The following is a 257,500-nucleotide window of genomic DNA, read 5'->3' on the forward strand; positions in this document are numbered from 1 at the left end:
TTCAGGATCACCGAACGTCCGACACCCTCGGCGAGAGATATTTCCGGCGCGCCACCGGCACCAAACGCTGAACCATGTACGGGCATCGCAACGGACGCTGGTGGCGTCGTGACTCACACCTCCTACAACAGGGGGGTAGGTGTGTCGAGTTTGCCAGTCGGACCTCCAAGCGGCGAGGGCATCTTCAGGCCAGACGCGGATGGCTGCGCACAGGTGGGATGTCGCAGAAGCACGGGCACGGCGTGCTGCTGACATCATCGACAACTTCAGGCGCGTACGCCAATCCAGGAGACATGACGTTCCGGAAAACCATCTCTGTACGTATTCACGGGGGGGGGGGCTTCATAGTTAAGAAAATGAAAAATAAAGGAAGATGCTCAGGTTATATTTTTAACAGAATGCGTAGAAATGTATGTTCCAAGAACCGAATTTTCAGCCCCGCCGATATCAGGCCATGTACATATTTCGGTGCGCCTGTCCTTCATCCGATCTTTGATATGATCTATTTTCTGTACGTACCTCAGTTTCGAGGCACCGCCGTATTTTGTCTTCGATATCAACGGTACAGACTAGAATGATTATAATGCCGTAACTGATGGTGCCAGTGTCGCGTTGTGGACTTCCCATACAGAACCAATCTTCAAGTCAAAACTCAGCAAAATATTTGCAGCACAGGGGTTAAACTCGTAGCTAAGCTATGCCCTATGGTTCAGGATAATGTCACACATTTCCACGCCCTTCACCCAAAACTGATTTCCATGAGTGCAATCCTTAAGGCCACAATCACATCGTTCGATCCAAGAACTGGTCTCCACGTACACCTAGCGCAATGCCCGGCAGAGCTATGGCGCAATGGCACCATAGCTCCATCTCGCGCAATGGCAATGGCGCCATCCACAGTCACTTCTGGTCCACATCAACAGGGAGTATCACCACATCAATGAAGCAGTGCCAGCGCGTACCAAGCGTGCCCCTGTTTTCAGGTCAAATGAAGTGGAGCCGGTCGCGGTGTTCGGAAAGTGAATTACAGTTGCCGTCACATGTGTGAGGGTTCGCGAATAAAGCACTATGCTTCGACAAACCAGTGGATTATTCAATGTGACTAATATCTCCTGCACCCGCATTTGGGTGCGCCGGAAAATTGAGCCATATCTTGACACGAAGGTGCGTCAAAAGAGGCTCTGAACGACGACCCACATCAACATGCTACGAGCCTTTAGCGCAGTTAAAAATTCATATCCACATGCAATGGCCACACGCAAAGGGTTGTCTGCCAATGATCAGTGGTAAGTTGCTGAGCTCAGTCACAAGCCACATTCAACAATGCAGCGGTACTCAAGCTGGCGCCAGTTCGTTATTCAGGCCTCACCCACCTGACCAATTTCGGCGATCGAAAACATCGAGACAAGTGATATCGGTCCAGTGGGAGTGCCCGTTGGGGAAAAACTAGGACCCGGCCAAGTTTAAGACAAAAATTAGAACGCAAAACTTTCGGGAAAAGCTAATGCATTGTTATTCGCGGCGGTAGCGAAGAGCCATTATTTTCCCACAAGTGCGTCTATATAATTATCATCGCCGATTACTCTAACCAAGTAGGACAGATGTTTGGCTGTTCTATTGTCTAGCTTCGACGTCGGCTACCTTACATGAGTTAATTGTGTCGCAGACAATGTTTATTTATAAAACATGAGGCAACAAAAGCTCTTAGAGGAAGTATACAGTCGATCGGTCAACACATAAACAACACATGAATGCCGTAACATTACCGAACGGGGACCAGCCACAGGGTAACAGAGAGATCGAAGCCGTAAAAAGCAGACAGCACCTCACCCCGCTACCCAGCCATGCTATCCTTAAGCCTCAATTGAGACATCTCTCAGGCACCGAGCTCATTCACAAGAGGCTCCAAACAGCGCCCCGCGTACACGGCGAGGTGCCTTGTCCATTGAAGTGTAGCGTGGTAACCGCGGGGACTCGGCGTCTGGGAATGTTAGGCCGGCTGCCAACATACATGGTGGCCCAGACAGGCCACCGTCGCCACTGATTTCTGATCGCTGAGGCTGCCGCCCGCCCCTCTGAGGTCGACACGCCACACAGCTCGAGGCACCGACGCACGGGCGCATTCCTGCACGTCCTCAGCCGCGAGCCACACACGCCCTACACCGGCGCAGTCTGCTGGGAGCGATGAGATCCTGAACCGGCTCATCGTGAACAGTTGGCACTGCTTCGCCGTGCCCTCACTTCGGATCTGGCTTCGAGTACCGATCACTCATGCTTCTTCCAGAGGAGGCATAGGAGTCCCCAGCGACAGGCTGACACCACTCCAGCCCAAACTCCACTCCTGGAGCTCCAGCCCGAACTCCACTTCTGACGCCACTCCAGCCCGAGCTCTTAACCACTCCGAACGCCTCACACGGGCCGGCCGCAGGCAGACAAACCTCGCGAGGCTGCGGTATGTCGGCTAGGTCGCCCAAACAGGTCAACCTCTTACGGGAACTGGGACAAACGCCGGGCGAAAAATCGTCACGGAACGCGCAATCACTTCACTGAAACATTGCTGGATCAATAAAGAAGGCATTCGCCCGCACCCTGCCCGTGCCCAAACGGGGCACGCGGATGCTCGCGCCACATTCGACTTCAGCCTGGAGGCCCCAAAGGACGAGCTTCATTTGGCTATAATCGACATGCACCCGCAAGGGCCGATAAGGTCTGGCGCCGGACACCGCACCAGCTCGCGGCACATCCGTGCCCAGGTCAGGCCGGGCCCGGCGCACGCTCACTGCGGACCTGTCGACCCCGCCGGGGAGCCGGCGAGTCTTGTGGCGTAGCCACCCGCTCACCCATGACGTACCCCCCCCCCCCCCCCCCCGCCTCGCTGCGTCACACGGCACGCGGCTCCCACGTGCTACGCCGGGGAGAGCGGCGTGACCGGTCGGACACGGCGTGGCGCCGCGGCCGGGCTCGTGGGATGAACGCAAGCCTTTGTGTCACGCGAACTTGCCCCTTCGCCCCTGGCGCGCCGCAGCGCCAGCTGAAACCTGACCCGCACCGCCACCGTAGAGCGATTTCAGCACAACCCGCACGAAGTCTAGTGAACGCAGCGGATTACAGCTGAAGGCACAGCGCGCTCCAACCCTAAATATCGATTTATGACATGGGCCTAGACGAGACAGGTGCGCGGGGCGCCGGCTCACTGCCGCCGGCCGCCGGAGGTCACGGGGGGCACGGTCGGCACCGGCGGAAATAGCCGCGGGCGGCGGGCCCGGTGACGTCACAGCATTCTCGGGGCTGTCGGCACCGCGCCGCACGCCGCCGCCCACTACTTCCCACGCCGTGACCACGGTGGCGGCAATCGACGCCGGCGAGGCAGGTCGGGCGGTGAGGTCCGCGCGTGAGCTGAGAGACGCGACACGGAGTTCCAATCGCGGACAGTTAAGTGCTTTTCGAAGCAACCAGCGACGTCCTGTGCGACCAAGTGAGGTCTGAGCGAACGTCACGACTCCCATTCTCTGCACTGATGACGTCACGAATGCTTATCCATCGCAGATGCCTTGAACAAACCGAGAAACGACCTCCATTGAAAAAGTCCTACGTTTTTTTGCTTGGCGTGCTGCACATGGATGGTGAGATGTTCGGCCGGTATGATGAGGTACGCACAATGTTGAGAAGCCGCTGGGTCCACGCTTTTTAGTGGCTATTGATGCACTCTTGATGCCATGGATATGTAAGATAATAAAAGGAACGGTGAAGGAAGATAAGTAAGGAACAGGGGGTGAGTGACGCATGGAAAGACTTCACCCACAAGTCGCACAAACGCCTACTCAAAACCTATACCATCTTGAAATATAACGCTGGTGGTCATAAAGCCATATTGCTCAAGGCTGCCAAGTATGTCGCCCTTTTCCCTGTTCACAGCAGGAAGCGGGGCCAGCGGTTCGCGATCGTCAGCCACGTGGGACAGTCGTCGGTGGCGGCGCCTCTCGACCCGACCTTCGCCCGGTGACCACTTCCGGACGCCGTTCGCGGCGCTGCTACGGCTGGTGGTGAGAGTCGCCTCCGCCGGGAGCTGCGGCTGGTGGTGAGAGTCGCCTCCGCCGGAAACTACGCCTGGTGGTGAGAGTCGCCTCCGCCGGGAGCTACGGCCGGTGGTGAGAGTCGCCTCCGCCGGGAGCTGCGGCTGGTGGTGAGAGTCGCCTCCGCCGGAAACTACGCCTGGTGGTGAGAGTCGCCTCCGCCGGGAACTACGCCTGGTGGTGAGAGTCGCCTCCGCCGGGAACTACGCCTGGTGGTGAGAGTCGCTTCCGCCGGGAGCTACGGCTGGTGGTGAGAGTCGCCTCCGCCGGGAGCTTCGGCTGGTGGTGAGAGTCGCCTCCGCCGGGAACTACGGCTGGTGGTGAGAGTCGCTTTCGCCGGGAGCTACGGCTGGTGGTGAGAGTCGCTCCGCCGGGAGCTACGGCTGGTGGTGAGAGTCGCTCCGCCGGGAGCTAGCTGGTGGTGAGAGTCGCCTCCGCCGGGACTCGGCTGGTGGTAAGAGTCGCCTCCGCCGGGAACTACGGCTGGTGGTGAGAGTCGCTTTCGCCGGGAGCTACGGCTGGTGGTGAGAGTCGCTTCCGCCGGGAGCTACGGCTGGTGGTGAGAGTCGCTTCCGCCGGGAGCTTCTGCTGGTGGTGAGAGTCGCTTCCGCCGGGGGCTATGGCTGGTGGTGAGAGTCGCTTTCGCCGGGAGCTACGGCTGGTGGTGAGAGTCGCTTCCGCCGGGAGCTACGGCTGGTGGTGAGAGTCGCTTCCGCCGGAAGCTCGACCACCGCCGCCGGGAGATCGACCGTCGGGAGCCCGGCCGCCGGGAGCCGACCGCCGCCGGGAGCCTGACCGTCGGGAGCCCGGCCGCCGGGAGCCTCTGGTGGCGTGGCGCGGGCCGACAGGAGCTGCGCCGAAGGCCGGCCTTAGCGCAGCTTACCACGGCTGACTGGTCCCTGCTGTCTGTCTGGCGCGGCAGGCTGCGCCAGAACATCGTTTTGCGTCGGAGGAATTATGCAATTCGGTGGCGGAGTGGAAGGAGAGGGTGGGGCAGTCTGAATAGATACGTTTAGGATCGAGAATATGGGGCTTGGCTGAAGCTTCCAGGCATCTGTCGCCTATTTCCGCTGCACGATATGACTGTATTAATGTTTTCCGGGCTCTTAATTCACACCGGTTCTTTCTTGGCAAGGCAATGCAATATATGTATTGCGAAACGCCCCTCCAGTTTGCTTCCCACCGATTGGTCATCATTACAGTGCACTTTTGTTGCCAAATACCGACGGTATAATTTTGCGAGATTGTGGTGAACCACTGGCGTTATTTTATCAAAGGCATATCTGACCGTAAAATGAGTCACGTTCAAGGCAAAGCGCCAGTTTTACGTTGCAAACTTGCCCTATCCTGTCAGTTGAACTGCGAAGTGAGAGAGCACCCCGCTCGTAACAATTCCAGACTTACGTAATCCAGTAAAACGTTAAAGCGCACTAACTTTCACGTTGACGTCACATTTGTTCGGGTCGAAGCCGGTCTCCACAAAGTTGGACACCAAGTCAGACAGTTCCTGAACACCAAGGGCCGTTCGCATATTGAAATGCGCGGAAGTCGCCCACAGCACATTCCGCCTTAAAAATTACCCAGTAGGGAAAGCATTCAGTCCAATACCGACAAAACAACCCGGAGGAATGCCACCCGTTTCAGCATTCAAACAATGCCGAGCCTTTTATGATCCCCATTATGTTGTCCGTTTGGGCTGTTTTAACGCGATCCCACGGTGCCGCGATGACCCTCCGACCTCGAACCGCCGACCTTGGACAAGGGTCACTCAGTACACACCTACCGACCGACCTCAACACTGCGCCCCCACCGAACTAGACACTAGCCCTCCCGCCCCCATCCGTCAGAGCGAGCGAACCAAATAGTAGGTCGGCGACTCCACCGGCGATTTGGGGCATTTTCAACCCAAGCTACGCATCACCATCAATCGCGTGGGTAGGGGAAAAGGCTTTGAGGTCATGGCCCCCAAAGAGGTATCGGGAAACCTTGGGGCGAAGGCCCCAGTTCTTCGTGCCGATTTAAGACGCCCGTAAGGCTTCTAGCACATCAAAACGGACCCTCAAGACGCCAAGATAGGATCCAGAGCTTAGCAAGGTTTTCCGAATCCCTAAACACGGCTTCAAAAGTGGCGACGTGAGGTCCCTGTGCTAACAGGACCACCATGGACACCCCTATGCCCCGACCCGGCTCCTTCCGAGGCAAAATTCCAGCTACGTCACTGGTCACCATGTGCCGACTGTCAAACTTCCAAACCAATGGAGGTCGGGCCCCCAAGCGCGCGTTGACAACCCTCGGAGTGATGGCGCTGTGGACACTAAGCCACTCCCTCCGCGAAACAGCCAGGTGGTGCGCTTGGCAGAGGCCCGAGCCAGGGCTGGGCCTGCTAGACGACAGACACGAACAGGGGTCCCGTCGGCGCCCCTGCATCACGCCAGGTGACGAGCACGAGCCGGGAGGAGCCCGTCGGAAACATGCGCGCACTGCACGACGCTGGCTAGCACGCAGATACACGGCCAAATACGCCAGGTTTGTACCTACATCATTGCGAAGGTCAGCAGCCGGTGAAAGAACTACCTGCGACTGGCCGGCAGGGCAGGGTACCGCCCTTTCCACCCAGCTCTCCCTGGTGCATGATTGGGCAGATCAGACAGTGGAGGCAAGCGTGCGGGAACGGTGGCTTCCAACTTTTGGGTGAAACCTAGCATTTACCTCACCAATTCGCTGAAAAAATGTTTGTCTGCTCCCGACGACCCTGGATCATCGTGCAAGAAAGCGAAAATCTTGCCATACTGGATATCCCGTCCGACTACGAGGCCCCCACGCGATGCGCTGTTTTCGCCTCCATCTTCATGCCGCCCACCCCCGCACGACACGCTGTTCATGCTGCCGTGAACGCGTCTCACGCCCCGGCGGCCGGCGGGGACGAAAAGTAATTGTCTGGACCTCCGACGGTCCCCGCTGCGACCCCGAGCGTGCCGTAACGTCACCAGGGGGCGGAGCAACAGCGGCGGCTCGATGCGCCGCGGGCGAGGTCGCCAGTCAAGGTCACCGGTCGGTTCAAGGCCACGCCGCCGCGGCGTTGCAGCCGGCGCAGTCGGACATGGCCGGCCGGTGCCTCGGCCTGACGACGGCCTCCGACGCCGTCGGCGGCCCGCGGCCTCGGAGATAAGCGACGCTCCAATAGCCGGTAGGAATCGTCCCCGGCCGGCGGAGTTGCAATGCCATTGGAAGGCAGGTTCTTAATACGCACATCCGGCGGTGGCAACAGCGGACTCCGACTTGCAGGGGAGGCCCACGCGTTCCCGACGGGGCGACGCCACCCGCCGAGCCTGATTGTCGCGTGCTCCATTGCTGTCCGCTTAGTTTGGCTCTGCGGTAGGCGTCGCTGAGTCCAGCCCCCATCCCCACTCCTGGAGAAGGGAGGGGGGGGGGGGGGGCGCAGGAGTTCTATCGATCGAGGCCGCCGCTCGCGTGCGTCGCTGCGGTGCTCGGACAGCTGGCAGCCTCGCCGTTATCAGCAGGCATCCGCCCCGTCAGTGTGCAGGGGTCACCTCCCACGTCTGTAGACGCCGCCGTCTGGAGCCACAGCGGAGCCGTTTACGACCGCCGTCAGCGCCTCCACTCTGCGCCGCTGCCGAAACCCATACAGTCGGGGTGGTGGGTAGGACCGCCGTCAGCGCCTCCGTTCTGCGCCGCTGCCGAAACCCATACAGTCCGGGTGGCGGGTTCGTCATTTTATTACCGGAGCTGACGGCTTGGGGGTCGAACGTCCACCGAGTTGAAGCAAAAGAGGCCTTCGCGCCGTGGAGTTTCAACTTCCAACCGACAGTTCCGACAACCGAAAGCTTCGCAGCGCTGACGAAAATCAAACACAGTAACGAAGCAACGAAAGACATCCATCAACTCGTGAAAATCCGTCACCGAAGAGCGAAACCTAACCATCAGCGACGAACAGGAAACAACACTTCACAGAGTCATCCGTCTCACACGTGCTCCCATAAACGACGCATGCAATAGATGCCTCCTGTTCGCGATATCAGCCACGCTACATATCAACATGCTGTCTGGTCCGTATGAACAGACTTGTCTAGCTTCGACAATAAGCTGGAGGGCGCCGACTCCCGCCCTGGAACAAGAGAGCGTTCAACCGCGCGCCCGCACAACAGCATGCAGCCGGAAGGCACACGCACACGCCGTCCGAGACGGATGCCGACAGGGATAGACCAACACCACCAGAGGACAGCCACGCCCGCAGTGTCCGCCGAGCCCAGCCTCCCGCCAGGCGTGCGCCGCCGCCGTACCGGGCGGCCACAGGTGTCGCCGTCGCAACACGTCTGGTCCCTGGTCACAGCCACATCCTCGGCTCACGGAGAGCCGACGCATCCTGCCAGCGAGTCGAGACCGCTTCGCGCCCGCCACGCTCACCGCCAGATCGGGTCGAAGCGAAGCTGCTTCGCACTGGTCTGCGCCGCGGCTCGCGGCCCGCCCAAGATTCGCGCCTCCGTCTACGCCTCCCTCGTTTGTCTCCTTCTTCGCATGCTTCTTGGTCTCCTCTCCAGGTTCGGACGGCTCCTTCTGAAAACCGTTCTCCGCCACGGCGTCTCCTCCACCGCCTCCCGCAGCGGCTTCAGCATCTCCGCCCGGCCGGCCGGGTGCGACGTCGGCGTCGGCGTCGGCATTGGCGACGCCGGGATCCACGCGCTGGCCTCCGCCGTTGGCCACGGCCGCTGGTCGCACGGGAAGGATCAGCGCCACATCGCGCCGGGATCCGCGCTGGCCCCACCCGCCCGGGGTCGAGGACGTAGGCCGAACCTCAATGAAAGACGGCTGTGCTGGCGGGCTTTGTTGCCGCGGGCGCCTGCGTGCTTACTTCCCGACACCAGACATGTGGGCGGTGATTTTTCGGGGATGGCGCTTGAGACCTGGCTCAATGTAATGGCGACAGGTCGGGGTGCGTTCGAAGTCCTGAAGTCCGCCTGATTGAGCAATGTACGGCCTGCTAAGACATTTCGCGCATCCATTTCAGCGAATGGGCTTGCCCCAAAATTATTTTTAGGAAAATACGTAGAACGCTACCGAATTGTGTCTCGGTCTACTTGATACCTTTCTTTCTACCAGGAAATCTTTCTTTACGCTGTAATAACTCGGTATGATCTGGGCTCACAGCAGACCCGCGGAGATAACAACGCAGAAGTGATTCTTTCATTAAGACAGTATTCTAGTCCACAGCGTTCGGATTAAGTGCAAAAACCAATACATAAGTTGTGCGGCATTTAATGAAATGGAAGGCTGCGTTTCAAATAATGACCTTTTTCTCGTTGTTGGAGATACCAAATATTGCTTTTGGCGTGCGTGTCACGGGCCTCACCGCACCTTATCTATTAAAAGCAAAAAAAAAAAAAATCCATCGATGCAAAACAACAGAACAATCTACAAATAATTCAGACAATGCTGTCAGGCTTCAAGAACAGCCCACTCTGACATCCGGGGACGACGCATCACAGCTTGAGATGGTCGGGGACGCTTCACACCCGCACAGACACCTGGCTCTGACTCAGCACCCGAATAGACAGGAACAAAAATCGGACCAACAAAGCCCTCGCCACTTTGGCATGAACACCGGGCACTCCCTCACCGACCGAGCGCACTAAGTAAACCTAATCAATTCCCATAATCCGTCAGCGCCCGTCTTCCTCGCGTCGCCGGACACGACGGCTCGGCGGTGCCAAACTTCATAAAATGCGGTATAACGGACCGCGCCTGGTGTGGCGGAGCCTGGCGGACCGGCTAGGCGGCAGGTCAGGGCAGATCAGGGCAGATCAGGACAGACCAGAGCGGTATAACGGACCGCGCCTGGTGTGACAGAGCCTGGCAGACCGGCAGGCGGCAGATCAGGGCAGACAGGGCAGATCAGGGCAGACCATGGCAGATCAGGGCAGACCGGGGCAGATCAGGACAGACCAGAGCGGTATAACGGACCGCGCCTGGTGTGACAGAGCCTGGCAGACCGGCAGGCGGCAGATCAAGGCAGACAGGGCAGATCAGGGCGGACCAGGGCAGATCAGGGCAGATCAGGCAGACAGGGCAGATCAGGCAGACCAGGGCAGATCAGGCAGACCAGGGCAGATCAGGGCAGATCGGGCAGACAGGGCAGATCAGGCAGATCAAGGCAGACAGGGCAGATCAGGGCAGACAGGGCAGATCAGGGCAGACCAGGGGAGATCAGGGCAGATCAGGGCAGATCAGGGCAGATCAGGGCAGATCAGGGCAGATCAGGGCAGATCAGGGCAGACCAGGGCAGATCGGGCAGATCAGGGCAGATCAGGGCAGGGCAGATCAGGGCCAGAAGGCAGACAGGGCAGATCAGGGCGGACCAGGGCAGATCAGGGCAGACCGGGGCAGATCAGGGCAGATCAGGGCAGACGGCGCCCGCGCCCTGGGACAGGCCGTCGGCTTGAGCGTCGAGTATGCCGCAGATCCGCATGCAAGGCGTGATAGGCACACGAGACCGACGCGTGATAATACAGCTAGCTGGCGGACAGCAGGACCATAATACTTTCGTGCATTTTATGGCCCCGCAGACGGACGATATGCAACAGCCCAAATAAAAAAAGCTCGACAAACTGATAAAGGTATATCACGCCTGATAAGCTATACTGTCATTGCATAGCGCAGGCGTCGGTGAATGATCGTGTTTATGGCCCAGCAATCGTCATAAATCTTACAGAAAAAATCCGTGTCGCCCGGTGGGTCACTGCCGATAGGGTCGAGTTAAGGCCGGTAGGCATATCCGGCAGTCAACGGGGCGGTCGGAGTACAAAGAGCCGGGTTAGCCCCCGCACAATACGCGGCAGGTACACCAGAAGACAGCGCCTGCAGCCTCAGCGGCAGCTGGGACAGCACACCACGCCACCAGGACGACGACCAGCACGCGCCAGGCCGCGGGGCGTCGTCGCACACTAGGCTACATAGCAGCACGTGTTAGTGGCCACAGCGGAGCGAGGTCGCTCCAGCGGCAGAGACAGCGGGGCGAGGTCGCTCCAGCGGCCGAACCCGACAGTGAACGACACACGCAGCGGCGCACACGCGCTTACGGGGGCCGGGGAAGGTGGTGTCGGTGTCGACGATGAGGCTGGCGCGGCGGCCTCGCTCGTAAATGGGATCGCCTGCAATGGGGGCAGCCCGTGCCAGGGTCTTCACGGCAGCGGCGGCGCCTCCGCTAAGCGCCTCCACGCGGCGCACGCGACTAGGCACCGATGCGGGGCGCGGCCTCGCTCGTTTTTCTATCAGGGTGTTTGTTGATGATATAATGCACGGCATTGAAACGGCCAGTTGTGAGAACCGGCATACTCACCGACCCCGTATTCCCTAAAACGAGTCGGTTACCTGATCCGGAGAACCGACCCCCGTGTGGGGACGGAGGCCGGGTCGCTATCGCGATCGGGGCACGCAACACTGCGGACCAGGGAGTGGCGCACAAGGTCCGGGGCTTTGGGAACGGACTCGTACACCGGGCGGCCTTATGTATGCATGCTGACGTCATGGACAAGTTGAAATTGCCATCGAATGGCCACCGCCTCGGGTGGAGTTTTGCATATCTTTAGAGGCACCCGACCGCGACGCAACATCTGTTATGAATCCCTCCGCCAAATACCACAACATCGCCAAAATAAATGCAAACAGCACGCATGTCCGCTTCTTGAAGAGCCCTTGTCTTCGGCTCCCTGTGAATGTGTGGCTACGATACACCGGTGCACGTGTACTCTAGTGATCAACGACCATATTCAGCTATGAACTATGGCTTGCATTACGCAGTATATCAAAACTAGGATTTACCTCTTCGATAAGCAAATGCGACAACTGAATACGTGGCAGCTAAAAAGGCTCTGGCCACCCTTCAAGGCAGAAATATCGGCTGCGTCTGAATCTGGGCATGCCATGGCACGCGGAGCTGTTTACGAGCATAGTGGTCTAGTCAGACAGCGATGCATGCCTCAGTGGCGACTCAGCAATCAGTCATAATCAGCTGCCAAAACAGTCCTTGAACAGGAGCAAGGAGTGCCACCGTGACGGCCCATTAATCACAGGAGAGAGCATGCAAGAAGCTATGTTCCATAAAGACGGTCTTTGGCGTGGTATGGCGTCCGCCCGCACCCGCGCATGCACGTGTCAGGAGACAGCGATACCGAAAACTTTCTTACAAATATCTGCTTCAGCATCTCGAAATCACGAAATCTGTCCCGCATTATGCAGCGTTACTTGAACATTTGAAGTTGATTGGCACAACAGCGACATGAGATGACAGAGAGTGGGAACTTCGGATAGCGAGATTTGTTCCAACTTGAGAAGTGAGCATCGTTGTCTCGCTCACAGCAGCGCCTTCTCGGTCTCCATTCCACGATAATAATGCTCGAGGCTACTTGCATGAAATAATATTGTTATGAAGTGTCGCATATTGTGCACTGCCTCGTGTATGCATACGGAAATACATGTACATTCTCTTTACTTTAAGAGTATTCTTAATGATATGGTAATAAAAGGAAAGTCAGAGAGGGAATCAAAGTAAGCAAAATCTTCACATAAGCTCATATCAATAAAGGCATGCAAACCATAGTAGTAAAATATTGCTTAAATTTTTTTCAAAAAGTCTGAAAACGACCCGAGTGCTGAACGGTCCACTATAAGAAGAGAAGAATCCTACCAGGCATGCAGATAATGATGTAAAGAGGTGCGAGGACGTGCTACTGAAAGACATGCCAGTGATGTGTGATGATGCGATTTTAGAGGAACTGTCCGACACTCTTTAGATTCAAATGTATACGCATAAAGGAGATACAGGAAAGAAACCCTCGGCTGCTGTCTTCCGATGTGCTAAAAAGAAGACAAGCTCCTACAAAGTGTCCCAAAATTTCCCACGATGATCTAGACCATGCTTTGAATATTCATTAGCGTCACCTGTGCCCATCCTCAGAGTAATTTACTCTCTGGTCAAACCTCGAGACGCCGGTACGCCTGTCAGCCTATGAAATCGATCAAAGGGTGGGTCACCGCGCCAACTACGGCCCAAATCTAGTGGAAATTCGATGCAAACGCTGTAGTGACCCTGCCGCGTGATTTTGTGGGACAGCTGTTTCAACAAGCCCTCCGACGTCTGACCGGTGGCCATAACGCCAGTGGGCCGTGTTTGGCACCTCGTGCAGGACCTCAACATGTGATTTAATGACACATAACTGGGCAAACAATCATGATGGGGTTTGGCGCCCGCGGCGGCGCTGCTTTCGGGCCTATCGCACGCCGTCTTTACGTTTGCAAACGTCACATCCCCACCCAAGGGTCAAATGCGGCATGATGTGCTGGGCTCCACTGCAGCCCTCTCACGCACTTAAAATCCACCAGAACAACGAATGTTCATAAATTTGGGGCGGCCTTTGGACATAACTGACAACCCCTTCATGATCCATGGTCCCCCATATCGTCCACGTCTAAACCGAACAGTTCCTTTAAAATCTCAACTGCAAACTGTTGTGTAGCGAAGACTGATTACATCAATCCGTCTACATACCTTTAAGGTCATCATCCTGCTCTGCTTAAAAAAAAAACAAACGGCGATCCTTATTGAAGCTTTCAGGTCCCGGCACGCCACTCCGCAAACACGTCTGCAGGTGACGTGTTCAAACAATGTCCACTGCATGAATGACGTCATGAACGGTCCCCGGTTCTCAGACACGAGCACATGGCCACGTAAAGGGTCGTAGACATTCGTCGTAGCGCCACCGCTATCCGGCACAGCTCGATCCGGCGGCGGCGGGGCGAGGTCCACTGCAGGAGGCAGGCACACTGTTTACACAGCGTCAGCACGCGTCTGGGTCTGGTAGGTCACTTCGTGTATGACAGCACTCGGGAAGGAAAGGCAACAGCCAGCGAGACACTGACATCGGCGGACTGGTGCCGGTAGCGCTCAGCGCTCGTTAAGAAAGCGCACGTGGCAGACTGCTATCCATGCCGGGAGTTTACACACTAACGGCTTTTTAGCGAAACTGATACGCGTCCGGCTGGAGTTCAAGGGCTGACAGCTGAGGATCAGTCAACAATGCGCTGGCTGGCCACTATCTAAAGACGCTTTTCAGGAAACATTCCGCCGGAAACGGGCTCAGTCAGCCCGCCTGCGCCATCGGCAGCAGATGCAATTTTCAACAAATTCACCTCGGCATACATCTGTCTGGCGATGGCACTTAGCCCAATCAGAAAAAAACGTAAGTTGCTAAGTGCATTCGCATAGAATATTATTCATGTACATAAGACAGTATTAACAGCCTTAATCCTTACAGAAACACCACGAGAATAGCGATATAGATGTGATATTCTGCCTACATGCCTTTGACGAAACGAATATCAATAGCAAAATTCAAAATTCCATATCAGTTTTGCAAATTGCAACAAAGGAAACTATAGCATATTTTGAATTTGTTTCTGATATTCGTTTCGCGAAAGCCATGTAGCCGAAATACCCCACCTATCCCTCCATTCTCCTAGTTATTCTGCGAGGAATAGGGCTATTAATAATGTCTTATCCATACAAAAAAGGCCCATTCGGAAAAACGGCCTGCTTGCCTTTTAATGTCGCGCACTGCAATGCACAGGAACCGGGACCGAGTGGTCTGCCCTGATAGCCTCCCGCATCAACCATCGTCTGAGACCCTAGGCCTGACGTGCGCGGTGGACAGCACATGCTCCTCGCGCCCGGTCTCAGCGGCACAGACGCCGCTACGAGTGCCACGGGGCCGCGCAGGACACACCAACCCCGTCTGCGAGCCCGGTTAATCCCGTGCCGCAGCGCTGCCCGAACGAATCCATACCGAACTGCCTCCCTAGGCAACCAACGATCGGCCCGGCGCTAACGCGGCCGGCCGCCCACAGGTGGCAGCGGCGTCGCCGCTACTCACTCGGGCGGTCGTCGTCACCATCGCGGTTCTGGTGCCGGTGGTGACGGCGGCGGGACCGGTGGTGCGGCCGGTGGTGACCCGAGGGCGGCGGGTTCACGCTCACGAACAGAGTGTGCGCTCGGTGACCTGCAGGAGGAGGGGCGGTCAGACAAGATCAGACGGACGACGCGGGGCTGTCATGCGACATTGTGGATGTCATGCCCAGCACCTCCCTACCAATGACATGCCAATCAAAATCACACGCACCTTTTGAGCACCATAATTGCTTAAAGCCGTGCCTTGGCTCAATGATACAGATATCGGCATTGGCATATCTGATAGCTAAAATGAGCTCATATTGCGTGCTGATGTTGGCGTGGGGCAGAGTGCACTAAACCCAATGCCGGTCTTCCATTTTTAGCAAAAATAACAGCCCTGTGGTTTCATCACTTTTAAATCAATTGTCTGCGAAAATCATTGACATGCAGCTTAATTTCAGCTAGCGCTGTTTACCATTTCAAAGGCCGATATCATGTCTGCACACAAGGGACAATCAGCAGCACGAGGCCTTGCAGGCGTGTCATCTATCATTCTAACTTCCACACACGAACATCAATTAATCAGTACATCGCATCTGATTCGCTGCGCTGTTACCACTGCCACCGGACCGCCTCGTTATCCAGATCATCACAAGCTCGTGCTTCAGCGCCGGGGTGGCGTGCCCGCATCATCAGACGGCGCCCCTCCCCGCCACTCGCCCCGAACCCCACCCCACCCCACCCTGCCGGCGTCACCCGAGCCCGGCCCGCGCGGGGTTGAGGTGCGGTCGGGTGGGGCATCGTGACGTCACGCCTGTCACCGGCCGGCGTGTGACGGCGCGCGCACCACGTGGCCGGCGGCCAAGCCGTGTCACGCAGCGCCAGCGTCGCGGCCGCGCAGCGCTGCAAATGGTACGGCCGGCGCGCCTGGGAAGGCCGGCGCTGGCGGCAGCTGGCTGGCGGCTGTCCGGCGGCGCGGCGTGGGGACAGGAGCGGAACAGCTGCTGGACCCACCGGGACGTGTCGTGGGGGCGGGGCACCCACGTAGCCCGTGCCGCGGTGTGACCTGACACTGACCCGGACGTGACCTGACCATGGCCCCGGGTGGGACCTGACCCTGACCTCGGGCGGGACACCTAGTCGATCCCACACATGGAAACGCGCCACAGAGAAGAGCAGCACGACAGAATATCTGCAGTGTCTAGGTTCCTCAGCGTTGTTAAAAGGTTGGCTCAAACACCACATGTTCCGCTAACAAATGTAATTTTCATGGCAAACAAAAATTTGCTATACACAATGTGTCATTTCATTACAATGGTGATTAGAGCACGGAAACTATCAAAACACTCTTGCTCATCAGATTCATGCCAAAAGCAGCCAGTCGGTTTCCCCGCACATGTTCATTGGCCAAGGACCACTGGGCCCGGCGGACTTCCCAATGCGTGGCTGCAGTTGTCACTCGAGAATCGGGTCACAGGAGTTACCCACCGCCTTCATGCCATCAGCCGGGAAAACGCATGACTTTTGTACCACAACGTGAAATCCGCTAAAGTTACCCATGCGAGTTAGGCTATCGTGTAAGCCCCGCACACGCGGTGGCATGACACGAGCGCACCGGCGCAGTGCGCTGGCGCGCGGGAGTGTCCCGAGAAAGGTACGGACTCTCGACAGGGTCTGTCCGGTACAGCGCCGCGCCGAGGTTCGGTGCACTCCCCCCCCCCCCCCCCTGGCTGGGATCTCGGCAGGCCAGGCGGACAGGCTGGCCAGGGGCACAGCCGGAATTCCTTATCGCGCCTACCAATGCTAAGTTCGTATTTTTGCTCTCTGCAGCATGTGACTGAGTCACAAGAAACGTGCGCAAACACATGACGCGTGTTGCGAAACGGAGATATAACGTGCCTTTGCCTCCGCTCATAACTTCACGGGCAATTCTGTACTAATTTCAATGAGTTGTTCGACACCAAATCCCACGGACGATGCCCCTAATTCCGTCCGCACTGCAGCGTCACCTGCGGCCAGCACCCTCTTCCCCCGTCCCCCTCCCCCCGCCCCCCCCCCCTCGCTGTCGACATCGGACGTCATCGCTCCAGTTCCGCTGCATACGTCAGTGCGGCTGACGCCGTGGCGGCCCGGCCCCACGCTGCGTTCACGCTCGAGCGAGCGCCCCCGGGGGGGACCGGGGCCAGGCCTTCGGTCTGACTCCGGAGATACGGCAGAGCCGCGCCTGAGCGTGCGGCGCGTCGACACGGGACGCAGGAGGGCACGGCAGGCACGGGCGCAGCTTCCATAGAGGCCGCGGGGGTGGGAGGAAAACCAGATTTGTCTCAAGCGGGGTTCCTGCAATATTTGATGCCTTTTAAACCGCTATCGGTGGTTGTGGCTTCATGCCTGCGATTAAGGCTGCCCGAACATAGATACCGCCCAGCCAAGCGGGCCCCGGACCTCCCGGTTTCGCTCCTCACATGCAGGCCAACTTTCAGGCCTGTGTACGGCAGATGAGTGGCAAGACAGCTTAGGCTGCCGTGGGTCAAAGCCGGCGTTTCTCCACCGTAACTTCTCAGTCTCCCGGCTCTGTGCAGTTCACTGGCTATGCCCAATCAGGGCGTGGCCCGCTTGCGCCGCCAGCTGTGATTGGTCGGCTGCGTGACGGCGCACAGGCGTGATCTGGGACGGGGCCGCCTCCGCCGGCTCCTCCTGGCCAGGCCTGGCACCATGCTGGCCACGGAGACAACTTCCCAGCGGGGCAACGAGGCCGGCATGGAAAGTAAATTGCGGGGGACGGCCAGCAAGAAATCAGCCGAGAATTTGGCCTGGTGCCGCTGGGTGCTGTCGTGCCGTTCGTCTAGGGTGGCTCAACTGGAAGAATCTGTGCAAATGAATTTCTGACGCCTCGTTGCGGCGATGCCTATTTTCCCAAACACTGACAAACTACGAACAGCGGCGACGAAGCCACCGCACCTATCAGCGTGGACATCACAGTGCAGTCGGCCCCTTGCAGCTAATGCTTCTCCCGGATCCGCCGGCCCGTTATCGCGCCCTCCCACCGGCCTGTCGCCCGTCACGATCCCGTTACGCCTTGTGGCAGCAGGCGTCACCGCCGACCAGACGACAGCGTCGCTCCCCACGGCCGCCGTCCTCGCAGTCTGCCGCACCTGTGTACGTCGCTCTCGCAGCGGCGCTCCCCACGGCCGCCGTCCTCGCAGTCTGCCGCACCTGTGTACGTCGCTCTCGCAGCGGCGCTCCCCACGGCCGCCGTCCTCGCAGTCTGCCGCACCTGTGTACGTCGCTCTCGCAGCGGCGCTCCCCACGGCCGCCGTCCTCGCAGTCTGCCGCACCTGTGTGCGTCGCTCTCGCAGCGGCGCTCCCCACGGCCGCCGTCCTCGCAGTCTGCCGCGCTCGTGTGCGTCGCTCTCGCAGCGGCGCTCCCCGCCAGCCGGTGTCAGCCGGTGGTGGTACTCCCCGTGAACCCGTGGCGCCGGTCATTCCGTCGCGTCGCGTCGCTCGTGCGCGCGCGGGTGCTCGCAGGGATGTCGGCGGCGCTCAGACTCGTGACGCCACGTCACGAGGCTCCGCGGCTTCAGCGTTACGGCACGTGACGCTGAGCGGGTGGGCGAGACCGAAGCAGCTCGGGGTGTTGCGCGGTAGGCAGGGTTTGTGTCGCGCTCCTCTCCGGCTGTCCGCTACGAGTGTAGCGGGCCAGTCATTAAGATAAGGTCGATTTGACGAGTCACCTTCATGCCTCCGCTACAAGTTAGAGGAGCTTGATTGACAGGCTGCTGAACCTATCAAGTGTGCACACCGCAGCCATCAGCTAAAAGCTTTGCGCCGGCCTGAACCAGCCGCACCTTACGTCCCCGAGGAACCGACACTTTGCAGCCGGCCCATCCCGACAACCCGGACTCCAGGCACTCCGGTAATGTGCCACACTCGGGAAACGGGCTGGCATAGCTACGTCTAGGAAGTGGACCGCACTGCTAGTGGCCCCCCCCCCCCCCCGACCACACCCCGCCCGTCCGAAGGCCCCCCCACTGCCCCGTCTGGTGCGGTAGTGACGTCAGGGTGCTTGTTTCGCAAGCGATCACGAACCCCGGATCGGATGCCTTGATGGCGGCCGATGATCTCCGTCACCGACCAGTCAACTCCGGAGTGTAACAGGGGAAGCAGCCAGTCCACTCCGACCCACTCCCACTCCACTCCGGCTCACGTCCCCTCGGACAGTCATCAGTTCACTCTGATCATCAGTCTGTCCACTCTGACGCCGGTCCGGCCGCCGTCCACACCTCCGCTCATCCACACGGACGTCGCTCGCACCCCCTCGCGGTCGGGTGCACGTCGTTCAGTCGGCGGCGAACAGTTTATGGGCGCCCCTCAACCGGGCCTGCTGATGTCCTCTGTCCGGCAAACGTCCGTCACCTTGACCCCAGCGCCGCCAGGTCCGTTCACCCCGCAACCGACCGCGGCGGTCAGAGTCGAGGCCACAAAATACGCGACGCCGGACGCCGGCTCGGCCGCGTCGGAAGCCGCAAGAAATAATTAAGCACATGTTGGCTTGGGAACCACCGATTTTCAAAGGTCACGGCCCGATAATTTGTTGGCAACTCCCTCGCAAGAGATTCGCTTGAAACTTGCAGGCGAATCTATTTGTCCTGCACGAGCAGCACATTTAGGAAGTTAATTGGAGCTTCAAGTCTAGCCGCCTACACTTTTGCCACCCCGGACCGCAACATGAATTCCGAGAATGCCGCTCGCAGGGAACTCATACTGCCGCCGTTCCATGGAATATCTCGCAAGACGTGCCGCTCTCACAGCGATAAAACACTCAACACAGTATGCCCTTGCATTCAGCGTGGAAGTGCCCTGGTTGGGTCGGCATGCCCCGAGGGAGCTGTTTAACAGAGCTCTGAACCCGCCCAGCTTCCGTGTCTCGCAGACCATGACCCGCCGGCCAGCGTGCGACCGGCACTGAACCCGACCCCTGCCGGAGGCCGTCGCACCGGACGGGCTTCACCCAGTCGCTAACCCGGGCCGAGCAGCATCTGGCAGCCGGTGGCAGCCCTGACGCACGCCCGCACGCGCCGACCGGGCGCGGTTACCGATGGCCACCGGCGCCTGCCGATGGCCCGCGGCGGGCGGCCGGCGACCGACGCGCACGGAGCGGCGACCGGCGGGCGGTGATCAGCGACGGAGACCACGAGGGACCTGCATGCGAGTGCGGCACAAGTGGCCGGTGACGGGGACATAGTAACGCGTGACCGGCGGCGCATGACCGTTGATCGCCGCCCCTCCCGACCCCCTGGAACGCGGCACCGCGACGGAGAATGCTGGTCGGCGGTCAGCAGTGCAAGGCCGAGTCATTGACAGGGGTTGGCCCGTCGCCTGGCAACTCGTGACGTCACAGGCGGGCCGTGACGTCAGCCGATGCCGTCCGGTTCGACGGCGGCTCTTGGCGGGCATCGTCTGCAGACGAAGGTCGTACCACCTTCCGGTTGGATTAAGTCCCCATTTTGGAATGCTTTAGCACGCAGTATGCTACTGACAACTGGTCTTACAGTGGTTGCAAGGGGAGATGCCAGAATGACAGACTTAAAGTCCCAGTCGTTGCGTCAGCAGGGAATATTAAAGAATAACTTCTGCCAAAACACTGCAGCGTTAAGACCAAGTGGTTTGCGAAAGAAACCGTGTGAAGCAGCAGATTTCTGCAACATTTAACGAACGTCAATAAAGCGCATTTTGATGCCCAATCCATAAGGTTTGGACCGGGCGCTGGTTTACTTTTCAGAAAGTGTCAACATCTTTCAATGAATCGAAAAAACGGTAAAGTATTAAACTGTGACACTTAAGACTACACAAGAGGTGTTTTTCCGACGCGGGTTTCATCAGCAGCGGGAAAGTCAACAACTCCTGTCAGTCAACACAACTCCTGGTGTAAGAAAGAACTAAACCACGAACGTCGGGTATCAAACTCATCGCATTCAATCACAGCAATTGACAAAAAAGAAAGAAAAAAAGGAGCTGGCACGGACAAAGCCTCCAAGGAGCCCACAGGGCGATCAGCCCTGCTCAGGTAAGTCCAGCGATGAGCAACACACAACGCTGTTTTGTCTTGGACTCGGTGAAAGCAGAATGGCACGGCGTCTCAAGGACCCTTCTCCTCACAGGGCTGTGATGTTACCGTCAGCGCAAACACGGGGCAAAGGTAAGCTCTGAGAGCCCAGCTCGGTCGAGGCTGTACATAAGAAGACGTTGATGGACCTCACCTTAGGACCGTTCCGTGAAGAGTCACACCCTGAGGATGGCCTCAGCCCTTCAGGTCCAGAACTGAGAGGCTGGAGACGACCGCTAAATCCTACAAATCAGGCTGAATGCAACTCAATGTCCGGAGAACCCAGGATATTCTACGCCCGACCAAAATGAGATGCAGCCCAACAACTCATCGCATGCAACCGAGGCGATGGTGAGTGCTACCTGGGGTGCTTGTGATCAGCCGTCTCCAAGCACTGCGAGGGAGCTCGTGCCATCTCTCCGTATCCCCGCGACCCATCACGCGATGTGGGCGCGCGGCAAGCAGGGAAGGGTCCCTCACGGCAAACGACAACAGCTGGCCACGTACGCCTTCCCATGAACAACCTGAGGCAGTATCTGCAGCATGCTGGGTAGCCGGGATCAGACAGCCAGAGGAGGCGGATTTCCTGGCCGGAGCTCTCTCCCGTCACCCCGTGCAGCCCTGGCAAGATCGGACGGCCAGAGGAGGCGGATCTCCTGTGCGGAGCTCCCTCCAGCCGTGCCGTGCAGCTCTGGCAGGCGCTATCTGACGCTGCTGACGGCGGTACCTACCTTCGAAGTCCTTGTCCGTGTAGCTGTGGTGGGCACGCCCCGCGCCAGGGTCGCGGGGCGGCTCGTCGGTGTTCTCCGATACCGGGTCCATCACCCAGGGCCTGCAACGCAGACGGTCCGGTCACATGGGGACATTCATTCATAGCCCTCCCTGTCATGTCCGCTTCTCACCGCTGCGGCCTAGAAATGGCGCAGTTCCGTCACGCGCCCCTGTCCATTCTTCATCCTATCCCCCTCCGTTCCATCGCCATCCGTTCTGTCCCTCACCCCTCAAAGTCACACTAGGCTCATTACACGTGACCTGAACGTGAAACAGTTCAGTCACGCACGGCACCCCAATCACTCACTGTCACACCAGGTTCGCCACTCGTAACTGGAAGTGAGACAGCCGGACACACACGGCACCCCCGTCCCCTATCCCTCGCTGTCACACGGGGTCACCACACAGGCTCACCACACGGGGTCACCACACGGGGCCATCACACGGGGTCACCACACGGGGTCACCACACCGGCTCGCCACACGAGGTCACAAAACGGGGTCACCACGTGGGGCTACTACGTGGGGTTACTACGTGGGGTCACCACGCGGGTCACCACACGTGGCCCGGGGGTAAGACATTCCTGTCCAGTCGCACGCCTCCCGGTCGCCAGCGACGCTCGCGGCGACTTCCCCGCCACGCTCACCTCTAGCGCCGGGTCGGACAGCACAAGCACAGCGGCGGTCCACCACACACACACGCACACACAGCGGCGTCACCCCACCAGCACTCTCACCGCTGCACTGGATGTGTCGGGCAGCGCGGGCGGACGCTGCCACGTCACGTCGGAGACGCCGGTCCTCTGATAGTGTTACCATTTTGTCACACGGCGCGACCAGGCGCCGGGCATCCCGCAGCGTGGAGGCCCCCACGACATGCCGACGCCAGATCGTCACGTGACACACCCCGGCCACCTCGCGACATGCAACTGGATGATCTGAGAAGGATGGGGGAGGGGAAAGGGGGCGTGCAGGATGCAACCTGACCTGACCTTTTCCGATTCGTAAACGAACTTAAAACCGGTCTCGAAACGGTCTGAATGCACCAACGTAAACTCAAAATCGCGCAGTCTCTCACGCCTTACCTTCAGAACGCGGTCTGTGGAGTGTCACAAACATCCCCCGTTCCCAGAACTGCGGGGTAACTCAGCTCTGGGAATCATGGCGTGCGGCCGCGGTCGGGCGGTGACACACGCTGACGCTGACACATTCGGACACACGCTGACACATTCTCATGCACACTGACAAACACCAGGCCCAGCCCTAGTGACCCACACAGCTGACACACATCGCCTTGGGCCACACGAGAGCGCTGATGAGGCGGAGCTGGCACAGAAGTTTACAAATGTGCCATCATTATGTGGCACGCGGCGCTGGGAGCGCATTAATCACTGCGCGAGGTGGCTGCATGGGCTTGCCAGTCAAGGGCCTGCTAGTTCTCAGAAAGCCAGAGGACAGAGTACTCCAGGCCGGCTACGGAGCTATCTCCAGCCATGGCCCATCTGCCCCATTGAACGTGGGGAGCGTTCCACAGCTAGGTTAACGATCGTCCGATGCCTGTGCCCAACCATCAGCTAGGTTGACGATCGTCCGATGCCTGTGCCCAACCATCAGCTAGGTTGACGATCGTCCGATGCCTGTGCCCAACCATCAGCTAGGTTGACGACCGTCCGATGCCTGTGCCGAACCATTCTGAATGCTTCTTTTCAGCGAAAGTTTTTATCGAATACGAAATCCGCAGTCCGATTAATTCGCTAACGGAGCCGAAGCCAAGTGCGATGGGTTGGAGTGGGGATGGGCAACATGGCCCCGCGCCATATCACGAGATAGGTGGGAGGGGGGGGGGGGGGGTCAGCGAACCCAGATCACGCTGGATGCCAGTGAATGCAGGTAAACAACCAGACTGGCTAATGAAAGTGGACCAAGCCCAGTTGGCAGCAAATCGACGCGGCCCAGGGGGTACAAGACAGTGTTGGCAGCCAAAGACCGGATTCCTGGCCTTCGCAATTGACCCTGGCTAAATGCTAACTTATCAGCGGAGTTTAGCACCGGGAATAATTCCGACACGCGACAGTCGTGTGACCGGTCCTGCCACGGAACAAACTTTCTCAGACCAGCAGTTCTCATGGTCTCCAACCAGGGAGAGAATCTTGCTGATACCCGTTCGAGGCGCCCGAAATAGCGCGACCAAAATTATGGACCGTCTGAAATGATTGAAGCGTTTAATATCCAACGGACTCATTCATCAGCTGAGGAACGACGATTTAACGTCTTGGGAAGGCCTTGACATACCGATTGCTGTAATCTCTGGCACAGGGGGTGATTTCCAACAGTCTTTTTAATGCTGGTGATGCACATGACATTCAATGGCCGTGTAATTATGAATATTCGAGATGGCTGTTGTGACACACGGTGATACGGTTGCTCGCACTTCAACAAAGGCTAACTCGAATAGGATTTACACGCAGTTCCCCTGCTCCAGGTATTTAAGCACTGCACAGGCCACGGGGAAGCTGTTTGTTACACTCGCATCGCAAGGGTATGGAAATCGCCCAACACAACCTACACAATCAGCATCCAATAAACAAACGTCTAACTGTACCGTCCACTCTTTGCTTTTCAACCTCCCAAGGCACGACTGAATTACGTCTCCATTTCATCTCTGGTGCCTCGGCCACGGAGTCAGTGTGACATTCCACTCGCGTGGAAGAGAACAGGACACAGGTCACCCAGCGACCTTTGGCGTTGTGCAGTGTGCAAGCCGCCCCTTCCGGCCGCTGATTCCGAAAAGCTTCGCTGGAATTGGATCCGACGCCATCGCCCTGGAAGCCCCGCGAGACATGAGTGCTCTTTGTAGTAGTCGGCTCGCGTCGGAGGTATAAAGCCTGTTCCCGTTCTTGGGCCGGATGTCAAAAATTGTGGGAACGACCATCCGCCAGCCTATCGAGTGCGCATGTTCACTAGAACAGAATTGTTCCGACAACTTGGGCGCCCGTGAAACCCAATCATGATAATCGCATTCATTGATGACCGCGATCTGCTTTGGATTACTTCCTTTCGATGTCACGATATGGAGGTTCCAGTGCAGGAGCATTTCGCGAAGACGACAGCCGCCGAACACAAATCGCGATCGCTTTATCAGGATGCATAATGGACAGCGAGATTCGTACAAAACCGAAATATCCCAATGAGAATGCATGATACCGGCGCGATACCCAAAGCAGGCACACCGAGAATCGTTTCACGGGAAACAAAACGAACAAATCTATTCATGCAACTTCAAATACCCGGAAGAGATAGTGGAGGAACGCTATTGGCGCGCACTAGGTCCGCTGAAGCCACCTCTCGGCGAAGACAGAGAAATACCTACTCGCCACTCGAGCGACCAGGTCGTATCTCGTGTCGTTCTCAGTTCGGGTCCAAGATGTCGTTAACCTACTTAGGTGCCGCAGGACTGCTTCCTGGTCAAGCCACGTGAGCTACCGCTTACTCCAGCAGACCGCTACGCCTAGAAGCGCAGAACTCAGCGACGTACACGATCGCTAGCCGGATGCTGAGCCCGGACATTACATGCAGCCCGACGAGCTCGACTTACCCCTGAGCCGGCAACAGCCTGTCCGGCAGCTGGCAGCATGCCGTGCTCCAGCGGCAGCGACTGAGAGCAGATTAGTGCCCGGACGGCGAACAAATGGCCCACAGTGGTGCCATCGTTCGCCACCTTTGATGGAAATGGAGGCAGGCAGCCGGAAGTGGGCTTATAACTCAACTTGACTCCACTGAAAGTCATCTCGGGACTCGAGGGTTCACGGCATTGTGATGGCTTACCTGGCGCACCACACTCCGTCGCACTTTGGTAAGTGGTCCTCTTTTGGATCGGAAAAGGTAAGATAATTTGCCAAATCTCGTGCCTTTGACGTTCTGACTCCATTGCAAAGCAGTTCAGTTTCGACAGTGAGGGTCAAAATTTATTATTTCAAACTTAAGTCTCGAGATATAGTTGCTTCCTGGGATCAAATGATTAAGTGGATGAACATCAATTCGCTATATAGTGTGATCGAGGAACACTGGCCTGGAACAAAAATAGCACTCTAGTCTTACTCAGCCTCCGACGATGCTCACCGGGCAAAGGTAGAACGCTGACTGCGGACAACGAGCGGAAGGCTCAACGACGAGAGCACTGCGGAGAGAGGAACACGCTTCGAGAGGACAAACGTGAGCCATGCGCCACGTTTGAGTCACCGGACGGCAAACATTTGTTCGGGCTCCGAGCCGACGCCGGAGCACCCCATTTGAACGTCACGCAGCGTCGGTGGGTTGCTCTGGCCGGTACGTCCGCGCCCGCCATGTCACCCCCTCCTGCCCAGTCACCGGGTAACGAGGTCAACGGCCCGAGGCGGTTCCGGCGTCCGTCTCACGCGCCAGGCCAGAGTCCGACGGCCAGGCGTCTGCTCTCGTCGGGGGTCCGCCAGTTTTCCCTCGGCTCCCGTCAGGCGCCGGGTAGCAGTCCTATGAACCTGACAGTGGCCTCCTTCTCCTCCGTCACCATGGACCGCGATGTCCACAGCCTCGCCACACTCCGTCAGTCTCAACTCATCCGAGCTACGTGATGTCACCGTCTGTCAGATCCGTTATGCCATGGGCCTCCCTCCGTTGGGAAGCTCCGTGATGTCTCCGTACCAAGCCGGGCTCCTAAAGCCGGGTTCCCGGGTAAAACGGGTTCCCTAAAAAGCGTTCCTGTCAAAACGTGTTTGCTGCTCTTTAACATTATTGCTAGCCAAAACGTGATTTCAATTTATATCTACCACATAAGTTATTCCCAAGCATGCCCAAAAGAGTCTGAACCAATGGCCAGAAAAAAGACATACGTCTATCAATCAGGCGATCACAAAATACGCGCATGCGCCATGAAACATAGGATTAACCGGCGACTGTCGAGCAGTTGTGTCAGGTTTTAAAGCTTCTTTTTTCGCAAAGATATGTCACGGAGACAGCTTTAGCTTTTTCGCTCCACGATAAGATTGTGAATGCTAATATAATCACAAATAAGCGGCCTTCGCCTTTGGCATGTCGCAAAAAGGCGACACAAAAATAACCCTGATGGCAGCGACCCGACAGGCTGGCTGCCACGGCTCAGTCTGTGCAACGCACGCTATGTGACGACCTGATAAAAAATATTGCGGTGAAAAGGTAACGTGGTAACGATAACGGTCATGCAATTGCAAGGACTCCAGATATGACTCAGACACCATTCGGGCTGCTCGATGACAAAAAAGGTGGTTAGGCAATCAGGACTGCTTGTAATGGGAATACAGAATCCTGGGAGCGGTACCAGGTATGTCTACAATGGACATTAGTGGACGGGTCACTTCCCTACCACGCTGAGGTATATATATATATATATATATATATATATATATATATATATATATATATATATATATATATATCTCTCTCTCTCTCTCTCTCTCTCTCTCTCTCTCTCTCTCTCTCTCTCTCTCTCTCTCTCTCGCTCTCTCTCTCTCTCTCTCTCTCTCTCTCTCTCTCTCTCTCTCTCTCTCTCTCTCTCTCTCTCTCTCTCCTCTCTCTCTCTCTCTCTCTCTCCTCTCTCTCTCTCTCTCTCCTCTCTCATCTCTCTCCTCTCTTCTCTCTCTCCTCTCTCTCTCCTCTCTCTCTCTCTCCTCTCTCTCTCTCTCTCTCCTTCTCCTCTCTATCCTCTTCTTTCCTCTCGCTCTCTCTCTCTTCTCTCTCTTTCCTCTTCCTCTCTCTCGCTCTCTCTCTCTCTTCCTCTATCTTCTCTCGATCTCTCGCTCGCTCTCGCTCTCTCTCTCTCTCTCCGACTACATATCTCTCTCGTCTCACTACTCCTCTCTCTCATCGAATACTCTACGCTTCTCTCCTCTCTATCTCTTCTCTCTCTCTCTCTCTTCTCTCTCTCCTCTCTCCTTCCTCTCTCTCTCTATCTCTCGCTTCTCTCTCCTCTCTATCCTATCTCCTTCTCTCTCTCTCTCTCTCCTCTCTACCTCTCTTGCTCGCTCTTCGCTCTCCGCTTTCTCGTTCTCCTCTCTCGGGTGGTGTGTGTGTGTATGTGATGCGTAGCCAACAAATACACAGCTTAATATTAATGACGCAGGTTTTCAACCCAAGAATCACTTCAAATATTCGAACCCGTGACAGTCATTATGAGCCGTATGATGAAGCTGTAATACATCAATAGAATGGCGCTCGCAGAGATGTTACGCACGACAAGAAAAGATGTTTGTCTAACACTGTTATTACAAAGGGAAGATTTTTATTGTCATGGTGACATGACCTGAGATCGCCCACCCTCTTAATTAAGACACCATTGCTTGACATGCTTCATACTAGAACTAAAAAGCCACTTCAGCCCCAAAAAAGCATACATGGACATTTAACAGCCCCGATAACCCAAACAACTCTGTACTTCCGGTCAACATACGATATGACGTGATGTTTATCCGATCTGAAGTGCCCCAAGCTCCCAATTTTGACACACGTCTCTAACATTTGTTGACAGGCAGTAGCAGGCACTGGCGCCTCGTATTTCTATTTGTTCAGGAACTCTATACATAAAACTGAAGGTACATTCATATCAAGGTTATAAATACTGGCACGCAGTGCCCATGACTTTGTGCGTGCTTTCCAGAATTGCCCGGTCTGCTTGATTGGGACATTGATTGAGACCATCCCTTGCCATTAGTAAGATGAGACATCACCACGACGCAGTAAAGACATTAAAAAGCGTAAGTTCATAGTTTTGTCTTGCGGACCTAGGCCCTGGCTGCAAAAAAGGTCTTGCCATGTAAATATCCTTCAGGGTGTAGGATAGCCCCAACAGTGGACGCTCCCATGTTTCAGGAGTTCGCGGATAGTCAGCATCCCCCAGTCCGCCGCGCTGTAATGTTCAGAGAACATAGCTGCCACGCGCGATCGATTTGTTAACCAGCAGACGAAGCGGCTTAAGGTCGTCCCACGCCGTCCGAACGTGCCGCAAATCTTCGCCGCATATAAAAATGTTTAACCTTCCCCAACACCCAGTAGGAGCCACTGTCTCCTGGTAAACCATCGACCTAATCTCAGCTCTGCTCAACAACATGGTCGGGGTCCTTACAGCTAGACGTCACAGCTGCCCGGACACAAGTCAACAAATACCACTCAGCTTACCTCACCACATTGGGAATTCACCGTGCAGTCAAAGAGACACGGCACCGGCCAGTGAAAACAACACCAGCGTAAGCGAGGTTCTCAAGAGCGCCCGCCCCCCACAAGACGTTCGCAGAGTTCCGTTCAGAGCTTCCGCGAACGGGAGGAGGCTCGATCACCGGCGACCAGCGCCGTCAACCACCCATGGCCACCACCTGACGACAGCGATGACGACACGCCGCTGTGCCCGCCCCCCACACACAGCCGTCCGGAGCTTCGGCAGCTCGACCGACGCAGCGTGGTGAGCTGCCTCTCCTGCGAGCTTCCGTCATGTTCCGCGGGCTAGCGGGCCTTCCGGGAGGCCTCCTCAGCGTGACCCGAAGCTGCGCGCACGCGAGCCGGCGCCCGGCTGCCGGCCGGCCCACACCCCACCCGGCTGCAGGGCACGGGTGGTCATTGCCCGTTACGTAAACGTCGCCGGGGCCGGGGCGCGATAGGGCGGGAGCGCAAGGCTGCCTTCTGGGTACTCTCGTCAGTGACGACAGCGGGAGGGTGGCGATGAATGAGGGGACTTCGGACCTGGCTGGTGATGGACGTCCGCAGGGGCAGTGCCGTATCCACGTGCATCATTCATTTACAAGTGCCTACTGACTTTTGTCCACATTCGAACCGTTCCACACTCACTCCAGTCGCCATCCAAACCGTGGTCTGTGTTGCATATCATTCGGGCAAGTCCAAAACTGATAGCGAAAACGCTGCCGTGACCATCGGCACATGTCGATGGTCATTTGTTTGGAATGGCGTTGGCCTGATTTGCCGCCTGGTGCGTGCCAGAACGTAATGATGCCGTTGATCGTTGAAGGCAATGAGCCGAGGGTTCGCCTATTGCCTTACTAGAGGCGGGCCAGCCCGAGGTTCCTGTCAACCAAATTTGCTCGAAATCGACTTATGATCCGCGAACTACACTCATGACACACAATTCAGTTTTCATTATGTGAGGACAACTGGAAAAAGGTTGGCTTAGTTTTGGAGTACCCACCCAGCAACAAAGTGATGGCTGCATAAATGCAATATCTATTATACCAAACGCATCCAGATCAAAAGCAACTTTATTTGAAACACAGGGCAACGGTGTGTATCAATTGGCTAGAGCGCTGTAATTACGAAGAACAGGTAGGGAGGAGAGTACACAATCAACCAACATAACTTGTGCTGCAAGCAATGAAATCATTCGCTGACAAGGGCCGATCTCCCACCATACACGCGACTTTTCCAAACGCTTCTTTATAAACGTAGACGGCCAAGCATGACAGAGAACTCTAGCAAGATAACTGATCGGGGTGGTTATCTCAGCCGGTCGCTGGTAATAGCACGTTTGTGGGCAGGCCGCATTTTGAGTTATCTCAGTCAATTCCGCATTCAGTCAGCCATACGGCGTGTTTTTCATGAACGCAGGCGGGCCGTGGTAAGAAACGGGCGGTGACGGGAAATGCTTGATCGGACTGACACTGTAGTTTGTTTTTAAGATGCCTGATGCAACCGCATGCCATCAGATACAAATAGAATTAAACGTGATGCGTTTCACGAACACCGGGCAGTCAGCCGGGACGAGTTCTGTCCCCCCCCTAAAAATGTCCCAGCGTGATAACGCCAGTCACGAGCCACCTAGCACACGCCCGGATGCTGAGTTCTCGCGTCCAGCTGTGGGTCCCATACACCTGGCAAACAGCTCTCCGGATACGTATGCCGTCACGCGCATCGAGCGGCCCCGAACGGCCACGCGAGACTCGTGAGTCCGATCCCGATTTAACACTTGGGGGCCGACAGCTCGGGACCTGCCAGCCATATGGCGACAGCAGCGCAGCACATCGACAGCCCGCCGCGCTGGCTGCGGTCCAGGGCTCGCTCGGCTTCAGCGGACGGGTCCCTACGCAGGAGGCCGTCGCTAAACTTCCATCCGATTTCGCCATCCTTCATCGCCATTCCAGCCCCCCCTCGCCCCTCGCAGTGGGCGGCCTCGTGCCTGGTGGCTCGCAGCGACGTCTAAGCCTCAAATCGCGTGGCGGGAGGCCCGGACCGCGGTCAGATCGCGGCCGGCCCCCGGCGGTTTCCAGCGCTGTCTGTCCAGCCCCCCCCCCCCCCCAGCGGCACATGGCTGGATCCGCCCTTGCCCAGGGCGCCCGGCCGCGGCCGGCGTGCGCCTTGAGGCGGCCGAACCCGAGCCCTGGGCCCGGCGTCAGCTGACTGCGAGGCCGCCGGCCCGGCCGCAGGGCCTGTCTCAGCGCCGGGGTCGGCGTCTGGCCGGCGCCCGGCCGATCCACGCAGCGCTGCGGGGCGCCGCGCACCGCGCGCGCGATTGCACGGGCGCGGCGGGCGGCGCGGGCCACACGCACGACTCCTCGCACGCACACGCGTTGCTAAGGCTGTACGGCCCCGCCAAGGCCGCGGTGGGGCGGCTCCTGCCGACGTGGGTCGGTCGCAGATTCCGCCTCGGCCAAATTGAGAACGGGCGGCCGGCCGGCGCGGCGCGGGGGAGAGGAATGCGAGCCTCGGGGCAGAGGAAAACCCGCGAATCATCTACGAAACGTTGCACACGGGAAGGCCATGACGGGGAAAACGATGCGCGAGCTTGGGAGGAGCAGGTGTGGGGCGCGCTGATTCCGAATAATCGTGACACTGGCTGCTGTGTCGGCGTTTCTGGAAACGAACTGGGGGTGTCCAATGTGTACGCGACTAAGTAAGTGTACCAGGTGAGTCAGTGAAAACCTGTGTGGGAGGTGACTCCAAGGGCCGCGTTTATTCCGGTTATGCAACATTTGAATCCAGGCGCAAGAATGTGCAAAGAAATAGAAGCATCACACTTCCTTTTTACGTCGTCTCTCCTCTTGCATCAATATGGGGTTATTAAAAAACTTAGGCGAGAAGGAGTTAAAGGATCGTGACCCACCGGCCCGGTCCCTATGACTGTCAGACATGGATCTTTGCGCTGCGGGCCATGCTCCGCAACGAGAACTGTCCCAGAAATACGAATCCTAGGAACCGAAAGCCTCGCGATCTTTCGCCACGAATTCCGCCGCGGCCAGGCGCCTCTGAGATCTCGTGCAGCAGCCATGGAGGAGCGTTCGAAGGTGACCGACCGGCCCGGGCGGCCCTGGCGTAGCAGCCAGAGACGAGCGCGCGAGGGTGACCGACCGGGCCGGGTGGCCCTGTCGCGGCCTCGCACCGGGCTCACCTCGGCAGTCAGCTGACTTGTCTGGCGTCCGCCCGCCCTCCCTCCGCAGCTGCGCCGCCGCCGCTCTAGCTCGGCGTCTTGTGTGTGCTGCGCAGGATCGTCTTGCGGCTCATGACACCGTCTCGCGCTCTCCTTCGCACCAGACCACACACGACGACGGCGACTGTGCCCGGCCCTTTGGCGCGGCGCGCGGCGATCTCTGCGGGCGGCGCGCGGTGACTCCGGTCGCCGGCCGTCGAGATCGATGCGACGGCGGGCGGCGTCTGCGCGTGCGCCGCCGGTCGCCAGCGACCGGCGCGCCGCCGAGCCGCGGAAAAACACGCCGAACGGCGCGGCGATCGATTCCGAAGTGATATGTGGGTCAGGAGCGGCCCGCTGAGCTCGCTCTCGCCGACGATTCGTCCGAGGACGAGCTGTCTGTCATGCATGCTGACGTGGTGGACCCGGCGACGGCCCCATGCGGAAGGCTGCCGTGCTCAGCCCATCCCCAGGGAGCCCGGACGCGGCGGCGGCGGCGGCGCATGCAGGCCGCTCACTCAGCCCCCTCAGTGGCTTGCAGGTGCGATTGACCGGCATCCGTGGCGCCTCACCATCAGGCCCCAGTCTACCATCACAGTCTACCATCAGGCCCCAGTCTACCATCACAGTCTACCATCAGGCCCCAGTCTACCATCACAGTCTACCATCAGGCCCCAGTCTACCATCAGTCTACCATCAGGCCCCAGTCTACCATCAGCCCAGTCTACCATCAGGCCCCAGTCTACCATCAGGCCCCAGTCTACCATCAGGCCCCAGTCTACCATCACAGTCTACCATCAGGCCCCAGTCTACCATCACAGTCTACCATCAGGCCCCAGTCTACCATCCGGGTCCCAGGGTGCCCTGACCGGGTCCCAGGGTGCGCGCGGCCAACTCCGACGCCCTTTGGTGGCGGTTTACAGCTTCCGCGGCGGAACGAACCCAGCCACCTGCTGTTTGGGCGACCGGCGCCTCTGAAAGGTCACGGGCCTGCGCGCCAACAAGGGCGCCGTGCAGGGTCTGTTTTGGTGGCGGTTCGGGTCCTGACGCGCCACGCGCTGACTAATTCCAATGCTACGATCATCGCGCACGGGTTTGTTTGGGACAGTGGCAGCGAAACGCTTTTACGGCGCCAGCTCCGTTCGCAAAACAATGCCGGCTGCCCGCCGCCAAACTCTCGTGATAACGGTAGTGGCTCAACATCCCGGAACTGCGCGAATCACTGCGAGTACGCGGAACGATCACGAACGCCGGCGCCAGCCCCGCGTGCACAGACGCGTGACGTCACAGGCGGCAGGCGGGTGACGTCACTGTGGCAACTCTCGGCTTGCGCTGGCTGGCTGTGAGAAGGGGTATGACCAGGCGGCCAGTGGCTGGCATGCAAGCCACGATCTCACATACATCTGTCCAGCCTGGTCAGTCGGTGCGCACCTGCATGTCGCCCTGCACGCCCATCGCCAGTGCACGGTGGCAGGGCGGAGCTGCAGACACCGCCCGGGTGGCCAGCAGGCCAACTGGGGCAGTGGGCCACAGATGCGTCCCTGAGCCCGCTCCAAGAGCGACACAGAACGCCGCAGCGGCGACACAACCCGCCGGCGACATCGCCAGGCGACCCGCCCACAGGTTTGACCCGGTCAGCAACATGCAGCGCCGCTGCACCACCCCCACGAGGCAGCTGCGCCATGAGCCCCGCTTCAAGGCGCGGCCCGCGGCAGCCGCCGTTCCGGGGCGAGGTCGGTAGCCACCGGAGTGACCACGCGCGCTGGACGCACCCGTTGACTCAGTGCCGGGCGCCGGCGGCGCTCGGCTGCAGCGGCCGCGCCGAGGTCGGAGGACCGGCGCCAGCCCGAGGACCGCGGGCGGCGGCCGCGTCGCCCGCATACGGGAGCAGGTCCGGGTCACGCACCGACGGCGTGCTACGACGCCCGAGGCGGCACCTCCCGACGACAGGTCGGCCGAGACGCCCCGACACGAGCGATGGCCGGGGCCAGCGCGGACGGGAAGCGGCGCTCCAGCATCGGAGCGGGCGGCGGGCGTGAGACGCGGCGGCGGGACATTCACGGGGCGCAGTGGCGGTCACGCACCTCGCCGTGAGGCTGTCGTTATGGACGCGCGCGGCGTGAGGGCCGCGGATGGAGCACCGTGAGTCACGTCCGCCACGGCGTGGCGGGCGCTGAGGCATGGGAGCAGCGACGGTGATGAGCCACCGGCATGTGGCGATCGTGAGCGGACGATTACACTGGCCGTGACGCGGCCGTCGCCGTGGCCTGGGGACCAGCACCGTGGCCTGGATGACGGAGACGCGCCAGGGTGCACTGCTTCTGAATTTTCTCCACACCGTCAGGGAACATGCTACAAATATCTTTCACGTATAGCCTTACATGTAAAACCTCCGGCTACCTATGAGCATTAATACAAAAGGCTGTCATGCTATCTGCCAGCTACAACAGCAACAATTAAGCAATGAGACGTGCTTTGCGCAGACATAAGGCATCTTTTAGGCCGAGGAGTAGTGGATAAAAGAGAACAAAAGGCATGCTGCCGAAATCGCCAAGCCACTGCCCACCTGCCTTCCCTGGGCCAAACTGCCCTCGCCATTGTAAAGCGTTGGCACCGGTGCATAGGTCAAACTAGCTCACTTCATTTCCCACAACCAGGGCCGTGTCTCAGTTCATGTTTTCTTCCGAAGCCAAGTAACTAGTCCGTCAGCAAGCCCAGGAAGCATTTATGACTTACTGGCTACATAGGATGTAACCCTGTTGCTTTCTGTGCCACAAAAATGTAATTGGATTGATCAGTTTTCACCACGTCATGCTCATCCGACAGTGTAGAACACCTTCAAACACGTCTTTTTCAGTAATTTGGCCCAAGATGTACACGACAGATGCCAGAAGCGTATGAGAAACCGAGCGCATAGTCCGAGCGGTAGCGTGGCAATTTCAAGCACAAAGCGGAAAGCAGTTTACACGTTTACACGACACCAAACCATTGCTAATACGCTATACACGCTACCTAGTAATACGCTTGTAATACGCATTATACGCTAGCAAAAAAATACGTTTGTTATATTTGCCTCGGATTAACATTCTCAAATTTCATGCGCGTGCGTTCCTGGCTAACAATGCCGTCGCCTCTGCACATGCCTGCCATATGCATGTGCCAGTGGTGACACATTGCCTCAGTCTGCGTGACGTTCGCAAAGCTTTGAAGCAGGTCTAGTGAAAGCTGTAAGCCTCCGAGGTCTGTTCCGCAACTATCTCATTCATGTTATGCGAATGTCAATATGACAACCTGGGCCGTGCATCTAATAGTTGACAGCTTCATTCATCACCAGCAGCACACGGCAACGATTTTCACCACAACGTGGCACGTCAATGACTGCTGCGTGGAGGGTCATCAGAGACGGATCCGTCCGGTTCCGACCGTTTACCGAATCGACACGTTTCCCGTGTATTCCCGACCTTCAGACATGTGATCCCATCCCTGCCATGTCGTCAGTCGCGCCGACGCGCCAACAGGATCACGCAGCGTGTCCCCGGTAACAGCGGAGCTGCCGACGGCGGAAACGCCACTCGCACGGCGTGGGAAGAGAACCAGCGCGCGGTCTGGGTGGCCGCTCTTCCCTCTGTGGCGGTCCACCTCATCGCCGTCCGTGGGGCAGGAGACGGCCGCGGGACACGAGCGCCCCCGGCCGCCATTTCCGGCGCCGCTCGCACCGATAGCGGTCGTCGACGCCGACGCGACCGACCCGCCATCTGCCGGCGTCGGCTCCGACGAGCTAAGTATAACCGGCCTTGGCACGTCGCCGCCCCCACGCACCGGCAGCACGTAAACGGCGAACGTCCGGTAAAAGGCCGCGAGAGCATCACAGTCGACTTTGGAGGAGCGGCCCCGGGAGCGAGACGGCCTGGCGAGCGACGGCCGCGCTCCTGGCAGTCGCCAAGGGAGCGACGCGTCGTTTCAGCAGACCGGGCGATCGCCGTCTGTTCTGAAGACCTAGAAACGTTTCATCGCCGCGGATGACAGTCGAAGGCAATCGGACCGAGAGCGTGATGACAGTCGCGCTCCAACTGAGTGGGCGATGGAAACACCGGTGCATTTTAATACGGTGCGAAGTGCACACCTGGCTGTCAAGATGCAGCGATGCAGCGTCGCGACGATGCGACGATGCGGCAGTGCGACGATGCGGCGCTGCACAAGTTACGATGGGCGGGGTCCCTGCCAGCACGCAATGCCCGGCGTGTGTTCATTTGCAAAGTGAAATCCCAGGGCTGCCCAACCTCACACGGGGCCATGCCTTCGCAGCTTCAGGTTAAGGGTTTTACGCTTCGTGCTCTTTGAAGCTTCAGGTCCAGAGTTTTCTGCTTCGTGGTCTTCGAAGCTTGAGGTTCGAGTTTTACGCTCCGTGGTCAGAGAGAAAGCGGTCCGCTTTGCCTGCTGGTGCGGTATTTGGGAATGGGTTTCGTTACAGCTGAGCCCCTGAACGCATCTCAGACGATTTCGCCGTCTCGCGGCCAGCGTTGGGAGGTGAAATGAAGCAAAAGCGAACACTTAACCCATATAACAACAACTCGTTTTGGTTTATAAACTGCATTTTTGGTTCACAACTGTCTTTTTGCTTCATAAATTGGAACAATTCCCTGAAGTTCCTCACACACTATATCACCGCATTCATATCTTGGCTTGGTCATTCCTCTAACATTGAAAGAGGTAGTACGATGCATTGCCCAGTAGTTGACAATGAAAACTAGCTATGTGACCTAGGCTTTTCAGATTTGTAGATTAGTAGTTAAAGGGCTTGGTCTATCTGTCGGCCAACACGAACTGACACAATAAACGTTATCTCGTCAAATGACCAGACAAGTTTCGAGTTTTGATTACAGTGATCGGTTATTGCTTGCAATCACATGAAGAACCAACGGTAAAACGTTTGTATTGTTATGAAGACGCGGAGGCGTCGACAAATTTCCAACAAAAAATCTCACACTTTTCCAGCCATCGCGCAATAATTTCGCGGAAATTGCCCTATAACATAGGTTGTCATACCAAAGCTTTCATGCTTTGGTCTAAGTTTGAGAATGTTGAGTCATTTACGCTCCACGCTCAATCCGAAAGTGAGCGAAAGTAGGTTGCCAGCACCCAGCTAGGCAATACAGTGTCAGCTATAGGGCTTCAAGTTTTTGTCGGCTTTAAAACAAGAGCTACGCTGGGGACATAGGGACTTTACGACGCACTCGGCTACTGAGCTCATATGGCACGCTAGGCGTATGGAAACAGCTGATGTGTAAAAGCACGCCGGCATGCCGGGTGTGGAAACTTAATACTCTCAGCACATGAGTGAAGAGCAAAAGCGATACATGCCGGCATACAGTTGGAAGCAACACTTTGGCCTGTACACATACACTGGAAAGGCTCACACTGTTTTGGAACGAATTACTTTGGCTCCTGGATGCATTTAAATCTCAAGATACGAATTCATCTCCCCACCGATTTACGACAAAAAGAACCTTCCGGACGAAGATAACACCTAAGCCACGGCCAGAATCCTCTGTAACTGACGCAAAACGCACACAACGGCCCCTCATCTGAGACATCCAAGCGCCGTCTCGTCACGCGGCACGGCACGTGGTAAGCCGGCCGGCTGTCCCGGCACAACGCGACCACCGCGTCAGCACAGCGGGCACCCGCCGGAGCTATACGTACGCCTGGCTGACGGCCGAGTACGGGGTCAGCAGCTTCGTCTTGAGATAGGAGAGGGTGTTCGACATGTTGGCGGCGCGTGGCGGTGGCCGCCTGCGATCCACGTGTCACCGGTGCGGCCCGCTCGTTGCCCCACTGCGACGGACCGAACCATCGACTCGCGACCGTGGTTCGGTGGCAAACCGCCGCGCGCGCCACCGTCGCGGTCGGGGTGACTGGTGCGGCTCGGCAGCCGCAGGTGATGTCCCGCCCTTTCCCCCGGCACCCTCCCCGGGTGTCATCGGGCTAGAGGTATCATCTCGGGGCGCGGTGGGTTCCGATCAATCAGCCCGACCCACAAGCTCTTAATCTCGTACGTGCGGCGGCACGATCCAGGAATCGGAAAAAGGATCGTGAAATGGGGCTGTTTCAACTTTTCACCTGGTCAAATGCCATAAGTCACCCATACCATCATCCTTTTGATCTATATCTGACCCAGGACCCGCAGCAGGGAAGGCTTTGCATCCATATCCATCACGGGACGCTGTTAGCATGACCTCTGATCAGCGCTTTGTTCTAGGCTGGCACGACAGACAGATTATGATAATGGCGAGTGTTACTTATGCGGCAGAAGTACGCAAAATGTGCATATACATGTGTGACATGACACAAACATACATTTGGAGAAATACGCTGGACGGAAAACACCTTTCCTTTGGAAGCAAAAAGGGGTTTCTTTCCACTGCGTTCTCATTAGGATGGGGCTCCGAACGTGATGATTTGTACAAAACAAGGATGCTAAAAGACGTGATGACAAAATTGGAAAACAGGGCATTTGGCAGAGTACGGTTTGCATCAGTCATGCACTCCTGGCAGGATCAACCAGGGCAAAATACAAAAGGGATCTCAAAGCCAGAATTCACCCAAGAGCATCAGAAGTTTCTCTATTCAACCAATGCACAATGCAAAATAATCAAAGACACGTGAAACTGACGCCTCCATCTGGACCTGAACTGCTTCTTTGGACTTGAAGAGGAGCTTGGAACTCTCTCTGACCCTCTGGAAACTCTCTCTGACCCTCTGGGAACTCTCTCTGACCCTCTGGGTGCCAGACGCACGCCACATGCGTCCTGTTTGTAATTCTGGTTACGAGTAAATAATGGACGCTGTGGTTTTGGTACTTGCGACCGGGTATTTGCGTATCTAAAACTCAAAGGCCGAGTATATGGCTCACGTTTCATGTCCAGAGCGTTCGCGTTCACGTCCATAACAAACGATTGGCACAACAAACGCCATATCCTGCAAAACAGTCCCTGTTTCTTGTCATACGATACAGGATGCTCAATATCGGCCGGAATTGCGATTCTACATGGCACAGTCTGCAAGACATGTCAAACAGATGATGTATATTTCAGGCCTGACGACGGAATTGAGGCGAACCGACTGGCACATTTTGCAGGCAGCCCCTATAACTGTATAAGGATCGGCGGCATGGCATACAAAAATGCCTTCTTTCCATTGCCGAGCAAGTTCTTCTGAAAGCCGACGAGGTTTTCAGATCTCCATTGCCATTGGCTATACTCGCGAGCTGGAAAACCCGTGCGAACAATCCAGCGCTGTTACCCGTCTCCAAGATGGTCACTGGATCGGCAACAGACAGGGAAAACGTGGAGCGGAGTTTTTCTGTAACCTGTAGGACAATGGAAGCGAGGCTTTGTCCGTGAATGTCGACTAACGATCCCCAAAAGGAGTCCGGCAGGGTAAGATCAAATTTCACGGCAATTTTGCTCAAGTGTGAGAGTGAAAGGCCCCGCTTCCTTCGCAAGTATGGACTGAGTGCTACGTGTCACACCGCGCGTTGCGCCCGTAGCCCATCGCTAGCCGCTTGTTGCTTTGTCAAGTTTCACCTATACAATATCTTCAAGGATTTTGCTCTTTGGGTCTACGTTGCGTGCTCTATTGGCCCAATACTGACTGCGTTCCTGCACCGTCTTTCGCTCTGCATGACCCTGCGCGCCACCTTGTCGCTGGAAACCTGTAGTGTTGGATAACTAGACCCTTGTTGGGTTTTTCAATCCATGAACACTCCTTTTACCAGCCGCAGCGCAGTCCCTCTGTGACAGACTAGGCACTGAAGCGGAACCTGGCCGCTCAGGCACGTGCGTGGCGATGCGAAAGCTTTGGTTCCTCAGTATATGAAGCCTTGACTTCAGTTCCAAGTTGTTTGGCGACCGGCTGAATGCGCCGCGCTCGGTTACGTGGCGCTGTGAACCCACTGATGTCAAATTTGAGGCTCCTTGGTTGCCAGTCAGGACAATGCACTTTGTGTGCCAAAAAGAACATTCTAGGGTGAGCATGAACCCGTTTTCTTGAATGCTAAAAAAGCTCAAGAAAACAAATGCGGGGAAAAGAGCATTTTCTTGATTGCTCAAGCGATCGAGAAAACGAGTGTGCAAAAACGACAAAAGATACCATCTATGCAGCCTTCGGAGCAAATTAGATCAAACTGAAGATATATGCCCAAAGTGCCCTCGGTCCTCCACACACAACCAGTTTAAACCTACACACCGCGTAAAAGCAAGCAAAAGTTAATTGGCGCTTATATCAGGTCAGTGACCTTATTTGACCTTAACAATATAACAACGACCAAAGAACTTTGAGGTTGTTGAGATATTTGAATTCGAAATCGGAGCCAAGAACTGCACTAGGTGACATGCTGCATAAAATAAAAAGTTTATTAAGGTCATTAAGTCAGTGATCTCTCCTGACCTTCACGAAATCAAAATAAGACATCTTTAAACGTCATTGTGATCCATGAATTCTAAATGAGAGTGCAGTCAAAGTGGCAGGCAGGGGGAGTGGAACAATCTTTTCTCGTTTACACGCACTCGCTTTCTTGATTACTTGAGTGCTCATTAAATACCCTCTGCTTCCCGCACTCGTTTTCTTGATTACACGAGCAATCAAGAAAAGGAGTGTGTGCGTGCGCCGGATTGTTCCTGCAGCCACATGACATACATTGTCCTGGCTGACAATTAACACATAAAATTGCCTCGCTAAATTTTTCTCGGCGATATTGCCACGATGTTGGATATTCTAGGACATTTGAACAGATATATTCCCCGAACAATCCACTGTATCCAGCAGCCTCCTGCCTCCTCAGAAGTCCTAATTCTCCCCACGCCATGTCTCATACACCAGCCAGTCCCACGTCAGCTTCTTGGAACACATTTCTCCGCTCCCATAACTTATCTGAGGTTGTTTCTGATAATTTACAAACTGAAAATGAGGCAAATATCCACTGCAGTTGACGCACCCTTAAAACCCAACAACTCACCAGCGGACTGCGCATCCGGAGCGGTATAAAGTCACTCTAGACAATGCCATATAAGGGTTTAAGGTTGCTTAATACGTAGTGTTGCGTGAGGTAGCGGATGATGAGGGACATTTGGTGGGTCGCTTCTCCCGGACCTTCCCTATATTTTGCCGTGTCTGTCCGCTGTCTGGTGACGGGAGGGTCAAAGCCAGAGTCGGTGCAAGTTCCACAAATAAAAAACCAGCTGTAATGCGCATAGGTGGGCTCGAAGCCCCCTACATTCCTAAATATTAAGCACTAGGCTCACAGTGACGCACGAAAAGGAACGACTCAAAATTTATCTGAGCTCCCCCAATTCAAGATAAACTCTCTCGCTCCAGCTCGCAACTACCCAGCTTCGCAACCTCTGTTCAAGCGTGTGCTTGAGGCACAATGACTGTGCCGTCCATTAAAATTTTGAGAAAAAAACCAGCTTCTGTAATCTGTTTCAATGCCACAAAACAGGAGGCATCGCAATTATGCGCTTCCAGCAAACATTTGGCAAGTGAAACGTTGATCTCGTCTGCAACAGTTATTTCCGAGGTGAATTCCACTATGGTCTACGCACTTTTCCACCGCATAGTATGCCATAGTTCTCGCCTGGATGCCCCGCCGGCTGTCAGCCAGACAACAGGCGCCTGAAGCAAACTGCAGATTACTCGACATCTGTCATAAAGCAGGCCACTTGTCGTTAAGCTGCAGACCGAGCACATCCAACGGGACTGTATTCCGAATCGCACCTGATTTGCTTGCATTGGTAAACTGCCCTACAGGCAGTAAATCAAATCTATATGGGCCGCCGTCATTGACCGGCAATTCCACTGCATTGGGGTGGACACGATGAGATTGGTCTCCACATCTGATAATAGGGAATGCGACGTGATTGCATCTGTGCCGATTTATTCGGTCTGCTCCTCTTATCGCGGACAGTTAACATTGGCCACCATCACATTGGTTTGTCGTCGTCCGCCGGCACTGATTTACTCGGACCACTTGTCAGGAAAAGCGAGAAACGGCCTCTCTCTTTCTGCTCCAGGAGTGCTCAGCGGATGGGCGTGTTGCTGGTAACGGCATTGACTTACACTTTTTTCCCGTGCCAGATGCCCTCTCCCCACCCCCGCAAGGCCCCGCGTCTGCCTAATGGCATTGCTCGGCTGAGTTAACGGTCCGGTCCCCGGATAACGGCAGCGGCACGTACGCGAGGCCTCACTGGAAAGACGCTCCGCCCGAGCGGCGACGTCCCGTCACTTTCCTGGGGCGGGACACCCGACACGCGAAGGCTACGGCGCTCCTCAGCCGAGTCCGCCTGCACGACCGTGGCACCGTGACATTCGGGTGACATTCCATTCGGCGGCGTGGGTGCACGGTGCTGACATTACCGCCGGAAACGCAGCTGTCCCCATACCTGACACCTGCGATTGTGACATCTAAGGCCCCCCGGGACGCGTGCAGACGGACGGGATCCTGTTCCCTGAGGATACGGGACGAACTCGCGGGGCAGCAAAGCCCAGGCAGGAGGTGATGCAGCACAGCAACGGCGCACGGCGACAGCGTTCAGCGGATGGATTGACACGAGAGCGTGACAAATATTCCTCTCTGTTTTTTTACTAAATAGATCTTTACGATTCATGGATTGCAAGGATGTGAATTAATGGAAGCTGGCATACTTTGATTTATATTACAAATCAAAGACATGCATCTCAGTTTAATGATACACTTGCCCGAGATCATGATGGCTTTTCATTGCTATGGCTGAATTGTTATGCTTTTGTTATCTTTTTCTGAAACATACATCACGATTGAAGGAATAATCTAACAGCTAATAATCCAACAGCTGTACATATTTTGAACATGATACTGTGATGGAGACCCCAAACGCAACATTTACTGAGGGTTTAGGTAGTTAACCTGGAGTTTATTTCGCTACGGATTCATACCGAGTCTGACGCAATGAACAATGACGACGCATAAGAAGGAAGTCGCGACAGGACATGAAAACGTCACTCACATGGCCATTACGGACATGCCGTAATCGAATTCGGAATGTGCGTCGACAAACGTGGAAGTGCAGAAGTGTCCTTATTCAAGGCGTGGTACCTTGGGAACAATGGAGTTCACTTACTTCCTGATCTCTCTGTACTGTTAACCACTATGCCTGACGAAGGTGCATACTTAGATTCACCCTGCATGCTTTAGTGATGGTCGCATTATTACATAATGAGAGGACACTGCCGAGTTCATCACTGCCCACTGAGAACAGCTGCACCATTATCTCCAGGTTATCTCGGACGTCATCCGTGGCGATCACGCGTCATCGTCGGTGCCGTTGTGTCGGAAAACTGTTGATGTGGACAGCTTACCATGGTTCGCGCACGGCGTCGATGAAAGCCCGCGCGGGCTCGAGAAGTTTGTTTGCAGCTTCGACGAGCATCCTGCAGCCTCTTCTCACTGGTCACCGCTGAGATTGGTCCTCCACCGTCGTCAGAGCTAAAATCTCTTCCACCGCCCTTCACTGCTGATAACTCTGCCGTCGCTCTTCACTGCTGAGAACTCTTCTGTCTGGCAACGCTGGAAAGGGCTGGCAGCTGGTGTGTATCTGAAACAGCGACGTTTATGTAAGACAGAGGGGAAACTTGAGTGTGCTTCCCGCACGTCCCTCCCGACGGCACGCGCACCGTTTAAGACAACCCAATATTGTCTAACAGCGGGGTGTTCTCGTCGTTTTTCCACTGGAGTTCTGGTATTGAAAGATCCGCGCAGCTGAGGACAACCCACGCCGGAAGCTGTTCTCGTCCATGATGAGCGGCACGAATCCCCAATGTCACTAGCAGGAGGTAGGTGAAGAATTCCCTATCGTTGTAGAAACGCGGGACATCGAACGACATCATTGCACAGCACCGCTGTCCTGTTGCAAACATTAAGAGGCATACGTTATAGATGCGTGGATAACATATTTCGGGACAAATCTTCAGTGCCACCGGCCTCTCTCTGCGATCAGTCGACGGCGGCCGACGATGCCACGAATCTGAAGCCAAGGCCGCGATCTTGGAATCGTGAATGTGGGCCGACCACAGAGATAAAGGAAAACACCTCATTTTGGAATAAGTTTCCATAACTATGATGAGAAAGGCAGTAGTGTCCTTGGCCGTGCCAATCGAAAAAGGACCTTCCTTCATCTGTTCATCGGAGGCGGGCAGCGGGCGGCGCTGAGTGGCGCTGTCTAGCGTGCCATGGACTATTCGGGTGCGGTTGTAAAAACGGTGGCATTCTGTCACTTACATGTAGGACACCAATTCTAACAATTCACATTGCGTGTTTGAAGTTGACATATTTTTTATTTCGTTGAACTCAAGTTGCGTGTAAATCACATCATTTTTACAGTTTTGCATACAATTTGCTATGCAAATTCGTCGCCGCCTTAGATGATAGGCATCGGGGGCACTTAGAGCCCGACTTTCCTCATCAAGGGACATTGTAACATACCAGACAAGCCCTCGACACAATCGACCGCACAAAGCGTAATGCAGCGCTTTGCCGTCACGTCCTTTGACAGCGACCTTAACGGACTTCCAGAGAGTCGCACGGCATACGACGATGGAAAGCCAGCGCAATTGGCCGAGGTCAGGCGAGGATGATGCTGGCTTTCCCCACGGAAGCACAGCAGCCTACACACCGAACTAAACCAAAACCATCGGGCTGGGTCCGCCGGCCTGGTGCTTTGGTGCGCTCAGCGTTGGTGCGGGCTGCACCACTCGACCGTCCGGATGCCGGCGCCCACCCTCTCCGGCAGGACTGCGTGACCCCGACGCGACCTGACCTGCTCCGAGGACGACTATCAGGGTCAGCGGAGCGGAGCAGGGACGACCCTTCTACGGGCTGAGCAGAATTCAGGAGCGGACAGCATCTGGCTATCTTCGTACTGGGATCTAAGTGGTACGCTCAAAGGGGATGTTCCACACTTGAAGACATTGAAGAAAACATCAGATATGATGAAATATGCTCACTATTGGTATGCTTTAAAGTGAAAAAACACTGCTCTAGACATCACACTTTATTTTAGAAACTATGCTTCTTAATGCATCATTGCTTGATTTCGTCCCAGAACGTTTCCATAACGTTCAGGTGCAGCCAAACTAGCCGCGCAAAATTGTCATCCTTGCACTAACTTATAGTACTTCAAACTCGCCGTGAGATGGCAGTACAGCGCTGGACGAGTTCGCTGAGCCAAATATCGTTATGTGCTCGTGTTTTAGCCTTTCTAGTGGTCTTTTTACGTATTTATCCGTAGGCTTAATGAGCTTACTTCACATACCCAGTTATGACACAATCCTCAAGTTCTTCGATTACAAGTTGTATTTCCATAAAAGCTGGCAATTATATCCAACTTTTTATATCATATAGTACAAAACGTCATTGGAACTCACACGACCTACGATCAACACCGACTGGGAGCCAACTAACATCCGCAATGGTTGGGAATTGCGCACACGGACGCCAGTTTTAGTCGGCTCGACCACGACATTTTCCTGCCCTCGAACGCCGCGTGACGGAATTTGAATGACATTGCTATGGCGTCCAACATGCCTGGGTGACCTTTAAATAGTCTGCACCAAGCAACCAGCACATCTTCGCGGGCGTTTAGCTCAGAAACTAGAGGGTCTTAGGCCTTAAGGGGATAGGGCTGTGAACTGCACCAAATAATCTTCAACTTGACTATTTCGGTCCACAGCCCCAAACGAATGTGGAACAGTCCTTTTAAAGGGACAGTGTCATCTTCAGGTGTTATCCCACATATTCTGCGCAGCTGGTCACCGCTGTAGACATCGATAACGTACATATAGAGGCAATATATACTACATATATATCTGTGGTAAGCGCATGCATGACACTAGAGAGAAAGTATTCAGTTGCCACTCAAAGTGTGCGATGATGTAGTCACTATCCATTGTTTAAGTATGGCGGGCGCCCAAGTGTGATGACGCCCGGGCAGCCAGCTTGAACGGCCGACGTATTCGTCGCCGTCCTGCTGGCAAGGTTTTGGCTGGCTAGCGGCCCACCAAACACTTAGGAGATATATAGTGCCTGGAGAAACATGCCTGAGAAATAACCCGAGTGTACCTTAAGTTCAGATCCTCGATGGATTTTGAACACTTTTATAAAATGCTACAACAGTTATTAATTCAAAAATACTTTCATTTCTGTGAAATAATTGTGCCCAAATCGCGAAAAATCACAAAGGGGCCAGAACATTAGGGGCACACCCTCAGGCCTCCGGGTTCCCACGCCGCTGACACGGGCTGAGTGCATATGCGCGGAAGTTCAAGTTCAAGCCAAGGAAGCATGTGTGCGGAAGCTCAAATCTCGCGGGGGCTAGAGGACTTAAATAACAACACGAAACAGGGCATGTTAAGTATGTAAGCTAATGCCAGCTGGTACAAACAGATCTGGCCGCGAATCTAATGAACAAGCACTTGGCCGCAGGTACACCATATCGAGCTTAATTATTCAGCAAAGCTCACTGTTATCACCTGTCATCCAAAGTTCCAAGGCCTTGCCATTATGAAAGAGAGCCTTGACCTTCACAAGACGAAAAATACGCGCACTGAACGATGTTGTAAAATACGTACAACGACCATACACATTTCAAAATACGAATACCTACACAAGACGCGTTCAGAGACGTAACAACCCCAACAGATTCAGACTGCAGTCACGACACGAGCGCCGTCCGGAGGCGCCTCTTGAGTTCGCCGGAACTATCGGTGTACCAGACGTACCGCTGCAGACCGTTCCAGGGATGAGCGGACGCACGGAGTGGTTCAGTTCCGTGTTGGATATCCAGCATACACCGGTTCGTGTTCGGGGACGAGGGTACACGGGCAGCGCGCTCAGACACTTCGGAGCGGTGCTCTATGAGCGACTTCATGTCGTGTGGTGTGTCGCCTCGGTGGATCAGCCTGTGCACAAGGACGCCAGCCCCTGCACTGAATGACCGCATCGAGCGCCAACCAGCTGTGGTGCCGGCCTGCTCGGTGACCCAATCGAGCCAGAGCTTTTTTTGTCACCGCGCGTTACAAGATTGAGGAATTACGCCTTGTTCAGTGGTACAGTTTTGTGTAACCAGGTGGGGATCTGAGCGCTTAAACTCCCAAGTTATACCAAAACTGGGTGTCTCCGGATTTGGCCTGCTTTCAGCTCATGACTGAGGGCGGCGTGCTGGAGCTTCCATAAAATAAATAAAAAACTGCACCCCTTGTCTTATTGGAGCAAATGTGTGCTATATTAATAAGAAGAACCCATTGGAAACAGTCAGCAAAAACAACCGTTCCAAAACCGGAAATCGAGCTTTTTGTGGAAACGCTGTCCGAAATTGGTTTTGATTTCCCAATAAACATACCGGGTGGTTCAATTTTTTTTTTTTTTGCTTCTTGGACAGGGGGTTTCACTTTTCTTCAGTTAAACGCTCATTTCGCCGCCAAGCTTTCCGAAGAAATCTTGTTGGGCTGGTACGCTGAACCTGGTTCAACTGGTAAGAATAACTCACTTTGTAAATCACCCGCAGTCAGTTTTACCCAGTTGTACCAAGTTAGCTCTAACCAACTTGTATTAAGACACCGTACAAGCCTTCACTGCGAACTCACAGTTTGACATCTGTTTACAACGTATGTGCCTTCCCAGCAACTTTAAGCACTGATTTTATCAGTAACGTGGTGTGGTCTAACAGGTCATAGCTAAAACGCTCCTAAGAATCACCAGTTTCATTGGTTTCCAAAGTAAATTCGTGTGATCAACTTTTTAACGTTAAGTGAATTAAACAGCTGCCGATAGTCACCCTTGTTCTCTCTAGGGTTTCGTGCAACCCTCGGGCTCTGTAGAATGTTCGTAAACACCGTATGTTATTTGACGGACCTTCAAACAGGGGACACTAGAACAGTTAGGACGGTACGTTTCCGGTATGATGAAGCGAATTGTAGTAGATTACATGAAGTTACGATCATTTTTTCCTCCCGAATGCGAACTCCCTGGACGTCAACTAAGCTTACGAATTCGGGAGTGAAGATGAAGTGAAACTAAACTTATGCAGTGGAGGACTGGACTCGCACATATCGACGCTGCGGGCACCATGTGAACATTGCAACTCGTTGCTGTTCAGGTCAGCCAAGGCACATTTCGGGCCGAAATGCTTTACAGAGTCATCTAGCGGGTGTTTGAGACAACGGGGCTGAGACCAAATGCTCACCAGGTGGCAAAGTGATCCAAGTCGCTGGCTGCCCGTCCGGTGCCGCCTACGGCACACCGATCGCACAGGTGGCGCCAGTGTTCCGACGCCGTTTTTGCAGCGAATAACGGACCGTGGAGCCGCTCAAATAGCGAATAACGGGCCGTGGAGCCGCTCAAATAGAGAATAACGGGCCGTGGAGCCGCTCAAATATCTTGTAATTCGCTCTATCACTCCCTCCTGCCGTGTTGCAGCAGTTCAATATCCTGCAAACGCACCGAATATTTCACTGGAAGGTTCAATTCAGCTGTCACAGACGGGCACGGGCCCGGGAACTACGGAGGTCATGGGGGCGAAGTCCCGCAACTTACAAACATTAACGATGGCCTTATAGGCGTTGGCTGGAAAGAAGCAACACAAAGTAGCTATCGTCCCCTCGCACCGAACACCAGCCAATTCGGAAGCACTTCCGCTGCCCCCGCAGAAAAGTTTTGCACCGATCTGGCCGTACAGAAGGGCTGTCGGAGCTAACGCTTGTTGTGGGATTTCGGCTTCTTTTGTCGTGGAACGTCTGCCCGTTCGTGTTGGTGCGAGCCGTCGCAGCCCTAACCAATGCCGCTCGCAGCACAATTTTTAAAGAGGACAGCCTGGATAACAAACAGCACGTGTAACGTAGTGTTTCGCTTGGGGTCCTCTTCAGATGATTTCTCATTGCATATATCATAATACACACTCTCATCCCTTCCAAATGGGCCTGCTTACATGAAAATTACAGAAAATCGTGTGGACGGAACACGTGTCTCTGCTAGATGCACCCAGGTAAAAGGGTTATTTTTTACCAGTAATAATATATTAGTAATATATATATATATATATATATATATATATATATATATATAACATAAGTATATATGCATTCTTACATCAATAATACTTTTTACCAGTGTTGAGCTCGATTTCTACCTTCTACACATACAATCAACCCGTGTCAGCTGGCCAACAACGCACTAACCTTGTTTTTACCCAAACTAAAAAATAAGTCTGAAATCCAAACTGTGTATCATAATCATTATTATCATTATATCAAAATGATATAATAATAATAGAAATAGTAATAGCTAATAAATTTAACGCTAACTGAGTTTTCACCAGAGCGAAATGTTTCTCCAGACTTTTTGCAACGTTTTAAGCATCCCGCACGCACCGTGTCATGTCAAGCGATAACGTTGTGCCGACCCTTCCCACCACAGATGACTGCTGTCCGTGACCAGGCCAGACCAGCTGCTGCGAACCAGATCCACAACGCCTCTGACGACAACCAGGGGACGCGGAACACGCGCCGAAACAGCGGCGTCCGACGCCGTCCGGCCGGTCTTCAGCAGCGGCCGGCGTCTGCGGTGTGTCGGGGGACGGCCCAATGTCACTGCTGTCATGCGACTGTCAGTGGTCTGGAATCCGAGGCTGGACGGATGTCTAACAAGAGGGTAAGTAGGCACAGACGTGGAGGATGGGGTGTCCTTGCTGAGTGCCAATTACACTACGCACTGCGTGATGCGGGCACAGGCGTGGAGGACGAGCTGCCCCTGTCGTGCCCCAAGTGCGCTACTCACTGCGTAATGCGAGTGCAGGCGTGGAGGACGGGCTGCCCTTGCCGTGTCCCAATTACACTACGCACTGCGTATTGCGGGCTCTGCCCTTGAGGGCGTTCTGTTGCTCAGCGATGTATAGGCTGATTAAGACGCCACACCACCAGGTCGCCATCTCGGACGTCAAGGGTTTCTTCCCAACCGATTCTGAGAACTGAGTCGTCGAGCCTAATCAGCACGACCGAAGTGAAGGATCTGGCGCCCAACCGAAGCCAAAGGACCTGTGCAACACGCGGTGCATTCGTGACACACTGACACACATGCGTGGTGACCACCCATTGGTGTTCAAACTAGAGCACACCCTCTGCAGTGCTCTCTCAGGGGTGTCAATGCAATCACGCTGAGCCTTCCTGGCATTCACTGGACTGGTAGGGGCTGGAGTTGGTCAGAGTTGTTCGCTGCCACCTTTGCACATCTTTCAGCTGCACCTGTGACTCTATCACCCTGGCCACAAAAGTATATTTTTGACATAAACCTGACAATATAGGAATACATAGATACGACATAACGGTAACCGAAGTGTGGAGTTCACTAAAAAACGATTTAAGTCTAGTAACTTGTTTGAAATAACCAACCTTTATGTTTCGTAGGTCCTTACTCAAACTAAACCCACCCTGTAACAGTAACCAGGATCGATATATGCACATTGGTTCCGGAAGGGGCGAACAGGTCTCCCGAAGGCTGTTGTGAATTACAGCTGCAGCTTGCAAAGAGAGACACACTGGACAACATAATAGTTGTCATGTTAACATAATAGTTGTTATGTTGTCATGCTGGACAACATGATTGTCTGTCCGAACGTCATGCACAAATGCGTCTCGTGCCGACACCGGTGCCACTGAGCCGTATCAACCTCGGCGTGCGGCCAGACCAAGGGGTCACATCACTGCACCAACCCTGTGCTCGGTTCCGATCAGCAAGGAGCCGTCGACACGTGGAAACGTGCCCCGCCGGATAAACAGAAAACATAATATTCGCCAATACGCCTGCCATAGTTCGGAAGGGAAAGGGGGCTCACTGCGAAGCGAGGTGAACAAATTTCGACCCAGATTCCGGTAACAGGAGCAAAAAACGACGCCAAACTGGCTGCATCATGTAGCCGCATCCATCACCTACAAATCACCAAGCCAGACCAGACCAATACTGTCAGACCCATAGTGACGCCGGCAGCTGACTGCGGCCAATGCACTAGTCATTGCAACAGAGCGACCAATGTATCGGTCGCTTCTAATGCGATGCAATTGCATTCTTGCAATGTGCATGCATATGCATACCATGTTGCAAGGCATTCTTCCTTAATGATCCACACACAGCATTTTCATACCGCATTTTGGAAAACGATCTCGAATATAACGGTACAACGCTGCTCAACGGCATAACGCTGACGCTAACACTAACGTTGACTGGCAAGCAGGCCGGGCCGTAAAATTCACACGGACATAAAGCCTATTTCACGGCGACCAATATCCACCTGAAAACTTGCGTATTTCACAATCCTTTATTTGATATCACCTAAGGCGACTAGAGAAAAGACTACGCAGACGTCACGTCACCATGGGGAACTAAGGTTTGGCAGCCCGTAGCATGGGTTTTAGTTGATACTTCAAGGTTGGTGGCTACTAATAAAATGATTAAAAGACGAAAACCTTGCCAGTATGCTGGGTGGAAATCCTGTTTCATGCCTGCATTTCAATTTTGCACAGACATCCATATCTATATATATATATATATATATATATATATATATATATATATATATATATATATATATATATGTATATATGCTAACTACCGCGTTAATTACTGAGATGAGGAAGTGTTGCAATCGTGTGCATCGGGCACGCACCTGGCAAAGTTGATGTGGTTTGTGTGAGAACACGATATATGTACATAATCATACGTTGAACTTGCTCCACTATTGGGCCAGCAGCATGGGCAAAATATCGACGTGGTTTCGACCGGCATGAAGAACAGCGTACCAAACGAAAAAAGTAGCAAAAATAGCATCTCAAACTTACAACCGTTTGAACTTTGATTTCAAATAATAATCCACGATGTAAGACAAAAACGTTTTTACGTTTGGTTTTACGGCTTATGACCATACATCGAGCCGTCGAAATAAAGGTTTCTAGAAATGTTATGGGGCGCCGCTCAGGCATGCAGAATTCGCCGCCTCCACATTTCTGGCGTCTGCAGTGCTTACGTGGAGCGCTGTGGCCGTCTTCTTTTTAAGTGTCCTCTTAGCATTTTTCTTGCACATGTTTTAGATGCGTGGTGCAGGCGAGAACGAGGGAGCGCCGTGTCAATGCAAGCCTTCCCAGTGTTTTTGCTTTCATCGGCAACCTCTTGAATGATGACGAGGACGCGTACGAGAGGGGCAGCGCACGCATCCAATAAGCGAGCTGTTGCCCTACCATGCAGCGTACCCGGGCCGCCTGTGCGCTGCTACTGAGAGAGGTGGGCGGGTCACCTGGGTCACCGAAGTGCACCCATGCGAAATTGCCTTAGCTCGACATCATAAGCTTTCGTATAGACCCGGTTCTTAATCAAGTTCTGAAGTTGGTCTGTTGATTAAGGTGGCTTTGATCCTAACGGAACTGATGCATTTGCCCACTCGCAGTCAGTTCCAGGGAGCTGCTTGTGTTTACCCAGCCTACCTCGCCGACATGCTACTCCAGCCAAGCAAGCTGTCTTTCCTCTACCCCCCTCTGCGGATCAAGCCTTTCAGTGCATACTTGCAGCAAACGCGGGTTTAGCTTACATGGCTGGTTCGCCAAATCATTGATGTTTTTAGTTCACTGAGGGGCCAGTTTTGCGCGATGCACAGGTTGTAAAAGGGACTTTTTGACATTTGTATGGGGTTTTAAACTGAACTAACCATCTTGAAGATCATTTGGTACAGCTTACAGCACCTCTTAAGACTTAACACTCTCTAGTTTTTTAGCTACGCAATACATCAAACAATGACGTATTGAGGAGCGTATTTATTCGATAAGAGAAGCTGCGTTGCTTAGAACAGTCTTATCCACTTACCAATATACCAATAGTCATGAGTGAGCGTATTTCGTCATATCTGATGCTTGCTTCAGCATTTTCAAATGCGGGACATTCCCTTTGAGGTACCATTTTATTTGGGATTGTTTCAAGGCCTGCACTTTTAACGGTCTGATAGTCTTGATAACATCTGAAGAGAATTGTTGTGCAGTCAGCTTGTTATCTGTACTCCTTGTTGGATGTGATCTAGCTTGCGTTTTGCTTTTCAGCTGTCCTGCTCAGGACCTGGTGGTCCACTGCGGCACATCTTGTACAAGCCGAGTCAGGCAATACGCTCGAACGGTGCGTGACCGGCAGCACGCCACAACGGATCCGTGCCAGGTGCGATTCGAACTGTGTTTGTCCTGCGTCGTGACGACCCGGTGCTGCCCAGCGTCCTCCACACGTATAAACATCCGTTCTGCGGATATATGCTGTACACGATATGTGAAAGAATTGACGAATCCAGCGAATGTTTGACGGTGCGCGGTCCTGCGACACAGAGACTGATAGGACTGCCAGTGTCACCGCATGATATCATCTCTGCCAGTCGACTTTTTTCTCTCGATTCTGGCAGGGATCTTCTGCTGCCGATTACACAGAGGCACGACCGAAAATCCCCTGCGCAGAGGACCATTGGTACAAACTGCGGTCAGCAGTGGGCTGCGCAGCATTTTGCACCAACGACAACAGACGATAATAACTTGCTGTGATTGGTGTTCTGGGTGATGTCCGAGCCCCGCAGTTACTGCATTCTGGGTAGGCGACGCCGTGACGCCTTCATGGGATTAAGTCATATGGTACCAATACTACGGCGGATGAAGACGCTGCTATTTGCGGACTGGTGTAAACAGCATAGTTTCATAAATCAGATTTGTTTTCGACCCAGCACATGTTCCGACGAACTTAAACCGGAGGCGCTTAACAACAAGTTTATGTAAAAGAGTGCAAAATCCATAAGTAGTCCCAAAATTTGTGTTTATGGGATACAGCATGCAACATATACACTACATACAACGTACGTGATATAAGACAATATACATTAGTGTACCTCACCATACCTCACAATTTGTGTGTATGTGATGGCGGTTGGCAGGGAAGGAACTAAGGACTTCCCCGACATTTATTTTCCTTTTCAAGATCGTTAGAGGGTGACAGATGAGAAAGGGCTGAACAGACGGTGCCGCAGCAACATTGACTGCGCATTGAGACGTTGTAGAAGTTGGTGTAAGAATGTATATCCTGTAGTCCTAGGAAAGGCGTTGCCGGGGTGGATGTAGGGCTCGCCTGCCCTGATAGGGGTGGTGAGTGGTAAAGCCCATGAGGCGTAAATGCAATATGCGCCAATCCAGTTCCCGATAGCAGATTTTGCTGAAAAAATGGGACGATTTCTGACAAGTTTTGTAGATTTTAGCGGTCAAGGAGAAGTGGTCCATATCTCAGCTCGGAAATAGTCTTGGGGTGTATCAGGGTGGTCTGGGTTTTATTTCCTGCGCGTCTTTTTCACCCACACATCCGACATTATGGACCTGCAAGTCTAACCCACGCCTAGGAAGATGACAGCACAGCAGTAGCGACATTCTTCGCACCTACCCTCTTCACATGATCTTATTTTCACATTTTTCTCCAAAGATACCGCAGTACAAAGATAAAGGAGCAATACGCGAGGGACAACACTCAAATAACATATAAATCTTCAGGCGTGTTGACCAAGACAAATTTGGCGCGACGAAACTGGAGTGATATTTCAGGCAACATGCCTTTATCGAAACAATAGCAGAAGTGAATTCCACTGCTAATGAGCACTAGAATTCGCTTATGCTGTTGTTTGAATAAAGACATGCTGCAGAAGTATTAGCGCAACTATATCTCCATTCCCGTGGTTTTTCTTCGAGATATAAGGCTATTACTCCTGTCTGGCCGAGTGATTTTTGAGAAGAAAAAAAACGGGCGACGAACGAGCGGGGCCCCCTACAAGGCGGAGGCAGTTTGATGACATCCAAATTCCGATGTTCTGTTGTTTTTGTCGGGTTTGCCTCTCGTGCCAACACACATTTTGTACCGCGGGGATGCAGAGGTAGAAATATATCTGGATTGTGTACAGGACAATAAACAAGACCCTGGTATAAAGATCGGACAGGATCGCACAACTTCCCGTCGTGTACAGTCTGTTCATTTGCAAACCGTTAGACATCAGCGGTGAGATAAGAGGGCCCAGGTTTACATAAGCATTGGAAACTGATACAAGTGTAACTGATACAAGGCTAGCTCATCAAAGATACAGAAATGTTTAAAGGGAATGTTCCGCATTTGAAGATATCGAGGATATCATCAGATATGATGACATATATAACTTTGGTTTACTTTTCAGTGGAAAAATTGCTCTTGACAGCACATTTCTCTAATAAGAAAATATGCTCCCCAACAAGTTATTGTTTGATTGCATCATCGCCCCTTGCACAACATTGATTGAGAGCCAGTTAACCCCTGGAGGTCATGCTTCCTAACGCCAAGTATGAACCACTCGACAATGATATTTTTCTTGGCCTTAATTACCGCATGGCCAGTGGAATGGCAGGCTTTAAATGACGCTATGATAACGGCATGCATGCCTGGGTGACCTTAAACTAGTCTGCCCATCTTCGCGCGCGTGTAGCTCAGGAACTAGAGAACTGCCTTGAAAGGGGCAGAGCTGTGGACCACATGGATTGATCCTTCGAGATGGCTTTTTCAGCTAAAAAACCCGCACAACTATGGAAGCACTCCCTTAAGACCCTTGAAACACCCAGGGCTGAAAATCCCGCTTGCGATGATTGGTTGTGTGACGTCACATTCACACGAACTCGAATGGCTGAGGCTTAAACTGACCTATTATCAGCTTGTAACCTGAACTTCGAGTCCCCCATCCAGACAGGAGCTCCAGCGGAATATCCTGGGAACATGCACTTAGCTCGGGAGCTCCTACTATGCGCCAGCTGGGGACATCCCTGAGACGCGCCCTTGGATAACCTAGGCTTTTCCTAAAGCCCCGTGGCTCATAACACATATGATGACTCAAAAACAAGATACCTCGTCTATAGACATCGCACAGCACAGCCTTGAAAGCAAATGCTTCCCACTACCGGCCATGTATAAACACCGTTTTACCCGATCTGGGACGTAATATTTGTTGATTGGTACCGACAATACCAGATGAACACAAACGGTGCGTCTTAATCCAAACTCTTTTATAGCTGTAATAAAGCACAAATAACTGTTAAACGATCCCCCCATCCAAACGATCCCCCCAAATTTCGCCAATTAGGGTACTATAGTTAGGCAATGCACATAATGTAGTTGTGCTAAATTTTCTTTTGACCTAAAAAAGGCGAAAACATTCACAACTTAAGGTTGTTAAAATACGTACCAATCGAACACCAGTGCGGCAATAAATTGACCGTCATTGTATGTGAAAGCGCAATATCTCTGGACATTCTAACCTCCTCCTGCGTTAAATGATGGCGTGATTATGTCGGAGATTCGCCTCAGACCACTGTCCGCACGTTACTTCTGCTGTCTGGCGCCGTACTTACTGGACCGAGCGGGCCGAGTCGTGAGGGGCCCTGGCGCGGGAGATTTGTTGGTGAATCGTCCTAATTTTCGATAATGTGTCCTTCATTTCCTGTCAGCGGTAACAAGGATCCTGTAAATCTCAATAGATATATGCCAGATGACACGAGTCCTTCAAACACTGACAAATACTTAGCTTTCATTAGTTATTTAATTTGTGGTCATGAGTGTAGTTGGACCTGACACCTGTCAGATTTTCTCAAGCAGGATGTACGAGATGTTGTCTCTACACACAGGTTTGCGTGGGACTGATCCTTAACCAACTATTTGAAGGCTAAAGCGTTTTTAGGGGCTTCATTGCCATCGGTCCGCTAATGACATTTCAAAGTGCTTCCCACAGCGCTCGAGAAGCTTGAAGTAAAACAAGGCAAAGCACAAATAATGGACAGAAGGCCAAAGGGAGAATAAATTCCTGGAGATCTCGGTCCCTTCAGCCAACTGAGTCCCGTCACAATTAGCTGGATTTCATTCGGAAATGAATATCCGCATTAGCCGTGTGGCTTCTGTTTTAGCGCATTTCGACTTATTGTGTAGGAGCCTGTGCATCACACGTCCTTCCCACCGGATGGGAATGAAGGAACAGACAGTGACGACCGAGGCTTCGAGTGGTATTTCGTCACTTAATGGGACTGCTCTTGCGAACGCGACTGGTATTCATGACGAGCTACGGCTTAGAACATGGGCAGAATCCACGTTGCATTAGTAGTATAAGCATAGATATTTCCTGATCCACATCAGTATGTGTATATGCATATACAAACGTGCATGTACATACAGATAGACATATACACCTCCTATATATACATATATGCATAACCACTCAAACGTCGCGGGGCTGCGTTAAGTGTGAACCAGTTTTCACAGTGAAAAATAGCGCCTTGACAGGGTGTAGATACATTGTGGTCGGGGTACCTACATCAAAATTTAAATGGACAGGTCACAATGCGCACAAACATAGCTTTCGACCAATACCGGTCCGGCATGTGCCAAAATAATTTGTTTTGGTGGCGGAAAAATTAAATCATGCTTTTGAAACAATGGTTTTAATCGTCCAATTCCGATTTCCTCAACTGTAATCGTTGGTAGGTAGTTCAAAACGCAGAAGATGGGAAGCTTAAAAACTGCAATACACTTTGCATGCATTGCACACTTTGCAACTGAAATGCCAGTCAGAACGAGCAATGGTTTCTTCTCTCCTTAAGCTCTGAATTCATAATTGAAATGTGTTGTGAAATCATACGGCATTCACTCTTTGTGCCATGACGCCACGTTACAACTCCACTTTTCGGTAATCAATTTGCGTTTTCTCTCATGCTCAACCAGCAAGTAGTCTTGGTCATTGAGTCGTAAAGACAGCCAGGATGATCTTTCCAGTAACTGCCGCTTACCTTACCCCCCAGTGTTCAGTGTCGAGTACCATGATCACACGCACTTGTTTTGATTGATAGTGTTAACATCACCGGACTAAACCACCCCAATTATCACGTTCAACGTAAACAAACCTGGTGAGCACTCCATCAAAGCTCTTACCTCACCGGCGCGCCCTCCGTCCGGCCCCCCTCCCCCTCTGCCCCCGCCCACTCACCGCGCTCCCCGGGCGGACATACCAGCGCGGCCGGCGGACTGGCGCGGGCCGAGCGGAGACCAGGCGGCAGCGGCAGAGCACGCTGCCACTCACGGCGACCCCACGGCACCAACTACCGACCTGAGATGAGGGGCGGCCCTGCCTGCGCCGGCCGCCGCCGCGTGCTTTGCATATCAGCGCGGCATGTACGACCGTTGTTCGTCTGGCGTCGTAACCGGGCGCCGCGGCCGCAGCGTCCTCCGAATACGGCGCGTCGTTTGGGGGAGGGGTGAGCCGGTGCACCCGTATCGGCGTCGGAGCGTGACCCAAACGGCACACCCTGGCGCCTTACCCGCGCCACAGTTGTCGCCAAACAGCGATATCGCCTCGCGGCAGCCGAGGCCGCTTCGGGGTCCTCTACCCCGGTACCAACCGCGTGTTGACAACGGTTTGCAACTGCTGCTCATCACTTGACATACTACCACCATCGAGGGTCATCTCCATACTACGCCTGAAGGTCGAACCGAAGGCCACAATGGTGATCGCATACGGTCGGGGGCTATGCCGACCGATGCGGCGTTATGAATTATGGATACTTGTTTGCATCGGTGAACGACCACCGATTTCTACCCGGAGTGGGCCGGTGTGGGGCCCTGTTCTGGGCCCTGTTCCGGGGCAGAGGCCCAGAGAAAGTCCTCGCCAGACGTTCGCGCGTGGTAACCGAGGCTTCCGCAGGGGACAGCGCAGGACGTCGGTGGTCGCCGCCGCAGCCCTTCCGGGGTCACGGCGGGCCTTAAGCGCCCCTCTCCCGCAGCACGAACACGCTGGACCGGGCCTGACCTCACCGTCGACTACTGCACGGGGGCTACGATCCATAAGAAAGGCGAAGAGACAGCCACAACTTAACGTTGGACGTGCGCTCTTTCGTTCAACTCACACTCCTGCTGCAATATCAGTCAAAATCAGCCGATCAAAGCCCATGTAACAGTACTCCCACCTCAAATTACGCAGGCCTGTATGCAGCGCCCTACGACCAGAGTGCGGTATTGCGCCAGTGATCTGATCAGGTGATGAGGAGATTTCAAGGGCGCGTCCACGGCAGAGGCTAGCTGCGCCATGCTTACAGTGCTGGCGTTTCCACCAGTCGTATCAGAACAGGGACGAGGGAGGGGGACAGCAGCCCGACCGAAGGGGACGGCGATCAAGGTCCCGTGAGCTCCATGGTGTTGCATGGTAAAAACTGGAACACATGGAAGTTGCCACACAATAGGCTGCGTTCGCCCCGTAGCGGAGAAGAGACGTAAGCACATGGCCGGATCCGTGCATAGTAAAAGTACGGCGTATGAGCTCATCATTATGCTAAGCTTGTAGGATTTCACGCGGACAAGATCAATCCACCCACGGACTTAAGCAAATCAGCATTGACCTCGCGGCCTCAGGTGCCCACTGCGCATTTGAGGCGTTCTGCTGTTTTACCATTATGAATTACATACGGAACACGCTGCTTAATTTGGGGGGGCGACAGAATGCATAAATAGCGTGGACTATCGATATTTGTGGCAGAACTACCGAGCATGGGTCTGGTGACTTGTCTTTGAGATACATGCTAGAGCTGGGTTCTGGAGCTAGATGCTGGTATTAAGCTCTTGCTTGCATCTAGACTTTTGCATTCTCTTTTCAGAAGTTCTCCGAGTGACAGTCTGAGAGTTTTTGCAATGAATTTGCACATTGGGGAGACATCGCCCTGTAGGACCTGACGTACACAGGAGTTCCTAAAAGTTAACAAAAGCCCAGGGGTAGGACAAACTTTGAGGACAAGGGGTACATACTGGGAAAAAAGATAAGCTCTTCTTTTTTGGTATTCAAGTCGAGCTTACAATGTTTGCTAAATCAGCGCCTGCGCCGAATAATCAAGAACAAACTGGTGGCGTGAGGCAACCCAGGGAAGCCTGTGAATGCATCGTTTTACATGCTACTGGAGTGACATCAATGCCTCTTATAGCAGAAAAACTACACAACTTACTCATATGAAGCCACGTAAAAGATGTACTAAAGTTTGGGCTACGTCTTTCCATGCGAACACATGCGGAACATCATGCAGCGTTGGTTATCGGCCCATCCGAGTATATGAATTGCGTTCTGCATGATTCGCAGGCAGTGGGTCCCAGACAAGGATGGCGACAGCTGCGACAGCTGCGACAGCTGCGACGGCTGCGAAAGCGACAGAATGCAGTGACAGAATGCAGTGTCAGAAGACAGTGACAGAAGGACAGGAAAAAGGTGGGCTCCAGGGCGGATGTGCAGGCAATCGGGTAACTGAAAGTAATGCTCTCACAGTGCTGTATGACGAAATGTCCCTCCTTTTTGGGAGATCGGCGTTGGGTGAAAAGCTCGGTTCCTCTGAAAGCAGAATCTGGACCCTCACTTGGCCGTCACGCACGCTTTTTTCGTAACTTCTAGTGGCAGTAATATTGAGGACCCGTCAGCCGGCCTGAGCGGGGTAGTTCACGTATGGGGAAGGACACAATGAATGCTCACCAATATCTGAAGTTTTTTGAAAGTCTAGGAGACCACAATTAAAATGCTGCTTGGCATATTTGGGATGTCATTCAAGCGAAACTTGTCAATCTGAAATGCCTTCACCTAATATTTTGCTTGAGCTAGAAAATGCGTTGCTTAATTCGATAGCGAAATGGCTCTCCCCAGCACATCTGAAAGTGGCCAGCCAATCCAGCGGACCGGGCCCTATCAATAAGTGACGAACTTCGTCACAATTTGTCCGGTGGTCTCGGCACATGACAGTGTCAGCGTCACAGTTTGTCCGGTAGTCTCGGCACATGACAGTGTCAGTGTCACAGTTTGTCCGGTGGTCTCGGCACATGACAGTGTCAGCGTCACAGTTTGTCCGGTAGTCTCGGCACATGACAGTGTCGGCAGCTAGTTGTAAGGAAGTAAACCAAACCGCATGCAGTCAGGTCATTGATCACTCCTGGCCAAGTCCTATGGCGCCAACCACCACAGCGAAATTCTCCTCGAAGAACGGACGGGCCAGGCCACGTTATGACAACTGCGAAAGGAGAGCCTGTTGCGCCATCTTTAAGCCGAGGCAGGAATGCCAAAAAGGATGTATCAGGGTTGCAATGACGCGCCTGAACGACGCTGCAACAGATTTAACGCCTCCAGCCATGTTGCGGCGCATTGGATTCAATCATGTAATTGTACCGTAGTGATCTAAGGTTTTGCAAATCGACGCGACTCACGGATACGGAACCATGACCATGGTGACAGCTTGACCTTAGTTGGTGCGTAGAATGCTGCCTCGAACTGAGGGCCGTCTTTATTATATACGGTTCGTCGCTTCCCGACGTGGCGAATTCAGAGTTTTAAGATCGGTCGGCGACAGATTGCTGTGACTCATTAGCAAGAACTGTGTCGACATCACTAGCTCACGTAGCGGTATAATTGGCGGCCTGCGAACAACAAGCTAAAGCGACCTTCGAGAAGCCAAGAATAGACTACCGTCCACATGTTTAGCAACAGTAGCTGGGTCCCTCAACTGATTAGAATAGTTCCACTCAGGCGTGCAACTTCGATGTGTCGTATTCTCTTCAGGGAATTGGCGACCTCGCAGCAGGGGTGATCACCACTGCTGCCCCTTCCCCGGCCTGCAGATGGAGCGGTCGCCTCGAATGCCACGGAGATGCCCCCTCTGACGTTAGCACACGTCACTCTGAGCTTCCGGTACAGGGATATCTTCAAGGGTAATCACACCGGTGCCTCATTAAAGCAACCTTTGAAGCACACCCCGACGCCCGATTCCCCTTAAAGGCCTCACTACAAGGCCACCGCTTCGCTGAGGTGTCTTGACCAATCGACACGGTCGAAATGCAGGGTACGCTACAGTGGCGCCGCTTTGCTGCAGTGTCCTGTCTAATCCACATGGTCGAAACCAAGGTTAGTTTCTCCACTGCACCAAGCTTGCCACCTTGCCAAGATCAAATATGCATTCTCATTGCATCCCGGGGGATTGCACCAGAAACAGTAATTAGTTATTCACGATTGATCGCCGCGCTCGCGGTTCAGCGCAACCGAGCTGGACCTTCCGGGCCATGCGCTCAGATGACGTCATCACACGTGTGTGGTGCTGTGCAAACCACTCCTGCGGAGCTCGCATTCGACCAGGAGCCGCACAACGCAGCCGCACTGTCAGAAGCAATCGTGAGTGAGCAAGGACCCCGCTCAAAGATCACGCACCGCCGCGTTAACGGCGCGACATTCTACGCCAGCCATCGTCTCAACTCCGAAAGCCGCGAAGGTCTTGGGTGAATGGCGCATACATGCTCCGAAACTGTCACCAGCAACTTCATGAACGACACATTGCTTCGGTATCAAAATGCTCTGTGTCGTACCGTGGACCGACACGCTGCCACTGTAGACCCGGTACAGCGGAACAGCGGAACACTGTAGACCCGGTACAGCGGAACAGCGGAACACTGTAGACCCGGCGTACAGCGGAACAGCGGAACACTGTAGACCCGGTACAGCGGAACAGCGGAACACTGTAGACCCGGCGTACAGCGGAACAGCGGAACACTGTAGACCCGGCGTACAGCGGAACAGCGGAACACTGTAGACCCGGCGTACAGCGGAAGGACGACGAAGGCTGCGCAGCCGTGGCGTTGCAAGCCAGGCCACCGTAATGGGTTTTTTAAGAAAGCTTCACGACCCTCAGCCAGATCGCACCAAGGCGACACGAGTGGACACCGGTCACAGCTGAATGGCGATGACTTGGCCAACGGGCAATGTGTCACGCTCGTTCATCGAAAGCGAGACACGAACAGCTGTGTCGCACCAGGCCGCACCGGCGTGCACAAACGCAAGACACGAAAGACAATGTTCCAGTCAGGACATCGTCTTCACGGATTTCTTCCAGATGTGACCCATGCGCTTGATCGAAGCTGGCCTGGGATCAGACTGTGGGCTAAGAGGGGCTCTCAGCGTGTGATCCCGCTCTCTCCCTCCTCCTTTCGTGACGGTAACATTGCGGTACCAAGAGGCAAACAGATGACATTATGCATCTGACATTGAAGGGAAGGGTTTCAGCGATACAAACATGGTTTCACACAAGCAGATACCATGGCTGCATGCGTGAGATTATTCGCCACCAAATACGACTCTGACTGACCCAGTTGCTTGAAGGGAGTGCTCCACATTTATATGAACGTTTTAACTGAAATAGCCATCTTGAATACCTTTCTGTACTGTTCACTTTCCTGCCTTTCTAAGACCTAAGCCCCTCCCTCCAGTTGCTGAGCTACACGCCCGCGAAAATAGGGAACAGTATATCGGGAAGAGTATTTCAAAATCACCTTAGTGTTCATGACGTCAAAATAACGTCATTCGAATCCCGCCATTAATTGGCTATCCATGTTGTGCAGGATACGATGACGGAATCAAACCATGACGTCTTGATGAGTAGATTTCTTTAACAAAGAATTGTGCTGTCTAGAGCAATCTCTTCCCGTTAAGTATACCAATAGCTTATAAAAGTAAACTTGCTTTATCATATCTGATACTTGCTTCAATACCTTCAAATGTGAAACGTTCCCTTTAATGTATTACGGCTGCTAGAATGGTGTTCATCTTTGCTTAGCAGGGAATGATTTGATCAACGTAAGACCACCCAATGATCAAAACCGAATCAGCAGCTGCTGTATGCCCCCAAAGTACGTCGCGTAGGTTTCCGCATCATCACACCCGAGACCACTAGACCACCTGAATAATCTTTCTATTTCGATCTCTGGCCAACCAGGCAGTCAGTGCGACTCTAGGACCTGCAATCACGGGGACGGCAAGAAGTTCGTTCGGAACGACGCGGGTGTGCCGCGCAAGGGGCACCCGATCGAACAAACCCACTGGTTGAAAGCATTGATCGCCTCCAGCGCTCAACTGGCAGAGGCGGACGGGCTTGGAGAAACTTCCGTTCATTAGACCCTGCCCGCATCCTTGTTGGACATGGCCTCCACCGAGCACGCCTCACGTCGGCCCTCAGAGACGGCAGATATCACAAACTCAGTTATAGAGCAGCGGAAAGCCTCCAGCCAGACGAGTCCGACTTTAGTTGGGATAGCACATGTGGTCCATGACCACGCTAAACTGACGAGGTCCATTTGGCCAATTACCAATGTGGAAAAAGTAATCACCCGCAAGTGATCCAAAACCAGCGCCGACCACCGGCTGACTTGGCGGGCAGCGCAGCTGGTTGGTGTGCAATGCACCAATCAAGTGTTACTTAACAGATAGTTATGCTGCTAATTAACGGCCTCCGGTATTGCCATCAGTATGCCGGCACCAGTGCAGCCGATGCAGTGCGACAGTGTTCACACAGTGTTCTGAGTGTGGCGTAGACAAAGGCTCGCAGCTGCCGCCTTCCGTGCTGCGTGCACCCAGCGACCGCGGGTCAGACGAGCTACGACCTTGTTTTTCCGTTCCGTTCGTAAACATGTGCCCGCGGCGGCCGGTGCTGCCGGATTCGTAGTCATAAAAGCATAGAAGCCTCTAATTTACATCCAAAAGATAGAACGCTAAGTGCCGAGAATAGTCCCGAAGGCGTCCAAATGTGTATGTGAAGCTAACACTACACTTCCTCAGAGCTAGGTGATGTGCCCCTTGCCCAGCCACTCTTCTATGCCACTGTAAAGGAGATTCCTGCTGAGATGCGGTGCCGTGCGGCAGGCTCGTGCAGGCCGCATTGCCGGCAACAGGTCACGACCGTGTGACGCTCAAAATGCGCGACACGAGCCACCGCGGCAAAAAGGTACCGAGAACCGCGGAAGACGCTACGCCAGCTTCTCCGTACGTCGCCTCCCAGTGCTGTCGCCAGTGGGAAGTGGCGAGGGGCCCTGCCTCTGCGCGATGTCGGCGGCGCAGGGTCGGGTCCGCTCCTAGTCCCGAGCCGATGCCGGGTCGTCACCGCCTCAATCGGCCACAGGGGATGGGAATCGGAGTTTGCGTGCCGGTCGGTGCGGCACAAGGTCCCGGAGCCACCGCCGCAGGGGGCACGAAATGGAAACGGGCCATCGTGGTCGTAAATAGTGATAAGACGCTTGCCGTTCCCGATGCGCGCCATAACACTGCAAACGCTCGCAACACAGCTGAGGTGGAACTCCCTGAACACCATGGGTAGGCAGGTTGGGTGGTGAAAGGCCTGTTCGTTATAAGTCGTGCATGGGGTCACGTTAAACCTCGCCCATATTTGGCTGTGGGAGATGGCGCATGTGACCATAAAACATGCAACATTTCATCTGTGGTAGACGGTGTCAGTGTCAGTGTACCACTGTCAGCTGGTACAAGGGGGATGGTGGTTCCTGAGTGATCCAGTTCCCGACTCGGCTCATCCCTGAGGATAATAATTCTCTGACTGCCGAATGATGCATAGCACATTGTCAAGAGTCTATGACTCATTAGACCCGTAACGAGGGCGTTATGGGTCGAGTGAATCAACACGCGTTCCCAGACACGCGTGAGGCACGTAGCTGGGCCGGCCGCCTGAGTCAGCCGATGATGGGGCGAGGTGGGGCGGGGAGGGCTAGTTCGCCCTACACGGACCAGGAATCAATGGTCCGTCAGGGACACCCACCAGGCGGCTTCACCCCGGCGGCCGGCTACGGGCCTCACGGGGAGGGACACTGGCACGGACCTGATACTCCCTGCTGCTCCGATCGCCGTGGGGGCCAGCATTCCCCGCAGCGACCTGCACCGTACCGGTAGCACAACAGCTTTCGCATGGGAACGCTCACTCAGTGAAAGCTTTGCTTTGCGCCAGTGCTGTAAACTCTTCATCGATAAAAGTGAAAGGACCCCGCTAACACGTCTACCGGTGTCGTTTGAGGACCGTCAGTCATCAGAAAGTACTCGCGTCAAGAAAGCGCTCGGGATGCATGGCGTGCACCCTGAGCGCATTATACATGGGATACATCCATAGCGGTTTGCAATGCACATGAACGCCGAACACGGCCGCTCGCAGCATGGCCACACCTCAGATGCCTCAGTGACCCGGCCTGTTCATCTGTGGGCGTAGATGACCTCCGCCTCCGGGGCGCATGAATGACGGCCGGTTACGAGCGGCACGTGCGGCGACCCGCCTCACTTATTCAGCCGTGATCCGATCGCGCTGTTGTGCGCAGTAGCCGAATCTGAGTTATTCCCAGCGATTGCTATTCCGTCTGGCCCCATGGAATGTCGACAGTCGAGCTCGTTGAAATGGAACGATGCGCTACGTATGCGTATCAGAGATCCGGTATACGGTTCCATGAGATTGATGATATTTACATCTCATTTACACTGAGACCGACGGGCATGCAGTCGTAGAAATATTAGTATTGGGGGAGGGGGGGGGGGGGGGGGGGGGGAGATGGCCCACCCATTTTCATGGTAACTTCATTACTATTGTGTTGAGTGGCAAGAACTGACAAGCGATTTGGCCACACACTTTGGGATGTTTCAACGACTCAAGGCAGGGAACGGGAAGAGGAGGCTCACTATTTACAACCGTTGTAATGTCAGGGGTAACCTTAAGACTTTCTCAGACACACAAACCGCGATTCAAAGCTGTTATAAAACGTCTTTATGAAGTCAGAGGCATCAGACTGAACCCTGAACGTGACACGTGCAGCATACTGTACTTGTGTACAGAACCACATGCAACACGATCACGCACTCAGCTCTGAGTCATGTTCAATACATGTTGTGCGTAATGCCACCGAGTCACGCCATGCCGAGTCCATTCCGACAGCTAACGGTACCACTAGTCACAAATCGGGCCCAAGATCATTAATGCAATCGATGAGCTTGAAGCAGTGGCGCGGATGTTGCCGTCGATCAATTCGGGTCAGCATGTTGCCAGTTCATTAGTGAGTATAATGTATATTGCCTTATGTAGATGTATACATTATGCATGCGTATATAGTAGGCACATGTCATTGTATTTGCAAATGTCGTGTGTATTGTACATGTGTACATGCCCATGAACATAATGTTTTATTGCACTGAGTACATCACTATTACCGCCCACGCGCAACACTGACATTGTTCAGAAATAGTCATAGGCAAAGCCCTAAGAGGTCCGATAGGGCCGAATACAACAACACGGAAGAGTAAATCAGCAAAAACGCCTGTCTGGCCAAACAATCACCTGGGAAATGTTAAAGGGAGTCGTCCACATTTCTATAGGGTTTTGAATTGGAACAGCCATCTTGAAGATCATTCGACGCAGCTCACAACCCTACCCCTGCGAAGTCCTAAAACCAACCTCGTTTCTAACATAAACTCCCGTGAAGGTGGGGAATAATTCAGGGAGAGTATTTTAAAGTCACCTTAACATTTATGACCTCATAATAACGTCATTCAAAGGCTCCCACTCCGCAAGCCATGCAGCGATCAACGCCATGACAAAAAATAATGGGCGAGTCGTTCATATCTGGCGTTCGTGAGCACGATTTTCAGACAGAATGGCTGTCAAATGGCTGTCAATCGATACTGTGCAAAGTATGATGACGTAATCAAACAAACACGTATCAAGAAGCGTGCTTACTAAACAGATGAATTGCATTATCTAGAGCAGTCTTTTCTACTTAAAAGTACACCAATAGTTGTGGGTTTGTTTCATCATATGTGGTGCTTGCTTCAATATATTCAAATGTGAAACATTTCCTTTAACTAAAAAAAAAAACAAAAAGGTTCCACATCATGACCTTGACATGAGCTGAGGAACATTAAAGCCAGCTGAGCAGCTATCTACGAGGTTCTGTAGTGCATGCAGACAAAAGGCGCGGGAAATGTAGGAGTAAGGTGCGCCTAATCAATGGACAGGGGTGTCCAAGGTCGTGGAACAATGCGGCAAGACCATCTTACCGTACCTGTGCAACGAAGGGCAAGGTACAGACATTGTGCGGTTAGTACAGCGTCTGTGCCATGACACCTCATCAGCTAGCATCCCATCACAGAGCCCTGCTCAACGTCAAGCCACAATGTGCAAAAATGGTGATACATGCAAGAATAAGAATAGTACCAAAAGAATGACAAAAATATGAATACTAATAATAATACCACGCATTTAGTATTAGCATAATGGCATAATACATATCATATACAGCGACACAAGCCATACAAAAAATTATAACATTTTGCACCTCAGGTTTTCAAGCTAATTGAATATATCATTCGGGAGTCACGTGGAAGCTAAATTCTCACAAATAGCACGTGTGACTTGCGTGTGACCACGTGCTCAGGTTTAAAAAGCGCAGATGTTGCGCAAGTGCCGAGTCGCGTTGTGTCAGGCTGCGTTGTTACTTGTAAGCATTTGTTAAAAGACCAACGAATGGTTAAGGAAATGTGTTATGGCCGCACATCCACTGTTACCTTCAGGGGCGGTCGCGTGAGGCGGCCCTCCGCCAGCTCGGCTCTGCGAGTGACAACTCCCACCAACACATCACGGGGCTATTCTGGCCTCAACTGTATGCAGCGTGACGTAACAACTCAGCCGGTTAAGAGGCCATGGCTGTGGATGTCCGAAGAAGTATGCGTGTGAAATGAAATAAGGTATGAAATATGGCAGGACAGGTATGAAATAATTCCGGACGTATCACTTGACAAGACTAACAACGGGCCGGACCTGGCTGTTCGGGCGGGCTACTTGTTCAGTGTGCTCACCACTACATGAACCGCCCTCTTCACCTCGCTTCCTTCCCACCGTGCACCGTTTCACCACCAACACCAGATAATAAATCTGCCTCGAATCTGGCGTACATCGCACACAACCCCGACACCACGCGGATCCAGATCGAGATCATTCCAACGAAACGTAATTACCGACCGCCGACGCCCGTCTCAACGGGCTCTGAACGACAACACGCGCCCTCTGCTCCAGCGGTTTGTCGCGCTCTGCGCGCCGCTCCGGCGCCAGCCGGATCAGGTGCGCCGGATATTGCGTCGATTTCGACGCGCCTGAGCGGGGCGCCGCGCCCGACCTGTCGTCGTGCGATCAATGGCTAGGGTGACCGACCGGCCGGCTGTTGCCCCTGCATCAGCGGACGTGCCGCCACGGCTCCGGCGGCTCTGGCAGCCGACTGCGCCCCGGGACCGCGCCGCGCCGCAGCCCGTCAGCTGATCGGAGGCGGCCGGCGCGCGCCGACGGCAGACCCGCAAGGAGGGGAGCGGTGGCTGACTGCTCCATGTGCGTTCGCTAGATGCTCGATGTTCATTTGCTAAATGCTGGACGTCCCTTTGCTAAACGTTCAACGAGCATTCCAATGAATGGGACGTTTAATTTAGTGTCAGTATTCAAATATTTGGATAGGTGTACCAGGTAATGTGCTCAGATATTTGAAATTCCACACGTAAAAGCAGTGCATACTGCGATGAAATTGTGGCGCCCGTCACATAGTTACACGCGCTGACAATGGCACCGCAGACTGGAAGGGTATCCGACCAAGGGGGGGGGAGAATGTTATCGAAGGTCAGCGCCGGAAATAATCCCTTCCTCGCGCCGCATGAGTGTTACGCAGCTTATCTGAATTACGCCAATATCATTTTTGGTAATACTTTCTCCTTATCCTTAGAGCATCTTTTCTGCCGGTAGTTCGATCTTGGAAACGCAATAGTTCTATACATCTTCTTTTAAGCACCAACCTTTCGGAAGCCCAGCATACCAGTGCTCGCTTGCCTTGTGTGGCAATGCGCACTGTGCAGCACCGGCACCCAGGGTCGGTGGAGAAAACAATTATGATATCGTCCCATTGGTAACAGGGGTGTTAATATCAGCTGTCTATTGAGTCCCAAATTTATACCGACCGCATTATCGTACAGACTAGAGATTACGCCAGTGCCCCGGCTTAATTTTGGTATGCCCCGGATCCAAATGTTCATACCTAGTGCTGCGCTCGGCAGACATGGGGGGGGGGGGGGAGGGAAGGGGACGGCTGCGTGACGTTCACAACTGACGGCGCTGAGGGTATGTTCGGTTCGGGCATGACACGGGTGGAAGCAATGACGAATGCGGCATAGCCTAACATTAAATGGTGAATCGATAATCTGACCGTGCAAACAGACTGAAAGACCAGTATGTGGCGTCCTACGGTTTGAGGAGTGATCGTATACGAGTTGCCGAAAGCGATCCACATGAAGCGGTGCTACAGCACACCTCTCCTAAAAGCGATGTTAATTGCAGGGCCACCAGTCTGTTCGTAGTGCGTATATACTGTCAATGGGGTAGGGGCTAGCTCGCAAAAAATAAGCACGTCACAAATCATGGTAGCCCCGCCCCACTCACCCGCCGCAATACTTGCTGCAGCATTGGCAGAGGATGCTTGTTTTGAAATGGTACTGCTAGCTCCGCAATCTCATCTCGCTACAATGGAAGCTCACTCTACCACAAGTACAGACCAGACCAGCCAGATTATTACGGAAACCAGGTAGTTAAGCTTCCACTCATTGTAATATGCTTTAACTTAAGATCCCGCTACATAGAACAGCATGTACTGTTATGTAGACGAGTGCAGTACGAAAAGGATTTCACTGGCGTTCAAGCTGCCCTGATACGGCTTTATGTGGACAATGGACAACGCGAACAAATTCGGCCAAAGGTAAATGGAGTACGGATACCGCTTACCCCATGGTGGTGACATCCGATAACAACAGCAGAGTGGAAGGCAAGCGTGGAGAGAACATGGTAGCATCTCGAGGCAATCACCGCAGTGTGGGCTCTGCAGCAAGCAGGCTGACTGCCTCCTTCGCCCCACAAAGGACGTTGCCTGCAAACTCTGCACTGCGTCGAAAGCACTTCCCCACTCACTCCGTCCACCTCCGTCCACACGTCGAACTTTCCGGACACAACTGTGTACTGTTGACGGCGCCTGTGATTGCCCCGCCATGTTTCACGGCGCGGCGCGGCCGGGCTTGGCTTCATTTCGCCGGCCCCCTGGGCGGTCGACGCATGACGGAGCGGTAACTGCAGCCGCTGATGGCCCCAGGCGACGATCCGCCGGATACGCACGGGCGCGCCAAGGCCGTGAAACAGGGGAGTATGGGGGGGGGCACCAAATCCGACGGGGGCCGCACTCCATTGCCTCACATCTCTCTTCAAATCGGCTTCGAAGCGGTTTGTGCTGCCATCGCGGCGAGGACGGTGCCAAGGTTCAGTCATGCTGTGACTCCCTTTAGGCGGGGCCTGGTGACGCCGCCGCGCCAAGGTCACCTGCTGACCAGGCACACAGGTGCTGCCGGGTCGAGCGACCTTTCGGCGCCCGTACTAAGCGGAGGCACGCAGCTGCGATGGAGGAAGAAACGTGGGCGGACAGCCGGCGGCACGGACAAGGTAGAGCGTCTCGAGTTTGTCATGAACAACTCACGCTAGAAAGCAGGGGGAGGCGTAGAGACAGAGGATCGGCCGTTTCTGCGTCCGTGCAGAGGTGCGGGTGACTGTGGGGCAATGGCTGCGCTCATTGCCAAATGCTCTCTGTAGTGCACACACGTCTACGCGACAGTCATACCGGTTATCGCGACCCTCCTGATTCGTTGAAGACGGCGCGAATGTCGCCAAACAAATGAAACTGTACGGCCGGCTGCAAAAGTAGGGGAATGTCGCCAAATAAATGAAACTGCATGGCCAGCTGCAAAAATAGGAGAATGTCATGACAATGGCCATGACCGCGTACCCATTTTGAAATCTGCACGCTACCGACGACCGGAAACGCGACGTGCATAAAGGATAGACGACAAATGCAAATTCTATCAACATATGCATCTGACTAATTTTGAATGCAGATGAGTCTGAGCCACATGTTTTACAATTAATCTACGGCAGCGCTGCATGCATTCAATACGCGACACCAGTCTGGATACAACTCTCCCCAAACATTCACATCCGTTATTTACAACCGCTAGCGATCCCCCCCCCCCCCCCGCGGCCGTCGGCGCGTACCTCCTCCCGGTCATCGCGCCCGAGACGAACGGCCGCGAGCTCCGCTGCAAAATGCATTGGCCCCTGAAACTTGCAGGCACACGAGGCCGCACTGGCGCGAGCGGCACAGAATGCGGAGCGGTGTCGCCGCATGGCGACAGACTCCCTGCCACATCAAGAGGGTCACGACAGATCCGGCGGCGGCGGCGGCACCGCATGAGGCCGCCAGGGTCGCGGCCATAACAGCCAAACGCTAGCAAGAGTTACAAAACTATAAAATGCCACGGTGGTGGTGGGGGCGGGAGGGGGAGCGCCTTTAATGCACCTGATTTGACATTGTCAGAAGTTTACCATCGCTGGAAAAGATGTCGCCGTGCAAAGAATCTCGCCTGACAAACCGTGTTGCTTCTTGCCCTGGTTTCCTGCTGCTGCGGAAGCCCGGGCAGGGTAGCAGCCCCGTGCTAGGCCCAGCACGCACTCGCCTTGCCACAGCCGTCATTCGCTCTGCATGCCCAGAGCTGACGTTAAGTGGCCAGATACGCTCTCCGACACAATTCATCAGATCAGGATGGCTGCACACGACGCGCGCCTGGGCCGCCGCTGCTCGCGTGGAAGCTTTCTAGAAGATGCAATGACTCACCTCCGCCGCGCCGCAGCTCTGGTGCGGTCGCGTGGGGTCGTACTGCGTATTGACGGGCGCGGGCAGGTGCGGCAGTTTCGACAGAGGGATGGCGGCCAGCTCGGCGGAGGGATGGCGGCCAGTTCGGCGGAGGATTGGCCGCCAGTTCGGAGGAGGGATGGCGGCCAGTTCGGCGGAGAGATGACGGTCAGTTTCGGGCGGAGGGATAGCTGCTAGTACGGTGGAGGGATCCTCGCCGTTTGCCGTTCGGTCGGCCTCTCTTATGTTGGCTATCAGTCCGCATGTACGCGATGGTATTGCTGGTACGTGGAGTTCTTGGCGCAGGTGGAAATGTGTAAGTTTGTAATTGGAGAAGCGTGTATATCGGTGACTCGTCGCCGGGAAGCCGCGGCGGCCACTTTGATTGAGACGGACGGTCACCACAGCCGACAGGCCTCGCTGCTCGGTGTCACCATTGGATCGGGCTGGCTGCTCAGACATTCTAACGTCTAGGAGTTGAGACAAGATTGGAAATAAAAGATGTGCAGACGATTTGGCGGCGTCAAGCTCTTTGTAGCTAGATCAAAAATAATTCGAATTGTAACGTAATTAGATAGTGGTCCCTATTCACATGACGAAGGTAAATCATAGAACGAATTAACAGAATGGCTCGGAAAAATCCTCCGTCAGAAAGTAGGAAGGTCTTACGGCCGCTCAAACAACAATAGGCAGTCGGAGCAAAAAAGAAGAGTCATTTAAACCCCAGAATATATAGCACCTCAACCTCCATCTTCACGGAGATTGAATGTCCAAGAGGTCTCACAATGGAATTTCATATCTGTGTGGAACAAAATCGAAGCTTCTGCTTTATCCTTGCCATGACACGGGGCAGCATAGTTCTATGCCGATGTTCTTTCGCGTGCATTTGAAAGGCTTTCGAACGGAGGTAAGCAGTGCAGAAACACCACGACTCTCAGAATCCGCCTTGGTCTTTTGTGAAGATTTTGCTTATCCACCTAATTTAGCGTGCCATTTTACAGGCAGTCTTTCTGAGGACTCATTTCAACGAAACGGGAATTTTAGGGCGAGTAATGTTTATCAATCACTCAGTGTATCACTACCCTGAAAAAGCCAACAAGGTGGCATAAATCAGTTCATGCGTAGCCTGAACATAAATGCTAGACACCTCGCTCGTTTTGGCCTATGGTTTGAGAGTGGACTGGTCGGCACACCTTGATACTTGAGGTGACAGCGAATGCGTCAAAACTGTATTCCCATATCAAAATGGACGCTAGAAAATCAGATGACCAAATTTGCAATTGGTCCTGGAACAATATAAAATATTCTAACAAAGCTGGAACATTGCCCTGGATCCTAGACCCCTAGTCGACAGCATTTCCAAAAACATCCCCTGCTGGCGTTCAAGCTAAAAAATCCAGATCCCGACATCTTTTTGCTGGATCCGTGAATGTTTGTGAAATTCCTTTTCTTCACAAACGACAGTGTTTTGTTTACCTCTGTTTTGACTGGTTTCTTCGACCTAACTCTTTCTTGCACTTCCCTCTCATTTCCGTCGCATATGGGTGCCGGCTTGGTTATGGCAGGAAAGCTGTGAAATCTCGTCTCGTAACCAAGTGTGGTTCATCAGTGCGGCACAACCTGCGGTTCATGAGCGCGACACTTGTCCCCGATCAAGGATTCATAACAGGTATGGGTGGTGTCAAGAGAGGTATAAGCGTGATACCTTGCTGGATCCTACGGATACTGAAGAGAGACCCGGCACAGAGTAACGGGGCCCGGGGGTCGACTCTCCGTACATCCTGTTGCCATTACATTCCCACATTCCATTTGCGGGCGGCCCAGGCAGCCATGCACAACTTCGGTCGAGTAGCATGCTGGACTTGATGAATATGGGCCCCCAGTTTAAAATAATCAAAAACCCAGAAGTGCATATTCGGAAGTGACCAACGGAACTCTAGATCCAAACATTGATTGTCTTCACTTCCAACCCAAAATCTCATTTCAGACAGGCACTTTCTGTGAACGCAAACAAGGCATCAGCCAAAAAACAAAAACAAAACAATACAAACAAAACCAAAACAAAAATAAAACAAAACAAAAGCAAAAAGAAAACATAACCAGCAGCAATGCGACCTGAGCGGTAGGCTGGGAGCGTTCGCGCATCAGGCGGCTGCCATGACACCCCCACTGCCGGAGGTTGCCCAACACGCAGTTCGTCTGCTCTCTGTCGGAACCCAATCCCGTGGACGTTTGTTCTGCCAGTCCGCGTGCCAGAAAACTGCCGGTGGCTCTCACACAATGGACTCATTACTCTGATTCGCTGTACTGAAGTCGCTATAGAGGTAACTAATCAGGGTTTGTGTTGTGGAGTAATTTGACACCATTCAGTCATGCAAGACACAGATGATGGTTATTTGCCTGGGTAGTGTGCGCAGGGAGAACCTTCATGAAGCATGCATATGCGGAGTAGATGACGTCCGCGCACCAGCATTGCGATTGGCAATCAGCCTCCCTCCCGCAACGCAATAGCTCGAGTCACATCAATCTCAACACGACTGCACATATCTAGTCAATTTGCTGCGTACGAAAACCGTGACGACAAAGGATATCCAATACGTGTGATGCAGGACAGAGCCTCCGGAGCCAATGACGGGAAATGAGGACTTCTGTTGTCGCTGCTTGACGTAGGGCTTAGAACCTCACTCATAAATCAAAGCGACATGTGACAAAATATGCCGTCAGATGAGTCACACTGCAATGCACTGGAGTTTTTTTTTTGTCGAAAGATTATACAAAGGTCTTGAACTGAAACTGCCACGGGCTGTGACTAATGACGCTACACCAAACAAGTCCAACGGTAAGCTCCATCGAGAGTCTGGATGGTATTCCCCAATTGTTAACGGCATGTCACGTAGGAGGAAAACAATCAGACCACCGATAGGCTACCCTGAATTAGAAACAATAAAGCTAACATGAAATATCACGTGTCGATGTGAGCAGAAAACCCAGCGCGTCGACGCCAGGAAATTGACTGAAACAAACGTGCACGCACGACGCAGCTGTGCAATGACGGCTTCAAATATGTGCAATAGTGATGTGTTTTGTGCTCGCCTCTGTAAGAACGTGTTTATGCATCGCAAGCTAAACGCGCTTGTCTTTCAAGTTGTAACGGGGGGCAGCTTTCACTTTGACTAGCCCGGTAAGGTTTTGAGGCGTGCCACGGCCTTAGGTGACATGTTGAAGTTTTTTCGGTAAAGAATACCCATAAAACTGCGGCTGTTCTACTGAGATGATGGGCCAAGCTACTGGCAATAAGCTGTACTTTGCACATGGCCCTCATCCAAAACTACACAAAACAGCATCAGGGTTCACCCTCCTTTCCCTGATTGTACGTTTGCAGATTACAACAGGCCTTCGAAATCCCTGACTTGTCCTCTGCTGGCTGCATGCCTGTTCTCTGCTAGCTGCGCGCCTGTCCCCCGCTGGCTGCATGCCTGTTCTCCAGGCGCTTTGCGCGCGGTCCTCTGCTGGCTGAATGCCTGTTCTCTGCTAGCTGCATGCCTGTTCCCTGCTGGCTGCATGCCTGTTCTCTGTTAGCTGCGCGCCTGTCCCCCGCTGGCTGCATGCCTGTTCTCTGCTAGCTGCGCGCCGGTCCTCTGCTGGCTGCATGCCTGTTCTCTGCTAGCTGCGCGCCTGTCCCCCGCTGGCTGCATGCCTGTTCTCTGCTAGCTGCGCGCCGGTCCTCTGCCTGGCTGCATGCCGTTCTCTGCTAGCTGCGCGCCTGTCCCTGCTGGCTTCGCGGCAGGTCCACTGTTGGAACTCCGCGGCCTCCGTTGGAGCTCTGTAGACGTCCCCATCTGGCTGGGAGCTAACTCTACCGGTGGGATGAAGCCCAATTCAATATTTCCGAAAGGCAGGCACCGGAATCAAGCCGACAGCTCTCTAGCACAAACGCATCGGTCTCGAGCCACCGTCACTCCTTGACTGACCCAGGCGCCGACACCGATTCTCAACGTCTGTCCGCAGTACAGGCCAATTTCGACGTTTGCAATGACCTGACGCGCGCAGCCCCGGCAAACATCAGCTCAAGCGCTGCTCCAGTACCGCCGAGCAGGCACGGACGCGGAGCAGGCTTTAGATCTGCCGAGCTGACCCATGACCTCTGTTGCCGGGGGTGCGGGTCTCAGCCCGGGCCAGGACAGTTCTACGGCATCCCGAACAGGGGCCGCGCGATTGGGCATTTCCGGCGCCCCGGTCCAGGGGTCCGGCTGGACGGGGTGGCCGCCGCGCCGCCGCCGCCGCCGGCGGCGCCGGTAATCTCATTTAACGGCTGCGTCCCTTTGTTCGCGCTGGCCGGCCTTGGCACGTCTCACCAGCGCAAAAAGCCGGAGCCGTAGGAAGAAGCGGGCCGGCGCGGCCACGTGCAACACACTTGCTTTGGGGACGCTGCCATGTATTTTTTGTTTGCTTTACGTCTATCCTCGCCTTTACCTCAAGCAAGAACACGAAGGGGCAGACATGCATCGCGACACGTTCTAAATACGATCCACAGGTAAGATCGACAACTGCAAAATACAAAACAAACGCGAGTTAAAGTGCTGCCCCAGCAATATGACAGTTGGCAGTTTTCAGGCAAAGTACGTCCAAGATTGGCGAGGCGACTCTCATCACTAAAGACTAGTAAGAATGACGTGTGTACAACAACAGCACCCGCACCTTCCTCAACTGTGATTCAACTGAGGCTCAAATGGGCCTGGCCAAATGGGCGCCTCAAATTGGGCTGGCACCAAACAGGTAGCCTGTCGCAACGACCGCAGCCTCCACCAACACCGTTCGAAGCCACGCGACGGGCACGGGACGTGGGCAAGGGCACCCCGTGGTCGGAAGAGGGCAGGTAATTACCGGTGCTTGGTCTGGCCGGAGGATGCAGCGCCGCTACCCCCCCCCCCCCTTTCAACCAAGGGCGGGACGTTTTACCGGACACCTGCTGCCGCGGCGAAGGTTGTCCGCTCTTCCGGCGTCAGTTGGGGAGTCGAAATGGAGCGAGCAAACTCTGGAGAGCTGATCACTCGCTGGATGTTGACGGCAAAGTGTGTAGGGCAGCTAGCAGGGGTAACGGCTGTCCAGTCGACGAACGCTAGCCGACAGACAGCCCCAGTGCCTGCCGTCCTGGAACCAGCCTCCGTGTCGCCGGGAAAGCAGCACACACGGCGGCACGAGACCATTTCTCAGAATGGAGTTTCGGCGAAGACCACCGGCTGAAGAGGAGCGCTCGTGGCAGACACCCATCGGTCAACAGGAAGCTCGTGACGCACGCCCTCCGCACGCGAGCTCGGCGAGCACCGCGGCGTGTGGCGGACGGAGCGGCAAAACAGTCACACGCTGCTCCACGCAGAGTGCTGCTTACCTGTTTGGCCGAGTCGGATTATCGAGAGTGCTGACAGATAGGAGTGTTCGTCGGTCACAAACCGCACGTTCCACACCATCCGGCCGTAAACAGATCGGGGATGATGAATACCATTCACCGCACACGCGGGGGTCCGAGGGTCGGCACAGGTCGCCGAACGCTCAAACGAAGGCTGAAGCACCTCTCGTGAGCGCAGTCTAGGGCGGGCCGCCGTGGCGTTTACGACGCATGCTCAAGCAGCTGTGCATACCGCCGTTTGCCCCTCAATATGCGCGTCTTGGACGCGGGCATGGTGGGCGCCGGCGGAATCAGCCGCATACCAGCGATTGTCCGCGTCTTACTGCTTTCGAAGCTTTGCTGTACATAGGTAAATAATGCTACTGGTGTATTTTGTCTTAATCAGCGAGCCATTCAAGGCCCCCAAATTTAGCTATCCTTCGGTTCTTGCGGTACAAATGCACGAATGCGCTTTCTAACCTCACTAGGCTGACTCACAGCTCGAAAGCTCATGCCCCCCCCCCCTCCCCCGACCTTGACATCGCAGCGGCGCCATTCTCACAGACACCGCACGGCATCCTCCGCCGGGCGGCCAGACGCGCCACGATCGCCATCCCGGACGAGACACCCGTCGACGGGCGCCTGGGCTGCTTACATCCGCGTCCGTACGTCTCTCTGGCGGCTGCGCGTCCCGGCCGCCTGGCAGACGCCTGCAGACGATAAAAGCAGACCGCTGTGCCGCTGACATTCACGGCACGCCTCCTTCGGGTCAAATGCCATTAATCGACCAGGCGGTCCTGGTGCGTCGGACCGCCTCCCTCTGCAGCGAAGCGCACCATGCCGGTCACGTACGTCGCGCCCGCACGACGAGGGCATGATCTTCCGCCAGGCGACCACTCCGGGTTTCCGGGAGGGGTGGGAGGGGGGCCTCTGGGCGAGACCTTGAATAGGGATGCATTTCCGCAGTTCTGGCATACGTGGACGGTACTGGACCTTACAACGTTCACCGATGATAACTTCGTCGGAGGCAAACCACCCCATCCACCGGGCATTTCACCTTCTGGCTGGTTCCCGAGGGTTTCTATCGTTCTTATTTATGATAGGCAAGAATAAACTATGGACGATTTCCATTCCACGAAAATGCCGAGCACATAGCGTGGCAAATTTCCGACCTGAGATGCGTTCTTTTTGCTAGTGGGATATGTTATCCCTCCTTCTCTGCCAGGAACACATTCTTTGTGTATCCCCAACGGGACCATTTAGGTACCTCCTTCCACTTCCTAGGATTGCTCCCACAGCTCCAATAGTGCAAACTCCCACCGTCTTCCAAACAGCCTTGCCTACCGACTCCTTGCCCTGCTCCCTCCTGCGGGGTGCCCCATGCCACAGGTGCCCGTGTCGCAGCCATTACAGCGAAGTCACGGTGACGGGAACTGCAGCCCCCAGTCTTTACAGGCCGAAGCTCTTCGGCGCGCACCTCGGTCCCGCCAGACGCCAGCCCCCGTGGACTTGGGATGACACATCTCTTCCATCCTCAGTGACGGTCCACTCCGGCGTCATCCACCATCTCTTCCGCCCACACAGACGCCTCGCTTTGGTGCTGCCTCACACGCGCCGGTGCCAGGGCGCCGCGCGCTTCTGGATCACAGCCGTCTAACAATCAGCCCGACATGAAAGGACATCACTACCCCTTCGCTCGTGTGTAATCAATTTGCATGCAGCTGGTTCAACATCCAGCCAATGAAGGCGCTGTCGTCATGGCCGGGTCGCGAGCTCCGCTTCACGACGCTGGCCGTCACAAACCATGCATGCTATTGGGGTCAGTCTTCTCGCACCACCGGGCTGATACAGCCGAGCTCAGCGGCGCAGCGAGGTGTGTTCTGCGTAATGGTGCCCACGCCCGCTGCGCGGCGACACGGTAACTCGCGGACATAATGGCACCGTCAAAAAGGTATTTGATGTCTCGTCGCCAAGCCGCAGCCGGCGTCTGGTTTTGTGCTGCCGTTCTGCGTACGGCCAAGCGCTGCAAATCGCAGCGCGGACCTGCATCCGTCCGCGCAGATGTCGCTTGTCCACCAGTCCCTGTCGGATGACAGTCATGCAGCCCACATCCTGTCAGTGGCCGCGGTGCTCAACAGACGGCCGTCGTCAACCAGACGAAGAGGGTTGACGGTGGGGGAGGGGGTGGGAGGCGAAACACCGATCTTCGTCGGGGCTAAAGGCCTCCTCGGGGTACCGGGGCACTTGTGGGCCAGCCACTGCACGATCCTCAGCCGAGATCCACCCTGCTCAGAGACGGGGACTTGGTCCCGGGAGGAACGGCCACGGGACATGTCCACGATGCGACCCCCGTTCCAAAGAAACGCTCACCGTAACCATAGTCTCGAGCCCGCCACCCTGAAAGAGTCCCGAGTCGGTTCATAGTCGACTGCTTCCGTAGCGCTGGAGTGGAGCCCGCTGAAGACGGCGGGGCGGGTGTTAGGACGAGGAGAACGGCTATAGCGGACTTGCTGGAAGCCAGACGTTGTCTTCGCGGCTGGCGTCGGGCGCGAGGACGGCAAGAGGCAAACGGGGAAGGGAAATACGGAGAGAGAGCAAGAGCAAGAGCGAGAGCAAGCAGAGCAAGACCATGAGCAAGAGCGAGAGAGAGATAGAGAAGGGAGAGAGGAAGAGAGTGAGAGAGGGATAGAAAGGGAGAGAAGGAGAAAGGGAGAGAAGGGGAAAGGGAGAGAAGGGGAAAGGGAGAGGAAGGGGGAGAGGGAGAGGGAGACGAATAGGGAGAGGGAGAGGAAGCGGGGGAGAGAGGGCGAGGGATAGGGAGGGGAAATTAGATAATTTTCTTTCTTCGGTGCAGCTAACCGTCAGCGACATGCGACACGTTCGAGGTCCTCAGATAGCTCTAATCATGTTACTCGCATCATCGGACAAAATACGCTTGCGAGAGCACTGCAGATTGACGGAATCTGGCGCCTGATAAAGGCGGGGGCGCGACGTAGCTTCTCCGAAAAGCTGCGCTATCCAGAGGATTGGGATCCAATGCTCCTGGTGACCTCCCAGTTGACATGTGTGTCCACCAGTATTGTTCACACGGTGTCGCAGCAAGCTCTTGATCATTATCATCCAGATAGGAAGCTGGCGCATGACACTCCGGTGAACCTGTGCGTTCTCACACAAAGAACCCACAAACACACTGACGACAAGAGCAGGTTGAAGGGGTCGCCTTCAATCCCTCGTGGCAGCAGTGAGGGCAGTCAAAACCGCTCTAACTGATGCTGAGATGAAACTACCCCCAGGCAGCCTTCAACCCGGTTTTGTCCTGCTACGCTACGTTATGCTTTGGCAGGCGGCCATGTTTCTGCTGCCGTGGATGTTCAACAGGTATGGCGGCCGTGCGGCAAAATCGATAGTGGAAGGACAGAGCGTGGCGCGGCGACGTTAATCAGAGGATTTAGTTCAAACCAGCTATCCGGAGGCATACTCCTGTAAACTTCGCAGAACGACGAGTGGCTATTCCTGCGTTTGGGTTAATCATTTCCAGGTGGAGCCTGCGGCCGTGTTATTTCACGTAATCGTATCTGGTGAGAAGCGCGCCGAGCTCCTCGCCCCAACCGCGATACTGCCGCTAGTTGCGACAGCGGCATAGCGTATGATAGACTACCGAGGCAATACTACGCTTGCAGTTGCTCTCTCTCCACTGATTATGGATACAGATGAGCGGACCCGACGTGCGGGCTTCCCTAGCCTTGTCCATAAAGGTTTGGGATGACACGCGGGGTTGATGAGGCAGTTCCGCTGGCACAAAGGTGTGGATCAGTATCTTCACACCGTTTATTCGCGCGGAATCAACGGAAGTAGAATGAATCGTGCGAACGGAATTTAATTAATTCGTGAGCCACGAATCCCAGTCACGGCCCCGATTTATAAATCGCGACCCCAGCGGATTGAGTCAGTCAGCGGACAAGTCGTAACTACAGAGACCGAGGTCGGGTATTCGCCAAACTTAATTAATAAACAAATGCAAACGAACTGTGAAACAGTGATTCGCGGACTGTGACGAACCGGGTTCCAACCAAAACGTTTAAGAGCACGACCAACAACATCAATACAAAGCATTCCTGTGAAGTTGCGTCCTAGCCGTGAGTTGTAACGGCACAGAAGTCACGGAAAAAAACCCGCTGGCGCAGACCAGCCGGTAAAGCTGCCCCACAGACGGCCGCGCAGTCGTGCAGTCGCGACAGCTGACGACCTCAGTCGACGCGCAGATGGCGGATGTGGCGCGAGTCCGGCCGCTGCGCCGAACGCGCCGCAGCCGACGCGAGCACGTGGGGCGCGCGGGCCACGCCACGGCCGCGGCGTGGCCCGCCGGCACGGCCGCCGACGCCGCTCCTTCCGCCGGCGGCGGTGGCCGTGGCGGAGCGGCGGCGCCGGCGCCGCCATCGCCGTGACGACAGCCGGCGAGTGAGCGGTGTCCGTGGGGCGTGCTGCGTCACAGCACAAGTGCGCGATGGCTCGCTCCGGTCGTCGCCATCGAGGCGCCAGGCGAGCCACTGCCGCTCCACCTGCGGCGCGAATATATAACGCTGTCCGCACAGGCCCCGCTGCAAGATCCAATCACGGACGAGTGCCTGCACCGCGTTATATAACTCGAAGTCAGCAGTCAACAACAGCATGTCGGTCAACGAAGGCACGGCCGACAAAACGTGCCTTCTTTACCGTTCTTTGTCAGTCACTCAGTGACAGTTCAGTCAGCTTCAGTCCGTCCGTCAGTTGCAGTCAGTCAGCTACAGTCAGCCAATTACAGTCAGTCATGGTCGGTCAGTTACAGTCAGACAGTTACAATGCTCTTGTCCTCGCCCTGGATGCATGGGATTCCCACTTACCAGGGCCAGCGAGAAATCAGTACAGCCCCGCAGCTCTCCTTTCCCATTTGGGCTCGGAGAAACCACAGGGCTCGCCTGGCCCGGCCTCCCCCCGCCTCATCCCTATTCAGCGCCGGCGAGCCATGTGTGAGGGATTGCTCGGTGCAGCTGCGCCGGCGCGGCCGACCGCCGGCCGGCCCGCCGGTGGCGGGCGCGTTTTGTACCGCGCCGCCCGCGTTGGGCGGCACCGATGATGAAGGACCGCAGCTGCCGGCATCTGCGGGAGCACAGTCGCCAGGGCGCCCCTCACTGGGCGCAGTCTAAAGGCATCACTGGGCGGAAGCGGAGGTTCGGAACTCGAGGTCCTCACGGGGTGGGCAAGCCCATGGCCGGTCATATGACATGAGGGGACGACTTGAGGTGGGAAAAATTTCTATAAAACTGCGGGTGGGTAACGGGTGAATTCGGGATTTGAAACGCCTTTACGAAATGTCGGATAGAAACTTCATGAAACACTACACAGAGTTACTGCTTGTGTCGTTCTAGTCATAACATCCGTTCACGCTACTTTCGCACTGATCACCGGTGAAGCGGGATTAGGGGTAAACTTTCCTTGCACTTTTTCGTAATTTAGGGCTCAAGCGCTGGCAAATGCGACGGGTGGGAAAACGGTTTGATGCAACGGCTTAAAAATGAATACGGACGGGTATGAGAACTGCGCTATGGGTAGCCGGTGGATCGGGTACAAGACATCCCACCCGTGAATGCCTCTATGCGGAACATTCACTGGCAGTGCAAAGGTGACTACATTCTGAAACATACTGCCTTTTCACCATTCCTGCAACATTTTAGTGAGATGATCATTGAAGCTGGGGCCTGTCCAGGTGACGGCAAAACCCCGTCCTGGCGTGTTCAACGATCAGGCTGAGCTGTCGGCCATGGCTCGTGGCGAGCGGAGACGTTCGCATCACGGACTGAGGTGGCGCCTTTATAGTGGGGCAAGGGATTGAATCGGTGGGTTCAAACGCCGTGCAATACTGATACTTGGTAAGGGATGTGTACGGAACATTTGCCTGTTCCAGTTTCCGGATATGATCTCGGACGGGGAGAAGCTGGCTCCGAATATCGGCAGTACTTGGTACGGCTTGTGAACGAGTAGCCGCCTGCTTCACTTTCGAAGCACGATCTCGAACGGGAAGATGTAGAGCCTAGACAGCTGCTTGTGTCAGCTTAAGTGACGAACGTTACGCCGTCACTGTAAGTCCACCAGCCGCCCGTTCTGACAGATAATGAGCAGCACAGCAGGCAATACACATGGGAGGTGTGTAAATACCGCATGCAAATGTGAAAATTTTCCATGTAAACAATATGAATATGTGTCTAATACTACATAATATAAAATATGTAGGAATGTATATATATATATATATATATATATATATATATATATATATATATATATATATATACACCAAAGCTGAAATGTGAATGTGAATAGGAGTATGCAAATGAAACTGATGTGAGTAAATGTACGTATGACGTGCATGATGCATGATGTGCAACATACACGTGATGTGAGGATGCGTAGCTATCCCAGAGGCGGGATACTCCGAACTCCGCAGCCGTTACAAACGCACCGGATCGTTCTCCTAGAGACGCGACAGGTGCGCTTCGAGAGCTTTCCCTGCAGATCCGGGGGCATTTGTTGGTCGCGCTTGCCCAACAACATGCATCAGTTGGTGCCGCCTCCAGACGGCGGCGGCTGTGACGCCATGCAAATGCCTTCCCGATTGGATCGAGCGCTCCGAAGCGGTACCATGGACACCATGGCGACTGCCGAGTGAGAGGCCGGCAGTGCCCCGCCGCCTGAGCGACGACTGACCTCCGGCGGCGACCAGCACAGATCTGGGCCGACGCGCGGTGAGAGGCGACGTGCCGCCGGGCTGCGCCACGTCTGCCGCGGCGCCCACACCCGAGGGCGGTCACTGGGCCACCGGCCACCGCCGCGATGGTGGCCCCATCGCTCCGCTGCCGCCGCGGCGCCCGCACCCGAGGGTAGCCACTGGGCCACCGGTGGTCGCCATTGCCACCGCTGCGACGGTGGCCCATCGTTCCGCCGTCGCCGCGGCGCCCCACCTGCGGCACCATCGGCGCAAAAACCTCAGCGCGGCCTGACCTCGCCGAATGAGGGCTCTGGAACGTCCGGCGCCTTGTCGACGGGACGACAGGTCGGCGCCCGGAATAGCCGGCGGGCCATCGCGGCCGAGCCCGCGGGTAATCCGAGCGCTGGGGAGAGAGCCTTTCATCTCGGGCTGCGGGCGCCGGCCGCGGCGTGCCCGGCCGCGTCGCTGCCGCCGCTTACCCTGCCGCCCCATCCGACGACGTCCCGATCTGGGTCAGTCCAGAATGACACACTTTTGCCTCTGTGAATGCAGTGGCAGCGGTGGGGGATGGGGGGGGGGGGCGACAGGGGCAGCCAGGCGATCAATGAACGGACGAGGGAAGGGAGGGAGGGGGGGGGGGGGGGGTTACGGCAACCGCCGTGCCACGCTGTCGTTGGGTTGGAGACCCGGCGACATATGTCTTGTTTCCGGTCACATGGGAACACAGCTGGGCCCCGGGACGCTGAGAATGAATGTCGTGAAATCTGGCGCCATCCGAGAAATGGTGCGTGCCGAAAAAAACGACACGAGAATGGAAAGGGATACGGGGCAAACGTCAGCTACATATTTAATTAGCGTGCGGTTTGGCTGGAAGCCCAGAACCACAGTATTACTCAGAAAGATAGCTCGATATATGTATGCATATATATACATATATATATATATATATATATACATATATATACCTATACCTATATATATATATATATATATATATATATATATATATATATATATATATAGCTCATATGTATACATAAACCACTTCGTGCACATTGCAAAGATTGTCCTGAACTTCCGAACGTTCCATGACAATAGATCCGTCCACGCATGCAGCCAGGGTCACAAGGTGAGCAGCAGCCCACAGTGTATGTCAGAATCGCCAGACCGAAAACCACACGCGAAATATTTCCAATTCGGATCAATGCTGCAAGCTACTGCATCCCAATACCTCCCACGCAGCAACTTCGAGGAAATTTGCCTTAGTTTACGAACAAACCACGCATGTGGGCACACCGGTGTCCATACTTTTCAGCCAATCAGCGCCGTGGCCTCGTGTTCAGCGCGTGCCCGCCGGACAAAGCGCCGTATCATCGGCCTTTGTGCTGCCACGCGAGGCACGATCGATCCTGGTCCGAACGGGGATTGAACGTCAAACCTGCCCCGGCGGCCACCGACGCGTCAAACCGGTCCCCGGCGGCCACCGACACGTCAAACCCGCCCCGGCGGCCACCGACACGTCAAACCCGCCCCGGCGGCCACCGACACGTCAAACCCGCCACGGCGGCCACCGACGCGTCAAACCCGCCCTGGCGGCCACCGACGCGTCAAACCCGCCCCGGCGGCCACCGACACGTCAAACCTGCCCCGGCGGCCACCGACGCGTCAAACCCGCCCCGGCGGCCACCGACACGTCAAACCCGCCCCGGCGGCCACCGACCACGTCAAACCGGCCCCGGCGGCCACCGACACGTCAAACCCGCCCTGGCGGCCACCGACACGTCAAAACCCGCCCCGGCGGCCACCGACACGTCAAACCCGCCCTGGCGGCCACCGACACGTCAAACCTGCCCCGGCGGCCACCGACACGTCAAACCCGCCCCGGCGGCCACCGACACGTCAAACCCGCCCCGGCGGCCACCGACACGTCAAACCCGCCCCGGCGGCCACCGACACGTCAAACCCGCCCTGGCGACCACCGACACCTGGATGGCCAACTCGATCGACCTCGTGGCTCCACGCGCCGTAAACCACCAGAGCGGAACATCATCAAAAAGGCGTCGTCGAAGAGTTTGAAAGATGGCGAGAAGGGGCACACTTTTGGTAAGGCACTGGACTTCTATGTTGTGTCCGCATTGGTCTGGGACCAGCATAATCGAGTTTCCACAGCGCCGCACAATACTGACCAATACCGACCCACGGCGTGTTTGTTGGGAACCGAAACTGACGCTCTGGAACCCCTGTACCACCGGGGCTGCATGGAATTCATCGGCACACATCTCCCTCACACGGCATTGTTTGCCGGCAATAATTTTCAGTTCCCGTTCCACGCATCTTCTAAAAAGGAATAAAGCGGTGAGAAACTTGCACACTTGTAATCCATAACTCCAGTGCGGCTCCAGTGCAGTGCGGAGTGTTGACCTGTGTGTTGTGAGTGAGTGTTGTACTGAACGGTAATCACAATTTTGCGCCCCATTTGACCGGGGGGGGGGGGGGATGTAAGCCAGTTGCGTTGAGACAAGCAGTGTCGGGCTCGTCCCAACGCAACTGTCTCACACACACCCGGTCAACGGAGGCGCAAAATTGTGATTACCAGTCAGTACACTCCGCCTTTCCACTGAGAAGTGGTACGCCCATTTCCGGGTGTCAAGCACGCGCTGAATCACTCTTTCGTCATCAATCTAAGATCTCATAAAGACGGATTATCTCGAAACTCTTGTAAGGATACTTAACAATATGTTATGTTCCATAACTTCTAGTGCGTCACGTCATACATTTTGCATTAACGTGCATTCGGGAAAACACCCGAGCTGCAGTGCAAATTTAGCGAAACACGTGCTTGGCACGCAAGTCACGTGCCAGGGCATGGAAAATGATCCTGCGATGTGGACGCCGCGCTTGGTCACACACAAGTCACACCAATTGTTCTGCGTGTCACGTGTACACCTCCTCCAATGTTTCCCATTGAACGAATGCAATTAATTCTCACCTCGACTATGACACTTGCCAGTATGTCTTCCGGTCACGCAATCTTAGCGCCACGCTCGGTCCGTTGGCGATGCGTTTCAGTGAAGGGCTACTCGCACGGTTGATACCGACCTCCGCCTTTACTGCGGCGCTGCCCGCTCTTTGGATCTGCTAATAGCGCTCCGTTGTGGGAACTCACTTGAGTCATGACCCATATATATATATATATATACATGCATTCACACATAACTACATCCCGTACGTAAAATATATTCAATATTGTTATTTGATATTGTCTATTGTTATACATTATTGTGTTATCGTTAATGGATTAAACTATTGATACTGCTCTGACGATGATCCGAGCAGCTGATTTTTCCATTGGACTATCCTGACGTGTTCGGCCCTCCCCCCTCCCCCCTCCCCCCAACCCCTCTCTTACCCTCACCGGTGTCGCGTTCTCGCGTGCCCCGTGAAACGCATTTTCAACACAGCAGCAGCTGGCTGAACAGATGAATCGTGCTGGCATGTCCACCTCGTGTCTCCGACTTGCGGTCTGAGGCACTTCCGAGCGATCTTGTGCGATCCCGTGTTCCTATCTAGTAATATTCACCATATATCCACATTTATCTCCCTTTCCCTTTATCCGTATCTTTGTTTAGGTAAACGCATTTCTGCGATGCCTCAGAGGCCATCGGTGGGCGCGCGGTCCAGTGACGCAGGTGATCCAGTGACACAGGTGATCCAGTGACGCAGGTGATCCAGTGACACAGGTGCCCGGCTAGAGTAGACTCTCTCTGTCACGGGCACGGACCCCGGGCGCTTGTCCGACTTCGATGCTGTGAAGGTCACCATCTTCAAGAAACCGTTGGCGCGACATCCTCGCTTACATGCATTTGTTCATAAGATTAAGGCACAGCCACACCGGCTGATCAGAAAGATCTGGCGTCTTTTGCCGTTCGCCAGTGGAAACTTATTCTCGACCGACTCATGGGCCGGCGGGTCATGCGGTACCGAACGCAGACACTGCACCTAGGACATCCGCAATGATAGTCATGTCAGGTCCCGGCGGCGCTGGCACCTGACATTGACCTCGCGGCCGAGGTCATGCCCGCGCGGCCGGCCGTCGGCCCCGCCAGGGGAGCGTGGGCCGCGGCCTGGCCCCGCGCCCTGCCTCGCGGCGACCCCGGTACAAGCCGCTCGGTCAGTCCGGTCACGTGGGCGTGCTCCGACGAGGAGCGTGGGGGGGGGGGGAGGGGCGACCAGGTACCAGCGGACGCTGAGCGCTCAGAGAAGGCTAGGGGTGACAGCGTGGGAGGACTGACAACCACCTTGCTCGGAGGCGGTACCATATACTGAGGAGAGGCACGACCTCGCAACACGATGCAGAGGTCCAGTCATTTGGTCACGTAATGCGCGTTGAGAGTACTCCGTCAACACAACTGACCACATCCTCAAAGAGAAGAATGAACGCCACACCGAGTGCTGCATTTGAACAGAACCTGGACAGGACAGGACGGGAGAGGACAGCACAGGACAGAACCTGGACAGGACAGGACGGGGGGGACAGGACAGTACAGAACCTGGACAGGACAGGACGGGAGAGGACAGAACATGACAGAACCTGGACAGGACAGGACGGGGGGGACAGGACAGGACAGAACCTGGACAGGACAGGACGGGGGAGGACAGGACAGGACAGAACCTGGACAGGACAGGACGGGAGAGGACAGACAGGACAGAACCTGGACAGGACGGATGGGGGAGGACAGAACAGGACAGAACCTGGACAGGACAGGACGGAGAGACAGTACAGGACAGAACCTGACATGACAGGACGGGAGAGGACAGGACAGGACAGAACCTGGACATGGACAGGACGGGGAGACAGAACAGGACAGAACCTGGACAGGACAGGACGGGGGAGGACAGGACAGGACAGAGCCTGACAGGACAGGACAGGAGAGGACAGAACAGGACAGAGCCTGGACAGGACAGGACGGAGAGGACAGGGCAGGACAGACCTGGACAGACAGGACGGAGAGACAGGACAGAACCTGGACAGGACACGGGAGGACAGGACAGGACGGGGAGGACAGACAGGACAGAACCTGGACAGAACAGGACGGGAGAGGACAGGACAGGACAGAGTCTGGACAGGAAGGACGGGAAGAACAGAACAGGACAGAACCTGACGGTCTCAGATCCCGCAGTGGCAGACGCAACCGTTTTCTTTAAGCCGTGTCTCCACCGACGCGGAAACTGGCTCGTGTGTGGAAAGAGCGCGCCGAAGTTCGTTCCCCAACGTCATCAGTACGGCGCCGGTCAGGAGTCCCACCCAGCGGGCGGAGCTGCCAACAGCGGCTTCAAGCCAGCCGTCGGTATCCGGGAGCCTCCGGCCACTGCCTTGGTCGCCTGGGCAACAGGATGGCTGGAGGTCGCAGGGAGGAATTGAACACTGCCATGGCCATGCAGGGCAGGTGGGCAGGAGAAAGCCAATGGAGCGACGCCCTTGGAGGGCGCGGCCCGGACAACGAGGACGTGGCTTGATGCACATCAGGAAGTAATGGGATGACGTTGCCCAACAGCGTGGCAGTCTCGATACGGCGCCATGAGCGGTGTAAATCAGGGCTGGGACCGCCGGCGGCATATCAACCTACCCACGGCCCTGCGCTAGTGTCTACTTTACGAGCAACTAGTTGTTGCCACGCCGCTGTCTCGACCGGCCAACAACAGTTGTTTGTGTGTTGCCACGGGGTTCGGCGGTGCAGAACGGGGACGGGCGATGGCGCCGACCGAGAGGCCCTGCACTTCACCGGGCGGGCCGTGCATAGCAGCCAGACAGCCTTGAGCCCGGGCCCGCTCTTCTCGTCCGCCTGACAGAGGACGGTTTTTTCGGGGGTGGCCCAAAGGTCGCTCGGGGCCGTGCCACGCCCGGTCAGTGACCTCAATCTCGGACGAACCCGTGTGCTCCGCCACGATCTTCTCCAAGCAAACAAAGAACCTGCAGGGCTGGACAGCCGTGATCCGGAGATGCGGTGATTGTTTGGAGGGCAACTATCAAGAACATTGTTGTGCAATCATCAACTTCCGCAACCTACACTCCATGGCGGAAGTAACGGAAGGCCCAAAAGCAGCCAATGCGCATCTGACAACACCGACATATGCAAACACACATGAACGATGCAGTTGTTTCAAAACGATAAAGCGTTAAAGTCGCAGAGATATTTTACAGCTTTAAATCACTTGAATTCACTGAACTAATGAACATCAGGTTAGTGAGACACCTGACTGTTACTGAGGTTACTGAGGTAACTGAGATTTCTGACTACGTACAGACCTTTTGAAAACATACGTTGGCTTGAACTGCTGTTTAAAAATAGTTAGGTGTCGTATATATATATATATATATATATATATATATATATATGCGCTCACATGTATGCATGCTATATAGTAAAGTAGATATTGCGCAGTCACAGGGATTATTGCTATCCTATATCGTGTAGTTCTAGAGACTTAGCATACTGCACTGGTTTGTTATGTTCCAAGGGAAGGCTGGCGCTGGCGAAGCTGATGGGACTGGCTTCGTGCAACAAGGCTGGTCGATCGACGTTCCCCGATTCATCGCTTCTACGCGAGTGAAGTTAAGCTAATGATGATCTACGAGTTTACCGATTATCAGTCAAAACAATTACACAACGGCCCGTCCACTCTGACGGAGGGCGGAACACACAGATTGAAAGCGTTCTTTATCAAGCGATCAACGCCTACGAGTGTTCATTTGAGACACGGCCCAACTCGATTATGTCTGGCGATCAATGTCAACGGCAGTTTGGCCTTCAGACGGTGAATGCGATTGGGCCGTAGCACGAGCCCAGAGACACTGCGCAGGTGAGGCTGAGGTGGAATGGCTGCAAAAGGTTACCAACATCCTGGTGCGCACACCGCTGTGCATAAACAGTGAGCGTCATGAGGTCTTGATAATTCACTGACAGAAATATCTAGAGGCTAAACAGGATATCATTTCTTAAACATAGGCTCCACTCATAGGCGGGACATAGGCTCCACTCATTCGCTCATTTTTCGGGCTCCATTGTGCTTTGACGTGTCGTTACGTTTGTGTGTCGTGACGCAGGGCGACGAACAACAGCACCCGCCACCCGCGGGCGCCGGATGGTCACGATCCCTTGGACCTGGCTAATCCGGGGCTCGCTCTTGTAGAGCAGACGTGCCCTCCAGAGGTACAGGTCGCGAGGCGTGTCACGTCCGACGTCACGTCACGGCCACGTCACGTCCCACAGCCCGGCGATGCGGTCGCCGGTGCTCGGGGCAGGACGGTACCTGCCCAGCCCGGCAAATCACTCCCGCGGCCTACCGTGTGACCGATGACAGTCAACGACGCATTTGTTTGTCAGCGTGCGAGGAATGGTGCCCCCATTATAGAAAAGGCTGAATGGCGTTTTCAGCTAGCACGCGTGAGACAATGACAGTGTCTTCGTCGGGACTTGGGGACGTGGAACACGCCTTAGAGGACCGAGGGTATGACCCTGAAATCCAATTAAATCCCTGGGCTCAGGCCGTATTCGAGGTTTCCGTGTTAAAGGGCCATCTCAACCCTGATTGATAAATTCAAAAGCAATGCCATTTGGCAAAGAGCCATGTACATAGGTATGACAAGTAGTACGCTCAGTCGACATAAGGACACTGTTTTCCGTAACACTGTAACACGATCTAGTTCCCACCTATACTGCTAAAACGATCATGGTCGATTTCTAAAAGGACGTTGTTGATTTTCGTAAGTTTGCTAGCACGCACAAAAGACAACAGATAATCAGATACCTGTACGGCAATCGAATACCTTTTGCCACCAGGCTACTCAAGCCAAGAACAAATGAAGTTAATACGCATAAATAGCTCGAGGACTAAAGCACAGGAGGGTAGGCCTTGTTTTACAAACACCGACCTTGATTCGTGATCACCCATTTTTAGATGTTTTTTTCTTATAGTTTGCCCTCTGGTCCAGGTAGAGCCGATCCACTCCGATCTACTCGGTATATCATGTCTAGTGCAGCTCCCCTGATCGGCCGAAGCCGGCGCAACCAGTCCTACCGGACAAGGAACACTACACTACATGCCCCACGTAAGAGCATGGAGGAAGCTTATTCATGTTATTCACAATAGTATGGGCCGTTGAAGAGCATTCTTTTCATCATCCATCGTCGAATAGACGGCACTTGCAGCCGGATGAACAGTGCGCCGATGTGTCACTGCTAATGTCGCTTTGAGGCGTGTGTGCGTCATGTGCGGATCAACAGCCGTATCCAGATCTGGCCATCACGCAACCGCTGACCACTTCACGACCAACGGAACGCTTAGGACCACTCTGCGCATTACACCGAAATCCTGTTACATGCACACTGATAACGCCGTCGATGAGGTAATAGATATAACTCCGATCACTTATTTGCTTTTCTCGGACAGCGCTTTCAACGCGATCTTCTAGTTCGATCCTAGCACCACCGCCGCCTTCACCCGCTACACTTCCTGATGACAACCTCGTCGAACACCCCCATGCTCCAATGTGTGAGTGTGGGGGGGGGGGGGGGGCCGGGGACGCTATCGGAGCCGAGTTCGCCAACTGGCATACACCAGTGCCAGACCGACAAACAGTGTCCAAAACGAATCCACGTGCCCTGTGTCATGAACGCGCCCGCCAGTATAAAGCATCTCGGCATTCAAACCCGGCCCGCGGCTCACCGCGGCCGGCGAACTTGAAGTCGAGCAGCGGCCTGCCCGTTCGCGATCCGACCAATCAGTCCCGCAGTGCATGCTGTCAGTTTGTGAACGGGGTCCGGACACGACGGCCGCCAGGCGGCCGGAGCGGAGGCCGCGGGCCGAGAACGGCGCCCGCCCGTCACGGGTCAGTGAACTCTGCAGCGGGTCATTGACCTGACGTCAGGTCGCGCTGGGGCCGGGTACCTGACACCGGGCTCTGACTAGACTACACTGCTGCGCGACGCCGGGAGCTCACAGAAGACAGAGACGGACTTTTGATGTGCGATGATCACAGTTCACCGCACACACAAATTGACTGCTTTGTTGAACATTGTCGGAAGCTCCCAGTTTTGTCACCACCCTTCAGAGTGGCTGGTGGTTAGCTCCGGATGTGCGGAAAGCCAAGCAGAAGCGACTTGGAAGGCGGCGGGTCGGGTCTTCAGCTGTTCAACCATTATCATGGATGCGGTTGGTTTTCGACAGTAACGCTGGTTACTTAAATACTGTCATCTGTGGCAGTACCACTATGTAGTATTCGTTCACTTTGTGGTGCTCGTCCGCTATGTGGCGCTCGTTCCTCATGGGCCCCGTGTTCAGGCCAAGACCTTGTAGGATTGCCCTAGCATACAAACCTGACCTTATAGCGAGTGCTCCATGTTTGCATGGGGATTTAAACTGAAATAACTATCTTGAAGACCTTTCGGTGCCATTCACAATCTCGCCCTTCTTAACGCCTATGCCCGCGTTTAGTTTCTAAGCTACACTAAGCTCTAAGCTCTAAGTTTCCAAGCTCTAAGTGCGTTCTAGTTTCTGAGCTACACGCCCGCGAAAATGGGTAAAGCTTATCGGAGAGAGTATTTAAGGTCACCTTGGCATTCATGACGTCATAATAACGTCATTCAAATCCTGTCATTCCATAACCCATACGGCGATCAATGCCAAGAAAAATATAATTGTAGAGGTGTTCATATCTGACGTTCGTGAGCACGATTTCCAGACATAACAGCCATCAATTGGCTCTTAATCAAGTTGTGCAAGGTACGATGACGTTATCAAACCATGACGCATTGTGAACGATATTTACTTAGCAGAAAATTGTGCTGTCTAGAGCAGTCTTTTCTACTTAAAAAGCATACAAATCGTCATAAGTGTGCTTCTTCCATCATATTTGATGCTTGCTTCAATGTTTTCAAATACGAAACATTTCCTTCCACGCGAAGATGTTGTAGAACTGCTTGAGCGTAGCGTCGCAGAAACAAGATGAATATGTAGAACATGCAACAACTTTCAGCATGAGCTAGCGAGGGATTTTTCCATACGTCAAACCCCCTAGATGCAATGGAGGGAAAACATGAATACGGTAGAGGCAATAGTTAAAACAGCCCACTTTTCAGTACCCAATGTTGTTCGTTCAACACAAAAATAATATGTGTAAAAAAGATTGTGTCATCTCCTACATAGACGCTATCCACACTTAGCCTGGGTCAGTGGTTATCGTCCAATGAGTAGTGAACGAGTGGAGGCTGTTGCCCAGAAATATCGCGTAGCACCTTCCATGACTTTTATATATATATATATATATATATATATATATATATATATATATATATATATATAGCCGTATATTAACGCGTGGACCCGCCGGGAACGCTCGCGAAGATCCCGGACTCGCCGACCACTGACGCAGTGCCTGCGTGACTCAATAAACAGTGCAACAGCGCACCTTGGGACTGGTCACAGGCACGTGCCCATCTCCAGGACCATGCTCTCGACCCGACCTGCGTTGGTGACCAGACGACAGCCGACCGACCGCGCACCAGGCCACTTCTGCTTGCATTTCCACACAGCCAGAGCTAACCATCGACATCCTGAATGGCGGTGGCAGCACTGGGAGCTTCTGATGGTATTAGTAATGGAATGGTAATATCTTTGCTGTCAAGCTGTGTTATTTCTTAAACGCATGGTTACTGACTTCTTTTAAGAGGCATCGTATTCACGGTACTGTACAGATTTGTACGGGAAGTAAAAAAACTCTAGGCGTAACTAATCATCTTCATTCAAGACAGCAGATTTCGTTTCACGCGAGTTCATTACTGCAGCTTAAAAGTGTGAGAAAATAATGTTTCAAAAGCTCGCTCGGCAACTCACGGCAGCAATGGCACTGGTTGAGAATGTAGCAGGGGTCAAGTCAGTACAAGGCCACCACCGCCGCCCGGACTCACCTCATCCCACCACCACTCCTGCATCGCCGCCGGTACCGGCGGTCACCCCGGCGGACTCACCTGGCAGGTCGGCGGCCTCGGCGCGCGGCCGGTCGGCGCAGCGGGCGGCCGGTCAGCGCGGGACGACCTCTCTCGCTGCTCACACGCACACTCCGCGTCCCTCCGCCGCTTCCAGCGCGGCCGGCACTGGTCTGGCTCGCGATCTCTCGCTGCCGCGCGCGGCCGCACAGCTGGTCATGACGTCACGCCGGCGCGCGCAGCCCGCTCCACGCCGTCGGTGTCGACGCAGGCGGCGGGGGGGGGGGGGGGCGTCCGACGTGAGCGGGTGCGTCGTCGGTGGGAAGGGGGGGGGGACTGCGGCGCCGGACGGGGCGAACAACCGGGACGATGCGGGGGGCGAAAGAAAATGCGATCGGTATTTCCGCGGCGAGAAGGGCAGGGGGGCGGGGGAAGAGGTCAGCGGGCCAACAGTACCCCGAGACGAGTCGTTGACCCCATCTGACGCGAACGTATTTACGGCTGTAGCTCGAACCCCCTGACGACAAACGGGCGGGCGCACGGTCCCCACCAGGCCTCCCCTGCTGCTGCCCATTCACCCATTCAGTTCGCCACACCGCAGCAGGCAGCTGATGTCCAGTCGCGCCACAACCGCACCAGGCGCGCAAAATATGGTCTGAAACCGCTATAAAGAAAGGGGCTGTTCACACCGAGCAATTTAAGATGTCCAAAATGGCTCAATTAGCCATTCAATCCTAACATTGCTACTTTACAGCCCTATCATTTAAATCACAAGTAATCAATATGTCTCCTGGCTGATTTAGTATGCAGGAGTGTGTTAAGTGAACAATAAAAACAACCATTTGAATTATATGGCTGTGTACTTCCGAATGCAGGAGACAAAATATCGCCATCCATGACGACAACATAGCCCGTGTGGCATGACCGAGGTGAAGGATTGTCGCTTGCTCTCAGCCACCCCTCGGGTAACCATGCTCGATTAGGCTACCTTAGAAGCGAACCTAAGCATGTCTTCACTCCTGTCAGAGGGGAAGTGCAGCATTGTTTTTGTTTGTCAAACGCTGAAAGGCAATTCCGTGTTCTTGATGTCCATGCTTTGCGCAAAAAAAGAAATCATGATAGAGGTTTTCGCACACTTACTCAAATGAGATCATGAAACATTCCGAACACAGTCCCGTTTTCTGTGGTTATAGCACTCGCTGCCGACAGCAAAACAGCGTGCTGGAAATATGCTGGCATAAATATCTGACCATCTGGAGCATGGATGTAGTCAGCCTATCTAGAATTGTAGACACCGTGGTTCGAAAGATAATGCTTTCGTTGATTGGTTGGTGATGGTTTGATGGATGATTACTTTGATGGTTTGTGCTCTATTCCGGCCGCCGCCTTCCATCTGGTGCCAAATGCAGCCAAACGCTCGGTCAAACGTCAATATTATGCAAATTCATGACGAGCTATGTAAATGTTACAAAATGTAATTACCCAAGTCCATAGTGTCTGAAAGTATTAAGAAGCCCACAAACACACACATGTATATTTGTATATATATATATATATATATATATATATATATATATATATATATATATATACATAAAGGGCCGTCATAAGCCGAGTGGTTAGCGCCTTCGGCCAGTACGTGGGGGACTCGGAGATTCGAGTCCCGGTTGCGCCATGGCCCCTCAAGCATGTATATGGCCCAGCCATTGCTGATGCTTCATAAAAAAGTGCACGTGGGCCATAATCGAGCTCCCTTAAAAAGAAAAAAAGAAGAAGGAAGTTTGGAAAGCCAGAGAGCTTACACCCTACCTAGGGGACTTGTAAGCTCTCTGACCTTCCAGAGGGCACGCGAACTTTCTAGAGAGTCAGGAAATTGTAGTCCGCGAGACCAGTTCCCTGGTGGTCAGGAAATTCACAATCTCACAGAAGAAATTGCAAACTACCTCAGGACTTTGCCCAATCCCCGGAGTTCTGCTTCTACAAGCAATTGAGGTAAAGGGGAATGGTTTTATTTTGACAAATCATTGAGGTAAAGGTAGATGGTTTTATATTGAAGCACTTTACAGTTGCATCGGGTAGAATTCCGTTGCGCTTTTCAATGCTATCGCCAAATCAATTGACATATGATGCAAGAAAAACTCACGCCAATCCTTTCAAATATTTCATTTGGCCAACACTGTTACCCAAACGAAAGAGCTGGGAGCAGCAACGACACAATACGTTAAGGCCTGCATTGCGCTCATCCTTTTGCCTTTTTGGAGGCTTGCGTGAAACTAAAACCTGCAGGTGATCTGATTATTTGGCATTTAACGGACACAAAAAAACGAAGTATTGTGTTGATATCACTTTCTGAAGTGCTATCAGAAATTGATTAACAGCAAACACTGAAAAAAATGCAAAAAGATGTCTAAGTCCCGTCTTGCAGATGTGAGCCATGATGAAACGCGGTTTGTGCATTGCGGAAAGTTGAACGTGTGCTAAATTCGTGTGCTGAAGGGCAGTGCTACTGGAAACAAAATCATTCAACCCAACACATAACCCGAGGTTTAAACGGCTTCTTTCGTTGCGCAGCCGTGACAAGGGCTGTACGAGCCGACCAAACCGGTTTGAGGGAAATTTCGCCAACCTTTTCCGTCGCCTCATGGGGGTGTGGAGACTCACAAAGCACCACACTTGAGTAGTGCCGTTTTGTCCGATGTAATGGAGCAAATTAACTGCTGTGGTGCAGTGTTTTGCCTGTGGTAATGGGAGCATTAAATGATTCTTGTCTGCAGTCTTACACGCTGCCAGGAAAGCTACGGTTACGTCACATGTACATATATACATATATTTGTATATATATATATATATATATATATATATATATATATATATATATGTGTGTGTATATATATGTATGTATATATACATATATATGTATACATGTATATATGCATATGTATATATGTGTGTATGTGTGTGTTTTCCATTCTTCACGGATGTTTATTTATAAATATTAGGGTTTACGCTTCATTTGTCCCCAGTCAACAACATGTGCAACGCGAGCCCCATTAAGTCACGGCCCTGCAGTGCCGTGCAATGAACGCCGGCTGAGCATTTAGGGTACGGTGAGACTTGCGTTCTTAAACGTCAGCTGAAGACACATACTCACTCATGCAAACGACAAACTTTTGCAGATCAGCTTTCACAGTTACCAAAATTCCAAAGCTATTCCATACGTGTTTAGAAAAAACGCGGCTTTCACATCTCAAAGCTCAAGTAACAAAATTTACTGGCGCATGGTTGCTCAGGAGATTGCTCAATTCACAAAGAGTAGGCTGGAGACCTGCTTACCATAGGACCTGTATGGTGGCTTCAGCCCGAGTCCATCCATTGTTTCCATCCTTTTGGCGAGCACTAGACAATGCGGGAGAACGACGGTGGAGGCAGACGAGTACAAATATGCCAGGAAGGCAGCGGCGTTTGAAGTAAGCTCGCGCTTAGTCAGCCTTAAATCAATCAGATGGGAGCAATGAAAAGTTACTGACCTTGATGGCATCGCGACGGAAACAGCGCCTCAGGCATATAAAGCCTCACCGACGCAGAGCCGGAGGTACTCCAGATGAAGCTCCCGTCATGGCAATGTCACATGCAGCCCAGGTTGATGGTAACAGTGTTGCTAGTTGAGTTGGCTCTTAAGTAACCATGCGATTGTACTTGTGTACGTACACTCGATGTTCAATGAGCTCGCCCATGCAGGCCCACCAAGCATCTTATCACGGCTGACCGGGCCCCAGACCGGCACACTTGGTGGACAGTGAAAGGATGCCCAGTGCGGCCTCAGATGGGCCTTGCAACATTTCTTTTTTTGATGGGCCGCGACCCCGTCACAGCTGGGCCACAACTCCCAGACAGTTGCGTCACAGCGGGTTCTCCAATTTGCACCTACACTCGTTCGCGCGTGATGCAGATATCTGTGACGTCAAACACAACTATCCCAGTCTCATCTGGCCGCCAGCTCCGGCCCGTTTGCGCCTCTGCACCTGTCTCGTCGATGGTCGCTCGCCTGTCTTGCTGCGTGCGGGCTGGCTGCTAGGACCCGCGGGTCCGTCAGTTCCACCGTCCGAGGAGTGCCCGCCGAAACCAACAACAGCGCTGCGTCGGCTCAGCTGTTTAGCCGCGCACGTGCGGCTACCGAGCCCTGAGAACGGACCCAAATACGTGCGCAACGGCGCGGCCGCCGCTCACGCCGGCTACCGAAGCGGCAATGCGATGGCGGGGGCGTACAGGTATGCCCTGGGCTCGCGTGGCGGGGTTCGCTTGGGCAAGCGCGCGCAATTCGGAGCTGCAAGCGCGGGGGGGGGGGTGGAGGCTGGCGTGTGGCAGACGGCGAGGCTGAGCCGTCACCACCAGGTTCGCTGGATCAGGCGATTGGGTAGACGGGAGCACGTGCCGCGGCCGGTGGTTGCGCTGGCGCTGGCCCGCGCCGCGCTGATGCGGCACGTGTTACATGGCACGGCACAGCCTGCCGACACCGGCAGCGGGTGTCACGCAAGGCAGGGGTGAAGACGAATGGACGGGAACACACATTAGCGACGAACCTTGCCCGAGACAGGCTGAACGGAGCATGCACGGAACATCCTGGACGGTGTGTCGGGCGCACGGAGTTGCAACTAAAAATACGTTGACATGTCGCCGACTTCGCCGTTGTTGTCCGTCTCCCCGCCACGAATATCTGGTTGTGATAATTAGATGCACTGCTCTGGTTACGCGAGCGGCTTGCACGGCCGCCATTCTTAGCATGCACGCGGCGCAGGTACTCCGCTGATTTTGCGATTTGGCAACCCACAGGTAAGAGTCCGGCAATAACGAGATGCATAGGGACTACCAGACGTCCCTGACTGTCAGGATGATGATCTCACCGTTTGAACGCACTGACCACGGAGTTCGATGCGCTTTCCATAGCACGTCTGAGCTGCATTACGACGCATTTTGCTTACCGAAATGAATCGCAGGGCATTTGCTAAATAATATTGAAATGTATTGGAGTAATTTGCCTCTTAAATGGGATCGAAAGCATGGAGCCAAAACGCTCCGTAAAAGGCGTGCATCCATTGCCTTCAGTGTCAGAGCTCGAGACCGCGAGTGACGTCACAGCCCTTAGTTTTTACAACCGCTATCTCTTGACGTCAGGTTGGAAAGCAGGTTATTGTTAGTTTTTCTGTAAATTCATTTGTTAATTACTTAGATTAAAGGAAGCGCTCCACGTTCTTATTGGTTTTTGAACTGAATGAGCCATTTTGAGGACCATTCGGTGCCATTCACAATCCTGCCCTTCTTAAGACCTAAGACCCTTTATTTTCTGAGTTACACTTACATTTTCTGAGTAAAAAAGGGGTAGGGGTATATCGGGGAAAAAGCTTTAAAGTCGCTTTGGCATTTATGACGCCATAACAACGTCATTCAAATCCTGTCATTCCACAAGCCATGCGGCGATAAAAGCCAATAATAATTATACTGTCGAGTGGACCATATCTGGCGTTTGTGGGCATTGTTTACATATATAACGGCCGCCTATGGGCTCGCAATCAATGTTATGCAAGGTACGATGACATAATCAAGCAGTTGCGTAATGCGAAACATTTTTACTAAATAGAGAAAATGTATCGTCTAGAACAATCTTTTCCACTACCAATAGTTGTCAGTGAGCTTATCTCATCATATCTAAAGCTTGCTTTAATATCTCCAAATGTGGAACATTTCCTTCAATTGTTAAAATGTGCGTGTACGTCGACAGACGGGTACGTTGCACGCTCAGTCAAATGCATCTACGCATGGGCGGGACACAATTTTGGACTTGCGCTTCTTGGGCGACGCAGTAACGCTACGACCTAAAGCACTTTTATAATGACTCGTAATCTGTCTCGTCAAGTCAGATGGGTAAATGCTATGGTTGCAGCGAGCACAACGGCCACGTCAAGAACTATACAAGTCACATCGATAAGAGAAAGTACCGATAGAGAGACTTTCGAAAGCTCTAAGACATGTGCCGTTGCTGCTTAATCGTAAGAACTTCAAAAGATCAAATCTGGTCACATATTTCAATGTATGATCTAGTTTGACCTCGGATGACACGACCCTCCGCAAGCTGCCGGAGTTAAGTAATGCACTTCACAGTGAAACAGTCAAACACAGCAATTTAGAAAGTGTATTTCCATTTAAAGTGTATTTCGGAAGCTTCCATCGCAAGCAGGCATGCAATTTGGCTTTTTTTCTGCCGTGTAAGGCTAAAATCAATTCGTTCACCTCAGCACATGTATATTAATCGTATACACGCCATGCATAGCCATTCAAGCGATTGGGGTAATAAAGCCAATTGATGCCAAGCTGGTTTGCTTTCATAGAAACAATTTGCTGATGATTTTAAGTCGAGTGGGTTTGTCAGAGGTGTTCTTAAGTGGCATATTGCCGCCACTGTGCCGCGCGCTGCCCTATTTTTAAGGAAACCTGTGTGGTGTTTTTAAACGGAGCAGTACATAGGCCAATACATTGTTGTGGAACATCGCCCCAACACCGGTCCAGTCTGGGCTCATCTCCGGAAATCCCTGGCGGCACCGACACAAGAACGGCACACTGCCATTGGGGACACGCCAGACAATAGGACTGGGTGTCTATTTTGTATATAAAAGGTCACGGCAGTACTCTGGCGCAAAGCAGGGATGTGCCCGTTTTGAAACATGTCACAAATTTCCGCCAAATCTCAGATGCCAGATCAGGAACATTCGAAATTATTGGATGCTGCGTCAGCTCAGTTTTACGAAAGGATTCAGGCGAGGCATTAGCATCACGGATGGATTAATTTTTCGGACCATCTTCCTTATCTGGTGTGTTAGCATGTACATACACCCACTGCCACGCGTACCACCACATATGTGCACATACTACCACATGAGCCGAGGAGAATAGTCCGAACAATTATTCCATGCGTGATACGGTAACTCAGTTCGACTAAACGTGTGTAAAAAGCTCACCGTTGACGTACCCGCCGCATTACCAGGGATTGACCGTAAACATGCTGAAAAGGCTCTCGTGCATGGGCAACTGTTTGGCTATGTGTTTATGAGTAATGGATTATTGATATGCGGACACGTACATTGTAAGCGGTTGCGATGCGTGCAGTTAATTCAAGCAAATTTTCACGCCATCCAACTGTGGACGAAAATGTAGCCAGCTACATATATGGCGTTATGAACTAGAGCTAACAGTATGAGCTTTCCGGATCAAAAATGATCTTCTGACATTCGCCCATCTGCATTACGACTTGTCAAAGGAAAATATGCGTCGTCAAGCACCGCAGATATTTTTCAAAGGTGAGAAAGTTTTCCGAGGCAGAGGAGCATGATTCTGATTTTCATATCCACTCAAGGTAATGGGCGCGCAGACCCATCAAAACTGTGAAAGTAAGTAAGAAAGCATTACGTGGCGATGGGCAAAGACACACCTTTCCTCCGTCATTACATCACGAACTATTGACACCTTTCAGCGGTGTGCTGAAGGGAGCCACAGACCACACAGCTCTAAACCGAGCCCGAAGGGTGGTGACGCTATCCTCTCTCTTTCTCTCTGCCTCTCTCTCTCTCTCTCACTCTCTCCCTCTCCCCCTCTCTCCCTCTTTCTCCCCCCTCCCTCTCTCTCTCGCTCTCTCTCCCTCTCCCTCTCTCTGTAAGCGGTTGCGATGCGTGCAGTTAATTCTTATTCTCTAATTCTAATTCTCTCCTTATCTCTCTCTCTTTCTCCTCCCTCCCTCTCTCTCTCCCTCTCCCTCTCTCTCTCCCTCTCTCTCTCCCTCCCTCTCCCTCTCTCTCGCGCTCACCACCTCTGTTCTGACGCCCTCGAGCCCATCTGGAGCGCAGCACCGGCCTGGGTAGTCTTTCCCGCGACAGAGTCGGCGCTGGCACCCGACGGACACCGGGATATGCATGGCCCGGCGTCCGGTGTCCATGTCAGCGCCATCGGGACCGGCCACCACATGTGAACGAACTGATGATGGTGACGCCACTGGTTTACAGCCGGATGGGCCTGTACAAACATTCTGTAGCGAGTACTCAGTGTTGGAAATGCACACAATTTGGAGGGCGCAGAGGTAAAGATCTCTCAAATTACGTGAGTGATAGCCAATTTAGTAGGCTATTTTCTGAGTCGTCAAAACAGGGGTTTTCAGTCTCGCACTGACGCCACGCGCAAAATGGTGGGAAAATCCATGGGTAGTCCATTTCATCCATCCGGAACCCATGGCTCCAATCGTGGGTCTCAATTTTTGTTAGTGATTGGAGAGCCGTATCCATGGCCTGACGAACTACCCAACTCACATTTCAAATTTGCTTGAACCTAAAAAGAGTGTTTAGTTAAAGCAGCGTAGTAGTCAAAGCATAGTCATGGTAGCCAGGCAGCATGGTAGAGTTGGGCGTGGGGGTCGGGGTGGGGGTGGGGGGACGAAGCGCGAAGTCCGGAGCGAGGTCAAGATGCTCGCGGATTGTGCTTAGGTGGTGTACTGTCGTGGTCCGAGGCCCCGGCCGCTGTTCCTCTCCAGGTTGACCCCAGTGGCCCGCTCGAACGGCTGGCGGAGTACGATTGCTCTCATTCAATGTATTCATGTGTAAAGAAGTACACATCAGCACTCGCAACCCTCAGCTGACCTTCTTGAACGGCGCCGAAATCGCAAGCGTGCCACTGGAAAGCGCCTTGGAGTTTTCGTGGAGGCTCATGCAGGCTCATGTTTCACGTGCAGACGGTGGAGGTGGTTTCTAAGGCCAACCAGATGCCGGCAGTCGCGGGCTGTCAACATTAACGCATTCACGCTGCCACTGTTGTCAGGACCACGGCACGCCCGTCTTGGCGCAACTGTTCAAGGGTTTGGTACCGTCAATTGGGTTTCGTTCGGCAAGCTGGGTCAGGAGCGACTGGAGCGGGTTCATTGACGTGGTACTCCTGAAGGCCAAGGATCCTGAGAACCTGAAATCCTGAAAGGCCCAGACTTCTCCAGCTGTCGGAAGTGACAAGACAACACCAGTGGAAGCTAAACCCTCAAGCCAGGACCCTCGTCTGTCGGAACTCATTCAGCTTCCAGGTCGTAAGTGATTGGAACGCACTGCCACCGGCAATACTATCGTTATCCGCGGCTGAGCAGTTCAAAACCAGGATCGATCAATGCTTGGCAGGCGCCATGTACAACAACCATGACAATGACCACATCGTTAAAGTGAGGTTCTAGGGTTAACTGGACGGGATCTCGAAAAGACCTGGATCCACAGGCCAAGTGAGATTCTAATTAGTAATAAGTAGTAATGAAATAGTTAATGAGTAGTTTGATTGGTAGTAAGGACAGTTATATTAAGTTATGGTAGACCTCGCTGTTACCAGATGTCATGGAATCTACGATTCAAATATGATGTTTGAACTTGCCTGGTCTTGCCGCTTGCTAACGAGTGTCCTTACAAGCACGCAGTCGGCCTGCCTGGATGTTTGTACGCTTCAGCACACTTTAATTTGGTTTCCTAGCTCACGCAAAAGAAGAGCCACGGACGACACGCACAACACTCACCCCACCACATGTGCGAAGCAGCGGCGATGCGTCCGCCGACAAATGCACAAGAGCGTGAATGGGTAACCTGCCTGAGCCCAGCCAGATCCCACACACATTCTGTGAAGGCATTCACGTAAAAGGCGCACTACGCGCCCAACTGGGCGCAAGCTTGGTTCTATCTGGGCAGTGACGCAGCCTAGTCCGTTTTTTAAGAGACTGGGTCCTGGCAGGCGCTTGGTCGTGCAGCCGTGCAATGAAAATCTGTCCAGCTTTGCGCGTATCACTGCCCTAGGTGCGGAAAGTTTATCGCATCGTTTCTTCGCTCAGCTGTTACTATTTTTGTCTGGCGGTGAGAGCAAACACGGCTTTTATTGCGAGGGGAGGGACGTTCTTATGTTGGTAGGTGCACTGCCACAAACTACAAACATGAGTATTTTGAGTCTTTACGGTGGAAAACATCCGGCTGCAATGTCGGGTTCAGTTAAGGAATTTGGGAACCAAGCCATCCGGCCAAATTACACAAACTACTCCAATTCCTTCCTTTTTGTCCTTTGATATATGTCAAATCGTTCCCGTATAAAAAAGTGTTCCTTTAGTTAAGTAGTTTATTTTCGTGAGAATCGAGAGTAGCCTGCGAAAATGTGCCATTTTCTATATTGCGCCTGAGGTGCGCGTGATTTTCCGTAGCGGACGCATGTCGTATTATGAACACAAGTTTAATTTTACGACGGCTTATTCTTCATCAGCATAACAAAGTGATAAGTGACCTGACTATGAAATGAGCTTGCGTATTATTAAATGACATCACTGTCTGCAGCACACTGCAAAACACAGGTAAACAAACTGGCCATAGGTTTTCAGATCAACTAAATAATTTTCCCTTATATGGCCCCGAAAACCGTGAGGAACTAAACAAAAAGCAGGACGACTGTTCCAATTAATGGTATCATACATTTAGGCGAGTTAAACTTTGCTTGACTGCTTTCTAGGTCACAGGTGATAACTTATGACAAATATAGTTGGCAAAGGCGTAGTTTGCAGACATCGCCATTCTCCGAAGTAGTTGGCTGAGACGCGTAAAATGCTCGCAAAATAATGCTTTGCCGCGCAGACACACCAATCGTGGCGGAAAGCCAACTTTGGCAGAGCGCTGAAATTATCCGGACTACATTCGTGACGTGGCGAAACGCGTACCGGTAGATCTGCCTCCCAGAACAACTGTTCGTATATGGCTCGTCAAAGACGGCCATCTGGCGTTTAGCTAGACAGTGTCAGCTAGGTCACAGGGCAGCCGACAGTCTTGAAGGTAGCCCACGGTCATGTAAGTGGCCGACAGTCTACAGCCGTGAAGGTGGCACACAGTCGTGTAGGTAGCCGACAGCCGTGAAGGTGGTCCACGGTCATGTAGGTAGCCCACAGTCATGTAGGTAGCCGACAGTCGTGAAGGTAGTCCACAGTCGTGTAGGTAGCCGACAGTCGACAAACGTGTCGCTAGGCACGGTTAAGTTCCTTTCGTGCGATTTGGATAAGGGACAGAGGCCAAATCGATCCGTTGAACGAGCATTACAATAATGAGATTATGAGTTCGGAGTGCTAGCAACAAATTAAGCTCAGCACTGAATTGTAATTAAAAATCCACTCTGGCAAAATTTTCGTTTTCCGTGTTGTTTCTCATTTTATACCTGAACTGCACCTATAATCTGAAATAGGGATGCCGCGTCCTTGCTCCCCCCCCCAAAAAAAAAGAGGAGAAAACTATGTTAACGGGTTTTGTTTTCCCATGAGACGTTGCAAAAAAGCAATTATGGTTTCAACTAAGGATAAAACACTGATAGCTTCGCAACCCAGCATGGGCAGGGTACCAAATGTAGCTTGGCATATGAGTCAACGAGACGGGTAAATTACTAGCTTTTTATCACATATATATATATATATATATATATATATATATATATATATATATATAATATTTGAGTTGTGGGGAGAAAAAGATCTAAGCTGCTACTTGACAGACGCAATAAGAAGCCGTCAACTGTTAAATGACTCACCCTAATGTCTTAAGGGGGGTTACCCAATGAGGAGCCTATTTTGAGGTCGCGGGGTCAAGCTACCGCACTGCAGCCTCAATGGCAGCATCCTACGAGAAAAGATAAAAGAAGTTAGCCTTTCATAATGGTTTTTTGTTCGCTTGTGTAATATTCTAGCCAAAAATATCAGGGGACCCAACCCAACATGGAGTAGGCAACTCAACATTGGGTTGATGGGCAAGAGCCCCACAAAAGAATACTGATCGACAACGGTGGCTCGAGATTCGTGCTGTCATTAGTTAACGAAAATGCTTTGCAAGTTTTTTTGGCAAAAACTCCACTCAGTATTTTTGTAGTGGAACTCAGTTTTTACTACTATGCGTTTCGCTCGCTTTAAAAACCATCTGCCGCTGCCTGTGCCACCAGGACGGACGGAAGCTCAGAGCATGGTCCGGTACAATACCAGTGTTGGTGCAGTTCCAAAAAAAAACCATCCAACACGTGTGCATGACTTACTTTCTATTACTCAGCCAAAGGAAGACTCTATTTCTAGCGGTGGCAGCAGCCTTCTCTAGCCATTGAAGAAGTCTTTTCTTATCCACGATAGACTTACCAAATCATGACCTCGCTCGTCATGACTGTCTGCTGCTGATCTGACGACGCCCCGCTGTAGGTACTACCAGAAACGCGTCGCTGGCAGAGGGGCTGAGAACAGCCCGCAAGAAACCAATGACAGCGGCTTAGAACTAGGAACTAGATGCTATTTCAGTGCCGGGATTTTAATGCAAACATTCTAATCTTTTCTAATTTCATATCCAAATCAGAATCCGAACCACAAATGCACCCAACACTAAATTAAGATCCTAGATTGCAGGGAATCATCCGCCCACGCAGTCTCACGACGGGGTGCGCGGCTGGGTGCCTGCGCCGTCCAACCAGCGGTGCGCCCCCCGCCCGAGCCTGGAACAGAGCAGACGGAAGGCGCATGCCGGCCGCCATTACCACCTGCCCTGACTGCATCGCCGCCTAGGACAGCGCGGGCAGGCTGATGCCGACACACGTCACATCGACCGGCACTGACGGACGGCGAGGCAGTGATGGGCGTTCGTGTGCCTCTGAGCCGGTGATACCGCAGTCCCCATTCAGAGGTCAGTGATACCGCAGTCCCCATTCAGAGGCCGGTGATACCGCAGTCCCCATTCAGAGGCCAGTGATACCGCAGTCCCCATTCAGAGGCCAGTGATACCGCAGTCCCCATTCAGCGGCCTCGGCACACACCGACCCGGCACCGCGGCTGAGTGAGGTGCATTGTGCTGGCGGCTGTCATTCCGGTGAGAAAGGTATTTGCTGTGCGTCTCCCATTGGGATGACAGTTCTGCTTAGCGCTGGAGTGTTGGACTTCAGAGCACGACGCAGAACACCCCTCACTAAGTTTCGATAGCGGGCACTCGCAAGTCCAGACCATCTGTGATTTCATCCCTGGCCAGCTTCTCTGAGCATTGGTCGAGCGCGGACAGTAAACAGCAACGGTGAGCGAACGTCAGCAACATTGCGATGGAAGTATTCGCATGCTGGACACCCTGCATGTCCATAGGAGTGATATGCTTAGTCAGCTGCCTGCTCTGGCCATCGACTCCACTGCTCCGGGGAGAAAGGTTATCGTTCGTTCGCTCGTATCGTTCTTTTTTTTTCAAAGGGTCGCTTTGAGGACAGCCAGACCCGGCTGTGTTGTCAACGGCTTTGTGGATCTCCATGAACAGCGTTGCGTGGTTTTATGTTCATAACTCATTTTGCCTTTGATGCCGCGATGGATTTGCGTGACTGTTGGCCATCAGAGGCTCTTCCTCAGTTATCAGCTACGATCTGAAGAGATTGTGGCTATCTAACATTATTTTGCGCGACTCTGATTCCGTATGCATGTGCTGTCAATTTACAATACTTTATATAAGTCTTCTTTCCTTTTTGATGCTATCATTGCGTTAAACCGCGTTTTGTTCACATTAAGTTTTTATACATCCACGGTACCCAATTCGGCTAACCGCTAGGAGCTAAGGATTAAGTTCGTTGATCATGATCGCAAGGATCAGCTCAAGATCATCACCTCGGCTCGCTTCAGTTACTGTGCATTTCCAACACCGTGTAATCGCTGCAAGGTGTTTTCATTGGCCTCATCCACCGGCCAATCAATACCACTACCCTCGCCACAGGCAGACCGGCGCGCGTCTTCGGTCTGCTCTGTCCAGGCTCGGGCTGGGGCGCACCGCCGGGTGGACAGCACAGGCAGCCAGCCACTCACCCCATCGTCAGACTGGGTGGGCGATAGAGCTGAGGATTCGCTGCAATCCGAGTCCGAGTTCAATGCTGGGTGTATTGGGGTTTCGGTTTGGATTTGGGTTTGAGATTCTAACGTATTCGAGTGTATTCGAATGCAGAGATTCGAATGTATTTGAATCTCAGCATTTAAATTTTGAAACTGAAATGTCGTGTAGTTCCTACTTCTACACCGATTTCATGGGTCTCTGGCTGGCTGTCTTTAGTCCCTCTGCCAGCGACGCGTTTCTGGCGGCACCCACAGCGGGCGTCGTCAGATCGGCAGCAGACACTGGTCATGACGATTATGGTCATGATTTGGTAAGCCACTTGTAAAGCTCCCCCATGACTAAAAGAGGTCGCTTCCATCGATTAAAGTAGGGCTCTGTCTTGACTCAGTAATAAAGAACCAGCCACACAGACGTGTTAGATGGTTCTGTGGAGCTACACGAACACTGGTTTTGTGCTGGATCATGCTGTGAGAGCATGGCCGGCCCGGCGGCACAGCCTACCCACCGGCCGGTGACCAGAGAGGCGGCGGCCGTCTGACCGAGCCGCGGCCCGTCGCCGCCGCTCCGCTGCCAGCCGCCGCGGGCGCCGACTGCCGTGAAGTAACCAGTCCTCACCCGGGCGCAGGATTGGTTGCCACCCAGTGACCAGCCCCGACCCGGACGCAGGATTGGTTGCCGCTCAGTGACCAGCCCCGACCCGGGCGCAGGATTGGTTGCCACCAGTGACCAGCCCCGACCCGGACGCAGGATTGGTTGCCACTCAGTGACCAACCCCGACCCGGACGCAGGATTGGTTGCCACTCAGTGACCAGCCCCGACCCGGGCGCAGGATTGGTTGCCACTCAGTGACCAGCCCCGACCCCGACGCAGGATTGGTTGTCACCCATTAGGTGCTAGGCCTGCCAGTGATTTGTGATTGGTTGCTACACCTCCGAGTACGTGACTTTGCATTTGCGAAACTACTTTGCTTTGTTCTTTGTGCTTAACTTGTGCTTAACTTAAAATGTGTGCCTAACTTAAAAAGGGACATCAGTGCGCCTGATGACCGCCTGCAATAAACCTCTGCATGAGCTGCCATCCTCTCAGTGGACAGACAGGACAGAACAGGACAGACAGACAGGCAACAGCACAACAAATCGTGGTGTCTGACAGTGGCTGGGTTATGTTTGCACATTCATTTCCCAACCGGTTAGCTCGGTTGTGCTTCGGAGAAGTGACATCAGTTTTTTTTTACTGACGACATCGTTGGTATCCCTACTTAAGAAATATATGCATGCATAATTAAGCACTGCGTTAAGAAACAGTTGCAGACACAATGAGGGCCGCGATGCACTGTCAGATGACTTCAACCTGGAGAGACTCCTTTACGGTGAAGGCCCACCATAAATCCTGATCTGCCCCCTCCAAAATGCTCGTATGAAATTCTATACGTGATATGCTCATAGGTACCTGCCATGGCGAAAGCCATGTGGTAAAAGCCGTTGTAAAAATGTTTGTTCGTGGAAATACTTGATAACTCACGCCCTTTACCCGGCGGAGGCCCGCATGGAAATGACTGCTGACCCTTCGACAAGTTAATCCGGCCGTCCCTGGCACGAGCAAGCAGTTCTGACAACCGGCAACAAGTTGGCATCGCGGCTCTCGCTGGCACGACACGTGCTCTCGCACGACCCCCTGTCCCGTCGAACGATCTTGCACTGCCATATTTATGAGTTTAAGTTCAAAGGCATGACGCAGTGCGCCATTCCCTGGTAACCGGTGATTTTGAACCGACAGGCGGTCTGCAAACCGGGCTTTGTTATTCTTGGATGGACGGCAAACTTGTGCAGGCAGCCGCGAGCTTCTTAGTGGTGGCGTGTCAGACAGACGTCACCATCCGTGTGCAACGGGCAGCCCATGACTGTCGCTCCATAGCCGGAATACGGGGATAAACACTTCACGCGGCCACGGCATTGATGCGGCTCCCGCTTTAAGAAAAAAACTGGGTTGATGAACATCCTCTCGTGCCGATGCATTCAATGCGCCTTAATAGGGTTTAGTGCCCAGCCCGTCCACAAAACGGTGTTTGGTGCATCGAATAAATTGGGTGAGCCGTGCACCCTTTTATGACCTTCTTTCAAGCCGCACCTAAACATTTTTTTAGTTCTACCCTTCGGCGCACTGGGATATGTGTATGCGTGCATCCGTTTGACGTAGCCTCTGCTTTCTGTTGGCTCTTGGATCGGTAAATGTAAAAGTCACAACTTGTTTGCCTGAGTGAAATTTACGGAATCGTGCGCTCCCATAACACTAAATGTTCAGTTTTCACGTATCATCTGATTGAGTCATTGCCTACCAGCCTCTCCTTGTTCCTGAGCTTTTGTCTAAGGTAGTTGACTCCATGGAGAAGTACTGCGCTCTCTCATGCGTGACTGCACAGGCCTCGCCGCAAGTTAATGTGGTCAGAATTTCCGTCCTGTAGATAGGCGATACTGTATTATAGGTGGCAGCACATGCGGATATTCCCCGACGGATCGTCTGACATCGGGTCTTTACCATGCACTTAGCTGCTTAGGCTACGTGGCGTCACCTGCCTCTCGCCTGCCTGGCGGGAAGGGCGGGCATCGCGGGGAATCGAGCCCCATGCCTCTGGTTGTTCAGACGCGCGGCTTAACCATCACCTTTTCTGACACCTCCATCGGCTGGGATCACGCACTATATGTCGAGGTGATAAATACTGACTGTTCAGCGTGCACCAACATAATTTACCAGAAACACGTCCAGCAAAGACGAAATAAAAAGTAGTTGTCATGTACTCCTGTGAAAGGCATCTAGATAACGTGTTAAACCACCATATTACCCGAGCTTTATATCGCTCAGCTCCCTGTTTCCAACGTCTTTTGGCAGCCATTGCGCATTGCCCTTGATGTAAATCGCGAACTATTGAAATCAATTCCACCACTTTTTCCATCACGATGTCCTGCTGTGTTTAACTTATGTTGGTTGGGTCAGTCAAGATCCACCAGCGAGAAAACTGCCGCAGTGATTATCAAGGCAGTTTGAGCTTGTTGAGTGGATTAGGCCTACTGAAACGCTGTTTTTGAATTGCGCGTATTGAATGTTACAGCATTTTCTGCTCATTTGTTTGGTGCCTCCACTGTAACAAGTGTTTTTTAGCGCTACAATATTTATGTTTGATTAAGCTAGGTTCTTACCATTGGCGCTGCGGAAAGGAGGCATGCAACTGTGATACTTCCATTAAGACGGCGTTTCAGCCTTAAACATTACGACCAAAGGAAATAGGAACGTGGCATTATGAGCTCTCGTGCTGACAACGCTTGACCTCCATTATCCGGAACTTTCCTGAACAGCAGCGCAGGCAAGGGATGGGGCACAGGGGGCACGTGCCCTTAATCGTAGGTTTCGAGAGACCCTTCGGGCCTCTCGGGCCCCTTGGAACCTACGATTAAGCGCCAGTTTTTAGGGCCCGAAGGGTCCGAAAGACCAGCCAGAGGTCCTATTCGAGGGCCCCGGCCCGCGGGGCCGGGAACTCCAATGCCAGCTAGAGACCCCTGTGCGCTGGTCAAGGCCTCTGAGTCGATAAGGCCCTATATTTCGGTCAGACACCACCAATAACGATTGCCAGCTCCGTGATGGTATGGGCCCAAGAACCCATTTGACAAGCAGGGACAAAGCCGGAGCCTAGCGATTTACATAGCTCGGGGCCTTACAGCGCCTAACAGAGGCCCTGTATTGTCAAGGGGCGCCGAGTTGACCAGAGACAGCGTTCGAGGAGTCCGGAAGAGCCTGGAGGGCCCACCGGGTCAGATGATCAAGGGCGCGACTGGAAGGTCTAAGGACATAAATGGATGATCGGAGTCTTATTCAGGGGCCCGAACTGCGAACACGGACGCTCAAATAATGGCCAGAGGGCCCCTTGCGCCGATCGGGGAACCTCTGAGTCGACATGGGACTCCATATCGGCCAGGTACCACCGTACCACACAGTCGGCTCCGTATCGGTATGGGCTGAGGACCCACTTCCCAATCAGCTTTAAAGCCGGGCCCAGTGATTTACACTGGTCGGAGGCCTTGTTTTTGCCAGAGGCCCACAGCACCTAACAGAGGGCCCTGTGCTCGCAAGGGCCCCGAGCCGACAGAGGGAAGTGTTTAATAGGGCCCGAAGAGGGGCCTGGGCGGCCCACCGGAACCGATGATCAAAGGCCCGGTTAGAGGGCATGAGGGCGCGAAGGACAGGCTGTGGATCACAAAAGAATCGCGGCCCGTAGAGTCGCGATCTGAAATATCAGTCAGAGATCCTCTTACACCGTTTTAGGAACCCCTGAGACAATGCGGGTGTCTGAGTCGGTCAGAGACCACGACCACCGAACAGTCCGCTCCATGCCCGTCTGAGCCCTTGAGACCCATTTCCCAAGCAGAAACGAGGCCGGGGTCCGCCATTTGCAATGTTCATGTTATCCGCAGGGTCCCTGACACTATGATGGGCTCCTGTGTCGGTAAGGACCACAGTGCCGAACGAGGTCCTGTGACGGTAAGTGGCCCCGAATCGGAGCCGTGTTTGAGGAGCCCAAAGAGAGGCCGAAGGCTCTCTCGAGATCAAAGTCAAGGGACCGACGGGATGGCTTAAGGGTCCAAGGGGCTGGCTGTAGGTGACGTTAAGGACCCCGCCCATGGGGCTGCGATCCCAAAAGTTACTAATATGATCTCTTGCGCCGATATGGACCCCTGAGACAGAACGTTCCTCTATTTCGGCCAGAGATTACGAATAACGAGCAGACGGTCCCGGGTTGGTCTGAGCTCTGAGGGCCCATTTCCCAAGGCCGGGTCCGTGATTTACATTGCTCAGGCCCTTGTATCGTGCAGGTTCAGCTCTACTGTATCGTTCAGGGACACGCGGAGCCTAACAGGACATTCTGTGTTAACAAGGGGTCTCGATTCAGTCAGGGGAAGATTTGCCAAGCGGAGACGGGGACGGGAGCCCGAATGGCAGAGGATCTCTTGCGTTGGTGGGGTCCTCTGACAACAAAAAGAATCATAAAAACTTAAAGACATCAAGAAAACAAACGTAAAGACTCCTGTGCCAGTCAGGGCCCTCAATACCGAACGGTGGGCACTCCATCCCTATTCCAACGTAGGCCCGTCAAGCCCAACTGAAGTCTACGTGCTAATCATTTGACCATCTGCGGCGAGCAGGGATGTTACTGCGTAAATGACGGCTCATGCCTCGATCCAGGGTCAACTGCGAGTGTCAGAAGGCTTCCGCGTCAGGGAGTGGACCAATGTGATATGACGTATCCCTCTAAAGGCCTCCGGGTTGGCCAGAGGATGCCGCCCCGTGTCGCCAGAATGGCGGCCGGAAAACACACCGCGGTGAGACTGAATGACCCTTTATCCCTTGACCGGGGACAGCAATGTTCCCCGTAGTGTTGTACTCAAGGGGATCCCTTTACCGGAAAGAAATAAGCGGTCTCATTGGTATTGAATGAAGTGGGTCGAACTGAGTTCAAAACTTACAAGGCCATCCCATGTTTCCCTGAGAACGTTTATTATTTTGCAGAATCGACTAGTAAGACAAATGTTTTCGGAAGGTTTGAGCATGCCTACCGGATGCCCATAGAGCAGTGGTTAGCACGCCTGCGTTGACCACTGCACGTCTGGGAAACCACAGGTATGAGGTTCGAATCCCGGCGGTACCCGCACTTCCCAACAAGGTGAGAGGCTGGTGACGCCATATATAGCCCCAGCAGCTAATTGCATCAAACAGCCTTAAATGGCACGCCCGTAATCTCGGAGAACAAGAATAACGATGGCTCGGGGTGCAGTTCTCGTAAAACAGAACGGCCTTGGCCGCTGCAGGTAACACGAGGGGGCGGGCGCCAAACGCGCAACAATGACCATCGTAAAATAATGCTCCTGAGTGTCTTTCAATTTAGGTTCGTACAGCTCGAAGATTACACTGGGGGATAAATTTTTTACAACTTTGAGGATGTCCCTTGGACAGACGTACAGCTACAGCAGCAAGGAAGATTGAGATTCTATCTTTACCCTTCCAGTTCCACCACCAGATTCCAGCACCACTTCGCGGTGATGTGAAGATCAATACGTTATCATCAATCTAACAGCCGCACAGGTGAAATATACGCCAGGAATATCTCTAAATGTACGATTTGGTGTCCTAAAGCGTTTAAAGGTACTTTTCCAGATATCTCACAGCTTTCAACTACTTGTTGGTCACGGCATAATATTAACCATGAAGCCGACGCTGCGGGGAATACGGAGGCTGCAACGCCTGGCGTCAATCCTTTTTTTGTTGATGAAATATGCAAGCGCGCGTGCTCAAAACCACTTCACATCAATTGTACCACTAATCGATTCTGAGTGCTGAACGTATCCTGGCAAACATGGCCAAGCCACGCTAATACAAATGGTTTACTATCAGGGGGCCCTTTCTCAACTCCGTGCCTTCCCCTTGCCAAGGCCCTGGCTGCGCTGCTGGTCCTGGGTAAACCAAAATATCATGCAGGCATTGGTAAATACTATGAAAATGCTCAAACGGCCACGACAGGAAATATACCAACAGCCCTCACCTCAAGACATGGAATAAAGGGACGTGAATAAACTCGGGGCACGGAAGATTAACACGCTCTCGGGTGGGGGTCGGGGGGTCAAATTTCCCCCCGAAGGTTTTCCAGAATAGTTTACGAACAGCGGCGTAGCCGCGCCAAATTTTGCATAGCTGTAGGCAATTGAATAGCAGATCGTTTGACATCAGAAATTTAGATGCACCTGATAAGGTCGCAAATTTCCCCCCGAAGGTTTTCCAGAATTGCTTCCGAACAGCGGCGTAGCCGCGCCAAATTTTGAATAGCTGTAGGCAATTGAATAGCAGATCGTTTGACATCAGAAATTTAGATGCACCTGATAAGGTCGCTGACCTATAGCAGGTCAAAGTCAGGCTGTGGTTTCAGCGAATGGAACTTCTAGGGAATCCTTCAATCTGATCCAACAACGGAGTGTTAGACGAAGCCATACACCTCTGAGATGCTTTCTTAGGCAACAAAACAGCTGAATGAGCAAATTACATTGACCTAAGGTCGGGTATGAAGGCCACATCAAGGTCAAAACCAACCTGTTTTGCTTCTCCAGGGCTGATTGTATGGAATAGTTTCTGGTGCTCATTTCGAATTTATTGATAGCAGGAACCGCATTATGCATCATCCTTGGACTTCTTAGATGTCATAATAGGTCATTGGCCTAGAATGACCCAGGTCAACATTTTGTTTTAGGAACTTACTGCCCAGCGGAATCTTTGTCGCTTAGTCAAATGCAAAAGTCAAAGCAATCTTATATGCTTTTGGTCAACTTGACCCTCAAAAGGTCAAAAAAGGTCACCGACCTTAAATTAGCATGTGACCTTTTGCTTAGAACCGGTTATCTAGGTTCTGGGTTTTTTTTGGAGACCAGCCTGGAACTTGACCTCGTCTGACCTTTTTTGACCAGAAGGTCATGACCTAGGAACCTGAAACTTTGACCTAAGTGAGTTCACGTACAGGTCAACACACCCGGTGAATTTGGTGTCTCTAGCTTTCTTAATTCCCGAGATCTCAGGGGGGGCAAATTGACCCCTCACCCAAGCGAAGGGTATCTAGCCGGCCACTCGGGCGCGTGTTAACATGTGCGTGTCTATTGGTGACATCTAGCGAATGTTTCCGTTAACTTTAACTCAGCATTTAAACACCTTATCACAGGAAAGACCTTAAGCTGTCGCTGGTCGGTAAATGGTGGTCGATATTTTGGGATAACTGAGTGATACAACTCTCGTGGTTATAACGCTGTATCACGGTAGGGCATAGCCTGATTCTATCAATGCAATACCCTGATAATTAGGCTATCAAAATATCGGGCCATCAGACCATCAGGGTAGCAGCGTCATGCATTGCTTCTGTTATGGTTATAACCATAGCAGACTATTTTAAATTGCAAGCTCTTGTTGTGATGCAGTGAACCTTATGCTTGTGGCAATGATAGTGATTGGGTTTATTATCTGTGGTAGCCCAAAAATATTTGCATCTTAAACAAACCAAAAGGCTACTTTTCCAGCCCAATTTCTGTTCCAATTTTCTAGCCCAGCTTTCTAAAAAGAAATCAGGAAAAACCGAACGGGACGTTCTAAGTCAGTGCAGTTTTGCCGCGATTTCCCGGCCACCACTGTTCGGACTCTGTTAGCTGCGATACGCTTGAGGTGCAAGCCCTGACCCGCCGGGGTGCAGTTAGCCCTGCCACTTTTCCGGGATTGCCTCACCACGTAACAGTTATGTGGAATGACCAAGGTTAGTGGAAGTTTTACAGAGTCATAATGCCACCGCACCCGAGTTGGCATTTGGTGTCCTGGACCCCATCGCTAACGGCAAGAGTCATTTGGAAAAAGGAACGCTATCAGGGAAGCAAGGCAGTCTGCTTTCATGGAGCGACAATGTCAATTTTGACAGCCCGGCCGCGGGCAAAGCGCGTCCTGCTGCTTAACCCGTCGACATAAGCCGTCGACACGGTGCCTCACGGAGTGTCAACGATTAGGTAACAAGTGTCGTTGTTATGATCATACCTAGTTATAAATTTCAGCCTTGGATATCCTGTGTACAAATCACATAGATCTAACGCAGCTGTTTGGAGCTCCCGACCACCGCTAGGCGTCGCGGCGTCATTTTGAAATTGGCGGCGTCTTCTAGGCCCAGTTCCTGGTCGCTCTATACAAGCACTTACAACAGCGGCCCCTAGCTGAGTCGCTGCAGGGACTCGCGAGGGCTCCGCTCAAAGCTGTGTGTTCTCTGGTTAGCATGTGGTCGCGTGTTCAAGGGTCTATGACTTTTTCACGGATCATAGCCAACCTTAAAATGACCCAAACGAGATAGATTCGGTCCCATTCTTATTGTTTTGAAAAAGTATGCACATTTATTCAGTTCGAGAAGAATGGTGAACATTAAGGGGTAAGAGATTTAGTGATGACATTAACAGGTTAATGCGCAACAGGGTTGTGGCATCACACGACACGCCGTCGGCCAGCCCACGAAGCCAATAAAACCCTGAAAGTCCTCTTAGATTATCGAAATCACCCGCAGTAGCACTGCTTTCCCTGCAACACGCCCAAGTGCAAACAAGCGCAGCTGGATCCACCGGCAGCCGGAGGACAAGAGCAGCTGGATCCACCGGCGATCGGTGGACAAGGGCAGCTGGATCCAACGGTGACCGGTGGACAAATACAGCTGGATCCACCGGCGACCGGTGGACAAGGGCAGCTGGATCCACCGGCGGCCGGTGGACAAGGGCAGCTGGATCCGTCTCCCGCTCCGGTCGTTGATCCCGCCAGCGTTCCGTGCCGATCTACGGCACCAAGCGGGGCGTTGGTTGGCATGTTCAGGGCTTGCCGCGTAGACACAGGTTGTGCGATTCCCTTGTCGCCAGCCCAACTGAGGGTGGGATTTCTGGGTGCTGGATGAACATCTCCATCTACATCTGCATCTACGAAACCATCCCCTCGATCAAAATTCTTGCTTCAGAGTCTAACGGGCCTCATTTCGCACACTTTCAGCAAAATATTCCATATGCAAGTGGCCTCTCGGCACCTGCACTGTTGGATGCTTGGTGGGGAAATCGGGAAATCACTTCGAAACAAAACCCTCATGTCTGAGAGCTGAGACGTTCCCAGTATACGTGCACGAGGCTTCAGCGGAAAAGCGTCTTTTCGCCGGCTTCGGTGCAGATATTTGCTGTAAGCTATGTGCAAGGTAGCAAATGCCGCAGTTGTTAACAGTGAAGCTGCAGACTACTCGGCACGCTTTGGACCAAAAATGCAGGCTGCCTATCGCTCCGCACAACTGTCGGTTTGTATATGCGCCAAACTTTTTCATAAGGTGTCGATGATGCTTTTCCTTTCCCTGTACTTCTGCTTATTTTCCGTCAGTACGTAGCCCTGTGACGTACTGGGTAGCATTTTAAGCTCATATTTCCTGTCGGCTTCCTGCTGATTCACACCTTGCCCCCGACTTTTGGTGGGCAGCCGCCAGGTATGGTGACCGGGCGGGACAGCGAGCCCTGTAAGACGGACTGCTGCTGCCGACCGGTACCACGGGGAGGACACGTCAGTCCCTCTCTGGCCAGATCATGGATCGAAACGCAGCATCACTTGACCGGTGCGTTGTGAATGGGTACAAACTGAACTGAGGTGTACGGACTGAACGGAATGCGCACTGAACGGAACGCGCACGGAAGGCACCGTAGTATCCAATCAACGTCTATTTCCTTAAAGTCTTTGGGGCCGGAAGCAGGCATGTGCCTGGATTCCAAGAGAGGGTCCAGGATCTCATACACCTTTATGTTAATGCGATCCGGGGACCGGATCCTGGACTCTTTTTTTTTGGGGGGGGGATCCGGGCACAAGCCTGACCGAAGAGCACTGGAGCTGTCTGCATCGACCATATCGCCAGTGTGCTGTATAGACCTGCCGTACACTTAAACCCTGAACCATCTGAAACTTAAGTCATGGCAATCGTAACACGGAAACAGTGCACCAGTATCGCGGTCTCCAGCAATGCGCAGGCAGCGTGCGTGAAGTTGGAAAACCTTGGATAATGTTATAAAATGTTCCGTTATTCTCGAATAATGTGACACACCGCCGCGAGTATCGATCCATGCGAGGTGGCCAGCGGACCGCGTGATGCATGCCTGCTTATGAAGCGCTTTGGCGTTTAACTCCCTCGAGCTGAGCCCGAGCTATCTGTTCCGTGGTCTGTAGCGTTTTACAGTTAAAAAAGTACTTTGACAACCATACACGTTCCGATTCAATGAAATGACACACTGCAGCCGCGTACAGTGCATGCTTCCATGTAACAAATATACAGTTTCCCAAACCAGTTACAGGCCTGAAGACTGGGGTAGACTAACCAAGTCACTCTCAAGTGCCGATTTTTCCTGGATTCGGTTCACGTAATGGTTCCACTGAAGAAAACGAAACGAAAAAATGGAATTTTTCACAACTTTTAGTTTTCATCTGAAACATATGTGCGAAAGAAAAGTACCACTTGGGAAACATATCTTTGGTGTCATGCTCATTTTTCCAAACTGTCTTCTTTGTTGCTTGCACTATTCGGTATGGGCGTGATGACTTACACTGAGGGGCTCCACGAGTGAAACAGTTTAGCTGCAAGCTGAGGGGTTCGAACCCCCCTTCCATAGCTGGATGAAATGATAAGTCCCCTCCGTGAGGTAATTAGGCATGTTCTTTTCAGCTGAGCTCCACTTTTTGTTGCCCGTGGGCCGAAACAGCTCACGTTTTCACTCACAAGTTCAACAATCATTCATATTTTGTCCGTTACCAGTGAATGAAACTGCATTCAGGCCCAGAGGCACGATGCAGTCACCGACTTTTTACCACGGCGGGCCAGACCCCCCCCCCTCCCCCCTCCCCCCTCCGTGTGAGCGCAGACGGACATGGAGAACACGTATGTGAGGATGCATCCCGTGGCGCAGGTGCGTCAAACGTTCGAAGGATTTCTCCGATGCTGCCGTTTGATTCGTTGAACCTGTGGTGGTGCGTTCAATAAACACTTGACATGTGGCCTTTGTGACTATGCGCTTTTCAAATGCTGTGACCGGGTTTCAAGTTGAAGCTTGAACAAAACCACGGAATACCTTCCAAATATGGCACCTCCGATTGCAAACTGAACGACTTGCTCACTCAGTTGTCACGCAAGCTTGCCATTAGAACAGGCTCGCTGCGGGTGTATATTCATAGTCCGCAGCCCGGTCGACCCGCTGAAAATAGAAACAATTTTTAAAAAACTTCGAATAACTTTGCATGAAGACAGTGTGGACGAGGCTACCCATTATTGAACACCGTACGGATCACAATGAAGAAGGCTTACCTGATCCCGTCTGTGAGTACCGGATGATATCCGATTATGCCGGATGCCTTGGAGCTGTGTGTACCCATCATCCACGTCATCAAACCCGTCAGACCGGCCTGAACCGGTTCTCTCTGATCGCCGGTCGGTTTAGAGGCCGGCTCCTGTAATACGCGCATAATCGTTCCGCTCAAGCTACACGCAGGTCGCGATAGGGGTTTTCCAGTTGCGATAGGGGGTTTTTAGTCGTGATAGGGGTTTCCAGTCGCGATAGGGGTTTTTCAGTCGCGATCGGGTTTTCCAGTCGCGACAGGAGTTTTCCAGTCGCGAGAGATGCGTGTTGGACGCTGAGTCATGCACCATGATTTTGCACCATGCTGAACCACCAATTGAGCATGATTTTACCACCTGACTACAGCGATGCGAATCCCGCGTTACCACTTCATCGCGTTGGGGTTCTTTCAGCCAGCACTGCCTTCCAGGAATGTTCCGGGCTAATTGCCTAAAATTTTAGCCGTCGAATTATTTATCTTTGGTAACCGCGCGCATTTTGTTACATTACAAAGTGCAGAAGGATGGACAATGCACATTGGCATGCAATAACGTCTTCTGCTTTATGTTCCATGGAGCACACTGAGTCGCAGATTACACAATGCCATACTCCGTGGTATTCGGCGGACGTCCGGCTCTGCTTATCTCCATGGACACCACTCAGCGAACCGCACGCCGCTTGCACTAAGCTGGAAATGCTGACGTCACTCAGCCAAGCTCAGAACCGCCGCGGGCAGGCTTTTCCGGGTGTTACGTGCAGATACGGTACTGCGGCGGCCAGCTCCCCGACCGGTCAGCGCTCTTTCAGGACGAAGGTTACACAGTGACTCGAGCCATAGACCATGGCATTGCTTGTTGGCAGCGTATGGGTGTGTGGGCGGGGGCTCACGTACAGTGGACGTGGTGTGGACGTGCGCGTGGCACCTTAGATGCGAAAAGTTTCTGTGCTCTCTCTCTCTCTCTCCTCTCTCTCTCCTCTCATCTCTCTCTCTCGTCTCCTCTCTCCTCTCCTCTCTCCCTCTCTCTCCCTCCTCCTCGCTCTCTCTCCTCTCTCTCTTCTCCTCTCTCTCTCTCTCTCGTCCTCTCTCTCTCTCTCTCCTCTCTCTCTCTCTCCTCTCTCTCTCTCTCTCTCTCTCTCTCTCTCTTCACGGTGATCAAATAACAGATTTCACGCGGCCCACCCAGCTTGCGGGTTTTGAGGAGTGCCAAAAGCGTAAGCACCTACTTTGTGGCGCAGTCATGCGGACCGAAACGGCCGCACTTAGGGGGGGGGGGGGGAGGGCGTCGCACGGCACGAACTGGGAATGTCCTGGGAACACGCAGGGGGCGGGAACGCCCATGAGTAACTTCTGCTTGCCACGGGCGCTAGTCGCGTATCACTGCAGCTGGACAGGCACTTCTTCCCCGTGGTCGGGCCCGGCTAACCAATGTCCTGAGAAGGCCCATCCTCACCGGAAAGTCCCGGCCATGTCCCCTCGCCTATAGTTAGCCAACTGGCCTGCCGTGCGGCTACATAGCCGCACGGCAGGATGAGGCTGCGCTGGAAGGCTGAGCTCGTGTGGTCGTGTGATATGATAGCTGCATGGTGTTCTTAAGTGCTGCTTTGTTTTATGTTTGCCGCAGATATTTATAACAGATATTCATCGCAACTCATGTCCCAATGGCTATCAGCCAGAAGTGTCATACAACGTGAACTGTCATAACACTCTCAAAAGGGATTGGAGGCATTGTATATTAAAAGATGCAGAAGTAAAATGCACCCCAGAATCAAGGTCCTGACGTGTTACAATGAGCACGAAGGTAACGGCCGATGGGCAGCAGGGACTCTCCAGTCTAATGTTATCAACTGTGTTAAATTTTCAAAGCAAACACCGTTTTCACACCACAATTTTTGAACGTACTGGCGGCGCTTCTGTATGCATCACTATCGAGATAATGTCACGTGCTTCGTATTGAACAGGGGGTTCATTTTAGGGACCTTCAAACCCCATCAGCGGTTCTGTTTCAGTCCAGTTGTGTTGTGCGGATGGCGCACTCAGACGTGTCAGCTCAGAGTCAGACGTGTCAGCTCAGAGTCGGACGTGTCAGCTCAGAGTCAGACGCGTCAGCTCAGAGCCAGACGAGTCAGCTCAGAGTCAGACGTGTCAGCTCAAAGTGGCGCGAGAACTTCAGCTCCGGGGTCCCTGTGCTTTGGACACCCTCGCGTGCGCAGGAACAAAGTCCCTGTAGTCAACATGGTGCTGGAGGACGTCCATCTGAGCTTTCTCCGTGCAGTTAGCTCAGTGGACACCACATGCATTACGGGCAGCACATTCAATCGCTTCGGACAGGTCACGCCAGGTCGCGCACGTCGCACAGCCCTGGTCCTCTGCTGGAGGTAATGGGACGGACGATATCGACGACGGCACTTCCTGTCCTGCGGTAAGGGCTGTGCACGCATTGCGTCGATGGCATAATGCCGTTATAGACCAAGTACGTGGTCAGTTGGATGCCAATGAGTTTTTGGCCCAGTTTGGAGACGACGTCAAGCGCACTGATAGTGCTAACGCTGCAAAACTGTGACCTGACACAGGCCAGATCCGTACCACCCTCGCGTGCTTACTCAAGGTCAGGGCTTTCCCGGTCATGATGGTCGTGTCGATGGCCTTGAGTTCGCGGGGGCCGGCCACGGGAAGGAAGCGCTGGGCCAGTTGCATCGGTACACTGCGAAATCCCGGTGTCGCCTTGGAGCTGCTCGTGCTGGTGCTGGTGCTGACTGATGCTGGACACCTCGGGACGCCTCGGGTTGGTGCTGAGCTCCGGCGTCGTGGCTGGGGGGACGGCATATGCAGGAGTGCAGCCAAAATTTGCGATAGCAGAGGCTGCCATGATTTGCGAGGGGGGGGGGGCGGGGTATGCTTGCGGGGAATTCCAGCCACTTTGCAAAATCTTATACACTGCGAGCGCTCTACTGCAACAAGCTCCACAAACGTTAAGATGCACATTACATGGCGCATGAATGAGCTACCAGTGTTGGTTTGTCCTAGTGTCTGCGACAAGTGTTTCAGCAGCGAACCACTCATATCCATTCAGCTCCCCGTACTAAATTACAACTGTTGGACTCTACACGTCTTTGCTCACGTAATTGACTATGATATTTAAAACTAAAATAGCTTCCTGATCACCAGATTCCGGAATAACATTCAATAACATCGTCGTCGTGAAAAAACTGCTCGAAACTGAGAGAGGGGGGGGGGAGGGGGCTGCAGCCCCGTGAGCGCTGTCCTTGACTGCGCCACTGAGTGTATGCCGAGCTGCAGGCAGTGTGGGAGCGGGCGATGCGGACGGTCCGCCAGCTCCACGGCTATGGAGCACCTTACGTCAGCGGAGCGCGAGCTGAAGCCGCTCGTTATAGCCGTGCCCAGTACGTCCAGGTCCCGCGCACTGGCTGGGACACAGAGTGCTCTCGTGGGGGCTCGGAACATATCTTATTTGCTTTTGGCGGTGCAGAAAAGTAGCGAATGCGAGCTACCATGAATGGGTGCCGTGAGCTTTTCTGTTGGTTTGCTCCTTCTCATTTTGCTTACAAACATCCAAACGCTTTCAATGTTAAGAAAATGTGGTAGGTGCGTTTGTTTACAGTGGTCGCATGATTTCCAACGGGCTTGTGTGTTTAAAGTTATCACTTGAGTGATTTTGAATTCTGCAGACATATCTTGATTCCTAAACACGGCTTTAACCATTTGCTAAAAAGCTGGCATCTATGAGCAGCTCAAATACCTACTTGTTTTAGATGTTATGCAGCGCTCATACGTTGGCTCATATCCAATCACTGTCTGTTACAAACTCAGGATTCATTCATCATCATCATCAGGATTCTGAAACGTGAGACCGTGCAACATGCCAAGTGTTTTGAAGTTTGCACATAACAAAAACTGTCCAATCCCTTTAACAACGCTTTTGAACAGTAGCAACTCGTGCCTTTTTGGGCCATGGCGGGTCTAAATTTGTCTCGTCTACCAGGCATACCGTCTTTTTGTGACTGGACGCTTCCAAAAACTGTTGCCTACCCTCGTCTGCGTTTGGAGTCGGCAGATGAGAGGACGGTCGATGCACGACACCCTGGACAGCAGCGTCGTCCAGGAGGTCACACGGCACGCCCTGGGCAGGAGCACCCTCCAGGAGGTCACACGGCATGCCCTGGACAGGAACGTCGTCCAGGAGGTCACACGGCACGCCCTGGGCAGGAGCACCCTCCAGGAGGTCACACAGCACACCCTGGACAGGAGCACCCTCCAGGAGGTCACACGGCACGCCCTGGACAGGAACGTCGTCCAGGAGGTCACACGGCACGCCCTGGACAGGAGCGTCGTCCAGGAGATCACACGGCACGCCCTGGGCAGGAGCACCCTCCAGGAGGTTACACGGCATGCCCTGGACAGGAACGTCGTCCAGGAGGTCACACGGCACGCCCTGGGCAGGAGCACCCTCCAGGAGGTCACGCGGCATGCCCTGGACAGGAGCGTCGTCCAGGAGGTCACACGGCACGCCTGAGCAGGAGGAGCCTCCAGGAGGTCATAAAGACCCCCTGGACAGGAGCGTCCTCCAGGAGCTCACGCTGTCAGTCACAGCATCTTCTGACAGCTGCTCTTACCAGCATCTCCCGTCTGTTTGCATTGATGTCCTCGTGGGTGACGGCAGCCAGACTCTCGCCCCGCGTGCTCCGCTTATTTTCGGTCCTTCCGGAAAGTCTGGTAACCGCTGAACAGCAAGTCGGAGATAGAGAGGCCGTTGAGACTCTTTAAACTCGAATCGTCTTTAGACCGCAGTCACTCCATCCGACCACTAATGGATGGCCAATAATATCGCGTCTCCAGAATATAATTAATCGGCTACTGTGATAGTCTCCACGAAGAATGGCGAGCGTTGCCTCCTGATTATATTATTTTCCGTGCATGAAAGAATTAGATGCTTTTGGAATACACTGGGACCAAATTAGGTACCAGCCGAATAAACGCTACTGTTGCGTACCAGTTGTGAAGCGGTGCCCAGCTTCCCCCTCGCCTTCACACCACAGCCCCCTCCCCCCCCTCTCCAGCGCACGCCGGGCAGGTGCGGTCGATACGCCGGCTCATCTCGGCGGTCAAAAGGCGGCGACGGCCGGCGGACGGATGACCTCCCGCAGGGCGTCTCCATGGGAAGCGGCACCAGTGCTTTTGACCGACAGCTTCGCGAGCGAAGCGCATTGGGTCGGCCAGGGGACCACGCTATCTTGGCCAGCGTGGGGTTGGGCTCCGAATAGGCAAATAAAGGGGCCGTCCAGCACGCCCTTCCGTTGACGCCGGGGACTCCCAGATCAAATCACCTGCGCGCGTGAGGCCCGGCTGGGCGGCTCGGTGGTCGCGCGGCCGGGTGTGGGAGGGGGGAGGGGAATACCGGAGTCCGGGTGCGGAGGCGGAGCGTGCCAGCCCAGTGACCTCGCCGCCAGCGAGGCGCGCATTCGTGAGACGGAGCTCCACGGAAGACGTGCGGGGTGTCGGCGGCGCGGAGCGTCACCGCGCGGCGCGTCTGGTGGTGCGTGGTGAGATAGGCGCGGAGGAGGCACCGTGAGCTGGTGAGGCCGGGGCGGACCGCAGGACGCGCGGGGCGGTAGGTGCGGCCTCTCGCGGCACCAGAGGGGTGCCACTGAGCCGTCGACGGCGGCGGTCCAGGCTGAGCGGACGTCGCTTGACAAGCCAGCAGCGATGTCGGCAACAGAGCGCAGCGACTCGGTCCGCTCGCAGGCCCGGAGGGTAGAGGTCAGCGTCATCGGTGAGTCGGGCAACGCCATCGAAGCCCCGGCCGCCCACCCGGCCCTCCAGCGGCGGGGCTCGAGCATGAAGGACGTACTGCCGCGCGCCGTACTCCGCACCTCCAGCCGCGACCTGGCGCCCTCGGCCGGCGCCCACGCCACTCCGCCGGCTCCTGCGGCGCGCGAATTCGAGGGTGACTTCGACGAATTGCTGGAGGAGGTGGGAGGCTTCGGCCGCTTCCAGTGGCGCATGCTGGCGCTGTTACAGCCCCCGTTTCTGTTCCTCGGCTTCACGCTGCTTAGTCAGTTGTGGCTGGTGCTGGAGCCGGAGCACTGGTGCCGCGTGCCCGAGCTCGACGCTCTCGGCTGGAGCGCCGAACGCGCGCGCAACCTCAGCATCCCGCTGGAGGAGCGCGCCGGGCAGCAGCAGTTCTCGCGGTGCGAGCGGTACGACGTCAACTTCAGCGCGCTGGAGGACCCAGCCAGCTGGAGGCCGGACGAGGCAACGCCGCGCGTCGCCTGCCGCCACGGCTGGCACTATGACTTCGCGCTCATCTACCCGACCATCGTGTCGGACCAGGACTGGGTGTGCGACTCCGCCTGGAAGCCGACGCTGGCCACTGCGCTGTTCTTCGTCGGGTCTGTGGTGGGCACGCTGCTTTTCGGCGCCGTTTCAGACCGCTTCGGCCGGCTGCCGGCGCTGGTGGCGGCCAACGTGACCGCCTGCGTGGCCGGCACCGTGTCCGCCTTCACCGCCAGCCTTGCCGCCTTCTCCGCCGCCCGCTTCGTCTTCGGCATGGCCAACAACCTGCAGAGCACGCTGGCGATCGTGTTCCTCAGCGAGTTCGTGGGCGTGCGGTGGCGCGGCCTGGTGGTGAACCTGCCGCTGGCCACCTCCTTCTGCCTGGGCATGACGCTGTTGCCGTGGATCGCCTGGGGCGCCGGGCACTGGCAGTACACGGCGCTGGCCACCTCGCTTCCAATGGCGTTCACGCTGGTCTACCTGGTGGCGCGGATGCCGGAGTCGTGCCGCTGGCTGCAGCAGACCGGCAAGCTGGACCGCGCCATGGCCGAGATGCGCGATATCGCGCGTGAGAATGGCCGCAAGGTGCCCGAAGAGACGTGGAAGCGCTTCGCGGCGGCCGCGCAGCGCAAGCACGAGGAGGAGCTGGCGCGGCCCCCGCCCGGCCTGCGGCGTCTGCTGCGCCACCCGCGCCTGCGCACGCGCATGCTGGTGCTCATGTTCAGCACCATGATCCTGCTGCTGCTGTTCGACCTGACGTCGCGCAACACCGACTTCGACGTGGACATCTACACGGCGCAGACACTGCTGGCCGTGTCGGAGGCGCCGGCCGACCTGTTCACCTGGCTGCTGGTCGATACGCTGGGCCGTCGCTGGACCATCACCGTGTTCACAGCGCTTACCAGCGGCGCCGGCCTGGCGCTGGCGGCACTCCTGCACGTCGGCACGGCCGCCGCCGCCTCCACCGCCACCGCCGTCCTCTGCCGTTTCTGCACCACCATCGCCGTCAACGTGCTGATGACTCTCAGCATGGAGCTTATCCCGACGGACGTGCGCTCGCGCGCCTTCTCGCTGACTCAGGTGGCCGGCCACATGGGCGCCATACTGAGCCCGCTGATTCTCTACCTGGAGCGGGTGGCGCGCGGCCTGCCGCAGCTGGTGCTGGCGGTGCTGGCGCTGCTCGGCGCCGTCAGCGTCAGCTTCCTGCCGGAGACGCGCGGCCTGCCGCTGCCCGACACGCTGGAGGAGGGAGAGAAGTTCGGCGCCGACCAGCGCTGGTGCCAGTGCTACTGTGGCAGCCCGACAGCGGAGGTGGCGGCGGCGGAGGACAGGGCGGAGGAGCGTGGGCAGGACAACCCAGCGCTGGATGTCACCGCGGAGGCGGTGACGCAGTTCTGAGGACTAGCGGCGTGGTGAGACGGGGAGACGTTGGTGACCCGTCTCGGGTGTTGCATGAATGGTTTAACGATGCCGGTCACTGGCTGCCCACTGGCTGTTTTCTCCACATTTCGTGAGATGTGAGAACGCCCGTCAGACAGCCCGCCATTGTTCTCGACCGCGCGACAGCGGTTGTCAGGCTGTCAGCATCAGAGCGTGGCGAGACGCCATCAAGTGTCCTGCGATGGGTGTGACCGTGGCGTGATCAGTGAGCCGGTGACCCGGCGCCGTGTTGTGCAGCGGAACAGGACCTCATCTGCACGTGGTGCAATCAGTTAAGGGTGCCGGTCTGCATACCAATAGAGGCGCGATGATGCTTGAGGCGCGGGTGACGTGCTATCCCGCATGCAATAGCAGCAGCTGCGCGTCTCTGTACACTGGGCAGACAAGATGTCCCACCAGTCTTGTGGGTGGTGCTGTGGCCGGGTCCGACTGTGACTCATGACAGGCGTACTGAACTGTGATGTATTTCTACCTTACTTGGTTGATCTGAGCGTGACTTTTATGGAATGTTGTTTGTTTTATTTAGTGAAATGCACGTACCCAGGTGTTCGAAAAATAAACATATGTGCTCAGTTTCATAAACGCATGCCTCTTTATCTTCCACGATGACCTCGGCCCCCAAGAATCGTGGAGACATGGTAAAAGTTTGTCCACCATCGATCGAAAATAGGTGTGCCATGAAACATGTGTCACATATTTGGGCTTAAAGCAAACATCAGCATGGTCTCGTTTGCTTGGCAAATTATATTGCTGTCAAGTCACCGTTTCGTGCTTTGTTTCAGGCGTGGTATTTAACAAACATGTTTTTGCTCCTATGCGTTTATCTTCCTTTCTTTGTTAAGACAAAAATGTTGCGTCATAGCCTACTGATGCTAGGTCTAGGGCGCTAGGGCTGGGGAAAGTGAAATCCAAATTTTTGGTCGACTTACTTCTTTTAATTTACCGTAGTTTTCTTTTAGTTCGATATACAGGACGCCTTTTGAGTGTAGCTGACTGCGCAACACGACCCAGCATTTGATAATATCATTTGTAAGCCTAGCGACGAAACAACTTGCACGTTCAATATAGCATAACAATTAGCCAGAAAACAGCGTAACCTCGAAGCGCTTACTAGCAATTCTACAAAGGAATCTTAGGCGAAAGCTGCTGTACTTATGTCCTCCATCCATAACCATTTAGGCATAATGTTCGGAGAAGCATCGCCATCACGTTGAGAGAAGAAATCAAACTTGGTACGGCACCTGGGCAGGAGTGCGGCTTCCTACGCCCGTACCTGCCGGAGCACCCACGCAGGCTGACTGAGCGGGCACCCAAAGAAGACTGGAGAGTACCCTCAGCCTAAAACATACCCATGAGTTATCACGAGGAACTGAGTGTCCAGACAGACTCACAGCAGACGCAGCAGACACCAAAAACAGCACGTTTAATGAATATGTTAACCATTTTGCTTTGCGTCTGGCATTGGGTGGGGCAACGTTAATTTGACATATTTATTGCAGACTTCGATGAGGAATCACTCCAACGAGACGGTGCCACTCCTGATTGCCAAGTACATTGTCAACCTTTATGCGCTCTATCTTTGCGTATTTTTTTCGGCCGCCTCCTCGTCTAAGAGTTCGCACTGCAGCGTCGCCTCGATCTGCCGTTTCTGCTGCCTGATGGCGTCCTCGAATAACGACGCAACACGCATGATCCTCTCACCGTGAACGAGAGCAGCTGCCGACCGGGATTTAGCAGCCACGATCCAGAGATTGTGCGAGCTTCCTCATGGACCTCTGGCCGCGGCAGGGCACTGGGTCAGGGCCGAGAGCGGCGGTTTCGTCACAGCCGCGTCAAGAGTCGCCCCTGACTGACCTTGCCCGGCCGCTGTTCGGCGGAGCAGACCAAACCGCCGCTGAACCGTGAATACCTGCCGCCGATGGGATGGAAGGTTACGCCCTCGATGCGTCAGCACGTGGTTGTCTGCTCACCGCCCAGGTAAGGCGTGCAAGCGTGAGTGCCTGCTGTCCACAAGGCCGCCGCTCGTACTGCGGCCTTCACAGGCGGTTCAGGTTTGATATGCGAGTTCATCTCAGCTGTTCCACACTTCCCGTGTAGATCATTCCCATTAGTCGTTTATATTCGAGCATCGGCGAAATTGTAACTGCACACTAATTAATAGCTTTTGGTGAATACTTATGTACGTACTTTTTTAATCTTTCAAAAGGACAGTGTTCAGGCCAAGGCATACGCTGAGCTTCATGATATTCCCTCCGGACGGACCCTAGTTTTCTCAAAACAGAGAACTTTGGTGTTTATGCTTTTTTGTTTCAGTGGCTTTGGTGATTGTGGTTAAATACTGATGGAGCCAACACAAGCATAAGGGATGGAGGCAAGGCCCTTCCAGAGATACATATCTTCCCCCAACAACCTCAGGCAGCCAACCATAATCCTGTTTAGCGCAGTTCGCCACGCTGTAACGAAGCAGACGGAGTTTTACTTCGCTATTTAGCTTAGTATCAAACTTAGTGACCGCCAGAACACGTCCGAAACATCCGACTTACACGGGAATACTGGGACGATTTTTCCTGCGATGGGGTTGCAGGGCTCTCGAGTCGTGGCCGGCGTCGGGGACCTGAGACGGCGGGCCTAAGACTTCCTATGACTCCCTCAGAGTCAAAGGTGCTCCCTCTGACTCTGAGAACCCTGTCGTAACAGGGAGGCCGGCCTGGTCTACGGGCCGAGCCAGTCGCAGTCCTGCAGCAGCCAGAGCTCAGTCCTGCCATCTATGTGTTTGTGTTGTGCGGTGTGGTATGTATGCATTGTGAAAAGACACGTCACTGCTCTGTTGTGAGTTAGTTTCACTTGAAGGTGAATAAACTGAAGCGGATTAACGTAGCGAAGTTAGCCTTTTTTTGTGTTGCAACAGACGGTACTGACTGGCCTCAGTCTGGAGTAACTCTTAGCCTCACCTGTTACTTCATGTCCGTCAAGTTAAAACCAACAACACTTTGATTTTCGGAGAGCAGAGCTGAGATGAGTTTACCAAGTGTTCTTTCACCATCGGTGTAAATACAAAAATACATTAATGCTTGTTACCCCAGACTGAATTTCTTGCCAATTTTTCAATACTTATCAGTAGAGTGTAAAAATTTTCAAGCACATTTCGCACATGAAAACTCCACTAGCACAAGCAACCGATATCATAGCTACAGCAGGAACGCCAAACGGAGGAAAAAACGACGTGACAACTTTAGCTTGAACTTTTACATGTAAGCTGCATTCACCCGAGCATCGACATCTCGGTTTACATCTACGTGTTGCTCTGCATGAAACTTTTGGAAAGAGCATCACTGGATGACATATGGTCCGTTAGCTTTTCAATGAACATGTATGCTATGCCGATTTGAAACATTGACATAGAAATTAATGTGACAGGCACCACAGACAAAAAGAGACGATGCCTTTGACGAAACAGGTACCACTCACGAAAGGGATAATGCTTTTCCCGGTAAAACTGATGGAATTGCTCCTGCGGGAAATATGCTAAACACGTCCAGTTGATCGAAAAGTTGCGAAGGTATTTGTAATATATTATACGCATTCTGAAAAAGGCATCTCGCACTCCACAGCTGTTTCAGCGCATTGTCTTGTGCTGTGTCGCTGACGCTCATATACCTGTTCCGTCGCACCAATCCGTCGGTGCCTTGATTGGACAGCGCTGTTGCCTAGCAACGCCGAGTTGTTTACGTGAACAGCTGTGGTTGGTCTGGCGCGGTCGTCGGTGTCAGTCGGTGTGCTTGTTAGAGTCGCGGGGGCGCTGCAGAGCTGGTGCAGATGTGGTGGTGACAGAGAGGTGGTGGTGAGAGGTGTACGTGTGGTGAACGTTTACGCGTTTTTTTTTTTATTTGCCGATACCGGTTGCACATTAGCTGGGTAGGACGCATTAGTTTGCATCCTTGAACGACTGGCAGCAAAGCGCACGGACCTGCGCGCAGCCGGTCTCTGTCTGTTCATTTTTACGACGCTGGGATGACGCCTGCTGTCAACTTCAAGGAGTCACTTGGTGGCATCGCGCCCCTGGAAATGTGCTGGCATCGATATGGGAGTGTGTGAAGGCTGACGTATCTTCAGACTTCATCTATGTCTTCTCCAAGGTCGCCTAGGCCGTCCTCGAAGCATCGCGGGTCAGAGGCCAGTTCGAAGCAGAGGAAGAAGAGGCCAGTGCCTAGCACGCGGAGCATATTTGCCCGGAGCAATTATTCTGTGGCTAGCCATCGATCGTCGAAATTTGCGAAGTCGTCAGGCAGAGTAGCCCGAAGCGTTTTGACCACAACACAACCACAACCGACCCATAGAGGTCTTCGCATCATCAGTGAACTAGGTGAAGATGTCACGCCCTTGCCGCTGCGTGAGCGGGATAGTCCCCCGAAAGTCACACACAGCGTACTTTTCGGTCTTGGAGAGGGAAGCGAAGCGGGCTCCGAATGGAGTCCAAGAACATCTACGTACACCCACACCGCGACGGACAAACGAGGGGGTACAGTCGGGACAGCGCTGGGAAAACGCTCTACAATGCTTTCGGGATTTTCCCAGACGTACGTAGTTGAAGACAAAGAGTCCGAATTAGCTGGTGGTATTGCATCCGCTCACACCGCATACCATTCATTGTATGCCGATTCCGATGAAGAGGTAATTCAAGATCTGGACCGGCCAGTGATTTGTAACTTAACAGAAACTGAAACGATTAATTTGTTTGATCTGCCCAGTACCTGCGTCCCCGAAGACGACCAGCGTGTTCCTGAGATAGAGATCAGGAACGCCACCTATGACGAGCTGTGTAAATCTCGGGTGGGCAACAGCCGGTATACCGAGCGCGCAATGCAGACCATCAACGAACCGTTAAAAATGAAGGAAACCCAGGCGTCCCAAGCCGAGAAGGCGGATCAGTGTGACTTCGCGGCCGTGTGGGACATGTTTGATGAATACCTGAAGCTTGAACCGAAAGAGGAGGAGGAAGAAGAGGAGGACCCACTCGCTGATGATGCTGGTGGGGGATTGATGCGCCCGGGAAGCGGTCAGGATTCGTTACAGAGCGACAACACAAAGAGCCTGTCAGCGCGGACGGAGGATGACGACGATGCAGCCGAGCTCCAGTCGCTGGAAACGCTTCCCAACGCGCAGGAGAAGACGTTTATTATGGAAAAGGCCCTGTGCATGAACACGTACCAGCAGCGGCTGGCGCAGTTCCGGCGGATGGCGACGGCGCGGCCAGAGTCGGCGCCGCTGCAGGGGGAGGAGCGCAGCCAGTCGGTGGTGACGGTGGCGCCGCACCTGCAGCAGCTCTGGATGTACCGATGCGCGGAGACGGCCGGTTGTCGCGTCACATGTGTTCGCTGGAACAGGGCCAACCCGGACCTGCTAGCCGTCACCTACGCCACGCTCGCCATCGGCGATCACCCGGGCCTGGTGTGCTGCTGGTCACCCAAGAATCCAGACCATCCGGCTCTGATATACCGGCCGCCGACCGGCGCCACGTGCTGCGACTTCTCCGAGCACAACGCCGCCCTACTGGCGGTCGGCTGCTACGACGGCTCCCTGGCGTTGTACAGCACCAGCCAGAAGACGCCGAGGCCCGTGTCCGACTGCTTCAGGAGCACCGACAAGCACATGGGCGCAGTGTGGGACGTGCAGTTCGTGATGAAGGACCAGGGCGTGGGCGAGGCGCAGCGCGAGGTGCTCATGACCATCTCGGAGGACGGCCGCGTGCTGCAATGGACCACGCGCCAGGGCCTGCAAAACGTGCCTGTGATGACGATGCGCCGCGACCCCAGCTTCTCCAACAAGAAGGAGACGCGGACGCGCAAGTCGGAGGCGTTCATCTCGCGCTTCGCCGTAGGCATGCATTTCAGCTTCAACCCGACCAACTCGGCTCAGTACCTGGTGGCCACGGAGGCGGGCTCAGTGCACCGATGCTCCACCTCGCACTCAGACCAGTACCTCTTCACGTACTCCGGCCACATGGGACCTGTGTACCGCGTGCACTGGTCGCCGTTTGTGCCGCACGTGCTACTCACGTGCTCAGCCGACTGGAGTTTCCGCGTGTGGCACGTGGACCACAAGACAGCCGTGCTCAGCGTGCCCAGCGCCAGCAAGTCGGCCATCAACGACATCCAGTGGAGCCCCGTGTGCGCCACGCAGCTGGCGCTCTGCACCGACCGCGAGGTGGAGGTCTGGGACCTGGCCGTCAGCGCGCTGGACCCGCTGATTGTGCACCCGAGCGTATCTCGCGCCGCCGCCAACACGACGCTGACGTTCGGCGACCAGGGCGCCTGCCTGCTGATCGGCGACACCAACGGCGGCGTCACCGTCTACCAGATGGAGAGTCTGCCGGAGCCGGAGCCGGACCAGGCGGAGAAGCTGGAGGCCGTGGTGGAGACGCAGCTGTCACGCCTGCTCAGCACCCAGCAGGAGGAGGAGGAAACGGAGGAGGAGGCGGCGGCCGAAGCCAAGGCGGATTAAGTCGCTCTCCATGAGGAGGATTGCCCAAGACGAGGTCTGGGAGGCCGGAGTTCGGGCTCTGCGGTTCATTCGCGCCTAGTTTTCTGAGGGTGCTGGCTGTCAGTCGAAAGATGTATTGTTGTTAGAATTAGTGCTGGGTGTAGGGGCGACGGTGCAAATACACACGCCGCGTTATGCTTGCAATGCACTGTCTTCAGACGCCATGATAACTGATGTTGAGAAAACAGGTTAGCATACATAGTATGGCTGCCACTACCAAATAATGTCTGGACCACCCGTCGCATGCATTTGTGAGTTGCTACAGCAATGCTCACACCTATCTGGATTTGGTGAGCATGAAGAAATTATGCCTTGCTCCCAGTATCTAAACACTGCACACCAACGTGCAAAAGAGTGGCTTGAACAATGATCATGGGCAAAGAGCTTTTGCTGTAAACATGCTGAAAATATGAGGCCGCAGTGTGCTGAAGTGATCGCGCCATTCGAAGAACGCCTGCTAATTAATGCAGCTGTACGTGTGTTTGCCGCATCACATCGTATATTTACGTGTGTTTGCCGCAACACCGATATTTTCACGCGAGTTGAAGGAAATGTTTCACATTTTGAAGATATTGAGGCACGCATCAGATAGGATGAAACAGGCTCTTTTATAACTATTGACACGCTGTTTAAGTGGAAAAGACTGCTCTAGCCCGCGCAATTCACTGTTTAGTAAATATGTTACTCAATGCGTCATGGTTTGATTACGTCATCGAACCTATGCAGCATTGATTGGGAGCCAATTGACGGCCGTGTTATCTGGAAATCGCGCTCTCGAACGCCATGTATGAACGCCTTGACAATCATATTTTACCTGGCCTTGGTCGTCGCATAGCTTATGGAATGCCAGGATTTGCATGGCCTTATTATGACATTATGAATGCCACACAGACCTTAAAATATTCTCCCCGATAAACCTTCCCCATTTTCGCGGGCATGGGGTTCAGAAATTAGAGGGGCTTAGGTCTGCGTAGGGCGCGCAGAATTCCAACATCGCGTGATCCGTTCACCTACGCTTGAAAACCCGAAGAAGCGCTGGGCGTTTGCGTAGAACGATAGCCCTTTCCAGCACAGACTAGGGGTGCCTTGCGTGTGTGTCCAGACTCGGCTCTTGCACTGAAAGTCTGCAGCTTCTGAGTGTTTGCGAGCCGCCCTCTTCGTGAACTGCTGACTGGAGGCGCACACTTCACCATGTTGGGCTTGTGCTGAGATCGCAAGAGAAGATCCGGGCACCCTGGAGCTTGTCAAGTTATTTAGGATGGAACCGTTGATTTTTTTCTTGGAAAATGCATCGTTCCTGGAAAGTTTAGTATCACGAATATTGTGAACAGACTCCGCATTCCATGATGTTCTCCGGCAAAATCTTAAGTAAGATGCTGCGTCGTAGAAGATTCTTTGAGCTTATTTATAACAGATCCAAGATGCATACAAATTCAGGGCCTGGCGACTCCAAAAGGTCGTTTGGCTTATGGTGAGTATCTCATTTAGGGCGCATCAAGCATGGTCAGCATCAGGCTGCGATGTTTCCGATATTTAAGGAGCCATGGAAGAGACCAACAGCTGTAAAATAAGGGCCTGGGCTGAAAGCAGCGTTTCAACGTTGAGCTCAGCTGGCTGCATAAAGCCCGACCCCGCGTGGTCCCCGTGAAGACCAGTGTATACCCAATGTAATCCGTACACAGGCTGAAATATAATTTTTCCTGAGTTTGTCCACGTCTAAGGGTGTGATTGAGGAATAGCGATGCTTTCAACACTGCGGAGTCCACATATATTAATTTGTGATTACTCGTCACCGGATGAGATGGAGTATGTGATGACATACGTGGCGACAGCCTTAATTTTATGTTTCATTTGCTGGGGTCTACCCTTTTTGCCTGAGCATAACAATTGTATTTCCTGTGCTGAACTCTTCAGTTTTGGGTATGATTCGGGGAACAAGTTTTGTTGGGGATACGATTTGGCAGATATAATTCGGCTGGGGAAATCATTTCCTGTTCAGCCTCCGAAATTTTGGAAAAAGTGGGTAAAATCTAGAGAAACCTGTTTTTTGGCATAGTTGAGGGCACATAGAGCCATTTTTACTGTTCAACCCCGAAATCATTTCGCGAAACTCCGCCGCTGACCCCATCCATCACTCCCACGCCGGGAGTTCCTCCTGCTCCTCTAGACTGCAAGCGACCGTAGCGCCATAGCGGTCACCAGCGGAACTAGCTATGGAACGCGCTCCGACGGCGTGCCGGCTGTGCGCCGTGCCGAGTAACCTACCGAACACCTTTATATTGGGATAGTTTAATTTTCCTTTACTTGGGGACTGAAATTCAACATAGACCATGTCAGAATATATTTTTTTCTTCTTCGCCGGATGAAAGCGGACTTTGTGGTCCGTATCTCTCCGTCATCTGGAAAGCCAGGCAAGGTCAGGTGGACGACGGCGCGGTCGAATACTCGCGTGCACCACAGCGTCGCGAGTATCACAGCATCACATCAATTTTAACGGCTTGTAGTGCACCGATGAGGTATGATAAGCGTATGTCGACCGCCTTTCCATCTTCAGAGCAGTGTATTGTAGCAGAGAATGAAACGGTTCTGAACAGCCATACTCTTGAGTCATGCAGCCTGCCCGGCACTAACACATCAGTCGGCGCGCCTCGATCCATGTGAAATCAGGTCCACTGATCAGGCCGTGTGTCAATGCCTCACTTCGCCTAACAACTGCCTTCCGATCCACCCACCCGTGGCGGGGTGGGTTCCAGTCGCTTCAGGTCGCGCCAAAAGAGGTGAGGTGACGTCAAAGGGCAGGACGGACCGTGCCGAGGATTACCGCATGGTAAACTTACGCCGCCGAAACCTGCCGTTTCCGTGGAATGGTGTGATCGGAAAGTAGGGGTTAGGACCTCAGGAGCGGATCCAGAGGGGGTGGCCACGGGGCCCTCCCCCCATGGGCCCCGAAAGGGCCCATAGGGTCCGAAGGGCCCATTGTCTACCGAACAGATGCAGTTTCTTTTTTAACACAAAACGAAACAAAATTGGACATCTTTGAATTTACTGGCCACCAAGGACAGTTGCAAAAGAAAGTGAAAGGACAACGAGGAATAAGAAAAAGCTTAAATGATTGAAAAGTCAGTTATTGGAAATTTTAAGCCTTATTGTGCTGACCAGTCGCCCTATGCTGTTTTCGGGGGACTCATATGGTCACTTATAGGGTCATTCCGATCGTTAAGGAGCCTTCCATGTTGCCCTTGACTTCTTTGCGTTTGCTCAGAGGGCCCTGCGCTGTTGCTGTGCCCTTCCTGCCAGCGTGTCGGGTCGCGCTTGTCAATCAGGGGTCTTCCACGTATTATTTTTACTCGCCGAAAAGGCTCTGTGGGTTATATCCGGGGCCCCGTATGTTAACCTGCCGGGGTATTCTCGATTGCTCGGAGGACCTTTACGTTGGTCTTGGCTCACCTACCGACATACTCGCGATATGCTCATGGACCCTCTGCATTGGTCTATAGCGTTTCCATTTTCTGTCACTTGCTTAGTGCCCTACGCTCTTGTCGAGCGCCCATCTGTTAGCCTGTTTATGTACACTCGGTCAGTCGGGACCCTTCAAATTGGGTCTTGGGTACATTATGTTTGACTGAAAAGCCCTGCACACTTGCCGGGGCCAAATCTGTTAACCTGCCCCGGCATACTGGATTGTTTGGGGGCCCTGTGCATGGGGTATTTTAATGCAGGACCCTACGCTCTTGTCAGGGCCATCTGACGGCCTGCTCGGATACGCTCGATCTTTTGGGGGCCCTCCGCACGAGGTCTTGGGCGCATTTCATTTGCATGTTCCTCATTTTGTATAGTTTTGTACAAAATGACCTTCATTTGTGTATTTTATCTGTATGTAACAAGCACCATACGGAAAAGAAAACAGGGTCCCTTCACAGCGCTTGCCAAACGGCGTAAAATGACATAACAAAGCTAAGGTGACCTACGACACGCTTTATTTGGCGCATTTCACCTAGCCTGGTCTCGAATGAGCTGATCTTTCTGCTTTTTACAGAGGCGGTTCTCCGCGCCGTATCATAAGATGGAGTACAGTAGTACAAGGTAAGTCACTTCTAAAACCTTCTGCCGAGAACGAATTCGGCGACGCTCCTGATCGCATTAGCCGACCTGCACCTCAACAAATAAATAATTTCTGGTGACTGTTATGTCTGGGCCTTCCTCATTGTGGTGCCGCCTTCTGACAACACCTCGCTCAGTCCGTGGGCTACTTACGATCAACCATCCGCCACGCCGGCCGGCCACGCGTGAACACAACGCTGCTCGCGGCCCCACCGGGTCGGGCCGTGTGACCGCTGCGGTGCGTATTCAGCAGAGCGGCGCGTATTCATTGCATTGTCGGGCTCACACCGAACGCATAGCAACGGCTAAAAGCCGAAAACAACAGGGGCTTATAAAATATGGCTGTTTTCGAATTTCACAAAAGGGTGTACAAACGCGGAAAACTCAACGACTGAGAGTTTCAGCAACATATGTTGAGTGACGCTTAAATGATTCCAGCTGAGCGTTCGAAATGGCTTTGAGACACCTTGTCTTTCGGCGAGGATTAAAAACCTCTGCAAATACAAAACACGGATCCTGGAAGGCCTCATGGTTACGTTTGGAAGTGAACCATGGGTTCTAGGGGACCTGCTAAATTTTATATCCTAGAATAATTATCAAGTTCCGGTTGAGATAATCCATGAGCCCCCAAAATCCATAAACCAAAGCTATATTAACCTGAAATCCAGAAAGACCTGCAAGCGATGATTGAGGGCTAGAGTACAGCGATAATGCCCGCCTTGAACCGTCTGAAGTGTAAGACGGGAGGCTGAGGATTCCGGTCTTCCCGGACACGTTCAGACAGTCTGTCACTTCCCCGACAAGTCGCATTGCCCTCCAAGGCGTGGTCACGCCTCTGGGTTTCAAAGTGTCGCATCATATTTTGATGGGAGCCTTCATGTTAAACGGCATCCATCGCCTCCCGACCACCCGGATTAAAGACAGTGTACTACATTTGAAAATATTGAAGCAAACATCAGATATTGAAACCCAGTGACATGTCACATGCGATGAAAGACAATGCGGGACGGCAATGCACATTGTTCCAATGCAATTCTACTAATACAATACAATCGCCGTGCAGTGCGATGCCATCGCGCTTTCTGAACTGCGAGTGTGATAAGGTGCAAACTCTGGAAAATCAAAGGTATGCGCCAAATCGTCAGGCATCCATCCACAAAGGAGCTTTTCTGCGTGTGGCGTGCCATGTCAGACCGAACGTTAAAGCATTCAATCTGCTCGCGCTAGAGTGCCAGGCCAGCTTGAGTTCAGCAGATCACGCGATACCAATAACGGGGAGCGGCGCAACCGGATCTTAATTGTGTCTGAGAAGTCGGCTTTGTCGACGGCAGATATTAGCCTGGAAGCCGCTGGGAAGGTGACGTCCAATTCCTGACGCAATCCCATGGCAGAGGGATAAGTTAAGTGGTTTTCGAACCACGAATGTCGTGGTGACTAAGCGTTAAACATGCAGACGATCCAGTAACCGGTTAAGACCGATCCCCAAGTTGCCAAACATTTTCCGTTTGGGCTGCTCGCATGCCGCATCATTTATCGTCAGGGATCAGATGTATTCCTGGTGGGGCATGACTTTGGCTGGGGATACACCCACACGTAGGAAGTCGCTGGGGCGTAATACACTGTAGTATTAACCCACATATGTGAATGGTAACCCCCCTGCTGAATGAGTGAAATGCAGAACTTTGCGCACATATTTTGGACACTTGAGGAACATATTTTAAGACTTCATCGTTGGGGCGTGCTGAAGGAACTTCAATTTTCGCAGTCTCGCATGACTCACACATTATTCCGACTGAATAGCGTTTCTTTTCAATTTCGTGAGCAAAAGGTGAATGGACTGATAAGCAGCGGTATTTACTCCACCAGTATTGTATAGCTTCACGTACCTACTTTGCATCTTTCTTTGATAAGACAGCTTTGTTTAATGTACACAAAGAACCAACTGTGCTGTAATGGCGCCTCGCCAACGCTAGCGTTAACGTACGGTAACGTACAGTAGCGTAACGTAACTGTACGAACGCTTTGCCTCAAGCATGCCGTACAACCACTTGTGTAAGAGCTCGTTCACCTGACAAATTCGCTTTGTTTGTTTGAGAAATTCACACTTAAATGGAAAGAAAAAATGCCGCCGTTTTTTCGCTAACAAGTCGTGACAAAGATATGCTTACAACAATGGTCATGATCTTAAAACAGCCAGAATACATTCAAATGAACGGAATTATTCTCCGAGACCTCTGCATATATCATCGGGCCATTGCACTGACCGCTGCGTGATGGAGCACGGCGTTAGTCCTTGAGGGGGGAAGGCAGCTTATGTACCGGTCGAACCGGTTCTGGTCGGCTCTGCCACTTGCGATACGTTCGAGCTGTGCCAAGTGCAGGACACAGGCCGTGGTTTTTTGCATATACTAACAATCATACCGCCAGTGGTAGCTATACACAAAATGAAGCAACAAGCAGTGACATGCTCCTCTCGAATCTGCTTAGCATTAAGCGACTAGTCCTGTCAAAAACTTGCGGACTTCATCTCTTAAGAAAAAGCAACGTTGTGATGATATAAGAGGTCTTATGGTATATCTGCCCTATATGCCTTATGTTATTAAATTCTGATGCATCTTATAACACACATATGTTGAGCCTTCCGAGAGGCAAGGCCTTCGCACTCCGTCTGTTGGTAAAGCGACCTTGCTGTGACGGACCTACCATGCGGCCATATTTAAGGCGTGGCACGCTCGTGCCTCTGGTGTCTGGCACGGAGTCTTGGGGGCCCAGCGTGCAGTCGTGGTAGCCCGACTCGGGCTGAGCGAACACGACCATGACAAGGTTCAACGTGATGTGCTCGTCGCGCTTCGGCATTGTCGATGCGTGGCCAAAGTGTGACGGGGAGTCGGTGCCGTGGTCAGATATGCCCAAGACTTTGCAGCCTCGTAGAACGCTGTCCACACCTGATTGCCCTCCCCCCCCCCCCCCCCGATCGGTATCATCGCCAAACGAGTCGAAATCCGCGGGACCCTTCTGAACATGTAGCACCCCCACGGGGTAACGCTTGTGGGTGGCTCACCTTCAGGTGTAATGGCCAGTGGGAGCACCCGCTTTTGGCACCAGACTCGGAAAAAAGCGTGCAGGCCTGGTCAACACTTGCCAATCACGTGGCGTGCGCGCAAAATGAAGTGCCCACTTCACGACGTGGCTGTACTTGATCGAGCCAACGCGGACACGGAGATCCAAGCACTGGTAGTCCTTTGTCATAACGACAACGATCGGAAGGCCTGATCAAATACGTTGCATAGAAATAAGATGTCAGACTGAGTGAAGCGTGCCTAGATAGATGATGTTTTGAAGAGAGCGAGGAGATGCTCATAAACCAGTGGAGGACACCGAGACTGGCTACTCGAACCCAACCATAGCAGAAAGCGGTGTTGTAGTCTTTCGAACTGGGCGAGATGGGAAACGGCAGCACCGCTCCAAATAACGCTACCGGCCTCTATCAATGGCCTCACATGAGCGTTGAAGGCAAAACACAAAGCCTTGTGATTGGACCGCGCCTGACGAGGGCACGACGGCATTTGCACGCTTTGCATGAGAAGGCCCAGCATCCTATTTGCTGTTGAGACGGCTGAACCTATGTGACTGGCAAAGGTGAGCTTGGTGTCCGGCAAGACGCCAAGATCGCGAATCTGATGGCAGCTATCTAAGCGGTGACCGTCTAGTGCGTTTGAGTAGTGAACAGGTGAAGTACGGAGGGTGAATGAGATGGCATTGCACTTAGCTGGGTTTAGTTTCAGTCCCCAGTTTTTGGACGATTTACAGAGGCGATCCAAATTCGCCTGGAGTGTAAGACAACCTGCTACGTTGTCGATTCGGTGATACATTTTCACATCATCGGCGTACATAAGGCACTCATTCTCGATTTGGTCAGGAACATCAGTCAGAAAGCAGGCGAACAGCAACGGTCCTAGGATACTGCCTTCCAGGACACCAGATCGCACTGGAATCCAGTCAGACTGTTTACCGGTCAGCACTACGCATTGTGAACGAAGAAGCAGAACGTTCAAAGAAGAACGTATGAATGTGTAGCGGAAGAGGGTGATTTACGCTGGTGAATGCTGAAAAGTAACCGGTGCTAAGTGCATTTGTTTGTTAACCTTTCGAGATATATGTCCAGCAGTGTTCAAGAAAAAATGAAACGTTTGTGATGCAAGAGCGCTTCGGAAGGAAGCCATTCTGGGATGAGGGAGGGGCGGGCAGACAAATCCGTGATACGTTATCGCTCACAATTTTCTCCAATATTTTTGAGCAGATAGGAAGCAACGACACAGGTCTGTAATTTTCAGGTAGGTTTTTGGACCCCTTCTTATGCACCGGTATTACATTCGCTTGCTTCCACATGGCGGGGAGGACGCCAGAGTTTAGAGAAAGCTTGCATATTATTTCTAACGGAATAGCTGGCTCCCCGGCACATTCCCTGAGAGTCCGGGCACTGAGCCTGTCGGGACCACAGGCCTCGTGTGCGCTGAGATCGCGTAACAAGTATGCTACACGGCCATGTGGTACGGTAAAGCTGTCTAATCCAGGCGCATCGAGCAAAGGTGGGTCAGGCAATATACGAACGTCAGGGTCGCAGAACTTAGATCGCACTCGAGAACAGGAGATATGTGCGCTGATGACTTCAAGGACTTAACAAAGGACTAATAACGTTTTCGGGTAGTCCTTGAAGACTCGCACTAGACCCAACAAATACTCGCGATATTTAGCATCAGCTGCTGTTTTGAAGCCGGCGCCAGCAGTATGTTGCCTAGCAATATTTTCGGCGGTCGGAAGCGCTTTCTTACGTCTGCGAGCCATCTCCTTGTCACGCAGCAAGTCTCGAACGGACCGGTCAAACCATGGAGGAAATTTCTTCCGGAGCTCAAGGACAGCATCATCAACACTTAAATCATTTTGAATGCGCCAAGGGATAAGCCCGAGAGCAGTGCGCAGACCGTCGAAGTCTGCCTGTTTGTAGTTGTAAGCCTTAAATCGTATAGGGTGGGGGGCCGGCCCACATTTTGCAGAAAACTGAGTCGTCACGATACGGTGGTCAGAGTTGAAAGTACCGTCGCCGACCTCAAATGCAGCAGCTCCGCCATAGGAGATGGCGAGGTTCAGGATATTCTCCCCGCGCGTTGGTGACGTTACAGATTGCACCGCTTCACACTCAGCGACAGAGTCTGGGAATTTGACGGCTCTGACGATGCACCTGAGAAGTGTAGCTTTGTCGCCATTACCCTGCCATCAAACCTCAGGCAGGTCAAAGTCGCCCACGATGAGAAACAGTAGATTGGCAGAATGAATGCTCTGGAAGAAGGCAGCGATCAAATTCACATCACGGTCAGCATCTGGCGGACGGTAGCAGTACCCCCCCCCCCCCCCCCGCACGTCAACGGTACCTTTCCGGCCGGGGCAACAGCACAGAGCTCTGCGTCCTTCGACAGCTGCGTCCGCACAAAACCGCCGGCTACCTCAAACAGCGTGCACGTCGTGTCGCACGCAAGCAGAGACGCGTCTTCCGTCTGCTCCAGGTGAGCTTCCTGCTGCTGTTGCGACGGCTCGCCCGTCGCGGAAGTCCCTTGGGCCCGACTGCCTCACCTCGGGAGTCCGCGTGGGCCAGACTGCCTCACCTCGGGAGTCCGCGTAGGCCAGATTGTCTTACCTCGGGAGTCCGCGTGGGCCAGACTGTCTCACCCCGGTAGTCCACGTGGGCCAGACTGCCTCACCTCGGGAGTCCGCGTGGGCCAGACTGCCTCACCTCGGGAGTCCGCGTAGGACCAGACTGTCTTACCTCGGGAGTCCGCGTGGGCCAGACTGTCTCACCCCGGTAGTCCACGTGGACCAGACTGCCTCACCTCGGGAGTCCGCGTGGGCCAGACTGTCTCACCTCGGGAGTCCGCGTGGGCCAGACTGTCTCACCCCGGTAGTCCACGTGGGCCAGACTGCCTCACCTCGGGAGTCCGCGTGGGCCAGACTGCCTCACCTCGGGAGTCCGCGTGGGCCAGACTGTCTCACCTCGGGAGTCCGCGTGGGCCAGACTGGAGGCCGGAGCGGGCTGGCTGTGTGCAGGCCCGATGGAGGCGCCACCTGGAGTGTTGACCTGTCGGCCACTTGTCGGCGTCGTCAAGGTGGCGGTGTGCGCCGTGCCCCGGGGGCAACGGAGTCACACTCGGCGTTGATGCCGCCCTATTGAAGGCTTCTGCGACTGATGGCTCATGGTGGCGGTTGACAGCTGTGATTCGGTAGCACATTTAATTCGCGCCCTGACTCGCCGTTTTTCATAGCACGGACCGGGACATCCGACCTCCTGTCATAAGCTACGATAGAGGATCACGGAAACATGAATAGTGAATTGGTCTCAACGAGATCTCGCGACAAGTAATAAGTTATCTGTTACTGGGTCAACACTTGACCCATTTAGACCAGGTTGAAAGCTGTTTGTTAATGCTAATTGAACTATTTAAAGTTTACATGCCCATATTTACAAAAGCATGACATGGAACGACATTACAAATAAGCAAACATGTTCCTTGTTTGATTCTGAGCGCAATGATACGTTGGATTTGGTGGGTGTTGCCCGCCGCCCGTGCTGGCTGTGGATAGCCGTTTTTTTGTGCCGATAACTGACTTTTACGTTTGCTCCGGACCCTGGCTCCAGACATGCGCACCGGGACAGCCAATAGGGGCGGCCCTTTGGCCGACTTCATCGGAGGGAGGGAGATTCATAGATTCATACGGGCATTTGGACATTCACGGTGTTGAGGACCATCTTGGCCTGGTGCACCAACGGCTGGGCGCTCGGCGCTTACGCCTCCACAAAATGTAGGCCCCGTGTAGGAATCGCCGACCCTTCGAGGTCTCTATGACGTCCGCGGTCCTTTTCAATTTTAATATATAACCTTGCGGTGCATCTAATATTAGTAAAGAAAACGTTCGCAGCATCTTTTGAGATAACGTACTCGTACATTATTTCTGACCCGTATTTGCCGTGTACTCTTCTCGTGCTGGTGTCGTGCTGTCCTAATAAGCATCCCTAATGCACAAATATGTCACTAGTCACAGTGCCGACCCATGCCTGGTCGGTGGCCACGCCTGCCAATGCCATGCCTGGCTCTTCTTAGCGTTTCAATGAATAATCTGTAGGAAAATAGCAGAGTAATGTGCGACCTGAATTTTTCCATAAGACAGGTCGCTTCGCAGTCAGGTCCATATTTCTACGTCAATACCTTTATCTTGCATAGCATAGCATGCTCCGTGTATGTTGGGGACGGTTGGAAATCTCCACGAGTTCAATCGAGTGTGTTTGTAAGGGCTAAATGCATCGCGTGTGGTTTACTTAATGACTCCATACGTGTATGGACGAAGAAAGGCCACTCGTCACATAGGCAAGGGCTCCTCGCAGGCAGCGATGGAGAATGTCCTATGCGTCACGTAGGCAGATGCCATAGTGGTGGATTAGGGGTTCCGATCCCTACCGAAATTAGGGAGTCGGCTGTTGGTCGATCTCCCTGAGCCTCACAGATGAGATGAGACGCATTCTCACACGTCGCTGGCTGCTAGTGGGAGAAGCAGTGGCACGTTTAGGGTCCCATCGATGGATTCCAGACTCACATAACGTGAGATTTGTTTCTCATCTGCCTTCATGCGACTCAAAAAGAATTACGGATCCGAGAAGAACTACGAAAAACCGGGGGGGGCCTTTGTTCGTAGTTACGCGGACGGCAAACAATCGAACTTAAGACAATAAAAGCATGGAAAATACTCCCAGTGACATCGCGGTGGCGAGCATAAGGGATGAAATCCAAATTCAAGAGTTAGAATTAAAGAAGACACACAAACAAAGGCGCAGCAATTAAAGCAATTTAGCGTAACATAACTCGTTACTTGTATGGGGCATATTGCCAAGAGTTACAGAGAAAAAGAGGAAAGGTGCAAAAAAGCGTAATGTGGACAATAAATCCACGTAACACAACAGTGGCCTGAGTGAGAGGGGCGGGGGCTTCGCCAAGATTTTACAAGAAAACGCTGATGCGAAAAATACGAAAACATCCTGCGTAACAGAAAGCACTAAACAAGGTCAGTAAAAAGACAGGTGGAAACAATGTCGACACACGGTTGATTGAGTTACTGCGACGTAACATGCACGACGCAATGCGAAACAACCGCGGCCATATTACGGAGCCGCGCCAACAGCGCCATCACTGGTGACATCCAGAACTTACGAGATTAGTCTTATTTGGTGCATATAATATGAAACAAATATTTACGCAGAAGACTAGACATACAAAGATAATTCGGTTAAAGCATTCATAAAACATTGGTTACCTGTAAATTGTTGGCCTAAGTAACGTGTAGTAACCCAAATTAACTAGGATAACCACATCATATTAATCGATGAAATAAATGTACTAAAAAATAAATAAAAATACCCGATTGGAATATAGAACGGAATATAAAACTCTCTGACAAACTAACTAGATACGAACAGAGCAATGGATTAGCCTGCTTTTTAAGCTGTAGGCTTATTAAGCGGCTGGCATATTATGATATTTTTTGGTTGTAAGCCTTCAGCATGGCAAAAACGGACACAAGTTCGACAATGTTCCGCCAATGTTACATAACATTTAATTTGGAGCCTACTCGTGCCAAACACACACCAAAAAGTTTTTACATAAGCTGCTTTTGGGGTCCACATCCATGCCATTCTAATTCTGTATAGTAGAAATCATTGCACAGCATATACCAAAACATTTTTTATGTTCGAAAGAAACCGATAATTATAAATGCCCACGTAAATATCAAGATAGTTTTATTTGAGGCATTTAAACGCTTGATATCTTCAGAAAAGTATTGACTTAAACTAATTTTAGTGACATGAGCTATAATCTGATTTGGTGCATTGGAAACCTAACTGCCAATCCGTGAAGAAAACTGCCGAGCTTATTTATAAGTGAATGGGCACTAACAGTGCCCCACCTGAAGTTTTAAACGTTTTACAGCTTATTGTTACCAAATCATCCCATCACGTCCGCTTAGTCGGCTTTCAGACAATGCCTCTGGTCATTTATTGTCAAGGTCCGAGACTGACTGAATTTCCAAATGACGGGCAAATATCGAGCATATCCAGAACTTGCTGAGACCGCTGACAAAAGTGCTCGCCAGGATACATTTCATTAAACATCTGGGCACTTCTGCTATCTACCACATATGGACAGATCAGCAACTGACACCAAGCGGCTTTTGATCCCGCGTATTTGTGAAACTGATTCGCGTGGCTTGTAGTATCATAGAACTTAACCAGCAGCTCATCAATGACATGTAGAGCAAAAAGTTGTCCAGAAAACCAAAGCATGCATTCTTCAGTCATGATCACATCGTACCTGCATATTTACACACATGCATACCCACACGATGACGCATCACTTCAGATTAGCGGTGGCCGCTTGCAGCCGACGGCCGTGTCGTAACAGGACTTGTCGCATCCCGTCCTTGAAGTTGGCTACCTATACCAAAAATTGGTGACTGGATGGTCTATTTATTCAACCTGCTGTTGAGTACACAACTGCAAAGAGCCTACTCAATCAATGATTTCGCAAACATGGGAGAGCCGTATGTGAAAGCAAGATGAGGTCGTGGAAGTTTGGAGCTGAGAGAAGCATTTGTAGCAATGTCGCAGTCTCACGCTGAATGGCGTTTACGTCGTCACTTGAAGTGGCTAAATCCATGGCTTTGACAAATTTTAGAAGCAGCTCGGCGCTGCCATTTCGTCCGTTACAGGCGAAATATATTGTTCACGTGGTTGATAACTCTTAATCGCTTGAGCGAATCGGTCACAAAACTTTTCGGACAGTGTATACGCTCCAGTTTTACCTCTGAACGATAAAAATAGCTTTCAAATGTGGTTCGAAAACATTTCTCCCAATCAACGGTCGTCCTCGCGTGCCCGCCGCCCGCCACGAGGTGTTGGCTGAGTGTCCAACGTCGCTCCATTCGGCGCAGGTGCCAACACCCGTCATCGGTATTTTTGCTACTTAAGATTCCGAGTGCGCATGCTCAAACGGCCTTTGCAGTGGCCGAAATGTGGATGTTATGAACTGTGTACACTATAAGCTGTGGACACTACTCCAGACCTGGGCGGGCACATGAAGCTGAAAAGCGAAGCTACCAAAAATCTTTTCGAGTATCGAGCTTAGCATAAAACTAAGCACCACTCTTATCAACAGCTGCAAATTTTTGTTAACATCTCCCTTATTTCAGCCACTTAGAAGAAACATCTATTTCACCCATTGTTTGACTCACATCTTCCTGCGCCGCAGCACTTCTACCAAACATTTGAAATTAGTGGTCACATTCCTACATCAATAGTTCTCCACTCAGCTGATTTTGTGTACTGTTTTCTGATTGGTCAATAATTCTTCGCTTTACCCAATGGCCTGGCGAGAAATGTGGTGATGTTTTTGAATTCACAGACGCGTCGTGCGTTGAGTCATTCCTGCGTCCGGACGTTTTGAAACTGTTTGCCCGAATTTTTGTGAAGTAACTTGTTGCAACGGAGTAGTGCGACAGAAGAGAAAGCTCTTTCACTGGCTGTCCTTACAACAAGGTAAGGGCATGGCTACTTTTGTCTGTCCTGATTTCGATTTGAATGTTGAGGGGTGCACTCTACTGTTTATTACAATTTGACTGGTATTGCGGTAACCAGCGGTGACTGACTGTCTATTGCACTTATTATTTTTGTGGTGGCAACAAATGGCGACTTTTCTGTCCATTTCATCTCAGGTAGATATCATTTGTGTTGTGGCAAATGTGTTTTAAGTCATGTTTCAAAATAGCATGTCTGGTGCATTTCAGTGCATGCGGGCTGCTGATGTGAAATCTTGTACCATTTCTAAACGTTTTTCCAAGTTTAGGCAAGTTCTATGGCCGTTCAATTTTGGTAGGTAGCAGATGGAAAATATAGGTAGTGACAAGCATGTCGACCTGCCTGTAAACCAACAGCAAGGATGTGAATGATATCATTGCCATGAAGTTCTCGTTTAAGGGGTCCTGTCTAGATCTTTGAGGGAGACAAGCCTTTAGACAGGTGGGTGCACTTGGTGCCCATGCATCTCCTGGGCTCTAGGGTGCCCCCAGCCTTAATTCATGCAACTCCTTTACCTTGGTGTGGAGGTGTCACAAAGATTGAATATAGTCCTTTCTTGTGTTGAGGTCTGCAACACATAAACAAAATTGTGAAATATAACCTCAGTATGGGAGAAGTGACATCTTGTAGCATCAAGAGAATTCATTCCAGCTTCTGCCAATCCTGATTCTGTGCCACACAGCATCAACACAGGATGCTTAATATTGTGTCACCTCCCAAGTGAGAGCTTGCTGATACCTGCTGTGGCTTACCGACCAGCCTGTTCATGTGTTGATGCACTTTTATCGGATCTAAAGGCCATGAAGCTTAGAGAAGCCACAAATATAGGCATTGCATGAGATACATATTCAATGAATAATTGTTGCTGGATGTTATTCAGTAATAAAATATGTGCCACCTGAGATAAAAAATCATATATTCATTTGTGTCTGCAGTATTGCTTCATTGTTCAGTCATAGCTTATGTGAGAAATTTGCTGTTAGATTTATCTGTAAATTTGATGATATAAATATGATACAAATTTGTAGCTTTTTCACAACTGCAAATGTTGGTTACCAAATCCAGAGCCACAAGCTAAAAATCCATCAAATATTATGCCCATACATCTAAGATAACATGTTTTCTGGTAATGACTGTTCACAGAGGTGTTGTATGACAGGCAGCATACCCAACTTCTATTTTTCTAGTGCTGCATAGCCAGTTGAAACACAAGTTTTAGATATCACCAGGATTGCATGCATGGGATTCCATCCAGTGATGTTGGGAGAGCCAGGCAGCCTGCGGCTATTATTGCAGTATTCATATTTGCGGTATTTATATTAATATATGCAGTATTCATATTTGACTTCAATGCAAAGCTGTTCCAGTTGCCTTTGATCATGACATGCAAAATCATTTTCAATTCAATGCTTTCACCTGATTATCAGGTTTAGTTAGGTTTATCAAGTTTATTGGTAAACTAACTGCCTGGTTTCCAAAACTTGTGGGATGGTCTGGCTGGTGGAAGAACAATACGACCTGCAGGCTTAATGACTTTGAGATTGTTACCTTCAGTTTATGGGAGGTTGATGTGTAGGAGTCTGGACTCCCTAATCTGGAACCTGCTTGTCAAGTTGACATGCTTTCATATGCATCAGCACATGTCGTTATAATGCGCAAGCAAACCACCTCAGCATAACCTTTTCCACTCTGGTTTTGTATTGTCGTTTTCTCTTTTCTGGATTGTTCCTCCATGCTGATCGTTGTTTGCGTTGTTTCCTACCTCCTCTATTTGCTGTCCGCACTCCCCGTAATTCTCTCAGGCAGGCGTCCAGCGTGCACGAGCCGTTTGGGCTGTCCGGCTGCGGCGGTCGCTGTCGTGTCTCCACACCCGGTCACGCGCTGACCTCTGGCCCGGCAGGCGGCGCGATGACGACTCGGAGGTCTCTGCGGGCCGCGCCAGAGCCGCTCGACGCCGAGAATGAGCCTGCGCTGCTGCCGGCCGGCAAGCAGGCGCCGTCCACCAAGAAGATGGGCAAGCCGCGCGCCGCCTTCATCGACCTCACAAATGCAAGTCCACCTGGTGGCGGCGGCGTGCCTCCTGTCTGTGTGTCTGGCGCCGGTTGCCGGTGTGGCGTACTGCTGCCCTGCTGATACAGCGCCTGTTGATACAGAACTAATCCCGGCAGAATAGACAGACGTACCGCTCGCCACTGGGCCGCTCCCGGCCAGCGCCCTGCAACCCGGCTCCCCTGAGCTCCTGGCCCACCCTGGCTCCCCTGAGCTCCCGGCCCACCCTGGCTCCCCTGAGCTCTTGACCTGCCCCAGCTCCCCTGGCTTCCTGCCAGCCCTGGTTCCCCTAGTCTCCCTGACTGCCTCGGCTCCCCTGGGCTCCCGGAATGCCTCGACTCCCCTGAGCTCTTGGCCCGGCCTGGCTTCCCTGAGCACCTGGACGTCCTCGGCTTCCCTGAGCTTCCTGCCCGCCCCAGCTCTCCTGAGCTCCTGGTCCGCCCCAGTTCCCCTAAGTTTCCTGCCAGCCCTGGCTCGCCTGAGCTCTCGGGCCGTCCCGGCTCCCCTGAGCTTTCTGCCAGCCCTGACTCCCCTGAGCTCCCAGGCTGCCCCAGCTCCCCTGAGCTCCTGGCCAGCTCCGGCTCCCCTGAGCTCTCGGTCCGCCCGACTCCCCTGAGCTCCTGACCCGCCCTGGCTCCCCTGAGCTCTTGACCCGCCCTGGCTCCCCTGAGCTCCCGGGCTGCTCCAGCTCTTTTAAGCTCCCGGCCTGCCCCAGCTTCCTGAGATCCCGAATTGCCCCCGCCCCCTTGAGCTTCCTGCCCGCCCGGCTCCCCGGGCTTCCTGCCCGCTCTGGTTCCCCTTAGCTCCCTGGCCGGCCGGCTCTCCTGAGCTCCCGGGCCGCCCCGACCGGCGGCTGACGCTCCTCGCACGGCCCACAGGCTATCGAGAAGGGTCTGGCCGGCGGCAAGAAGGGCATCACTAAGCTGGGCGTGAAGAAGGGCCGCGTACACCGGGCGCCGGAGAGCAGCGGACCGAGCCAGCAGCCGGCGCCGCCGCCGCGGCTGGCGCTGAAGCCACGCGCCGGCGTCAAACGCACTGCCACCGCCGACGCTGACGGCGCCGCCAAAAAGGTCAGCACACCTTTAGACGTTCCAGGCGGCTGGATAAGCGCCCTACGGAAGATGTCCATGCTTTGCTGATGTTTGGCGGCTGATACGTTTTGGCGCTGTCATGTACCCGTGCTTGGTATGCGTAATGCGTATGTACGAGGAATGCACCAAGCTGTATTTTATTGTGTTCAGTGATGCTAAGACATTTGTCGTAAATACATTTGTCCTCTCGACGGACCCCTCCTTGAATTAGCTCTAATCTTGCTTGGCTTTAATTGGACTCGACGTTGGGTAAATTAGCTTAAAGCCCCGTGACTTTAAGTCCGGCGGCATGCCACAATAGCGGCAGGCATCGGCCTCGGTGCCCGTCAGCCAAGCGGGACTGCGCAGCGGTGATGAGGGCTGCCCAGCTGCCCGTCAGTGCGTACCCCGGCTGCGCTGGCCCGTGACGTCAGCGTGCGCGTGCGCGGCAGGCCCGCAAGCTGCGCTCTATACCGACGCTGGCCGACCTGACCTCCGTCACCGTCGACGTCACGCGGCTGGCGCTGCCCAGCAGCAGCAGCAGCGGCAGCCTCGAGTCCTCCGAGACCACCTTCGAGACGCCGCCACAGGGCAACACGTGAGCACCGGCGGCCGATGACGCGCCGCCACGGCTGTGGGAGTTCGGTTGCCCTGCAGTGTCATGCGGGGTGGGATCAGGCGTGGCTGTTTTGCTCCCCTTTGGTTGTTTTTGTTCTCGGTGTTTTCTGTATGGATACATGTCATCGAAGTAACAGACTCGTCATCGAACCTAAATAACGCGCCAGGTGTGTTTTGCATGCTGACTTGTTAACATTTGATTGCTTATGAATCTCACGCGTTTGCGAGGTTTTGTTCCTTCCATTGCAATCGTCAGATATCTCCGTTGGTGCTCCTTGGTCATGTGGGTCTGAAATGGTTCACACAGATGTACTTATATTGGTCTGCACTGACCGCCGTGCCTGAATATCGAGTGGAGGAATATCACTTTACTGTATGTCGAAAGCATGTGAAGTGTAGTCATCCTGGCAATACAGTGTCCCACATTCTCTTCATTGTACCATTTTGCCGCATATCGACTTCCGTTCACTCGAGCATCGGAGTTATGCCCAGTTGGCATCATTTTTTCATTGTGCTGTCCCCTCTCACCGCAAATTGCACGTAAATCTCCACGCATTTTTTTGTTTTGTCGAACGCCTTGCTTCGAATCACGAACGCGGCTGGAAGCCGACATGGACCTGCGTGGTGGCGCCCCTCGCCCGCGCGCGCCCCGACGCTGCCGCCCGCCGCCGCAGACCGACGGCCGAGCGCCAGAGCGAGCTGGTGGACCGACTGAACGCCGAGAACGAGCTGCGTCGATCGGCACTGCCCGACGGCGTGCTGGACTTCGACGCCGAGAGCGCCGGCGACATCTTCGCCGTGCCCGAGTACGTGGCCGACGTGTTCCGCTACTACCGCCAGCGAGAGGTGAGGCCGCACGCCCCGGCCGGCGGCGCATCGGTGGGGACGGTCTGCTGCGTGTGGAGGGATGTTGTGAGGAATGGGTTTGGGGGAGGGGGTCGAGGGCGAGAGAGGGCGCTGTGGTCGCGCACTGGAGTCTGTCGTGTGAACAGAAAAGGTTTCCCCCTGTCTGTGGCATTGACGTGTAGTATGTGATGCTCTTGCGGGGGTTTTATGGGTGCTCGACGATGAATATAAAACTGACTAGCTCAAGCGCACTTTTATAAGGATTGCGATTTCGCGCTCGCGCTTGTGAAACGCTTAGCCAGCACCGGATTCTTTCGTTTTGTCTGCGTAAGATCGGGCGATCAGCAGTAAATTATGATCTTACAGCAGTGTCTCAAGCTTAATGGCTCACGCCCTGCTCTTTGTCGCCATTTGACTGCTCACTTCTAACCCTGGGGGGAGGGGGGCTGCACGTATAAAAGGGACAACTCAGACACCTGTCGGCTGGTCGTCATCCTGCGTGTGCCCGAACGCCCGCCGCCATCGCCGGCGCTCCCCGTGTCACCCCTGGCCGCCGCTCTGACCCGGCGCCGTCTCCGCCAGTCGCGCGTGGCCGTCACCGCCTACCTGGAGACGAAACAGCCCGACCTGACGGAGATGATGCGCGCCATCCTGGTGGACTGGATGGTCGAGGTGCAGGAGTCGTTCGAGCTGAACCACGAGACGCTGTACATGGCCGTGCAGCTGGTGGATGTCTACTTGGGCCACGTCGTGGTCAGCCGCGAGACGCTGCAGCTGGTCGGCGCCACCGCCATCTTCGTGGCCTGCAAGTTCGACGTGAGTCAGCGGCGGGAGCGGTCGGCGCGGCCGACGGAGGCGCACCGGCGTCTCGCGGCTGCGTGGCTGTAGCGGCTGGATGCCGGGCGGAGCCGGTCGAGGTTTGGCTTGCCGGGTCGAGTTAATGTGAATTAATCCTGATTGTGCTGTGCTTTTTCCGTCTACCGCGATGTTTAATATGGCATATGCGTGTCGGGTGGCTGTTCGTGGGTGACAGCTGCTGCCAGTCAGAAGTGATTGAGAAGGGATGTCTGGTCTTAGCAGACTACGGTGCGCGAGCTCGGTCTCCTGTGTTCTGGTTGAACAGCGCGTTGACGTCGACTCTCTTCTCCCCTGCAGCTCTCTTCTGTCTTGCCACCACCGCGTGCATCCACCTGCCACCGCCCTTGACCGCCCTGTCACCCCGCCTGCCGCCGTCCTTGACCGCCCCGTCACCTCACCTGCCGCCACTCCTGTCCGCCCTGTCACCTCACCTGCCGCCGCCCCTGACCTTCCTGTCACCCCGCCTACCGCCGCCCCTGACAGCTCTGTCACCCCGCCTGCCGCCACCCCTGACAGCTCTGTCACCCCGTCTGACGCCGCCTCCGACCTCCCTGTCACCCCGCCTGCCGCCGCCCCTGATCGCTCTGTCACCCCTCCTGACGCCGCCTCTGACCTTCCCGTCACCCCGCCTGCCGCCGGCTCTGACCTCCCCGTCACCCCCCCACCGCCTCCCCTGACTTCCGTGCTCGCCTCCAGGAGCGGCTGCCGCCGCCGCTGGACGACTTTCTTTACATCTGCGAAGACGCGTACGCCCGGCGAGAGGTGATCTTCACCGAGATGAAGATGCTGCGGACCGTCAATTTTGACCTGGGCCTGCCTGTGTCGTACCGCTTCCTGCGACGCTACGCCAGGGTGAGTGCCGCCGCCGCCGCCCCTGCCGTCCCTACCGCCCCTACCGCCCCTACCGCCCCTACCGTCCCTGCCGCCGCCGCGGGGCTCGTGCGGCTCCCAGGGATGGTGGGAGCCGTCGGGCGGGCGAGCTGCAGTGTTTGTTGTGACCCTGGCGGCTGTGTTCGTTCTCAGGGTTGTGGTTGTTCCCATGGTTCTCGGGTGTGTTGGCGGTCGGGGTGCTGTGACTGCCTGGGGCTCCCATGCTGCTCTTGTGTGCTGTTCGGTGGCTGTGTGCGCTCTCATCATGTACCGCTGGGGCCCATTATGGTTCCCACGACTGCCAATGACGAGAGGGAAGGCGAGCGAGACGCGACTCATTCGATAAAAAGATCTCAGGCTGAGTCACGCAGACCGACCCGACCCTAAGGCAGTTTGCAGGCCCGAGTCTTCGAAGCTGTGTGCGTAGAATCACGCAGTTCGCAACAACAACCGCGGGCGTGTCAACATGGCCATCGTTGCGTCTGTGTCATCCGTTTTACGTGCTTGTTATCAACGATAACATTTAGCGCAGGATGTTGATACAAACTAGAAAAATGACAATGAAATGATTAAATGACAGCTTCGGGCAATGAAAGATAAGCCTATTATTGAGATGGGGCTAAAAGTAGCTGAGCCATTATGCGGTATGACAATTTTGTTACCTAAATTCAACGCACGTACCCATTGTTGCCTAAATTCAACGCACGTACAAATGGAACGCACGTAACCATTTGTCCTAGACGCGCTAAGTCTGTCACTGACTGGGACGGGATCAGCTGACTAGCAGCTGGGCGAGACCACTCACCACCGATAGCCGCCGCCACCGAGACCGTGACGGTGAGCTGCGTCACGTACTAGACCGTGGCGGTGTGCTGCGTCACGTACTACACCGTGACAGTGAGTTGCGTCACGTACTAAACCATGACGGTGTGCTGCGTCACGTACTTTACCGTGACGGTGAGCTGCGTCACGTACTAAACCGTGACGGTGAGCTGCGTCACGTACTACACCGTGACGGTGAGCTGCGTCACGTACTACACCGTGACGGTGAGCTGCGTCACGTGCTACACCGTGACGGCGAGCTGCGTCGCGTACTGCAAAGTGACGGCCATCGTGCGGATTACGGACGAATGACTTGTTCAGATCACACCGTGACGGTGAGCTGTGTCACCCACTACGCCGTGACGACCATCGCGTGAACGACGGACGAATGACGCTTAGGATTTGTGCTTGGAACTTGGATACGCTTTCTTGCATTGGTTTGAATATTTTGCAGATGTATTCGATAACTACCAAACATCAGTCGTTTCCGCACCTGGCCACTTTTTAACATGCGTGAAGAATGCCGGCAGTCTCGCATCAGACAATTGTAAAAACAAACAAACATTGTACCCAATTTTGAAACACCTGTTGGCATTGTTCATCCTGCGGCTATATTTCGCCGTGACGAAGGATCCCTCGCCAGTCCGCACGAGTGTTATCCAACCGCCCATGTTATCGGTGCTTGTAGCGGACGCGTTCGCTTGAGGTCGCGCGTCTGTTATATTTCGCATGGACGCTGAATCGTGGTTGACTTCAGCTCTCCCGTGTTTGTTTGTGGTCCGAGGCCCGTATGTGTTCATACCCGAGACTTGTGTAGCTGTCTCCAAGGCTGTCGTGGTGCTCCCATGGCTGTCGGGCTCCCAACGTGCCTCTCCTCCCATTTCCCTATATGCTCCCGTTTGACTTCCCACGCACAATCCGACACCCATGTATGCCCCTACTTTCGACCTCTGCGAAGCAGTCTGCCTCAGCTCCGAAGGCTATTACCGTCGCGTTTTATCCGTTGAGATGTATCCCTGAGCGCCGTTTTCCGGGTTTTTTGAACCAGATGTGTGTCGCCGATGGAGGAGAGGCAGGCATCAAGCTGCGTCATCCTCTAGCCCAGGTCCACGATATGGTACCGTTCTCCCGTGCTGCGTCAGGCAGCTCACCAGGGTGGCGGGGAATAACGGCAGGATCCTATCAAATAAAGGCCAACCTGTCTGGCTCCCACAGCCTGTCTAGTGGCCGCAGTCTCCGCGTTCTGAACGCTAGGGATCATCTGGCGTCAGAACACGCCCCGTGCTGTTCCTGCTTCCATAGCGTGCCGCTCGCGGTCGGTAGGGCCGCAGCAGCCCCCCCCCCCCCCCCCGCCTCTGATGTCTCCTGCCGCTTATGTTCAACAGCCCGACGTGCGTCGGCTGGTCCTGGCGCGACATTCCGCACCGCATACGCTGCCCCCCCCCCCCGCTCACGTGCTGTTCGGCGGTCCGACATATGTGTCAGCTGACACTGGTGCTGCTCGCACGGGTGGCTGACGCTGTCCCTCCCCCCTCCCCGCCCACGTGCTGTCCGGCGGTCCGACATATGTGTCAGCTGACGCTGGTGCTGCTTGCACGCGTGGCTGACGCTGCCCCCCCCCCCCCCTCCCGTCCACGTGCTGTCCGGCGGTCCGACATATGTGTCAGCTGACGCTGATGCTGCTTGCACGCGTGGCTGACGCTGTCCCCCCCCCCCTCCCGTCCACGTGCTGTCCGGCGGTCCGACATATGTGTCAGCTGACCCTGGTGCGCTCGCACGCATGGCTGACGCTGTCCCCGGCCGCCCCGTCCGGCAGTGCTGTAAGCTGTCGATCGAGGTGCTCACGCTGGCGCGCTACATCCTGGAGCTGTCGCTGATGGAGTACCAGTTCGTGACGGTGGCCGGCTCGCGCATGGCGGCCGCCGCGCTCACGCTGGCCGTGCTCATGCGCTCGCCCGACCAGTTCGCCGCCATCCGGCGCACCGTCGAGCACTTCTCCGGTACGGCGGCCGCGCGGGGGGCTGGCCGGCGGGGCGTGAGGGTGTGGGAGGCAGGCAGGCGGGACGCTGGGCTTGTCGGCGAGAGGGAGGAGGGAGGAAGGACGCTGTGCTGGTCTCCGGTCGGACTGCGCGCTGCCAGCGCTCACCTCAGCTCCTGGCGTGGTTGTGTGTTTTACAGGCCTTGCCAGGGGCTGCTCAGGTCGGGAGTTTCAGTGCTGTTCAGCGCTAGTCGGACGTCGCGGGCAATTTGGTTTGGGTGTGGAGCAAGCCGGCTACGTAGGGGCTGCCTTTGTATCGACTGAACGAAGATCGCTGTGGATATTGGTTTACGGGATTATCTGTGGAGCTGGTTGGCTTTTGGTAGCACTCGCCAGATTCTTACCACAAGCGTGCATGTGCAGTAAGCTCGAGCTTTCCCTGCCATGGGTGGCCCAACTTACCGGCGCTGGACTTTTCAGAATACAAAACTGAAGAGTTCAAAGATGTAGTGCACAAACTGAACGACATGCTGAGGAAGGAGGCCAGCCCGCACCTGAAGACGATACGAGCCAAGTACTCGCACAAGTAAGCGCTTTCCGCCGTGCGTTGGACCGAATACGGTGCTCCCGAGTTTGGACATGCGTCCGTGAAGGCTCATTGCGCTGCGCCTGCTGATAGAGCGTCCACAGGCTAGGCCTCCCCCCCCCCCCCCCCCCCCCCGGGTGCGGTCTCTGCGTTCACCATTATTTGCCCATTGGCCCTCTATCAGCGGACATGGTTGTAGCACCCCTAGTTAGGTATTGTGGTAGACGTGGCGAACGAAGACTGGTGGACGGATGACCGGATGGCGGACGAGGGCCCAGTCGTGGTCTGGATAAGCGCCTCTGGGCATGGTCCGGGTGTTCTTAGTGTCGAACTTAGGCCGCAGGCGATGCTTAATTGACGCCGATAACCACAGTTGCCCGTTCGCTTCCCGTGGTGCAGTCATACCAGTGACCTCGAATCCGCGCCGCCACGTGACCGGCCGGCCTCGTCGGCGCGCTCCACCACGTCCGCTCAGCCCGGCGCGGCGTGGGCACCGCTGACGACGCGCTCCTCCCGCAGGGTGTTCCACCAGGTGGCCAAGATCGCGGTGCTGGAGTCGGTGCCGGCGTTGTAGCGGCGCCGCTCTGACCGCGTCGGCGCGCCGCCGGCGTCGATCGGCGGTGACTGGCGCGCCCGACGCCGACCGGCGCAGCGGCCGCGGCGCCTCAGAGGCGGACGTTTGACCTGATGCATCGAACCCGTCCGGCGCGGCCAGCGTTGGGGGAAGGGCGCCAGCGGGGCCGTAGGACACGAGGGCCCCGAGCGCGCAGGTCAGGGGGTCGGGAGACCGCCGTGCCCGCAGGGTCAACGAGCGGGCTGGAGCGCCGGCTCGAACCTTTCGATTGGTCCATGCTGGGGTGTTTTAGGCATCAACTTAAGTTTGATCAAATGAAGTCCCTTTTTACTAGGCTGAGGATCTCACCCCCCAACGTGGCTGCCAAGTGCCAACAGTGCAAAATTGTGCGGTGAAGTAGCGAAGTTGTTTGCGAACGTCTTATTATCTACTGTTGTTTGAGAGCGCCAACCCGTTTGGTTAGAGAAAAGTAGTACCGTGGTAGTCATGGACGACTAAGTCTTAGCTAGTTTAAACCGCATTGTACATTGGTGTAGCTGTATTTTACCACTGACTCCTCGTGGTGCAAATCCGTGGTCCGTCCGGCGGGTTTATTTTGGCGGCGTTGCGCCGTCCTCTTGAGCATGCCGTATCCCCGTGTGCGTGTACATAGCCGTGTGTGTGCCGGTGAAATTTGCCACTCTCCTGCCGCAACGCGATCTGGCCGTCCGAGCGACCGTGGCGACATGACAGCTCGACCGTGAACGAAGCCCGCCGGTCCGGCGCTGGTCCGGAGGTGGTCCCGCGGTCCCGGCAGTCGGGCCGCGGGACCGCCGGCCGCTCGCTGGAGCCGGGCCGGCGTGCCGTTTGGGAGAATACATATCAGGCCGGGGAGAGCGCGTGTCTGTATGGAGCCGCGGAGGCGACGCGCTGAAGGCAGCCGCGCCGACCAGGCGGTGACTGGTTCGTCGGGTCGCAGCTGGGGAGGACCAAGCGGTGATTGGTTCGTGAGATCGCAGCTGGGACGGACCAGGCCATGATTGGTTCGTCGGATCGCAACTGGGGCGGACCAGGCGGTGATTGGTTTGTGAAATCGTAGCTGGGACGAACCAGTGAACAGTGATTGGTCGGTGGGGCCAGCAACAACAGACGTGATTATGGCTCGCGGTCCGGATAAGACTAAATCAATGCTGTCGCTGCTGTTAGTGACTGCGCCCGCAGGTGAAGTGGGTGCCTTCCAACTCTTGGCCGCTCTGGAGAGAACTGTTTACGCGCTCGGGAGCGCCCGATCTGCGTCACCTCTGTACAGATGCCGCCACTGCACCCACCACTGGAAGGCAGACCACGTATAGCAACTATATTCCATCAAACTCGTAACAGGCTACACCATAGCGGACGTGGTCAATCATTTCGTAACAAACAATACTCATCCAGGATGGACGCGGCCGTTGCGTGATATGGTGACGTCACACAGCGGGCGCCACTTACGTGGTGACGTCACACGGCGGGCGTTACACACGACGGCGTGGACGCGGGACGGGACGGAGCTGGCGTGGACCGGGCCGGTTCCCGCTTCGGGCGCCACGCGAGCGCCCTACGAAAGCTAGTACAAATGGAAGAGTCTGGTGGACTGAGCCGATTATCCTCGAGCACGCACTGCAGTTGACGCCTCTGCGCCACGCTGGCCGCACCTGGGCGGAGCGTAGCAGCGTCCACATGCGCGAACACGGGCGCGGACGCACTCGGTAGATTCCTCGCCGCCGCTGGCCGCGCGACACTTAGTGATGGGTCGTGGGATGGACCGTGACGCAGTTCCATCTAGGAAAGCGGGAGGGGCGAGTTCTCGGTAGGAGCGCCCTCCGGACTCAGACTCGCAGCGGCTCTCCCCAACAGACCGAGGTCAGACCCCGGCTCTCGGCCTGCACGCTGCAGACCCGGGCCCAGACCCAGACCCCATTGGGTCCGCACCAATCTCGGAGGCGCCTAACAACTTGCTGATCACTGCTGATGGGGCGCGAGCGCGATTGTCCCAGATCCATCATGATCCAAACTTGCCAGTGCACTCGGGGAAGTTGCTCCTTGTAGAAGGAAGACGTGGGTACCGCAGGGTGTCTGAGACAATTGCAAAATGCAGGTTTCAGTTCAAAATTGATTGGGCATCACCAAAACAACAGAACGACGTGGATTGGACGCACGTGGATTGCCACGCTTCTGAGTATCCGCAGACACCGTGTAGCTCTATGAACATTCCCTTGACTGGCAGGCTCATGGCGGCGCATCTCCACGGGGTCACGTTTCGCGGTCAAAATCGCACTCGGTCCATCGGAGTTTCACGACTTCGTCTCCAGCGCCGGTGGAGGCCCTTCGGAGCGAAGCAGGTCTTCGAACAGGTCATCGGCTGGTGGCTCTGAAAACCACGCCATTCATCACTCAGTCACATTCATCTTTCATTACTCAGTCACACAAGGACTGTACGCTTCATGAGGACATGCTTTGCGGACGGTATTCGGGTGCCGTACTGAGGCCAATGAACGGGGTTAATCGGCCACACCGGGGTCATCTCACGCCATTCAGGCACAACGTTAAAGTGACGTCATAGTTGCCGAGGCCCACACATCGCACTATCTGGCCACGCCAGCTTCCAACTAATTCGAACAGCACATCAAAATGACGTCACCGGTAATCTCTGCGCCCGATGCGCAGTCCCCCGCCAGCCGTCCGCCGCCGACCTGCGAGGCGCACCTTGACAGCGCCTGCGGGCGCCGCTCTTGGCCGTGTCCAGGCGGCGCTGGCAGTGGGCGAGCACGGCCGCCGTCAGTTCTCCCACCGTCCACTGGCGGTCCGTGATCCTGCTGCACACCCACTGCAGCTGCGGCGGGAGCAGGGACGTCAGGGCCGGCCCCGTCCGCCAGCTCCGGCGGCAGGCGCCCTGGTGGCGCCCAGTCAACACGCCGCGCTCGCAGAAGCTCGCTAGCTGCCCATACTGCGCGCTGCACGGCTGCGTGCTTGCACCCGGACGGCGTAGACCTTTGAGGATGCTTGCGACGCTGTCGGCCTGATCGTTGTGTTACACAGACCGTCCACCAGTACAGTAATGTCGCGAGTCACGAGATTTTACCGCCCACATCCTGGGCACACGTCTCAAACGCCGCCTCTCCGCAGCTTCCCAGCGCGGCCGCCAGGGGCGCCACTCACCGTCCGGACGGCCGGGTTGCCGCACGTGTAGTAGATGAGGCAGGGCACCTCGGCGCGGCTGGCGCACAGCCACTGGACGGCCGCCTTCAGCTGCGGGTCGCCGCCGTGCCGCCGGCCGCAGCCCCAGTTGCCGGTGGCCACGGGTCGCACGCCGTCGCCGGCCTCGCCAGCCTCACCGCCCAGCAGACTGCGTGACTGTGGCAGACAGCGGCGCTGAACGTGCGCCGGCGGGGCGGGGCGACCAGCATCACCGGCCTGGGAACAAGGCGTGACGGCCTGGACTCCAAACGGCGGGCGAGCTCGCTACCGTGTCGGCGGCGCTGCTCACTCAGGGACCAAGAGAGCCGGAGAGCGAATGAGTTATGCTTTGGCGCTGCCGCCGTGGAAATAACATAGCAATTCATATGTGACCACGTGGGGAGTGAGATCGTCTGTCCGCCCGTCCAAGCATCTTAGGTTGAGCCCTGTGACCCGTCCTGGGAAGGCCACACCAGCGCAACAACAATGCGTGTGAGTAAAACCACGTCACGGCAAACGGGACGCCCCATCCGTCTCTGTGCCTCGTGCACCCTCCGTAACGTCAGAGAACACGCTCCTCCCGTGACGTCATGGAACATGCCATCCGGTCAGGCACTCCTCCATGATGGCAGACCTGTCCGCCGTGACGTCACACCTACCTGCCGTGACATCAGACCCACCTGTGGTGACGTCAGACCCACCTCCAGGAAGTGTTCGCGCCGGCTCTTGCGGCGGTGAGCGGGCGGGCGGCGCTCGTCCTGCGCCCGATCCAGCTGGCCGGGCAGGCTCCGGCTCTGCGCCGTCTCCAGGCTGCCGGAGGGGCGGCGCTCAGGGTCGGCGGCGGCCGGCGGCGGCGGCGGCGAGACGTCGGCGATGCTACGGCTGCGCGCCGCAGCGCCGCGCGGCTTCTTCAGGATGCCCTTGCGGTCGAGCGAGAGAGCGCGGCCGCTCATGAGCCGGCGCAGCAGCAGACGGCGCGGGCTCGGCAGCTGGCGCATCGTCTCCTCCAGCAGCCGCTCGGCCAGTGTCCAGCTGAAGCCCTCCACGGTGGCCTCGTCCAGCGGCAGCGGCGCGCTCGGCGCCGACGGTGGCGCCGCCGCCGGCCGCCGCGGGAACTGCGTCAGTCGGCGCACCGGTTGCGCGGACATCTTGCGGTAGGCGCGCCGGTGCTTCGCCTTGTGGAAGTCGAGCTGGAGCGCGCTCTCGCGCACGCACTCGGGCACCAGTAGGCGCGCCAGTTGCTCCGAGTACCGGTAGATGGCAGGGCAAAGACGGGAGGAGCGGCCGGACAGCAGCGTGGCGGCGTCGGCGGCCTCGATAATCTCCACTACGGAACCGGCGCTGTGCTTGGCGCACGTCGGCTCTGGCAGCTGGGCCCAGCCCGGGGTGGCTGTTAGTAAGCCACACAGCAAACGTAGATGAGAAAAACAGGGCGGGAACATGCACTATGTCCGCTACAATGATCTTTGTTACAGAATAAAGTTGTATATTGTAAGCCGTCATTTGTCACATACGATGACGTTTTGACGCACAAGGTGATGTGCTTCACACTTTTTGATGCAAAATCCGTAACTTCGGATATAGGTGGTGCCTGCCCCAGTAAATGGCAAAGGCCGATTAGTAGCACGCCACGCCACGAAATAACCACCACCATCCACACCGTAAGCCTAGCCACAAACACACACGCATAAAAGCCAGCTTCACTCTGTAGCCAACGCTCCTTCCACTCCGTACCGCACCAGACAGCGGGCCAGTGACCTGCCTTCGTGCCCACCTGCTCTGCCGTCGGCGGCTCCACCAGCTTCCTGGCCAGCTCCAGCGCCAGCCTCTCGCGCGCCCACTGGTCCGAGAGGCTGAGGGAACGCCTCGGGGCGCCGCGCCGCCTGCCCCCGGGCGCGGCCGCACCTGGGGGCAGCGAGTCCGTGTTGCCGCGTTACGGCGACGCAGCCTAACAACGCCGTCTCAAGAACGTTTGGCTCTCGGAGGCACTGTCTTGCGACCGAACCGAGTCTTGCCACTGGGGTTTACGTGATTGCAGGAGTTGAAAGCAAGCTAAGCGGTGCCATTGCGCGAAGTTTGCGCACACAAGCCTGGGCTGATACGCAATTTAATTGATGCCGTCAATCTGTGGGATCTGCATTGGTGGCTGCCCAGCCGCCGTAACAGCACCCACCATTCCTGAGCGTGGTCGCCCGGGGCATGGCGCCGTTCGTGTCCAGCGCCTCGATCTCCATGGCAACGCCGGCGAACGAGTCGGAGAGAGTGCGCTTGAGCAGGCGCTGTGTGACGCGCATCACGGCCAGGTCGCGGGGGCCCAGCTCCGCACCGGGCTCGTCTAGCCAGTGGCCGAACTTGTCACAGAGCTCCTCCACCTCTGGGGACAGGGCAGAGCGAGGCTTGGCGCCGGCTGTAGCCTGAGCCGGGCAAGACGGAGTGGGCTGCATCCGTGGTGTGGGGTTAGTTACGCCGGAAAATACGGCGTCAGTTACGTCGGACAGGAGCATGCCAGCTACAATGGTTGACAAAATGTCGTCTGCATCATAGAACATGGTGTCGGTTACACTGGAAAACATGTCGCTTACACCATATAGCATAATGTTGATAAAACAAAACAATACAATGCCAGTCACACCCAAGGATACTGTGCCAGTTACAATAACCAATGCGGCGTGCGTTAAATCGGGCATAATGGTGCAAGCTGCAACGGCAGCATAATGACAGTCACACTGGGCAGTATGTTGGTCAGTTAACTGGCCAGAATGACGTAAGTTGGAAGGGACAGGAATATGACACTTATCTTGCATCGAAAGGTACGGTGTCAGCTATACCGGCCAATGGACAGCGGGCATACGGACTTCATTTGTACCGAGCAGTACGGTGTCATCAACACCGAATAGTACAGTGCCAATTACACTTGTATGGATGGTTACACTCCATAGTGCGATGCCGGAGACATCCCTGCATTACGGTGCCAGTCCCGCTGTACAACACAGTGTTAGCTACATCGTACAGGCATGGTGTCACTTGCATAGGAACTTAATGTACCAGTTCGTTTTCAAGTGTCTGCAAAACGGCACCCATTTCACGCGCCCTTAAGCACAAAACACCACAATTACATGTAAATTTATGGCGTGTTACGACGCTCGGACATATCACTGGTCTTCCAAGCCGTATGGATATGAGCGGCGCAGAGCAAAGTTGCAGGCAATGGGCTTCATAAGAATCTTGTTATCATAAACGGTGACGGAATGTGTGTTCGGCTCGGTTAGAATGAGCTCGTTGGGCCAGCACTAACCATTCCAGGCCTATGGAATGAAGGAAAGAGGTGAGTGCCAGCGGCAAGACTGTGACCATGTGAAAGTCCTCCACCACCGAGACTGGCCCTCAACAGAAAGCTTTCTTCGGGCCGCGCGCGGGCGATCGGCGAGGCTTCGCCGGGGGACGCTTCAGCCGCTCGTGGCCGTTGCACGCGGCCTGCCCGAGGAGACGAAGCGATGCGAGGATTGAGGGTAAAGTGGTGAGTGATGACATAGGGCAGATGTCAGAACGGGGGTACCATCGTGGAGCGCACTTTCGTTAGTTCGCACTTTGCTAAATATAAACGCGACGTCATCCGTTCGATGGAAGAGAATGGCTGAAATCGTGTAAACACCCTCGCTCTCATCAGTTAGCGAACTTCGTGAGTGGAGGCCCAGCAGCTGAACGGAGTGAGAGAGGCTGCTTCGGTGCGGCACTGAGCGTTTCCCTGTGTTGAGGAACGCTATTCGACAACTGGCAACTTTCAACAAACGGACCATTACGGCGCCCGAGCTTTTGGCCGGCCTCTGGGCTTAGATGCCCTCAATGGATTGGATTTGCTCACCTGGTGCGTTGCTTAGCTCCAGACCTCCCGAGTTCAGTTCGCACGCTGAGACCCGTGAACGGCTACCCGCACGTCCGGCTCACCTGAGCTAAAGTCTGAGCTGAAGCTGAGCCGCGAGCTATTCCCGGTCAGACTACGGCTCTTGGCGCGGAAGCGGCTCGTCCAGCGGCGGTCGTGCACGAGCTGGTCGGCCACCTCATCCTCGTCCTCGCCCACCGACGAACCATTCCTCCTGTCGACAATCGTGAATGACAGTGGCGATCTTCCTGGTTACTGTGCTCTTTAAGCAGGGATTTCCAGTCATATTCTAACTAGTAGCTCTTCGGACATGTGCCAGTCATTCGAACACTAGAGCACCGGCAGTCACCGTAAAAACATGTCAAACATCCTGGGCACTTCTTCTTACGCTCATGTGCCGCACAAATGATTCACAAATGGTATACCCAAATCTCCTTCGCAATATGGCATTGTTCATTCGAGCTGGCTCATTATGTCGTTCATTGGCCATGTGGCATGCCTGCATCAAGTCTGGTTTGACTGCATGCCCAACCCTGATTGCATGTGATATGAGATGATATTATGTACACACCACACACACACACACACACACACACACACACACACACACACACACATATATATATATATATATATATATATATATATATATATATATATATATATATATATATATATATATATATATATATATATATATATATATATATATATACTCAACGCAAAAAACTGCAAAACCGTGCCTGTATATCCCACCCCATCCCTGCGAGTCCTCCGGTACCTCATCGGTACGTCCTCGTCATCTTGAAGCGCAGAGGCAGCGGTAGCAGCCGCGGCGCTGGCCAGGTCGACCTGCGGCGCCTCGTCTTCATCCTGAGAACCGGTGGCGGCGGCGGCGCGCTCCTCCAGCTCGGCACGCCGGTTGGCCTCCTGCAGCCGGTCCCGGAAGGTGCTGCGCCGTCGCGGCAGAGCCGCCGCCGGCCGGTCCGGCGAGACCGAGCTGCGGTAGCGCGGCGGTGAGCCGCTGCTCGCCTCGCTCCTGCCATCTGTCGGCGGCGGAGGAAAGCGTCGCTGCGGTCCTGGGCCGTGTAGCTGCTGCGCGGGGTTGGTGTGGTAAATGGCGTAAATGGAATGGCTGCCGTTCAGTCCTGCTTCTGGAGTCTGCTGGTGTTTAATTTTGGACAACACCACGGCCACGAACCAGGTTCGCCATTGTCAGAATCTGTCTGTCTGTCTAAACGAGGAGCAACCTGAAAATGATGCGGGCTGAGAGTAAGCTTTACTTCACCAACATAAGACAATTGAGCAGCAATGTCCATCGGACCGTTCAGACGCCATCCAGACTTCTGTAATACCTTGCGAAGGCGAGGTATCGTCCACGCTGCTGCAGGCGCTGAAGAAGGCGTCCGTGTCCATGGACACCTGGCCGCGGACGGCAGCGGCCGTCGGCTCGGACGCCGGCCGGCCCGGCCTCCTGCCGCTCAGCAGCCCCGGCAGCAGCTCGCAGCGCTCCTGCGCCACCTCCTCCAGCCGCCACTCGAAGTAGTCGGCGTCGAGCGCCTGCAGCGGCGCCTGCTCGCCCATGAGCGCCTCGCACACGGTCAGCAGGGTGTCCTCGCAGGGCAGGTCACCGGCGGCGGGCGGCTCGCCCGGCGCGCGCGCCGACTCACTGCTTAGCAGGCGCACCAGCTGACTGCGGTCCATCGTGCGGATCTTGGCCATGATCTGCGACACTATCTGCGAGTTTGTCTCCTGGCCGAGCTCGCCCAGCTCGCGCTCAATCGACCGCTGCAGCTGTCCTATCAGGCGCAGCACGCCTTGGCGGGCGGAGCCGCTGGAGGCGGTGCCACCAGGTGGCGGTGACGACGGTCCGCCAGGCGACTCTGCCATCGCGCCACCGATGGTGGCCGGCCGGCGCAGCGGCGTCCAGCGCGCCGGCCGCTCCTCCGGCAGCGACTGGCGGCACGCACGAACGAGCGCGGCCCCGTTCTCCGGGGCCGCCGGCGAGTCGCCCGACTCGCTGGCCACAGGCGAGTCGGACACGTGCGGACTCGGGCAATTTGACTCGCCGATCGGACTCAGCCGCTTGGTGATCTTGGGCTGCTGGAAGCCGAGGTATGCCTTGTTCAGCTCGCGCAGGATGGCGTCCTCGTCGTACTGCGCCGCCGGTAGGCTTCCGTAACTCTCGGCATCCACGCCGCAGATCTGACGTTCCACAGCCGAGACGCGTGCCGACGCCTGGCGGCAGAAATCGTCAACGTTCACACCGTGCGATGGTTGAACACGACATATGAACACTGCGTAAGGACAGAAAGGCAAAACAACGGCTTCTTCGCGCAGCGGAGGAAGCATTTGCGACACATGTGCTTCGGTGAAGGCACTTTTTTAAAGAGTTGAGGCGAGCCATACCAGGAGGCCACATGATCAACTGAGTCGAATTAAAGCTGACGTTAACTGAGCTCTCGCCCATTTCAAGACCGTAAAATATTTACGGCATCGTTACCGAATCGATGAGGTGTTAGTTATGGCGCCGTGCGCACGATTACCGCCCCGGTGGGCTCGCACAGCGCATGCAAATGCTCTGTGTGATCAGGGGAGCTGGTCACGGCTACATATGTGGCGTTAAACATGCTGCAGGGATAGCGTCCACGTCACCAAATGCCAAAAATAGAACTTGCCGTACATGACTCTCGTGAATGCTATGAGCTCGGTACTTTTAACTATGTTTTAATGGAGTTCTGGCTCCAGCCCTGCCAACTTTGAGTCAACCATGCACGATGCCATGCTATTCATTTGCCTCTTTCCGTTTGTGTATGTGGTAAAGCTGCTCTGAAACGGCATCGCACAACACAACGCCATTCGGCCGACACAATGACTGGCCCACGTGATCACTGCACGAATGAATGTTCGTCGACTATCGCTGCCGTTGTGCGTGGCATGCGTTTCGCGCAAGTATTTTTAGAGTGCATCAATGACACACCTCCCCGGCGCCAATCCCACCCATGTCAAGTCTTCGGCCGCGGCGGCTCGTGCCTCCCTCACGGAGGAGCTTGCGGCCTTCCGTCGCTGGGCGAAGCTCGCGCGGAGAGTGAACATTCTCTGTGCCACTCGTGCCACTGTGTGCCACTGTGTGCCACTCGTGCGAACTTCAGACGATGCGACGCGAAGTCGGGAGCGAGCGGAACAGGACGATACGAGCCGCAATGCGGGGCTATGATCGGCTACGTGGCGGAGAACCTAGACGCAGGAATCCGACCGAAAGCCGCTGGTTCTGCAGCTAGTCAACGATTTTAGAAGCTGTATTAAGAAAGATATCATCAGCTCCTGGTACGCTTCCCACCGAATATTTCCTGAGGAGATTGCCGATTTAAAATTGTGAAATTGGAATTGGAATTGTAAAGCTAACCATAATCCACCTCATGAATTTATTTCACAAACTGAGTAAAGCGCATGGGGGAGGGATGAGCGAGGCCCACACCGCCAGTGGCGTCTGCTTCCCGTACTCACCGAGTGCCCATTCAAATACGTTCAAATGGGAATCAAGTCAATGGGAGCGTGGGAGTCAAGACATGACGGGACCGCCCGACCGCTGTCGGTTACGGCGTCGGTGCTGCCACCTACCGACAGTCTGCTGACCTTCGGCGCGCCGCCGGGGCCGCAGGACAGCTGGCAGGAGCGGACGCAGCCCGACACCGCCAGCGCCTCGTTGTCTTCCAGCTTCTCCTGGAAGAGGGCCGTCACCAGCAGCTCTGGGTGCGTGGCGTGGCACAGTGCCTCCTGGCGGTACGCACAGGGAGCTCGGTCACGGCAAAGGTCGGTCGGTTAGGGGCAAAGACAACTTGCGCCCAGGTAGGTCGGGAAGCGACACAGTTGGGTCGGAGGTACTGACATGATATCGCGATGTAGCAATCAAACGTACAATTGTGCTGGAAGAAAGCGTACATCATTCTGAAACTGCACAACATTGAAACGTATTATTTTCCCGGTGGTATTGCGTTCGTAACACGATAATTATGCGCTACATGATGAATATCTCCGTGATTATTGTGTCAGCCAGTACCACCTACCACTCATCATCATCATCTGCGAGACGGTTATCAGAGGGTGCTTGGTTGGTTGTCTGACACACAACGGCTATTTTTGGGAGGTACAGGGTGGGAAAACGTTATTTAGTCCACCATCGAATTTATTGAAGAATCGATCACAACTATCCTTTAAAAGCAAAATAAAAAAACGTTGTGAATTTCGTTTCATAAAATCTTTCTCCCGTGTTTTATTGGTATTTTAAAGATGTCAAGAATCGCACGATATTGCTGAATGTAAGACCTGGCGAGACCAAAACCATCGTACGATGAAAACACTGTACGTTGTCTATCTAGCAACGGAGGACGCTCATGGACTACACGTCACATGCCCGAGCTAACAACAAAACCCCTGATTTTCTTGCGTCGGTGCGTAAGCTTAACATGTTCATGCATTTACACAATGGCTTGATAAAGTACGAAATTGACTGTTTTTACTAGAATCCAACTTTCCCGTGCTCTCAGACACACACCAGGTGTTCTGAAGAGTTTAACTCAGTGACAATTAACAGCTTATAACTCTTGTCTATGAACCACATACCGGCCTCCGTCTATCGCTCGAGCATAAGCGCACCCTTATTTCGATAATACAGCAAGCATCCATCACGTGCTCCACTTGCTACAAATATTTGCGTACGATGCTAATATATGACTATGTCTCGGGTGCCACATTTTCCAGTCACCCCCATTAATGACTTGCACTATCATGTTCTCCTCAAGCCATTTAGGCTCATTGTAGCAACTTTTTCAAGCATTTACTTTGCGTTGACGTCACTAAAATTTATTTACTCGGAATCCGATTCCGGCTCGACCCGCAACACAAAACTGCCACACTAATAAAGGTCTTAGGGCCTTAGCGCTCGAAGAGACTTCAAAAAGACTCAAAGAGTTTGCGCATATTCTTACCTGTTCGAAACGACAACCGACGGTAAAAGCCCATAAATTTAAAGCCTGTGCTGCCTCGAAGCCCAAGTCAATACCGGAGGGCCATTTCCTCCGCTCAGGTATGCAACCCACGAGATTCCAATCGGCCCACCCAAAGGCCCGAGCACATAACACCCAGGCACGTACACTCACTTCACCCAAAGCCCTCAATTCCTGCGCTCCACCAGCGCCGACGCGTTTTCTCCCCACGCGGCCGCCGCTGCGCGCCGCACCGCCGGCTAACCCCTGACCTGTGACCTGGCGTCGCGCCGCGTGTCGCCGCCGGGCAGCGGGCTGAGGAAGCAGACCTGACTGACCCCCGGCTCGACGTCCTCGACGCGGCCCGTGTCGCGCACCACCACCGGGCACAGCGGCTTGCTGCAGGCCAGCCAGTCGTGCAGACTGGCGAACTGGCGGCCGCTCATCACCTGAACGGGCAGAGCGGCGCCGCAAGGCTCAGAGGGGATGCTTGGCTCAGAGAGGCGGCATGGGCAAAGCGGCGTCGCCCGGCTCAGAGGGGGCGCATGGGCAGAGCAGTGCCGCCCGGCTCAGAGGGGGCGCATGGGCAGAGGGGCGGCATGGGCAGAACGGCGTCGACCAGCTCAGAGCGGGCGGCATGGGCAGAGCGGCACCGCCCGGCTCAGAGGGGACGGCATGGGCAGAGCGGCGGCATGGGCAGAACGGCGCCGTCCAGCTCAGAGGGGGCGGCATGGGCAGAGCGGCGCCGCCCAGCTCGGAGGGGGCGACATTGGCGGAGCGGATCGCGGCCAGCGATGCTCCCCTCCCACCCCCTCACTGTGCGACGGCGCACTTGACACGGTTTTGGTCACTGGACTCAGGGCGTTGTCAAACGCGTCATGTGAGCTTTCATCCATTGTTTGACTGTTCACCCAGCACATGCCTGTTCGCGTATCAAATCATTGCTCATCCAGGACATGGTTGGTCCCCATCGTATGGCTGCCCCACTATCCATCACCTACCATAGCACTGCCCTCCATTACGTGGCTATTCGCCCATAACATAACAGTTCACCTGCCACATGACTGTTCATGCATAACACGACTGTTCACGCGTCACATGAATGTCCACACATCACATGACCGGTAACCCATCACATAACTTTTCAAGGTGAATCACCACGTCGTCGTTTATGCATCGCATAACCGTTGCCTTATCACATCGTTGTTCACCCACCACACTTCTCTGCATGCAGTACATGGGCGCCTTCTCAACACATCTCAGTTCTCTTGCCCCGTCGTGGTCTACATTCCACATTCCACATTTAAATTCCACCGCCACATTCCTGCTCATTTATAACACCACTTTCCCCCCGTCACACCACCGCTCGCTCACCGCGTTGCACTGAAACGCCACATGTCTGTTTATTCATCACATCAGTGTTCACCCATCACGTGCCGATCCGTCACCACACCCACAGCTCGCACCACACCCAGCTCCTGCCGCACAGCGCCCGTCTTCAGAACACGCCTATCGCCGACGCCGCCGCGCCAGGGCCTGGGCCGTACCTTTCTGGTGTAGGAGACGCGCCCAGTGGGTTCGGCCTCCGACATCGCCTCGAAGTACAGCAGCACGGCCTCAAGCTTCACCCGCTGCCATGGACTGCAACACACGCCGACCGAGCGGGGTCAGCGCCAGGCGGCCGGCACGTGACCACGACCCTGGACGAGGCCGCTGCCGAAACAGGAACCCCTCGTTCACCCGTCCAGATGGATCATCTGGCCAGCTGGCTGGAGAAGCCAGCACAGCCTTCGCGTTAGGAAATCGACACTGGATCCCACCAGCCATTGTAGGGTTGCGTTACGTTCTGTTGAAACTTACATCATCACACAAAGATACAGCGCGTCCCCAACGCAGCCGATGAGATATCGTAATCCTCGTGAAGGCAAGCCAATGGTCAAGGACTACAAATATTTCCGCCTCTGGTCAATCAATGCTCCGGGCTCAGCGGCCAACCAAGCGGTCTCATGCACACCGGCACTGGACGAGTCAATTACAACTGAACATACTCGTCCTGACACTAAGTGTCCGCACGTCTGGCTCCAGTCGTGCAAAGCATGGTTGATATTGGCGATCTTTCGGAGAGGGAACGACTGAGGTGTCTGATAACGATATCATTTGCTCTTGAATGTCGTAGGTTTAATCGATGATGAAGGCTCCAGATTAACGGTAACCGATCTTTGTAATCAGTTCACCACACAGGATGCTTACAGAAGAACAACATGTAACCATGCAAATGCACAGAATGCAAAAACATGATTGCCATAAGAACTACCTGCTGACAATCATCCGGTATTCATCCGTCAGAGAAAGACAGGTGACTTGAAAGAATGCCACCACTTTTTACGACCCTACGTAACAAAGTAGGAATTAAAGTGACCGTGCACACGACACCCAGGTCATGCTGTGCATTTGAACACGGACTGTGACTGACACCGAACAGATTCTTATCGTCACTCGGTGCCTGGTCCGTAAACAAAAACAAGACCTTCAGGCGGGGGGCATATGAAGGCAGGGATTCTACGAAGTACGAGACTTGGTGAAAGCATACACTTCTCCGGGAACCCGATTGGCAATTTTATCTGCCGTGCATGCCAAAATGCCCCTCCGGAGCGAAGGCTATGGCCGATTGATATTCAAACCAACTGCACCAATCAATTTTCCATCGCCTCTCACTCCTGCCAAGGTCATGAGCAAGAGCCCGGAAGCCGAAGCCAACGACGGAAGCTAACCACCTGAGGAGCTGGGACAGTTGGCTGCCAGGTCAAATCCGTGTCCGACTCATACCCACAGGAGTGGCTGGGGAGCCACCACGGCTCGACACCGCACCGCGGCAGAGCGACGGAGTCAAGTCCGACTCATACCCACAGGAGTGACTGGTGAGCCACCACGGCTCGACACCGCACCGCGGCAGAGCGACGGAGTCAGGTTGTGTCGAGAGCGGCTGCGCACAAGGCGAGACTCCCCACACCGCACACTGAGGCTAATGATGGAGGCGCGCAAGGTCATGACCTGTCAGGGAGGTCAGCTGACTGCTGATGCCGGGTGCCAAGAAGCTGTCGGAAGCATCGCACGAACAGACGGCAGCCAATAGATCGACAAGGTGATGAGACTGGACGACAGCCACCCCCAGGGGGACAGGGCGACCGCACGGAATGTCGGGAGACGGCGAGGAAAGTCAGGGAACTGGACCAGAGCTTCAAGAACTCACAGAGGAGTGCGGAGACCAGTGACCTAGCGAACAGATTCCACAACGGTCATCCCGCGAGCCAGGGGACTTCGCAAAGAAACATCACACTACAAGTGGCATCACGAGATCAAGTAGATGGTGCGCTGGCACGTGTGTCAACCCCGGTTAGCGAAGCGCATGAGGGCCACGGTATGGACGCTGACGTGCCCACCGGTCCGAAGACACATTCAGACACGTCGTCGGTGACACGTGCACGCGCGGCCACCGCGGATGTCAATCACTCCCGGTGTCAGCTGGTCTGACAGGGTCGGTCGGCCGGCGGCGTCTACTGGCCAACCGGGCTCCACGGGCGGCGTCTGCTGGCCGATCCGGCTCCACCGGCGGCGTCTGCTGGCCGATCCGGCTCCACCGGCGGCGTCTGCTGGCCGATCCGGCTCCACCGGCGGCGTCTGCTGGCCGATCCGGCTCCACCGGCGGCGTCTGCTGGCCGATCTGGCTCCACCGGCGGCGTCTGCTGGCCGATCCGGCTCCACCGGCGGCGTCTGCCGGCCGATCCGGCTCCACCGGCGGCGTCTGCTGGCTGATCTGGCTCCACCGGCGGCGTCTGCTGGGCCGATTCCGGCTCCACCGGCGGCGGTCTGCTGGCCCGATCCGGCTCCCCCACCGGCGGTGTCCTGCTGGCCGACCCAGTTCCACCGGCGGCGTCTGCTGGCCGATCCGGCTCCACCGGCGGCGTCTGCTGGCCGATCCGGCTCCACCAGCGGCGCTGCCGTGGTGGCAGCAGCGACCCCGACAGCCGGGTCCTGCACCGTCCGTCGCCACATATGGATGTGCTGGAATACGTCCACTTCAGTGTATCTCAGTACTTCGGAATTCAGTAGATCTGATATGTTTTTTGTCCGCTTTACATCTGGATACGTGTATGTCATGCGGAGGCAAAGCGTGACGCTATCCGCGAGCAGCTGCCACATTTTTGGGGTTATGAAATCAATTACGGCGCCCGAGCACGACTTAAGTGATGGTTATCCGGCCAGATCGGCACGATCAGCCGGCGCCGGCGCCGAAACACCGCCCGGCCTCCACTGACGACGAGCCAAGGCAGGCAACCACCACTTTTGGCACACCACGACGGGATGAAGAGGGGGTACAAAGGAGAGAGCCTAGGACCAATTACCAGATAATCTGATGCGTGGTGGAACTGGACATTACAAAGAGTGAGATGCCTACTCCGCACGGATAGTCAGATTATAAATTCACAGCTTGCCAAAATGTATCGTCTTTATGTGAAACTTAGTCCTCTTTAATATTCATAATCCTGCTTGAAACATAAACCGACGGAAGAGATTGTTAAGACATTCTGACATGCTCGAACTTAACCGTGTCATGACAACATGCCACAAGATTCCCTAGAATAGAACATGATGTGGCGCACTGATGAGCGCCTATCTGCATTGTCGTACCAGTGCCCATCTGATACGACTGATAAAGCCCTAAGACTGCTGTCAGCAGACGCCCAGGAACAAAAATGAGGCGCCATTGAGCGTCTCTAGCTTTTTCATACGGTCGACGAATGCACACTTTACGTACACGCTTTCTACCATCCTGCCGTACTGTGAACGCATACTGTAATTGCCAGGAAGCATAGAGTGCACACAGCCGTAACGTGCGTTTTCATTCATCGTCAGCTGATGACCATGGCTGCCATGTAACCGGTCGGGCAGATTTACCCCATGAATTATTTGCAAGCAATACGTTTGGACCGTTCAAACTGGCGCTTGATGGCTAGCAGGTGCAAACAATTAAGTAACTCGAGGGAACGCAGCATGTTGCATAACTATGTCACGATAACATATAAAGCAAAAGCGAAACCTTGCTAGGTGAATCCGTGGTTCGCAATTGCACGTCGTGTGTTTAATTTGCGATGAATGATTATTTTCATCATTCATTTGTTATCCCGCGGCTACAGGTCCCCCTTTATTGCTTGCACAGCATGATGGCCACACTATGCAAAACACACACGCAACACATTCAACATTGAAAATCTGAAAACTGCAGGGAGCTTTGCATAAGCTTGCAGATCCATTGTGCAATCCTAATGGTCACGCCATAATCATTTACGGAACAATGACGCGTTATTCGCAGTGTGCATTAATCCATACAGACACTTATTGAATGTGCCCCCCTCCGCGGGCGACGGCCTCACTTTTAACACGGCACCCGCAGCACGCTCCACGGGCTAGCTCCCCGGACCAGCCAGGGCGCTAACCCCAGCTGCTCTCTCCCACTCTGGACTCGTGCGGCTACGGCCTTTCCGTTGGCCGGCGCCTCGGCAGCGACCCCTGCGAGCCGCCGGCCCGGCCCGTCGGTCCGGGTCCCCGACAGCGGCCGGCGCCTGCTTGTGTATGCGACCCGGCCGCACAGCGCGCCGGTGCACTGTTTGCTTTTAGGGCGTCCTGCAATCGTAACGGCCTGTCCGATCCTCCTGAACAATGGCCGACAGGCGGCCGGGGCGTTTTTACTCAGCTTCTCCAGACGCCCGGACGCCACTGGAGTTGTAGCGCGGCGGGGCGCTGACAGGCCGGGAGCGAGAGGCGAGGGTGCGGGCTCAGGGACGGAGCTCAGGGACGGGAGGTCCAGCCGCCAGGCGTTCAGGGATGAAGATGCAGGGGCGGCAGGTTCATGGGCGACAAATTCAGGAGCGATAGGGTAAGTGGCTGAAGGTTCGGGGAGAGTTTCACGGGCGGGAAAGTCAGGAGAGGAAGGTTCAAGTGGGAGGTTCAGGCCTGAGGTTCACGGCCGCGAGGTTCTGGAGTGGAAAGTACAACGCGGTAGGTTCAGGGATGGAAGGTTTAGGGGCGGAAGGCTCAATTTCGAGGGTTTAGGGAAAGGGTCAAGGAGATCACCGCAAGCCAAAGGTTCATGGGAAAGATGCTTAGGAGCACCCGGAAGGGAGGCTCCGAGTCGAGCTTCAGAAGCGGGCGCTCATGAGCCCCCATGAAGGGCCCTGCTGCATCCGTCCTGGCGACGCCAGTCTTTAAGGAGGCGCCGCTACTCACTCGGAGACCGGCGCCAGTCCAGGGTCTCCGCGGCACAGTGATCACGAGCTCGGCAGAACCGGGTACTGCGCAAGAACCGCCGGCCCCAACCACACACGAAAACAAATGACGCGCCCACCTCTTCCCACCCATCAAGGTGCACTCCGCTACAAACAAGTTCCCAGCTTGGGAGAAATGAGCTCTGCTGGACGCCTCCGGCCCGCGACCGTTTTTCTGCCTTTGTGCCGTGTGCAGTGTTTTCCGGAAGTCGCCCGATAAAATCGGCAGACGAGCAGCACGAAGCGAGACTTGAAACAGTCTCAGGCAGAGCCCTGTCACCGAGTGAAACGTCGGAAACTAACGCAGACTGCCGTCCTTAGAAGCCGTCCCCAGTCCGACTCGGCGGTACCATCTTGTCATTAACCTCGGACCGAGCGGCGGCGACGATCATGGGCGCGACGCGGCGGCGCGCGGCCGGCTGGCGCCTTTTTTGGCGTGCGCACGCCCCGCGATGAAGGGCCCCGATACAGTCGCCTGGTGACGGCGCGCCGCTGCCGGCGGGCCGCCATCAATAACGGACACCGCTCTATTACGTGTCGGCGTTGTAGGCCGAGTGCGCGGCTGGCCGGCACCGTTCGCGCTCCGACACGGCGTCAGGGCGTGACCCAGCTAGCGGGCGATGGAGGCCGGGAGCCTCGGGCTGACAACAACGTCGACTGAGTTGATGAAGGCCACCTGAGGTCGACTGAGGCTGAGCGATGTCTTCTGCAATCGTCGAACGTCTTCTTCGGCGACTCGAAGTCCCCTGCGGTACACACCACCTGCTGAGGCCATTTGATGTTCATCTAGCCTCAACGAGGGGCATCCCCCGAGATCTTCCTGAGATCTTTCTTCGCAGAACGCCTCTGAGATCTGCCGTGGCTACGTAAGGTATCCTATGGCCACTTAAGTTCAACCGCAGGTATCTGAGATCATGTTGAATTGCCTGTGTTCGGCTTGCTCCGCTCCGTTCAGCGTTGGCGGTACGCAGCTCATTCCGAGCCGGTCATCACTAGAGCCCAACTGGGACCTCCAGCGGTCCCCTGAGACGATCACATGTCAGGCGAAGCCACCGGCGTATGTCCCACCAGTCCTCAGGCGAAGCCACCTGGCGTATGTCCCACCAGCCTTCAGGCGAAGCCACCCGGCGTATGTCCCACCAGCCCTCAGGCGAAGCCACCCGGCGTATGTCCCACCAGCCTTCAGGCGAAGCCACCCGGCGTATGTCCCACCAGCCCTCAGGCGAAGCCACCCGGCGTATGTCCCACCAGCCCTCAGGCGAAGCCACCTGGTGTATGTCCCACCAGCCCTCAGGCGAAGCCACCTGGTGTATGTCCCACCAGCCCTGTCATGTAGAAGGTCACGCAGCAGCCGCCTGCGCGTGCTCCGAGGGACACCCCCTGCGTCCTCCGAATCTCTCTCGGTCCAGCCCGAGGTCACAGTCCGAGGTCACAGCTCGAGGTCACCTGAGGCCAGTCCGCTGAAGGTCGTCCCTGACCCGACCGAGTACCCGATTCACAAAGCGGAGCATGCGCGGTCTATGCCGGACAGGTCTGAGTGCTGAAAGCCTTTGAAAGCCAACTGAGATACAACATCTCACACGGGAGGGTATGCCTTCATGTGGAGTCAAAGGTTTTGGTGGAAATGTAACGTCCTGGTGGAATTAATTGGGCCTTCGCTAGTTCGACTAATCTGTCCAGTGAAAATTGAGAATTGGGTGGAGCAAAACAGCGAATTCCTTTGCATATCCGCAGAGACTTTGTGTGTCATTTGCGCTGCCTTTATGACGTGACCAACGACATCAGTAACAGATCGGGAACACGAGACTAACTATGTCCGGTCAGAGATTATCGGCACGAGAGAGGTGTCGTACACTAATTACCAATTATGGAGGCCAAATACGGCGCGCCGAAATCGACGCCGTCGCTCGTTAAGATAGCCCCAAAATACTTGATAAATACTTGATTAGCGGAACGACTGGTATTCCATATAACTTAAGAACTAGGTACAAAGAGAGCTACATCATTGACATACCTAGGAATGTGCATGAGAGACTTTGTCCATATGTACCATGTCCTTATTGACGAAGCAGGTGGACCTGAGATCTATAACCAGGGATACACGGTCATCATGGGGTAATCACGGTCACCACAGGTCAATAGCCAAATTGTCTGAAGGTTTTCAAAATATAGCATTGGAACCCAACCACCCACACCCAGGTGCGTGCTAGAAGTGGCAAATTATTTAATATGACCACGACATTTACCTCTGGTCCAACAATTACCATACAACTCTGGTTAAAACATATTCAACCCATCTAACAAAAAAATCATTTATACTTCTTACTCTACATCTAAAAAAATTATATTTTTACTTTTTTCGGCTGCGAAATCCCATCGGTGGCAACTTACCCAAGCGAACCATTCAGAGTAAGCGCGGGATCCGAACAGAGCGAAGCTTAACAACAAATGTGTCTCGCGCAGGCCTGCGGAAGCCTGCTGCCAGCACAGAGAGCCCTCGGCCGTCTGACGACTTCTCGATAACGGTAAATCAAAGTCTTGGCTAACCTGCTTAGGTGGTAAAAGAAGGACGAGAAGTTGGCATCCAGCAGCGTCGGGTGGGAGGTTGTCGAACGCTTCGGAAATGTCGAGAAGAAGCAGTTGGCCACCAGCGCAGCGATGAACCGACGGTCCAGCTCAGCCGTGCCAGCTGGAGTAGGAGCACGACAGAATGAGCTTCGGTCGATGTAAGGTCCTCTAGGTTTTACCCGCGCCAAATACAGGATGCATGGGGGACTATGAAATATAATGCATGTAGTGATTGGATCGGGCCCACACAATATGCGGACACGTCATTCGACGCCAGCGCGCCGAAATTTGCAAGGACGTCAGATTGTAATGTTATCCAAGAGTTGGTAACGTAAAAATTCATCGGGCTGAACAATTTTCGTAGAAAGAGTATTTTCACGGTTTCAGCAGTACACGAGACACCGATAAACCTTTAACCGTCGGCCCATGCTCTCAGGTTTTCAAGTGATAACAAATTTACCGACAGTTTGTAAAGTTCAACTATTCATCTAAGCCCAACTCCATCAAAGTCGGCTTCCATTTACCATCGTGGGCTATCTGTCATATCGTCTACATATGTAATGACATCTGCATCTTCAAATGAGCCTTTAGCATCGATGCGGTTTGTATCAGTCACGAAGGTTGCATCTGTCACAAAATCCACGTTTGCCATGCACTCCATCTGTCACTCCGTATATATCAGTCACAACCACAATCTCCATCTTCAAACCATGTAGACAGCCATAGTTTAGCCGATACCTGCAGAGTCTGCTTCAGCAACCGTAAAAGCGCATCCAACTCAGCCCACAAATGTAAGCCCACTGTACCGTATCAAGTACACCCGAGCCCTCATCCTTACACGTGCCAAAGCATCATTCGCGCGGATACCGGCCCCGGCCGGCAAATTGACCCCGGTAGCAGCTGAAGCGGCCGCCAGCCCGACCCTCCGTGGGTGGTCTGAAGGTGCGGTGCGCGTGCCGCCGCGGCCGGGCGCCGGCGCAGCAGCACGCGCGCCGGCCGGCCGATCAAAGGCGCCGCCGAGCCGCCATTGACACAGGCGGGTCACGCGCGCGGCGACCCAAACAGTCGCTGGGCGGGGACGGAGCGTGTGGCCGAGACGTCCTCCGGGGAGAGAGGCGTAGGAGCCGGCCACAGCGGGATGGGCCAGGGAGAGCAGGGAGGCATCGTGGCGCTGAGCGGCACCAGAGCAGCCCAGAGCAGTCTAAAGCACTCCAGTGCGGTCACAACTGATAAAGGACAGACACAACTGGGTAGGGCCGACAAAACTAAGAAGGGGGACACAACGTAAAAGAGCGGGGATGGCCGGTCGCTTGAAGCGACTGCGCATGAAAACCGCCCACAGCCGCCTAAAAACCTTGGTGAAGTCCATCGCGACGGGGATCCAAGGGCAGTCCATCGCCATACAGAGCCACGCAGAGCGGCTCAGAGGAGCCGTAGCCGCACAGGGCGGCTGAGAGGAGTTCGTAGTCGCACAGAAGCCCACAGAACGGCTTGCAGCCGCCTCTAGCCATCCACAGCCGCGCAGATCCGCACAGAGTGGCTTAGCGCAGTTCACAGCCGTACAAAGCCGCACGGGGCACCTCCCAGTAGTCCGCAGCCTTACAGAGCCATACAAAGTCGGGCAGAAGAGCCGAGACGCGCCCACAGAGGGCCCCAGATCCGGGCCGGGCGGCACTAATTGGCGAGTCCGCCCACCTGGACCTCAGAGGACGCCCGGTCCACGCAGGGCGGACCGGCTAATCACCACAGAGCGGCGCTCCCCAAATCTGTTTTATTCCGCTCGCTGAACGCTGCGCCCCGCCCACCGGGGCGTGATAAATGAGCGGTAGGCGGCCTCTTGGACAAGCTATTTTGCCACGCTCTTCTTAATAGATTTGCGTTTAGCCACGCCACAGGCTCTCGCTGTTCAGAATTTATTGTTTCATAAGTTTCGCGGGTCGTCCTGAATAAGATACATCCAACATCATCAAAGCTTATGTGGTAGCCCAAAGCTACGTCATATAAAAACCGGTACTAAGGGCCCGGCTCACGTAACAAAAGATTAGGCTCATTTATTTGTGGTCGAAACAATGCCAAATAGATTTATTATGCCCATATGAACCCGTCGGCACTATTGTACGTGAAAGCAGCATGGTATTAGGCCTCATCGGAAACAATGAGCCATGAGTCCAGCCTATAGATCTCTGTCAACCATCACGGGCTCCGACCCCCTCTCTCCCCCCTCTCTCTCGCTCTTCTATCTTTCCGCAATCTCTCCTTCTCTTTCCCTCGTCCAAAATGTGGTCAACGCGAGATAATTTCCTTTGAAAGCTATTTTGCATTGTTCCGATCTGCTTTGTATCATATCTAGCTGTCTCTGTCCTTTGAGTTGGGTCTTTTCTGAAAGCAAACAGATTAGGCATTCATTCCTTCCTTTGAAATCTCTCAGTCCTGCTCACTACGTCCTCCTCCCGCTTCCGCCTCCTCCCACTTCCCTCACCTCCTGTCTACTCATCACACCTCCTCCAGCGTTCCCGCCTCCCTCGCCTCCTCCCGCCCCCTCCCGCTGCCTCCCACTGTTCCGGAGGTGCCGCAGCGCTATCGCGGCGCGCGGCGCACCTGGCCGCCGCCCATAAAACATCTCCATTCTCCGCGCTCCCGCCGCCAGGCCGTAACTGGGATTGCAAACGACGCGCGCCGGCCGCGGCCTCCCGCACCTCCCGCGGCGCCCGACCGGGAGTCCGACCCGGGGGTCTGACCCACGCTCCGACCCTCGAGGAGCCGCAGATGACGGCTCGGCAGACAGCCGGCATTTGGGCCTCTCTCTCTCCTCTCTTTCCCTTTCCTCTCTTTCTCTCTCTCTCTCTCTCTCTCTCCTCTCTCTCTCTCTCTCTCTCTCTCTTCTCTCCTCTCTCTCTCTCTCTCTCTCTCTCTCTCTCTCTCTCTCTCTCTCTCTCTCTCTCTCTCTCTCTCTCTCTCTCTCTCTCTCTCTCTCTCTCTCTCTCTCTCTCTCTCTCTCTCTCTCTCTCTCTCTCTCTCTCTCTCTCTCTCCTTTATTTTTCTCCTTTTCTTCCCCCTTCTCCTCTCCTCACCCGCGCTGAACAGTGCGGACGTGGCATGACCTTCTGTGAATGAATTGTAGTTTTCACAAAAGCTGGCGAGATTACACGGGAAAACCCTGAGGGGTCGCCAGATTTTGTGCAGCCTGTTCTCTGCTGAATCTGTGCAAATGATTGCAGCCTATTTGAGGAAAGTTGCAGCCGTCGTGCGGCATACTGATGACTCTCAAATCTTGGCACCGCTCAAGGTCCTAACCGCAGCACCCGTGTCAGAGGTTAAAACCATGCGACTTCTGTGGATGACCGTGTCTGTCTCTGCGTCTGTATCCGTGTATGTGTCTGTGTCTGTGTCTGAGTCTGTATCCGTGTCTGTGTCCTGTGCCTGAGTCCGTATCTGTGTCTGTATCCGTGTCTGTGTCTGTGTCTGTGTCTGTGTCTGTGTCTGTGTCTGTGTCTGTGTCTGTGTCTGTGTCTGTGTCTGTGTCTGTGTCTGTGTCTGTGTCTGAGCCTGTATCCATGTGTGTATCCGTGTCTGTGTCTGTGTCTGTATCTGTGTCTGTGTCTGCGTCTGTATCTGTCCCTGAGTCTGTATCCATGTCTGTGTCTGTGCACACCAGCGTCAGGCGAACGCCGTAAAAACGCAAAGCACGATGTCATCGCCCGCGCAGAAATCCTGAGTTTCATCGTCAGATATCACAATAACTATCTGCACTATCACAATCCATCACGATGACGATCTGCACTATCACGATCTATCACAATGACGATTCGTAGCTACAAAACATGAGGCTGGGTCGGTGGGCTGAGGAAGACCCAGAGCAAAGAAGGAATGCCGAGGGGAATTCGACTTGCTGCGTTAAATTTTCCAACTCAAATTCCCGCGTCCAACAAACCAATGCTTTGAAATCTAGGTTGGTTTCTAAGTAACAGAAAGAGTGTGTCTCAAGTGTGTGTTCCTGTTATCTCAGTGTGTCTCATGTGTGTGTTTCTATTGTCTCAGTGTGTCTCACGCGTGTGTCTCTGTTGTCTCAGCGTGTCTCACGTGTGTGTCTCTGTTGTCTCAGTGTGCCTCCGTGCTGCTCACACTTATTCTCTGGTACGTCTACACGTGCATTTCTGGAACTCGAACGGGGATCACAACGAGGTCATAATTCGATACGCATGAGACAACCAGATTCGGACCATCTTTGGCTAGTTCTCAGTCTGCAGCCTGGTTGGTCAATTCCCCGTCACCTGCAAACCATTGCAGCCTTTGTGATGAAAATTTAGGCGTAGTGGTACAACACGCATAACGATCTACCTCTCGTCTGCGGCAAGAATTCTATCTGCGTTCCACTGCTGCCTCCTCTGGCCGCGGTGTACAGGGTGTGCCCGTAGCGGTTCGCCCTCAGTAGCGGGCTTTTGTTTAGATTCGATTAATTAACCGTGGCGAAGACGTGCCGGAGGTACACACAAAGCGATCCGTCCAATGCCGCACGCCCACGAGAAGGAGGCCACGGGTTACCGGGCAGACATCTAGGCACACAACACCCTGCTGCACGGTTGGCCGAAGCTCACTGTTCCGCCGGTGGTGAGCCCGGCGAGGCGTGCCCACCAACAGCAGGATGATCTTTGAGACCATCACATGCGTCAGTTCGCTGTTTAGTCCTGCCACACTGCTGCTACCGCGTTATATGCATGCTTTTGGCATAACCATGTGGTGCCATGCTACACGTGGACATATTATCACTTTTTTGTTAATGCGTCGTGATAATCACACCTGATTGCCGCAGCGGGTACACGCCCACATGTGGATTCGAGTTCACTCACGCAAGCAGGCAGCCCCTCCGACGTTCGTGGTCACGCGACACCGTAAGACAGCGTCTGCAAGGCCTCCAACGTCTCTAGCGTCTTCAGCGCAGAAGTAACCGCGCCGCGCTCGGCATCGCACTCGCAGGCCAGCGGATGGCGGCAGCTAGCGTTCGCCGCCAGAGGTAGCTGTTTATGGCGCCGGTCCGACGGCGTGGCGCCCTGTGGTCCATCACCCGCGCGCCGGCGTAAACACCCCTTTAATTAACTGCGCAGCGGAGGCGTCGGCCGGCAGCGGCCGGGTCGACCCCAGGTCGGCGGCAGGTCACGGAGCGCGCGCCAGACCGGCGCCGCGCCGGCCGGGCGCGCGGCAAAGGCGGCGCGGAGGGACGACCGAATGGCGCCTGTCCGATCTGTGGCTGGAGAACTGTCAGATATACGCCATCCGTCTCATTTACACGGCAGGGACAGGACATTGACTGAACGCCGTCCGTCAGATCTACAATGGCCATCAGGTCCGAATCCGACGCCCTGCCGCAAGCCGCCTTGCGGCGCTCTTGAGATCGCCAGAAGACGAGACTTTCCCCAGCGCCGCGTGTCCGTTCGAGTGACCGGCTCCGGCCCTCACCTGGTTACATCTGCGCCTGGGGACGTGACTAGAGTCAAACCCGGCTGCTCGCCTCAAGAGGGGCCGGCGCCGCGAAGGCGGGGGCGCCCGCCGGCCGAGCGGTGGTGTAAAAACGACGCCAGTCTCCGGGCGCCGGCGCGACGGCCTCGCTCTGGGGACGGCGAGTGTGTGGGACGGGAGGAACGGCGGACCGTGATGGACACGGCGGCGCCGAGAGAGAAGAAGAGTGCGATTGACGGACGATAGAGAGAAGGCGATGGACATTGACGCCGTGGAGACACGGCGATGAAGAAAAATGCACATGTTCTTCGTCTGGGAAAGAAAGGGTTCTATAAAACCAGGGCACTGTTGAACTTATACCATGTCGAATGTAGAATTTCAAAACACTGGAGGGCAGCTCATGGCCCGAAACCGCCCGAGGACGGCCCGAACACTACACATCGAAACATTGGAGGGCAGGCCATGGCCCGAAACCGCCCGAGGACGGCCCGAACACTTAATGTCGAAATACTGGAGCGACCTCGCAGAGCTCAATTCGTGACAAACTTAAAAGGACAGGGAATGACTTATATTGCAAAGTGAACGGTGTGGAACAGCGAGTAACGTGTCCGTTACAGGAGCGAGAAGGGTGTTATCACAAAGGGGTAGGCATAACAAGCAAACAAATGCGATCGAGGAATAGCGACAACAAGGGGAAAAGAGGAAAATGGGTATATTGGGAGGGAGATGCAATGCAAGCATCACACATCCGAGGACTAACGTGCATCTTTCAGGCCATAAGATGGCCACATGAAGTCTTGGAGGAACCACAAAAAACATTACTAGTCCAAGCCCCCCCCCCCAAAAAAAAAATCGGGCATTCAGGTCACGAGAGCGTCCCTCAGCGCCACACGATAGCCTCTCAGCTAGACCCAGCAGAGCCTGATAAGTTTTCTGCAGTGACCCGGCAGCCTGGCGTTTGCTGTGCAGCGGAGAGCGGCGTGAGTTAATCGCGTCCAGTGTGGTTCAATGTTCGCGACCGGGTTGAAGGCCCAGTGCGCAGGTCACTATGCCAAGCGCCGTGGCTGAGGAAGAATCGGCCGCACATGAGTCCGCGAGCTGACGGTTGGATATACTAGGCGAAGTCAGCGTGCCAAGAGAGTTCAATCATCTGAAAACAACATATTTTTCCCTTGATCCCGCCCGAATTGAATTATGATTAACTGTTCTTAATAAGTAGTTTGTGGGACATGTGAACAGTTTGGGACTTCCGACTAGTGCTAATTGATCCCAGAATTTGCACCGACTCTCATTGGGTGCACAAATGGGTGATTTAACACGATTATCGGTCATTATGGTTGATCATTTGGGGGCATTAGGATGGTCCTGGAATTATTAATGACTTTTTTCACACCAACGTCATTTACATCGTTGGTTTATTTAGGCTGATCGTTCATGGCAGCATGGAGTTGATAATCATGTAGCGCGTTATCATGTATTAAATAAGCACGTGTGTATCGTTGCACGTCGCGAAGACCTCAAAGCGCATGCAAGTAAATTAGGTTATCAGTTTGAGTGCTGGTTTCTGATAGCACTAGGACTTCGGGATACCGCATGACATTAGCAAAAAAGTCATAGTGGCAAGTCCTTCGCGAACAGAACACCCGATGGCAATACGGGGCCATCCGGTTTCGTCTGTGTGTGTGTGTGTGTGTGTGTGTGTGTGTGTGTGTGTGTGTGTGTGTGTGTGTGTGTGTGTGTGTGTGTGTGTGTGTGTGTGTGTGTGTGTGTGTGTGTGTGTGTGTGTGTGTGTGTGTGTGTGTGTGTGTGTGTGTGTGTGTGTGTGTGTGTGTGTGTGTGTGTGTGTGTGTGTGTGTGTGTGTGTGTGTGTGTGTGTTAACATATAATTTCCTTGTCGTAACTACACGGACGTCGTAAGTTTCGCCCGGAGGCGAAAACAACTTCAGGAAGTGGGAAGTTTACTTCAAAGGAAAGTGGAAAGGTACTTTCAAGTGAATTCTTTTAACGACGTCGCTGCAAAAGCTAATGAAAAGCCCAGCGAAAAGTGTACGATATGGCCACACCCAAACCCGCTCACTCCCTCACCTATGACTGTGCTATCTGAAAATCATATCAATGTTTGACTACAAGCCCAAACAAACTGAAAACAGACGACTGACAACTACCGCAAGCACCGCTACAGTGGCGCGACAGCGATTTGTTTCGAAGGACATGCGTAATTTACAACATATGGAACGTTTGCAAGCAAAGTATTCCCTAGTGTTCTCTTTCGCATCAGAAACCGATGCACGATCACAGACCACGATCAGAAGAGCCAACACCATAAAAATAACAATAAAAACAATAATGATAGCCCGAGCCGTCTGAGTGGTTTAGCAAATTACGGCCCGTGTTGCTCAGGTCACGTCTCGAAGTGAACCCCGCTGAACAAGGTGGGGTAACGGCACCAAATAACAAGGCCTCGCGCGCCACGAAGACTGCATGAAAGTCAGCCCCATCCAGTACGGCCCCGTGCAGCCCAATTTCCCTCGACGCCCGGGAAATCAACGTCGATGATCAAGGCAAAACAAAGCACCACGCGGCCCAAAAACCCTGGGCGGACGGCAAGAGGGCAGACACTGCACGTCACGTGGGTGACGCGTCACCGCCTGAAGGCCGCCTTATCGAGCGCTGTTCACATTCGAATGCATGCCTAATTCGGCCACAAAAAGGCGGCACTGTCGCCTGTCGGTCGACCCCGGAGACGGTGCGACGCGTCCGCCCTAGCAATGGTCAGGCGGACGAGGCGGTGAGGTGGCCCACCCCGCACCCGACACTACCTGGGCCTGCGGCGGCCCGGGGTCAGGGCGGCGCCGTCTGGCCCCAAGGCCAAGCGCCACCGTGGGATGGGCTGTCCTGGCCAGGTGACGTAGTGGGACGCGGCTGTCCTGGCCAGGTGACGTGGTGGGACGCGGCTGTCCTGGCCAGGTGACGTGGTGGGACGCGGCTGTCCTGGCCAGGTGACGTGGTGGGACGCGGCTGTCCTGGCCAGGTGACGTGGTGGGACGCGGCTGTCCTGGCCAGGTGACGTGATGGGAAGTGGCTGTCCTGCTGTGGTGACGTGATGGGAAGGGGCTGTCCTGTTTTGATGTCGTGGTGGGACGTGGCTGTCCTGGCCAGGTGACGTGGTGGGACGGGGCTGTCCTGACCAGGTGACGTGGTGAGACGGGGCTGTCCTGACCAGGTGACGTGGTGGGACGGGGCTGTCCTGACCAGGTGACGTGGTGAGACAATGTCCTGGCATGCTTGGAAGAAACGATGCATATGAGGTGACAGGCAAGACCAAGATATATCTTCGCGAAGTGATCTTGGCGTAGATGACCTAGTAAGGTGACATAGTGGAATGAAAGTGTCCTTGTGGGGCGATACGATTAAACAGATACGTTCTCTTGCTTTGGTGCGCGAAGAACATCACACAGACCTCCTCAGATATAGGATATGACCAAAGGCAAACCAATTCACTGAACATGCGGATGGGAACGTAGCAGGGAGAGGAACCACGGGAGGGAGAGGGGGGGGGGGGGCAATCCCGCGAAGGATGCCGTGATGAGGATGCCGTAAAAGCACTCGCTGTACACAACAGCAAAAGGTAATAAATTCGATCCGACAGGCCACGCATTGCCTGAACATAACTCACCCGGCACTTAGGCATGCTGATGACGAGACCCCTAGCGTGAAGAGTTTGACAACACGCGTCGGTGCCCGGCGTGCCGCCGCCGACAGCCTCAAACTCATCACGTCGTCGATCACGCGCAGAGGAGTGCAGCGCGCACGGCGCACTCGGCGGTGATCAGCCATCGCGGGAATGGGTGGCCGCGTCACGGTTATGAGCCCGCTGTGAGCGATGGCCCCGCGCCCGGGAATGAAGGCCATTTGACCCGGGCGGCAGGAGTCGCGGCCAGGGCTCTGCTGGCGTGGGCACGCCGGCTGGATGGCGGCGCCCGGCCCATCCTTCTTCGGCGGGAACGCGGGGCAATCAGGTCCTAATTATTGGACGGAGTGGGTCACTTGACCCCGGCGCGGGGGGTGTCGGCCGCGGTGTAGAATTACACCCGTCGGGATGCGGCGACGTGCATGAGACGACCGTGCCTTCGAAATATTAATTGCGGTAGGTTGGTATCGCGTGAGGCTTTGGATGGCAAGCAGCAATTTGCGGATCTTCGGTGATGGCCAATTACGAGGGTGAAAATGACTCTTGAGGCAGCTCCGTGTTGTGGCCATTGATCACGGATGGAGCTGAAGGGAGACTCTGACTATGTGGGGTAACGTGCATAGTTGGTAGACGTTTTGTGCCAATTCGCCACCAACGGGGCAGAGAAAAACGTCCATGACGGTAACTTTTTGGCTGAGTGTAAGGACCAGATGCACTCCAATAGCGCTAAGATACGTACAACACGCCTCATGCCCAAACACCCAGTGGTCCTTTAACATTACACTCGCATTTAAACCCATTCGTGCCCTGTGATTCCTTACTGCATGAACGTGTGAATATGCGTTCGGTGATTCGTACTGATGAAATGGGAATATGTGTTCGATGGATCTTACTGCATGTACGAATGTTGAACCTGCGCCAGGGAAGGTGTTATTGTCCACCAGCACTGATACGGCGCCAGCAGTACGCACGCGTGTCTGCTCGGTGTTCTACCATGCTACCGAAAAAATTTAATGCGCGAGGACACCATCTGGCCACATGCTTCCGGATAGTTCGATGAGCTCTACGCCTTCCCACAGGAATGATAATCACAGGCCGCAGATGAAAGACATACCTACAAGCGGCCTGACCCGAAAAACTAAGCTAACCCAGCACCGGCCGCCGTTCAACCGACGTGCTCCGCCCCGCTGGATCACAGTCCTCCGCGACGCTGCCAGCCCGCGCCACACCCGTCGTCGCCGCTGCCGCCGCCGCCGCCGCCGCCGCCGCCGCCGCCGCCGCCAGAGTGCTGTGGCTCGGCCAGGCACGAGCATGCCTTTCGCGGCGGCCGCGCGCGGACGTGAAGCGGGAGCCAAGGCAGGCAGGCACGCTCCGGCCGGCCGGCGGTGGCCGGGTCACGCCAGGTCGCGCTGGGTCACGGCGGGGTCACCGCCCGCGGCGGGTTTAGACAGGACAGGGTCACGTGGTGACACTGCAGGATGAGACGTGAGGATGCACTCTTCGCGGGGTGTTCGGGCGATGGAGCGACGGCGTGGCAGGGTGCGGGGAAGGGTAGCTTGATAGAATTGCATGAGGGCGCCACCTCGGAATGGGACACTTACTGGCGAGATGGCATAATGCCGTGATAGAAGGACGGCCGGATGCCGCGATACCATGACGGCGTAGTGTCCGGCACATCCCAAGAAAGGGCAGATCACCTGAGCGTAGCGCTACGTTGCCCCTTCCCTTGTTTCGCTTCGGTTACGCCCCATAAAACCCTCCCTATTTCCATACGTAACATACTCATATGCAACACTATACGTCATGTGCGTCATATGTGGGCTCTTTCGCTCAGCCCCAGCGCAGTGCCTCGTCTGCCATGCATTATCCCCATGCAAAGCGAGCATCCAACCAGCATGTTATATAAGCCACTCCATGGGCACCCACTGGCAGCAGCAAGCACGCCGAGGGAGTGAATCAGCTCGAGATTTAGACGTGGAATGCGCGGGTCACGTAAGCCGGGCGCGTGACATTGAGCCTGCGCGTGTCGGTCCAGCAGCAGGGCCGGTCGCGGCAGGCCGAGCGCTGGCCAGCCGCAGCGCGCGCACGAGCGCGTCGTGTCTCCACCGAGACGGAAACGGCGAAGGTGACGTCCGCGTTCCTTTCCATTTTCGTCTTCGCATCGCCTCCATACGTCGTGATCGATCGTCTACGCCGGACCATATCTATAATGGCATCGGCGCGCGCCTCGAGGTGCCGACTGCCGTCAGGCCGCGTCACGACGGCCGGCGACGGGCGTCTGCCGGACCGTGCCGAGCCCGCCACTTTCGAAAGCGGAGCCAATTTGTCCGCACGCAGTCAGCCGACGGCTTCGACAAACCGTCCGCCGTTTCTGCGCCGTCCGGCGTCGGCATCCGCATTCGGTCACTGCCTCGGCCGCCGGAGGTCGCGTCTCGGAACGCAGGAGTTCCGACGCGACGGGGGAAGAAACAAGGCCGGGAGCAGCGGTGACTCAACTTCAGGAGCGTCTCACTGTGACGGCGAGCTGACGGCTGCCAAGACAGCCGTCAGCGCTGAAGAGCACTGCCGCTGAAGAGAGCCCTCGCCGAAAGTCCGTGATGCTGTTAAAGTCCGCGCGGGCACCTTAACAAGCCTCGTCAAGCACCGAAATCGCACCGCGGCCTTGCATTCTTATAATGGCCGTGTCTCCAACCAAAGCACTTTCAGTGGCACGAGTTTCTAACGCCAGTCACCGAGCGAAGCACCAGTCCTCTTCTCGTCCCCGTGGTCCTCACCGCACCTGGGGCCTGACATGGGCCTCGTGCCGCTCCGGCAGATGACGGAGGGGGGAGGGGTGCCGCGGTCAGGTGGATGTTATCGGTCACCGGTATTGGACGGCGGTCGCTCAGACACCCACTGCGCCCGAAAATGAGCCCAATGTTTCACGAATGAATAGCCGCGGCTTACAGCTTCATAGTTCATGCGACAGTGGGAGGTCGCCCTCCCCATAAGGGATGTTAGGCAGCATCACTGCTAGCGCCAGGGGGTGTTTTCAAACGATTCAAACGATATAGAAACGTTACATGCCAAATCGGCACTAGCTTCTGATTACTTTAAAGATCACTACGCGGATAGGTTTACACTGTTGGCCTCATCAACCAGCCTGAAGAAAAGGAACGCCGTATCTATACCGCGTTTGTCTTTCACGGCTGGAACACACGGAAATGTTCCTTACAACACAACTCCTCGAACGCCAGCTCCTTTCTTATTGAAATGAATGAATGCGTAATGCCACCAAGAGCATAGCACTCAGCTCTCCACAGTCACAACTGACATTCGTCGAGCCGTTGCCGCGTGCAAGTGTAGAGACACGTACAGGTGTCACGAACGTCCAGAAGCAGGCCATACTTTTACATCTTGGCTTGGGAGGCAAATGCCCCCCCCCCCCCCATTGGACCAAAAGGTCTTCACAGTTGCGGAGATTTGCCCCCTGGTGGAAACGGCACTAAGATCCATGCGAAACTTGGGGCTCCTGTGAAGTGCGCTGAATAGTATACAGCAGTCGAGCAGATAAGCTGAGCATCAGTCGAAAACGAACAAAAGTAGGCATAGACGGAGATAACATTCATTATCTCCACAATATTTGAGCAGGTAAAATCCTATACCTCTGACCTTCAGTCCCCCCCCCCCTCCCTTGTCACTGGGCTTGCACACCAAGTGAAAATTCCTAAAAATATATTCTTCTCGGAGCTTTGTCACCAGCCACCGTACGAAGACACGGTGACATACTCGCGCGGGGTATGAAATCACCAATGGCTGTCCGACCTGGATTGGAGCTGGTATCATCTCATTGCTTCCGTTCATTCCTTGATGATTCCTGCTCAGAGCGGTTGCACTTGATATCCATTACATGCCATTTTGCGGTGCGTTCTCTTTGCCAAGTGGGATTAAAGCAAACAGAGCATGCATGACAGTCCGCCCGCAATAAACCAAGAAATGGTCGAACTTAGATAGGTGCTCAAATGTCAGATGTCCACTCATACTGCCCAGATGTCAGGACACATAACACATAATGACAGGCATTTCCCGCCTGACCTGAAGCTGATGCCAAATTTCATCATCTTCACACGAGACCAGCCGTCTGGTCCCGGCTGGCGCCGCTGCTGTCATCGGTCCCGCGCGCCACGACTGCCGACCAGCGGTGAGGCTGGGTCGCCCTCTGGCCTGACGGACCGTCCAGTCCTGCCGCTACAGCCTCGGCAGCGCCCACGCGCGGGCGGTGTAACGACGCCCGTCCCTCCTCCCCCGCCCACGCCACATCGGCCGCCGCGTGGCAAGCTCAGGAAATTAGGTGCCGGCGCCAGCCAAAGGCGCCTAATAGCCGACCCGCGCCGGGAGAAGGCGATTGGCGAATCACGACGAGACCGTGGTGTGAGGAGGTTTTGCTTGCGATAGGTCATGGATCCCTTTTGGGGTTGCTGTACCGTTGTCCCATTTGGCGCTGAGTGGAAGTTGTCTTGGTTCCGTCCGGCGAAGATGAAAATAAATAAAGGAACAAAGCGAGGGAGTGAGATAGAGACAGAAGTGAGGAAGACAGAGGAAGAGAGGGGAAGGAAGAGAGAGAGGGAGAGAGAGAAAGAGAGAGAGAGGGTGAGAGGGGGAAGAGTGAGGAGATATTTTTACGATGTCGAAAGCGTTGCTGAGAATAAGTCTTTCTTGTTTGCCAGGCGCCGCGAGGGCCGCTGGCAGCTGCGCCAAGCGCCAACAACGTGGCGTGACGGAAAGTAACAGGAAACGGACACGGTGGTGGCCGCGTCACATCTGCCTCCCGCAGCAGGCCTGTGACGTCACTGTCCTCCTGCCGGTGACATGACGCGGCAGAAGAAGGCGCGATGGGAAAGGGAAGCGGCGCAAAACACCGCGACATCCTCCCGATATGCTAAGGCGATACAGCCCTATCCGATGCCGCCACAATGGCAAAGCGCTAGGTTTCGCCACGAAAGTACTCTGCCAGTGGCGCAAATCTAGCAAATCACCGCTGCGCACCATAAACGCGTGCGTTCCCACTTCTTCTCGCCTATTGGTGGAGGCGGCGGCATGATAAATGACGCCGACTCCCGGGGAAGCCGGCCTCGGCTGTCGTCGGTCATTAATTGTGGCCGTGCCGCCGATGGTGAGCCGCCGCGGAGACGGCGAGGACGGCCCGCGGACACGGTGGCCGCCGATGGTGAGCCGCCGCGGAGACGGCGAGGACAGCCCGCGGACGGGGCGGCCGCCCGCCAGGTCTTCAACGTCACTGGAAGGCGGCTACGAATACCGATATTTTCAGGGGAAGTCTGCTTGAGGATTGTTTCCCATACTCTTTCTCAAGAAACGGCACGATCTTTTTTCACGATGTTTAGCGGGCTCTTGCACTTAACGCGGCCATCTTAAGTTGTGCCCGCACGTGGTGTCGGTGCTAGTTTTACTGGCTTTTGCAGCGTTGCAGTCTTGACGCGCGACGAAGGATGTTCTCATCACTGCTTGATATCAGATCATGGCACTAAGCTGCGTTTGACTTCATCCACAGGTCCCTAATTTAAATATGCCAAAATTTACTTCAGAAGCTACCTCTAAACCACGAATGACGTTATAAGATGGGTGAAACAAAAATCGTTCAAGAGATTGTAAACAAACGACTATCGTATGAAGAATACGCATAATGTGTCTGAAAGTTCATTGTATCGCATTACGTTGCTACAGTCCATATATGCCCAATACTAAGGCCATCAGATTACTGACCGTCAATCCTCAAAACAGATAAAAACTCACCATGGGACCAATAATCATTGTGAACGATCTTGAAAGGATGAAGCCGTACGAAGTAGAGAAAATAGGCATGCCCTTATCCATCCCCATTGCCGTCGTATTAATACTGACATAGAATATTAGGCATTGAGGAATCTGCTTTTTCAAACGGGGTCAGCTACCGGAGTAGTTCAGTGCAACGCAAAGCACATGCCAATGTGTTATTTACAATGATGCCCGTGGTTTACGAAGCTGAAGTGCTACCTTTCGAGGAATCTCGGCATTCTGTGGCTTGTAACAACCTTGGCCTCGGATTAAAGGCCGAGGGTATTCAAAACATTAAATGTCCGATTAGAAAAGAAGTCACGTAAAACTCGAGTAAAGGAGCACACAGCCAAATACCAGCAAATATGATAACAGCGACATGATCATAGGTGTATTCTCACAGCAAGGTTGCCGAGGCAAAACAAACAATCATCTGGCCAATCTTATGTTTTTACAGAAGATGACTGTTTAATCATAGATTCCATCCATTCCAACCAGAACTGGTTGACGTGGAGGAGTCTGGAAACCGAGCAGAGTCTGGAGGAGTCAGGAACCGAGCGGCCGTCTAGTTGCGTCGAGAGCAGCTCCCCTTAAGATCACGGCTTGGTAGTAACGAACCTTATAAGCCTCTCAAATGCATGTACGCGGATCGCGTATCTCTCGCGTCGTTCTCCCTATCCTGCACTCTTCTCCTCTTCCCGCTTTCCTGCCGGTCCTGGTCTTGCGTTATTTCCTCCACAAACTTATATGCCTTGTTAAAAAGTCGCGCCTTGCTGTGGCAGCCACGTTAAGTGAATCACGAGAGCACAGCTGTTTGCCGCATGCTTGGCGTCGTCCGATTTTTTTGCCCTCATTTCTCGCGTGTCCACCGCCCGCGTCCTTCCCACTTAAATATAGAATGGTTGACGAAACTTGGGAATAGAGCTCACGCCTGGAGAAAAGTGTTGTCATGTTCACTGCACGTATATGTTCTTTTCGGCTACCTCCTTTCAGTGAAATGTTGTCGCCGTTCAATCGTGCTGTACATCGATTCATGACCTTGAACATCCCTGTCCGTCCACTCATGACCTTGAGCATCTCCGCTTACCGCAGGCCGCGGTTCACACGGCAAAACATCGGCTTACTAAGTCACTGACGTCATATGACGCATCATCGCACAACTTCCATCGCACTACACATCAGCAGGCAGTGACCTAACGTGACCCCCTGCCAGACGAAAGTACCAGTTCTTCCACTTAGCTATAAGACAGAGAAGGTATGGGTGCGTGTACGCATACGAAGCCATTTTCATCATCTCCCACAATATATTATCCATTGGAAATTCAATATTTCTATATGGAATTTGCATCGAGTTTGCCACATTTTTTCGGGGATACGCTCTATGGACTGGTGCCATTTGACGGAAGCTGACCCTGGTCATGTGCACACACTGACGTTGGCGTTATCTACTAGACCTTTGCGGATGTTGGTCTCAAGGTCATCAAGAAAACAATATACTGTCTCTCATGATTCATACCTATGGATAAGTATTACGAAAGAACAATCGCTTCGCTGCTTCATTAACAACAATAGTGTGAGTATGTTGACCTCTGCAATGACTTTGTCGCGTTGTTAATACCATTTACAACCTCTAGTTGGCATGATCTGTACTGCCCAGGCTCAGTGAAACATACCTGCACAAATTAAATTATGCAAATACTTAGGTATATCTCTACAGGCAGAAGCACCACACATGATGTGTCCCAGTCTTCCAACTCGACCTTAGTGTTAACTGATACATGGCAGCGAGCTGCAGCGTGAAGCCACATGACGCAAGGATCGAGAGTCAAGAAGATGTTGGAGAGATTCCAGACCTGAGGGAGCTATACCCAAGACGGAAAGCGGGAGAGCGGAGAGAGAGAGAGAGAGAGAGAGAGAGAGAGAGAGAGAGAGCCACGGCCCGAAGCTATACCCCCTCGCCTGCCTTTGATTAATCGAGCGATTGCTATCTTAGATCGGACGGATGCCCTCCGGCATGGAAAAAGCCGCCAAAACCGCCGAAGTCAGCCCAAATGGTAACATTCCGTATGACGATACGAATTCTAAACGCCCCAATCATGAATGGTGGAACTTATTTACATCAGGATGCTGCATGAATCTTGCAACTCACGGGTATGATAAAATGGAAATGGAGTCGGTTTACGAAGGGCAAAGCGTGGTAAGATGATGCATGATGGAAAGGCTGCAGAAGAAAGGAGTAGCCCAACCATGAGCGGACCAGTTCGGAGATGACAAACGCTGCAGTATCTCTGACGTCGTCGATGTTGTTAGCTGGATGATCTCACAGGAATCAAGCCGTCATAAATAAACTACTAATATATTCCTGGCGCGCCTCCTGTGCCTGAGACGGAGCATGTAATTGGACGACCCACATCAGGAGGTAGTTTCTTCGATTCTTTACGAAGGGTCAGGGGATCTTTAGTCAATAAACCACGTGGCAGCATTGGGTACTTTCAAAAGGCCATGCAAACCCACAAAACCAGCTCACTCATAAAGCACAGCGAAGCACCATAACCTGGGCGTAAAACGTCCAAACGACCAAGTCCCAATTGTCCAAAAACGGAAATCCGGGCAATAAAATGCGCCACAGCCCAGCGCTATTCCAGTGCGTGCCATATGAATGGGTACTACTGATGCCCGAAAGAACGTTGCACCCAAATACCTTTCTAGGCAGTGTCAAGACTGGATCTTCTACATGCATAAACCGTGTAAAAACGGTATGCAGGTGCTTTCAACGGTCACTTCCATGGCCGTGGAGATGCATCCGTTAAAATGGGTTCCGATTTAGGCAAATTAAAATTCTCCAAGTAACTTACACTAGGTCAGCGTGCTTCAGAGCCCATTGTCTTGCACCAGAGGGCCTCACGTTTACAACCCGGACACAGCAGAGCGCTATCTATTGCTGTTTCTGTTCAGTCCTGTCGCGCCGCGCTCGTGTGACTCAAACCATTCTGTAGCAGTAACTTCGGCACCGGTTAAAACAATTCGTAAGGAGTATGTAATGATCAAATTTATATACCTACATATCTGTAGTGCCTTACCAACATATATACATATATATATATATATATATATATATATATATATATATATATATATATATATATATATATACTTATATACACACCCATATCGATATATACATATATACGTATATGTATATGTATATATATATATATATATATATATATATATATATATATATATATATAGTAGCACTCATACACTTAAACTGCCCTACCCTCCAGTAAACAGGCATACCCGGAACTGGTTCACAGCAGCACTAACCACACGCATATGTCTTTGGTATAAAAGTCACGCTCTGGCCCCACGCGGACGTCGACCAAGGGTGCATCCTGGACGTCACGTTGCAACGAACGTCCTGACCGCAGAGCCGTCCGGCCCCAGGTACACCCGACGTAAAAACCAGAAGGACGCTGAGCCGGTTCTTCACGGGCGCTCGACACCGCTACGAGGCATCCCCTTTTTACGCGTCACCCAAGCTAATTTACGACAGCCAAGCTCCTTCATTAGGTTTTAATTCACCAGTGAAATCAGTTAGAGCGATCAAACCTTGCAGCCCATATCGATGGTGGACTCTTGATGGCCACGGTCGGCTGAGGCGTACAAGAGTCAACCAAGGGTTTCGCCCAGCTGGCACCGAAAATAACTACAACTTCACCACAAAGTGACCGAAAACGCGCCATTTTTGCAGCAGTCAACTACGTTACAAACTAATGTACTCGATGCCCTCCCGGTCAATGAATTCTACGAGCCTCCGCGTATTGCGTAAGATCAACCTCATCTCCAGGTCGGTGCCATTCCGTTCCACTGTGGCGAAGACAGCCCCCATCATCTTCAGCGCGCCACCCATTGAAAAACTAAAAGAGTCATTCGTCACCTTTACGACCGGCCTTGCGGACAGGTGCCGGATTCTTTTTGCGGAGGCCTTATACGGCGGGCTGAGAGCAGCACGTATACATTAGCGGACGTTTGATCGACAGCTCGCTCGCAGCTCCACGGCTCCGCCCAAACGCCGCCAGAAATAACACGGCTCGCCGTACGTGGCTGATAAATGGGCGAGTTAATCATGGCAAACTGGTGTTTAGCGTCGGTGGTCAGTTGCCTCGGTTTCCTGCGAACGTAGAAGTGCTTCATTTGAGATGGAAGACTCGCGTTATTTTAGTGGTAGTTTTTGAGCTGCATGCACTGTTCCGAAAACATGTGAGTTTCTTGGTAAACTTTCAGCTTCTTCTCCAAAGTCCCCTAAAATAACTATTATTCGAAAAGAACGGTAACTTCTACCCATGTGGGTAGAAGACGGTGTATGTTGCATGCACCAATGCCAGTGACAGGGTCGGGGGTCGATGGACGGGACCGATAGGGCCGATAGGATGGGGAGGACCGATGGAAGCACATTGATAGCGGGTAAAAATATTGACCCACCACGCACTGACCAACACCAGGCTCTTAACGTAACTTGGGTAGGTTGATACCTTATCAAATGTGATATTCACGTAATCTGTTTCCTTCTTACTACACTTTTCTCCCCACAATTTGTCGCGGCCGTCGCAGAGAGACCGAACAAACGCCGCCAACACGTCTGCACCACACAGCAGCCACTCAGCTCGCCGCTCCACTTGCCCGTGGCGGCTGAAGCCGACCAGAACCGCCCGGCGCCGCGGCCTGACGTGGCCGCCGTCCCGGCCCCAGTCCGCTGAGCTATCACGCCCGACCGCAACACGTCCTGGGCCGCTGGCCCACCAGATACGATCTCGGGCACCATGGCGATGCGTCTGCGTGCGCGGCAGCGGAGAGCGGCGACGGCGCGTCCCCGCTTGGCCGCGCTCGTCAGGGGCACGCTGGAGACGGAGCGGGCCCGCAAACCGCCGACGCTTGAGCAGGCCGGCAGTTAACCAGCCGTCCGCACTCCCTCGGCTGTCCGGACCGCCGAACGGCCAGCGTGTCCGGCGGAAAACAAACGGACGCCGCCGGCGGCGTGTCGCCCGTGGACTGGGGCCGGCCCGCCACGAGACGGACAGGCGCGACCCGACCCGAGCGCGCGGCGCGCAGGAGAGGTGACCGACGCGACAGCGCAGGTCCACGCGCAGTGAGTGGGGGGTGCCGACACGGGACGGACGCGCCCCCGGCAGGTCCACGCGCAGTGAGTGGGCCGATACGGGACGACGCGCCCCGGCGCTGAGCTGTGTGCAGACGGAGCCGACCGGATGCCGCATGCGCTGACACACCACACGGGGTATGTGCGTGAAGGCGGGCGAGTGTTTTCATCAAGCGGCTTGCCTGACTGCACAAGAGCCAAAAGTCCACATCCTGGGCGACAAGCAGAGGTTGGTAGGTGTGGACGGCTGTAGACGCTGAACGTATTTGGAGAGTGAGCCCGATTGTAAAGACCCAGTTGGCAGACCAGAGAAAAAGACAGGGCCGTCAGCAAGTAACGCCTGGTGAAGCTGCATGACGATTCAAGCAAGGTAAAATCATTTTGCGAGGTCTTCACCTGGTTTGTTTTCGCGCTGTACGCAAAGTCGGCTGTATTTGTTTTCCGCTGTCCATTGGCATTACGTGCATAAAGTTAGCTGATCTTTAAGTGGACCCTCCGCCGCGGGTAAAAGGTAGGATTTATCAAGCCTCCCCCCCCCCCCCGGCAACTTGGGGCTTACCACTCGTCTGTCCTGTGGTGGAACCCATATCTACCAAGAAAAACGTATGTATTTATTCAATCGGTATCGCTCATCCCTCGTGAATCAATTACCTGGGAGGATTCAAGTATATACTTGACAGGCACCAGCATTTCACTTTACACATTAACAAGCCGGTGTTTTGCATTGCATGTGCATCCTTTCCTGGATTCAGAATGAATCCGTACATCAAACGGCACTAACATGTTATTTATGGATCCTCCGTAATGTTATCAACCTACGGATTCAATAGAACGAATCTGTGCAAACAAACGTTCAGCACACCCATTAGAACATCACGTCTCTTTGAACAATCTACGTCGAAGTCTGTATCCATGCTCTTTGTTCCGTTGCCGCCGTAAGATTGGATGGAGGTGTTACTGTGCACGTTATTGCTTCCGCACCCCTAGTTTACCGCACTCATTCTTTCTTTGTGAGTCAGGGCAAACGTGCCAGCAACGAAAGAGCAAGGAAGGGATCATATTAGAGATACCGCTCCTTCTCACATGTTTGTCTCCATTACAAAAGCGAGCGACACAATACCAGGCCAAATGCCCCTACAACCGGGACCAAATGCCCTCCTCCCCCCCCCCCCCCCCGGACGATAATGAGCGTCTTCCCGCTCCCTCCAGCTCATCGTTCAACCGCCGGCTTCTGTCCCTCCCCTCTCGTCTCACCAGGTCAGCTGTACCAGGGCAGGACAGCTGACCTGCCTGAGGTTGGCGCCGCTCGTCGGTGACGGATCGGAACCGTACCTGACCAGCCTAGGCGGCCGAGCGACCGGGGCAGGACACGGCCGCCCCAGCGGGACCCCGGCAGGGCGGCACCGCTCATACACACCTCCATCAGGCACGGCCGGGCAAACAGCGGGACTCCGGACAGGACGGCCCCCGCCCGCCTTCAGAGGTGAGGTCTTCATGCGGCCTTCCATCAGGGGTGGCCGGGTAAGCAGGGTGGGCAGCTCGAGGCGCGAGGGCGAGCGAGAGGGACGGCGGGATGCCGGGAAAGGTCACCATGGAGCATGGGCTGAGACTGCATCGAGCGGCATTGGTGGCGACGGCCAAACAAGCAGCGGTGCAACTCTGGCGAAGGTACACCGCTTTACTGATTTCAGGGGCACTGGCAGGTAACAGCTGTTTTGAGCGGGCGAGATACCAGCGAAAGCGGAACTTCTGTTACCCGCTAGCAAACAAATACGTGGGAGGGGAGGCTAGGTACCAACCGGTAACTTAAGTTTAATTGGCCGGTTTTCCCTGAATACCCTACTGGTTGTATGCAGATCACGGGTGTCCCTAGTTCCATCCCGGAGGCTTGCGATAAATCGCACGCCATGGCATGAATGCAATCGGCACGAGCAGAACATATCACTGTCGATGTTCGCGCCCGAGTTCCAAACCTGGGAGCGCAATGGGCACCTGTCAGATGTAAGTACATGGTGATGCTAAAATGCGACTCCGCTTCTCATTGTGAAACAATGCGAGGGCTCCCATCCGAAAAAGGACCGCATCGAACCCCACGGACACTGGGCATAAATCAACAGCCACTCCCAGAATAGCGAGATCTCTCGCCAATCGCGTATCCTGCTCATCGCGACTCGTAAATCAGCTGACTACTCCACCATCCACCGGTATGTAGCGGCGGTGTCTGGCGCGGGCGCCGTCTGGACACACGCATGCGCATCGTCTCCCGAGATGGCTGAAAAAACAGGGTCCGTGATAACCGCCCGAAACACGCCGGTGGTGTTTGGAAGTGCGACTGTAAGTTACTGCGGGGGGGGGGGGGGCTGACGGTCGGCACTGTTGTTCCTCCGTTACGTGCGCCGTCACGCGTGTGATTCTCCGTGACCCGGCGCGACCTTTGCTTAATGCGTGAACGACCTGACGTCGGCGTATTTCACACCGGCGCGCCCCGCGGGCGGCGCCCTTTGTCCGATATTTGTTTGGGATTGCCATGGAAACTACAGTTATGGTAAAATATAGTTTTGGAGAGGAAAGAGCCGAGTTGTAAATCGCCGCGGCGCCTGCCCCGCTTGACGTGGAATGCGGCGCCACGGCAACGTGACCCAGAAGAGCGCAGTCCGGGCCTCCCGGACCTCCAGTTGCACCAGATCCGTGGAATGCACGCGCGTGATCCAGGCCTGACTTTTTCTTGCTGATTGCCCATTGACAAGAGATTTACCTTGAACTAAGGGTGCCGGCTGATGACGACAATTGTTGCCACCGTGATCCTGAAGCATTGCCAGATAAAGACATGCCGCCGTTTAGATAAGAAACGCCTCTCTCAATCAGCCTTTCACAGCCACTCAGAGATGTAAGGGCGCCGGCTACGAACCCACCAGCGTGGAACGCCCGCGTTCACGCGATGTTGCGATCACGCAGAACGCCAGTAAAGCGGCCGCGGCTCGTTACCCGTCCTGCCGTTTCGTTACCCGTTTCGCCGTTTCTGAGAACGCAATGACAGCGAGAAGATTGCCTCTCAGAGAGTGAGATCTCTAATGGGTCATCTCAAGCCCGCTGAGGGAGCGGTGCTCGGCCACCGACTAACAAGCGCGCAGAGTCCCTTCTGCCACTCACAGAGCTTTTTTTTGGCGGCGCGAGCCCCGCGATTGCGCCCCTGACCCGGACACGACCGGGGCTGGCTGGGGCAGAGGCGCCACTTGCATGTCGACGCCGCGTCCATCGCCGCCACTCGCCTTCACGATCAGCATTCGCCGTCGGGCGCGGCGGCTGGGAGGGTCGGCGCGCGGCGCCCGCCGGCCATACCCCGCTGATTTAGGGCGCTGGCCGGCTGCCGGTGCGAGACGAACCGCGCTCGATGCCGTGCCGCCAGTGGCACTACGGCCAGCGGCGAACGGTGCGCTCCGAAGAGGTGTGGATGAAATCGGCGCACGCGGTCGATGAAACTGGCGCAATCTCATGGGATTCCCGACCGACGAACAACATATGTTGTCGTCGAAATACAGCTACGAGGCTGCTTAAACGGGTTTTGGCGTGTCGTTCCATCAAGGACCATATGTCCGGGATATGCATAATGAACGAGTATAGCAAACGACTCTACGGAGCGACAGAAATAAGCGGCGGCGCCACGGACCGAGTCTGCCAGCTTCATAACTTTTTGAGTCAGGCCAGCACTCGAAACGCCGGCATAAACTCAATTCATTAGCTGTAATATGCATGCATCGCCATAGCATGGCTCAAACGGGCTGTGGACAAGCACGTTATTTTCACAACCTGTTAATAATGAACTGCCTTACTATCCGAACAGGGCGTTTGCTTCCTACCCAAGCTCGGCCACCGCGTCACAGAGCCGTATGACGTACAATATTATTTATGCAAAGACACGTGTGTTTTTGGGTAGGCCATCCACGCCGACGTTTTTCGTAATGGTCTCTTAGAACATAGGCGGAATGGGTAACAATATGCGCACGCATGCATCATGGGTGATGAGCTGGGTTAGGCAGATATTTGGGGGGAAATCATGGGTATGGGTACAAGTGTGGATGGAAAGTTCAGAGATTAGCTGAGATACGCTACAGAATGGCATACAATAATACTTGAAGCACTTCCTTTTGCCACAATTGCCTGATGTTACACCAAGCGAGCCCTGAATCATGCATCAGTGCAGGTGGACCGATATTGCAGGCGTTAACTTACGTAACAGTTGCGCTCCCAGGGAGTACAAAATATGCCTGAGTAGATTGGCCGAAACCCCGAGGACGTGGCCGAGGCTACATTGGCCATCATGCACTATATCCCAATTACAAATGAGTCCAAAACAGTTAAACTCGTCGGTAATTGGAGATGAGCCAACTGTTCTCCGGGACAAATGGTCGTTGGAAAGAACTGCGAGATTTAGGTTTCGGTTCAGTGATGTTCGGAGTTGATAAAGATAAGAAATGTGGCCTTGCCGCAGTTCGATGGCCAGTGATAGATTAGGCTGTACTATCTATGCCCTAGATCTGTTCAGAATACGCGCAGAGGCTGTCAATTGTCTTGACGATTTTGGGGATCTTACTGTCCTCTAAAATATGCCATTTTCACTCAGCTTTCTGTTGAAGTTTAAAATGTTCTGGCTACAAAATCTCGATCGTAAAAGCGGTATGCGAAAACGAGCACAAATATGTATGTCGTTTGTCTGCAGTTTTCAAATGGTGCAAATGTGTCTCTTCACCCGCTTTTCGATAATCACCTGCTCTTCGCGGAATTCCCACCGGCGCTAGATGAACGTTCCTACAACTTTCCAAATACCTCGTGTCCACAGCCCACCCGAAAATGGCCGGAAACGACCCGTTCAACGAACCGCATGCAGATGTCCCGCAAGAAACAGTTATTTCGGATATCACTGACTTTAAATACAGTTATACGGACATCAAATATGGCCGAGATGGTCAAAATCCCGCAAAAACACATTAGGTTCGAAGTAAAGTGCTTCCTAAATCACCAAACATTGCCCAAGTCACGTGCACGGACCGTTGCCCATTTTGGAGATTGGCTCGCAACGCCTCAATGATAGAGTGCAGACGAAAAGGATGAGCTACGCATACTGAATGGAGGAAATAATTACACAAATGACTGCTAGCTGTTTTATGAAGACCACTGATTTGAAGTGAATAAAGAGGGAGTAACATTCTGTGGTAGCGAAGCAGACGCCTATTAAAAAACCTTATAATTCCCTTCGTTGCGATGGTGTTTTGTGGGCACTGCAGTAAAAACAGGGACAATAATCTTAAGCGATCCTGAAGCAGATTGCATGTCAGCTTTGATTATTTGCGTGTGTTTGTTTAAGTAATTGTACATCACAAAAAGCTCTCGAACAATTTGCGGCATGCTTAACCAAAGCTTAATTGCACATAACAGCCATGATGTTGTGATAAGCCATACCCTGAAGAAGTAGCGCTGACTTTTTGTTGAGTTTCACGAGCTGGTAGCTACTTACTTGTTTGGAAAGGAACAATTCGGTCCAAGAAGGAACGAAACTGCTCGAAGTATTACATAATCGGAGTGGTTAAGAATGCATGCTCCAGCCCACAACGTTTCCATGGTGCCCAGTTGACAACGAATACGAATTTTAACAGCCTGGTTCAGTCGTATGCGCGTCTAGTAGCTATCTTGGCCGGACATTTTCCGTAAGAAATAGTGAGAATTTACATCCTAGACACTGAGGCTCCATGTCTGCGTGGACAATGCGCGTCACCTAGAATGTTTCATCTAACCACACAAGCGGGCGGCAGAAGGTTTAAATCATTTATTGACGTGCTTGACAAATAACGTACTTGTCCTTCCAAACCCTAAGGCTAATTTCCGGGAGAGCATTCCGATTAGTGATGCCAGTGGTGGTGGAAGATGCCACTGCAGCATCTTTTACAACTCAAAGAAGCGAATGATTTCATTAATCAACTTAAAATCGGGAGTGTAATATCAATTAAAAAAAAACACTGAATTAGGTAACCAAATACACAAGACATGCAGATGCTTATCATACTGGGGGGTTCTTCATAACTATTAACTTAAAGTGGCATGACCACTGTAACGAAACGTTCCAGGCTGTCCTAGTATTTTATAAAATGGGTGACAACGATAGTTTTCCTAACAGCCAAAAATACGTTTAGAAAATGGCATGACGTGGCCATTGAAGAGCGAGTTGGCCCCGCCGTTGAAAAACAAACGTGGTCTTTGAGCATGCAGAATTGTGAGCGTTTCAAATACATAAACGTTAACATCTGTCTCGAACACAACCACTAAAAAACGTCTTTGCAGCGGCAACCTGCATGCGTGTGTTATCACTGGAATGATGCGAAACGCGGGCAGTTGACTGTCGTCTGGTATGTGCCGATCGGTCGCCCAAGCTGTGGACACCGCCCCATATATTATCCAAAAACACCGTATCTTTTCGTGCGAACACCTCTGATTCATCTACCAAATTTCCTGCCAAGTGCGGCTAGGAACCTGTCACCGGCTGCCTTCTGCACTGAAACTAGCACGACCACTCTACCTGATAGTGAGCCAGGACATATTCCCGATGACCGCGCCGGCAATAATCGGTCCAGTCCGCTGCCGTGTCCTTCCAGTATCCAGAGCGCCCCTCGCCGAGCAGGGACTCACCTGCTGACCTGAGGTGAGGCGGTCCTCTGAGCCCACGTCGCGGCCGAGTCGGCAGCAAACTCCGAGTCGAGCCCGGTTCGCACACCCCGCCGCGCGCCCTCCGCGGAGACTTGACCGCGGCGGCACCTCGCCGGCCACTAACACCGCCTAGGCGGCCGCCCCGCGAGCCTCTCCGGCTCCGCCGCCGCCGGCGGCACCGCCCGCCGGACACCGCTGTCCCGGCCTGGCTGTCCGGACACGGCTGTCCGGCCTGGCTGTCCAGACACGGCTGTCCCGGCCTGGCCGTCCGGACACGGCTGTCGCGGCCTGCCTGTCCGGACACGGCTGTCCGGCGGACACCGCTGTCCCGGTCCGGCTGTCCGGACACGGCTGTCCCGGCCTGGCTATCCAGACACGCCTGTCCAGCGAAAACTGCTGTCCGGCCTAACTGTCCAGAGACAACTGTCCGGCGGAAACCGCTGTCCTGCCTGGCTGTCCAGACAAGGCTGTCTCGGCCTGGCTGTCCGGACAGGTCGACCCGCGGACACGGGTGTCCGGCGGACACCGCTGTCCCGACCTGGCTGTCCAAACCGGCTGACGCGCGGACACGAGTGTCCGGTCACGGCTGTCCGGTGGACGCGACAGTCTGATGGACATGGCCGTCATGAGGCACCAAGCTGTCAGGCTCTCCCTCCAAAACACGAATGGCAAGGTAACCCACAGACCCATTCCGTCTGTAGCAAAGAACTGCGGAGTGCACCTTTGTCCAGCACCGAACCTACGCTTTATTCCGGTCATAAAACTAAGCCCACACTTGTCGGGGCACATTTAGCCGGAGCTCCCATGAAAGCGCTCGTCCTGTTCGCACAGAATCCAAAGCATTGTTGCTAAGGAAGCACTGATGACTCAAACAAAGGAAGAACGTTCCGTTCGCGAAGTGTACTCGCTTGGTGTCACTCTTGTGCGGTACTCTACAGCAGTCTGAATATTATTTAAATAATCTAATAAGATTGCTGCAGCATCATCTAAAACGAGTTTAAAGCCAGAATCTTTCCCTTTCCGCTAATATGCGATCAACGAAACGACCCGCGCCAGGTCAAGCCCACTCACAACGCCAATCACGCATGACCTTTCCACGCCACCCATAACGCGCTCCAGCCGTGCAGGGCCCCAGCCGGCCGATGTCCCTGGTGGGGCGACCCCGACGACCCTGCACGCAGCGGGTCCGCCCGACCCCCGCTCAGTTCCAGCCGGCCCCGGAGCGGAGCCCACGCGGGTCACCGGCTGGCGCCTCGTCTCAGCGGCCCGGCGCCAAGGTCAGGCGACGCCTCTGGACCACTGGACGGGCCTGAGATCAGGGGACGCCTCTGGACCACTGGACGAGCCCGGCACCGAGGCCAGGGGACGCCTCTGGACCACTGGACGAGCCCGGCGCCCGGGTCAGGGAACGCTTCTGAACCACTGGGACGAGCCCGGCGCGGGTCAGGGGACCCCTCTGGACCACCGGACGAGCCTGGGATCAGGGGGACGCCTCTGGACCACTGGACGAGCCCGGCGGCGAGGTCAGAGGACGCCTCTGGACCCACTGGACGAGCCCGGCGCCGGGGTCAGGGGACGCCTCTGGACCACTAGACGAGCCCGCGCCCAGGTCAGGGGGATGCCTCTGGACCACCGGACAAACCCGACGCCAGGGTCAGGGAATGCCTCCATGAGCTGTCAGATCGTCCGCCCGATCGCGTGCTTCACCACTGGACGTGTCCGGGCGCCCCGCGCACCGGGCCTGCCGCACCGGCGGTTTTGGCGAGGATAATGGGTGGGTCGGACGGATGATGTAGGTGGATATGGCCGAAATGAAACCTTGCCTCAGGCAGATGAGAGCATAATGTGCTCATTTTCATGACGCCAATCAAGGAACACGCGCTGCGGTGCATATAACCGATGCAGTTGAGACGCTTTTAAAACCCGATTACAACGATGAACATGCGTAGCTTTTATTTGATGAGTACGAGCGAACGAATTTTAAGGTACTCGTGATAACAAGTCTGTCTATACTAAACAAAGACTTAAAAGTCGAAATATCAGGCAACACTGCCTGGTTTCAGGCCTTTCCGGGTTGTAGCAGGTACCCAGGAGCCAATCAGAAATGAGTCTACGGTAGAACCCCTAGATTGCTTCATCACCCATTGCATTAATTGGCCATGACACCCACAGTGCGCCATTAATTGTAATTAAGCTGCGAAAGGCGTCACAGCGTCCGGTGATGGCTCAATGGGTTGGGCGCTGGGCGTTCAGTCGTCAAAGACCGACGATGATACATCGCAGCCGAGAACGGGATGGAAAAATTCGGAGGGGTGTTTGAAACCAAAACTGTTTTCCTGTGCGGAATGATTTCCCATTTCAAGTTAACGAGAGTTGTTTTTTGTGAATAGCTTAGATTGAGCTTTTCACAAAGAGTAATTCACGGACAAGATATATTAGTAAATCTAAGTGAAGGAACCACTGATGACTACCGCTATCGCTGCTCGTGTTGTTTTACACCACAGCCACGATTATGCAACAAATACACTAGCCCCTGTTGAGCGAAAACATGCGTTAATTTTTAGCAGGGCCACCCTGCACGTTTAAAAGCTGCCACGTATTGCAGTAAATCGCTCTTTATCCTAATCCAGGTACTATCATTTGAAAACAACTTTTAAAACATTTGAAGAGTGGTCTAACGCATAAAGGAGCCAGCATAACAAAAACATGAAGTACCTACATGACACTATTTTGTGCAAAGTATACATGACGCTGACAGTGGCATGTTTAGGTACTTTCTACTTAACAAACCAATAGTAAAGCCCATTGTTCTATATTTATTTGGCTCGGTGGTCCCTCTGCTCATACACATTGAGGGGATCAGGGGAACATTGGGGGGGGGGGGGGGGAGGCTTTAGTGTCAGCATTGGGATGGGGCTCAGGACCCTGAAAGTGCATAAAGGGACGCCCCTGCGTCCAATACATGCCTCGTAGGGGAGCGCAGTTAGTTTGCAATACATGCAAATACATTAGGTGCTCTCATTTGGATGTGTACTTTAAAGATAAAATAAACAACGCAAATAGTGCAGATGGCGCGAAGCTGTAAGTAACCAGAACCACCTCCCCATGCCAGACGGGAGAGACACGTGGAGCAGCGCCGTCTTTTTATCAGCTCTCAAATAAGACGCCACCCATCCCTCTAGCCACCGTCCCGAATATCAACTAATTCATCCTGACAGGTGGCCGATGAGGAGTCACCGCTATCGTCTCATCGCAGGGTGATGGCCGTGAGGCGGCCCGCGGGCGGTCGGTCTGCCTCGCGCACTTCATTATCTTCTGTGTAGACTCTACGGGAAGATCAGAGTAATGCGCGTTGAATCTTGGGCTCGACATCGCAGCGGAGTGCGGCAAATCCCTGGAAGGACACTTTGCCAGAGATTTAAGGGCACGGTGTGTCAACGATCGAGGAGATCTATAACAGGGATCGAAGGTTACTTTAACACGAGCCAGGGTGGCCGGCTGAATACCCTTCGCTTGGGTGGGGGTGGGGGGGGGGGGGATCAATTTGAACCTCCCCGTGAGATGTCAAGAACTGTGAGAGCTAGGGACACCAGATTCACAGGGCATGTCGTCCTGTACGTGGGCTCACGTAGATCAAAGTTTGAGATTCCTAGGCAATGACCTTCAGGCCAAATAAGGTCAAACAAGGTCAAATTCCAGTTTGTTCCCCAAAGTATCCCAAGACCCTAGATAACTGTTTCTAAGCAAAAGGTCGCATGCTCATTTAAGGTCAGTGGCCTTGTTTGAACTCTGAAAGGTCATAGTGACCAAAATCATACAAGACTGCCCTGAGTTTTGCATTTGAATAAGCGACAAAGTTTGCGCTAGGCAGTATGCTCCTAAAAACCAAATGTTGACCTGGGTCATTTTAGGTCAACGACCTATTATGACCTCTAAAAAGTCCATGGAAGATGCAGAATGCGGTTCCCGCTATCAATAAATTCGAAATGAGCACCAAAAACTACACCGTACGGCAACCACTACAGTAATAAAACAGATCGGTTTTGACCTTGGTCTGACCTTCATACCTGACCATAGGTCAATGCAACTTGCTCATTCAACTGTTGTGTTGTCTAAGAAAGCATTTCAGAGATGTATGGCTTCGTCTAACACTCCATTGTTGCATCAGATTGAACGATTCCCTAGAAATTGACTTCGCCGAAACCATGGCCTGACTTGACCTACCATAAGTTAGTTAACTTACGACGTACATCTAAATTTCCTTTCTCAAACGATCTGCTATTCAATTGTTTACAGCTATGCAACATTTGGCGCGGCTACGCCGCGCCATTCGGAAACCATCCCGGACAAATCTTCGGGGGGGAGGGTCAACTTGACCCCCACCCGATCGCGCGTTAGCGGGAGCAGGGAGTAAGGACATATCATGAGAATATAGAAAGAAGGCGTTCAACGGGAATCAAAGCGTAATAAACTCCGCACATCGCTTAAGGCGCATGCAGCTGAAGACAGGCGTGCACCAAAAATAGACTATGAGAAGTAGTGAGTGATAATTAGGAGTGACTAACCCCTATATCTTCTTAATTGAGCGTCTCGCCCGTTAGCCACGTCATCGCCGACTGCAGATGAGCTCAATCCTGTTACTTAAGGCTGCCGTCCGACGCTCAGTGTGGAGTAATAACGGCCGCTGTTACTGTAGCCGGCTGGCGGAACCACCGAACCTTGCATCCATCCGAGACCATCGACCCTCAGCTGACGATGACCACGTGTCAGCCGAGTGTGTCACCATTGGTCCCTTCTGATGGCCACGTGACAGCCGAGTGTGTCGCCATGGTCACCTCCAATGGCCCCGTGCTAGCCGAGTGTGTCACCATGGTCACCTCCAATGGCCGCGTGCTAACCGAGTGTGTCACCATGGTCACCTCCAATGGCCCCGTGCTAGCCGAGTGTGTCACCATGGTCACCTCCAATGGCCGCGTGCTAACCGAGTGTGTCACCATGGTCACCTCCAATGGCCCCGTGCTAGCCGAGTGTGTCACCATGGTCACCTCCAATGGCCGCGTGCTAACCGAGTGTGTCACCATTGGTCACCTCCAATGGCCCCGTGCTAGCCGAGTGTGTCACCATGGTCACCTCCAATGGCCCCGTGCCAGCCGAGTGTGTCACCATGGTCACCTCCAATGGTCGCGTGCTAACCGAGTGTGTCACCATTGGTCACCTCCAATGGCCCCGTGCTAGCCGAGTGTGTCACCATTGGTCACCTCCAATGGCCGCGTGCCAGCCGAGTGTGTCGCCATGGTCACCTCCAATGGCCGCGTGCCAGCCGAGTGTGTCACCATGGTCACCTCCAATGGCCGCGTGCCAGACGAGTGTGTCACCATGGTCACCTCCAATGGCCGCGTGCTAACCGAGTGTGTCACCATTGGTCACCTCCAATGGCCCCGTGCTAGCCGAGTGTGTCACCATTGGTCACCTTCAATGGCCGCGTGCCAGCCGAGTGTGTCGCCATGGTCACCTCCAATGGCCGCGTGCTAGCCGAGTGTGTCACCATGGTCACCTCCAATGGCCGCGTGCTAGCCGAGTGTGTCGCCATTGGTCACCTTCAATGGCCGCGTGCCAGCCGAGTGTGTCGCCATGGTCACCTCCAATGGCCGCGTGATAGCCGAGTGTGTCACCATGGTCACCTCCAATGGCCGCGTGATAGCCGAGTGTGTCACCATGGTCACCTCCAAGGGCCGCGTGCTAGCCGAGTGTGTCGCCATTGGTCACCTTCAACGGCCGCGTGCCAGCCGAGTGTGTCGCCATGGTCACCTCCAATGGCCGCGTGCTAGCCGAGTGTGTCGCTATTGGTCACCTCCAATGGCCGCGTGTTAGCCGAGTGTGTCGCCATTAGTCATCTCCAATGGCCGCGTGTTAGCCGAGTGTGTCTCCTCCGTCACCATGGGTCAGCTTTGCAAAACAAGCAGCTGCAAACTGCGGTGTTTGGGCTTATAAATGTGAAGTAAAACAAACAAGTGGCGTTCCACACAATCATATCTGTCATGGCTACTTTTGTGTGGCAGCAGATGCACAAAACTTCTGTAAACACATGTGTCATGATCATGCGAAACTGCCAAGCGGTAACCAATTGTGCAACTTCCTTTTGAATTCCGAACCCCAGCTTCCCACTAGCTGGAGTCTGCAGTTACTTCGTGGCATCAGCCACTGAAGCCTGTTCCAAGTCCATGCCGTAGGACGTTATCAAGGCTTAGCTGTTCGTTGTGGACAATCCTTCAGCACCACCAAAAAAGTGCAACGTACAATTGGCTGTAGAACTGCAATTCTTCGTGTAACCGGTTACTGAAGCCAAGACAAAGCCAAACATTTACCGTGGTTTCAAATAGCGTTTGATCAAAACTCATCTGCGTCTACAGGCGGGCCTTCGGCATGGGAACAGCCCCGTTGCGATCCGACCTGGTAACCTCCGATGGTAACCTCGGACGGCGCCGATGCCCCCCGCTTGCTCCGCTTGGCCGTGCGCCGTTTACGAGCCGTGCGCAGGCGTGCCAGCGGCGCGCCCCGGACGAGCCCGGCCTGCCCGCCGCGGGCCGGCGCTCCTCGGCCCGGCCCGGTGCGCCACGCTGGGCCAGGAAGGCCTCGTAAAACACCAGGGGAGCGGTCGGAGGTGACGGCTTCATACGCCGCGGCTGGATGGGCCGGTAAGGACCGCTGGCGCGGCGGGCCGTAAACACAGCGAGGGCGGTTCGTGTACGACGAGCTGTTACTGATGTGGTGATTAGCGCTCTTTTCCACATGCTTGCGTGATGTCAGGTAATTATAGCCCCGCGGCGCAACTGGACGAAATGAGGCCTCCGTGCAGTCATCCGCTACGAATATGCGCGGTTTGCGTACTGAAAAGACGGACCGAAACCCATGGCGCACTACTTTCAAGCAGCATCTCTACGTCGCCAGTTTTTCTTGCGCTACATTACAACCGCTACTCTCAGCGGCGCGACACTTTATTTAGCCGTTTGCACAATCTTGGCAACCCGTCGGGCATTGGCCAGCTGACCTGGCTGCTGGCCGCGCACGACGACAGACCTCCCGGCAGACCAGCCCCGACAGCCACACGCGCGCTGGGGGCGCGGTAGAACGACTGAGGATGGCGAACGTCGTGAGTCTGAGGCCGCCACGAGGCTTATGCCGCCGCCGAAGCCCACGCCAAGCTGAATCATCGTGCCATTACTCGCCATATCCTTCCCGAACAGCCCATCGGATTATAATATAAATCGCGGATACGGCGACGTACGAAGCACGGGTAATACATTACTGAGGGTGGTCCACCCTTGTGTTAGGGGCTCGGAAGTGGGCACGTCCAGATCCACGAGGCGCCAGGCCACGCAGCCCTCCACCCATGTTATGAAGTATGCGTCTACAACGTAGTGATTTATTTTTAGTCCGCAACTGAGCCATGTGGGCAAATCTTGAGTGCCTTGATTCCTTTCCCTGTTCAGTTCTATGGGTTACAGCCGCCACTAATAGCATCACAGGTCACTGAAGGGATTGCTGGGCGTAGTAATGCGTAGTAATAACTGAGGATCAATGCGATTTTACTGGATTACTGTCTCTACTCAGGATAACCACTAACCCACTCAACTGGCGCTGGATCTTGTACATTAGATGGACTCAGGATGCCTGACCAGCATGTACAGACAAGTGCGAGATGCTCCAAGTAAAGTAATATCACCTTTCCACCCACGCCTTGCGCCCGATAGTCGGCCCTGACGACGACCACAGCGCCGCCCGTCAAGTCCGTTCTGCATGCGTCAGCACGTCAGGAATGAAAACCGCCCCGATTTAGTAGACCAGCGCCATCTCATGCCGCGGCCCGATTACGGCCGGTAGCTGCAGCGCTACGTGAGCCAGCCCCGGGAGCCATCTCCCAGCGCACCTGCCATTCCCACCCGATAATGGCCGGCGGCAGGCCACGCTTATCTCCGGCGAGCATCGGGGCGGGCGGCGGCTGACCGCCGGCGCCGGGGACTCTCCTCTTGGCCCGGCTCCACCACGCAGCGCGGCACAATCGCCGCGCCCGCGGGCGTGTCGCGCGTCGCCGCCGTCGGGACGGTGGCAGCGCGCCAGCCGGTCCCGCGCCGACGCGCGCCCCGCCTGCTCCCTGCGGGTAATTGGCGCAGGGGTGCGTGTTCGGCAGGCTCCGAGACAGACGCAGACGCCGGTATCTTCGTTGGCTGTTTGTTTTTGTGCTGCTGTTTGTCAGCGAGACGCTGATCATCGTCTGCGGCCTGCCGTGGGGCCGCTCAGCTGAAGTCTTCTTCTTCGCGTCACACGACCATTCCTCCTCAGCGAATTAAGACATATCCGCTGCCTGATGACGCGTCGGTGGTTCCACCCAAGCAGTGACATTCCAGAGTGGACGCCGGAGTTCAGCAGCCTTACAAAATATTTCCAGTGCAGAAAACCGAGCGGGTTAATGCGTGCGTCGTCGTCTCTTTCTATCTCTCTCTCTCTCTGGCAGTTCTAGCATTCCGTTGTCGACCAATCACAAAGTGAGGACGACCCCCCCCCCCTCCACCCCCCCCCCCCCCGGCGGTTCATGGTGCGGGACACTGCACCAGGCCACCGCCGTCGCCACCTTCCGCGCCCAGGCGCCGGAAAATCGTGCTGACCACTCGCCGACACGGCGCCACGGCGACCGCAACACGGCCTCCGATCCAAGTCTCGACCCGCCGCGACCGCAGAGCGGTCTCCGAGCCCCCATTCGAGCCGTCATGACCACAGAGCGGTCTCCGAGCCCCCATTCGAGCCGTCATGACCACAGAGCTCCCGCCGGGCGCCCGCCGGCGGCGCGCGCCCTCCCGGGTCGCAGACCGCGCCCCGCCGATCGCCCCGGGCGCTCGGGCCGCAGCGCCCAGACGCGGTCCGGGACCGGTCACGTGGTTCCGTCCAGTGCGCGGCGGCCCGAGATGCGGGGCTGGTAGCGTGCCGGCTGGCAGTTGGCCGGTCCAGCGGCAGCGATGCGCCGCTGGGAGCCGGGCGGCGATCCGTGCGGTCGGCCGGCGACCCGTGCGGTCGGCGCGGCCGCCGCGGCGGACGGCCCGGCACGCTGGGGTCAGCGCGCGCCAGCGGAGTCGGGAGCCGCGCACGGAGCCGGGGCCGCGCACGGCTTCTGGGTCAGCCGTGCTCAGAGATGGCCGCCGTGCAGGCAACGGAAGTGGACGACATATGGACAGTGCAGCGTTGTCGGTGAAGACGAGCAGTTATTGGCGTGTTTAGCGATTGCAATGAGCAGGTCATAATGATGACGAGGATCACCATGTCCTCGTGGTGATAAAAATCGACGGTCGACGTCGTGGTGGTCGGCTGACTGTGCCTTCAACCACCACGTTCCAGGCGCAGTCAATCTACCGCCTGCACTCCGGTTCCTCCTACGAGATTCGCATGAAATATTGCCATAGTAATGACTACGTCATCGACGCCCGTCGTTTAACAACCGACAAATTGCTATTGATGACTAGGCTTTCGGCGGATATAACTAACGTACCTAATAAGCAATCAGCAAATGAGCACATGATGTGCTGCGTTATCTGTTAGCAGGGGATGACTGTAGGCAAAATACAGCACATTCTCGTGCTTAAGCCATGTCATTATCCGTTTTCTGCACGTAAGTTTACGCAGATTTCGTGTTTGTATTCCCGACCCAGAGAGAGTTAAACGGTGCAGTTCTTCCTTCTAATGCGATGCAATTTGAGAGGGGGTAGGTACAGAGCGTGAAGACCGAACGGTACTGAGGTACTACAGACTGTTCTAAATTTTCCATTTTCAAAACATCACATAACAACTACATAGAACCCGCGACCCCATTCACTGCGCGCGTCGCTGCATTCTCCCTCTCGAATCGAATGGAAAAAGAAAATGGCCGAGTGTAAGCAATGTGCATCACAGGCTCTCATGAATATATTCAAAATCTGCATCGATATCCGCTAAGCTTGACTATTACTAAGCTCGACGATGGTGGCTTAGTTGGTACAGTGAGAGTGATAACGGATCGTGATGAGTATCGCAGGCTCCCCTGAAGACATGCAAATCAATGCCCACTTAGCTCGACCACAACAACTTGGCCAGGCGGTGAGCGCTCGGGTGCGGGTCAGTTAACCTCCCGAGATCTCAGGAACGAAGAGAGCTAGATACACTAAGTTCACAGGAGGCTGTACTGGCCTGCACGTGAACTCACGTAGGTCAAATTTAGAGGCTCCTAGGTCATGACCCTTGGGCCAATTAAGGTCAAACAAGGTCAAACTCAATATAGTACCCAAAGTGCCCTCAGAACCTAGATGCCTGTTCTAAGCAAAATGACGCATGCTCATTTAAGGTCAATAACCTTTTTGACCTTACGAAAGTCACGGTAACAAAATTATAGAAGACCTGCTCTGAGTTTTGCATTTGAATAAGCGATAGAGATTACGGTAGGCAGTGTATTCCTAAAAACCAAGTGCTGACCAGAGCCATTTTAGGCTAGTGACCTATTCTGACCTACAAGAAGTCCATTGGAAGATGTCTAATGCGGTTCCTGTTATCAGTAAATTCGAAATGAGCACAATTAAGTTCCCTTATACATCAAGCCCTGGAATAATAAAACACGCCGGTTTCAACCTTGGTCTGAACTTCATGCGTGACCCCAGGTCAATGAATTTTTTTCCATTCATTTGTTGAGTTGCCTAAGAAGGCATCTCACAAATGTATGGCATCGTCTAACACTCCGTTCCTGCATCAGACTCAACGATTCCCTAGAAATTAACTTCGCTGAATCCAGGTTTTGGCTTTGACCTGCCGAAGCTCAGTGACCTTACAAGGCAACTTCAATTTTTTTATACCAAACGATCCGCTATACAATTGTCTACAGCTATGCAAAATTTGGCCGCACCTTCGGGTGGGGGGGGGGGGGGAGTTCAAATCGGCCCCTCACCCGAGCGCGTGTTAAGGTATCCTATGCTGTCGTTGGGACAGAAGTCCTTCACATCGATGCCCGCTAAGCTTAATTCTAAATTCAACAACGGCAACGTGGTGGACAGGCAGAACTGCAGTTTTCGCTCAGTGCTGCGCGCTGACGGTCCATACTGGTGAGCAACAGTATTATGCAATTATGGTTTTCTGTAAGCATAATTTGCTTACACTTGTAACACTTGCGCGGTTCCTCTTCCTTATCTTGCGAAACCAGTGCGATCAATCATTTAAAATGTTTTATATGTGTAAAAGGCTTTTAACGTACTATTTTTTACCTTCCCACACTACCCCATTCAACAATAATAAACGGCTAAACCATTTGCGCGAGCATTTCAGGTCGATCTAGCAAAATCAACATGTGATGACAAAAACGGTAGCCGTAAAACGGCAACTCAAAACTGGCGCGGGCTGCGCACGTGGGAAAAATCAGTGTTCGCGTTTCCATCACAATTTATAAATAACAAATCCCAAGGAATATGTAGTTGTAAACGCGATGAGGGCTTTCTTTTCATTTTGTCTTTTTTTAAAGTATTGTGTACTTTTTACTGTACTGTTTTCAAGTACTGCTTTTTTCTGTTTTAAGAAGCATTGTGTACTAATTAAGAAGTACTTGTGTGCTTTTTCATCAGCCTGTCAATTATCCAGAATCAAATGATTTTGAAAACGAACAGCATTAACTGAGGCGAGATGTCGATCAATTTGCGACACAATACGATGATATCCACTATCCAAAAGAGCAAAAAAAAGAAGAGCTTTCCCTGTCTGCCCAATTTCCAACATGGACTCTGGTACTTTTTTAATTCCAAATATTTGGAATCAAACCGGCACCTTTGTTGAGAGGATTTGCAAGAGCATGCAAAGACGGTCCATAACACAAGGTCCATAACACAAGGTCCATAATACAAGGTCCATAACACAAGGTCCATAACACAAGGTCCATAACACAAGGAAGGGCGTTGAAGCACGGTGCATAACGCGACAATGCGAGAAATCTTATCGTTGCATTTTAACTGAAGTACTATTCACTGATATACAAGCGGAGAGCACGTTTTATCTCACTCCAGACGAATGCCTCGTCTGCACTTGATGTATTTGAACACTGAAGACATGCCTGGACTTTATGGCGTTTCTGATGTCACATCTAGGTCCGGCCCAAAGTGCTGTTAAGGTGGGTATAAATACATGTGACCCCAAATACATGTGGTCTAAATAGCTCATGGCTCCCGCAAAAAACAAACCAAAAAGTCAAAAAACAAAGAAGCAAATATCCTGTGGCCCAAAGAGCTCCCCAAAGCTTTTTTCATGCACTCAGCGTGAAGTAGTGCGGTGATCTCCAGAACGAATTCCTAGAACTGGAGTTGAACAGATTAGGTGATAGGTAAACACGTGCTTGTCGTGTCCCGCCCAAGGTGTTCACCAATGTACGTCAATTTGTTCTAATTGGATTTCCAGGCTGTCCCGCCTACCCGTCCTCGGAAAGGACATTAACTGGAGCGCCCTTGCGCCCACACACAACTCTTTCCATTCCGCTCGGGTGTGGGCCTTCCAGGAAGCGGTGAGACCTGCTCAGATCGGGATCTTTCGGTCGAGCCAGGGCGGAAGGGCCTGGATCTGGTCGTTTCAAAACGAGAGAACTCAGAGGCTTGACATGATCTGTTTGCTGTTAAGTCAAACAGAAGAGCCCGTCCGGCCGCCCTGCACTTTCTTATCGGTTTTAGACAGCCATTTCTAAGGTACAGAAGCATGCGAGACATCTTTGAGTCAAGACATTTTGAAATACCGTAGTCTTAGTCTAGTCTAGTCTTAAGATACTACTTAAGACGCTCTTCAAACTATGCACCGTTATTATGTAGAACGCACACAAGTTCCTTGCCCACAGCTGAGCCTACCCTCAACATTAGGCTGTCTTGAACGAAGCAAATCAGCCGAATAAAATCCAGTGCGCCCAGGAACATCATGTCCTGTCACACATTCATGCGACAGCATTACACCATGACGAAGTGTTTGCGCACTGAACCCGGCCGCAGCAGCCGTGCACTGGCCAGGTCAAGGTCAATGAAGCATCGGCATCGGCGGCGGCTCGGCCGGGCCAGATGACAGCCGCGCCCCTCCGGCGACCGAGTTTCACCCGCTTTATCTGCGCACCGACTGTCGATCAAGGGGCCATCCTGGCCAGCGGTGATGTCACATCCGGGATAGAGGTCAGCACCACGACCTCCTCCGTGTCGACCGATCGTTTCCAGGGCGGGCCGCGTCCCACGCGCCGGGGACATATTAATGAGCCTGATTAGAGAGGGGAAGACGTGCCGGCCGGCGCGCGGCGTATGAGCAACGTCGCGCGCGCAGAACGGGGCGTCCGTGCCCACCTTGCTGCTGGAGGCTGTATTGAAGCCCCTCGGGCGGCTTGAGGATCCTCAGCTTGAGCGCGTAGTTGACCATGCACGGCAGCGTGCTGCGGAAGAGCTTGGTACGCTCCGCCGGCGCCAGCTGACTGATGTACAGCTGCAGCCCGTCAAACCGACTCGGGTCCGCCGGGTCGTCGCTGGGGTCAAGGCCGACGCTGAAAGGAGCAACGCAGGCAAATTAGCCAGTCACGATGCAGCGGTTAGTTACAGCGGAACATCACGTCTTCGAACCGCGGCGCGCCGAGTTAGTCGGCCACAGAGTCCATAGGACACAAACGGTTCGAGCATGGCAGGCGTGCAGAGGCGTGTTTCGGTGCGCGCGTCACGGTGAGCATCCACTTACAAATTCAGAAATTATGTTGCACTGTCAAAAATATAACCGTCAGTTTTATCCCGACATTTTCCCATTACCCTCGGATGCATTCAGGGTGTCATCTCGCCTGCACCTTAATGTCTTATCATTCGTCATTCGCCATAGATCGGGAAGGCCGCCGCTCTGACCTACTTCCGGCCGCTCCGTGCCGACGCCAGCTGCCCACGACCTCACCGCCGCCGCCACTGCGCAGTGAACCCAACGGTCCTGCTTTCAGCGTCGGCTTAACGGCGGGTCATGAGACATACAAGCCGAGGTCAAAGCCATTTCGAATGACAATTAACCCGCAAGTCCTGTGCACTGTTCAGTAGTCTCATTTGCCTGCAACTGGAACGGCGCCGCGCGGCGTGCAGCGGCGCTTCAGTTGCTTTGCGTCCATGAGCGTGAGCGTTCCCCGCGCAACGGTCACAGGCGTATCCGAGGACAACGTCACGGGTGCGCCGTGATTGGCGCATCCCGCGCTTCCAAATGGTTCCGTTCACGCAAACAATTGAAGTGTAATCGGACGGTGATGACTTATCGCCCCTCACAAATTTCGCGGCACACACTGGCTATGTTCATAAAACGAATTCACGCACAGGACAATATATAGTCATATCGGAGGGCACGGGCACCAAGGTATGGCTATCAACCAGCTTCAAGAAGGCACCGGCACGTTATGACATGCTCATTAGAAAGCAGCCACCATTCCTTGGAATAACGAGACACCATATACGGGACCATACACCATATGTAGGTGATACAGCAAAGATGGTAAAAGTCCCTAGGCCTTGAGTAATAGTACATTTGAGACATTTCAGATCGTGGAGCTGATGCTATCACGACTTTGCTCTAATTAGGGAGCAAGCTTTGCGTAACTGCCACCGCACGAATGATTCGTACTGACACTTCGACGCTTTCGCTCAGGCCGCTGATACAGCTGGAGGGTCCCGTAATACAAAACATCTTGCGGCGGCCGGGAGAGGATAAGATCTTCACAGGCATAGGAGCGCACTTGTGCTAAAACGTCCCAAAGCCACAAATAAATTTGGCGTATCTTGACATCGAGACACGACTTGCAACACGTCTGGCGGCTGAACGGCCATGAGAGCGCCAAGGACGACTCTAAAATGCTGCCGTGTTGACGTTGGCTGCGGATGGCCAGCTGACTTGTCTCGTTTTCGGCGCGGGTCAGTGGGGCACGGGGTGACGCGTCGTCTGACGCTGTAGCTTCTCATCTCTGAATGCGGCCTCGAGCAACACATATTGCGCCTACGTGTTGATCTATGCTGTTCGCATCTTGAAGCACATTCACGAGAAGTAGTCGTCTGATGCCTTGTGCCGATTAAAACTCTTCCATCATTGGGCTCATTGGCTGATAAAGATAAGCTACCTCACATGAAATAAGACAATATGTGTCGTAAAACAACATTATATGTAAAACAAGAATATGGGCACGGCAATACCATCACGGTAATTGTTATATTGCATCGTATGCTGGGATAAAAGCGGGTTGCTTGGATGCCTCACCGGTCATCTCACGAAGTCATTCGCACGGCATTGAATAAATCGGTAGCGACAAATGCAGTGTCCACAATCCGGGTAAAGTCTACGGTAGAGCACGTGCCGCCGATCCTGGACGTTTAGATTCACTCCTCCCGGACAGACGTACCACATCTCACAGTGATGACCTCTAGATCAGGCCGTCAGCTGCATGGCAAGCCCGGACAGACACACGCATGAGGGCATATTGTGTCATGTTGCCACCGTCGGCTGCATGGCAAGCCCGGACAGACACACGCATGAGGGCATATTGTGTCATGTTGCCACCGTCGGCTGCATGGCAAGCCCGGACAGACACACGCATGAGGGCATATTGTGTCATGTTGCCACCGTCGGCTGCATGGCAAGCCCGGACAGACACACGCATGAGGGCATACTGTGTCATGTCGCCACCGTCAGCTGCATGGCAAGCCCGGACAGACACACGCATGAGGGCATATTGTGTCATGTTGCCACCGTCGGCTGCATGGCAAGCCCGGACAGACACACGCATGAGGGCATATTGTGTCATGTTGCCACCGTCAGCTGCATGGCAAGCCCGGACAGACACCCGCATGAGGGCATATTGTGTCATGTCGCCACCGTCAGCTGCATGGCAAGCCCGGACAGACACACGCATGAGGGCATACTGGGTCATGTCGCCACCGTCAGCTGCATGGCAAGCCCGGACAGACACACGCATGAGGGCATATTGTGTCATGTCGCCACCGTCGGCTGCATGGCAAGCCCGGACAGACACACGCATGAGGGCATACTGGTCATGTCTGCCACCGGGCTGCATGGCAAGCCGGACAGACACACGCATGAGGGCATATTGTGTCATGTCGCCACCGCCAGCTGCATGGCAAGCCCGGACAGACACACGCATGAGGGCATATTGTGTCATGTCGCCACCGTCAGCTCCATGGCAAGCCCGAACAGACACCCGCATGAGGGGATATTGTGTCATGTCGTTGCGGGCGTATGGGCAGGAATGGTGAAGTAATGCGCGGTGTACCACCTTGGTATACCACGAGTGATGCTGCGCGGTGTCCGAATGAGGTGGTGCCCTTATGCTTTTGACTGACAATGCTGCGCACGGGCATCGGTGTGATGCACTGGGCTAAACGCTCGCCAACCATCGTATGCGAAAAGTCATGGCTTTAGGCTTGGACGCAGGCCTAATGTTTTGTCGTGTTTATGGACAACCAGCAGGAATGATGTCGACGTCGAACAAGCTGAACAAAATGAATGCCAATAATCATACAACCCGCCAAAAGTAAGTAAAGGACACTAAATAACCATAGGGTTATAACAACAAACCCCACAACGCCACGCTGCCCAATGGTTTTCGCGATATACTGTCCAAATGGTATCATTCTCGACTACATGCACCATCGAGACCATAGTTGGTATCTCCAAACCAAACGTGTAAGCGCTCCAGGTCTATGAAATTCAACGCTTGTCCCATGCTGGTGCACGACAGGAAACAAATCCCAGACGCGGCTGCGCCACGCCCCTCTCGGCCGCTCCGACAGCCACTGGCGACTGACGGGCGACCTCTCGACCGCTCCGGCGCCCACTGGCGACTGCCGGACGACCTCTCGACCGCTCTGGTAGCCACTGGCGACTGCCGGGCGACCTCTCGACCGCTCCGTTAGCCACTGGCGACTGCCGGGCGACCTCTCGACCGCTCCGGCAGCCACTGGCGACTGCCGGGCGACCTCTCGACCGCTCCGGCAGGCACTGGCGGCTGCCGGGCGTCCTCTCGACCATTCCGGCGCCCACTGGCGACTGCCGGGCGACCTCTCGGCCATTCCGGCGCCCACTGGCGACCGCCGGGCGACCTCACGGCCGCCCTGGCATCCACTGGCGACCGCGGACGCCAGCAAGCGTGTTCGGCTTCAGAACGGCGCTGGCGAGGCGCCACAGTTGATGTTCTGTCCAGACTAGGCCCACCAAAAACTGGCTCGAGGAGCGCACCGACAATGTCTCCGTCGATAATGAGTCAAAATGCGCATTAATTACTGAGGAGCGTGAGGCGGTGCCGCACGCGAGCCCGGGTCAGAAAAACCGGCCGTGCCGCCCCCGTCGTGCACAGACAAGGACTGTTTTTACTGCAATTATATGTCGACTCGGCAGCGTTAGTTCCACAAACGCCGCGGCTGAAAAGAGGCGGGTGCCGCGTGGTGCTGTGACTGGTGGCCGCCGGCGGGGTTAGGGCGGGGAGGGGAGGGGACCTCTAGGGACTGGGGAGAGGGGAGTGACCACGGCTGTCGTGCCCTCCTCAACTTTCAACTGTAAAAGCCCCGCACGTACCTTGCCTGCCCGCGGCGCTACTATTCTGGTGGTTGAATCCGCAAGTCATAGCCGTGTCATTTTGGCTGATGCAACCCGGATTTCAAAAACGCACATCCACTACGTCCGACATTAAAGTGGTGCGGCTCCACCAGGACTCCACCTCTTCCGTGAGGTACACAGCGGCGGTGGAACTGGAGTGTTTGCAGCCGGGGAGCGGGCGGCGGCGACCAGAGAACGCCTGCTCGAGAGGCCACTTTAAGACCGACCCAAACCAATCGGCGTTTAACGTTCGAGCCCCACGACTGGGAGCGGCGGCGTGACGCAGTGGACCGACGGGTCACGGGGTGGACAGCCCGCGCGAGCCTCGCTCCATATTTCATAGTCGTTGCATTGTTTCCATGTTCGTTTCAAAGTTCCGCTCTGCAGGGTGGTGGCGACGTATGCTCACTGCACCTGTGTCGTTAAACGCTTGAAAGTGGATAGGGACCATGGCCTTCGGCTTTGCGTAACAGTACGCATGGACATGCTGGGCATCGGTATGGGTAACGTTTGATGGTTCTGACCATTCTGTGGGACGGTGGCCACGCGTATTCACTGTACAGTGCTGCTCAGGAGCCGAACGATGTCGCAAGACCGTCACGCCGAGAGTACTGTCGCGTCGAAATCACCTCTGAAGAGAGCTGCTGACTTAGTGGCTGGAGGCTCTTAATCTCTTGTTCACCGAGGCAATTCAATGATAACAAAGTTGCCAGGCACCCATGAGCGTAGATCACGCTCACCGTCAACGCATGCCGATGTTGGTTATGAAAACACTCAAAAGAGCTGTTGTGCAGCGAGCAGCCGACAGGCATTATCGTGACCGGAGGAGACTGTCATGCGGTCATGCCCTGGATGTTGAGAACAGGTCGGGAAGATCAGTGCAACAGTTGAGTGAGAACATCGCGGTAAGCGGAGCAGAACAACCTCCTTTGAACTGTCCGCCCAATGGCACGTTTGTTTGGACAGCGATGCAAACACATGCTCGTTCGCTGCGTGTGGAACGTCGGTTACGGATACATCATCCGTAGCATTGGATGGTGTACATACCAGTGGAGGAGGCGACTGGGCTGCGAATTCCTGGTCGGTGTCATGGACATCATGAAACATAAAGGCATTCTTCACGGTATGTTCGCACCCTTTTAACCCCGTGAAGAGGTACAGCCAGCATTTGGTTAGCGGCGGGAGGGAAACGGAGCTCAATGAGAAAGCATCACGAGGATTTTTCTTCATCAGGAGAAAATCTAGGGTGAAAAATTACAAAAATGCGAGCCTAAGGAGGGTGGGTTGGTGAGTGGTGGGGGTGGGAGTGGGGGGTCCAGCCCTCATTGTTGCACTTGTGGCCGTAAAACATGAATCTTTTTAATTATGTTAGTGATGCTTATGTCTGCTCGCCACTCTTGATGCCCTCCCACGCCCTCTGCTATCCTGCTATCCACGAGAGTGGAGACGCTGGCGCCGGCCGGAAAAACAGCGTCGAGTCAGACCTTGAAAAACTTTATCGGTTAGCTGTAACTGAAATCGATACAGAGCTTGATTTGAAGACTCGGACCAAACCATTTGGGCAAGAATAGTGTGCCCACACCGACCCCTTTATTATTAGAACGGTGTGTGTTTTGGTGAACGTTAACAACGGCACCGTACAGCACTTGATAGAAGGCGGTAGCTTTGCGGAATTATTAGGGGGAGTGATACATTGGGCTGAGGGATAACTCCATTTCGCACAGGACCGACAGGCTCATGTTAAAGCTGATGCATATTAGGGAGCCTGAGCCCTACCCATGTATGCAAAGTTCCCCATGCCCTGGAAACTTTCCATATCACGTCAACACTTACTCCATCAACATTTCTTGATTTGGCACATTTTACCTACCTTGACTAAATGACCTGATTCAGGATACAAAATACGAGATATGACCCAGCTAAGTTTTAAGTTGCAGAATTCTTGCAGCATCGAGTTTAAAAAACAGCGCAGAACGGTGCTTAAAATGCACATTCTACAACGGACAAACGCCAACAGCTGTAACGTCTGTCCCTCCGTTCGCTTTAACATGTGTTTGACTGGGTGTTAACACAACGCACACCCAACATACCATGTGTAAACTGGCTCTATTTCATGAGAGACAGAGACGAGCTGACACATAACCGACGACTCAAACAACTCCACTTAAAGCGGCGGAACATGTCACCGGCCGTGTGTCCAATCAACCTGGTTGACACCCGCCAAGAGCCTCACTAGCTTTGTTCTGTAAATACAGCGGCGAGCAGACACATGCAGCACCCTCTATTGAACCGAGCAGGCCTGGAGTTTATTATTGAAGTCGGTGTTCAGAAATACCGTGACCCACAGCGAGCGCTCCTTTGGGACTCCTGGCATTTGCCCGTTTGGGCCAGAACTATGAAGTTCATGCATGCCGTTCGAAAGTTGTCCGGAAACAGGGCATGAATTGCTTCAGGTTAGCAGCCGTGCTGCCGGCCAGTTCAGCCCAGAACAAGATAATGCCGCGTAGTAACTCAACTAATGGGCAGCAATTACACCGATCTTATATGACACCAGCTCCTGAGCAGAATCTGTGTAAAAAGAAAATCGATGCGAACCATCATTCGTTTAGGTACAGGTTATCGCTGCTATCTGCCCGCGCGCGTCAGATTATAGAGCTGCCAGATTAGTTGACAAAGATTCGCTGTACGTCGGCCCGATATTTCGCGACGAGAATAATACGTACACTTCGAAGAATCGGGGCTTGGGCCTCCATGAGCTGTTTTTTTTTTACCGCGCGTGTCTATCCATACATGCTTTACAGACAACGTTCAAACAGTTAACGTCGGTTGTGCTTGCGTAAACTACCAATACATGCATTGACATGGGATCACTGCTTAAGGAACATGCATTGGCAGGGACTGGCGCACTGCTTCAAAGTACCTGTATTAGCAGAGACAGGAGCGCTGCTTTAAGGTACATGCGATGGCAGGGAATGACGCATTGTTTTTAGGCATTAAAATATTATCCCCAATCTAGAACCGCGAGCCTTTTTGACGGCCAGAATCTCTTTCTCGTCCCCAAAAACGCCAATGAGACACACGCATGAACAAGCTTAGCCCTTACTTGCACAGGTTGTGCAGCTTGTGCATGACATCGATCAGCTGTTCGGCGTTGTGGGCGTCCTTGGCCCGGGCCAGGTGCCGCTGTACAGTGGCCCACGTCGGGAGGTCACAGGGGAGCAGCACCAGCGCCATCTCTGAAGCAGAGGCGCAAGGCTCGAGAGTGTGACGCAGAGCACAGCCCTCCGCAGCAGTCCGAGGGGGCACAAAGGCCGACGTGACGACGGTGCCGAACACATACCGGATCCCGAAGGTGAAACTACGAACGCCTGAACGATCGCCCGTGCTCGATGAAAACGCAGATGAGCACAGCTTGATGACTCGTGCATTGAACTGAAAACGTGGGCACATTCGGGGAACTCTAGCGCAGTTCTGACAACACGTCCGTGAAGCAAAACAAACCGCAGCCCATCACCGGGCGGCGGCAGCGCCGCACCGCCCGGCGGTCCGCCACCCACCTCATCAGAGACGGTCCCAGGGCGTCGACTCCCAGCGCGCGGCTCGCTCACAACGCGCACATTCCACCGGGGCTACACTCGCACCACCACACCGACCCGCTGCGGGCGTCACCCCTCGCGTCGATCCCGACGCAGCTCCGTCGGCGCACTGGGCCGGCCGTGCTAACGCTCACCAAAGGTCAGTGGCGGCGGCCGGCGGCGCGGCGCGCCGTCCCCGTCACGTGACACCGCGCCGCCAGCGTCGGGCGGCCGTCGACCGCGGCGTGGCGCCTCCTCCCCCTCTTCGCCGGCACCGACGGGTATTTATAGCCCGCGGCGGCGACGGCGCGCCGGCTGGAGCCGACGCCGCGCGGGGACGCGGCGCGACGCGACGCGGCTCCGCGAGCGCGGCGCGCGCGCGATTTCCGTCCCCTCACGACGCTTGTCGCCGCTCTCAGCTCTTCAAACAGCGGAAGTCGAAGGCCGGGCCCGCGTCGGAGCCGTAGTCCGAGCCCGGGTCAGAGACAGGCGAAGAGCGCGTTGACCTGTTGGAGCAAGAGAGGACGCGCCGCTCCAGTGCCTCAGCACCGCACGGCGCCCCAACCCAGGCGCCGTGTGCGCGGCCGGCGGCAAGTGCGATCGATGCCCGTCCCCAGCTGTCCGCCGCTCGTTCCGCCCGTAATCCGGCGGTTCCGCACCGATTAATCATCGGGGGGACGGGCGACCGACTCGCCCCAGTCGACGGCGACGCGGCGCCAACGCAGATAATCGACGCTGCTCGCGCGCTGAGAATGATTTCCGTCGCCTTGGGAACGGGAGATGCTGCGCCAGACAGATCAACGCGGCGCGGAGTTGGATGGCCGCTGTCAATGCTGAATCGTAAATCGGGTTTTCCTGCGTCGTGTGTACTTCGCCGTCCTTCAATCAACTAGTTTCGTCAGAGGCTTTGGTGGGATGGTGACAAGCGCCAATTGTAAGCTCCAAGGGGTCATTCGGCAGAGCTCTCAAAAGTGGAGGAGGGGGGGGGGGGGGGGGCGGAGTGAGGATGGGAGTGCAAGACCTATTGATTTCGCTCGAGCAAATTTTATTTACACGTGGGTGGATGCGTTTCACAGTATTGCGCAGCAGCACCACAAATGTTAGAATCGTACAATTCACTGATTACGCACTGCAGTGAAACCTGCCCAGGAAATGAATTGCTGGGAGGCTGGAAAGGGCCTCAAGGTTGTCGAGCACAGAGAGCAGCAGTCTGTCGATCCTGAGATCCGTGCGTGCACGCTTTGCCATGATAACTCATGATAATTTTGATGTACATTTGTGATACGCTGTTAACATGTCGTATCCCGCGAGTGTAGTTGCATTGATAGCGAACCTATCCACGTGGGTGATTCAGCAAGGTAAGGTCAGGGCCGTCGCGCCGCGGTGCATGCTGTCGATCCACGCATCGATCCGCCGGCCCACACAGGTGGGCTGGCCCTCTCCCCGCTGCAGCATACTGCTCATTTCGCTCGGACGCATTTCGCGCTCCTGTGAGGCGGGGATAGATTCCGCTCAAAATGCGATTTTGGTGTATTGGAAGCAGTCGCCACGCTAGAGGCGGCCTCACGACGTTCGCAGAGGCAACTGCAGTACGGTCAGGCACGACGCAAAATGCGACGCATTAAGTGCCGCGAGGAGAGGCAGGCCGCCGCACTGTTTCGAGTTCGTCGCCGGGGTAACGGGCGACTGTGCTTGAGTGACGGCTCGGTGGAGTTGTGAAGCCATCTGCCAGGTGTGACTTTGAATACGTGTTGCACGCCTGCAGCCATGGACCCCATCTCGTCGCGCGCGCGTGACGCACACACCTCCTGGCTATTTATCAATGTCTTGGAAGATCTATGTAAGTCGGCACCAAAACCTGCAATTGCTGGCAGCAGTGGCGTAGCTAGGATTTCGTTCAGGGGGGGGGGGGGCACATCGAGCCCTTTAAATGTAGGAGCCCCTCTTCGTCGCCACGTGAGACTTTTTGGATTTAGGATTACGAGTGCATTTCTGGGCGCGGGATCCTATATCGATGCATCGGAAGCCTTTCTTTGGATTTAAAAGTCCTAGGGGCATTGTTAACTATCAAAACGCGCTGCAGTCTTCAGCCCCGGGAGTCCCCACCACCGCCAGGAAAGAACGCAAGGCCGCCAAAGCTCCCCCTTGGCCACGCTGCTGAGTGGAGGCCATGGCTGCACGTTACGGTTGGACACACTTCCTCCCATCTCCCTCTCTCCCGTATTGTCTCGTATTGAAATGTCTCCCGTATTCCAATTCGCAGCATCACGGTCGGAGAGTGAGCCACTTAGAAGTGGCGGTAAAGCATCAACAACACAAGAGCCACAGGACAGGCATCGAGCCAGCGAATGGCAGCGCTCCGCGGTGCCAGGAAGTGCCGCTCGACCGGCGCGACCTCCGCATGACTTGGAACGCAATGGGACCGCAGAATTGAAAGAAGACCCGGCTTGGCTTTCGCGGTCAAAAGCCAGTGTGTTAAATCCCACCAACTGCCGGCCGTAAGCCGTCAATGGATGTCGCTAATTGCACGCCGGTGGTTTTTCGTTGCAGGCCCGCTAATTCATGCGGCTCGGTGAGAGCGATAAACGCACCGCAGCAGCGGCTGGTGAGCTTCCGGACCGAAACGTATCCGCCGTTGTGGCCCAGGGCTGGCACGGCGTGGCTTGGACCTGACCCCACACAGCGGTGTGGGAGGGCCGTGCCATGTCACACAGCCTCGCCAGTGTCATGCACGCTTTACATTCGCTCTTCACTCCTGAGGGGAGGTGGATTAGCTTATGGTAACAGCGTAACAGCTAACAACGTAACAGCGGTAGCGGGGCACGGCCACTTTTGATGTCGTTTTGGAGCGTTGAATTTACTGCAGACAAGGTGTGGCTGAACTCTTAAGTGCTGCATCTGTGACCGGTCGCATCCCAACGCCGACGAGACGGTGGGCGTCGCATGACCATTAGGATACGACCGGTCACTCCTGCGACTCGTTCCCTCGTGCGGAGGAGTCCAGCGGGTTCAGGCCATTTCTCACTGACGTCATAAAACCGCGCTGCCGCCATCAGTTGCAATTGTTGCGAGGGCGCGAATGACTTCCAGTAAGAGCAGAGCCACTTAAGCTGGACGACTCTGCCGCCGCTGAGTGGCGGCCCATCAGAGCGGCTGCAGTCGCGACAAAGCTGCCGACGGCGGAGTGGGCGCCCGCTGCTGACGCAGGGGTCCCAACACCGACGGCTGTGCCACTTGTGACGTCAGTACCAGTGCCGTCACGTGTGACGTCACCGCAGGCTTCTGCTGATGGCGGGCGCGACGTCGGCACAGAAACGTTCGACTGCGCGCCGATGTGAGGCTGCCGCAGGTATGCACGGAACGGAAAATGAGATCTCGCCTCAACGCGGGGACGACCGATCAACACCGTGACGTCACCGTGACGTTCGCGTCATCATCAGCTGGCGACGGCGGGCGATGTCTGTGTGGGGGTGCGCGCACCGCCAGTTACCGTCGTTGCCGTTATTGGCCAAATGTCCGGCGACGCTTACGTCATTACGACATCATACGCTATTACGTCGTGCCGCTGTGTTTCGGCGCGGTGGGCTATTGCCTCTTTCGCAGAGGTGGGTCTGGTTCAGGCGCACGCTCAGCCTCCATCCAACACGTGGTGACCCATACACGCGTCGTGCTCCCGGTACGCGCACGCGTCTAATCGGCACGCCCGACAGGCGCCACCTGTGGACAAAGGCGGGTCGGGGCGGGGGCAGGTCCGGAGCTCGTCGGTGCAGGTGGAGCGGCGAGTTGGCGCGCGCGCCTGACGTTGTGCCACAAGTGGTGTGCGACACTTGGACGTGCGTGCACGTGAGGACCGAGTGAGGGGAGTTCCATGTTCCAGGTATCATCGTCATCAACATGCAGGAACGCGTGGCGGGCGGCTTTGATCGGCGAGGGCGTTGGAATAAATGGATGGGGAATCATAGCCTACTCGTTGCGCAGTCATTCCGGCACGTAACGCATGAAGTGCCGCCATGTTGGATGGGACCCAGGGACGGAGACGAACAGGGGACACGACCGCGCTCAACACCAGCTGAGCCAATGATAGCTCGACGCCTCCTCCGGGACGAACCGCCACTCCCATTGCACAGCAGGTCAAATGTACCACTGGACTGTTCAAAGTCGCAGCAGGGCACCTTATCATTTCATCTTCCGTTCCACGAAAACTAAATACGTCCGACCATTGAGTGCACTGTAGGGACATTTCAATCTGGGGCTCATTACGGGTTATGCTGCCCGCAAAGCTTCCCGCCCAATGATGCAGATAGCCAAGCTCGTCCTTTGGAGATTGTTTCCGCACCTGATAGCGCTAATGTGATGTCATTTATGCACGCTATTCTGTCATGCCAGTCATTTATACACGCTCCTCTGTCATGCCACAGAAACATTATGTGGAATGCTCCCACACGTCCGATTAACTTTCAACCAATTACGCCTGTCCAAGCTGCAGGCCGGCGATTTGCAAATGGCTGGAATGCCAACGGGTACATTAAAGCGATCTCGCTCGAGATAAGCTACCCAAACTACAGGCACGATCTCAGCAATCCAGCAAGGTTTTGCCGCTTTATCTAGCTGTGCTTGTCTGAGCAAGATGAAACAGATCACATAAAAGTGGGCCTATCTCAGATAAGCTTACCGAATTACAGGTAAAATCTGAACGAACCACCAATTGCTTTGCGATGTTATCTATCTGAGTTTGCTTGGGCTAACCACAATCAATTATGCTATTCATTATGGCCATCAATTTGCAGACCCGGATCGGGATAAACCAATGAATAAGACCAACTAACACCATTATTTTGCAACCGCAATTCATCAGCCCAGCGCACATAAAATTAAGTTGCAGAAAACACATGTTGTAAGCCATTGTACAGACAGGTAATAAATATCAGATGTCGCGATAACATTTAGGGCGACATTTCGAAGCTTCGTTTGATGAATGCCAAGCGAACTGTCAGCGCGAATAGCTGGGCTTCACGAGGGCTACCATAGCTGGGCTACCATCAGAATATCACGACTGCTTCGTTGCAGGTAGCACCACATATTTCGCTCTGACCTTGAGCGATGCACATTTGGTTTCTGAACATATGATGGGCTGTTTGCATTTCCTTGTTTTCGGCATCGCTAAGGTACGGCCAATTTTTTACAGGGCACGACATGTTACGAATAGAAGCGAATACCATTGGCTTTCGACCAGCGTGCAAAGAAAACCACACACTATCTGCATCATGCCTGAAGAAATCGATATCGAACAGATGTGGTACGCGGTCTATCTATCCGCCGCGGGCCACGTGCTGTTTTTTGCCGTGTTCGAGTACGGTTCCTCGTGTTACGTTCGGCCTCCGCGCTCGCTCCGCACATTCGCACCAGGGAGACCAATAGAGGCGGCGTTTGAACACGCCGACCCTGCCGGAGAGGGGGGCTCTCAGTCGAGAGTCGAGAACATTCATATGTTTATTCGAGATTCGTTCGACATTCATACGGATGTTCGGACATTCACTGTTTCGGGAGACCCTATCGGTCTGGCCCACCGACGGCTCGGCGCTCGACTCCTCCGTCTTTACAAAATGTAAGCCCGGCGGAGGAATCGCCGCGAACCGACCCTTCGGCGACCCTCTGAGACCCTCTCGGCCTAGTTCAATGTCGATAGAGAGGGGGGGGGGGGGGGCCGCGTGCCGACACCGCGGCGAGCTTTACGCACGAAAACACCTTTTTCATAACAGCCCATATATAGTCGGTGAACCAATGTTTTGGATGCCATTTGCAGTCGGCCCCAACCAGCCAGTTTATGGCTGAGAGATTGCCCCGATGCTAATTGTTTACGAATCCCTGCAGGGGGCAAGCGACTCAAAAGCCGCCAGTAATCGTAACAAGTACGAATAATCCAGACAAATCTGATGATTGCTGGTGACGTCTTACTTGTCCAATGAGCTTTCCTTCTGTGAGCTGGATAATTCATGAGTACAGTTACACACCGCCGGCCGTCCGCAGAGTGCGCGTCGTCCGTCGTCCACGCGAGGCACTCCAACCACGCAGCAGGCGCTCAGTGGAATGATACGCAGCTATGTATTCACGCTACACATATGGCTCCTTGCACACAATGCAGAATAACTGCCCCGCATTTTTCGCTCTCATAGAAAAACCGTGCCGTGCCCGTCTCGGCAGCGACTGCCGCGTAGCGGCAAACGCCAACGTGATTTATCATTTCACTCACTGGGGAGCGAAGTACTAGCACAAGTGATTGAACACGACCGTCTATCGCCTTCGCACATTACGCGTAGGCCTCACAGCAGGGAGCCCAACCGGAACAAGGTTAAGGTGTTCTCCCCTTCTCTCCACGCACCCATTTCTCCGAGAGCTGAACTGAGTGTTCACTACTGGACTCGTCTGTGAAGTGTGTTGGTTGAATCGTGACTGTATTCCATATCCATCGTTATTATCAATCTTGACTTCGGTAAATGACAAGCCTCGAAATATTCGAGGTGGCTACCGCATCACACTCAACTGGACTGAACACAGCCCCCGCACTTCCATGAAAGAGGCGCACACCCGACGAGTGGCGCGTGTGTATTGCACGATGACGTCAGCACGACGGCCATCACGCCGGTGACGACACAACTGACATGGTGACGAGCGGGGTACAAGAGCATCACGAGGCGTGCTTCGGCAGCCGCCCAGAGGATCCCACGCTGACCACGAGGGGCGACAACAGCGCGCATCCAGCATACATCACTCGCCCAGCAGGTAGCCCTGACAAGCGGGCGTACCATCGCTGTGTATATCCGCAGGATTGACCATGAATGCCCACGGGGCAATGTAGCAGCAACGCAGCAGTGCAGCATCGATTATAGAACCAACGCCTTCACACCGTCGCCGCTCACAACCACTCCAGGCCCGAGCACCCCGACCCTTGACTGCCCTGCCGTTGTCCTAGAGATGTGGTCGGGTCCGCGTCCGCCGGCACCGCACCCAACATCACCGGCAGCCTGTCTGGTGCCGCGCAGGCCGCCGACGGTAACACGGCAGCACGGCGTGCAGCGCGGTAAGGAGCACACCTCCCGCGGGTGAGGGGCGCACCTCCCGCAGGTGAAGAGCACACCTCCGCAGGTGAGGGGCACACCTCCCGCAGGTGAGGAGCACACCTCCCGCAGGTGAAGAACACACTTCCCGCGGGTAAGATGAGGGGCACTCCCCCAGCGGGTAAGGGGCACACCTCCCGGGGTGAGAGGCACACCTCCCGCAGGTGAGGAACACAGTCCCCGCGGGTGAGGGGCACTCCCCGGCGGGTAAGGGGCACACCTCCCGGGGTGAGAGGCACACCTCCCGCAGGTGAGGAACACAGTCCCCGCAGGTGAGGGGCACTCCCCGGCGGGTAAGGGGCACTCCCCGGCGGGTAAGGGGCACTCCCCGGCGGGTAAGGGGCACACCTCCCGGGGTGAGAGGCACACCTCCCGCAGGTGAAGAGCGCACCTCCTGCGGGTGGGGAGCACACTTCCCGCAGGTGAGGGGCACTCCCCCAGCGGGTAAGGGGCACACCTCCCGGGGTGAGAGGCACACCTCCCGCGAGTGAGGGGCCCACCTCCCGCAGGTGACTGGCACACCTCCCGCGGGTGGGGAGCACACCTCCCGCCGGTGAGGGGCACACCTTCCACCGTGACAGGTGAACGGAGGCCGGGAGTTCGTATCGCCATCGAACGTGGCGCAGCGCGCCGGCTGCCGCCCCGCCGACGCCTCTCCGCTCGACGCCGTCTCCACCAACCAGCGTACAGACAGTGCGGGGTGATGATCCTCACAGTGACGGTAAAGCTTGTAACAAATCATAACATAATGATGATGATGATGAAGATGACGATGGCTTGCCACTTCGGCGGACATGAACATACGACGATGACAGCCGCGACGTTGATGACGCACCGTGATGACAACGGCCGCCACAGCGCGATGGGGATGACGCCGGCAGGCATCACTGCTGGGGCGCCATGCTGAGGCTGGAGACGGCGCTGAGGGACGCGGCGCTGGAGAACGGTGGCAGTGGCGCGCCCAGGCTCACCTGTCGGGAGCATGCGTCGTCAGTACTGGGGCGGCGATAAAGAAAGAGGGCAAAGGCTCGCCCAGGCTCACCCGTGGGGGATACGTTATAGGTACGTATACGTATAGGCAGTGGCGCACCCAGGCTCGCATGTCGGGGATACGTTGTCGGTACAGGGGCGGCAGTGGCGCATCCAGGCTCGCATGTCGGGGATACGTTGTCGGTACAGGGGCGGCAGTGGCGCACCCAGGCTCGCATGTCGGGGATACGTTGTCGATACAGGGGCGGCAGTGGCGCAACCAGGCTCGCCTGCCGGGGATACGTTATCGGTACAGGGGCGGCAGTGGCGCACCGAGGCTCGCATGTCGGGGATACGTTATCGGTACAGGGGCGGCAGTGGCGCATCCAGGCTCGCATGTCGGGGATACGTTATCGGTACAGGGGCGGCAGTGACGAACACAGGCTTGGTTGTCGGGGATACGTTACCGGTACAGGGGCGGCGGTGGCGCACCCAGGCTCGCCTGTCAGGGATACGTTATCGGTAGAAGGGCGGCGGTGGCGCACCCAGGCTCGCCTGTCGGGGATACGTTATCGGTACAGGGGCGGCGGTGGCGCACACAGGCTCGGTTGTCGGGGATATGTAATCAGCTCGACATTAGCACTGATAAATGATCGCATCGGCACCTTCTCGCCTCCAGAAACACCTCGCCACGTGCCGAGCGCGGCTCGCCGGCCGGCACCAGCGCCTCAGCGCGGGCTCCGGCGACACCACTGTCCAGCGGCGGCCGACTGACCTGGGAGGGCGTGGCGGTCAGCAGGTGGTTGACGGCCGGCAGCTCGGGCGTCGTCAGGTTGCGGAGTTCGCCACTCAGCAGCGGGGTGCGGGACACGACCGGCGCCGGCCCGCTGAGCCCAGCCGGGTACACCGCTGAGCTCACCTGGCGGCGGCGGCGCACTGCGGTCTGGTGGCGGCCCACACGCGGCCAACAACCGACGGGTCGCGCACATTGGGACAAACTGAGCGCTGCAGGGCCGTAAAGTTGAGAGTTTTGTGGAGAGTAAAGGCAATGAAAGCTTCGCCGCGATGCAAAATTAGGACCACGTTGTTTGGTGCATCGCAAAACATCCAACAGTTTTAGTTGGCGTTACATTTAACGCGACAAATTAAAGGAAGAGCAAAAGAAGCAAACAAGAGCATGCTGAGAGCAAACAAGAGCACGCACAAGAGCATGCTGCTTACATGTCCACGCAGATATCAATGCGGGGACAAAGTCAGAAAATAGGGATCTGTTGAGAAATTACAAGGCCACATAAATCAAGGCACATGCAAAACCACCCACCATAATCCACTCCCCTCTCATTCACCAGTCTCGGAGCTCGGAATACACCGCTGCATTCCCCTGGTCTGCCCACGAACGCCCACAAGGTCTTCTGCTCGTTAGACTGCTCATCGGCACAGCTAAGAACGACTGAGGTCACCAGCGGGGCGCCGGCAGTGCAGACCGGGTGCACCAAGCGCACCCCCAGCGGGGACGGGCCACTCACCTTGTTGCCAATCTCCGGCAGCAGGTTGCTGAGGTTGAAGCTGGTCAGCGTGCCGACGTTGGCCGGCGTCCAGAGCTCGCACTGGCCGCGCGGTTCCGGCTCCGGCACCGGCACCGGGACCCGCTCGTCGCGCGCGCAGCGGCCGTCTCGCGCCGCCGCCGCCACCGGTTCAGCGCGACTGAAGATGGCGCCCAGGAAGCCGGTCTCGTCCGCCGGCGGCGTGTACGTGTTCGCGGGAAAGAACGCGTTCTGACAGTCGAAGAAGCTCGACGAGAGAAGCAGGTCGTCCAGCTTGCGCGCCTCCGCCTTGGCTGGCGAGCGCTCTTTCCGCGCGTGACGCAGCTCCGCCGGCGCCGGCAACGGGTACACGCCCTGCGCCGCGGCGGCCGGCGGCGGCGGCGGCGGCGGCGCGGCCGGCAGCGCGCCGCGGTGACCCCAGGCGGCCGGCTGCGGCGGCAGGTACTGCGCATTATACACCCCCATCTGGCCGAAGTCGCAGAGGTCGTCAGCGGGCCGCTCCAGCGACGCCGTGACATTCAGCGGCGCCAGCAGCGCTTCGGCAGAGTAGCTTGACTTAGCCTTGCGCGCAGCCGCCCGCGCCGGCGGCTTCTTGTCCGGCTTGCGCTTCTCCTTGCGTTCATCCTTCTTCTCCTGGCTGACCAGGTGGTGAACAGAAAATAGCGACTGGTTGCCAGCCGCTGCATGCTGCCGGCTACGCTGCGCCTGGACTTGCGCCCGCTGCTGCTGCTGCTGCTGCAGGTGCTGCTGCTGCTGCTGCGGATTGGGCTGCTGTACGGTCTGCCGCTGGCTCGGCTGCTGATTCTGCTGTTGCTGTTGTTGCTGCTGCTGCTGCTGTTGTTGTTGTTGTTGTTGTTGTTGTTGTTGCTGCTGCTGCTGCTGTTGCTGATTCTGCTGCTGTGGCAGCTGCAACGTCGCTGAGGTCGCGAACGTCGGCGGTAGGTCTTTGCCGTCGGCCGGGCGCTGTTGTTGCTGGCGCTGCGGCTCCAGCGGCTGCTGCTGCGGCTGGCGCTGCGGCTCCAGAGGCTGCGCGCCCAGCTGCGCCACCACCGCGCCATCGGCTGCCTTATGCTGCGCCACCGGCGCCTTGTAGTAAGCCGGCTTGGCGGCATACTGCGGCTCAAACGGCCGCTGGTAGAACGGCGGGATGGGGTACTGCGCGTTGGCGGGCGCCATCTGCTGCTGCGGCCGCGGCGCCATCTTGTGCGCCGGTGCGTGGCCGGCCGGAGGCAGCAGGCGGACGCCGGCGTCGGCCGTCTGCTGCGGCGCGCACCAGTAGCCCTGCTCCGGCTGGTACTGCGGCTCGTACATGGTCTGCGACGCGTAGAACGTCTGGTTCGGCACCTGGGACGTGCAGTGGTAATAGGGCGGCGCGCGGCCTTGTGCATACACCACCCGTCCCGGCGCGGCGTAAGCGCCCTGCTTGGCCGCATCCGGCATCGGCTTCGGCCTGTGGCGGCCCGTGGTGGCCGGGGATCGGCTGGCGCGCGTGCTGCGTCGCTGCGAACTCATGCCCGAACGGCAGCTGATACGGCGCCTGCGGGGCCGCCGCCGCCGCCATCGGCGTCTGTGGAGGAGGCGCCGGTTGATGGCACCGCGTCGGATAGCGCTGGGGCGCGCCGCCCATGTCTGCCGCCGACGGCGCCACCATCGTCTCGTACACGGCTGGCGAGCGCGCACTGCCCGCCTCCGCGTAGGCGAAGGCGGCGCGCTTGGCGGGTGGCGGCACCAGCGCGGCGTGCGGACTCTTGGCACGCAGGCCCGCCTGGCCGGGCGAGGCGCCGCGCCGCGCCGGCTCTTCGCGAGCGCCGAGCGCCTTCTGCGGCGCCGGCGCCTGCGGGTACGTCAGCCGCGCCGGCGCCGGCTCCGGCGGCCGCACGGCGCCCGCATGCGGCGCGGCGGCGGCGGCAGCGGCGGGAGGCCGCGCGCCGCGGGCCGGCGCGTCCAGCCGCTCGCAGCTCGGACGACGGCCGGCCGCTGTCGGCATCGTCCGTGGCTCGGCGGCGGGCGCCACCGGCACGCCGGAGACCGACGGGGCGCCGAAGCGAGCCTGCGGCGCCGCACCGGCGGCCGACGCCGGAAGACGCAGCTCTTGGACGAGAGCGGGCGTCGGGCCGTGCTGGCCGGCCGGCGCCGCCACGTGCGAAGACACGGCCGGGACCGCACGGCCGCTGACGGTCGTCACTTGCGCCGGCCGCGTTCCAGGCTCGGCCGCCTTGGGTGTGCGGGACGGCGCGCGGGTAGCCGGCGGCTGCTGGAGCGGCGGCGCGGCGGGAGGCGCTTCCAGGCCCGCCGGCGCCGTCGGAGGCCGCACCGCCGAGCGCTGCTCACAGCCGGGTGCCGTCCCGGCCGCCGACGCGGACTCCAGCGCCGCCGACGGCGCCAGCGACAGGCTGAGCCTCGTCGGCGCCGCGATAGACGGCGGTGCGCACAGTTCGGCGGACTCCTTGGAACAGAGCACGTCGATGCAGAACAGCGACGTGCTGCGGCGCGGCGTACCGGCCACCGTGTAGATGGAAGGCAGGCCGGGCGGCGACAGCGGCGCCGTGCACGACTGGGCCGCCGTCTGCAGGGCCGGCGTCGTCGAAAAGCACACCCCTCCTGCCGAGGAGCTCATCTGGACGGCCAGCGGCGTCGTTACGCTCGCAGCCGCCACCGTGAAGCCAGCTCCCCGCTGCGGACTGTGTGGCCGCGACCGACAGCGCCTGCGCACCACCTCCAGCAGACGACTGGAAGAGCTCGGCCGTCAGCGTCTGCAGACTGCCGGCCAACGAGGGCTGCGGAGTCGGCGCCCCCGCCACCGGGAAGCGCAGCACTTGTTCTGTCGACGTCAGCAGACCTCCCGCCGCTGGACTGTGAACCATTTCTGCCACCGTGGGCTGAACAGCACCCGTCGCCGACACCGCGGGGCCGGCCGGCTGGCAGAAGACCGCACTCCCAAGCGCCGGGCCGGCTCCGCCCTGCCCCGGGCGAAACACGCTCGTGCCCCGCCCACCGGAGCCGGAGTCGGAGCCGGAGCCGGTCGTTGCCACCACCGATTGAGCTCCTCCGGGCCTCTCCCAGCGAGGCCCGGCCGAGCACCCACTTGTCCGGATCTCCTGAGCTCGGGGCGGTGCGCCTCCAGACGGTGTCATGGTGGCCTCGGAGGTCTCCGGCACCAGCACGGGGCCGCCCAGCTGGACCTCCACCGCAGCCGGGCCCGCGGGCGTCTGCCCCGCGCCGTTAACCGGCGCCGGTGGCGGAGCGAAGGAGGCGGACAGCGGCGGGGCCGCCGAGGCCGGCGGCGGTCCGTCGTCCGGCCGCGAACCTCCAACGGCGGCGGGGCGGGTGCTGTCATCTGCTCCTCCCGAGACGTCCAGCCGATCCGGCGTCGCTGCAGCGGGGTCGGCCGGAGCCGGGGTCGCGCCACAGGCGGCGGGCGCCTCTCCTGACGGCGCCGATGAGCCGTCAGAGCGCCGCAGGCCGCGGCCGTCCCCGTCGCCGTCGCCGCCCGCCCGCTGATCGGACGCGACCCCACCGCACGTCGCAGCGGCGCCCGGCGAGGCGCCCGCCGCCGCCCTCTCACCGGCTGTCGCCTCCAGCGACGCCGCTCGGGCCGAGGACGCCCCCACCGGCGTGCGGAGCGTGCTGACGGCGGCGGCAGCGCCGGCCAGAGCAGACGCACGCGGGATGGAGTCGCTCAGCGCCACAGTCGCTGTCAAGCCCGCCGCTCCGGCCGCGGGCGCCGACGCGCCAGCTGCCGGAGACTTCCCCGCCGCGGCGTCCGGAGCGCGAGGCACCGTCTGGCCGTCGGGCAGCGCCAGCGCGTCCGACGCCGCGCCACGTTCCGGCGCTTCACTCCGAGAAAACACCGCATTCGGGTAAAGAGCAGAGACGGCCGAGTCGACAGCGGCCACCGGCGCCGCCGCCGCGCCGTGGACGCAGCTCTCCGGCGGCGCTGCTACATCGTCCACTCGCCCTGGCGTGTCCGTGGCGCTGTCCCGCGTCTCTCGGCCGCAGCGCCGCCCGGCCAGCGCGGACCGCTTGAAGAAGGCCACCTTGCGAACCGGCAGCCGCCGGGCCGGCAGCGGCGCCCGTCCCCAGAAGAAGGCGACACGTGTCCGGCCCGGCGGCGGCGGCGGCGGTGGCGTGGCCGGCGCCGCGGCGGTCGGGGCCCGGGAGGCGAGGCTCCGCGGAGCGTCGGGAACGACTGACCTCGGTGCGGCCAGCTCCGTGCCGCTGTCGTCCGGGGCCGGAGCGTCGCAGCGCTGCGACGGCGTTGATGGGACGGCCGCCGGCCGCTGGCTCGCCGCGGCGGCGTCGCCGGCGGGCCGGGACCGGGACGGCGACGGTATTTTGTTCGTCCGTCTGCCGTTAATAGGGAGAAATTTGCTACGGACAGCGGCAGCGGCCGCGGCGGAGCCAGCGGCAGTAACGGCGGCAGCGGAGAGGACAGCGGCGGGAGCGGGGACAGCGGCGGCGGCCACGGGAGCTACGAAAGCGTCATCAAGGGGCGCAGCAGCCGCCGATCCGACCGGGACGCGAGCCGGCCGGACCGACCGCGGCAGACCGGCCCCTGGCAGAGACCTCGGCAGCCCAGCTGTCCACGACGAGGACACCGGCGGGAGAGACTGCCCGGTCGTCGCCGTCGTCGCCGCGGGACCGGCGCCAGCGGCGGGCAGTGCGGGCCGCGGCGCCAAGCGCGGCGGCGGCCGGCGGTCCGGCGCCGGCGGCACGGACAGCACCAGCACCTGCGCACAGCCGGCCAGCGTCGCCGGCTGCAGCAGCGCCAGCGGCTGCGCGCCGGCCAGCAGAGCTGGTTGCGTCGTCCGACCGGGCGCGTCGGGGACGGCCAGCACGGTGGAGACGGCGGAGACGGCGGGCGGCGGCGGAGCGGCAGCGCCAGCGCCAGCAGCGCCAGCAGCGGCAGCCTCATGGGACGGGGCGGCGGCTCGCTCGAGGCCGGCCGGGTCATCAGCGTCTGCAAGACGACATAGCGTGACGACGACACGCCGGGCTTGCACACCGACCGTGCAGTGGGGATCCCATCGCACGAGTGGGCCACTGGCCAGGCCAACCGTGACCACGAAGCCAAGCTGGCGGTAACATCTGCAGAAAACTGCACCGCGATAGGTATTCCTCATCCAGGCAGAAGTTGATGGTAACGACCACTGGCGTGATCACCATTGAGGGTTTCTAGAAATTTCAAGGACCTCATTCAAAGAGGACATGGCAACTCCTTGCAGTATAGCACAAATGCCCTCTGAGATCCCTCAGCTAAAAGCAAAGCTTAGAGTACGCGGGTGTTCTAGGAAATTTCACTCAGACAAATTACGGACAACATGACGCATATTTTTCACTACGGGTCACGTTCTTTCCCAGTGATTATGATACACTCGTACTCTACATCCCCCTTGGCGTCCCATTCCGGCAGTCCGCGCTCAGTGCCGGGCGTCGTCACTGACCAGAGGCATCGCCAGGGGCGGGCGGCAGCAGACGGCGGCGGGAGCGCGGCCGGCCGCCGCCCCGGCCGCGCAGCACGTGGAAGCTGAGCTCGCCGTTGCGCCGCTTCAGTGCCGCCACCTGTCGCTCGAGGTCGGCCAGGCGGCGCGCTGCCGGCGGAGAGGGCGGTGAGGCCGCGGCGCGCGCCCGGGGACGGGCTGTCCCAGCAGCGATGCACGGGAGCGCAAGCACGACGGAGGATGATGGTGAGCGAGCGTGGTTTGTAGCAAAGCTGCACTGGTCCCATCAGCCGGCTCAGACTGACAACGGCGCAATCTTCAACTTCTGATCGATCAGGCAGATAAGGCACACAAAGATGCCCTCAAGAGTAATGGGCTGAAGGGACATGGCCAGGACATACGAATCAGTCCCCTTTTAACGCACCTGACAGACTGCGAGTGTCAGGCGGGTCGTGCGGACGCCGCAAGTTTGTTACACCGTTGGCCAGGGCACCCTCCACTAATCTCCACCAAAGCTTCCACCAAATCTGTCAAGCACTGACGTGAAGAACCACCAACGAAGACCCTTCACGCCCACGCGTCCGCGTCCCACTCAGCGGCCGATCCGCTCTCTCCCACCATCACGTGACGGGGCCGGCCGCCACCCGCGGCGGCCGGCCCCGCCGCCGGTGGCGACCTCAGCTTCTCGCCCTGCTCCGACTGACCTGCCTCGCCGCCGGCGTCGGCCGCCGCCGGCTGGCTGAGCAGGGCCAGCTGCTCGGCCGCCTGCAGCAGCAGCGCGTTCTTGGAGGGAAGCGGTACGTCCGGGTCGAAGGAGGGCAGCGCGCGGTACAGGCGCGCGAACCCGGTCGCGATCCGCTCGCGACGGTGGCGCTCGCAGCGGGCACTGTCCGAACCAGCGGCGGGGTCAGCAGCGGTCGGCTGACGTGAAGTGCTCCAGGTGCCGGGTGGGAGCAGATCAAATGGGAGGCAGAGTGCTGTGCGTGGCCCAGCCGGAGCACAGTTTAAAACCCCTCATGTCCGGGATCAGGGTGGGCCTCCCTGAACGTCAAAGAATGATAAAGCCGCTAAGCAGACATGTGCCTGTTTCTGCTTCGCCATGATCGATGCCAACTCTGAGTCAGAAAAGGTGGGGTCGATTCTAACCAAGTTTGCTTGCTGATGAGGTGGCTGGCTCAAACATTGGTGATCCTGGTTTTGACTCACAAGAACATTGTGAAGGATCGACACTGAATACAAGGGAATCAATTACTCTAGCATATCTGCTAGCTCTACAAAATGTAATCTGTAATGTATATAATGTAATCTGTAATAGCTCTACAAACTGTAATCTGTTGGCATAGTCAGCAAAAAAGCATACACTTTTCATACAGACACCCTTCAGCACAACACTGAATGCAGCCAGCTCAGTGTGGTATGTACAGTTACAATGTTTCCTGCCACTGAAAACAGATCTGAGGTTGACCAGCAAAAACCATAATCACATTATGTAGTACAACAGCATACATGCTTACTTGGTTTGAAGAAGTTTCGGTCTCTTAACTGGTCTTGGGCGCTCCATGACAGTGCTTTAGCTGTGTATCATACCAGTGCTCTGAAAATGAAAATAAGTAGGATGTCAATGGAAATGGGAGGAGCATGATGACACCATGTTGAATGGTGGGCGGATGAACATGAATTAGCTGGAAGAAAATATGGTCAGGGTGTACTTTCCTACCTAACATTAGAAAAAATCATTGTACACCATTCGTCGTGTTTAAGGCAGGACATATCGTAAATAATCTCAAAACAGGTAGAATCATGCTCCTACCTTCGAATTTCAATAACTTCGATAGCCGGCTCCCGAGCGCCGCGCGCACCGCACGGCCTGGACTCCCCAACGCCGTTTCTGGGTTGCCGTTGCGTAAATACAATATTTCTGCTTACCAAGAACTCTACAAAATGTACGGGACCAAGGTAAACCATTCGTCGTGTTTAAGGCAGGACATATCGTAAATAATCACAAAACAGGCAGATTCATGATCTTACCTTCAATTCTTTATAATTACGATGGCGAGCTCCCGAGCACCGCACACACACAGCACCCGCGACACCGACACCGGCGCCATTACTGCACGGGTCACAGCACAACATTACTGCGTATCAAGCAGCATCAAGAACCATAAAAATGTACCAGGCCAAGGTAACAAGAATCCATGAAATTTGATCCTCGACGCCAACAGGACCATGGGTTGCAGGGGGATTGGGTGGGGAATGTAAAGCAAAATGAGAACATAGCAGCTAAATAAAAGCTCACTATATGGCACCTATCTATGGCGTGGAACATGGATGCCAATGGGATGCTGGATTGAAGGGGATATAGGGTGGGGAGGTTAGTCTAGGTTAGGCTAGGTTAGGTTAGGTTAGGTTAGGTTAGGTTAGGTTAGGTTAGGTTAGTTAGGCTAGGTTAGGTTAAGGTAGGTCAGCTTAGCTAAGCTTAGGTTCTGGTCTATTCTCAAGTTAGGTTAGGTTAGGACGACAAATGGTGTGCAATGATTTTTTCCAACATTAGGTAGAAAAGTACACCTACAATGAAAATACTTATAATCATGATAACTGCATGAATAATATATCTTATATCACCTACATTTCCTGTCTCTTGCACCTTACATCTTTAAATATATATGGCACATTAAGCTAAAAATCTGACCAAAGCCCAGAAACAGACGCACAATTCACAAGGATGCACAGTGGGTCAGCATGGAGGCATCGTGTGCAGACCGCAGCATCAATGCACAACCATTTTATAAGACTGGAGCATTGCCTTATTCTTTCACTCAACACTGCATAAGACACACATCCCATAACAAGGTCAACTGCTCTTATTGCAAGAGTGCTTGCAATACAAAACAGCAAATATCTTTGCAATGACATTGCACACCTCTTCCTGATTCTACATGGCTCACATACAGTAACTTTAGTGTTCTTTACCTTCCGGCCGACAATGTTTGCGGAGGGAAGAGCGTCGGCTTAGGTCTGTAATGAGGCCCGGCTAATCAGCTGACGAAACGTCGCTGCCAGGCTGGGTAAATCACTCCAACGACAAGTTGTGTGCTGCACATGACGTCACTGGTAGAAAGGTGAAAATGGACTTCTTTTACTTCTCACAATATTACAAGGATTCACCAGCCACTTATGATGACAACATTGAAAACCAAGCAGGTATTCGTAATAACACACGCCCTGCATCCCACAGATGACGTCACTGCGACGAATGAATCGGTCATCAGTTAAACAATTTCAGTGGGACACGTTTTTCGGGCTGTGTTTTCGAGCTGCTCACCACGTTCCAGGACACTGCCACGGTGTGTGTGCATCTGCCTACGTACTCAAGGTTTACATTCTTATGTTATTTGAAAAATAAATGAATAAAAAAGCTGCGTTTTACCTACTGTTCAGGACGTCACGCGACACGAGTTATGGTCTTCGTTTCGTATTACTAGGGAACATGATAATGGCGGGAGATCACCTTTCCCAGCAGGCTTCCTCAAGAAACTTCTGCAAGAAGGTCCAAGTAATCCATGAACAAACCGCACTCAAACGTGTCCGCGCTAAGTTGTCAATAAGGCCGGAAAAAGACATGAACTGATTGAACGTTTTCGGATGCCGGCATTATCTGCCTCCAACAAACATTCCAAAACCACTGGCGCACACCATTTTGACACGATTGAAACGGCAATGGTTTCTCCTAGAATTGAAACGCGGGTCCCGTGAGTGTTATGGCACGCTCACCATTAGACACTCTGAGAATGTAAGTAAAGCATTAAGGTTATGGCAATGGATGGGAAGGATCGACTACAATATAACTATGGGTTCCCTTTCTTTTTGAGACGTTCCTCCGTTTATGTTTCGGGTGCCAACGCCAGACCATGTATACATTTGCAGACCAAGTTTTCAATTTACCTTCCGGCCGTCTGCCATGAAATCTCCAATTTCAACGCGTGGCGTTGCCTTGCTGCATTTGGAAACGACTGCACGGTGTTTGAAATTATTTCTGAACAAAATGCCTTGTACGTGAGTCCACTTCGAGTCAATAGTATGGCCGTTGATGGGCATAATCATGGTGTTTAGCTTTCGGTTGGCAGCCCTATACACCCATTTCAAACATGTAAATTCACTTTCAATCGATGCAACCGTCAACAACACCATTTTAAGAAAGTGTTTGATTTGGACAGACCATGCTGGCGGCCGATACGTAAAGAGCTGTGTTTAAGCCTATTTTCGACCCTATTGGTAACTCCTGTTTTACTGTGTGCTTGTTGAGATAAGTACCGCTTTTCCACGTTTCGTATGCAATCGTTGGACTTCATTTTTTCAGGTAAACATACCTTTGATGGTATACACATTTAGCCGCATCCACACCGTGTTTCACGTTCGAAGGCTCGTGTGGGTATTGCGTAGACCTTAACGCACGCTCTGGTTATGTGCCCTAGAGACCGCGGTACTGCCCGTGAAAAGCTAACCGGTGCTAGAATATTTCAGATGCTGTTTGAACAGTTTTATAATGATTTCCACTTGTCGTTTCACCGATGGAAACTATATTGGCACGTTTCAAATGGGCAAATGATACTGGCGGACGAAACGTAAAGAGTCAGCCCATGCCTATCACCGGCCCTATTGTTAACTCTGCTTCTCTGGTGCGCTCGTTGGGATGTATGCTGCTTCTCCGCGTGTCCTATGTGAACGTTGGACTTGATTTTTCAGGTGGACGTTCCTTTCATGGTATATACATGTAGCCGCATGCACACCGTGTTTCACGCTCGAAGGCGTGTGGGTATTGCGTAGGCCTTAACGCACGCTCTGGCGATGTGCCCAATAGGCCGTGGTGCTGCCCGTGAAAAGCTAACCGGGGCTAAAATATTTCAGATGCCGTTTTTAAACAGCTTTAGAATGATGTCCACTAGTCGTTACAACGATGGAAACTACATGGACACGTTTGAAATGGACAAATCATACTGGCGGCCGAAACGTAAAGAGTTCACTTTGCGCCTAGCATCGGCCCTTTTGGTAACTCCGAGTGGGCACACCCGACTGACATTTTGTTCAGGGGGGATGGGTCCACTGTCTCCATTATGATAGCAAAATTGTACGCATAGTTGTAAAATGGTATTGCTGGTGATATCATCTGTTTAAACTATACTGGCATGTTTGAAATAGACAGACAATGGTAGCGGCCGAAAGGTAAATAGTCCGCTTATGTCTATCAACGGTCACTATTGGTAACATCGATTGGACTGCTTTCAATGCAAGTATATTCATGAATCATTTGGACCTTCGGTACTTTCTAAGTGTAGCCAAGTTATGTCATCGAGTCAAATAGGACATTTCATGGCGGGCGGTCGTAATGGAAATGAGTATTGGTTCAAAATGGTGATTTGGCGACGGGTGCTACCAGCCGGAAGTGGACTTTCTTATTTATTTTCCCGTACTGACGTGGCGTTTTCTCTGTTTTGCAATGTGTTTACGGCATATACACATAATCGCATACAAGCCTTGTATTAGGCCTGCCGGTGGTTAGGTATTTCGTTGGCCTTAACGCAAGCGGTGGCTTTGTGCCCAATAGGTTATGGTGCGCATCGACGAATAATCTCTCGAGGCTACAATGCTTTCAGGGTTCTGACCATGGTATCCGACGTAATACCCAGGCTGTTAGGTATTACGTCAGATAACTGGGCACATGGTACGCTGCTCCTCTTTGCCCAGTTAGCAGCGCTGGTCCCCGGGAATAACCCGCCAACAAGAATATATGCATTGTCATTTAGGCAGTTTCGGGAAAGTGTCGGCTACGGATTCACTGATGGAAACTGAACTGACACGCTTGAAATCGGCAGATAATGCTGACGGCCGACTGGTAGAATCTGCTCATACCTGCTCACCGGCCACACTGTTAACTCTGCTTGTGTTGTGCGCTCGTTGAGATGTGCTTCGTTTCAACGTGTCATATGTGACCGTTGGACTTGATTTTTTCAGGTAAACATACCTTTCATGTTCAGTTACATTCATGTTCAGTTACAATACATTCAGCCGTAGACACACCGTGTTTCACGCTCGAAAGCTGGTGTGGGTATTGCGTAGGCCTTAGCGCACGCTCTGGGTATTTGCCCTGGAGGCCGTGGTACTGCCCGTGAAAAGCTAGCCGGGGCTAGAATATTGCAGATGCCATTTAAACAGCTTTAGAATAATGTTCGCTAGTCGTTGCACCGATGGAAACTACAATGACACGTTTGAAATAAGTAGATAGTGCTGGCGGCCGAAACCTAAAGAGTCCGCTTATGGCTATCGCCGGCCCTATTGGTAACTCGGAGTGGACTTAGCTCAATGATGTTGTGTCCAGGAATTATTTGGAGCACCATGCAGTAGTTTATAAATGCAGAAAAGATATTCCATGCAGAAATTCGAGTGAAGTTGTGAAATTCGAGATTTCACAGCGGACGGCCAGAAGGTGAATGGAAGTGCTTGGCTGGAAAGGTAATGCGTGGGCTGGCGCTGTGTGCCGATACCTAGGCAGAGGAACGGCTTAGAAAGAGGTGTCGCCCATACTCATTTTGCATTTAATTTTGTCATTGGTTGCCATAGGATAAATGTCAACAATGTTGGAAGGGGAGAAGGGGGCGAGGTGCCATGAAACGTAGAGATCCCACGTTTCTACGCTTGCAGCCCAAATGTACAACGTGATAGATTTCCCCGTCCCAAATGTGATGTCTTCTCTCTGATGCCATGTGTGACTATTATACTTGATTTTTCAAACAAACACACATTTCATGACATTCACATATAGCTGCATGCGAACCTTGTGTCCTGCTCACAGGCGGGTAGGTATTGCGGCGGCCTCAAGGTACGCTGCGGGTTTGTACCTAATAACCAGTGCTGGTCCGCGGCAGTAACTTGCTGAGCGACGCATATGACATTTGTTCTCTAAGCATTTCGAAACTGATGTCACATTAGATGTCTTCCATTATATATTTTCCATCGGTACAATCACCAACGGACACCATATGTGAAGTGTCTGCAGACAACTGAAATGGGCAATCCTTGGAAGATTGCTGCCGCGGACCACCACGGGTACATACCTACAGCGCACGTGCAGGCCGACGCAGTGCCTAACCACCAGCGAGAATGAGAAAAGAAAATGTTTGCCTGCGGCTTATAAGCATATACCCATCATACAACGTGTCTTTAGCAGGAACAAATTAAGCTCCATGGTCACACATGACGCAGAGAAACCAAGCCAACACCCAAGAGAAACACAGCAGCAGCAAACTTACTTATAGTGCTGTTGATAGCAATACAACTCTTGACGTTTCGGCCGCCAGCGTTATCTGTCCATACGAAACGTTCCAATATGGTTTCAGCGGTGTGAACAGCAGCGGAAACCTTTTTTGGATTTATTTAAAGAGAAAATTCAATATTCTAGCACTGGGAGGTCATCGCCAGGAATCAACACAGGTTATAAGGCTCTCCGCCAAAGCGCACCTTAAGGCCGACGCAGTGCCTAACCGTCTGCGAGTCTGAAACAACGTTTGTATGGAGCTGTATGGATGTGTCATGAAACTATGTTGATCTGAAAAAGGGCAGTAGTTGCACCTGACGAACAAGATGAATGAATTTGTCTGGAACGGGAATCAATTGAAAGGTTCATATGGTTCCTAGGCGGCGGTAGTTTTGTGAGTGCTATGGCATCCCATTTCTGAGAATGTTGAGCATTAAGCTTATGATATTAGATGGGAAGAATCGACTGCAATGTGACTTTGGGAATTATTACGTTCTGGGCCGTTACTTCGTCTGTTTCCGGTGCCAGTTTTTACAACCTTTCCAGCCCAGCCCTTCAATTTACCTTCCTGCCGCCTGCTATGAAGTCTCCACCTTCACTGCAGGACACAACTTCTCTGCGTGAAGAAAACTGCTCCCAGCTGTCTTCCAAGTGATTTCTGATCAACATGCAATTATGCTCAGTCCATTCCGAGTTACCAATAGGGAATTAAAAAGTTACCACTGACAGGCATAAGCAAACTTCACGTTTCGGCCGCCAGCAGTATCTGCCCATTTCAACCGTGTTGGTATGGTTTCAATCGGTGCAATCACTAGCAAACAATATTTTAAGCATATGCATGAAATTTCGCTATTATGGAGATAGTGAACTAACCATTACTGAATCGAATTTCATTAATGTGGGCGCACTCTGAGTACCATTGGGGGCGCTGATCGGCATAAACGGACCATTAACGCTACGGTCGACAGCACTAGTAGCCAATTTCAACCCGACCAAAACATGCAGATGCGCATGCGTGGTCCGTGGTAGATCCGAAACAACATGACAACGCAATTTCCGCCAGTCAGGTCCACCACTCCAACCCGTATCTCACCAACGTGCAGCCAAGGTAGCATGCAAATTTTGCGAGATTCGTCTCTGTCGTCAAAAATAGCACAATGGCTGGATACACACACACACACACACACATATATATATATATATATATATATATATATTATATATATATATATATATATGTATATATATATACCAAAACATGTTTAAAGGGTAGATTCAATTAAACGTGCTTCTCATTTTTCAACGAGGGACCGCAAAAATTAACACATAAAAATACATTGCTTCGCAGAGTTTAATGATGCTCGTCGTAATCATGTGGGGAACGCTGTTCTCCCAATGTGCATACCCTAACCCACATGCTCGAATGCATGTGTGTCTGCCTACATACCACGCCGCCTCCGCGCCAGGTCCCTCGATGTCCCTGGTCCAAGCGGGAGGAACTGGAGGCGCGCCTTCCACGCGCCAACACTGCGGCACTCAAAATCACCCCCGTAAGCCCCTGTATAATTCTTGAACGGAATGCCACCCGGTTGGGGTCACCCTGAGTCAGCCATAGGGCCGGTAAATAGAGTTATCGGGCTCTTAGCGTTTCGGCTGCCAGCATCATGCGCCCACTTCAAACGTCAGTGTAGTTTCAACTCATACAATCACTAGCGGAAGTAATTTTAAAAATGTTTAGAGAGCAATTCAAGCATGCATTTTTCGCCAGATTGCCACGGTGGACCATCACGTATTATTAGACACATACCAAGAGCTTACGTTGAGGTAAACGCACTACCTAACCGCCTGCCAGTCTGAAACAATGTTTGCATGCAGCTGGATGTACATGTCATGAAACATGTACTTGTCTAAAACAAACCGCACAATGGTCACGCATGATATAGGAGAGAAGCGAACACATTTGAGACGGGGAAATGAATTAACTTGTGCCTTTTTGGATCCAGTCATAGAAACGTGGGTTCCGGGGGTTCCATGGCACCCCGCCGTCCAAGAATGTTGACCATTTACCCTATGGCAACAAATGGAAGAATCGAATGCAAAATGAGTATGGGTGACAGCCTTTTCTGAGCTGCTGCTCCTCCGCCTTAGTTTCGGCAGGCAGCGCCAGTCCACATGCCATCGTCCCGCTCAAGATCTTCAATTTACCTCCGGCCGCCTGCTATGACATCTCCAATTTCACTGCACGACATTTTTGCTGCGTTCAGAAACCACCGCAATGTGTTTCAAATAACTCCTGCACGCGTTGAGGTTCAGGTGAGTCCACTCTGATTTACCCAAAAGGCTGGTGATGGGCATAAACGGACTCTTTACGTATCGGCCGCCAGCACTATCTGCCCATTTCAAACGTGTGAGTATAGTTTCCATCGGTGCAATCACTAATACAAGACTTTTTCTCATTGTTTAGAGGGTAATTGCAACACGCTAGCCTCAGCAGATTATCAGCGGGTACCACCACGGATTATTAGGTACTTAGCCACAGCGCACGTTCAGGCCGGCGCAGTACCTAACCGCCTTGCGAGTCTGAAGCGGGGTTTGGATGCGGCTGTTCGCATATATCATGAAACAGGTGTTGGTTTGAAAACTAGAGCACAACGGATGACATCGCAAATCGGAGAAATCCACATATCTGGGCCAGAGACATAAACGAAGATGTGCCCTTGTCTCACAGACGGAGGACGGAGCTTCGTGGATGCCATCGCAGCCCCACTTTCTGAGAATGTACAGTATCCACCCTGTAACAATAAATGGAATAATCGGCCTCAATATGAATGCGGGCACACTCACTTTCTGAGGCGTCCCTTCTCCTATCTTTCGGGTTTCAGTGCGGGTCGACAAATCGTCTTTTTTACCCAACGTTCTCAATTTACTTTGCGGCCGCCTGCGATGAAATCTCAAAGTTCACTGCATGACTTTATTTTGGTCCATTTGAAAACTACTGCTAGGTGTTTCAAATCATTCGTGATTAAAATTTCACTCAGGTAAGTCTATTCTCAGCTACCAGTGGGGCAGCTGGTAAGCATAAGCGGACTCTTGACGTTTCGGCCGTCAGCATTATTTGCCTATTTCAAACGTGTGTACATGGCTTCCATCAGTTGAACCACAAGTAACACTCTTTAAAGAACACGCATATGACTTCGCTTTTGCCATGGATACAATGAACTAGTCATCCTGAACAAAACTTCATTTGGGTGAGTTCACTCCGAGTTACCATTAGGGCCGTTAATAAGCACAGGCGGACATTGTACGTTTCAGCCGCTAGAATTGTCTGTCCAAAGGCCACTCATCTGAAATGTGCACGCAACCTTTTGCTTTGAAACGGTTATCTAAGTTCTGGGGGCACCTAGAACCCCAACCTGGAAATTGACCTTGTTTGATCTTATTTGATCCGAAGGTCATGAACTAGGACTCTGAAACTTTGACCTAAGTGAGGTCACGTACAGATCAGCACACCATAAAGATTTGGTGTCTCTAGCTTTCTTAGTTCCCGAGCTCTCAGGGTGGTCAATTTGCCCCCCCCCCCCCCCCACACCCGAGCGAAGGGATATCCAGCCGGCCATCCTTTTGATCCTCAATCTGGGCCTAAATATTCGGTCACTAGGGCCTCTCGGATCTTTCAGGGCCTAAATGGTGAGTGTGTGGCTGGGGGGGGGGGGGGGCAACTACCCCTTGTGCCCCATTTCCGCCTGCGCCACTACCACACCTTTGTCTGTGCGGGTGGAGGCCAAATGACCTTGGAAAGAGGTGAGGAAAATGAAAAGAAGTCTAGACCACAATGCTAACGTATTTGTATGTTTTGTTGAATAACTTTAATTTTAGATTACTTTAAAACAGTCTAACCACGTTGTGCAGATAATAAGTCTACACATTTCGGTACAAAGTACCACGTCAAGTACCAGATTATGAACGTCTTGTGGAGCAGAAAACTGCAACTGGAACAAAACACGCCCAGCTTGTTGGTGTTTGCTGGCTGCCTGTACACGCATACCTGGCCTGGTTCATTTCTGGCACGGACATTGTGATCGATATGGCGCAACCTGCGCCAGACAACTGCTGTCGTCTGAGCGGGCATTTGCGTACCGTTGATGACGCTATTGCGTGGCTCAGGTAAGCAAAATCGTTAGACTAGCTACTGCTGTCTTGAAAACACAGTCCCCAATCCATGCAGGAGAACTTCTTACTGACGTTTGAGATCGACCCTACGGGCGGAGGTCCTTAATATGACCTACTTTAAGGCCGAGAGACCCTTCGGGCCCTTCGGCCTCCCAGTTGGGCCCTTGGTCTTTGGTGGCGAGGGGCCCTTTGGCCCCTCTTTGGAACTCTTAAATAAAGTTCGTGACCTTCTCGGGGCCACTAGCCAACACATGACACCCTGTTAGACACTGGGCCCCTGACCGACACAGGGACCCCATCCACTGTTTAGGGGCGCAGAACAATGCATGTCGTGCCCCCCGGCCTTGCCCCTGCTCAGGAAATGGGCCTCCGTGCTCAGACTGACAGCGGGTCAGCTGTTCGGTGTGGAAATGGGTAAGCAGTTTGCACCGACATGACCAACTCATGTTTGCCCGGAAATCTTCAACATCCAGTCACAATCAAGTAGTGGAAAACATCATGCAACGTAATTTTGAAGATGAAAGCTTAAGACCAAACCTGGACGCTTGGCGTTGCAGTTTCCATAGGCTGCTCAAATTCGGCCAGGTAGTTACTGCTGAGCGACGGCGAACGGTGGACGAAAATGTCATATATAGGTATACACACACACACACACACA

The 257,500-nt window shown here is 54.5% G+C and overlaps 5 protein-coding genes across 5 annotated transcripts in view; 3 read left to right on the forward strand and 2 right to left on the reverse strand.

Moving 5' to 3' along the window:
- The window catches only part of Ndae1 (Na[+]-driven anion exchanger 1), a gene marked incomplete in the record, with an annotated part of 194,062 nt that extends 152,739 nt beyond the window's left edge, over window positions 1-41,323 (reverse strand). Inside the window, 3 exon segments of the mRNA XM_037220637.1 lie at window positions 15,017-15,142; window positions 21,868-21,968; window positions 38,021-41,323. Coding sequence (XP_037076532.1) covers window positions 15,017-15,142; window positions 21,868-21,968; window positions 38,021-38,085 — 292 coding nt within the window.
- Window positions 41,324-127,531: 86,208 nt separating this feature from the next.
- Window positions 127,532-130,349, forward strand: LOC119097609 (solute carrier family 22 member 3). Its single transcript, XM_037220651.1, has one exon. It carries the CDS (start codon window positions 127,731-127,733, stop codon window positions 129,696-129,698), a length of 1,968 nt encoding a protein of 655 aa, XP_037076546.1. The 5' UTR covers window positions 127,532-127,730; the 3' UTR covers window positions 129,699-130,349.
- A 4,667-nt stretch (window positions 130,350-135,016) lies between these two features.
- On the forward strand, window positions 135,017-136,789 carry LOC119096848 (dynein intermediate chain 4, axonemal-like). Its single transcript, XM_037219808.1, has one exon. It carries the CDS (start codon window positions 135,069-135,071, stop codon window positions 136,239-136,241), a length of 1,173 nt encoding a protein of 390 aa, XP_037075703.1. The 5' UTR covers window positions 135,017-135,068; the 3' UTR covers window positions 136,242-136,789.
- A 14,098-nt stretch (window positions 136,790-150,887) lies between these two features.
- Window positions 150,888-162,190, forward strand: CycB3 (cyclin B3). The gene is made up of 10 exons (XM_037220639.1): window positions 150,888-151,014; window positions 152,954-153,102; window positions 153,981-154,172; window positions 154,625-154,770; window positions 155,465-155,636; window positions 156,219-156,452; window positions 157,191-157,346; window positions 160,003-160,186; window positions 160,645-160,750; window positions 161,270-162,190. Exons 2-10 carry the CDS (start codon window positions 152,962-152,964, stop codon window positions 161,322-161,324), a joined length of 1,386 nt encoding a protein of 461 aa, XP_037076534.1. The 5' UTR covers window positions 150,888-151,014; window positions 152,954-152,961; the 3' UTR covers window positions 161,325-162,190.
- Window positions 162,191-162,646: 456 nt separating this feature from the next.
- Window positions 162,647-230,433, reverse strand: LOC119096793 (uncharacterized). Its single transcript, XM_037219729.1, has 15 exons — window positions 230,277-230,433; window positions 229,823-229,955; window positions 222,447-222,640; window positions 182,252-182,393; window positions 174,929-175,022; window positions 173,654-173,830; window positions 172,018-172,173; window positions 169,752-170,634; window positions 169,178-169,442; window positions 168,462-168,610; window positions 166,690-166,890; window positions 166,291-166,421; window positions 164,499-164,693; window positions 164,046-164,172; window positions 162,647-163,710 (listed from the first exon to the last, which is right to left on the reverse strand). Exons 2-15 carry the CDS (start codon window positions 229,951-229,953, stop codon window positions 163,634-163,636), a joined length of 2,922 nt encoding a protein of 973 aa, XP_037075624.1. The 5' UTR covers window positions 229,954-229,955; window positions 230,277-230,433; the 3' UTR covers window positions 162,647-163,633.
- Between the last annotated feature and the right edge of the window lie 27,067 nt (window positions 230,434-257,500).

Source organism: Pollicipes pollicipes, unplaced genomic scaffold (genome assembly GCF_011947565.3).
Source record: "Pollicipes pollicipes isolate AB1234 unplaced genomic scaffold, Ppol_2.1 Scaffold_4295;HRSCAF=5057_pilon_pilon_pilon, whole genome shotgun sequence".
Taxonomy (NCBI): Eukaryota; Metazoa; Arthropoda; class Thecostraca; order Pollicipedomorpha; family Pollicipedidae; genus Pollicipes; species Pollicipes pollicipes.

Coding starts and splice junctions, on each gene's coding strand:
- CycB3 (XM_037220639.1), top strand. CDS start 152,962: ATGACGACTCGGAGGTCTCTGCGGGCCGCGCCAGAGCCGCTCGACGCC. Junction 154,771..155,464: donor ACGCCGCCACAGGGCAACAC/GTGAGCACCGGC, acceptor CCGCCGCCGCAG/ACCGACGGCCGAGCGCCAGA. Junction 156,453..157,190: donor TCGTGGCCTGCAAGTTCGAC/GTGAGTCAGCGG, acceptor GCTCGCCTCCAG/GAGCGGCTGCCGCCGCCGCT.
- LOC119097609 (XM_037220651.1), top strand. CDS start 127,731: ATGTCGGCAACAGAGCGCAGCGACTCGGTCCGCTCGCAGGCCCGGAGG.
- LOC119096793 (XM_037219729.1), bottom strand. CDS start 229,953: ATGGCGCTGGTGCTGCTCCCCTGTGACCTCCCGACGTGGGCCACTGTA. Junction 182,394..222,446: donor ATACAGCCTCCAGCAGCAAG/GTGGGCACGGAC, acceptor CTCCTACTCCAG/CTGGCACGGCTGAGCTGGAC. Junction 172,174..173,653: donor GGCGCGACGCCAGGTCACAG/GTCAGGGGTTAG, acceptor GCGTACCGCCAG/GAGGCACTGTGCCACGCCAC.
- LOC119096848 (XM_037219808.1), top strand. CDS start 135,069: ATGTACCGATGCGCGGAGACGGCCGGTTGTCGCGTCACATGTGTTCGC.